The sequence below is a fragment of the Dermacentor albipictus genome, chromosome 1, assembly GCF_038994185.2.
Source record: "Dermacentor albipictus isolate Rhodes 1998 colony chromosome 1, USDA_Dalb.pri_finalv2, whole genome shotgun sequence".
Lineage (NCBI taxonomy): Eukaryota > Metazoa > Arthropoda > Arachnida > Ixodida > Ixodidae > Dermacentor > Dermacentor albipictus.
The window spans coordinates 158,171,298-158,401,441 of NC_091821.1; the positions used below are offsets into that span (position 1 = coordinate 158,171,298).

At 47.5% G+C, this 230,144-nt stretch overlaps 1 protein-coding gene, 1 long non-coding RNA gene and 1 pseudogene across 2 annotated transcripts; 2 read left to right on the top strand and 1 right to left on the bottom strand.

Moving 5' to 3' along the window:
- Positions 1 to 372: 372 nt before the first annotated feature.
- On the bottom strand, positions 373 to 136,395 carry sbm (L-type amino acid transporter sobremesa). The gene is made up of 13 exons (XM_065442614.1): positions 136,149 to 136,395; positions 43,604 to 43,771; positions 38,386 to 38,487; positions 34,626 to 34,901; positions 32,408 to 32,533; positions 29,945 to 30,044; positions 29,679 to 29,723; positions 29,418 to 29,541; positions 26,926 to 27,029; positions 15,740 to 15,836; positions 15,523 to 15,672; positions 10,817 to 10,985; positions 373 to 1,020 (listed from the first exon to the last, which is right to left on the bottom strand). Exons 1-13 carry the CDS (start codon positions 136,186 to 136,188, stop codon positions 947 to 949), a joined length of 1,575 nt encoding a protein of 524 aa, XP_065298686.1. The 5' UTR covers positions 136,189 to 136,395; the 3' UTR covers positions 373 to 946.
- Positions 136,396 to 142,011: 5,616 nt separating this feature from the next.
- LOC135910364 (uncharacterized) lies at positions 142,012 to 159,869 on the top strand. The gene is made up of 3 exons (XR_010567030.1): positions 142,012 to 142,078; positions 142,670 to 142,728; positions 159,741 to 159,869. It is a non-coding gene; the product is annotated as an uncharacterized lncRNA (long non-coding RNA).
- On the top strand, positions 148,512 to 149,837 carry LOC139056033 (uncharacterized; annotated as a pseudogene).
- Positions 159,870 to 230,144: the final 70,275 nt, after the last annotated feature.

The window sequence follows — 230,144 nt, forward strand, 5'->3', positions numbered from 1 at the left end:
CGAAATGTGGCCACCGTGGCCGGGAATCGATCCCGCGACCTTTTGCTTAGCAACCCAACAGCCTAAACACTAAGCAACCACGGCGGGTATATGTACGTCTTATTTCCTATAAGCAGCTTGCCATGACGAAGTTTGAATGGTTTCTTTCGTGCTTTTCGACTTTAACTGGCCTCAACGAGGCAATGTGAGGAAAGTGATCGACGGTGTAATGTTCAAAACAGGTCACTTAGTGCGCTACAAGCTTTTTGTCCACCGTAACTTTAATTCTCCGAAGTGTCACTTCGAAAGCCGGTGACAACTCGGATGGATCTCGTGGCGATTGAGAGCAACGTAAGAAAGGTAGAAAAGAAAGAAAGCAAAATCAAACACCTGTAAAAGAGGGCCATAATTTTAATTCAGTCCAGCTGGCAGTCGCTTAATTCTCTCGCTTCCTTTTTTCTTCACAAAGTGTAAAAAAGAGCAACTAGCGCAGAAAGGACGGTCCTTTCAAAGGACTCCGTTCTGTAAAGTTGTACAAAAACCTGCTCGGCGCAGGCTGCCCATCACGATTGCTTCGTACGTCACATGACGTGCACGGTAATATATAAAGGGGTATGTGGAAAAATAAGAGGACAATGGTGGGGGGTGGGAGGCGATATATATCTTTCTCGCTGAAGGCCTACGGGATAGCTGCTTGCTCATTTATGTCTTTGAGACAAAATGCATGTCTGAGCACTGCCAACGTCACCGGTTAGCAGAAGACGAGTCCATTCGGAAGAGTCCATTGCAGGCGCGCCCTGTCTGACAGCCGCGCGTGCGGAGTCATCGTCCCCTGCCCCCTAACGTCCTGTGCTCGTCCATCCACACAGTCGACGTCTGCCCTCTGCCGCCGACCGCCTCGTGCTTGTATCGGGAGAACTGTGCAGGGTAGGGACCCTTCGTCCACGTGGGACGATGCCGTCGTAGCCTAATCCTGGGTTGTGTCTTTGTACGTTGTGGGCACTACGTTGAGCACCAATTGTACAAGGATCGTGAATTTCCCTGCAAATGGATAAAAAAAAAGAGCAATGTACATTTTATTACGGACGTCATCATTTGCTCTGCATGATTGTTGTAATACACAGCGAGCGCACTTCGTTGAGATTCGTCAAATTCGTTACTGCTATTTGTAATTTCTTTCTCTGACAGCTGCTGCAGGCAGCTTTGTACAGAGGTGGTTCTTGTCCCTTGTACGCTGCCTCTGAGGGCAGCACTTACACTGCGATGGATGATTAAAAAAATTAAATTATGGGGTTTTACGTGCCAAAACCACTTTCTGATTATGAGGCACGCCGTAGTGGAGGACTCCGGAAATTTCGACCACCTGGGGTTCTTTAACGTGCACCTAAATCTAAATACACGGGTGTTTTCGCATTTCGCCCCCATCGAAATGCGGCCGCCGAGGCCGGGATTCGATCCCGCGACCTCGTGCTCAGCAGCCTAACACCATAGCCACTGAGCAACCACGGCGGGTTGCGATGGATGATAAGCATTATTATTATTATTATTATTATTATTATTATTATTATTATTATTATTATTGCTGTTGTTATTGTTGTTGTTCTTTGCGTATAAGTTGTGTGACATTATGTTGTTACATAATAATAATGGTTCTTAATTAATAATATATTTTACATAGTTTACGGATGTTAACCCTGGCAATTTGACAGCATTGAGGGCATAGGTCATGTTCCATCCAAGCAACGGACCTGTAATTGTTAAAGCCCCTTGATCGACGGGCCTTCGGAAGCTTTGCTAATTAAGAAGCGCGCCATTCGTAGTTCAATCCGCACAATCTACTATATTGACCCTTTTCGCGGAGCACTTTGTTCTAGAGAAACGAGACGGTTCTTTCGGCTGCTTGCCGCACATGGCCTCAGCGACTGCGCACGAATGCGAAACAATTACCGCTTCTACCGTGCTTCTGTGCGATCAGCTGTTGGAAATGCAACTGGGTTTTCGCTGACGCACTGCTACAATCATGCTGCAAATTGTGGGATGGTGGCTTAAAAACGTGTGCAGTAGTTTGCTGCAAAAATAGCGACTGGCATATTGAGGAATAGAATTAATCCGTGTGGCTAAGTTCACGGACCACTGCTAGAACTGTCCGTGTTACCGGCATTTCGAGATCTACGGCTTTCCTTTAGGATACAGAAATTTGCTCATCCTCCAGCTTTGTAGCGCTAACTTCCAAAGAAAGGGCTTCAGCCCCGCAAAGTCGGCGACAGTGAGTGCGGCTCGTTAAAATGACAAAGGGAGTAGCGCCACTTAGTGCCATAGTAAGTTTCGCGCAGGTTATCTACACACACCTACCCCAACTGGCACGCAAACTTACGCCCACTCCACTCTATCGCCAACGTATCAAGAATGTGGGCGCACACTATATATATATATATATATATATATATATATATATATATATATATATATATATATATACTATCTGATTATTTTCTGCCTAATCGCTCGCGGGTGTGCACAGTTCCGACAGATATTTTATTACTGCGTGCAAGGATTAAAACAGCTGTTCTATACATTGCAATACATTGTAGCAATAATAATAATATATATATATATATATATATATATATATATATATATATATATATATATATATATATATATATATATATATATATATATATATATATATATATATATATATATATATATATATGTACACGACGGACTACACCGACAGCACACGTATAGTCGAATCTGAATATTTCGCGACGGCCCACAAGAGTAAGGGAGTTACTAGCGATAACACGTCTTTGCTACAATGTATTGCAATGTATAGAACAGCTATGTTTTAATCCTTGCACGCAGTAATAAAATATCTGTCGGAACTGTGCACACCCGCGAGCGATTAGGCAGAAAATAATCAGATAGTGACCGCACCGAGAAACTTTAATGAGTCATAAGTATAACAAGCCACTGTTTCAAAGTATTTCCAAATAAAGAACGAAGAGAAAAACACAACTGATCCTGGTTTAATTCATAAGCGGAAAGTTTGGATATCTTGGGATACATACTCAGCCTAGCTTTTAGAACAAGCACCATATACACTGCTCGCGCCGTTTGGACATAGCTTAATCAGCTCCTAAAGTGCTTTTACATATTCTCTGAAGCTGTGCGCAAAGCTTCGTGTCATCCACCCAGTCACCGTCTACGGTATCTCTCGAAACAGTGGTTTGCTGAGGCGCACCGGCGTCATACACATCCACTGTAAACAGGGAGGCAACGGAGGCAGCTGAGGCAAGCAATGGACGCGTTGCCACGTAATCAAACATGGCAGCGCCCACCGGATCGCCGCGAAAAGGGTCAATAGCCAGAGGTGACAACGCGAGCGTCGCGGCCGGCGTCTGCGGCGGGATATCTTCGCATATCATGAGTTCGTGATTAGTATGTTCGTATGAGTGCCACCGCGTGGCGTATTCATCTTAACCTTTTCAAACTTCCTGCGGTGACGTAGTGATGACGCCAACAAAACCATAAACGAATTAAAAAATATTCCTGCGCACTGAACTTCACCACAAAGCTTGTCCCGAAGGTGTTATCAGTGTTCTTGATAAAATGTAGCCGCTTGTGGGCTGGAAATTACTTATCATCCGAAGAGTTTAGTCGAGACAAGCGATATTTGATTCTGGGCTTTTGAGAGGCTTCCCGAAAAGGAACCGCTGTTTCTTTTTGATGCTACGATGTAAACGGGTTAGGGCAATCGTCGGAAGCTTTTTTCGGTCCGCACACATTCTTAGCGTCCGAAGATCGCATAGCGTCTACGGGAGACGCCGTCGTGGACGGCTTTTGATGTTGACCTATCGGTTTCGTTAAGGTGCCTCCAATTATTTCCCTAGCATTTTTCCTATCCGCAATCATGAGTTACTGCAGCAGCTGCAAATCAAGATGTGCTTAAGTATTAAGATAGATACATGAACAAGTTGGTTTTGCACCTTGAGGCATAATACAGGGCACAAGAATTATGCAAATTGTCTCATGTGTCGTCCGTTAGCATGCTATGGCCGAAGCTGCTCACAATATTACGTCACATTTCCTGGCCACAGATCCAGGTACGCCTTTGGGCATGACACATACAGTGCTTGAAGTTAGCTATCTAAGTACTGTCCTGTCACGGTTATCTACGTGCGTGAAGAAAGACCGCTATTTATGATTATTGTGCAGTAATACACGCTGTATTTGTCTGTTTTCCACATTGCCTATGTTGCCGTTCCGCCTTTATATTATTGCTACAATGTAGACTAGCTATCGAACGCTACCCACATAATGCTACCCACATAAAATGCTACCCACATACTCAACGACCTAGCGCCCAACTCCTGCCACTTGCTTGTATTGAAGAGTTGTGCGACTGCCAAGGACAACATTAAGGAATGTTGACAGCTCGAGGAAGGTGACAGTCGGCACATGAGACAATTTGTTCACATTCTCATTGCGCGAGAATCAGTTCCAGCCGTCGAAGAATGGCACCACAGAGTGAATTGTATTTAATGTGATGGAGTCCGAGTCTCAAATTTCAGACCCAACTCGTCCTGTAACGACTGATGACTAGGCATCTCACTTATATGTGCAGTCGCCTGACAGTTGCCGGGCGCTGGCGTCGGCCACAGAAACTACTTGACCTATCTTCGATGAGCAAAACGAGAACAAGGTGAAAGCAGGAGCCAACGTTTCGACAAGTGGACTTGTCTTCTTCAAGGCGACACATGCTTTCCTCGCCACACTATATATAGGTGGGGTTCTTCTAAAGGGGAGGGGGCGTAAGGCGGGTAGGTGCGGCAACTAGCGAAAGTGTGTTACCCTGTCGAATTGAGAATAAAGGAATGCCTTTCGAGCCCTTGCAACTAGCGAAAAAATGTGCTCGAAGCACTCCGGAAACATCTGTTGCTGACGAATTTTGTCAACTTATATCCAGACCAGGAATTCCGGTTACTTGCCAAGAATTTGCAAGTTCGACAACACTAGCAGAACAGAAGCTTCGTGCGTGCTTTATGTCACAACATCCACAACTTGATTGTGAGTTTAGATTAAATGAATTGAAAAGTGCTCTTTCGTCATGCCGTACAAAGACAACCGCAGGCCCAGATGGTGTTACGTATGTGATGTTGAAGAACCTAGGTCCAGTAGGAAGAATGACTCTTTTGGAGATATTTAATGATATCTGGATAAGAGAGACTTTACCGGATTCATGGAAACTAGCTCGGGTAATTCCAGTGCTAAAACCAGGAAAGACTCCACTTTGTCTTGACTCCTACCGACCCGTCAGTCTCACAAGCTGTTTTTCCAAACTAATGGAGAAGATGATAGACAGTCGACTGCAATGGTGGTGTGAACACACACATGTGTTTTCCGACCACATGACCGGTTTTCGACAAAATCGTTGTACAATGGATGCAGTATTAGATATTGCCACATACGTCGAACAGGAACGAAGCTGCGGAAATGTGACAGTAGCAGTATTCTTAGACATTCAAAGAGCATTCGACACTGTAAGTCACATACACGTCCTTGCTGGTATGTTAGAGCTTGGCCTACACGGTCGAACGCTGCGATGGGTGTCCAACTTCTTGAAAGATAGAAAATTATTTACGGAAACAATAGAAGGAGAAAGTAATTATCACAGCATCACGCAGGGCGTTCCGCAGGGCAGTGTTCTCAGTCCGTTCTTATTCAATTGTGTCATGGCAGCCTTGCCACAAAAGCTCCGGTCTGGTCTACGATATTCTCTGTACGCAGATGACATCTGCATATGGGCCTCTGGTGCTAATATACAAGACATTCAAACAACGCTGCAAGAGGGCCTTGATAGTATCGACACCTTTTTAAAAGAAAGAGGCATGAGTCTTTCATACGCAAAGACAGCCGTACTTCCTTTCACTAGACGACAGTTGATTAATTTCCAACTTAGGCTTAACGGGCAAGCTTTGATGTTCGTGAAAGAGCATAAATTTCTTGGAGTTATTCTTGATCGCCAACTTACATGGGCTTCCCACATCCGCGCAATTGAAAAACAGACCAATGCAGTAATAAACGTACTTCGGCGACTCGCAGGCACAACGTGGGGGGGATCAGTCTCTTCGCTACTACAAGTTCATAACGCACTCATAAAACAAAAAATTGCTTACTCGGCACCTATTCTCCATGGTTTGTCGCACACTTCTGAGGAACGTCTTCAGCGTTTACTAGCAAGGGGGCTGCGAGTGTGTCTTGGGGTTCCGCAGGCTACCTCGAGTTATTTAGTAATTGCTGAAGCTCGTCACCCCCCATTTCCAGTCATACGAATGGTTGAAACATGCCGACATAATTATCGCATCTCAACCCAACACGAGAAGCATCCATTAAACCTCGCGCTCACCGAAAGAAACAAAAGCAAAATTCACGATGTTGTTCGAGAACATAAAGCATTATTACCAAGATTTGAATTATTCAAAGTGGATGTAAGTTACCCTTCCTGGATGTTAACATGCCCTAAAATAGAATTATCGGTTGACGGGATTATATCAAAGAGAGACATGTTCATAGTAGCCGCACAGCAACTGGCACTCTTCCAAATTTACTCATTATATCCCCAGTACATCCACGTTTATACAGATGGTTCGTGTCATAAAAATTCCTCGACTTCAGCATTCGTCATTCCTCATTTAGCGCTAGAGCAAACATTCAAATTATCCCGGGAGACATCTTCCACCATGGCAGAACTATTTGCAATCCTGTGTGCTTTGCGTTTCATAACATCAGAAAGACATTCGCAAAAATGGGTTATCTTTAGCGATTCGCAAGCCGCTCTCACATTACTGCAGAGCAATAAGAAAAATTCTTTGAACACTTCGCTATTGTATGAGACGCTCAAAGAACTTACCAAAGCAAACGCAATGGACCACGTAATTGCATTTCAATAGATACCTGGGCACTGCAATATTCCTGGCAATACTGCAGCGGACGCAGCTGCGAATCGAGCGCACAATAACGCAGAGACCACCAATCTTCCCCTATTGCGTAGTCAAGTCCGTCTGATCCTGAGACAGATTTCTTGTCTCAGCAAAACTACCTGGTTTGACCAGCAAACTAAAAACTCGGAGTTATACTCAATAGACCCATCTATAAACTTATCAATGCCGGAAACAACAGAAAATTTGAAACTTTGGTACACCGGCTGCGTCTTGGTACTGCATTTACGAGACACTTCTTGTACAGAATAAAACGTGTCTCTAGTCCGCAGTGTTCTTGTGGCCATCCAGACGAAGATGTGCATCATCTTCTTCTCGAGTGCTCGAAATACGATACACAAAGAACGGTACTGCAAGCTAATTTGTTTATATTAGACAGAAGACCATTCACTCTAAAAAAGATACTTGGCCCATGGCCAACTGCGGGCCTTCAAAAAAGAGCGCTTCTTGCTCTGAAAACGTTTTTAGAGGACACCAACATTTTGGGAAAATATTAAGTATTGGATAATCCGAATACGCTAAATGAGTTACATAAACGTTGTTCGTGGTGCATAGTTGGTTTATGTGGCAATCGCAACTTTTACGCAATACGTATAATTCTGTCCTGTACTTGCAGTGTATTACAAGTGTTGTTGTGTGTTTTGGCTGTTCAAAACATCGGACTTCATATATGCGTATGTGGACTGAACTCATGCACAGAACTTTGCGACTCATGTACTGTTGGACTGTATATTTTTTATTGATCTGGTGTTCTACTGAGTGTTATATTCAGTGCCGCTATTCTCCCTTTTTGCGTAAATTTGTTTCGTCAGCCAAGTGACAAGGAGTAGCCGGTGCCACCACATAAAGGCGCCAACCTCTCCTAACATTCACTTCAATAAAAAAAAAATGCTGCGCGCGAGGCCAGGGGCCCGGCCGTCTGTCAACCACGTGTCAACGCACGCGCATAGAGCACGCGTGTTAGCCGGCGTGTCAACGGCGTCTGAAACGCCGGCTGGAAAAAAAGGAAAGAAAAAGTGAAAAAAAAAATCTACCCTAAGAAACCAAACTAAGTGTTGTTGCCTATAGCTTGAAATTTAGCATAGCGAATAGATTCTGAAACTCCCTTTGAAACGTTTATGCCTATTGGCTGCAATGCCTTGAACTTATGGATAAGGTATGATTCTCTGTAGTTTCTTTCTCGTTCAGAACGGAAATCTCACTGTAAGATGTAGAGTTCATCAAAGTTATGACCTCGTTGGTTGAAATGCTCGGCGACGGCTTTGGGAAGCTCTTTAGCTGTGTCCGCGCGATGTCCGTTTAATCTCGAGGACTCGATGGCAACCAAAAGTCAGTGGGACGCCTCGCATTGGGCTCTCACGGGAAAACTACAAATGAAGCTGTGCAGGGTGATATGGGCTGGACAAGTTTTGAAGTCAAGGAAGCTCCCAGTAAAATTGATTATGAAGAACGGCTGAGGAATTTGCAAGAAAGTAAATGGGCCGGGAGAGTGTTCAGGTATTTGTACAGGAAAAACATTGATTCATAGTGGAGGAAAAGAACTAGGAAGCTTACCAGTAAGTATGACACAATATGACACACAGTATGACACACAGTATGACACACAGTATGACACACAGTATGACACACAGTATGGTGAGCGACATGGCAACAAAGAACGTCAAGCGGAAAGTCGGAGAGGCTGAGATAATCTCAATGGTGGCGGCAATGGAAAAGAAACCTGATATATGAGTAACTACTTAAGAGGAAAGAAATGAAATCAGGAAACAAACAATTTATGATAACTCAAAGGGAAGCTCATTATACTTTTCGAAGCAAAATCAGGATGAATTAGAATACGCACTTGTAAAGCGAGATACGAAAAGGAAGAAGCATGTGCTTGCTGCGGTAAAGCTAGGGAAACGACAGAGCGATTTAGGCGCCTCCGGCCTCCTAAGCCCTTGGGTTCAGCGAAAGCAGGGATAAAGTAAACATGTCCGAAATAGCGATTTGTAAAAGGTGATTGCAAGAATGGCGGAAGAAAAGTGGGGATACGACAAGCAAAACGGAGGCGTACAAAAACAAAGTTCCCAATAAGGATTCAGCAAGATTGGTGATGGGAATTCATCGTGGGTTCTTTTTCTTTCCTTTTCTTTTTTTTCTTCTTTAACGTAGGTGGGATATTTCGCAATATAATAAGAGCTTCGTGGCGCAACCCACCGCCCTGTTCCAAACGAGGCACTCGTAGCATCCATCCATCAATCCAGAAAACCTGGATATGCAGCATTGCCTACATACCTTGACAGGTTCTTCTTACGTAATTGGCTGAAAAGAGGCAAGGAACACGCAGAAGCGGAGAGAGTTCCGATGGGGCTGAGCTAGCGCAGAGAACGTAGATCACCGGATGACGAGTATGTTGCCGGCGTCTACGATTGACCCGCTTCCCCTTACTTAGTTTGCGGTGGCTGGTCGAAAATCGCGGCGGCGTACAACCGAAAGAATAAAAATGCCGCTAAAACGTATCCTCAGCGAAAAAGAGTTGGCAGAGCGATGTCGTATACGTGTCTAAAAGGCTCGACAATGTTATACTGCCACAGCAATTTTTATTACACGCAAATAAATCCATTCGCCCCGGCAGCTCTGCGTAGCCAGTGCCGAGCGATCGACGGGCAGCGATATTGTATTCCTTTCGGAACGGGGCCGTCTTCGTCTATTCCGAAAAAAGCTCAGTTTTGTTCGGCATTTTAAGGCATCTTTAATACGTACACTTCATTTTAACGTAGTCAGTTTTTGCAGTTCTATGACGTCGCGTGACAGACAGACGCAGTTGGTGCCACCCGGAAACTTTTGACCAATAACGGAGGCCCAAAGGCGTGAAAGGCGTGGAATGGGAAACAAATGTTTTCCTTTCGTTTCGTCTAATCATACATAATCAGTTGGTATACACTTCATAAGAGAAAGGGAGTTTTCGCGGTTTTCGTGACGTCGCGTGGCAGACAGGCGAAGTGGGGGTGACCCAAAATTTATTTTACGAATTGTGGAAGGCTAACTGTAGAAATGGAATATAAACATTTGGAATAGCTTTACGTTATAGTGCCCGTGGTTCCATTTTTCTCACCCCACCGCCTCTATGGAACCCCTGCAATGCGTCCAAACGTAAAAACAACCAAACGAACAGGCAAAGAAACAAGAAATTTACATTTGAGCCAGGCATGAACGTCTATAGCTATCGGACACGCTAAACTTATAGTTACTGCACAGTAAGTAACTCTACTTATAGTGACTGCACTCTGCTACTAATTATTGGCAATGGATATGTGTACTCACTGCACATGGCGTCCACGTGCAGACTTGCTTTTTGCTCGAAAAACACGGACGATGAGAATGATTGCCAGATCACTGCTCGCTCATGTCCACGTGAGCGACGTTTCATTGCTCGACGAAAAGGCCAAAACTGCCTAATTGTTATCGCTGCCGATAATTGTGCGGTAACCTGTCGCGAACAAAGTGTTGCCAGCGTCATGCTACCCAGCCAAATTTTTCGTACCGAGGCAATAAAACGTCGGTGCTTTCACAAAAACTATTGATTGGGCACACAAAGGGAAAAGAAATTCAATTTTAACGTTAGAAGTTAGCATAGCTACAAGCTTGGCATGGCAATCCAGATTCGAAAGATGAGAGAGAATTTAAGAGAATTTGAGAAAAGAAACACACACGCCTAAACGCATTAGCCCACGAACTCAAGGCAGTTTACGGTCTCTCAGTGAGACCTGTACGCAGACATGAGCTCGCCATCTGCATATGCATGCTGATTACAACTCTAGGGCGCAGCCGCTTCATATGGGCATACGTACGCATGATGCCAAGCCGGAGCCTGTAGTGGACGAATGGCACGTAGAAAAGGAGACCTGAGACGATAAAAAGGCACGCGTAGACGTACTCCACTTGCGGGTTCTGGATGATGGGCGCCGCCACCAAGTAGATGGACAACAGCAATACGATCCACGGAATCACGATGGGAACCTGCGCAAAAGAGTCGCCGCATTTGCTTCCATTGATGTTCGAAGGCAGTAAAGCTGCCATCCTGCTTATTATATACTTTTTACCCTGAGAATGTATTTACCAAACGTCTCACGCACAGCAACAATCTCGAAAACTCGCAGTTTGTTAATACTGTAGAGTCTGGAATACCACGGCATCTGAGCTTAATGGTTACACACACACTTTGTAATTATTGTCAGGGTTGCCAGATTGGGCTATCAATAGCCAAATTGGGCTACTTTTTTGTCCGACTTGGCGCCAGAATTTTCCCTTTGGCTATGTGGCTATTTTTGGGCATATATCTTTTTCCTGTGTAAAAAAAAATAAATAAGAATACTTAAGCACAAATGAAAAGCACGCGGGAATAAAAATGCAGATGACAGCAGATTAAAGAAATTGAGCGCGTCTGCCAGAAAATCAAAATTTGCAAGTTCTATGTTAGAGAACACATATGCAAGCCAAAAGGTCAAGGATCGCGGCCTTTTGATAACTTTAATATAGAAAGCTGGCCTCAGGAATCCGCGCACTAACGCTACCCGGGCGCGCCAGCGAACTGTTGCCGCCTCCACGTGTGAGCTTTCGGCGTCCTACGTTTTAAGCATGCAATGCGATAAGCTCCGGTTGGCGGTGCGCGCGGGTGACCTCGGCGCCAGAACGGAGGGAGAACACCGAGCTCAACCCTAACCGAAATTTGCCGAATTTTCTGCCTGCCACATGGCGCCTACGTGGCAATTCGCTCGGACCTTTCCTGCTCAAGTTGCCCCTGCTCCAACGCCAACGTAGAACATATCTCTTCCGTTGGCCCACAGCCACCAGTCATCCGTTCCCTACACAACTCCAAACCCCCTCCTGTCTTTGCTATCACTGCCCGTATCAAATGCTACTGTCGAACGAATGTTCGGCCAGGTCTCGCTCATTAAAACCGACCTTCGAAATAGAATGTCGAACAAGACATTGGTAGCGCTCCTCCGCATGAAGTTTGGCCTGGCCAGGAACGGACGCTGCTGCAAGGATTTTAAACCGAGCCAAGAATTTTTGTCCCGTTTCAGCTCTGATATTTGTACGGGCCAAGCAGTTCCACTTCGTAATAAGCTCATGATGCTTAATCATAGCATACTTTTTTAATGTCTATATATGGTACTAGATTTTGTACCAACCGCCATCTATTGTGTTAGACTTTGTCTTGCATTTTTTTGTAGTTTTTCGTTTAGTGCATTGTGTGGTGTTAACCGAAACTGTCATGAGCTGTAAGTAATGATACTGAACGCCTGAATGCATGCCATTGCTTAGCGTGTTTATCGCGCGGTGCTATTTGTCAGTTGTTCTTTTCGTGATTTTTTAATGCTCTGTGAAAATAAAACTGTGCATTTGCAATGAAGACCGCATTCGCCTTATCATGAATCTGCATGTATGCCTGCGTTTCTGCACTTCTTGCGCTTGTGCAGCATCTGTTTTCCGTACCGTATGGCGTCCGTGACGATGCGCGCAGAGGTCATACGTGGTCATGCGTGGAAAAACTAGAATGTAGGTATTCTTGCCGAAAATTAATTAAATATGCTTAAGAAATGACTTCACAAAAAGACAAGGCTTTTTGGCTACTTTTGGGCTACCCAAACATTTGGGCTACTTTTGGGCTACTGCGGAGGCCAATTTGGCTACCTGTGGTTGGAGCGATCTGGCAATCCTGATTATTGTCTATACAGCTATAACGAAGAAATTTTGGATAAATACAGAAACACAAGGAACATACGCCGTGACTTACATTTAAAAAAGCATATATAAGAACGTAGAGTGGCGATTGAGCGAAAGCATCAAGTGTCACCCGAGTCTAGGATAATTGGCTTAAAAAACAACGACCGCACAATAGCTCATGCGTCGCGGGTTTGGGATTGAATCCTCTGCCGTATTTTGGAAAAAATTGCAGTTTCAATTTTTTTCACTGGCTCACACGAAGTTGCGCCCTTGCGACAGCGGGTACCAGCGACTCGGCGGGACGGATATGAAAATAGAATAGGAGCAAAATAATCCCTACAAGATAGGGTGCTTGAGCTTTGGTTTTCAGGCGACTTCTTCCAAACTAAGCTGATGATAAACGTTATGTTAGACTATAAGCAAAAATTGGCCGATATGGGAGTTTTCTCGGCTTATCAGCCCCAAAACCTCCCATGCCCCAATCATTTACTCCGTCATAACGGAGTGAAGACGGCGTATGTCGTCATTACACTCCCATTGGTTAGGAAGGGAATATAGAAACGACATGGCCTGATTATATTCCCCAAGGAGTTTCAGGTCACGTGAATGGAAACTCCCCACGGGAGTTTAAATACCATTTGTGGTATAGCGACGCGTGTGTGTGTGTCAGAAGCTTAGTTGTCATTATTCTGGCAGTCAGTCAGTCAGTCAGTCAGTCAGTCAGTCAAGAACTTTATAGAGGTCCTGAGGGGTCTAAGTCGTTGGAGACCGCACGCGGGGAGCTCCTTGGGCCGAAACCGTAGGCGACGCCCAAGTCGGGACGGGAACGTGGTGAAGCTCCGCCAGTTCTTGGGCCCTCTGGACGGCCTTGAGTTGGAGTCCAGAGGCACTTTCTTTTTTTTTTTGCTCATCTGCCGACTTTGCTTTTTCTTTCACTGTTACTGCGTTAGGAAATTTAAGCGTGATGTATGCTCGGAGCTAAGGCCTTGATACCCACCGTGGTTGCTCAGTGGCTATGGTGTTGGGCTGCTGAGCACGAGGTCGCGGGATCGAATCCTGGCCATGGCGGCCGCATTTCGATGGGGGCGAAATACCAAAACACCCGTGTGCTTAGATTTAGGCGCACCTTAAAGAACCCCAGGTGGTCGAAATTTCCGGAGTCCTCCACTACGGCGTGCCTCATAATCAGAAAGTGGTTTTGGAACGTAAAACCCCATAATTTAAGTTTTTTTTATGGGCTTGATCCATGGGCTGCAAAGTGTACACTACAGCCTAGTGTCAGTCTGTACAAGGAATTGTGATGGGGTATGCTATTAAGGGCACGCACTTTCTCCCGCTCTTAAAATCGGTGTACAATACAATGAACAATTTACCGTCCCTGATGACTCTCTTAGCCACCATGTTTGCCTTTCGGTGGTATGGGGAAAAGGCAAAGGTGAACTCTGCTTTATTTAGTACACTCTGTCAGCTTGTTACTGTAAAAATGGCACTGTTACTGCCTACCAGAACTATCATTTTCCTAATCATTTAGTTTTGAAGTGCAATAAGTGTTTTGGCGTCTTCCCCAGTTTTTGCTGCTTTAACTCTTGCGCGTGTCGATATTAATGAGAAATGACGGCCTCGTTACTCTTTGCGTTACCGTATGTAGTACCACAAAGTCTAGGTTTGTCACAGAATGCTCTGCTATGACTATTTTATTTCCACAATGACTGTATTGCACCTTGTTTAGGCAGGTTGCGAGGTTTCCGTGTATTTTTGATGTACTTCATAGGGTGTTGGCTTAAACCTGTAGCTGGATGAGTTGCTTTCTATTCGTACTATGTGGTTTGTGCAAATAACACATGGACAAGAAAGAATCAAAAACCAGGGAGAGCTTGTGCTTGTGTCGTCCATTTATTCGTTGCCTATGTGCTTATGCAATAAATTTATTTTCTAAAAAACACTACTTCGCTTACTTTTGTTTGCATCTTCCAGCTTGGAAACCAATATATTGTGTATTTCCCAGTGCGGAAAACCAATATTGAAAATTCTGAAATCTGCATACTAGCAGAGTCATGTGAATAGATAATCCCATATCTTCCTGTAAAACCTCCGCGATCAATGTAAAGAAATACTTCTATGGTACCCTTAAAAACCTCCCTCGAATGTAAAAAAGTATTCCTATAGTTCCCTGTAAAAGTTCCTCGATGGATGTAAACGTATACTCCCATAGTTCCCAGCGAAATCTCTTAAATGGATGTGAACATATGCTCTCATAATTCCCAGCATAAGCTCCTTGATGGAGGTAAACATATACTCCCATAGTTCTCTGCAAAAGCTCCTCGATGGATGTAAACATATACTCCCATAGCTTCCTGCAAAAGCTCCCCGACGGATGTAAACATACACTCCCATAAGTCCATCCAATATCTCCGCTCAGCAGGGAAGTAAAATTTTTACTCCGCCTAACCGGAGTATATTAACCTCGCATCTGGGAATGCGCTAGAGAACAAGTCATTTACTCCCATCTCGGATTATTTCTGCTTACAGTGTGCTTTTGCAGCGGACACGCAGTGTAGCTAAAGTACCCTTAATAGTTATCGTTGTATAGGCCAAATTCAAAGCTGAGTACGAAATATCGACGAAAGACCTGCGCGCATCCGAAGCACGTCCTGGCACACCATAAAGCTACAGGGGCGCTACTTGCCGCTGGCAGCGCTAGAGTTCCTTCCTGTGCTTGTGATGGTTGGTAACAACTGATTTGCGTCTGAACAGGTGCAAACATGCACGTAAAAGTGCTTCCTGCATGCAGAGGCGGTGCTATGCGGTGCTGCTGCTGCGCGTGTACCTTGTAGGGCCTCGGCGCGTCCTTCTTGGTCCAGCGCAAGATGATGAGGGCCAGCATGGTGGCCCCGTAGAACATCCACGCCGCAAAGCTGAAGAAGTCGATCAGGCTGCCGATGTCAGCCAGCGACACCATGCAGATGGACAGGACGCACTGCAGTGCACAACGAGCGTCACGCTCTTAACGGCTTGCCGGCGCCCAGCGGCGCACCCCTACTCACGTTAAGAGCCAGGGCTGGCACCGGGGTGAGTCTCCGTGCGTGTGCGTACGACAGGACTTCGGACATGTGGCCCTCCCGAGCGGCCACAAAACCGATCCTGCGAGAACGAGGAGCGGCCGCCGTTGATGCATACCGCGAGTGCACAAGTGGACACTTGCAACCTTGGCTGGACGCTACATAGCAGCCGAGATTGCTCTTGTTTTCTTTTAAATTACCTTGCTTCTTATTCAGGGCTGTAATACTTGAAACGACAGAGGATGAAGACTTCCCCAAGAAGCACACAAGCGGGGAGGCATACGGAGGAAACGCTTTCCTCGGTGGTATACGCTCTTTGAATGTATGCGATGGCGTTCATTTTCATATTTCGAGCCCCATTCTAGTGAGTCGAAATGCGAACACTTCAAGTCGGTTTACCCGTCAAAGACCCTAGGCGATTTTAGTGGCGCCTCTTGCTTGAAACCTGGCATATTTTACTGGTCGTAGGGGGGAAATTTGAGTGTATTCTGCTCCTACCCACGAAAACTGGCACATCGTCTGTCTATGACACAATGCCATCTTCATGCTATGTCCTGCCGTGTCCTGCCTGCAAATAATGTGGCAGATATGAAAATTATTTTTCAATTGTTTTTTAACGAACTTCTAAATAAGGACTAAAATGAACAATGCAGTGCAAGAAATGTTAAAGATTTTGGTCAGGACGCATCCTCGATATCTGTCCATGTAGCAAAGCTTTCTTAGCTGTAAGAAAGATGCATTAAACACACACATATGGTATGCACAATGTGAGATCGCTATACTTTGCGAATTAGGACGTGTTCTGCGGCTTTTTAATTATGATGTGTCCGTTGCTTCAAATTGCATGCATGATAGCGCACTTTAGTATCGGCCTGTGAACACTGTATTATAATGTGCATTTGACGGCTTCTGCATTAACGATTTCTCTCGTAAAGACTCCATACCTCGGATTGGGTATGGAATCTTTCGACAGTGGCGTCACTCCGAAGGCCTCTTTCATCAATTCGGAGAACTGCGCGTTTTTCGGTTTCGACGAGTCAATACAGAAACATCCGGTTATTATCACTGGCATTTTCTTTTCTTCGGCGTTGTCTAAGTACGGTACGATAGCGGTTAGAAATGAATACCAAAGAGGGAGGAAGAGTCTAAGAAAACATCGCTTTAAAATTAAAACAAGGAATGCGTTTGGGGACGACCGCGAAATTTGAATCCACTAACCCCTGCGACAGCTCTTTCAGAAGCGAGCGATCACGACCACCCAGCGAGACCACTTTCGTTGTGTTATTTACTGCGACAGAAGTTTGAAACGTGAAACTGAGTTTGCTGCGTGCGTCCTTTCCATTCGCTGACGACGACAGCGGCCGTAGTTGTCATGAGGTCGTTGCCTATCGCGTCGCCATCAGGCCACCTTGTCATCTCCAGCTTCACCTTCAAAGGGGCAAAGAAAAAAATATGCCGATTCCACGCATTGTATGGCGATGTTATGCAAAGCGTTGCGCAAGTAACTGGTTATGCAGCATCGTTTGAGTTCTGAGAAACGTTACTTTAGGTAGACGAACGTGTTTGTGTAAGGCGCGTTTGTGACGCGAGCGTGCGTGTGTGGGATGACAGTAGGAAGACGACGACGACAATCTGACGGTGATGGCATGAAGACCGATATTTTGTACTCCGGCAAAGAAATGTTACAACCTGGACCGTTACGCCCTGCGCTAATCCGCTTCTTTTCATGGCGCGACGGCGCATGCACCCTGTCCTATAGCGGATTATATAGCCGCTAAACATTTTGGAAGGGTCGCGCGCAAAAAAAGTCGCCCGAAAAAAAAAAGAAGGAAAAGAAATAAGCGTTCGGATGTGCGTTGCTGCAAGCACTCGTGCCATGTACCGCGTTGAAACTCCACTGGTAGCTCGACGTCGTTGCCGTGCGGAAAATGTGCGTGTAGCGTAAGACTGCAACTCCACTTTAAAACAGAAAGCGACCAGTCCAGGTTTGGACTGCACCTAGAGCAGGTAGTTGCGGCCTTTCATTGATGGCTAGCAAATTTAACAAAAAACCCGTGCTTTGCACTTGGGCGACACTTAAAAACATCACGTTGCTGATGAAGTCTCCTTGCAGCGGCGATCCTTATTTGCTGGTGGTGGCAGCGCGTGCCTGACTTCACGTACTCGTTTAAGGCGCGATAACATTGGGTCGATAGGAGACCGACAAGACGCTCACGTCAACAATTGACCGACTATTTAGTACGGTGCGTCACTGAAATCATACCAGGCCGACAACGATGCAATTACCAACGAGTGCGAGTTGTCGCACCGCAACGGGCTTTCTTGTCGACGGCACCGACAAAATCAGTGTGCCGACCATCATTCGACAAACCCTGTGCGACCGGCTATCGAACTAACAACGCGATAGCGACAGCACCTTCGCTTGTATATATAATTAATCGCGCTAACAGTGAATCGAAGCAGGCGTATTCGAAGTTGAAATGTGCAAGCTTCAATCCTATCAAGTTGTGCACATGAAGTTTGAGCCAATGTTGATCCTGATCAGCGAAAGTTAAGCTTGGCGCCTTCGTGTTTGCGCACCCGCTACCGCCGGACTTGAACTGAAATGTCAGCATGCAGTTAGCACGAAGGAAACCGCTCTGATAATTCATTTCTGTCCTTGGCGATTTGAAATAAACTACACTTCGCACGGCGCGTACACAATAAGCGGCAAATGACGACACAGCGCTATATATATATATATATATATATATATATATATATATATATATATATATATATATATATATATATATATATATATATATATATATATATATATATATATATATATATATATATATATATATATATATATATATATATATATATATATATATATATCGAAGCATTTTGAAATACTGTCAATAACAGTACGAAGCGGCGTCTACCAAGGCGTCTGTGAGTGAGCCCAGTGAGCGCGCGCTGTCGCGCGTCTTTGTGGGTGGAAACTGCCATTCCTCGCGAGGCGCGGCAGGCGCTAGGCGCGTAAACGCGAGCTTGTGCGCGTCCTGAAGCGTACGTGTGGTGTGGGCTTAATAAGTATGATGGAGATAAGAGGAAGCTTTAGCTCGGGGCCAACTCCGACGCGGCCTATTCGAATACATGTAAAACGCAAAAACGCCTTTCTGAGATAACCCCTGGACAGATTTTATTTAAATTTGTTGCATTTGAGCGAGATCGTTAAATTATACTGACTGTTGGAAGCGGAATTTCGATTTAGGGCCTGGATCTTGTTGAAAGAATTTTCAAAAATTCGAAAGTTTGAAACAAAATAGAAGCACGAAGTTTAAAGATTAGCTCTCCGTCAAGAACCGATATCGCGGTTCCGTAAGCGGCATCCGTTAGATAATTTAAAGCGGACAAATTTGATATGTATATTTATATATTGCGTGAATTTGCTACGTTCTGTACAAGGGTTCTGAAAAAGCTGTATTTACACATTGCTATTTTTTTTAGATTCATGTGTAACATATCAATTTTGTAAGCTTTAGATGTACTATGAGGTGCAGTTCACAGAATTGGGATATCATTTTTCATTGCCGAGTTACGGAGTTGTAAACTTGATAGTTTCGTTTTCTGAAAATTTTAGATTTTTGCCAGTTTTTAGTAAAAAAATTGACGACGTAAATCGGAAGTTCGATACCAACAGTCACTAGATTTTAAGTTTTTCTTTTAAATGCAACAAACCTCGTCATGTTTGGTGCAGTGGTTGCTGAGGAAACCGAATACTCCTTTTACATGTATTGAGATAGGAACACCCGAACTAAAGTTTACTCTTAAAGAAAAGCGGAAATCAGCAATAAATAAACAGCCCGTAATATGTTATCTAGATCACAGTTGCCATTGTTCAAGTGGCTCGGCCGCTCATATTGACTCGACTCAGGGTGGAACAACGCGGCACATATGCGCAGATATGTATGTTTTGCTACGTTTTGACATAATTTCATATCAGTGATGCATCTTTTCCACAATATTTGACACTAACAAGGATCTGTGTCTGTAGATGTCGATGTAAACAACTGCACCGCTTTGATAAATCCGGCGCAGAAGGCTGCACTCGATCACTTCTTGAATATGCGAAATGTCTAAATTATTTTTAAAAAGAGTACAAAAAGCGAGCTCCAAGTGCAGAAATCCTCGACAACAAACTACAAGGCCTCTGTGTGGGCGAAGGAAACTCGGCGTGCCTTTATCGGCCGCATGGCCGCACTGTTTACACAACAGCGCACTCTGGCCTGCTCACACAGTTGTCATTGAGTGTTTCATGGCTTCCAGGAACGACATTCTGCACCGGAGAAGCCATTAATAATGATGCGCTATCCTCGAAACGCAAAACTGACGCGCACTCAGCGCGGGCGCCGGTACACAAATCAACCGGCGAAAGCCCCGGCACCCTTCCAAAACGTTTCCAGGGGCGTGCGGCAGAGGGCAGCACAGGAAAATATAAAAAGGCGGAATCAAAAGGCGGTCGCACTGCGTCTACTTGGTGAGCGCTGCTACGAGGAAAGGACTGGGGAATGTGGTCCGACCCCGAAGGTGGTGCAGACGTCTCGAAGCTAGTAGCTACATGGCTGCCACGAGGGATGAAGTGGAGAAATAGGCAAGAGACACACGCTCCAATAGTCTCAAAGAACTAGTTGTAGTTCGCACACGAGAAGCCTGCGTGCGATTGGCTCGACTAAGCTGGTAGTTAGTGGCTCCCAGAGTCGACTCATCTTGTATCATTAGTCAGGCGAGAGGGTCCAATTTCCCCACTGATTTGTTTGTATTTGGGACCGCTTTGCGTGCGTATCCTTCAGGAGTACAGTTTCAGCGGGTTCCGTTTGCTTTCAAATGATTCACTGAAGTTCGTGCTCTTGTCTATGCAGACGATCTAGCAAATTGGGCTGCCCTAGTGATCACGGAATTTTTTTTTCGTGGCGCAAGCATCATCTGAGAAAAGTTCTGGTTTCTGATTCGGGCAGTAGTGTACGATGCCTTATCACTAGGCCGAGATTCGATGGAAATATGACCTATATGACAAAAACCGTGATAGCTCCCCATCTGATATGACGTGTACACACTGATTATGCATGATTGGACCGAACAAAAGAAAAATTGTTATTTCTGATTCGACGTCTTCTCGCCATTAGCCCTCGACTGCTGGTCAAAAGTTTTCGGGCTGCACCCACTTCACCTACCTGTCACGCGATGTCACAAAATTGCAAAAAATCACCGCGTCTTAGTGACGTGTACGTGTTAAAGATCATTAATATGCTGAACTAAACTGAATTTTCTTCTGAATAGCTGCAGGCTGTCCCGTTCCGAAAGGAAAAAAAGATGGCTGCCGCCGATCGCTCAGGCACTGGCTACTCGCACCTGCCGGAGAGCGTGGGTTTATTTGCGTATAATAAAACCTTTTGCGCGGCCGTGTAACGCTTTCGAGCACTTTAGGCAAGTTTACGACCCCGTTCTGCCAACTCTTCTTTGATGAGGATCCGTTTTAGCGTCATTCTTAAGCTTCCGTTGCATTCCGCCACGATTTTCGACCAGCCACCGCCAGCTAAGTAAGGGAAAGCGGACCAATCGCAGACGCCGGCACCACCTTCTTCATCCGGTTATCGATTTTTAGTGCAGTGGCTCGGCCCCATCGAATCCCTCTCCACTTTAGCGTGCTCCTCGCCTTTTGTCAGCCAATTCGATAATGAAATCTGCTCAATGTAGGCAATGCTATTCGCTTTGAAAGTAAAAAAAAAAAAGTGACCTCCTATAAACGAGGAGCGCGTTTCATTGGGCTTTTCAAACGACGCTGCGGGTTACCGCTGGATGTTTGTAGCGGTGGTTACGTAAATTTGCCGTCAGGAGATTGAAAAAAAAAATCACAGATTGGAATAGTTATACGTTATTGAGTATATTCATTCTTTGGTGCTAACACAAACATGAGCATATGCCATGATCATTTTAATGTACTTCTTACCGTTCCCTATCCATTCTAGTGAACTTTCCAGTATTTAGCATCAATAAGTTCACAAATCAAAGCTTCATGACATTATACGAGAGCGGGAGAGCGTCTCAGTGCGCGCTTTCTGCTACTCACCGAACATCGCAGCTCCGACGCCGTAGCAGAAATCTTCCTCGAGGAAGTGCTTATGCACACCTGAATTGTAGCCGATGGCTGATTGCCGCTTTTAAGTTTCGCGATCCAAGCTTCACGCAGCTTCTTGCTGTGCGGGTACGTGTGAATAAGGCTGACACCAGGCTCCCTTGCGTACGTCCTGCACTTCAGCACCGAGCAGTATCCTACCACGCTGCACACCTCCAAAAGCAGCCACTACCTATATAGTACTTTCAAATGCTGCCAAGCAGATACCCAAGGCGGGAACACCTCACCACTTAATCAGAACCGCAGTGCAGGTGGGAATTTAAATTTTCGTTTTCAGTTCGCTTCGGCGCTTCCGAAGCAGCCGACGCGGCCGTTGTGTCCACGTGATCCCTCATGCCACGTCGCGCAGACGGTGGCGCCAGCTTTTCCAGTGGTGGAGTTCACCCTCAATAGGCGGCAAAACAGTTAGAAATATAGATACAAACATAGATAGCCCCGGGAAGTGCGTGAAGTGCCTTAAGAATGCTAATCGCATAACAAGAAAATCGCATATAATATATAGGTAAGACCTTAAATGCTGCTCCTGAATCGGACGTTTCTGAGAACACTCTACAATTTATTTATTAGATGTTGTACAGCGAATCTGTTGTTCATCGGGATTTTTCGTGTCCGCGCGCGGCACTCACACAAAAATCTGGGCCGATCCTGGAGAGGCGGGAGGCGCTCTATGCGCTGCTTCTGCAAGAGGCATCACACGGCATCATCAGATGACATCATCGCTTGACGAATACGTCATTGCGTGACGTCACGTATGACGCAATGAAGTCATAAGATTACGTCACCTGGCGATGTCACCGAGTCACGATTCTGTTATTCTCGTATATATTCTAATTATAATCCGAAGTTAGCACGTCTGCAACTTGTGGGTAAGTCCTACTTTAGGAATTTTTTTACTTAATTTACTGTGCGAAATTCGATTAGTTCATTAACGCACTTGCGCTCGGTGGAGGGCCTACAGGAGAATGAGGATGTATGCTGCACTTCCGCACATGTGCGTGCGCGCGTAACGTACGTGTGCTCACAATGTATCTGTCCTTGATGCGTGGGCGCTCTGCCAGTTGCGTCTGTCGCACAGTGTGTGCTGCGACCGTTATCTACATTATAGCAAACACTGTCCAAAAACCGTACCTCCACCTAGAGGCCGCGGCCATTCAGACAGTCCTCAAACGGCAGCTGGAAAAGGGCTGTCTTTGAGTTTCCACATAACAGAAATATGTTTTCTAGTACATTCGAATTACAATCCGAAACTATCATGCCTGGAGCTTGTGTGTACGTCGTACTCCTGCCTTTCTATAATTTTTCTCTCTCTCTCTCTCTCTCTCTCTCTGCGACGCAATTTACTTTAAAAAACATTTAATTGGTTGAATAATGCACTTGTGCTTAGCGGAGGGCGTAGAGGACTGATTATGTAGGCTGCACTTCCGCGCACGTGCGTGCGCCCGTGACGTTCGTCTTGTCTAACGTCGGCAACAGCTTCGCTGTGCATCAAGTTTTACAGGGTGGAATGCAGGCGGATTCTTTTTAGAAATCGAAGGCTTCGGGAGTCTATTATGGAACTCTAGATAATTATGAATTGGGAAGAGAATACAAGAAGTTGTGTGATTTGCCTCACACAGTAACAATCAACACGCTTTTAGTCGCATCCTCCTATGGCACACCCGAGCATTTTAACGCGAAAGCGTTAATGAGCTCGTGTCGCAGAAAAGCCGGTGTCGTCGGCATCGGCCGTGAGCGAAAAATGGCGTAAGACAATTAATAAATAAAAACAATTTGCAAGATGGGCTGGGTGGGAATCGAACGAGGGCTTCCAGAGTGTCAGACGTAGACGCTACCACTCAGCCATGAGCTCGATGCTTCACAGCGGGACAAAAACGCCTCTAGTGAATGCGGTGCTGCTTTAGAAACGTGCCGTAAAAAGTTATACTGCGGTGTATATTGGTAATTATGAGCATGTAAATTAAAGAAGTCGCAGTTAAACGCGTAGTGAAGTGCGTTTCCGCTACATTCCTTCTGCGCTTGGCGCGCACGCAGAGCCATCTTGCGGCAAACACAGAAGACCCCCTCCTCGCAATGTACGGCGCTGCCCCGACAGGTGGCGTACCACTCGCCGGCGTCTCCCCTTCGTCTCGTTTGAGCGCATTGTGGCCGTGCGGGGACCGGTGCGAGGATGCCCCAATACCCTTGCATTTAATAAGTTTTCTCGCTCTCTCCCCTTCCAAGTTCCAGCGTGCGTCACTCGAACCCTCGTGTTTAGGCGACGCGGCTCCTCTTTCCGCTCACAGCGCGATTCTAGGTGCAGCGTCCGATGCGGGACGCCTCTGACGCGATCGCTGCGCCGTAGCGCGTCTGGTGGAAAAGCGTCCCCTGCGATGTGTGCCGTGCTGTTGGCGAGGAGTAATGCGTCTGCGTGGTGCTCCCACGCGAAATAGAGGACGATTCCATCGAGGCGTCAGCCCAATGATCGCGTCCGCCTTCATGAAGCGTCGCGGCCCTGGTGTCCGTGCCGATCACGACGTTTGGCTCACGTAGATCGCATCTGCCTCCGAGACACCGAGTTCTTTGGTTCGTTCCGCTTGACCAGGGGCACGTTTTGTCTTTGTGCGACTCAAGGGCATGCCGAGCGAATGAGTGGGCGATGCGAACCGAGTGCGATAACGCTATCGCGTTCCACTCTTGAAGGCGAAGCTTAAGCGGCCTCCAATTTTTTTAAACCATGGCTGAAGTTAACAGGTACACTCTCTACATGTTTTACATAATAACCTGTGCATGACAGCGCCTCCTCATTATTTCTAACGCTCGCTATAACCACTGACCTGTTTGCCCCGGATGCTATAAATGCTGAAAAATATTAGCGCAGATAAAGCTCTAAAACACAACACGCCGAGGCTTGCCGAACTGCCTACTGCTGACCGGGGTCGAGCCGTGATGCATCGCTCTAGACTTCTTTATTGCACTCCAACCACAACATCTAGTTTTGTGGTCCCCATGGCAACCCCCTAGTGACTGGCAACTCCATGGTAACCCAGCCATGGGTTCGGCAATCCCACAGTCATGGCAACCCCCACGGTAACGCAGCCATGGGGTTGGCAATCCCACAGTCATGGCAACCCCACAGTCATGGCAACCCCACAGTCATGGCAACCCCACAGTCATGGCAACCCCATGGTAACCCAGCCATAGGGTTGGCAATCCCACAGCCATGGCAACACCACAGTGGCTAGAAGACACGGAGGTCAGGTCGTGTCCGCCATTCACTGCTCTGGTATTCACAGCTGTAAACTACGATGGAGCACACACACAGCCGACAAGGCCTTCTTTTGTTGAAACGCGTAGCTAGTGGACAGCATAGCAAACGAGATGTATCGTGTTCCAGGGTCGATAGCCAATATGTGCCACTTGCTACCGAGCCGTCGGCGGCGTTTCTTTGCTCCTTTGTACCGAAACTGAAGACGCGTAGTGACTTTACCTTGAAATTTGCGCAATGTCTCCCGGTGATTTTGGCAGCGTCTGCTCGACGCTAATAGCGGTTTATCAATGCACAAAGGTTACAAAGCCCCTTTAAAGTAAAATAATAATACTCAATCTATTTAACTTTTGTGGAATTCTACTCCTTAAGAAAGACCCGAATATGCGATAATATTGCGAAATCCGAGACGTAAGGCTTATGTTACCAATCCCCGCCGGTTTGGGTGAAAAAAGTTCATAGCAACCTTGACCTTAATTTTCCCTCATATTTAGCAATCCTTGTTGCATCAGTCAAATGCAGGTACAATTCCGGCAGAATTATGTACCAGTATTAACTGATATAGTGTTTATATGATAGTGTCCCATCTCAGTGTTATATAATAGTGCCTAGCATCTCAGTGTCACTTGTGGTGGCACTAAGTGGAACTTAGCCAGAGGCTATTGTACGACCCACCGCGGTGGCTTAGCGGCTATATGGTGTTGCGCTGCGGAGCACGAGGCCGCGGGATCCATTGCCGGCCGCGGCGGCCGCGTTTCGATGGGGGCGGAATGCGAAAACGCCCGTGCCCCGTGCACTGGGAGCACTTTAAGGATCCCCTGGTGGTCAAAATTAATCCAGAGTCCCCAACTACGGTGTGCCTCATAATCAAATCGGGGTTTTGGCACGTAAAACCCCACAATTCAATTCAGGCTATACTGTACGCGCGCAATCACCCGCATGCCACTCGTCTCCGCACCACGCGTTGTCCAATGCAGTTAGAAAATTTGCAGCCGGATGTTGCTGCATACTAAAACCTCGGCGAGAAAAGTCGTTTGCATAGGCCAGAGTTGAAATTAATTCAGGCGCCGAACTGCGTATGCCGCATAGATAGCACATTGCTCCACAAGGGCACGGCCAGACAGGCCGTCTCACGGGGGGCCTAACTAAACGCAATATTCACGTACACTATTCACGTACAGGCTAGGCGGCCCGAGATAGGTGATGGCATGCGCTGTTTTCGTGCGCCTATGTGCGCAGTGATGCTTCGAGGCAGCACGAAGGACAATTCGTTTGCAGCTGCTGCCGCTCTGTATCACGCCAGCGTTCTGACAGCGAGTGTCCGCGGTCAACGAGTTAGATGTGTTCGTGTTTACGTGTGCGCGCGTGATAACATGCTTATTAATTTAGTTAGAAAACAAATGTTTACAACAGTTTATGCAGCTGACAAAACTATTAACTTTACTTCGTATGGCTGTCTCATAATTTGCTATCCCAATCAATGCTTCGCCTTTCGGGCGAAATTGCGACTTTTCTCTTTCTTTCTATTTTTCTTTCTTTTTTTAAAATATTTTTTTTTCTTTTCAATGACTGTAATTGGGAGTGTGAGTTGTGTGCAAGGCCGGGTTATGCACGCAAAAACACGACGGGAACGAAATGAGTGCTGGTGTGCGGGCCGCCCACATCGTGCACGGCGTGCCCTGTCGTTGAGGACAAACCAGTGCCAATTAGGGTGCTACATACTGCGTCACGGTGACAACTCACCTGGCCGTGGTGAAAGTGGTGCCATTGCCAGAGCCGAACGTGGAGGCGGCCACGAAGAGCGAGATGAGCACTGCCGCCGGCCCCAGCACGTGGTTGCCGAACCGCTGCACGGGAGACACACGGCGCGTCTGTCAAGGATAGCTCTCGCGCAATCACGACAAGTCTCTCGCGTGAGACCTGTCGTGTGGTACCCGACAATGAGAACGGCTGCAATATAGTTCAGCGAGTGCAGTAATTTCATCCTCGAGTTGACAGTGCGGCGTCCGCCGCCTGCGCCGCGTTCTTCGATTTGAAGTTCGTGCAAGGCAAGTTCTTAACGAGTTCGCGGTTCTCCTGCGCTCGCTACACTTTGGAAGTGCAAGGCGTATAGTGAAAGCACTCGGTAGCAGTAAACATGACGCGCAGCGCGAGTTCGTTCATGGTGCGCGAACGTAAATATCTGCCGCTTTGGTTATAACATTAAGAATGTGAGGCACAAGTTAGACGCCTGAATGGCTGTGAGGGCACGTTGATTGTGAGGAACGAGAAGGTACAGAAAAGTCTTGTCATGCTGAACGCGCCGGTTCGTGTCAGACCACCCGAGCTAAGCGGCATTGTGCTCGGTCGGTCCAACTACTGCGCACCGGTGACACGTGTGTTTTCCGGGCCTTAATTTACCCTCGCGATACATCGTTTGTAGCAGCAAGGCGCCAAGCTCCACGTCACTGTCGGATAAGGGCGGCACGTGCAGCTCAGATGCGTCATCGCGTGCACGCACAATCCCCCTTTGTTTGCGCTGTTCTGCGGCGTGCGACCCTCGCGCACCGAGTGCCGCTACCAGGTCCGCTTAAGCGGAACGCGGCGCCGACGTTCTTGCGGCGCCCGCATAACGATTTCCGTTTTCCTAACAACCTGCTTATAACGCATTTCGTTTTTACCACCAGAAGGACGGTTGTATACGCACTCCGTGCCGCTGCGTTCGTAGCGTCAGTTGCAATGATTAATGGAGGAACAAAGTAAAACAAAGACGTTCACGAACTCGTAGGTGTCATGCGACGTCGCTGAGTAGCGCCCAGTGTACAGGTTCGATGCGCGAAGGATCCCGCATTTAGCTACGCGCGCCCGCGTCACGCATACATGCACCGATTCCCACGAGCTCAGAGATGCCTTCTGCAAACGTCTCGTCTCTTTGCGACACGTAAACGCATCCCCTGCTTCACCTATTCTCACTCCCACAGCATTTATGCCAATCTGTACAGTGCGTTTCTATATGCCATGGCAATCCGTACCACAGCCACAGTTTTTTTTTTTTTCGCTTTCAAGACATAAGAAAATAGTGTACAAGTGTTATTCGTGCTACGCCACTACGGATTAATTACCTGCCCAGGCGGACATCATTTGAAAAAAGAAACTTTAACTAATTAAACTAACCGAATTAATAAAAGTCCTACTTACCAACCTATTCCGATTGGCGCTGTTACTTCGGTACATCATAGTTAGTTAGCAGTAGGCACCAGACAGACCACTTTATCGCGCCGTACAGCCAAGCTTCCTTTTACGCCGCCCTGCTCACAGGGCGGTTACTGAGTGCGAGCCGCACTTCACAGTATACTGCGTGTGTAATCGGGTAAATTGAACGAATCATTTGATGACAGTTATTTCAATCAACATTGTCAATTTGACATTTAAAGACACCGAACTAAACCTTTATGACGATTCCCTTCAACTTTCCAGTATAAGTATGTCCTGTAAATTTGGTAACTATAGAAAGTTAATTAATGCAATTAGGTTTCAGTAAACGAATAGCTTTGCTTTTTTTGTTCTTTCTTTTCTTTTTTTACGAACTATGTCCGCCTGGGCAGATAATTAATCTGTAGTGACGTAAATCTGGTAATTTTGTGGATTTTTTTGCCATTCATAGTGTTCGAAGAAAAAGAAATATCTGCATATTGCACAAAGCCGTTGTCAGAGGACGTTACATTGGGCCTGCGGCGTGACTGTAAATCTCGTTTTCAGGTTATCCAGGCCTTCTTCAGATTACTTTTTAAACAGTACCAGCATGGGCTCTAGATCATGTGCATATAGGCTTGGCCTGTTATGTGTTTGGCCTTTTCCCTCTGTCGTCATCGCCACTCATCTTGTCCCAGTTTCTTTCCCCTTCCCCCGGCGCACAGTAGCTGACAGATGAATGCACCTGAGGCCGACTTCTCCAGCTGCCTTTCTTATCATTAAAGATTGTAAACTATACCTCGGTTGACAGGTGCATAGGTATAGGCAAGGTGCATATCTACCAGCTCTATCGAATTGCAAATCAGACTTCGGCAGCACATCTTGAACACCGGTCAGATCGTCGGCTGCGTGGAATTAATTAACCACGTGGTCAGCCCACGAGAAACGTGAGGGCGAGTTGACCGACCTGCAACGCACTCGCGTTTGGCTCGTGTCGACTGAGTGTTCGCGTATTTTGCGGAGATTCCGAACGAGTTTCAAGCAGCAAACAAAATCATCCGTACCACAGCAACGGCTTCGGAAGCGAGCAGTTCTGTTGCAGACATGACGCTCATGTAGGACACGTTGATGAGAACGTAGCAGAGAGTCACCAGGGGAATCCCGATCAGGATGGAGCGGGGTAGGTTGCTGCAAACCACATAGGGAAACCACAGGAACCCTTCACTGTAGCCAACTGCATTTTATTTCGTTTGCGTAGTCCATCCGCTATATTTTTTCTTCATTCGCTAAGGCAATTGCTAAAGGTAAAATATTTTGGCACTTACACGTAAGGGTTGATCAACTCTTCCGTAATGTAGTTCAAGTTATTCCTGGAACATCAAAACAACGATATTAGTCATCGAAATTCTCGTTTTAGTTTTTGCGTAAGGCAGTCTTATACTTCATGTAGTTTCCTATTATCTTTCCTGCCGGCACATTTCCTTTCACGTTATGCGTAAGCGGTCTCTAGTCAAGCTACGCTGGTTTTGTGAGCATGCGCAAAAGCCTATAGCGCCTAGCCCTACCACTAAATGGCCAAAACTGTCCAGACCATCCGTCGTAAGCCCACAGTCCGGAGTAAAAGGCAGTGGCAACGTCAGACACCGATGAGGTAGTCCCTTGAAAACCAGTGGCCAGGTACTGCGTGTGGCCTGCGCGGCGGAAAGAAGTGGGAAACGCTGTATCTTGTGGCTACTTCCTCTGGTCGTGCGGTTTCAAGGTTAAGAGCACCGCCTCCAGCCCCACTTTTTCTTTCTGACATCCCGCAAACCATCACCTTCAGATATCGCGCAATTCCGGATCAGGCAAACAAACCCGAAATATTTTGGTCGGGCATCTAAGCATTCCCAGTCATACGAAGAGACAGACAGTGAAGCAGGAGAGAGCGGGGGGAAATTAATTGTTACGTTTAATTGAAATGTAGAAATAGTAACGTCAATGGAAATCAAAGTGGTCAAGTTTCAGGTCAATTAGATTCACCCTGCACTTGGGGAACTAGTTCCCGCCAGTTCTTGCTCTTGCGAAATCAACGCGGCACCCGCTGCACGAACGCTGCACTGAAGGGTGCAGGGAATGCTGTGAACTACACGAAGTGCACGGCGCCTGCACAGAGTAAAACGAATAGCGACGTGCAGGCGCCGCCATGTTGAACTGGCGAAATTAATGGCGAAGGGCGCCACCTCGTGAACTAGTTCAGAAAGTGCAGTGCAAGATAACGTGAACTAGTTCAGAAAGTGCAAGATAACGTGCCAGAGCCGCCGCTCCGCATGGCTGTGACCAACAAAAAAAGTCGAGCTCCCCGGATCCCCTTACTTTTCTCCCTCTAAGCATTTTATAATACATTTTTATTCAGAAGATGATATTGTGTTCGATGCGTCGAGCCTCCACGCATGGAGACACCAAATTCGGGTGCTTACTACGTCCAGAATCGTATGAAAAGAAGCCGAACAAACCCTTTTAGAGAACTAACCCTGTATGGTCAACAAAGAAAATTGTCACGAAATATCACCTGTTAAAAGAGCAGTCAAACAGATGTAGACGGATATTAGGAATTCGCGGCGAGTAAGGAATCAGAGGTTTGTTTCAACATGTTCCACAACCAATATGATTTGGTTTCTTGTACAACTCAGTAGAAGAAACGTTCTCCGTGTGTGCGTAAGTTTGTAAGCCTAGTCATATTATTTCATCAAACCATATTTTATATCATTTCGACAATCGAATGATCTAAAGCAAAATCTCAAAGGGATTTGCGGTGGCCCGAGTCCACCGTATGCTCGAAATCCTTTTAGTTATACCATAGTTTACTTTCCCGCGTATCCTTTGTGGCACTCTCTGTAAGTACAGGTTTGACGGCGACGGGTTGCGAAACGCTCTCGTGAGTTGGCATTGTGAAGTCTGCATATACGCACACACTCCCACGGACGCACACACACGTTCGCGAGTCGCGACAGCTGCTGTTTCTCCTGGCCTGTAGACCAGTCGGGACGTATAATGCTGATGCTTTTTACTTTATCTTCGCGAACTTTTAAAATTTCATTAAGAGAAGAAGAACAAAGTGTACAGTGGATAGAGATCGAAGTGCGCGTCCTGCTAACTTAGGTTTCCTACATCTTGAACCAAAAATTTTGCATTGTATCTTGTACTCCCGACTCCTGGATAGTGCTTCCGGGCTGCAACATGTTGAAATAAATAAACAAATAAATAAATAAATAAATAAATAAATAAAGAACACGGTCAGTATAGTGTAAAGATTCCTTTCGTACGAATATATTCCTTTCTTATCATCGACCGTTCATGACCGGCCGATCTCGGTGATAACGTAGGTGAGGTGCCGCTCGGACCGCTTACCAAGAGCGAAAAGGAATAGCATTTGAATAGAATCGCTACATTATCCCGGTCGAAGATTCCCAAGGTAAAATTACCCACTACTGGTCAATTTTACCTAGAGGAACTGGGCCTGTACATCCATAATGCAATTCGTACACGCTTGGTAAGAGACGTCCGCAGCCAGTTGTGACGGCGGACATAATATTAGCGATGGCGCACAAAACAAAAACGACTTTGTGAATTAGACCCCTTGATTAAGAACCGTGCAGTTCGTTAAATCGTAAGTCTTGAGCGCCAACTCAACCTACGCATGACTGCAGAGGCCTCAGGCCGAATTCACAAATCTTTCTGTTCGTGAGTGCTCTTTGCTATCGGCCGGCTGCCTTCGGTATGGGAACATGTACAACATCACGATTGACATCTGCTCTTACGACAGTTCCAGCGTAAGAGCTGCGTGTATCTGTGTGTGAAAATGGGCCCTGACTTATCTATTCGTACATAATTTTTTTTTTTCGTGACACAGTGGGACAGTCCACCGGCAAGAGTTACCATGGTCGAGATGGCATCTCTATTGGCAGCAAGTGTAACGTTTCTCCACAGGAAAACAGGGAAAGTGCTCCTGAATCGGTGTTGGGGCCCAAATATGTGTTGCAGCATGCGCCAATGATTGTTGTGTAGGTGCACGCACCTTTGGCTATCATGACCATTCCAGCGATGATGATGACCGCCACGGCCACGAGCTTGGTGACGGTGAAGATATTCTGTATCCGCGTGGCCAATTTGACGCTGTAGCAGTTGACGAACGTCACCAGGCCTACAAAGTGGCACAAGGTACACAGTGGTCAGTTCGCCCGCTCCATTTTCCCGCAGTCGAATGCCCGCATTCGCGTTTCGTGCATGGGCACGCCGCACCATCACCCAACAGCACGGCAGGGACATGCTGAAGGGTCGGGGCTCCCGCTATCCGAGCAGTTACAGCGACAAAGCACACAGGAATGTGAGACGAGTGCTTTGAATATTTTGTGCGCAAGGAGGTGGGTACGCTCACTGTCTTTCGCTTCAGAGTGGCACATTTTTGATAAGGTTCCGCGGCACTACAGGCTCCTCTGTTCCCCTGTACTAGGAGAGCCAATGCAAGACAGTTGCAAAGCACTCAGTCCCTGCTTAAATTCAGCGCTGCTATTGGCTCTGCCAGGTATCCCCTGGAGCAAACGCGCGAATTGTGGCAGCAGCGCTGTATTGCTGTTGCCTATGCATGGCCGCTCGGGGAATCAACGCTTCAGGAGCTTCGTACGCGTGCTCAGCCTCCTGCGTTAAATAGTGAATTCTATGAACGTTTCAAAATGTTTTCAGTTTGGGAAATGTTCTGAACTAAACAATAAACAAAACACATCAGACACCCCAATGTGCAATGTAGGACAAGAATGATACACATAATACAGAAACGTAACGCTTAAATGAACATAGGATTAGAAAAAAACTGGAAGGAAACAATCATGGAGTCAATTCTGAAAGCGCTTGCGCGTGTAGTATGTTCTGTGTGCGAACAAACCGACAGAAAACTCAGCCGGCGGCGACACAGTTACGAGGCCGAACACAGACGTCAGGGGGACAGAGCTGAAATAATTAATTAAATATATCGAACTTTTCACTAAAGATTTCTGCCTAAAACACTTACATTCGGAAGTATGAGATTATTCTAATAATTCGGTGTTCCTATCACAGCCTATATTAGGCTACCTTTTTTTAAACGCGCGGTAAGGCTTCTCAGTACAAGAAGGAAAAAATAGAAAGGAAGACCTGCGTCCGGGGACGTCCCTCCACGTCTGCGCTATGAAGCACGGAGGCGAGCAGCCCTGGCTGTATAGCTACATATCGAGCGCGCAGCTGCGAAAGGCGTGCGATATAAACCACTTCATGCATGGGCACAGCTTTTGCCGCGGTTTTCCAGCCGTCTTTCCTTGAAGAGTCTGCAAAAGCACACGTCATGATGCAAAGCATAAATTGTGCTGCGTTTGGATGGTTAAGTGCAAGCTGCGACGAGCATTGTACTAAAAGTAAATGTGCATTGAAGGTAATCTTGTTTACTGTTGTTTGTAGACATTAACAGCTGTAATTAAATCCCTTTACTTGGACAGCATTTTGTGTGTGTGCGTGTGCGTCGTCAGACAAGTCAAAGGTAAGACTGCTCAATTTTCATCACCCGTGTAGTTTTGAGGCCAACGGATGTGACATTAGAGTGACTCGATTAATTAATTAAAATTAAATTCTCGGTTTGACGTGCCCAAAACCACGATACGTTTACGCACCCAATGCAAGGTGCACTGGCGTTCTTGAATTTCGCACCCATCGAAATGCGACCGCTCGGCCGGGATTCGATCCCGCGCCCTCGGGCTTAGCAGGGCAACGCCAAAGCTACTACGCAACTAAGATATTGATGAAGTCTAGGTGGTTCATATTTAGCACTGATGTTGAACAACGCGAATGTCCTTGCGCAATGTCCTCGTGCCCTTGTTTTATTCGCGCTGTTCAACCTCAGCTCCATTACGACGGCGGGTGGAGAGACTTGAATTCGCCCCTGCTTATCTGTATTCCACCAGCCTTTTACAGCCCTGAACTGCGTGAAGCTTCTAGTAGTCCACTGGCCGCCTTTGGAAAGTCACGGCCATGCACGAGGAGAGCCTTCGAATCCTCGCGAGCTCTCGTTTTCTTTCACTGCATGAATGGCCCCCGGAACCTGGCAAGTGAATTAACTGCTCATATGTTGCAAAACAGCGCGAACACTCGCAGCGCGGTACATTCGCGTCGTCCAGAAAATGCAGCGAGACAGCCTTGCGGACAGACTCTGCACGGGCGCAGGAGAGAGAGAGGGCGGTTCAGTTTGCGGCCGAGCGCAGCGTGCTCACAGATGCATCCGGCGGCGAACATCTTGGTAGGCACGGGCGGCGTGTCTCCGCACTCGGGGAAGGCTGGCTGCACGATGTACTTAGCGAAGCTGAGCGCCATGATGCCCAGGCCAGCCGGTTTGAGCAGCAGCACCGTGGTCCAGGCATGCAGGAAGGCCGGCACTGGCTTCAGGCCACCGCGCGCCGGAGGGTCACCCGCGAACGCCGTCAGGATGTAGATGAAGTCGCCGCCGGACTTGTGGATCATGGTGCCCAGCTCGGCCAGAGACAGCGCACCTGTTGTCGCGCAACGCTTCCCCATTTATTACGCGTCATATCTACACCACCTCGCAGAGTCATGGCAGCTCTCTGCGTAAGCATGCATATACCGTGCGGCATGTTTATGGGGTGCGGATATTAGAATATTCAACCCCAAGGCACGTACGCGCCCAATTGTTACGTTCAGAGGTAGTTACGAGTGCAACTCGACTGTTTTATCGCACATTCGGTAATACGCACAATGTACTTTGTCTTATAGATAAGCTACAGCACATGCGGTGGCGCCTTATGAAGGCGCACCTACAAAATTGCGTGCCATGAGCACAGTCAAAATGAGTAACATGTGTCTGTATGTATCAGTGAACCACACTCCCCTCTATCACGGACATTTCGCATCTTAGCGTGTGAACTCGCGGCTGCACCAGCTGTATACTTTATTCATGTATGTACAAGGTGTCCCAGCTAACTTATTTAGCCAGAGTTCAAAAATATGCAAATGCCGCGTAGCTGGACAGAACCAAGGTAACGTTGTTTTTGCCGTCGATTGGAGATACTCCGATTTTTTTTTTCATTCCGCCTAATTAGCTAATTAAGTCTAATTAATTGATCAACTTCTCAAGTATTATAGTTCGATTAAAAGTGTCGATGAGAAAATTGTAGAGCGAAATGAAAAACTCCAAGTGCAGCTTTCTGTTGCTCAATACGTGCTGCATAAAAGTATTTTTCCGAGCGGGAAAGAAGCCCGCGAATGCATGCAAAGCACCTCGAACGGCCAGTAGCGCGGCAATTTTGCGTGCATTTGCGGGCTTCTTTCGCGCTCGGAAAAGCACTTTTATGTGTCACGTATTAAGCAGCAGAAAGCTGTATGGGGGTTTATCATGCTGCTCCACAATTTTATCATTTACACCTTTCAACTAATTACAATATTTGAGAAGTTGAATAATTAATTAAGAATAATCATTTAATTATGCAGAATGAAAAAATAATCTTAGTACCTCCAAGCGACGGTAAACAACATTACATTGGTTCTGTCCAGCTACGTGGCATTCGTATATTTTTAAAGTTTGGCTAAAGCTACGCGGGACACCCTGTATATGACGATACATTGGCGTAAAGCTTTCACAGTAGCAGGAGGTCTTCGCGTCCTAGCTAGATGCTATTGGCAAAGTGAGTACCCGTCGTGTATACGATGTGGCGCGCAAATAATAGAAGAAAAAAAGACAAAGAAAGAAAGCAAATAGAACAGGTGAAATTAAGTAAAGCCCAAGTATAAGGGTCGAACAAACGGAACGGACGGTTGGGACGCTATTGCGGTAAACTGTCGTCTTTAACCGATGCGGCTTCCAACCACCATCGCTGATGGAGGGGGGGGGGGGGGAGGACTCGTTGCTCACTCTTGCAGACAGCCTCGCTGCGACGCGGTCGCGGCGTGCACGAAGTTTGTCGCTGTCTCGACGGGGGAAACAAAGCTGAACGAAGAAGAAGAAGAGAAAAACGCTACACTGGTAGCACATAGTCCGCTCGACCTCTCAGCGCATTCAAAAATGGGAGAACTGATGGCAAAGCACCTTATTTAGCCTGGTGCGAAAACGGAGAACCAGGAAAACAAAACAGAGAAGAGGGACGAGCTGAATCACGGGGCGAGCGGGAACGAACAAAATCCATAACCCTGCGGGGGGGCACGCGCCTCCTGGCCTCGTGAGAGCTCGTAAAAACCGCGATTTCCTCGATATGCACGAACCTCGCCCGCGCTTACGCGGGACAGAGAGCGAATCGCGCACGTATACGCTAGCGCTATATCTGTCCTCAGTAAGGGCTGGGAAGCTGTTTGCAGTTTTTGCTTTCCTCGTTTCAAGTGTAGCATGAAGTTTAGACCGTGGGTCTGGGTATTCAGTGTATATACCCTTACCTTCCGAAGCATCGAGTAATGCTTTAATAGCGATTAAGTTGCTTATTAACTCAGTTGAAGTCACGTGAGCCAGACAAGTGAAGAGTACCGCTCGCATAAAGTTGTGCGTGTAGTCTTCGGGGTACTTTCCGTTCAACTGCAGCCCCGCTTTCATCGCAGCGGATAGATCTTAACTATTATATACGTTCACTGGCAGCATACTCGACACATGTGGTGATGAAAACCGCGAGTTAGTTACTGCGGTTTTGCGCCGCTACAAAATAACAACAATGAGGCAGGCTTTATGTATAGCCTGCAATTTAACCATTCCGTCGGTGACTTGACACTGAAAACAACTGACCAGAACAAAAACGAATAATTTTATTCTCGCTCGTTATATGTTAATAATACGCATCTATAATTAATTATGAGAAGTGAATCAATCCCCTAACTTCTATTCACAGCTAAAGTCAAGCGAAGCCCCGTACGGCGCAGCCCACTGCCCCACTAAAATATCCCTCGAACTTACTTTTTCCCAACACGTACGTCTAAACACAAAGAAAGCGTCTAAACCGTACAGAGTGGTGACGGAGACCGGAAGCGGGAGTTTCAAGCTTCGCCATAGCCACGCGGTCTTTTTTGTCGCGCTGTATAGCGAAGGATCATCGGTAGTTATCGCAATCCTTCAAGTACACCCATGTTGATCGAGATGAGAACGTGGAGAAAGGGCACACGAGATTGGTTCATGCGATTCGATCGTGTCCCTCGATCGCCCCTTGGACAAGGCTGGAGGACCATGCGGCCCTAGTTTAGTCCTCTGTTGAGGGTGTGTCAGCAAAAAAAAAAAAAAGGCGACGAGATGAGAGCATTTAACGAAAGGTGATAGCGCCTGCGGTGGACAATGGAAGCGAAGCCGCTGGACGAATGAGCGCGCCACGGATGCTCGCGCTGAGCGGGCTGCCTGCCACGACATCCGTCCGCGCGGGGAGTTGAACCACTTGTCTAGCAAAGCACTAACAACGGCCGGCAAATGGCGATGGTGCCAACCGACGAGACATCGCCCCGGACGGAACAAATGGGGCCGGCCGCTCGTTATCCCATTTATTGCTTGCCGCTTATCTAGCGCACCTGCGGATGGGGCTGGCAGCTGCACACAAGGAGCAATATATTTAACGTAGCCGCATGCACGTCCCGCGGGAGTAAACGTCGCTGGAGATTCGAGAGAGAAGAAAAACGCATTCTCATAAAATGTCCGTCTCTCGATGGAGGAGTGAAAAGCTGCAGGCCGGTGACGAGTAAAGATGAGGTATCGATTGACAGTGTTCGACAGCCTCAAATTGCAACCACAAGAAAACTATTGGCTGCGCGTGGCCTGCTTCCGGTTTCCATGCGTGTCGTTTCGGCCAATGGCGAGTGCAAACCAAGCGAGATTCTTTAAAAAAAAAATATGTTGACGCTGTTTTTTGAACGGAGCGTTCGGCGCACATGCGCAGCTGTGCCTTCCAGCGACCATCGCGTCACTGAAGGTTCGTGGTGACGCCTAAAAGAAAGAAAGCGCAAAATGCGCGACTAACAGAAAGGCACCTCTAAGGCCACACCCGGGCGGACACTCACCGAAGAGCGAGAGGATGCCGCAGCCGGCCCACACGATGAGACTCAGCGCCACGGAGCCGGACCGCTCGAGCACGCCCTTTGGTGACACGAAGATGCCCGAACCTGCAAGAAGCCGCCACAACACAGGCGCGTTCACTGAGATGCGCGTGGCATTATCAAAGAATAAGTGCACTGCACTCCTCTGAGCAACTCGGAGACCCGGCCAGGAAGTCATGCATCGAGCCTTACTTAAAGTCGTGCCGGTCTCATTTCCTGAAATCGCCACGCGCCAATAGAATTTGTGACTGCGGTAGTAGCGAAATTTTTATTGCCACGTTTTCATTTATTTCGAGAGTCTGCAACAGCCACGCGCGACCACCATAGTATGTATAGCGTGCCCAAGCTAACGTTAGCCAAGATGTTCAACGAAAAGAAATGAATAATAAAAAAAAATACGAATGAATAGAAAAAATACGGCGCAAGATACGATCTAAAGACTTACGGTGTTCGGTCGTCATACCTCTGACGACCGAACAAAGTAGGTTTCATAGTTGTATTGCGCAGCGTCATTAAAAATTTTTGTTTGATCAACAGGTTGGCTAACATCAGCTGGGGCACACAACATGAGGGCGCGAAATAAAGATTTTTGTTCAGTTTGCTAAGCAGAGCCTGTTTCTTTCACAAAATAATATTGTTTTTATTTCGAGCAGACGGTGGTTTCAGCGTTAGACCTTCGATACGACAATACACATTGTCGAACTGAAGAACTTCTACTTCACATCTGTGATTGTAAACGTAAGCTGGCTACATCTGTGATTGGCGACAGTGCGCCTTCAGCTTTCACTATACAGGGTGTTTGATCACATTATTAACAGAACTTTTTTTTTAATTCACCCGTGGAATGCAGCACAGTTCTGCTTATTGAGATAGAGTATGCACTGAATGTGTTGTTCATATAGGAGGATGCACTGAAAGGCTGAGATTATTTGCACGAGACATAAAATGAGTTATTAACAAAATTTCACTAATTATCTTTCATAGTAGTTATTTTACGGCACATATACTGTTTACTGTATGAGTTCCCAAAGCTTGCGACAAAATACGCTGGTATCCCAGTATTTTTTTTAGCTTCACCGTAAAAGAAGGATGTTTTGATAAAAAAAAAAAGTGGAACAACGATGCATTTTTACCCCAAGTTTGTCAGAACTTATTCTAAAACCATTGCTAGTTGCAAAACTGGCTCGAAGTGGATGTGTCTTGTAAAGTCAGTGTCTTCAATCCGTGTATTGCAATCTGTGCGCTAAGGTAATTGGTTAAATAGTGAATTAGTTAAACATTGTTCAATATTCAATTATGCGTTTTTATGTCGAGTGTATGTAATGTCCGCCTTTCGGAGTAATCCAGCTCAATTAGTGGTTTTACGCGACATGCCAGAGGAGATCATTCTTAAAAATCCTGTTGACGTCAAAAAAAGAAAGAAGAAGAAGGCTATGTACGCGTCGCTAAAAAGTCAAGAAGTGTGCCTGCAACGAAAAATCCCTCAGCTACAAAACAACACAGCAATTCATTCGATTATTATTATTATTACTAATGCTGTTATTATCTTCATCGTCCCCATATGCTCCGTTTGCATCACGCTATTCCGCAAACGCTGACACAATTATCCTCTTTCTGCGTTGCCGTTATCAATGTTCAGCTTAAGTATACGGGCTTCGGCATCTCGAGTGATAAGGTGCTCGAAGGCAGTGCCTACGGCCAACCGGGTGCGCGTTATCCGATTCAAAAGTGCATGCGCGCACTCGAGGTGCCTCTCGACTCGAGCGCATCCTTCTGCTGCCGATGGACGCGAAAGCACCTCCACGAGCGGGCGAGAGAGGTAGCCCGCCCGAGCGTCGCGCCACACGAAATCAGTTCGCTCACCACTTGTGCTCTTCGCTCCGAGATATGCGTCCCGGGCACAGCTCGAGCCGCCGTTTTTTTTTATTTCTCCACCGAACTCATCCGTACTATAGAGGTCGATTCTGTCGCAACGCTTTCCAACGTCCTGCTTCTTCCAACATCCCAGACGTCCCACCGACCCGCACTCGTCAGGGCGGTCGCACGCGGTTACGCGGGTCGGATTCGTGTGTGTGGAAGCAATTGCGACAGCCAACAAAATGAATGGGAAGGCGTCTGCTAGCGCTCGACCTGGGTTACAAATGATGTATAATGCTTCTGTATAAACCATCTAAACAGCATGCGGTTCACCGGTTTCAGCGCGTATAATCTGGAAGAGACTCGTGGTATGCGATTCGGCGTCTCGTCCAGGGTGCGACCAGTCGACACTAACAGTCGCAAGCAAGTTCCATAATGTTCCTACGAGTTCCTACAGCCGGAGCCGCCATACATCAGACTTGTCGCACGTCCCGTCGTGCCTCACAATTTGCCCTCGTAATTTTGCACCACTAACGGGACCTCGAGACTAAGGACAGCATATTACACCGTCATCACCAAGCAGCCAGGTGTTGACCAAAGACTGCCGTGCCGTATTTTCACGCAGTGATCACTTATGGCCGAACATAGGAAATCTCAGCCTCGAGTGAAGGTTTCGACGAGGGCCAGGCAAGTAGATGAGGTACAAGGTATACGCGCCACGGCGTCCCACACGACGTGTTACATGCGTCAGGAATGCGGTTGCTCCTTCAGCTGTCGGAACTTAATTGTTTGGACCTGACAGAGCCTGCTCAGAGCTTGTTGGATATGCTGCGGCGTACGCCGAGTCATACCTGTAGATCGCACTCGGAATCAGATAGCTTATGTTTTCCGATTTATGCATTCAGGCCGTTTCGGGCAGACGGGCCACGAAGGAGTTGACAAGAATGCCGAAAAGAGTTGAAGCGCACATCTCTTCTGTCCTAGGATGCGCACAGTGAATCTCCTTCAGCTGCGAGATATTGCACCGTCGGATGCCCATGCAAAAAGGTATTTAAGCACGGCTGAGCTCGCGCAGATATACAAGCTATAGTGGCCCTTTGTGGTTGTCTCCAACGTTCACGTTCTCTTAAAACGAGATCGTGGCCATATAAAGTCAACAGACAATGAAGCCAAGGAAAGCATAGGGGAAATTAGGTGTGATTGAAATTGAAATGTTGACAATTAAAATCGTAGGCGACCCTAATCTTTGACTTAGCCGTCTCTTAGTGGCACTCGAACCTCGAGGTCGGTGTTCTTTACGTTAAACGAGCGAACGTCTTTCCCCTGGCACGATCGATATGCGGGCGAGGAGCGAGGAAAGGCGAGGAGAAAGCGCAGTGCGCGCCGCCTGGCGGGGCGTAGCCCCCTAGCGAGCGGTGCACGAAGCGCACCTTACGTGCCTGTAAGGTCGCTCTGATTTTTCGTGTTCTTAAGTGTCACGAATTGGCCACGTGCTTTGTGTATAGAGAGGGGGTTCACTTCCCCCCATGTCAGCGGGGCAACAGTTGCTGTACGAACGAAACTTTACTGTGCCCTCTCCGGGGCTGACGTCAGAGCATGTAACGAGCGCGCGCGCTCAGGTGTTGCGACCAAGCGAGCGAGCGAATAGGTGAGCGCCGAGAGAGAAGAAGCGAGAGAGGCGGGAGTGACGTCACATCCTCCTCTGCTAGGCCGCTGTTCAGTCTATGCCAGGCAACTGATTTCCATTAATTAGCCGGTTCAATATCATGCCACCTTCTTCTGCGTGACATCATTAGTGGCGTCAGTGCTTCCGCTTTGTACTTCCGGGTTTCCAGGAATTTCGCCAAAGTTGTGCTCACGTGGCGGGTCTATAGAGTCTCCGATTCTGTGCTTTGGTGTGCGGTAATCAGCGATTTCTAATAAATTCTCACGATTCCAGACACTTCAGTAACTCAACTTGCAGCTAAACTTGTTCTCTGATATGATATTATAATGAAATTCGTGAATTTTTTACTGTATCATTTTTTTGAAATTTATTTTTCTGATTTATTTTGAATTTTGTCCGCAGTTCTCTCAGGAAGTGAATCGGAAGTGCTGCGCAAGAAACAAGAGTGTCACTCGATGCTCGTGCGGCTAGATCTAGGAAACGTTAATATATATATATATATATATATATATATATGGTGTTTCAGCGAATACTTGCTAAAATCTTTAGAAACTTGCCTGTGGCATATATCACAATTCTAGTTCATGAGCTGGTCTACTCGAAGCGGCGGACAAAGACTTGCACGAAAAATTGAGATGAAAACTCAACTAATTAATGAAAATTCACTCATTAAGTTTTTAAGTAATTACATTATGGCCCATATTGCAATTTGCAAGTTGTAGCCGAGGAGTTCGCAAGGTGGATCCACTTGGAACGAACTTTCAAGATGACACCAGTTTCGAGATATGAATTCCCGAACTGTGCGGAGAAGTGCATTGGCGTTCCAGTTACTTGTGTGCTTCAGTGCATGAAACGACGTTTTGGTAATTAACTGGAACGCCAATGCATTTCTCCGCAAAGTTCGGGAATTTATATCTCGAAAGTGGTGTCGTCCTAAGAATTCGTTCCAAGTGCATCCGCCGTGCGAAGTCAACTGCTAGAATTGGTAAATTGCAATATTGGTCGTAAGATAACTAGCTAAAAAGTTATTTAGTGAATTCTTGTTAATTAGACAATTTTGCATTGAAATTTTTTTTTTTTTTTTTGCAAGTAGTGCCCGTCGCTTCGAATAGACCGGTTCATAAATTAGAATTGAGCTATCTGCCACAGGCAACCTTTAAAAAAAATTTGAAAGTGTTCGCTGAAACACCCTGTATATACACGAGAAATCAGATCTTGTCCATTTACTGGGACATAGCGCGCAGCGAGTGGAATGTTCCGAAAGATACCGGAAAGTTACTTTGGTATATATTTACCCCATAATAACTTCGCCATTCGAAAAAAAAAATACGAGCATACACGGGCGTCAATTTTCTCCAACTCATACAATTCACGCAAGGAGCCACACTCACGGTGAACAAGTGGACTATCTCTAGTCGGGTTTTTTCGCGAGAGAAGCGAGGAGGGAATTAAAGGCAATCGAGCGGCGTTGCTTCTTATTCCTCTTCTTCTCCGACGAGGTATACTTATTAAACACAAGAATAGGGCAAGGACAGGAGAAGTCGACGGCAATTTCAGTTAACGTTGCACTGCACCGATCGGGCCTTTTCGCGGCCGGAGCAGCAGCAGCCGACGAGAGCGAAAGAAACAAAAGACAAGAAAGAAACCGGGCGCGCGCACCGATCATTGTTCCCACGATGAGCGCGACGCCGCTGAGGAGGCCCACGCGCCGCTTGAGCTGCACGGCCCCCTCGGGCGCCGCCGCTGCCACGTCGTCCTCAGGTCGCGCGCCATTGGCCGCCACGTGTCCGTTGGCCTGATCCAGGGGCGCCGTGGTTGGCTTGTACACTGCACAGCACCCAGAGAAGGTAGCACGCATGTCAGACCTCCATCCTATCCGAAGGTTACTATAGCAACGTGGATATCAACAAACGAAAAGAACGAGGAGCCATCGGAGGCTCCGCGAAAAAAAATTAAGCGCGAAACAGGGCGACACAGCAATGGGATGGGACCAAACGCGATCGTCCTAGCTGCCTCATTTTTTTCCGCCGCCCTTTGCTCCACAGCACGTGAACTTACATTGGACTCGCATACAACTCAATCACGGTTCCCGAATAGTCATCTATGGTCTCTTACTCGCTTGAATTATCACGTTGTATATAGGTCAACGGTATAGCACACACGGAGAGGCAAGTTTTGTGTACTACGCTAGAGATGCTCAGAAGACGGCTACTGTAAAGAAGAAAAAATAAGAAAGAAAGGAAAGGCGATATTGAGATCGTGATAACAACGGACGTTTGAGCTCTATTAAGGCAGTGCTAGTTCGCCTCCTGCGGTCTGCGGACCTGCGAGATGGGCTGCAAAACTGATGCCTGTCCCTCAGAATTTGCCGCCGACTTTCGCCTCCCTTCTCGTTTTTCTTTTTCTTTTTATATGCTTAACCGCCCTGCCGTTCCCATTCTTTATCTCTGTCTGCTTGTGCTAAACTTTATTATAAAGGTGCACCAACTCGTGCCGCAATTTGTTTTTTACTAGCAATATTTTAAACGCATTGCTTTTTTCCAATGTCGTGCAAGAACCCTCGTTGCGTTCTGTCAGTAAAAATAAAATACAAATAATAAAGAAAGATTGGGGGGAGGTTAGACTGCAGCTTCAGAAATACCTGCCTTCGTTCGGAAAAGCGCGTCACGCTTCTATTGTGTTCATAATTCGTTTCTGCGAGCATGCGTGTGTGCGTGTGTGTGTGCGTGCACATGTGTGTGTGTGTGTGTGTGCGGGCGTGTGTGTGTGTGTGTGTGTGTGTGTGTGTGTGTGTGTGTGTGTGTGTGTGTGTGTGTGTGTGTGTGTGTGTGTGTGTGTGTGTGTGTGTGTGTGTGTGTGTGTGTGTGTGTGTGTGTGTGTGTGCGTGCGTGCGTGTGTGTGTGTGTGTGTGTGTGCGCGTGTGTGTGTGTGTGTGTGTGCGGGCGTGTGTGTGTGTGTGCATGTGTGTACGCGTGCGTGCGCGCGCACGTCATCGGACATTTTTGCGCACATGTGATTAGCGAGAGGTAAAAAGTATGGCAAGTGGGAGATTCTCCATTGCAGGATCTATAGCGTCCCGCCATTGTCTTCCGTACACGCCACGTCTGGCTATGGTTGTTGCAAAGGGCGAAAACGGAAGTCTCCCGGGGCCTTTGTGTGCAAACAGCCGAAACGATTTATGCTCCAAACTGGTCTCTCACACGGCGCACGCAAACAAGTTTCGAAAAAGAAAGCGAGATTGGCGGTGCCGTAACACAAGTAGAAATAAGAACGCACTCGAGCAGTTGACGAGTGTGTATATATATATATATATATATATATATATATATATATATATATATATATATATATATATATATATATATATATATATATATAACCCGCCGTGGTTGCTCAGTGGCTATGGTGTTGGGCTGCTGAGCACGAGGTCGCGGGATCGAATCCCGGCCACGGCGGCCGCATTTCGATGGGGGCGAAATGCGAAAACACCCGTGTGCTTAGATTTAGGTGCACGTTAAAGAACCCCAGGTGGTCAAAATTTCCGGAGTCCTCCACTACGGCGTGCCTCATAATCAGAAAGTGGTTTCGGCACGTAAAACCCCAAATATTATTATTATTATTATATATATATATATATATATATATATATATATATATATATATATATATATATATATATATATATATATATATATATATATATATATATATATAGCCGCCCGCGGGCTTTCCCGATCGCGAACGCACCGAAGACCTCCCCGCTCGCGGCCGAGACGAACGCGCGGTCGATCCCGCGTATGGCACATTGTAGCGCACTCCCTGCGCATTCACCGAGAAGCCGCGGACCGCGAAGGAGACGCGCTTGTTCGCCTCCCCCCCTCAGAGAATCGATCGATCGATACTTCGATCCGCGCGGCCGACAACAAAGATGATCGGGCGAGAAGCGGACGACGCGAGGCACACACGCGCGGCGCGCACGCGGGTCGGAGAGCGTGTGCTGTGCGCGCGAGGCGAAGCTTAATTACGGTTAATGAAAGCTAACAGCCGCGGGGATCCTCTCGTGCTCGCTCAGCTGACGGTGGGACAGGAAGGCGCGGCTTTCTCGGTTCCTTTTTTTTTCTTTTTTCTCTCTGAGCGTTCGTGTGCGTGCGTATCATAGGTTCGGCGGTGGGATAACAACGCGCCGGTCGCTTGTATCCGTTCTTTTCGTTGCGACATATCGCAATTCGATCTGGACAACATGACGTTATCGGAAACGTGAGCCGAATCTACTTGGTACAAAAAGACCTGTCGCTGAGCTATTTGCTTCATACGTACACAATGGAGAGCGCCAACTCGGACAAATGCAGCATAAAATAGGTGCTTTATCTGGACGACGTTTCCGGGTGACTTTCTGCTGTGCTTCGCAGTGGAATGAACTATTTGAGCGAGAGCAGCTACTACCCATGCTTGTCACAGGCCATATGTGCTGAATTACGCACTATTTGTATAGATTTGCAATTTTATGTCGTGTTCTTATGCTGGTGGAATGTGAGTAGTGCGCTTCATTTGATTATTTCATTTTTTCGTTTTATACTGTTTTTTCGTTAAGCGTATATTTTGCTTCCGGCTATCATTTTTGGCATAGCGACCTTTTCAAAAAGTACAGCCAGAGTTCCCATACCGTTGCAGTTAATAAACAAACAAAGCTTCCTAAGGCGTCGTTTGCAGCGCCACACGCAAAACTGCTCGCATACACATTGCTCGCATAACTCGCATTCTGCTCGCATTGCTCGCAAACTCGCAAACTGCTCGCATTGCTCGCATAAGAACAAAGCTGGAGTAAGCATCAGCCACTGGGGATCCCCACCAAACATACTTAATAAATGTAGTCGAGTCAGTTCAGAATCTTGCCGCAAGATTCATTCACTCCTCATATTCGCATAATATACGCGTTACGCCACTAAAAGCTCATTCAGAGCTCCCACCTCCTTCTCATCGTCGCTGCATTACTGGACTGGCACTGTTCCACAAGCTCTACTATTCACCACTTAACCTCGCGTCTCAGCCCCGTCACGCATGTCTAATCGCATTGGCCCATCCCTTCCAAGTGGCCCGTCCACGTCTCTATTCGTCATTTTCTGCATAATTTTTCTACGGAGCAGCCGCTGACCTTACCGCGAACATTGCTCTTATCAACTACCCGAGATAAATTTTTGGCGCTATAATTAATCACCTAGATGCTAGAACATTTGCTTTATTCCTGCGTATTCATGTATAGCCCGTTTACAACTTTTCACAGCACGACTACATTATGCCAGTATCGCTTGTATATAGTTTGATAACATATCTGTATAACATATATGTAATACTTCATGTAATGCCCCTTTTATTAGGGGTCTTTAAACTAATAAAATGACACAAAAAAGGCGTTTCAACCAAAGTTGACGCGAAAGAACAGAACGTCAGCGTATACAAGGTATGTATTGAAATTGGGGCCATTAAAGATGATGCAATATGTTGCATGATATTTTTGCACTATCTGCATTACTTTCTTCGTTGCATTATCAGACTTACATTTTTTTTTCTGGAACCTCTATTTCTTTTATTCGTGTCAAGCTTCTTTCATTCCCCCCTCCTCTCTCTCTCTCTTTACCAAGATGCCAGGTGGGCCAATCCTGGAATTAGTGCTCTCTATTGTACAATGTGGTTATTCCTTATTATATTGGTGCTAATTACGCCCGCGATGTTACTGTTACCCATTCTGCGACTGATTCTCGCTTTGACACCTGCATTTTCACACCTTTTGCGACTCGCTACAACGCTCCGGCGGCAACGAAAAGGCCGTGTTTTGACCAAAAGGCCAGATAGATACCCAGATGCCAGGTACACGAAACCCGAGTGAAGTCGCCAAAGAAGACCGTTTCTTTAAATAAAGAAAGAGAGAGAGAGAGAAAGGGGAATGATAATAAATAACTAATAACTACGTTTATCTGTAGATCGAGTATTTAGTTAATATTTGCTAGGCAAAAATAAAGCATCGTTGCGAGTGTAATACCCCTGTCAAGCGGGCAAGTTGAGTGCACTCATGGAGAGTGCCACTCGGTTCAAGTGCACTTTCCCAAATCTAAACGTCGCAAGCGGCGTGCACTCGCAGAAGAGTGCACTCCGGTCGGAGTGCGTTCACGAATCGCACTTTGCTGGTCGAGTGCGTAGCCTCGCCGCCAGCGGTTTCAACGATACAAAGTGTAATGCATAGAAAAAGGACACACAAGTTCGTTCTAGCTGTTGTACAGCTTTTAACGAAATAATCAGAACGGAACTCGCTGATGTTCTGTTCTAGCAGGATCAAATGCCGCCTGGTCACGCGCCACCAAATTGTTCTGGGTTGGCCAGGCATTCGTCTTGGCCGGCCTTGACTTGCAACAATCTTATGATAAAAATATTAACTTTTTTTTGTTAAGTAAATAGAGATTACGATTGCGTTTTTGTTTATAATACAACTAAAGCAATCGCTTTTTAGAATGTTTTTTTTTAATTTTCATCTACATCTTCAAAAAACATGGTTTTAGTCTGTCGCCTTTTTTCTTTAGTCCGAGTGCGCTCTGTTTTCCCGTTTAGCACCGCGTAGCCTAAAGTGTCACTCAAGGTCCCGAAGTGCACTCCGTGTAAGCGCACTTGCCCGCTTAACAGGGGTATAACTCATTCCTTGATTTTTTTTCTTCTTCTTTCTCTGCGAGTTCCGCTACCGCACCCGATCGAGACAAGAAGCCGACGGTCAGCTATCACGCCGCCCACGGGCGGCAGGCGAGGCTCTTACTGCGACACGACGCGCCGTAATGCGATCGGCGGACGATATCATTATGCGCCCCACACGGTTGCGGTCGGCTTTGGTTGTTATCGCTGCTTAGCGGAGCCATGGCTCGGTGTATAGTCAGTTCCCCCTGGAGAGCGGGCGACAACTTTCGGTCAGTGCGCCCTGCAGCTGGGCCGCGTGTCCCTGCTGGGGAGAGGGGAGAAACTCGTTTCGGTAAGGGCAGCTGCGGGAACCAACCTGTTCGCAGCTGGCCGGTGCGCTGCTCCTTTGCTAAATGTTCGGCAATGTTCAGATGAAGTAGGCTTTAACGTTGCAAAGCAGGATGAAAAAAATATGCAGATCCCACGCACTGTGGGAATCGATGTAAGTGAAGCTTTCTGTGCTGGTTGCTTTGAGTGACGATAATTAGCGGTTATGTTCACGGCGAAAGCCTAATTTCTTCAACGTCTAGTCTAACACAAGAGTGGTGAGTTGATGTTAAACGTTACCTTGCGTGCACCACTGCTGTTTGTCTGCGTAGTATACACAGAACACACAGGGAGAGGTGTTTGCTTGAGGTGTTGTTGTGCGCCATATTTCATAACCTCTGAGAGGGTTGAGCATTGTCATTACCTCACGTGGCACATCGCATCGTGGCAGAAATATTAAACTTGAATTGGATTATAGGGCTGTACGTGCTAAAACCACAATCGGATTATGAGACACGTCGTAGTGACAGACTCCGGATTAATTTTGACCCCGTGATGTTCTTTAATGTGTCCTAAAATCTAAGTGCACATGCGTTTTCTATTTCGCCCGCGTCTAAATGCGGCTACCGCGGTCGAGATCAAATCCACGACCTCGAGCAATGCCATAGCCGCAAAGCTACCGCGGCGGGCACAGAAGTGTTGATTTGACGGTCGACTGCTTCTGTAGTGTCTCCTGGACCCTGCGGTGCGCTTTAATTAATGCGGCTCCGTTTCTGCACGCCCTACGTAATTTGTCCGCTTGATATATTTGCATGGTGTTTAATTTTTCAGAAATAAGATTTTTACGGGGTTGTTGTGCACAGTTGCAAAGGGGTGTGCGCGCACGTGCGGTCAAGCGCCCTAATGAAAGCAGCAAATTTGGTCCGATCTTGCTGCGGTCACCGTCGCGTACTCGCGTCCTCTGCAGTTGTTTTGCCGTCGCACTTTTCACAAAAGCGCGGAACACGCAAGCGCACCTTTCTTCAACTTTTTCTTTTTGTTGCAAGTATGAACGCCTGCCTTCCGAAATAACAATCGCCTTAACGACCTGTGAGTAAGTGTTTCGTTGTAAAAGAGAAGGGGCTGTCTCAACGAATGCAAGAAAGTATGCGACCACAAAAGCCGTCTTCTCCAAAATGACAATGGACGAACGGTTTTGTATGTAGGAAGGTAGCGACGAAGAATTGACCAAGTGACGAATAAAGCACCACCGAACCACTGTACACAAAAGCGTCAAAGCGCAGGGCCTGTGGCGTTTTTCAAAGCGCGACTTTTGTGCTTCGAGAACTTTCTCAACAGCGGAAAACTCCTTAAAAGCTGCTCATTTTTTACTTCCAGTGCAACGACTGCTGCTCTTCCTCCGCACGCCGCAAGTGCGAAGATAGACTTGTCTTTGAACGCGCATTGGCCAAACCCTTTGCACGACTCAACATCCGTGCACGCGAGCGCCTTTGCTGCAGTGCTGCGTCGCTGTGTGCAAAAGCCTCCTCCTTCTACGCATGAACAGCGTTTCATAGCGCCAGAAGCAGTGTCGCGGGTGTTAGAAAATGGCAACAACGTACATATATATAGGCGAACTTTCAAATACAGCGAATAATTGAAAGCGTTAAGCAGGAGACACGTGGTATAACGTGGCATCAGTTGCAACCGCGCTCGACGGGTCTGAGAAATGGCTACTTCGGCGCTTTTAACCTGTTCTAATCTGAAGTGGAACCTGTTGAAAAAAAAATAATGTATATTACCGATGTAATGATCAACGGTCTATACAAATGAATTCTATCTTTCTCCCCCTTACCTTTATAAATCAAATTCATTCTACTTTCTCTCCAACTCTCTGGTATTCGTCTATCTTTTAAAGTTTTTTCCATTGTTTTCACCAGAGCTTCCTTAGTTTTTGGTCCTAGTTCATTAATCAGCCTAACAGGAACCTCGTCTAGCCCTGTGGCTGTGCGCTTAGGAATTTTCTCTTCGGCTTCCTTCCACTTGAAATTTGTCAGCACGAGCTCCTTTTCCATCTCGTTCTCTTTCATGCTCTTTTTTTTCTTCAAATACAACCTCGTCATTGCCTTGAAAAGAGTCGGTTCTTATTTTTCGGGTGTAATTTATTGCCGCTTTCCCTTCCAATTCGTTTTCATCTTCGTCTAGGATATGTTGTTGCATCGTTGTGGACTTCCTGCCTAATAAATTTATGTGGTTCCAAAATATTCTAGGTGCGGCCTTCTTTTTCTCACGTATTTCTGACAACCAACGTTCACTTTCACCTTTTATCTTTGCTTGCACCAGTATTTGAACAACATACTTTTTCTCCCGGTATATTTCCCATTTACTGGCTAATTCATCCTGCGGCAGCTGCGCCTTCTTTGCCTGCCTCTGCTCTCGGGATGCTTTCTGTCGTTCGGCGATCGCTTCTCGTATTTCTCGGTTCCACCGGCTTTTCGGTTTATTTTTTTTCCTTTCCAACGAGCATGTTGTTTCTCTTTCCGTATTTCTGTCGTTATTACACTTAGAAGCTCACTATATTCCCACTCTTTACTTGGCCATTTGCCAAGTCCTTCCTCGACTCTTGTGACTATATTTGTTATTTGTTCAGCGTTCAAATTTCGACTGGCCATTTTGTACTCCTTGCTCTCTTTCCCAACTACATATCCCAATCTGGACACGAACCAACTAGCACCCCAGGCGGCCCCGGCACGAGGCTAGCGCGGTTTCAATGGAACGAGCGAGTTTTCGCGAGTAATTAAAAGTGCAGGTCGATTATTGAAAAAGGCAGGTGACGGACATGTTCTAGAAGACAATCCACACGAGTAAAATGCAGTGATAACGCAGTAGAAAGCTACAATTTTGTTGCCAGAGCGGTTAAACATTCAGCAATGGAAGCCTATGGAAACGACGAAAATTTGTACTCGATTTTCGAGACGCAAACAGTAGGCTGTAATAAAATTAAGGTAGCTATCGTAATAGCCGCTACAGCGTAGGTGGTCCGAAGACTCAGCTATCAATTGATGGCTATCTCGACTCTCTACACATGACGTAGAACTATTCCCAAAAGGGATTTTCGAAAGACAGTCGTGCAAATTCACGGGGTACCTTAATAAATCCAAGCGGAAACGTCGGAAGCCGTAGCCGAGTGGTTTAATCGCACGCACCTACAGTGATTCTTTTTAAGTCACATAGGACTTAGTTCCACATTCTCCAACTAGATAGCAGCGACACAAAACTCAATATTTGGTTTCAGTTTTCACCAGAACAGGAATTGCCCTCCCTGGTGTAGTACTCGGCCACTCCCTCCCAAATGACTCATTCGATCACCCATGGCCCTCAGTCCCCAGCAGCTGCGGACCACCTGACCAGGGCGGCGGTCAGGTCTCTAACGCAGCAGAGGTTGCTAAGAATCTCTGGACCCGGACAGGCCGCCACTGGAAACTGACCCTTGCAACATTTAACACCCGAACCCTCTCGAGTGAATCCAGCCTAGCAGGACTCTTTGAGGAACTATCAGACATTGTTTGAGATATCATTGGCCTTGGTGAGGTCATAACTAGTGAGGCTTATACTGTGCTGACTAACGGCCATGTCCCCTGCTATAGAGGTCTCCCAGATAAGTGATACGGGGTAGGATTCCTAATCCATAAGGACATAGCGGGCAACATTGATGAATTCTACAGCATTAATGAGAGGGTAGCAGTAGTCGTAAGAAAGCTGAATAAGAGAATAAAGGTAGTACAAACCTACGCTCTAACATCCAGTCACGATGATGAAGAAATTGAACAGCTTTATGAAGATGTTCAATTAGCGATGCGAACAGTCGAATTCAGTATACTGTAGTCATGGGCGAGTTCAATGCAAAAGTGGGGAAAAAGCAGGATGGTGAACAAGCAATTCGCAACTACGGCGTGGATTCTAGGAACACTCGAGGAGAGATGTTGGTAGAATTCGCGGAAAGGAATAAGCTGCGAATAATGAACACCTTTTTGAGGAAGCGTTGGAACAAAAAGTGGACCTGGAAAAGCCCCTAATGGTTAAACAAGAATTTAAATTGATTTCATATTTTCTGCTGATCTCGGCATAGTGCAGGATGTGGAAGTGTTAGGAATGGTAATGTGCAGTGATCATAGGTTAGTGAATGCTAGGATTCACCTTAATTTGAAGAAAGAGTAAAATTGGTCCAGAAGAAACAGACCAACCTAGACGCTGTAAGGGTAAAAGCAGACTAATTCAGGTTGGCACTTGCAAAGAAATATGCAGCCTTAGATCAGAGAGATGGAGATGACATAGAGGCAATGAATGAAACCGTAACTAGGCTGGCTTCAGAAGCAGCAATTGAAGTGGGAGGTAAGGCACCAAGGCCACCAGTAGGTAAGCTCTCCCAACTAAGAAATGACCTAATAAAGAAACGACAATGAATGAAAGCTTCCAACTCAAGAGATCAGATAGAATTCGCAGAACTGTCAAAACTAATCAATAAGGAGAAAATAAGGAATGTTCGCAATTATCACGTGAGAAAGACTGAGGAAGCAGTAAAAAAGAATGCCGACGATTACGTTACTTCCTAATGCGAAATTTGAGCGCAGCTCTTCGGCTGTTTCGGCTTTTCAATATACTGAGGCAAAGAATTCGAGCAAGACATGTATGTACAGTTACAGACAACTTTATATTCTTCACACATATTCCTTCTTCAAGAACCACTCCCCTCCCAGTTCTTGATTTTCATGAAGGAAGCTTTTTTTGTCGGAGAAATAGATGGATATATGCTTGACTTGCTGCACCAATGCCTGGTTCGGCGTAGCGCACCTCTGGATTCTGGCGGCGACGGCGCTGGGCCTCTGCTCTGGCAGCTCGTTTAGCAGCAGCGGCGGACGAAGGACTTCCACCGGTTGCCTCGCTCGTGGCTCAGACAGAACTGGCTGAGAATAAGCTATGTATATAGGCAGACGGATTATATTATAATATAAACCGTCTGTGAGCCTCGGACCAATCCGTCTGGTGCGGAACATTTCGCACCAGCCGCCGCAAACTGAGCGTGGCTTGGCGCAACTGCCTCGCTTATCGGGAGGTCGCGGGAGGCAGCGCACAGGGGCACAGGAACGTTGCGCGGCGAAGAGATGGCAGCGACTGCCTGACGCTGCTAGCGAGTCAACTGAAGGTGGCTTTGCGTTTCAGCTTGGGAAGCGCGCACCGTGATCCGCTGATACCGAGCCGGCGCTTCGGCAACCGGAGAACACCGCGCGATCTTAAGGCCAGAATACATTGAGCGAACTTTCACGACGAAGTTCGGGCGGCAGAAAATCTGCCGCGGCGTGACGCCAGTGACGCCGTATGTTCGTCGGGCTGCGCTACATGGAGCGAAGACACGGCGGCCGCCGCCAGCGATTCGCGGCGTTGTTATCAGTGTGGCTAGACGAGGCAAATGCGCTGTAGTGAAACACATGACACACAAAAAAAAGCTTTAACGACAACTATTATCGCTTTTGAATTGCAGAACACTCTAAAACGCGTAAAATTTTGTTTAGAAATGATTTCTAGTATTTTTTATGTGTTTGAGGCATTCATGTGCCGATGTAGTGTAAAGAAAGCGGCGATGCTATGCGTTGAGGCAACACTGGGCGGGAAGCCTAGTCGGAAGTCGGGGCGGGTAGTGAGGCCTGATTGGCTCGCTTTGGGGCACCGCTCGTTTGCCGCTTCCGGTATCGTCGACGCCCGACGAACTTTTCTGCGCCAGCTAGATCGGCGGCGAACGGCGATTTCTCCGCTGCCGCGCGTCGCGCGTACGCCGCCGGGCGTCGAACGCCGACTATTCGTCGCATATTCGCTCCATGTATTCTGGCCTTTACGCAGTCGCCGCCACGGATGAGAGGAGGGGGGAAGTGGGGTACACGCAGTGGCTAACGGCGGCGGCTATGCGTTTCGGCTTGGGCAGCAGCACATCATCGAGTTCAGCCGCCACCGAGCCGGCGCTCTGATTGCATGCTGCCGCACAGGGGTGGCATTTCAGGATGAGCGAAGAGAGCAAGGCTCACGCCGTGCGCGAGAGATGGCGCCAGAAGCGCGCGCAGCTAGAGCATCGCGCTGGCCCCGGCCACGGAGCTATTACGGCGAGGGACAACGGCGAGGGACAACGGCGACGGTGACGCGAAACGCAGGAACGGGCGCCAAAGAGCTGCGCTCTAAAATGGACTCAGCCTGAAAACAGTGAGAAGGGAACCAGGCATCGGACAAACCAAGATGTATGCACTGAAAGATAGGCAGGGTAATATCATCAGCAATCTCGAAGATATAGGAAAAGCAGCGGAAGAATTCTATACTGACTTCTACAGTACCCAAAGCAGCCACGATACCTCCATTCGAAGTAGTAATGAACAGGTCCCAGAGGCTACTGTTATAACTAGCGATGAAGTTAAGAAGGGCCTTGCAAGACATGAAACAGGGAAAAGCGCCAGGAGAAGATGGACTACCAGCTGATTTAATCAAATATGGTGAAGTCGCAATGCTTGAAATACTAGCGGCCATTTATATATGATCTGTCTATCGACTTCAGGGGCCCCAGGGAAACGGAAGAATGCCAACATTATACTAATACACAAAAAGGGAGACGTTGAAGAATTGAAAAATTATAGGCCCATTAGCTTACTCCCAGTATATGAAATATTCATGAGGATAATTTTCAATAAAATAAGGGTAACACTTGAGTTCAGTCAACCAAAGGAACAGGCTGGCTTCAGGAAGGGATACTGTATAATAGATCACATCAATGTAATCAATCAGGTAATCGAGAAATCTGCAGAGTACAATCAATATCTCTACTATAGCTCTCATATATTACGAAAACGCATTTGATTCAGTAGAGATACCAGCAGTCATAGAGGCACTACGTAATCAAGGAGTAGAGGAGGGTTACGTAAATATCTTGGAAAATATCCACAAGGATTCCACAGCTAGCTTCATTCTCCACAAGAAAAGTAGGAAGGGGTCATGCCAATGGAAACGCAATCTCTCCAAGGCTATTCACTGCCTGCTTGGAAGAAGTATTCAAACTATTAAATTGGGACGGCTTAGGGGTAAGGATCAACGACGAATGTCTCAGCAACCTTCGGTTTGCAGATGACATTGTCCTGTTCAGCAACACTGCGGACGACTAACAACAAATGATTGAGGACTTTAACAGAGAGAGTCTAAGAGTGGGGTTGAAGATTATTATGCAGAAAACAAAGATAATGATCAATAACGTGGCAAGGAAACAAGATTTCAGGATCGCCAATCAGCCTGCAGTCTGTGAAGGCACACGTTTACCTAGGTCGATTACTCACAGGGGACCCTGATCATGAGAAGGAAATTTACAGAAGAATAAAAATGGGTTGGAGCGCATAGGGCAGACATTGTCAGCTCCTGACTGGAAGTTTATCATTATCATTAAAAAGAAAGGTGTACAATCAATGCGTCCTACCAGTGCTTACATATATGGGCAGAAACTTGGAGACTGACAAAGCTCAAAAACAAGTTAAGGACCGCGCAAGGAGCGATGCAACGAAGAATGTTAGGCGTAACATTAAGAGACAGGAAGAGAGCGGTGTGGATCAGAGAGCAAACAGGGACAGCCGATATTCTAATTGACAATAAGATAAAGAAATGGAGCTGGGAAGGTCACGTAATGCGTAGGTTACATAACCGGTGGACCATTAGGGTTACAGAATGGGTGCCAAGAGAAGGGAAGCGCAGTCGAGGACGACAGAAGACTAGGTGGGGTGATGAAATTAAGAAATTCGCAGGCGCTAGCTGTAATCGGTTGGCGCAAGACAGGGGTAATAGGAGATCGCTGGGAGGTGCAGTGGACATAAAGTGATGATGATTGGTTTTTCAGTGGTGCACTTCGCCTATTTGCTATTTTTCCTTCCTGAAAGGTAGCAATGTGTTGCTCATTTGTTAAGTCACACCTTTATAATCAGATTGTATTCCTTGGACAACATAGCAAGGATGCACATGTTTTTTTTGCGGTATAAGTTAAAAAAAGAAGAAAGAAAGGCAATCGTGCCTTGTAGCATGGACATACTCAGGAATTCTCGAGATTGCCCCTTCACCGTTCTGTGGAACCTCAAGGCAATGCACATGCGTAACTGAATGGGCAAAATTTTAGAACATATTATTTCAATATATCGGACGAGTATTAAGTTTGAAGTACTGCGGCAAGTGGATAGTCCCATCTAACAACATATGCATTTATGGCACTTAGTCGAAACATTGGTGGTGTGTTAAAGGAGCGTTTCTGCGAGGTATGCATGGGCGGCTATGTCACAGGAAAGGTACAAATGGTTTTGTACCTTATGGGCAGAGGGCACATTGACTTGAAGAAGCGCCAAATTTAAAGCGTAAAGCAATTATCTACAGCTGGAGTTTGAACAGTAAATGCAGAGCGAATGTCATTCAGTCTGCACGCGAATGTTTTTGTGAGGCACCAGGGAAGGAGAGGGAGTGTATACGGATGCACACGCCTTGAGCGTGCGTGTGTGTGTACTTGCATTTGTTCAAGAGCGCGTGTTTGTCTCCGTATTTGAATCTGTGTGCGCATGAGTGCGTGTATGCGTGCGCGAGCATACGCGCATTGTGTGTGCACGCATTTCCACACGAGTGCGTGCGTACATTTTTGTGCATGCGTGGGTGCGAGCGAATGTGTATGCGGGCAAACATGTGTCGTCCCTCTCTCTCTCTCTCTCTGGGCTACATTCACACATGGAATGCTGGTTTGATATATACCCGTAATTGGAAGGTGTTCAGCTCTTTAATTTTTGGTATGTCGGCGCCGCTGTGCAGTCATGGGAACCCTTTCTACCACGAGCACTACGTTTCAGCTAATATTTAAAGCAACTGTGTATTATTAACTTTCTTATTTTTTTTGGGGGGGGGGGATGAGGGAGTGAGCTTTCTTTAGCGTCTAACCACTGTTCCAAAGTTATCCGTTGGCTCAATACGCGCCTGCATGTATTTCTGATATCCAGACTGTTGTCATGGGTTCAATAGCAAAAAAGCGTTAAGATTGCGCGCGTGAAGCGAATACTGGCGTACATACTCGATCACATCAAAGCTCCCGAGATTGTGATGCAATGCACGAGCATTGCAATCTGATGAACTGACGCCTTGATCCGTAGATCAGATTCAGAGGAAGCATTACTTTGCGCGCAGTCATCGTTGTGCTTTATAAGTTCTTTTTCTTTTTTTCAGCGCAAGCTTGCCTTTATAATGAGTTAGATTTGCGACTCACTCTTTTAGAACTGCCTTGTTCTTCACATCACTACAACGTGACAGTATAGACGTGCTACATCTTCATTGAGTGAATACTTGGAAATGGACTAGGACTTTTGTTGCGTGTGCGCGTTTACACATTTAACGCAACAATCTGTTTTTCATAACTTACTTTTTCATTTAGGAGGCTGTGAGAGACAGCAACCTTATATTAACGAAAGCGTCTTAATAATACAGAAAATTTAAATGCTTATTAGTCGGCTTTCACCTCATGCATGGCCGGGAAGGAAATTTCAATAAAGATATCCTTATGATCATAAAAATCCTATCCGCTTGAAAACGTTTCATACGAGTTCCCACTTTCCAAGCTGTTACCGACTTGAATGTGGTTCGTATTGTGGGCCCTTGACATATGTCCAACCGTGGAACAAAGGGTTATTCCGAATGTTTCATTTCGGGAAGGCGTGTATAACGCGCCTTACGCTTATAGGCGTGTATACAAACACGCCTATAAAACGCCTTCCCGAAATGAAACCTTCGGAATAACCCTTTGTTCTACGGTTGGACGAGTGAGACGCACCTCATCTCCTTCACCCATGAGTTATTCGACGCATTAGACAAGGGATTATTCATTGATTGCATATAGATTTCCGGAAAGCATTTGATCTTGTTAACCACCAACTACTTTGTTTAAAGCTCAGGAAACTGAACATTGACCCTAATATTTTTTTCATGGATCGAGAGTTTTTTTTGCGTAACTGAACTTAATTTGTCACTGCTAATAGCGCTGATTCTTCGCCATGTTCTGCTACCTCAGGCGTGCCTCAAGGTTCGGTGCTGGGGCCGTTATTGTTCCTAATATACATTAATGATCTATCAAACTTTATTAACTCCCCAATCAGACTTTTTGGAGCTGACTGCCTTATTTACCGAGTAATCTCTTCCGTTTCAGACCCATCCATACTACAATGGGACTTAGATAAAGTATCTAGTTGGTGTAACACTTGGCTGATGAAACTGAATTCTAACAAATGTAAATTTATGCGTGTTTCACACAGGTCTGCTAACGTGAATCCTAGTCTGTACCATATTTCTGGCTCTATACTTGAACAAGTACCGATGCATAAATATCATATAACTGATCATTTTTCGTGGCAACTTCACATCGATCATATTCTTAACAATGCTAACCGCATGCTTGGTTACTTGCGCCGTAACTAATGTAAATTTATGCGTGTTTCACACAGGTCTGTTAACGTGAATCCTAGTCTGTACCATATTTCTGGCTCTATACTTGAACAAGTACCAACGCATAAATATCATATAACTGATAATTTTTCGTGGCAACTTCACATCGATCATATTCTTAACAATGCTAACCGCATGCTTGGTTACTTGCGCCGTAACTTTTCTATGGCTCCATCTTCGGTAAAGCTTCTACTTTACAAAACCCTAGTGCGATCTAAACTAGAGCACGCAAGCTTGGTATGGGATCCGGGCGTCGAAACCCTTACTAATCAATTAGAATCGGTACAGAATGGCAGCGCCCGTTTTATATTGTCTAGCTTCACTCGCACTGCTAGCGTAACTACAATGAAAAGTACTTTGAACCTTCCTAGTATTTCCCTTCGTGGAATACTGCGCCGATTGCTACTTGTTTAAAAGATTTATTACCATAATCACCAACTAAAAACTGATCTTCTTTCTGAGCCATCATATCATATCACCGCGCACAGATCATCACCATAAGGTACGCATTCTATACTTCCGGACGAAGGCGTATTTCGACTCATTTCTTCTATAAGATTGTTACAAGGATTAAAGCCCTCCCTTATGTAATGCCTCCGGGCCTTCAAGGTGAAAAATAAATGAAATGAAAAATTTATACCGAAGACGGCCTGCGATTGGAATCACCTGCTCACCTCTGTTGCCGATATTTCTGACATTCGTTTGTTTAAAACCGCCAAGCAAAACTATATATTTGAATTATCTGCTCGTTACCTATTGTGTTCTTGCGTTTCGCGCAAACTTGTGGTTTTCTGCTGTTTTTCATATTTTATTTTTGCTGTATTATGACTAAAACGCTTTTATTTTTTCCACTCCCTTCTGTAACGTCCCGCTGGGGCCTTGAAGGTATTGAAATAAATAAATAAATAAATAAATAAATATGTCACTTTATTTATAAAAATTGGCAGAAATCTCATATTTTCTGAAAACGAAACTATCTGTAACTTAGAAGTCAAAAAGGATATCACAATTTCGTCAATTATACCTTAAAGTACATCTAAGGCGGACAATGTTACCATATTATGCATGACTCTCAAGACTACCACTAATTTGTGAGTAGAACATTTGCGAAGCCCTTATGAACAATCTAACAAATTCACGTAAGATATAAATCGACATATGAAATTTTTCCGCTTTGGATGCTGTCATGGATGTAGTTTACAGAACTGCGATATCTATTCTAGGTGCAGAGCTGCGAATTTTTAAGTTTCGTGCTTCTGTCTTTTTTTTTTTTCAAGCTTTCCAATTTTTGAAAATTTCTTTTAAAACATCCACAACTAATCCGAACTTCCGCTTCCAAAATTCACTAGAATTTAACATCCTCTTTCAAATACATCAAATTTCATTAAAATTGGCCAAGTGGTTATCTCAGAAAAGTGTTTCTGCGTTTTACATGTATTTGAATTGGCGCCATCGTAGTTACGGCCGAGCTAAAGCTGCCGCGAAGTGCTTCGGACGATTATCCTAGCCCGTTGACTTCGCAGTATCAAAAAAAAAAAGGCCTTGGCTACCTTTTGGGAAGCCTCTGAAAAGCCAGGAATCAATCACCGCTGGGTTTGCCTCGTCGCGACTGAACGCCTTAGGATGACAAGTAATTTCCAGCCGACGAGAAAGCCACTCTTCATCAAGAACACTATAACGCCGGCAGGACAAGCTTTGTCACGAAGTGCAAAGCGCAGAGATAGCTTTTAATTCTTTTATTTTTATTTCGCTGACGTCATCACTACGTCACCGCGGGAAGTTTGAAAAGCTAAAGGTCACTACGCCACGTTGTGGCACTTCCGCGACCTAAGCCCTGATGTCCAGAAAAGCTGGATACGAGGAGTTGCGTAGACCACGTTTTCAGCGCACTGTGCAGGTTATAGCGATGATTTTTAGTACACGCAAATTCCCTATCTCAATAATTAACCGCTATGCACATTTTTGCTAGCTTGTCTGGGGCGGTAAAAACCAGCTTTACTCCCGCTCTTTCCGCCACTTTCTTCCGGTTAGGCGAAACGGAATGCATGCAAGGAACTCGAGGACGCATTCTTTGTACCTTCTTGTGCTCCCGCACCGTTGGCGTTAGCGTCTTGCTTCTTCACCTTAAGCATCTTAAGCATGTACTACGTGCGTTTAGATGTGTTGACGACCTTTTAGTGGTCTTAGAATGTGACGAGAAAGACTTGCGAAAGCAGCCTTCCAAAAGAATTTCAGTTTTTCGTCAGTGCTTAGTACCTTTAATAATGACTCACGAGCTTTTTGTTGACTGCTATTTACGTATTGTTGATTTAACGCTACATTTGTCATCCAAACAGGTCTGCTGGGAATGATCTTGATGCTCCCAGTCTGCTGGGGATTCCAGCCTAGAGAAAGAAAAAAACAAAACAGGTTTTGATGTTTCGTTCTTCGCATTCTAAGCTCGCAAAGCGCAGTGTCGTTCGTTCATCCTTTGACATTGCCTTAAAGAAATCATGCGTTCATCGGCTGCGAAAGTTTCGACACGCAGGTTCATCGACTAATTGAAGCGCGATGCCCGCGAGGGCAATGCTCTCCGCAGCTGCAGAAAGTATGCGTAAGCTGAAGACGCAAGGCACTAACGCCAACTGTGCGGGTGCACAAGAAGGTACAAAGAATGCGTCCTCCATTCCTTACATACATTCCGTTTCGTCTAGCCTGAAGAATGTGGCGGATAGGGCGGGAGTATAAAGGTGGTTCTCACCGCGCCCGACAAGCTAGCAGAAATGTGCATAGCGGTTAATAAAGGAGATACGGAACCTGTGTGTACTAAGAATCACCGCGATAAGCCTGTACGGTGCGCTGAAAACGCGGTCTACGCAATTCCTCTGCGTTGCGGCGCGTCATGCATAGGTCAAACGAGAAGACGCCTAAATCACAGATTGAAGGACCATAAGTACAACACAACAAAAATAATATCAGGGCATTTAGGTATTCATTGTAGTGACGGCGGCTGCGCATCATTATTGGAAAAAACTAGCATCGTGTCCAAATCAACAGATAGGCTAACGAGGGAGATCGGTGAAGCCCTAGAGATAAGAAAGCTGGGTGATTCTTAATTGCGCCAGCAAGCCGTCCGTCACGCTCTGAGAGAAAGACGTCAGATTCCTTACAGGAACCGTTTTTCACATATAGTATAGCTTGACCATCTGATGTTCTCTCACGTCTCTTATATTTTCCTATTTCCTGTTTATTCGTGTTCAGCCAGTACTTATTCTGCGCATCCAACGAATAAACCTCCAGTTATTGGTGCGCCCTGTGCACGTGTCATTCTTCTTCGTCCGATCCCTTGTGTCCTCTAGCGCTGTTTTACTACGCATACCCTCGTTTTGCATCGTCACATGGGCGCTTGTGAAACATCAAGCAAGTAAGTACTCGGTATCTTGAGGTATGATGATGCTTTTCTGCCACATTGCAGCACACATATCGCAGAACCTAGCAACAGGAGCTTAGATTTCTATCTTTTAAGCTGGCCTTCGAAAATTTTGCCCCGAGTTATGCCAAACCATCAAACTTCCAGAAAACAAGAGCAAAAATTAAGTTTTGTTGATCTAGGGCTGAATTTAACGCGCAGAACGAAATCCATATTGCACGTAATAGGAAGATTCGAGATGAAACCACAAGCACGACGCAGACTGCGTGTATAGGCTTTCATGTGCCTTATGAACATACACTGGGCAGGTTGGCTGGCGCCCTAATAAGAGAACATCACAACAATGTACATAATACCATTCGAGGTAGAATTCGCTGTCGTGACTGTGGCTGCATCCCCCAATTTGACAGCCGCGAAGTGCTGACCAGAGCGTACGCCTGCAGCTAACAAGAGAAACTGTCGAGCTCGATAACGTTTGGAAGCTGAGTTTCTGCGTTAGTGCTGCTTGAATAGTGCTATAGCATAACTGCATAACTTTCAGAACTTTCATTTTTTTTGTGCGTGCATTATAGACCTTGTTAACCATATCAAGCAAGTGTATACTTTGGTCAGCGACTTGCCCCCTGCAATGAGTTGGCATGGTACTTTTGATTGGTTTTTCTTATTTCATTGCTGTTTTCTATATGCCTGTATACATGCGACTTGTGTTTCACCAGTAAACATCGTTGCAAGTCAGCAAGTTCGCCGACACTGTTTTCACGAGCATAAAAAATTACATAATCTATAAATGTGGTAAAAACTCCGGACACAAAATGCACTCCAGGCCTCAAGCAGGAGGAAAGTTACCATAAAAACTGTCTAAAAAATATCTGCAGGCTTCGCAGTTAATGAAATCGAAAGGAGAGAGAGAGAGAGAAAAGGTTCATAGAAAGGTAAGGAGGTTAACCAGAGCTATTTCTGGTTGGCTACCCTGCACGGGGGGAAGGGTTAAGGGGAATAAAAAGATAGAGTGGAGGGGGGACATAGAGGTAGAGAAGGAGAAAGAGAGTCGAGCACAAACAAACCGCGTACACTACAGAGTGGTGGTGGTGGGGGGGGGGGGGGGGCGTTCTGAAAGTCTATCGTGAAGCCCCTTAGACCGCAGGAAGCTTATAACGCGAGTAAGGTCTTCAGCGCGGATGTTCTTTGGGAGTGCTTACCCAAAGCTTTGAGTTCTGATAGTGGACGATTGTCCAACTGGACCAGTACTCTGCACATCACTTGTCTCGGGGCACTATATCGCGGGTAGACACAGATAATATGTGCGAGCGTCTCATCGCTGTTGCATGTGTCGCACGTGGGGATGTTAGCCATTACAATGAGGACAGCATATGAGTTCGTGAAGGCAACGCCTAGCCACAGACGGTACAGTATGGCCTGTTCACGTCGTGGGAACCGAGGCGGTATAGTGCATCCGTATGTCCGGAGACAACGAACGCAAGCAACACATCCATGAAGGGATCCCTTCATAGATTGGGGGACAAGAAAGGCGGTATGTACACGTTTTCGTTTGTTCTTTATAGGTTTTCGCATACGAATGTATAGTATGCATCATCAAAAAAATGTTGGTTCAGGTTTCAACGCGAGCTGACCCTTCTGCCGTCGCAGATCTACCGCACCTCTTCTGGAATTGTCCCGAACGGCGCTCATCGAGGTGCCACTATATACTGTGAAAAGTAGGGGTATACATTTGGCTATCATCTGCACGGGGATCTATGGTCCGCACCATAGGTCCATGTCGGACTTGATCGGAGACTAGTTATACATGCAGATATAACTAGCATGCTTCACACGTTTCGTGGCGCAGGGCCAACGTCTGCGTCAAAAAAGAAAAAAAAAGCAAGAAAAGAAGTTCAGAACTCACAAACAGAAGAAACTACCCAAATAAAATTAAATTGCGCGGTTTCACATGTCGAAAACACGACAGGATTATGAGGCACGCTGTAGCGGGAGACCCCAGATTAATTTATACCACGTGGAGTTAACGTGCACCAAATGCACGGTATACGCCGGCTCCTTTGCCTTTCACACCAATCGAAGCGCAACCGCCGGGGCAGAGATTCGATCCCGCGCCGTCGGGCTTAGCAGCGCAATGTAGAGAATACTTGAAAATAATGAATACGATGGGGGAGCTGATTGGGTTACATGCATTTCTTGTATACAAGCGGTGCTAGAGAACGAAAACGCATATACGTCGTGCTGGTTCATTGGCTAAGGCGCGTAATTCTGGTGCTCGCTGAGCACTCCAGGTCACGTGACCTCCGCTCCCGGCTGCTGCGGCCGCATTCCGACGAGAGCAAAACGCTTGTGCACCGAGCGCTGGGTGCACGTTAAAGAACGCGAGGTGGTGAAAATAATTCGGAAGCCTCCACTGTAGGGCGGTAAACATCGTCACACATTTGAACAAATAACGACAAAAGATTTCACGAATAGTGAGCATTAAAAGCTCGATAGGCGGTCTTTTTTTCTTGGTCGAGAGAGAGAGAGAGAGTGAGAAATAGAAAAAAAAAACATCTGATTGATTTGTCTTCATTCGATCTGCCGAAGTTGCTCAAGAGCCTGGCGCATCTTTTTTTTTTTTCTAAATTCCTAACTGACTTTTATCCTGCCGCGTTATTTCTGCATGATGCCAAGATTCTCGCGTTTCTTCTGCAATACGAGGGCCTTCCGGGCGCTGACGAGAGCGTTGAGTCGGTAACATACAAGTGCAACATGTACACGCGAAAGAGAGATCGCTGAACGCATGAAACAAGACGCCGTTTTCTTGACTACGCAAGCGCGGGAACGCATTCCTCTGACAACTTTATTTTTATTTTATATATAGGCCGCCGCTGAAAAATATCCCAGTCGCGAAAACGTGACGCCCACTCGACGTCACCCTTTAGCGAAAGAATTACTTGGACGCTTTCACCGCGGGCACGTGCGCACACACGCATCATACATTGTGAAGCGCTGGCGCCAAGGCCGTTCTTTTTACCCTTATTGGTGACGTGAACGATATGACTGAAAGCCCTAAAGACTGCACACGTCGTTTGACTAGGTACACGTCCACCCGCATAAACTATTGGATCGGACCCTTTCGTTGTCAACGATTGCTGAACATATGCTTGTGTCACGGTTGCTACATTCGTCCATCCGCGAGCGTTTAGAAGTGTCGCAATAGCAGACGCTTTCCGCATCTCTCCATTTTATCCTCATTCGCCAGATTTCATCAGCGCGCAGCCTTAAGAATTCTCGCAGGCAGCGTTGAGCGAGTCTATGGCGCAAACTTGAGCCCGGGCCAAATGCTGACCTGTTGGCGTCTGAACAATGCATTTCGTCAGTGGGGTTCTCGCGCGTTGCGCTGCGCCCGGATCGCGCGTTCATGGTGCGTGCTCTCAGCGTGCAGCAGACCGTGCACGCGTCGTATTATACGAGGGCGAATCAGAGAGTCTTTGCGCCTATTTTTTTTTTAGTCCAAATCACGACTGTAAATGCGAAGTCAACATATTCATTCCCAGCGGTGGACCTTTCTCGGACCGGCCCGGCCGTATCTGCCGGTAGCTCCAGGGCACGGCGCTGATGTCTGTTGTCGAAGATGGCGGTTGTGCTTCACACTTCTACGGCGTACGAGCAACGAAGTGGGATTCGTTTTCTATGGAGCAAGGGACGAACGCCCATCGATATCCGCAGGGAGAGTGCAGCCCACGCATGGGGAAAGGTGTCTCGCTTTGAGAAGCCTCAGGTGATGGTGCTGTGAGTTCGTAAAAGGCCGCGAAGACTTGCATGACAGCGTTCGGGGAGGCCGCGTGCGTCGCTGACTGACTGAACATTTCTCAACTTTAGTGCTGCGATGGGACTAATGTCTTAACCGGTGTGGGGACTATGTGGAAAAAAAAAATGTGTAATATCAGTAGAATAGTACGTATATATGTAATTACCTCTGTGTGCCTTATTTTAGCTAATAAAAATAGGACCAAATGCTTCCTGATTCGCCCTCGTATCTGGCGGAGCAGCCGCCGGTGCAAACCGGCTGCAGTTGTCTCGTCTCCCCGAAAGAGGGACGTGTGCCCACGTTCTCTTTACTTCTTTTCGTCACCGATAATCGTCCAGTCAACTCCCGTGCCTCTCCTTGGCGGAGCCCAGCGCCGCAACCACCCGACTGCGCTTATCGACCATGCATCTCACGCTCCTGGGATTGCCCTCACGGCCGCAGGCTATAGCGTCGCAATGCTCCACGGCGGCGGTATCGATGGGGAACGAGATCGACCTGAGGGGTGCAGAACTGGGCTTTGGCGCTCGGCGACGCGTCACTCATCGACCATAGTGCGCGCAGCTAAGTGCAGCGCACAAATTATTTGCGCACGAGGCACCAATTGAGTTGGCCAAATTGAGGCAAGCAGCAGCTTAGACAAAATAAAGCCGAAAGGACGGCCATTGCATCTGCCGTGTATGATATAGGGGTCCGTGCTGACGACGAAGGAGCAGCACAATGCTATCGAAATACGCAAGGGCGGGAATAGAAAGACGAGCCGAGCATACGGGACAAAGGCACGCACTAGGAACTGTCTACAACGAACCTGTTCGCAGGTGATGCAGCCTAAGCAGGAAGACGCCGTGCAAGTTCTCTGCCGCTTTGCCTGTTGTTCGGCGGTCTTGCACGACGCGCCATTGTACCCGGGATAGTACAATGGTGGAGGACAAAGTGGCAGTAATAAATAAATAAATTTATTTATTTATTAATCGATTAATAAAAAGGTAAGGAAAAGTAATAATAACCGCTATAAATGAGTTCGTCAACATGTCGAAGGTGTTCTGAAACACATTTCCACTTAATTTGAAGGAATGGTGGATGACACCCGCAAGGAGCGCGGTGCGCAGAAGCTGCTTTCTCCTGCACAACTTGGCGAACACGAGAGTCACTAAACACAATTGAAGCTTGGAACTCTCGTCCTCTCGTTATATATATATATATATATATATATATATATATATATATATATATATATATATATATATATATATATATATATATATATATATGCGTGTGTGTGTGTGTGTGTGTGTGTGTGTGTGTGTGTGTGTGTGTGTGTGTGTGTGTGTGTGTGTGTGTGTGTGTGTGTGTGTGTGTGTGTCGAGTGAGCTTCTACGTTACACTTTCCAATGCGGTGAAGGCGGTGTAAATTAGGGATCCAGGTGCGACGCAATGTTAACGCATCTCTCTCGCGTTCACTGCTAACTCGCCACTGAAACATTTCTCGCTGCAACCAGACAACCGCCATTTCGGGCCGTTGTCAGCGTGGAATCTGCGAGAACTACGCGGTTGTGTGCGCGCATTCCCAAAGCTCCCACAGCGCGCGGCCTGCCCACGTTTCATTCCTTCGGGCATGACGCGCACATGATCACTGCTCCAGTATACGGGCACGGCAACGGCAGCGACAGCATTTCTAACGTTCTTACTCCGATCGGAGCACGCAAGCATTCTGCCATCTGTATGCGTTGGGCAGAAGCATCCGTGAACCTCTCGCAGTAGTAAGTAAGCGCCTGAAGGAAGCGCCTCATGCACAACCGTTTTCGTTTAGATAATTAACTCTCTCCTCGCTTGCTTACTTACGTGGCTTATTTGTACTGTTTTTTTTTTCGTTTGGCCGCCGTTTAGAGAGTCAGTAAACTACCTTTACTTCTTACATGAAAATTGGTGTTCGCTCAAACTTAAAGCATTATTAAGAGAACTATATTCAAAGGAGTTTTGTACTTCCACGCTAAATGAAAAAAAAGACGGTAACATTCTATTACCGCGGTCACGGATCACGAGCTACTTTGCGTTCTCGAGCGCACACATAAAGCTTTTTGCAGTGTTGCGTATGCGTTGTTTTATTTGAAGGCGGCAGAGCACACATTTGACATGAAAACTGCCTGACTATTACACATCTTATGCGTTTGTGCGAGAGCAAGCGGATGGATTGACCTCACGAGCAGGCGCTTTGCGTGTTAGTGCCGATAAAACAGCTGCTACCAATTGCGCGGGTGCAAGGAGATACTACCGCTCTTCATTGCGCCCACGTCTCAACATGTTCACTTGTTTGTTTTCTTTAATTCCACATGCAGCCAAGTTATTAAGCAGCTGCAGTGCTTCCCACAATTGGTTCAGAGAAGAAGCAAAAAACTCGTTTGCCGGCGGAACGCGGTCCTAAATATCGGAGGGAAACGCCACGGTCCTCCTCGTTCATCTGAGCGACTGCAACTGTGAAGCAAAGTGAAACCGCAAACTCGTTTCGGTCTCCTCCTTTCTCTTTCGCGACCGACAGACAGAAATAAAAGAGCAGAGAGAGAGAGAGAACAAAACAGGGCGACCGATTTGACTTCGCGCAGCAGCCGTCCGCTTTTTCTTTTTGCTTTGGAGGAAAAAAAAACTATTTCTCGCCACGGTGTTCGCGGCGAGAAAGAGTTTCTGAGCAAAGAAGAGGGCTTGCCCCGGCGGCGCCGCCGCCGTGTCGATTGCGCGAGACGCCGGTTTCCTCGAAGGGCGCATCGCGCGGCCGATTCTTTTCAAGGATGCACGGCGCCGGCCGTTATCGAAGCCCGCGCGCTTGCTTGCTTGCTCGTGTCCACTGAACTCGCCCGGAAGAAGCCCGGCGGTCGGCCATAATCGAATCAAGCCCACGCGCCGACGGAGAGACCACCGGGAGATGCCCGGCCCGCATGAGGCTTCTTAGGTGGCACTTCAACATGCAGGAGCCCCCGGCGGCGTCCGCCTGTCCGTCCGTCTAAGCATCTGCTTCGTTTACGAAGAGGGAAGGGGGTCAGCAGGACAGGGCTAGCTGTGACCTACGTGGCTCTTTCGTTACGCATTGTTTGTGTCGCGGCTGCTACGCGCTATTTAGAAAGCAACCTGCCGCCGAAATTTTCATAAAAGAAACGAGAAGGCTTTAGCTACCTCCTCCAGATGGTACCGCCTTGCCATGCGGCCCTAGGCCTAGAAGCCTACAGTCGCACGGACCACTGTGCTTCGTGTTTGTTTCTATCGACGGCCATCGTCCGCCATCGTCCTCCGCGGCTTCATCGGAGATGGCTTCGAAATTGTTCTGTCGTAGTAGGCTGCTCCACCAAATGACTTCTGCATGCGTATCGCCGTGAGAAAGAAACTCGCGAATCCGCATTTGTTGTCACGTTTGCGCGCCGTCATGCTTCCAGTCGGTCCGAACTTGGCTTTACGGTGTCGAGTGCGGTGAACTGGTACACGTTTCGAACATTGCGCTGAGCGGAAAAATTTTTGTGGGAGAAAGAGAGGCCATGCAGGCAGGACAGACGGTCCTGCTTTTCCTTTCTTTTTTTTCCCCAAAATTTTTGCGCTCTGCGCAATGTTCAGTGCGCGATACGAACTAGCCCGACAGTCTGCCGTACGTGTTGACGCAACCGTAGAAGACTTCATCACGCACTGGTGCACGCGGAAGCCGAATGACCAGACTCGACCCCGTTGGACTTGGCAACGTGCCTTGACACGCCCGCGCCCCCCTGTTGGCTAATCGTTATGTACGGGCGTGTCCAGCCCGCCTTTCGACTCGTCAGATACGACCGAGGACTCGCGCTTTGGATGCACGCTGATAGATGCACGCGCTGTGCACGCGCGGGTGACTTCTCGGCTTCTCTTTAGTGTGTGTGCTTGCTGTGATATGTCTATAGGCGCACGGTCGTCGTCGTCAGAACCGACGCGATTTCTTTTCTTTCTTACTTTCTCTCTCTCTCTCTTTCGTCGGCAGGCGACGAGCTCGGCGCGCGCGTGCCAAAGTAACCGGGGCCTCGCAATTCTCGCCAGACGACGGGAGAAGGGCGAAAAAAAGAAAAAAGGAAAGAAACAAAGAGTAGGAGCACTTGACTTCAGGATCAAAGCCGGTTTGCGCTGAAGGTATGCGTGCCTGACTTTCAGAACACATGGTTCAGCAGTAAAGAGCAGGACGATTCAAATGTGTTCCAGCGGTTAACGTTAAGTCCCGCAGATTATTTTCGGGAAGTCGGTTATGAAGCAGCCGCAAAACGGCTCTGTCTCAAAAGAAAGCGAAAGGAAAACGGCGCGTGGGTCCCCGATGCATGCAAGAACGAGGAAGGTACGAGCATTGTTTCGAGACTTCTATGAACTCGGCAGACACGACAACAGGTGGCGTGCTCGAGATGTAAGACACGCGCATCATGAAATATCCAAAGGTACTCGTGCAATTTTCAGCTTGACCAAAAGCCGGTTTCCGCTGCCCGAGCACGCACAAGGGTGATTTTACTTGAAGGTAAAACATGCAGTCAAATTAGCCTAGTCCTTTAGCTGATCCATGCTGCACGATAAGTTGTATGGTAAAGCAAGCTACATGCTTCTCAAAGCAAACCCCATCGGTATGTTTCCAACAGTAAACGGCTGACCACTGTCGTTACACTCTTTACCGCAAAGCCGGGCTCCTCAGAGCGAGGCGCTGTCCACGCCCGCCTGGTGTTCCTCGACCATCGGTCCTTTGGGACGGCGCGACCCTATGGAAGTGCAGATGCCTTTCGTCATGTCCACCAACATCGAGAGGCACTACACGCGCTCCCAGTGGCGCTTTTTGCAACCTCTTTGTTAGCTCTGCGCCGCTCGATCTTGGAGACGATGCGTGTTTGCGCGTCGAACGCGCGACAGCAGCTGCACGTTCGACGCCGCACCGAGCGTTCTCCCTTCCGTGTGCAGTCCATGCAAGGCCAGTGGCAACCGGTTCGTCCCAGCCAGCGAGAAACGCACTGCAGCGCCGATTAAAAGAAAGGACTACGAAGAAGGAAAGAACTGCGTCGCCTACGAGACCGGGCGCGTGGGCACCACTGCGTGCTGCTGCTTTGCAGCCGGCGCATCACTTCCGGTATATGCACACGCCGACGGCCCACGGGGCGGCCTTCATCGCGACTGCATCATTGTGCACCTGGCTTTGTTGTTGCCGTTTTTCGCGATTGCGTTCTATGGCCTGTCGTACACGGAGAACACTGGCTGTCCCCACACGAGGCAGAACATACGTGGCTGCAATGTCACTTTTTTTTTTTTATTTTCACTGCTAAATAAAGCGCGCACCTGTTTGCCTCGTGCGTTCCCTCGAATCGCACGTAAAACAACGCTGCGACTGAGCTCGATGTTATTTCAAATTAAAGAATATCCGGACGTTAACTTGCTTTCAGGCCGGAGTTTTGCGACAGGAAAAGAAACAAAACGCGGAATGAGTCATGCAAGGGAAGTTACGCGTGATAAAAAAGAAAACATAAGAGAAAACGAAACGTGCATTGCAGAAATGAGCTGAAACGTATATACCCGACTCTGGGTGGTCGTCGAGAACTATCGACGTCTATACAGTTGTCACATAATCTTTGTCAGTAAGTGAGAAATAAAGCGTAAAAGCCCACTCAGCGGTATACCGCTGAGTGGGCTTTTACGCTTTATTTGCACCCTGGTCCGTATACGGACCAGGGTGCATTTCGATTTCAATAGAATTTATTATTTGGGCGTTATCTCCGGGGAATAACAACCTCGCTGCACGGTCCTACAGGCGATGTGTGCGTACAATTCACTACATGGAGTCACCTATTTGCGTCAGTGCGAGTCCGCGGAACCAACGGAAAAGCGGCACCAAGCCGGCTGGAGAAGTGAGCGCGAAAATTGAAGTCGGAAGTAGCCGATTATCCTGACTATCCGGGTGAGTAAGGTTCCAGTGGATGAGGAATATGTGCTTCGAGCGGAAAATAGAAAGAAAAAAACCAACGACGCAAGAAATTGCGCGCGCCATGACCGCGACGAAAGCGAGCATCCTTGCAGCGTTTGAAGACGCCTATGTACGCCCAGCTCAGTAACCAAAAACGTAGTCTCGCCTCGCTGTCGCCGAGGCCATTCACATCTGCGCTATCTATCGGGAACAGCAGGAAGCTGAAGAAAAGCGACCCGTCGTCGAGCACGGCTGCCCTCTAGCTCGATCCCTGCGGTGCACCAGGTACTGCACTCGATCTGTTGTTGGATGCTGTCTCGCAAAGCCAAACCATAGCCTCGTATAAGTACATGTACTATATAGGAGGCTATGGCCGGGACTGAAGGGGTTGCCACGGGCCAAACCACCGGCGCATGTTGACCGACGCTGTCCTTCTCCGCCACTTCACTCGTGAGGTTGACCGACTGACGCCCTTCTTCGACGGCGAGCATCATACGGACTTTTGCCGTGTTTTCCATGCGTGTACCTCGGTAACGTTTGTTAGCTGTTGTGTTGATTACTGTGATACCTGAAGTACTCCACTGTGCGGGGCGTTAATTGTACCCAAATGTGAAGAAAATTGGTTAACAGGTGCTACGAACTACAGTGTATTCTTACAAATAGGAAGCTTATAGGGCGACGTCTACCGGCAGCCATGCGCATAATGTGGCGCCGGTGACTCCACGCAGCCACATTTAAATTTTGTTTCGACAGCTGCAAGCCAGACACGCGGCGTTTTCACAAGCAGGGACGCCAGAGAAGTTTCCTCGTCGTCTCTGCGCGTCGTCCGCCCTCGAGGGCAGAAAGACATGAAAAAGAATACAGGCGAGGAACTCGACGAACAAGGCCGTACCCGTGGCTGCCTCTAGGCCGCAAGGTGCCAGCCACATGGAGCGCACGTTTCTCCAGTACTTCTGGCGCCGGTCACTCGGCATCCGCGCTTGTAGTACACCCGGTGCACATTTTGGCCATGGCGACAGCGTCATTATCGCGCCGTGTAAAATGGACGCGTTGATGCATCACCTCTGCGATACGACGTCACGCTGGTAGATACGCCGCGTTCCGTGCGGTTGCCGCTGGGCGACCGCGTCGCGCGGCTGATACCGGCGTCGCCGGTCAAGAAAAACGATGCGGCGGCGGCGGCTCGAGTGTCCGTTGAGTGCGCCGCCGCTATCGCCGCCGGAGACGATGCGCGTGCGACCTCGTTGGCCGGACTTTGTTCGCCGGGTATCGCCGCCACCCCAGCCTTCGTGCGTTCGCCATGGCCCACTCGAGTGAGCCGCCACGGCTTCCGGGGTTTGCCACCCGGCAGATGGGTCAGCCAGCGGCAGCACTGGGCTCGGGACAAGAGGCCCAAGTGCGCTCGCGTCCCCTCACACGTCGTGTATGAACTCGCTCGCACGCCCAGTCGTCGCTTTCTATTATGTGGCGGTAAGACGGTGAACACAGCCAAGTTCACCCACCGCGACACTATCTATATACTTCGCTAAAGAGTGCGAAGAATAAATTGTTTAAGGAAATCGCGAAAGCAAAAGAAAAGATGAGCAGCGGGCAATCGCTTCCACGTGAGATGCAGTGATATATGTACGTCTTTACGTAGGCCACCTCGAATCACTTCCGGCCTTGAGCTCCGACACGACGTTCAAGCTCTAGAGCTCTATCCAGGAGACCAACGATGTGTTTGACATGAGTTCTGTAGAGCAGCGCGTGACAGAGCAACACAGTCGTCGCGCGACCCAGCCGGGTATACAGTGTGAAAGCACTCCTTACGTTCATCTAAGCAAACGCACCTATATGTTTAGGCGCCGTTCAATATACCTCGCAAGTACAGGCGCTTTCGTAAAGTCACTTCCGTAACAAACAATAAGTTCGAGGCCTGTCGTATACGTTTTTGCTGACGTGCCTCTAGCGCAGTTGTCGAACGCCGCCGCCAGCGCATTAAATGTAATGAGTTCCGGCATATAGGCCCGTTTCGTCGCCTGCGAGACAAACGACGAGGGTGCAGGCAGGACGCGATTTCGCAGCAGAGTGTTTCTTCTTTCACGCCACCGAACATTCGAAAATCACTTTCGACGCCAAGAAAAGCCTTCCGGATTAGTACAACGATGCCACAGCAAGTGAACAAGCCGTCATACAGGTGTCGTCCTCAGTGTTAACTAAAGGCGGGAGGTGATCGATTGTCGGGCGCACATCCATAATGGATAACTTCCGCGAAAGTCGCTTCGTTCCCTGTCAGTGTGGAGAAAGTCGTGCTTACGTAAGATGACATTCACTTTTCCGATTTATCGGCTAACATGCGGACACGACCGTTCACGTATAGCTGCATAGCTATAGTGTATAAGAAACCAGCAGGCTGCTAAAGGTGACATCTGCGGTGGAGTGCGAGTGATATTTAGCCTGCATATTGGCGGCCCCTGCCGAGTGGCTCTTTGTATTGAAGTGAAGCACTAGCCTATACCACTGATCTGGTGGAATTCGACGCAACGCTTGGTCAGATACAACGACATCACCAAGCACTAGGCAGGCGGATAATGCCCCACCTCACCCCAAACTGAAACGTCGCCAGGCAGTCGTCTGGCGACGTTTCCGAGTGCTCTTTGCAAGTTATGTCAGCAACTAGAGCGATGCTCTCACGCATGTTTTGGCAGTCTCCTGTTATATCAGCTATAATGGCAGTAGCTCCGGAGGCTCTTGCGTCGAAGTGGACCGCCGCTCTGCGCAGCTCCAACCTCAAGACGCAAGAGTGGGCTGTCCAGCAGGCCCGAGAGACGGCGACGAGGCAAGGCCTCGATGTCCCCTCATGGCAGACCTGAGCCCGGGTCGTCAAACTTTGCCGAATTTAAAATAAAGTTGCTTCCATCCATCCATGGAATTTGATCTTCAAGGAAGGGCGTCAAGTATTCACGGCACATCCGCGCTTAGCACAACTGAGCCCTATCATGGGTGATATAGTATCGTGATATTATCGAACTGCAAGTCCGCACTCCAGGTACTACGGCGAATACGTTAGCATGATATTTACCTACAGCGGTCGTTACGCAACATCCAGCAGGTATATATCCGCAGTTTATGATTTCACTTGGACTTTCGGTGGCTTCTATCGCACATCGGCGTGTCCGAAAGTGAAGCACCCGACAGTCCTGTGCCCCAAACAATATATAGCGTATACCGGTCGACGAGGAGAGTACTTCAAAACACTCAGAGACTGTCAAAGACAACTATCGTGAACCAATTTTCGTTCCATGCAGTTCCCACCGTAAGCCTCCTTACCACATCATACTCGCGAACATCATACTAGCTGGCGTACAGTGACACAAGACAGGAGTATCGCCCTCACAAACGTGTCCGCTCTGCCATGCTCATAGTAACATGAAACATTCCTCGATAAAATACGCAAAATTCGTGAAAGAGCGCAAGACACGACGGACTGAAACAGAGCGGTTCCGTGCGCCTATAGGGGACCCGCAGGGACACTGGATATTCGAAAATAGGAATCTCGGCTTCTCCTGAAGTTTATTAATGACACCGATCTGGTTCAGCGAGTGGTGACGTTAAGCAAGTAAGTCTAAAGGTCTCCAATCGCTTCATCCAGTATATATACTCTCATTGCGTATAGCCGTCTATACCTCCGCTCCTTATAATCGCCTTGACCTGTCTTGGTAGCTTTCGACATGCTCATGCTACGTTTAACTCTGAGCCATGTTTATCCCTGCGCTTTTAAGGGAGACGCCCGAATGTAGCAACTGCTGGAATGGCTTTGCAAGGCTATATTCGCCCTATGTTAGCCTATATTGCAAGTCTACCCCCACCCTTCTTGTACCGAGCTTCTTCCTACCCGGCCGTAAAAGCTCGAACGCGGCACGCACATAATATGTACATGCGTGCATGGCTTGCTGTCATACGGTACGCAGCACACATAAAAAATTAAAAAAAGGTTAGGTAACACCTTGTATCATAAGCTAAAGAGAGAGTGAAGAGACAGAGCAGCATCCGTGGTTTCCTGCCGAGGTTCAGCGGCTAGAAACCTGCAAGTGCCGTGCCAGCAGCGGTTGCTTCACGTGCTGGTACAGCTCGAGCATTCCTGTAAAAGCTCAGAAACATATTCGTCCGCAAATCGCCAAGTACGCTGCACCAGAGTTGCTGGTATACTAAAACCAAGCAGCTTATCATCCCTCGAGTTCGAGAGTGTGGACAGCATCCACTGAAATCTGCGTGCGCAACACCAGGGTTCCGATTCTGAACCGTACACGCTTAATGGTACACTGTTTTCAGTCGATTGCTCTCGCATGCGCCCCCATCCACGTCAGCTTGAGCGTCGAGCTGATTGAGGGAAAGTGCGAGGCGATGTGGGAAACGACACAGCAGGGCTTTTATCGCGAACTGCAACACCTATTTCGAAGAAGGTTAAAAATAAGTTCTTTCTGCGTGTATAGGCAGCGGAGGCTGAAGGAAAGAACGCTTAGTCCTTTGTCCTTATTTTTAGACTAACAAAAAGGGGGAAAAGAAGAAGAAAACAAATCATTCACAAAAACGAGATAGCCAGCATTCGCACGGTTACTGGGGGCATTTATTTATGTGCTTCCGTTTGTATTTCTTATGCCGAGCACAAAAACCTTCGTCGATGTCTAGGAAGTAAGCGCATATGAGAAGACGCCCATGCTGCACGACGTAGCAAAGAGATCAAACGCCATTCAGCTCTAAGAGCTGAATCATATAACGGGCCATCATTGCTGCATACTAATAGCAATGCCACGAACATATATCAACTATAGGAGGCCTTCCTTTCATGCGCGTTGAAGAATGTCACCGAAGTATACTACTGTCGTACGACGATCGATTGCGCTGGATATTACCGTTCCTGTTCTTCCTAAAAGAAAAAGAAAATCAGGAAATTCGTACTGCGTGGCACTGAAACGTGTTTTTCTTTTCTCCTTTTTTTCTTCTTTTTTTTTTTGTAGACCACGTATTGAGTGGTTAAAGCGCCAGTGCGAAGTCAACATAAGACTCCTCCACACTGGCAGCTCTTACGCAGATGCTTAAGAACACTCTAATATGGTCCCGCCCAACATAAGAGATCACCAGTCATGCCGTACAAACATCAGCACCCGTACTCCACGCCAGCAGAAAACCCCGCCCTTTATGGCTGCTAATTATTTTCCCGCACGACTGTTTCAATAACAGCACGAGCAGGAAGGGTGTCAAGGCGAAACTATGGCGCGCGAAATAACACGAGTATCAAAGTACCGTAAAATCATTTTGACACGTTCTGTAAACCATGTGGCTTGTGCCTGTTGTTGACTTTATATGTAAGTTTTAGGTTACGTAAGTTTTATATTATCAACGCACGAACATTTTTTAAGAACGTATTCGCGACGTCGACGCATAGGCAAGCAGAAGAGCCGTTGTGGCGGTGTGATGCTGAGGAGATTTTCTCCGCCTCACTGCACGCATTGCACGCACACACTGTTCAACGCTGGCAATGTACTGCGAAAGCGCAAATGTCTTTCAGTCGCAGAAGTGACAGCGGCTCACTCGGTGGCTCATCGTATTTGGCATTAGGGGAGTCTCCCAAATGGTCCGGGGAATTTCCGCGCACCATTCCAAGCGCTAAGCTGGCTCGCACATGCACATATACTCACGCACACTCACGCGCACACAAGCACGCACGCGCATGCACACACAACGCGCGCGCGCATATGCACGCAACAGGAGTCATGTAACAATGCCACTTTTTCATGAATCACCTGAATTACCAAAAATAACGCACCTCAAAGTTTTCGGGTAAGTATACAACTTCAACTTCATGGCTACTATAAACGCTGACGAATTTGTAATTTTCGCGCATGTATGAACTTGTGTGTGGGGTATTAGGAACAAAGGTGCTCAATATAAACTTTTCACTATGTCGCACTTAGGCGGGCCTGGTGCACAGTCGGGGAAAAGACTATTACTGACGACAAAATCGGGGACGAAACAACGCGGCGGCCAGGACAGGCTTTTACGCGATGCTAGCGAAAACAAAAAAGAAACAGTCGCATACACGGAAAATGAAACCAGTCTAACAACCACAGAAATATACCCGGCCGCCGGGGTTACGCAGGGCAATCGTCGGCAGGGCGGCGGTACACAGCCAAGCAAACCGCCGACGGGGAAGCGCGCGTGCTTGCCGCGCGTCGGCGACTGGATGCGCGCCTCGAGGGACGACTGTTTACCGGGCACAATGAGCGGTCCTCCGTTATCGGAGCACGGCGCCTTGTTTGCGCCCGCCGTGCTTGGGGTGATTCGCAGGGGCTGAAGACAATGGGCGCCCGGCGGGTATGCGCGGACTATTCGGTGGCGTCGTCTCCGTCGACGGCAACGAGAGTCGCCGCGTGCCGTCGCTCCACCCGGTACTTATTCCCTCGAGGGGATAACGTGTGAATAGGCCTTTGGGGTGCAGAATGGGTGGGTGCGCACGCACGCACATTGCTTTGCGTCGAACTCCTTAAATCCGAAAGTTGGTTGTGGCCCACTGAGGGAAGTTCTCCCGAATCCACAACCCACCGAACTCATCGCCAGGGACGCGAAAGCCCACGCGAGATCGATGATCGTAAGCTATAGAGAGTAATGCGCGCAGCCAGTATACTATTCCCATTAACACAAAAGCGATACTTTGCGGGAGTACAGAGATCAGCTGAGTCCAAGTATTTTTCGAGTGGAAAAAGACACGGAAGCGCTATAGCGATAGAGCAGACGCTCGTCGTGTCCTTTTTCCCGCTAGAGCCATGTTTATTCCCAATCAAAACTAATTGCAGCCCTGCAGCGTTTTACTCCTACAGCCCAACGGAAGTGCATTGAACCTTCGATCGCAAAAACACCTTCCCGTAAACTGACCAGAATGGCGTGTACGCCGCAGCATGCTGGATGGTGCGATCGGCAAATGCGTCATCGCCGCCTCGTGGCCGAGTGCCGGCTTTGTCTTTCGGCGCCCCGTCCTGTCGACAGCCTGTTCGTTCGTGCAGTGACGCACCGGTCTTCCCCCTATACAAACAATGGGCGCACTGAAGGGCGGCGAGTGGTGCAGCGACGCGGTGCGAGTAGGACAGGGTTCACGGAAAAAAAAACAGAAAGAAAAAAACTACACATTGCCATTAACATCGCTGATGGATAAGCAAGTACACTGTAACTGAGAATACTTAGCTTACACAATCGCTTAAGGACCAAAACGCGGTAACGCCGCCTTCTTAGATAAGCACCCTCTGCATCTTTGTTTAAAGGCGGCACGGCGATTGGCGCAGCTCCATACGAGGTCACGTGCTTATGGTTCCGTACACGCGCACGTCATTGCAGGCAGGCCGCCCGAGGCTACATCGCCAGGAGTCACAACGAAACACTCTATGGCTTATTCACCGTTCCCAAAAGTTATCAGCCCCAAATAAAGATAACTCCACGAGGATGGTGCTTAAACTGCGCGTGGTCGTAAGGATGAATTAGACCAGTGTTACCGAGCACCACGTCTGCACGTAGATATTAGTTGTAGATCGAAATGAATTGTAAATTACATGAAACGCAAATTGACCACTGAGTTGTATCGTAAAATCAGCCGTTGATCGAAACGAGCTGCAAATAATAAAAAAAAAACGAATCGTGCCCATAAATCTAAATTTTCTACGGAATGAATAATTCAGAACTATATAGCAGTAAGTCGGCATAACAGTTGTAAATCAGAATTAGTCGGTGCATTGTAAATTGTGGTGAATGGAAATTAGTATGGACATCGGCATCAGTGGCAAAACTGGCAGATTTGGTCGGGGCATATGAACGCTTCGTGTGACCGGCAAATGTGCCGAGCTTACATTAGTCGCTATTTCTTGCGAGCCTTCATTCGACGTTAGGAGCTTAACACAACATCCCTGGAGTAGAAATAAGAGGAGAGTCATAAGTTGAGATGGTGACGGCGACGATTAGAGGCGAGTTCAGGGGTAGGTCGTTGGAGACGAGTCTAGACAAGATATAAGCAGATTAGATAGATAGATAGATAGATAGATAGATAGATAGATAGATAGATAGATAGATAGATAGATAGATAGATAGATAGATAGATAGATAGATAGATAGATAGATAGATAGATAGATAGATAGATAGATAGATAGATAGATAGATAGATAGATAGATAGATAGATAGATAGATAGATAGATAGATAGATAGATAGATAGATAGATAGATAGATAGATAGATAGATAGATAGATAGATAGATAGATAGATAGATAGATAGATAGATAGATAGATAGATAGATAGATAGATAGATAGGAAAAGAGAAAGACAGGGATGTTAATCAGAGATTATCTCCGGTTGGCTACCGTGTACTGAGGGAGGGGCAAAGGGATGCGATAGGTAAGAGAGAAAAGGATAAAACAATGAAAAAAGAAACACACACACACACACACGCGCGCGCGCGCGTTTGTGTGTGTGTGTGTGTGTGTGCGTGTGCGTGTGTGTGTTTGTGTGTGTGTGTGTTTGTGTGTAAGTTCGTGTATAAGCCTCTAGATGGCTTCTGAGCAACGCAATCAGGTGAAATCTTCTGCCGCGATGCGAAAATTTCGTGCATGTCACAACGCGACCGCAAGGAGAAAGCCAGTTGAGATGAGAGCACGATGAAGAGATAACAAGAGTCACTCAGTCATTGGGTGACTTTTCGAATGAAACAGGGTGTGTCAAATTGGGCATTCGATTTCCGAGATGCGCCGCAAGTTCTGATGCTGTATTGATAGAGGTACACTAATCTTCAAAAGCAGGTAACACAGCACCATTGTCACAACTGTTCATGCGCTCCCAGTTCAGCCACTCATGGTGCCTCAGTGCTGTACACGGAGACGACTACATAGTATCGAAGCTACTATCGACAATAGTAGCTTTGTAATATATGGGCATAAATATAGCAACCCATCTGAGCGACCTGCAATGGGTGTACCGTCAAGGTAGAGATCAACAATTCTATTCGCCGCTGTGACGGTGGCGTTCTGCTGTTGGGCGCAACGTCGATCGCGGTGTCGACTCGCAGTTGCGGCGGCCACATTTCGAGCGGAGGTGCGCTTTGCGATACAAAAAAAGAAAAAGACAAGAGAGAACTCGCGTACCCAGCTTGGGGAGTGCGTTAGAGAATTCCAGGTGGTCGAAATTAATACGGAATCCCGGACTAAAGCGTATAGATCTCATAGTCACATTGTATAGCTTTGAAACGTAATACCTCATAACTTATTTTCCTCCAACGCGAGAGCATTTTCACTATAGGATAGCTTTCTTGCAAGACCAATAAGTCCTTCAAATTATCTCAACAAATAGTTAAGGGCAATGCTTCTCAACGCAGCGCCGCGTATATGAAATCGCCCTGGGCCAAGGACAACAAGTGCGCACTCGATGTTCCCATTCTCCAGCACTCGAAGCTCGCCAGGGCTGCAGCTAAAGTCGTGCAAGTATACGTATGATGCGCTATTTGAAGTAGTAGCTTAGCGCAAATGAAACCACAGACACAAGGAAGACAGACAAGGACAGGCGCTATGTTGACGCATATGATCTGCCGGTGCGCCCCTTCTAGATGCGCACACAAAGCTTTCACGACCAGTAACAAACGCCAATAGGCTGAGGAGTATACACACCATAAGTACCCGTATGCAGATAGCCGCGAAGCCACGGCGGAATTAGCGTGAGGGACGTAATCTGCGAGAATCCTTGCATTAAACTTAAGACGACAAGCCTTTCCGCATATACATGTATATGTCTAAGTGAAGCGACTCGAGTAGTCAGCGCTTTCGGTTCGGCGCGCAGGCGAATGGTTATTACAGTGAGAGCGTGAGCGGGTTAATGATAGAGCGAGCGAGTGCGTGGGAGGAGTGAGCGAGGAACGAAAGAAAGCGCTCATCAAAGACAAGTTCATTACAAGTTATCTCCATCTGGCGAAACCTTTCGAAATCCACGGTGCGCGGCATAAGTTCTCTTATTTCGTTCTCATTCGCGAAGAGTATCTCGCCAGCGGCCTCGTTGCTGGTGCACTGTTCGAAACTCGGGCGCGGACCAAGAACATCCCTCAAGGGGGCGACCGCGCGCGCGTAGAGGAACGGACAGATAAGCACGATCGATTTCAACTCCCGCTACGCGCAATTCATTTTTTTGCTTCGACAGCAGACCAGTAAACGGCGCTGCAACCAAGGGGGTCAGTTTCTTTCTTTTATTATTCTTTAGCTAGATCGGCCCGTACACCCGGCCGGGGCCAATATTTTGTGTAGCGCACATTGCAGTGGCCCGGGACATTAGTGACGAGGAGAAGGAACAAATTTTATTCGGTAAAAAATAATAATAAATACAGAAAAACACAATCAGTGGGAAGTTCTGTTCTCAAACATTCCCTGTATACCATATAGTGTCTGATGCTCTACAAATACGGATAAGTCACGCTCATAAACGTGCGGAAACAGGAAAGAGTGAAGTTCACGTTGCGTGGCAGGCTCCCGGAGACGACTAATGTTACAGATGACATGTACAGAACTCGATAAGTGAACGCGCCAAGCATGCAAATGCAAGGCGCGCAAATTCCGGTTCCTAAAGCGGCAGCGCCAAGCCTCCTCCTAGCATCTCTGTACCGCAACCTTCGCTCCACCAGACAGAGGCTGCGTTGTTTCCAACTATACCGGGAGCTTTATTTTTTTCCTTTTTAGACGATACGGATGTTTTATAAACATGACAGTAGCGCGCGTGGCGTTCTTGCACAGGAGTTCTTATAGGCGAAGCTATATACTTCGCCGCTAATAACGTGTTTCACAAAACTAGGTAACACAATTTCGTCAACTTTTTTTATTAGAACATTCAGAGCAGTTGCTTATATGGGAAACGTGGGTGTATTAACGTTTTATTTCATCCCCATTGTTCTTTTAATTTTAGAAATCGCACCTAATTCGAAATATTGTTGCGATAGCAGTTTATGTACACACTCTAAGCGCATTACTGCCGTCGCCCTTGCCGTCGCCGCGATGTTCTGTATAGAGTCCGAACCGTATAGCATCGTCGCCGCGCGCCGTACGCTGTACGTGCGAGTCAAAGCTTGCGAGGGTCAACCGACGATAGCGGCACGAGCTTGCGCGCGCGAGGGCGGAGCGGAAGCGCGCCGTGTTCTGTCGCGCGCGAGGCTTCAGGGGTAGGGGGTGGGGGGACGTTCTACTCCGACGGCTGCTGCTGCTGGCGCGGCCGCGCTGGAACCGTATCTAGCAAGCGATCTGCCACGTGAACAAAGCGCGCGCCCGCTTTTCAAAGCGATGTGGATGCGATTTCATTCAAAGCGATGTGGACAAAGTATGCGGAGTGCCGGTATCTTCGCATACACTGCGCTTTCGACGTTTAGATCGCGTTGCAGCGAGAGATAGCACCAAGGTCGATTCCCTCGCTGTTACTGCCGCGCTTACACTCCAGCGTTTTGACAGCGAGTTTCCGCGGTCATCGAGTGAGATGTGTTCATGTTTACTTGTGCGCGCGCGACACCGTGCTTCCTAATTTAGTTAGTAAGACAATGTTTGCACGTTTATACGGCGGATAAAAGTAATATGCTTACTTCGTATAGCTGTTTATTAATTTGCTATCGCAATCGATGCTTCGCCTTTCGGGCGAAACTGCGACTTTTTCAACATCAAATTTGAACGCTCAGTCCCATCGAAACCAAGCTATCCGGGACCGCAGAAAAAAGCCGACAGGTTATTGTATCAGATGGAAACACCCCGTGATGAAAAGCGCGAGGAATTTGAAAGCGACACTAGAAAGCACAACAATAAATCAATTGAGACTGATAAAGTACTCTTTGAAAACTCCGTTGTCGCTAATTTCACGATAATAGGTCGATTATTAGAAGAGAAAATGAAGCTGAAAGTGTGTTTTGATTATTATTATTAATTTCACACCGGAACCCCAACGCCGGTACGAGAGTGTGGCGTCATGTATTTCAAAGTATTTTGTCGTAATATGGGCCACTTTGGCTCAGTAAACGTTCGCGAAACTTGCTATATTCAGTCTTTGGCTCCTTTAGAAGACACCGTAGTCGATCATTACAAATAAAGAACTAACTGGGCCCTAGCAGACGCTCTCAAAGTTCGTCACGTCCCGGTGAGCTGATGCGGGAACTTCAAGGCGGCGTCGCCACCCATCTTTTGTGTTTCTTGTTTTTTTCTGGCTTGCCAAGCGTCTTCTGGCGGTAAGAGTTGTGTTTCTGGCATTGTCTAAGGCTAATTTACAAATACAGAAGTACTTTTTCTCTTTACTGTCCCTTCAAATCTGAACGTCGCGTGAGATACCAATAGTGCACGTTTTGCCCTGCCAAGCATCTGCCGCGACGTGCCTTATATTTCACTATCTGCAGCGACATGCCATCGTTCAAACTGGATCACACACTTCTTCACGGGGGGCGTTTCTGTCTGACGTAGCAGAAGGGCGCTCTTTATAGCGATATTGTCTGAACTGAGCGTTGAAATTCGGTGATGAATGTCTCGAATTGGAGTGACATTGTCAAGGTTTAAAGAGAGCTGGGGGTGCAATAAAATGTGACTGCCTTTAAATGTGCTATATAAACAACTGTTCTCAAGGTTGATTTGATTACTGATGTTTTATGGCGCAAAGACATCTGAGGCCATAAAGCGCCAATCTTGAAGGTCCTAATAAATAAAGTTCATAAGCAATCTTTTAATTAGCCTCGTGAAACTCACGCTATCAGCGGTAAAATATGTCCGCCTCTCCTAGGAACTCCTCTAAAAAAAGAGGCCGCGTTCACTTCGCTTCATAACCTTTAGAAAAAGTGCATTGTCTAAACAAAACAAAAATAAAGACGCTGTATATGTTACTGCGTTCGCAAGCTGACCGCATTGCCTTGACGTCTGAGGAGTGGAACGTGGGACAAACGGTACAAACACAGCGCGATAAATACAAACACGGTCAAGCAGATTTTACGCTATAAGACACCAGCGAGGGACGACCTCAGAGCATGGTCAGCACCCTCGTATTTGGACAAATCACGTGTAACAGGAACACGACTCATGCCTGTCCAGGATACCCAGAATCCCAGGAGAAGCAGGTCTAGGATCCAGGATACCCGCCCCACTAGCTCACTAGCTTTGGCGTGCTTCTGCTTACCCCGAGATCACGAATTCGATGGCTAGCCGCGGCTAGCTGCCGCATTCCGATCGGGACGGAACGCAGAAAAAAAAAAAAACGGCTCGTGTAGCTATGACTAATGCACGTCAAACAACCGCAGGCGCTCCAAATGATTCCGGAGCACTCCCCCCTATGTCACTCCCTCTTCAACAAAGCGTCTCTCGTATACGCCGTGTGTTGCTTCAGGACTTCAAAGGGTTTGGACATTGCAAACAGTTTCTTCGCTACCCACGCACGTTCTGCAGCAAAGCATCCGTCTAGGGGCAGCGATCGTTGCTCCGTGACTCGGAGCTGCCAGAAAAGAGGGCCCTATATTTAGCCACGGGGCCTACCTGCAGAAGAAGAAAATGAAACGCCGACCAAATAAAGGACTTTTGAGGCAAGTTGGTGACAACGAAAGCGAAAACACGCGCGCGCGCATAGATTTTTATGCCCGCACGCGATTTGGAAACTTGCGAACCCCTCGCTGACGACGTCAGACCTATTCTTAACGCTCGCGGGGTGAAGCGCGTTCATGTCAAAAACAAACCGAGGAGGCCAGACAAGCGGAACGGGGCACCGTTTTCGGGAACAGAGCCGGGAGGTTGTTCGGCGATATATGCGAACGTCTAGGGCATCGCGCCACATATTCGTAAGGTTTTATACGGTCGCAAATAAACGCATAAGCCAGGAGAGGCGCTGGATTCGATTCGGAATAAGCTTGACTTTATAACTAGGGTCATTTAACGGTGCGCTTAAGTTTAAGCACACGCGAGCGCTTCTTGCATTCAAACCATGCGGAAATGCCACGGTTAAAATCGAACCCACGACCTAACCTTCAGCAGCAGAAAGCCATAGGCCACTGAGCCAGCGCGGCTGGTGTAACACCACGCAGAGACGCTCGCTGTTGCGGCAGGCGAAATCAAAACACGCAGCAGCCTCGCACTGCGGCTTCACTCTGTCTCGCGCACTCGACGTCCAGTGCGCGAGCATAGGAGGCTGGGTATGCGGATGTTTTTCTATACGTGAATAATGCGTACACCGGCACGTTCTGCTTTCTTTTCGCTTTATGCGTAATAATTATATATGCGCAGAATGAGTTCGCAACGGCCTGACTGCACAGAAAAACACGGCTGCAAATTACCGGTCACTGGCGGCTTCCGTTAAGCGAAGCACAATCCACTTTGCTTTTCAGCAAACGTCCTGGAACATGAGCGAATGCAAACGGCCCGCACAGTCTTCAACAACATTCAGGGAGTATTATAAAAGGACGAGCCACCTTGGCTATTACCCTCCGCTGTGCTTATCTTCAGCAATGTTTTATGTTTTTTTTTTCAGAAAGGGCGACGAGGTGAACGAACGGATATGTTTTTGCAAGTACTCTTCACGAAATGCTGTAAGGCAATGGCCGTCATAAAGAGCGGCGTCTGATTTGACACAGCGCGTCCTTAAAACTGTCTTGCAGATTTCAGTTGTCATGCACGCCATCGTGTAGGCGAGCTGATGATGTATCGCTATTGCAGTTTGTTTCTCGCTTAACGCTTGCTCACCTAGTCCTTGATTTGAGTGCTGTAACGGCGCTAGCACATGCAACCACAAAGTAACAAGGACGAGACAAGCGCTGTTGACGGAATGCGGATACCGCCTATAAGGGGAAAGGCAGAAGTGAAGGGGAAGGGAGCGATGCGATCGGTGAAAAAATGACATTGCGCATCAATGAACGTACGTGCCGGCAATCAGCGAAAACAGACACAGAAAAATAAAAAAAAACTAGAAAGAAAGGCAAGGGATACTAACAGACAATCCAATCAGTAAGCGGTCGTTTCCAAAAATTGAAGCTCTGCAGCAAAAAGCGATACAGAGGGGGTGCTTACGCACTTGCTGCCATATTTCTTTATGTAAAACGCTTGCAAACTTACGCGCGCCGTCGTGTCGACACTCGTACTTGTTACTTTGTGGTTGCATGAGTTAGCGTTGTTACGATATTCAAATCAAGTATGCACCAACTCGCCCAGAAAGAAGTTTTAAGGAATCGCCTATAGTTCTGTTTCCTGGCCTTACTGCTCGACGCTTATTCCTCTATTCGAATCCGCCGCGGTTGCTTGGTGCCTATGGTGTTTTTGGCTGCTACGCCTGAGGTCACGGGATCAAATCCCGGCCACGCCGGTCGCATTTCCATGGGGCCGAAAACACCCGTATATTAAGATTTAGGTGCACATTAAAGAACCCCGGGTGGGCCAAATTTCCGGAGCCCCCCACTACGGTGTGCGTCATGATCAGATCGTGGTTTTGGCACCGTAAAACCCCATATTCTTTTTTTTTACCCCATTCAACTCCCTGTGCTCGTGCGAGATATTTTCTTTAAGAAAATAACTTCTAGGGCGAGTTAACCCTCCCCCCCCCATTTTTTTTTTTTGTATTCAGTATCGGGTGTCTATTTATTTCGTGGGCCGATTCCGAAGGTAGGGCAGTGTAAAGCCGTTCCTGCGGGTATGTGCAGCTAAAAAATGTGGGCCGATCTCGAATATGGTGCAGTTCAAGAATTTACGCAGTCCGACGCTTCTACTACTCCGCTCACGCGATAGAGTGCCGTATACGCAGTGGCTCCGTCCCATTCTCACGCCCGATTCGCCGCCATTCGTCGACCGGCGACGACAGGTGGAATCGCCTTCCAACCATTTTCTGTGTTTCGACGAAAGTTCGGGAGACGAGCGCGCACCGCGACAGGCAGTTGACTTATATATAGGTATACGTCCTCACTTGCGGAAATAAAAACACGCGCCGCGAATGGCGCTTTCGCGGCAAGAATTCTCTAGAATAGCAGCTTGGGCTTGTTGGCTTTCCATCTCAGTGTTAACAGCGCAGAACGTAGACGGGACACGAGACGAGAAGACGACACCACGAGCGCTGCCGAAATATTAGCGAGCCGCCTTGCGCGCGCATAAATTTCCACAAGTTTAACACAGGAGGCGACCGGATTGACCGCGTCAGGGAATGCGCGAAACTGATAACTGTATGTTGTGCCAGGGAAACATGCTGCGCGCGGGTCAAAGCCATATCACGCACCGGCAACTGACATGAGCGACGGCTAAAGAAAACATGACATTTCGCGGCAGCTGCACGTAGTATACACCGCGATCCGGCGTACCACGACCATTAAGGTCGTTGCTCTCTCTCTCTCTGATCCTTCACGGCCATCTGTCGTTTGACACTATAGTGTCCTTTCACTCCCACGAACAAATGCGGACTGGGGGAGAGCTGACAATGAAATGATAAGACGGAGGGCCACGCAGGAGGGGAAGGAGAAAGGAGTCTGTGGACCATATATATATATATATATATATATATATATATATATATATATATATATATATATATATATATATATATATATATATATAGACGGTCGCCACCCGTACACACGGATGAGAGAGGTATTTGTGGCTGCCGCATTTCAAGAGAAGGCGCGATGACGACTCAATGCGTCAGAAAAAAAAAATAAGCACCATAAGAAGCCTACAATATGGCTCCCTGCGTTTCAGCAAGGGGAAAAGCGTACAGAAACGGCCGCAGCCTGCTTCGCGCGGCGTCTGCACGGCGCGAGGACGAGCGTGCCGGGCGACGGGCCCAGCTCGGCGGGGGACGACGCGCATAAAAATGCAGCACGCGGCGAGCCACGTGCGCGTCGCTGCAGCGTGTTGGCACGAGCGGTGCGGTTGCATCAGCCGGTCGGTGGCTCTGCGTGCGGCAGCTGCTGCTTCCGGCCGCATGGCGGGATCGGGCCTGCGACGCAGGCTGGTTAGGTTGGACTGCCGCCGGAGAAGACCGTTTGTCTCCAGCTGGCCGCTCTCGGTTGCGTCGTAACGATGTGGATGCTGTGTCAAGTCGCGACAAATGGCAACCGGCGGCCGTATTTTAAAACCGAAACTTTCTTTGCCTCTTCCTTCGACTTTCCCGCTGCTGCTGCTGCTGCTGCTGTCTGGCACACCGCATCGGAAGGTGGCACAGAGCATGTGTATACATGACAGGAACGAGGCAGAGAAATAAGGCGACGCGAGAAACTCGTTTGGAACACATCGCGTCAAATGTGCACAATGCCCTCTAAAGCTCCCTGGGCGTCACCACATTACCCTCTCGACAGCTGTAATTATCCATGACACCCCCCCCCCCGCTCGAAAGCACCGCAGAAACTGCAGTGCTTACCTTTTTCAGGGAAGAAGTTTGGGCGTGTTGGTGGGATACATACAAACTGGGATGCATAGCGCAAGAAAATGACACAGGGACAAGCAAGCTTACCAAGCAAGGTTAGCTTTCTACTAACGTGCCACCCGCCGTGGTTGCTCAGTGGCTATGGTGTCGGGCTGCTGAGCACGAGGTCGCGGAATCGAATCCCGGCCACGGCGGCCGCATTTCGATGGGGCCGAAATGCGAAAACACCCGTGTACTTAGATTTAGGTGCACGTTAAAGAACCCCAGGTGGTCGAAATTTCCAGAGCCCTCCACTACGGCGTGCCTCATAATCAGAAAGTGGTTTTGGCACGTAAAACCCCATAATTTAATATTAACTAACATGCCAGTAAAGAGGGGACATAGATAGAACTGTAGAGAGGAGGGGGAGAAGCAGTTCCCATACAAGGGAGGGGCGCGGAGAGGGTGACGTGATAAGGCAAGGGAACGCTACTACTATACGACAGCAGTTGCGGGGAAACTGTATAAGCTTAAGTTCAAGATACGGTACAGTACGCTGCTGCTATTTCTGAAATATAGGCATCGTGCAAATATGTCAAACGTACAAATTACGCAGGGCGCGCAGAAGCAGACCCGCATTAATTAAAGCGCCCCGCAGGGTCCAGGCGACACTACGGAAGCGGTCGCACGTCAAATCAACACTTCTGTGCCCGCCGCGGTAGCTTTGCGGCTATGGCATTGCTCGAGGTAACAGATTCGATTCCGACCGCGGTAGCCGCATCTCGACGCGCGGGCGAAATAGAAAACGCACGCGCACTTAGATTTTGGGACCCATTAAAGAACGCCACGGTGTCAAAATTAATCCGGAGTCCGCCGCTATACGGCGTGCCTCATAATTCGATCGTGCTCTTGGCACGTACAGCCCCATAATCCAATTCAAGTTTAATACTTCTGCCACGATGCGATGTGCCACGTGAGGCAATCACAATGCTCAACCCTCTTAGAGGTTATGGAATATGGCACACAACAACGCCTCAAGCCAACACTCTCCCTGTGTGTTCTGTGTACTACGCAGACAAACAGCAGTGATGCACGCAAGGTAGCGTTTAACATCAACGTGCACCACTCTCGTGTTTGACTAGACGTTGAAGAAATTAAGCTTTCGCCGTCAACATCACCGCTAATTATCGTCGTTCAAAGCAACCAGCACAGAAGGGTTCGCTTACATCTATTCCCACAGTCCATGGGATTATGCATAATTTTTTGTAATGACTCTTCTCTGTCCCATTCCACTTGTATAGGAAAGCAAACCGGACGTGCGTGTGGACCGCCACGCGTTTCCTGCTTCTCTCGTAATTTCTTGAAAACACTATGTGACTTCGACGCAGTAATAAGGCTTTTAGCATTATTAGACTATCAGCACCTGGTTACTCGTCTCAGCCATCGCGTGTTTCATTCGAGCTTCGGTTATCGCTCGTTGCTATCCTGTGTTAGCGTGAGCGCAACCGTACACCGCCGCTATCGGTTCTCGGAAGCGTTGCCGCTATCTTTCGCTCTTCTCGCTGCCGCATTCAGGCTCTTGGACATGTTTTGCAAGGGACATCTTCATGGAAGCATCCACTTTAATGCGTAAGCGTTCTTTGGCGAGTGCCCCGGATAAACCGTGCCCCTCCCGTAACGCCTGGTAACTGAGCAATAAGTGCGTAATTGGCCAAGACATTTAATCGTTATAACAGCGTAACTGCAGATGATTGGTAGCTTGAGGATCGACTAAAAAAAGAGAGACTGGCCACGTCGCCGTCACGTCGACATAATGATTTGATGCAATAAAGAAGTATAAAACAAAGTGGTCACGTTGCCATGGATGAAGGAATGAAGATGATTTCGCGACTGCACATAGATGTCTGTTGGCGAAGTAGAATGCATGCACCTTGCCGGCAACTCATCTCTACGCCGTTCAGTACACGGATGCCTAGCTCAGCCGAGAATCGAGAAGAAAGAAGATGACGGAGATGAAGAACAAGCAGCTACGGCTACGCAAGAACAACGAGACGTTCAAATCAAAGAAGCACGTTTCCCAGCCTTCAGATGAGAAATGCCGGTTTGTCTGATTCAGAATAAAACATTGTACAGCACGCGGCAAAAGAAGATTATAATCACCGTGATTTTACGGAATGGAATTGTGCTTGGAACGTCTTGATGTGCTATAAGCTGGATAGACATGACAAGCAACAATATATATATATATATATATATATATATATATATATATATATATATATATATATATGCTACAGAAATTCTTAGAATCATCTAGTAATGTGTACAAGCATTCTTTGGCTCCGAAAAAGCAATGGGTAGACACGCATAAGTTAGCAATACAAGTAAGCAAAAGCCAAGTAGCAGCCAAGCCAAAGAATGCTTACGCATAGTAGACAATTCTCAGAATTTCTGTAGTATTTCATGACAAATCACATTTTCTTGTTTGCCTTATTATTATTTCCAGCGGCGATCCAAAAGCCAATTAGTTTACTCTAGTCAACTATACCTGAGTAACGGACAAAGCTGTCACACATCCAACACTGCCAAAATGTAATCCCATCTGATGCTGAACTGGTTCAAAGTCGTTTGCGTTAATGAAGCACCCAGTTTGTGTTCTATTTTCGCAGATTTCACTGCTTAAGTATACACGGTATTATGCAGCGATTTCTCCGCAAGAGGAAGTTGCTGTATGGAAACGAGTTTTAATAAAAGCGGTAACATTAATTTATAGTTCGTTTAAAAAGAACGTCTATACAAATGAAACGCCGACGGCACGAATAATTATGGCAGGTATATTTTGATTTGTCAAATAGGTCGAGAGGCTTAGAAGGATGCGCCTTGCAGATAATATAGCGCGGGGGCATATACACGGGGATGAACGAGCGTTACTAAAGAAAAAGAAAATACTGAAATACGAAGTAAACTTGAAAGCACCCGCTCTGAAATAATCAAGCTGAAGCAATATACACGACAGCGAAATTTGGAAATCAAGGGACTTCCCTCAAAACAAAACGAAAACCTCGTCGAAGTATTGACATCTGTTTGTCAAAAGCGTGACATTTCCGTTAGTTAGACACACTTTGATGTGATTCAGCGTGTTCCTAGTAAAGACAAAGATCGGCCAAATGTTGAAGTGAATGATTCGTAAAGGATTTGATTAAAGGATTCAAAAAGAAAAAGAAACTAAGCCCTCAGGATTGTGGATACGATGGCTCAGCGAATGTATACATTAACGAGCATCTCTGCGCTGAAATGTAAATACTGTTAGGAAAAGCTATCGCCATGAAAAAGGCAAACAACTGGAAATTTGTCTGGGTTGCAAACGGAAGAATTCTTGCCCGAAAGACTGAGAATGCAAGGGTTGTCAATATTCGTAATGAAAATGACCTGTCACTTATTTGTTAGTTTTTTTGTTTGCGTTAACATGGCTACACCATAGTTCAGTCTGCTAATGATTTCGTGAACAGTTCCTGCCAGCTGTTACACTTTAATTCATTGTAATGTGCGTAGCTTACTAAAAAATATTGACAATCTTTGCTCTCTTCTGTGATTGCATACTTTCCTGTTTGATGTTATTGCTACCTCAGAAACATGGCTGCGTTCAGACGAATTGCACCATATACATCTGGCCCGCTATTTTGTAGCGATGCCTTATGCCTTATTCTATGCTACTCTTATCATCCACCACACACGGCCGCCTGATCGCGTTGATAACGTGGGCAGACCGTCGCTCTGACCAGTGGCCAAGCGCGAAAAGCCTGAAAAAGCATAGAATCGGAAAAGGCATCGCTACAAAATACCGGCCCTGGATATGCATTCTTTTCCACTCCTCGAAGTACGGTAAATAGGGGTGGCGGTGTTTCACTACTTGAGAAGTCTTAAGGAGTACTCTTACTCATACGCGAATAAATTTCATATGCTTGTTGTGAATTCTCAATGCTTTGTTGCAGCGGTAATTTATCGTGCTCCTAACAAGAACAACGCAGCTTTTATGCAACATTTCGAACATTTATTAGTTTATTTTACCAATTTAAACAAACGAATAATGATATGTGGGGACTTTAATATTGATGCTATAAAGGAACACGACAGCGAATATATTAATGTTGTTAGGTCATATGGATTTCATAACGTAATTAACACCCCAACACGTATATCTTCATTGACATCCACACTGATCGATCATATATTGTGCGACTTTAACACCAATTCAAGCTGATGTAATGTTTATGATTCGGCTGTAACGGATCGTTCTGCTACCGCCATCTTTTTCCATCGATCCACTCATTCTCAGGGCCATTCTCATATTTCTCATCGAGCTAACTATCCAGTATTACGTGCCTTTGCTCTTTAACTATAGATCCACAGAAAACGCAAATACCCAATTTGACACTTTCAGCAAAGCGTTGTGTGATGCATTAGCGCAATCTTCAAGCACCTTAGAAAAAAGATATTATAGCACTCCTATCTGTTTTTGGATAACGAAAGGACTGCTAAAATTGATTAAAGATGAATACTTTTGGCACACTAAAGTCACACAGGGGTAACAAATACTATGAACAAAAATTTCGTATGTTCTCGAAATATAGGCACTAGCGCTAAACGTATTCGTTAAAAAGAGTATTACACAAATTTAATAGTCTATAATTCTGGTAATTCAAAGGCTACATGGCGCATTATCAACTCAGTAATTAAGCCATCGGTTAGGGAATATATAATGCCAGACTTGAAAATCTTAGGAACATCTATGGAATCCTTAGTAACGTCGTTTAACTCGTACTTCTGTATGATTGGTCAAGCAATACCTAATAATGTACCTCTTATTTCGTCTATTACTTACCCGGAAAGGACGACAAACTCATTTGGTTTTGTGGACATCACAGCGGAGGAGATAGTGTCCGTAGTTAACGGCATGCCATTCAAACATTCTACTGATCACAATGGAATATCCACAGTGACCTTAAAGCATTGTATTGATATACTGTGCAAGCCACTAGAAAAAATATTCAATCTGTCTTTTTATACTGCTACCTATCCAGACTTATTAAGGATCCCTAAGGTTATTCCTATTTAAGAAAATGGGGACCATATAAAAACAACTAGTTGCCATTGCAGATACCAAATCCGACGTTTCTGAAATCGTTACAGGGGTCCTACAAGGCTGAGTACTGGGGTTAATATTGTTTTCTTTATTTGTATACGTTCTTTCTGATGCCTTAGAAAACTTCTCTGCTGTAATGTATGCAGACGACACTGTTTTACATTGTGCGCTAGACTACTTGGACAAAACGTTCCAAGTGGCTAATAATGAACTTCTAACTGTTAACCAGTGGTTCGCGTCAAATAAGCTAACTCTGTATACCGAGGAAACTAAATGTATTCTCTTTACTTCTTCGTGGAAAGCACCTTTAAGAGAATGGCATTCGCTTTCTCTAAACCATAATATACTCGAGCGGGTGAGTTCAATTCAATACTTGGGTGTCACACTAGATGAGCATCTTCATTGGAAGCCTCATATTGCATTCTTGTGCAAAAAGTCAAGCAAAGCTTGTTTGATGCTGTACAAATGCCGTTATTACTTCGACACTGCCACTCTGAGAGCAATTTACTTTAGCATATTCCACAGCCATCTGTCCTACTGTATTGCATCTTGGGGTAACACGTACTTTCTTAAGTAGAACCTATTGTACTTCTTCAGAAAAGGACCTTGCGATTTATGACTTTTTCGGATTACAATGCTAAATCGATGCCGCTGTTTCAAAGTTTATACTGCCTTTTAATTTATTACTGAATTTTAAAACTAAATTGGGTACTCATAATAGCATAACCACTAACTGCCCTTCGCGTTTATCAAATTTTTCTATTCCAGAAGCAATACAAGCAGCGCACTTATGGGAAATTTTCCCTTGCCAAAAATGCATAATGTATATGGAAGGAGGAGGTTAAACAGCACTGGAGCACTCCCATGGAACAGCTTACCGTGGGAAGTAAAACAAGCCAAATTGTTTTTGAATATCATTGAAATCCCAATATTACTCACAGCTATTATCAGCATAGGGTTTTCATCTCGCCGTTGTATATATGTCCTTTCTTTCACTTGCAGTCTATAGTTACTAGGCGCACATTCCTTTCTGCAGGTTTCTCGTTGCTATTACAAGTACCCTGCCTTTTGTTTATAAATGAATATTTACGTACATATCATTCATTTACACTTTGTCGTATTGCCGTTATGATTGTGAATAATAACTAGCATGGGTCCTAACGAGCCTTGAGCTAGGGATTCGGATGGCCTGTACAACATTTCCTGCGTACTTTTCCTATATTGAATAAACTTTTCTATTTCCACGTAGTCGAAAAGTCCCCACGTTCGGGGGCTCGTCCCAACCGTTGGCAACACTGAAGACAAACGATCGCGCGCGCCGCAGGCGAGCGACCCGAGCAGCGAACTCCGTTGCGCGCCGTCGCCGCGGTCATCGATCTGGCCGCGGCAGCTCCTCTCGCGAAGGGCGAGAAACAGTCGACGCACCGCTCGCAACGTAGAGCGTATACCACGACTGAATGTCCACGCAACTCGAAGAAAGGGACAAGAAAAAAAACGTGGCGCTCGGCCTGGATGAAACCGCCGACACAACTAGTACATTGCGCCTATCATTGACCTGTTAGAACAATTAGCCGACTTTTAATAAACTGCTCTTCACGAAGTTGCGAAGCGAAAAGTTTTTAGTGGGGTGCCGAATAGCACCAACACTCAACCACAATCAAATGAGGCCTGCGGCGCCATCGAGGCAAGCCGAACGTTCCCAGTGCGAAACAACGCTTCGGGGAAAAAAAAAAGAAGAAGCAAAAAAGGAAAAGAGGGAGATATACGATCGCCCTAAACGTCGCACGCGGCCCACGTCGAAATATGAGCTGCCGGCAAGGCGTGTGACATCACGGCTCCAAAGTAGCGGACCTTGATTCGATCCCGCTGGGAATGCCCAACAGTTAGTTTCTGATGAGCTACGTTTTCGCGTGGTCATTTCCTTGAAGTGAAGCTCCTCCTGGGCAGGAAACTCAATTGGACGCGGTGAACTCTTGCATTCGCTGTTTCAATTACTCAATTTTATCGGTAAACTAGTCAAAGTGGCAAAATAATGACTATAGGGCACACAACATGGTACCACCAACACACGGCTCCTTCAACCCGCGCAGGTTCCCACTCGATGTCCGATCACGGAAAAAAGAAGCAAAAGAAAAAGATGGGGGGGGGGGGGGGGAGATGTACCTCCTTTCCAGCACACCCGCCGCGGTGGCTTAGCGACAATGTTGCGCTACTAAGCACGAGGTCGCGGAATCAAATCCCGGCCGCTGCGGCCTCATTTCGATGGGAGCGAAATGTAAAAACGCCCTTGTCCCGTGCATCGGGTATACGTTATAGGAGTCCCCCCACTACGGTGTACTTCCTGATCGTGGTTTTGGCACCTAAAAAAAAACAAAAATCATTCCTTTCAAGCCCCCCCCCCCTCCCCAACCTGCCATCCCCGCCATTTTGGTTCTTTTTTTTTTCGGATGGATATTGTTGCTGGAACAGCACATCGAATAGAACACACGTTAGTCCTAAAGTCGGCGAAAGCACTTGCACAGCGTGTGTGTGGCGTCCTGGCTATCATATATAAATATGCTCGTATGAACTCCCAGTAAGGAGCGGTGAAAGGCACCCATCAAATTCACCGTACATTGCACAGCCGCGGCCCGTTCATGTACATACGTATAGCGTCGCAGTTGCGAAAGGCCAGAATTATCGCGAAGACGCGCTTTATACGCTGTCCAGTCTGCTTTCCTGTCTTATGTCTCGGAGAAAGAAATGGCGAGAGAACTTGCGCGCGTGACCTCTATTTGTTTATGCCGCATGCGTCTCGCATCTGGCAAATACCCAGCTCCTGCCGCGGTTGAGAAAGTGTGCCCAAGGAGCCTCGCCCCCTCCCCCTTCTGACGTTGCGCAAAAGGCGAGCAGCCGTCTCGCCAAGATAGGCGCGCCGCCGCGACAGCGCGGCGCGGCACGTGGGATGTTGACAAGCGGGATCAGTTCCACACCGTGACGCGCTCTCGCGCCAGGGGCGCTACGCGAGACGTAGCCGCGGTGGTCGTACGGTAGACGCGAGACGGGCGGTCGGGTTCCGTGCCTTTCGTCGCGTCTTCCTTCCGGTGGCCGCTGCAGTTCGCGCTTGTCACCGGCTCGCGCGTGCGCCTCTACTCCAGCTGTCGCCCAGCATTCTCGGGCACACGTCACAAAGCTCTTCGCTGCCGTGATCTTTCCTTACCATTGGCCGGACCTACTATGATCTGCTCGTTCTACGGGCGAGAGAGAGAGAAAAGCAGGGAGATGGCTTAACCGGACTTTCTTCAGTGCCTACCATGTCGTGGGTGTGGAAAGGGTTAACGAAAGAGATTAGGCAAGACACATAGACAATGTATGTAGTAGTCCGTTGTCGTTTCCTATCACGCATGCGGCTCCTACCCACTATGGGGGTTTGGCCAAGAAATGGATCGATTATTCCAATTTAAAATGAAGAATAAATTTCCAAACATCTATGGACTTGGCGCTGTAGAACGTGAAATTATGTGTTAAAATAAAGTCAGTAAAGTCAGATCGAATGAAGAATATTTAATTTAGAGGAACACAAAACAGAAAAGAGAGTATTTAGCAGAGCATTGGGTTGGATTCCATAAGAAATTTTTGGACAGCAAGGCAAACGTCCCGGTGGCTGAATCTCAACGTGGAAGCCCTAAGCGAAAGAAGAACAGATTCTGTTAAGTTCAGGCCATGTCTTCGAAGAGGTATTTCCAATTCCGTTGCCTTCAGGCACTGCAGAGGCACAAGCGGAGATTTTTCGGCCCATAAAAGGTAAGCCCCTACCCTGCTGCCTAGACCTACGTGTATGCAGATAACGAACGGTTTCGTGAACGCAGGCTCCCGGGCCTGCAACGCATGCTCAGAAAGTGTAAACGAAGCGCAACTCACGGTTGATAGTTACCTTAACTACCTCGCGTTCCGGCAAATGCAAAGCGTTTACGTTTACTTTTACTCGTAAAAGTAACTTTTACAAAATTACTTTTAAATATGATATGTTCCTCTGGTACCGCAAGAAGGCGTTCGGGCATTTAATGGGATATATCAATTTTATACGTATATTGGGGGGCGAGCTCCACCACTGGAAAAGCTGGCGCTGCCTTCGGCGTGACGTGGTATGAGGGATCACGTGGATACAGTGGCCACGTAGGCTGCCTCAGAAGTGCCGAGGCAAGCTGAGAACGAAAGTTTAAAGTTCCACCTGTGCTGCGGTTCTGATTAAGTGGCGAGGTCTTCCCGCTTCGGGCGTCTACTTGAGAACACTCGAAAGCACTATAATAGGTAGCAGCTGCCTTTGAAGGCGTGCAACATGGTCGGTGCCGCAGTGCCGGACGTACGAAACGGAGACCGGTGTCAGCCTTCACATGTAGCCGTGGGACAAGAAGCCACGTGAAGCTTGGATCGCGAAGCTTAGAACCGGCATGCAGCCATCGGCTACAACTCAGGTGTGCAGCAAGCACTTCCACGAAGAAGATTTCTACTATACGGCGTCGGAGCTGCGATGTTCAGTGAGCAGCACAAAGCGCGCACTGAGACGCTCGCCCGCGCGCTGCCCGGCTAATATCAAGAATCTTTGATCTATGAACTTGATGGTGCTAGGTACTGGCAAGTTCACTGGAATGGAAAGGGAACGCTAAGAAGCAAATTGAAGAAAGCATGGCATATGCTCATGTTTTTTAGCATCAAACAATGAATGTATGCTGGATTAAGAAAAAGAAGCAGCGAGAAATTGCTCGCGGAGAAGACCGATAAATATGCAACTTGAGAAATAATGATAACGAGACGTCCAATAGTAATAGGCTGTCTTGATATCGCGTTGCGTTGCGTGGGCTATGAGCTGCAGACATGACGCTCGCACAGGCTGCTTATTGTTACCAAAGCAGCGCGGCACGTCGATAGTGTTTGCATAGAAGTGCGCTCCTGTCCCAGACGGGGACCGCCGAAGTTGGCGTACCGTAACGGGAGACCGGCAGCCACGTCCAGGATTGCCAGATCGCTCCAACCACAGGTAGCCAAATTGGCCTCCGCAGTAGCCCAAGGGTGCGATCTTGTACGCGTTCCAAACTCGAACGGAGGCGGTCCGTTCTTTCCGTCGCGAAATTGGCGGTCAGTTCCGTTGCGTTCGTCCGATAGCAGACAACACGGAATGATTGACAGCAGATATCACTTCACAATTGACGTCATGGCGTTCTTCACCGTTCAAACTGACCAACCGTGTGCGGCTCGGTGGAACAGACCGCCTCCGTTCTATATTGGAACGCGTACAAGATCGCACCCCAAATGTAGCCAAAAGCGAAACTTTTGAGTAGCCCAAAAGTAGCCAAAAAGCTTTGTCTTCTTGTGAAGTCATTTCTTAAGCATATGGAATTAATTTTCGGCAAGAATACCTCCATATTATTTTTTCCACGCTTGACCACTCATGACTCATGCTATGATTAAGCATCACGAGCTTATTGCGAAGTGGAACTGCTTGGTTCATACAAAATGTCAGAGCTGAAACGGGACAAAAATTCTTGGCCCGGTTTAAAATCCTTGCCGCAGCCTCCGTTCCTGGCCAGGCCAAACATCACGTGGAGGAGCGCTACCAATGTCTCGTTCGACATTCTATTTCAAAGGTGGCTTTTAATGAGCGAGACCTGGCTGAACACTCATTCGACGGCGGCATTTGATACGGGTAGCGATAGCAAAGACAGGAGGAGGGTTTGGAGTTGTGTAGGGAATGGATGGCTGTGGTGGCTGTGGGGCAACGGAAGAGGATATGTTCTACGTTGACGTTGGAGCAGAGGCAATTTGGGCAGGAAGGGTCCGAACGAATTGCCACGTAGGCGCAATGCGGCAGGCAGAAAATTCGGCAAACATTGGTTAGGTTCAGCTCGGTGTTGTCCCTCCGTTCTGGCGCCGAGGTCACCCGCGGCGCACCGTCAACGGGAACTAAACGCATCTGATGCTTAAAACTGAGAAGGTTGAAAGCTCACATGTGGAGACAGCAACAGTCTCTGTTCGCTGGCGCGCGCGTGCGGGTAGCGTTAGTTCGCAGATGGAGACGTGTTTCCTGAGGCCAGCTTTCTTAATTAAAATTATCAAAAGGCCGCGATCCTTGACCTTTTGACATAACATAGAACTTGCAAATTTTGATTTTGTAGCAGACGCGCTCAATTTCTTTAACCTGCTGTCGTCTGCATTTTGATTCCAGCTTGCTTTTCATTTATGCTTAACTATTTTTACTTTTTTGTACACAGGGAAAAGATGTAGCCCAAAAATATCCACATAGCCAAAGGGAAGATTCTGACGCCAACTCGGACAAAAAGGAGCCCAATTTGGCTATTAATAGCCCAATCTGGCAACCCTGGCCGCGTCACCGGATGGTTCGGCGGCATGTGCTGAGAGGGTTCGACAGGGTTCTGTGCAGGCTGTCTTGCAGGCCAGCACAGCCCAGGTTGAGCCATTCCCGCTACGGAGCTAGCGATCTTCAAAAATTCAGTTCAATCTACAATCAATCAATCAATCAATCAATCAATCAATCAATCAATCAATCAATCAATAACCTGTCCAAGAACAGTGGTAATAAAATAATAATAATAATAATAATAATAATAATAATAATAATAATAATAATAATAATAATAGGCAGGATGTCAGAACTAACCAACGGCAATCTCAGGAGTCCTCGAAAATAACAATATCTTGCACAGTTGCTGGCTTGAAGTCTACGACTGCAACACGTACCTTTAATTGTTTGATATCATCGTGATACTGGGCGAATTCCACTAACTTAACGCGTTAATTCGTGATCACAAGATACATAACTTACGTTCTCTGTTTCGAATGGCGCGTGATCATAGCTGGAAAAAAAGAAACCGTCGCTTTAATTCCGGATTGCGAGGATTTCTTTGCAATTTTCACAGTATACCATCTACTATGTCGACGCCTAAAACGACTCAAAAGAAAGGCCTCTTCTTCGCAGCTTCCTGCTTGATGATGATAACCTCAGAAAGCGCGGCACATAACCGCTAAAAGGTATTGGCCAAGAATCGAGAGACGCAGGCAAGAAGCATTATTATTAGAAGCCTTATTAGGTTTAGCGCTCAATAAATGAAAGCAAGGAAAACAGAGTGTATAATTGAGTAGTCAGATTCAATATAATAATTTGCGTGTTGCAATGAATAGGAACGAACAAACTACCAAGAGGGGAGACAGAAAAATAAATGAATGCAATAATACTAGCAAGTTAGCCCGCGGGAATCAAACATGGAGTTTTCTAAGGCATTTCGCACACATTTCTGCGAGTGTTATCTTTCTTTTGGAACACATTCCAAAAGATAACAGCACAGGGACATTCATGGGAAGGCTAAGTTGGCGCAGAGTCAGTTTAAAGTATATATAGTTAATAGCATAGAAGCCCGTAGGAAAAACTAAAAGGATTTTACTGATGTGCGAAGTAAGGACGAGATGTCAGAGCCTCGTTGGTTCTTAGCCGTAACGAAATACATAAGAACAAGATCACAAACGACGCGGCTTAGTAGGAGGATGCACTGAGCTGCAGAAAATTAGCGTAAATTCCGAAAAGTCATAGCGTCACAGAGGAAGACGAAGCGGAAAACACGCAAAAAAAGAAAGAAAACAAAAGCAGCCTCGAGCGAAACGTGACACTGCCGTACAAGCGTATACATTATGCACTCGCACTTAACTGTTTCATATGAACACTTTGGTGTACGGCCAAAGCTTCGCATCAGATCAGCCGGAATAATAACTTCCTAGCGAAAAACGAATATATTCTAAACAAATAGAAATAAAGAGAGAAAAGGATATAACTTTTGTTAGCCATAGCGGTGTGTGTACTATACATAAAGACACTGCATCTACAGGACGGCAATGAGGTCAACCTGAGCTCCCTCGATACATGGCGTAATACTCCGCCCGGGGGAAAGGGGACGTGGGGAGGAAAGAAGTCATTAGCGGCGGTGATGAGAATGTTTTCTATGTAGCAGTGTTCAATTTCCATACAACTGTCAACTTGAGGGGTGTTCTTTTGATCATCCTTGTCTGACACATTGGTTACGCGAGCACCATCAGGTAGACAGCTGTCGTCCTGCAGCGCCCCGGAAAAAAAAAAGAAAGAGAAAAGAAAGACCCTCAAGTAGCAGTGGAGCTCCACAACAGATGAATATCTTAGTGCTGCCACGCACGTGAAAAATAATGTCATCTTCCCATCGAAGGCCGTTCTGGAGTAAAAGTATATGGGACGCCCAATGTTGACTTAAGGCACAGCCGAAGTACGATTGGAACTGACGCAGTCTACATTAACGAAGTTAAAATTCGTGCGGCACTATACACGGGCTGCGCCGTTTGCATCCCGCCCGGACGGCGAGTTTCCGTGAAGAGGGAAGGTACGCGTGCAACAACGCCGACAGTGCCTTGCGGGCTGCGGTTCTAAGCTGGCTGCCCCATCAGGGCCCCGCGAGGATCCCGCCCACGTTCCCCGGGCGTTCACAAACTGCGTACACTACCGGACGCCGGGTAGGGCGGGGGGCGTCTGTGCGCCCTTTTGATTACCCCCACCGGAGTGAGGCCGGGACAGAAGCCGCGACCTCGTGCTGAGCATCGCAGCACCACATAGCCACTGAGCTACCGCGGCGGGTGCGTCGCCTATTTCTAAAGCCCCCTAGTAACAAGTGCCCCGATTTATATCGAATATCGTTGCGACGCGCGCGAGGTAGATCTAATCGCGCGATGCGAGCGTAGCGCGCGACGCGCAGGGCCCTCCCGTCGCGCCGTACGGACCTCGATCGGTTCCCTGTTCCGAGGCGTGGGCCATGGTTGGCGAGTGGTAGTTATTGGGAGATGCTCGGGCACAGCCGCGTATAGTCCCCCCTATGCGCTAAAACGTTTTTTTCCTTCTGTCTTTTCTTTCGCCCCCTTTTTTCCCCCAATGAGAACCATAACAGCCAAACAACTTGCGCGCCATCGAGAGAAGAAATGTGCAAGCCGTTGCTTTGAGCACCCCACAGCCAGAATATCAGAGGTCAAAAAGTAGCCACCCCGCAGTGTCGGAGAAAGTGAATTCCAATATAGAAGAGAAAGGGGGACAGCGGCAGGAGATTTCCAACAGCGTCTAAAGGCGACAATAGTGTCATTCGACATACCTTTCGGCGACCTGAAAACTATATACGACGAGCCGATCCGTGCGACCTCCGCGATCGCAGCAAATAAGTAAATAAATTTGTTGCGAAGTGCGACAGAAATTAAAATATTTAGCGACGGGATGCATTAGTAGGAAAGCAGAGTGGGCGGAGCGCGCAGGGTATGGTGGTGTCTTGTGTGCAGCGCATGCATATATAAACAGGTGTGCAGCGCTCTTTCTGCTCTGTACTAAATCCCTTTATGCGCTGCGCACAAAACACCACCATGTACTATTACCAACTGCGTGTATCACTACCACTACTACGAATTGCGTACCAACGGAGTGCGTGCATCAGCGGTGACATACACCTGCAGACATACCGTCGTTGCCAGTGCGAGGCGAGTTAAATGCCTGCAGCACTTTGACGCGGACCTTGAACCTTTCCATATACGACGCTATGCACACGAGACACCTGTTAATGAGAGAGACAATCGTGTCGTGTTCCCGCTTTTGACGAAGCTTTATCTGCAGGAAGGTGTCGTGTCAACCCGGCTGCGGCGGCTCGGTGACTATCCGGCACTCCGCCGGTGAGCAAGAGGTCACCGGCTCGCCGCACCGCGGCGAACGTTGAAGAAAGCCAGTTGCTCAAAACTCATCCCGAGCCCCCGCAGGTGTTGCTCGGGGCGTTATAGGTTCATTCAATCACTAATTGTCCTGTTAAGGCGAGCTGCCTTATTTGAACCGTGGAAACCTCGTGCGAGGGCGTTGAGCTCCCTGCAGCTTATTTCCGAGCACAGGCATCAGGTGCCTGCCACAGTCCAGACACGGACAGCGCGAGCGGAAGTTTTTGTGAACAGAACTCTTGCCTGTCGCGAGTTAGGGGAAAGGACGAAACGGTCAAGTACATAGGACGCAATTATTTCTAGCTTCAAATGAAGGTGTTACACGGCTAATGAACGTCGCATGACTTTGTTATACGGGGTGATCATATTTTTTAAGTTTTACGGAATTTTTAAAGATTGCCTGTTGCAGATAACATAATTCGTGTCGTTGAACTGAATTATTCCACGAGGCGGACATTACTAGCCCGAGAAATCGAAACACATATTCAACAAATTAACAGAAACTCACTAATTCACTTCTTAATTAATTTTGGCACACAATGCCATTTACGAATTGTAGCCGGTGAGATTGCAAGACGTAACGCCTTGAAATTAATTTCGAGGATGACTCCATCTTGGAGATATTATTTCCCAAAGTGCGGGACGAAATACATGGACCTTCCAGTGACTATGCTTCAATACACAAAATAGCCTTTTCTTTAAAAAAGTAAGTGGACCAACAGTGCATTTTTACGGCGACTTTCATTGCAGATATCTCCAATCTGGCGTCATTCTGGAAAGTCATTCTAAGCGGGCACGCCTTGCAAACTTACCGGCTACAATTCTTAAATGTGCCGCAAATTAATTTTAATAAGAAGATAATTACTGGATTTTTGATAATTAGTTGAGTATGTGTTTCGCTTTCTCGTGCAAGTAGTGTCCTCAAGTAGCTCAAGGACTAGAATGATGTTATCTGCAGCAGGCGATCTTATTTTTTTTTATTTATTCCGTAAAACTTAAAAATGTTCACCCTGCATGTAGCTGGAAGCGCACCACTCCCGCGTTTTGTATACTGTGCTGGGAGCGGTACGTAATCGATTAGCTGTGCTCTTGAAACGAAGATGCAAACTAGCTAAAAAAAGAACCGCACCTCACGAAGTACCATGCATTGCTTTAAAATTTATGTGTTAGCAACAGTCGGAACGTTTCGAAGAGAAAATGGAATAACATTGCCACCCGACACGCGCTGAAGGAACTTTTGATTCGCGCTATGAAATACAAGGAAGGGTACAAATTACGAGCAAACTCGTGGATCGTACTGTTTACACCCGCACCGTGTGAGGTAAGGTGAGGGACACGGGTATACACTTCAAGACACCCACAAAAAGATCTTCGATCAAACAAACATCTTTTGAAAAACGGATAGCAAGCGACCATTCCAAAGAGTGTATATGAATGAAGCAGCGGCTTTACGTCGAGTATTTTGTATTGTAAGTTGACAATGCTGTGTTATAACTTCTGCACTGACTGTAAGTAATCGTTGCTCTCAAATGTCAGACGGAGCACGGAGCCGCTGTCGGGCTTTGATGCCTTTTTGCTCTTGCTGCCGTTTCTGTAACATAAGTAGAACAAGACGTCTTGTTCCTAAAGAATGAAACAATAAAAAAATAAAAATAAAAAGAGGCAGAAGTTATGACTAAACTTAGGATCCCGTGCTCATTCATAAGCGAGATCGCTCGCACGTCAAATTGGCATCGGCTACCGCGCGACAAACGCTTTCACATGCACAACAAAAGAAGAAGAAAGAAAAATTGCGTGGCATATTTACATACGCCGCGCCACTTGTAAGAAAGATCGCGCTTGTCTTTGCAGTATACTTTCGCGTCGAATGTCTCGTATGCCGAAGCTCGACAGTACACGTGTACGCAGGGTGTTTCACGTAACTTCTGCCAAGGATTTAAAAAAGTAGTTAGCCGCGCCTGAATGAAACTGACGGCATATGGTTTGCCGTCATGTGGCGCTCCTTAGAGTATATTTTACATTCCTCTTAATTAGGCAATTAACTAAGATGAATTATGAAAAAATTTTAATACTCACTTTAGGGCCAAGTGCGTTTCGTTGCGTTGTAGAGGGAGTTCAGAAACGACCGATCCAATTTTTTGTGTGAACGTACATGCTGCGTGGTTTTTTTTTTTTTTTTTTTTTGACGGCGGCACATTCGAAGCGTGTGTCTGCAACGCCCGGCGCCTTGCCGCCCGGTGTACAACGTCCGCGCGTAGCTGTCGCGGGTGGCTTTCGAGTTGCGTGCTTCCATCGCGCAGTTCGAATTCATGCTTTGTTTCGCGGTTATATACAGCTCCGGAATAAGTCCGTGATGTCGATCTTGCCGTGTGCGCAGCGTCGATCGCCTGGCGCACGAGCTGAGGCTTTCGAAGCCAATTCCATATTCTCGCTCGCTTTCCAGGCCACGCAGAAAGCAGGCGCGCGGACTGTAGAAACTGACGCCCTCGACCCTCGCTTGGGTTTTGCGCATCTTGAGCCCACACACCGACCGCTGGAAGAGCTTCGCACCCGGTGCTGCAGGCGTCTTTCTTCTGCTGCCGTGTGCGTGGGTTGGCGAGGCAGGAAGCCGGTCGAGCGTACACGCGCGAAGGCGCCATCGGCGGATGTCGCCGCCGCCCGAATCCTTATCGCGCCCGAAAAGCGCCGACGAGGAGCGGAGGCGTCGCCTCCAACGACGACGACCTCTGGGAGACGCGCCGCCGCGGGACGCGGGCGCGCGCACCGCAGCGATCCGTCGCCCACCGCGGTACACTTCAAAATCCATGTTCACAGCTGTCGCCGTTTCGTTCGTTTGCTTGTTTCTTTTCAGGGTGTTAGTTGGAAACACACCTGTACCAGAACCGGGAGCGCCGGGAAACAATAGCTTCTATTTCTGAATACGGGGAAATGGGTATGGGTACTTGTGAACGTGGTGTGCAGGACTTACAGGCGTCGACCATCGCTTCAGCGAAGTTGTCGCGGAGAAGGAGAGCATATATAATTAGCCGATCGAGTGCAGGGATTGTAAAGTTTGAGTCTCGAGTATTATAAGTTATACTTGAGAAGACAAGGGAAAGAAAATCTTGCTGAAATTTACGACCGCCATTTCTTCCCTCGTAGTTTCCTCTCGAAACTCCCAGAAAGAATGACCGTCTTAATAAGGGTAGAAAATGGCGTCTGCAAGAACGAGTAGCGAATACGTCATAGCTGCGACTTCGTACAGGCCCGGCAACGGCTTACTGCGCGCTCTGGCATTGCGATATGCAAACTCGTCCAATCCTGCAGCCCGAGCGAGCGTGCAACGTGCACCTCTTGCGGGGGTCGCGCAGCTGCCGTCGTTAGTGCGGACAGCATTGTTGGCGAGACACCAAGCAACACTCCCGGACATCTCCCTCTACCGACTTTGTTCGTGCGCAGTAGCTGTTATTCCTTACTGCGAGCGTGCGCGCGAAATCCAGCGGCTGTGTAGGCTACACAGCAGCTGCGAGCCCTTTCGGCAGCGTTTCCTCAAGCGGTATATACGTATTCATGGAATGAATATATGCTACTGTATGTACAACGCGTGGCTTGAGTACATGAGTACAGTCCGCCAGATGAGTACAGTCATACATGAGTACAGTCCGCCAGATATTTGACAACATTAATGAAAGCGGCGGGAAAAAAATAAATGAAGAAAGAAAAAAATGCTCGACGTCGGTGCCCATTCGAGAAGACGTAATCAAGTCTACGCTCTCTGCATGCAGTCATTTTATGAAAGGTCGCGCTAGCCTTTTCCGCCGCGTCTCTGGCACAGCTCCCCATCTGCGTGTCAGCCCCCACGGTTGGGATAGTTTGCGGATCGACACGCGAGGACGGAGCATTGGATCCCTGGAAGCTCAGAGACGCACGAGCCTCTGAAAGCGCTCAGCTATATCACAAATTGGAAGAAGCCCAGCGGTCCCCTCCATCGGTTTTCAAAACCTCCTGCTCATCGCAGCTTTATGCACCGCGAGACTGACCGTATAATGCCACAAGCCCGGAGCTTTGCCCTGCGACAAGTAATCAGAATCGCCTCGCGGACAGCAAAGGGGGAAAGGCAGGGCCGGGAGGAAATGAGGCGAGCGTATTTCTACGCATACACGTCTTCACTACTGCGCATCAGTCACGAGGCGTTCAAGTGCTATCCATGAACGTCTAAAAATTATCAGTTATAATAACAACAACGGCGGCAACAACAACAACAACAACAACAACAACAACAATAATAATAATAATAATGTTTACCAGTTGATACGGCCAATAAAAGTACTATCCTTACTTCGTATGGCTGTCTGCTAATTTGCAATCGATGCTTTGCCTTTCGGGTGAAACGGCGACTTGTTATTGTTATTATTCTAAAAAATATGATCATCATCGAAGTACCACCGCTGCGGTTAGCGGACTCGAAAAAAGGAATAAAACTTCGGCTCGACGCCGACTTGTACGAGTCTACGACGAGAAATCAGGACCGTCCTGCACCGGTTCACAATAGGAGCCGGCCGGCGCGCACAATGCATTATTGACGGATGCGGGCGCGGCGGTTGCGTACAGAGCCGTCGACCGATGCGCTCCGCGTCCCGCAATACGACAATTGGTGCCATCCTGCGACTGCGGTGGGCGCGACCCACGAGCTGCAGCGCACTGCGGCCCCGCAGGGGGGCTGTCGCATTCGTCTATTCATAGCGAACGCGCGTCCGAGTTGGTTGAGCTAGGCTCTGCATATTTCAGCCCGACGAGAAGCCCAGTTTCCGCGCTCCCGAATCACGTAGCTACGAGAGGGCTGCGAATACACGCTATCCCCGCTAATATCCGATTGTCCACCGCTTGCGGCATCATGCACGTGCAACACGTTTTCGCAATTGCGGTCGCCTTGGACTATATGGTGTAACGATCATATATGGAAAACGTTATCACGCTAGGTATTCGCGATCATCTCACCGCGAGCTGCTCGGGCGGCCGCGTGCGCCCGGCTGGGCCGCTGTATCTTGAAAGCCATCTGCGACGGGTACAGAGTCCGCGCTGCCCTGTCTTTCTGCGGCGTATTTCGCGTTGATGCGAGCGGCTTCACGAAAGCCAATTCGCTCGCTGCTACTGCCGCGTTTCCTCCCTCCAGCGTTTTGACACCGAGTTTCCGCGGTGATCGAGTAAGATGTGTTCATGTTGGCTTGTGCGCGCGTGACACCATGCTTGTCGATTTAGCTAGTATGCCTATGTTTACAAGTTTATATGGTCGATAAACCTAATATCGTTATTTCATATTTTTGTCCACTAACTTGCCATCATAATTTACGCTTCGCCTCTCGGGCGAAACTGCGACTTTTTGTGAATATCAACATCATTTCGCTAGCGACACTACCTTTCTCTCGCTCTCTATTTATATCTATTTGTCACTTTTCTTTTCGTCGGTTGATTGCCCCTACGCGGTGTAATGTTTGGGGTCGGGCATGAAATAGATGGTAGCTTGCCTATGCCATCGTCCAACTTATCCCCGCTGAGGACGTTGTTGAAGGGAGAGACTTGTTCTCATCGAGAACGAGGAATATGGGATTTATTTACAGTATGAGAATGTTACAGTTAATCAGTCTAGCATGACTGAACGAGAATGCACCCTGAAGAGCCGACAACGGCCGCTTATAAACACTCTGTCCTCCCTAGATCCCTAGGTGACGGAAAACGGCCGTTCTACCAAACGGAGCGTCCAAAGTCATCGTAGCCGACCCGCCTTTGAGGGGGAGGGTTTACGCACTCACTTCCGCACAGGTTGCACTGACCACACCAAGGTGAGAGGGTTCTCGCAGACACGGTGCTTGTCATGAGCAGGCGCTTCTTTTATCCCAGAGTTGACCCTGCAGTCAGTGGCGACCGCGTCTGTCCATTGACCGACGACTTCTAGCTGCGTGAGACGGCACCGCAATGCATCTCCTTCCAGGAATTCCCCCACTCCAATCGAACCGTGAAGGTGTCGTCGTACACACTAACAATACTTGCTCTCCGACTGCGTCTAGACATCTCGGCGCCTCACGGCAGGGGAAGCGGCGCATGGTGGTGGTGGTAAACATTTATTGCTTGAGCCTTTTTACAACATTACTTGTGAGGAGGCTCAGGAGCGCGTAAGGTGTCCGGGAGTTTGTGGCCCTCGGCGACCCTCAGAGCCCAGTCCACCAGCCGTATTTGGTCGGCTGGGTTGGAGCTAGACACCGCGGTCTCCCATCCTCCCTACATAACGAGTCGCCGCCGCAGCCCTGGTGGCGCGGGCTGGGCACTGACGTATTGTCCTTTCAAAGTGAGTCGTCGCAGCAGACATTATGGCGCCTTTCCGTCGGTCGCTTTCCGCAAGATCGCCAGCCCCCGCTGGTCAAATGTAACAGTGGGTGTGTCGTGTTTTCTACACATTTCGGACTTTATTTTTTTCTCGTCCACGGTTAGATAAAACGTCGGCGCGCGCGCGCGCGGGCTGCACTCTCTTGTCTTGCTTGCTCGCCAGGCCAACGCAAGATATTGTCTACCTTTTGGCAACTCCGTCCTTCGAGCGTCTGAACGCCGAGGCGAGTAGCCAACATCAACGTTTTACATAGGGACCCCATCGGACTACGAGCACCACGAAGTAGAAGCTGTACACAAATTAGATGATTTGGTGCCTTCTGGTTCACAACGGAAAAATCGTCAAAATGAAGCTTGGAACGAATAAGAAGCACCGAGTTAGCGAAGAGCTATGCACGGAGCACTGATAATGCGTATTTAGCGGGAAAAAAAAAGAAGGCCGAAAGGAAACCTAGATGCGCTCGTTTAAACTGCGCGCACGTAGAGACGGAAGCGTGCCTTTACTCAACGAAAAATGTGGGCCGATCGAGGAGATTATGCAGTCTAAAAAGAAAAAAAAAGGTAAAATGAAGGGCTCTATGTAAGAGTAAGATGTTACTAAAGCAGAGTAAGGTGCCGTAGGTGAAGGCGGCTCAACAACGGTTGACATTGCAGAAAGACAACGTTTTCTGCACTGTAAATCCATCTACACTTTTAAGGGTGTTTTGTCTATAACCAGCACCCATACACCCTTAAGGGTGTGATATGTATATACGGATATGCACCCTTAAGGGTGTAAATGGGTTTGCATTGTGGGGGGAGCCTCTCTTATTTTTCTCCTAAATAACATACTTGTAATCGCATGGAACAACACACCGCATGATACAGTAATGCGCCCCGGAAGAACTTCGATGTCAATCAATCGCTGTTGACTCGCCCTTCTTTCTTTTCTTTTTAATAGAGATTACAGCCGCTCTATAGCTGCGCACGAAGTTGCAGGTTCTATTGCCTGCCACAGCGACTGCATTCCGCAGGCGACGGGATGCAAAAACGACAGTTGGATTAGGCTAGGCTTTTTATAAAAACACCTACAACTGGTCAGAATTATTGCGACGCCCTCCACTGTGGCGTTTATCCTAGTTTCAGACGTTAAACGGTAGAGATAAATCAGGCAATCTTCTAAATAAGGCACAAGCAGATCGAGAAGTAGGATACATTCTCAGAATTAAGACAACAAAACGGTGACGCATCCATCTCGCTGCCGTACACTGTATAAGTTTCAAAGGCGGCGGGCACCTCAGCCTGCCTGGAATACTTATGGAGTGTGTATCTCAGCAGGGATCAGGTGTGCGCGCAATCGCATTGCGGAACGAGGCCACTTCAGAAGCCAGCAGAATATCGCGCTCTCACTACGGGGCTTCGAAGACTGTGCGTAAACTTTGCCGGTTATACGCTCCAAGCTACGCAAAGACGCGTCAGCATCCGCTGTGCGCGCAGCGGGTATTTCGACGCGCCTCGACCTCGGCGAGGTTTCTCGCGGTCGGTGAAGGAATGGGAAGGCTGACTGCAGCTTCCTGGAGCGCCGAGTGACATTTGATCGATGCGCGGCCTTTTGTAACCTAAGAGGACCGGAGTTAAACCGAATTATATCCGCTCCATCTGTTTGACCGATAGTGTGTGCGCGTTCGATTAAGTCAAAGCCCGCTCGAAACGACCACAGGCGGCCAAGATGCCGCGTGCTCGGTTTCACATCGATTATCTGTTCTCGAAACGATCAGCAAAGCGATCGAGCTCTTGAAACGCCATTCGTATACCGACGAGGTGGGTGTCCGTCGCCTTTAAATATACAGACGTCCTATACGCAATTCTGAAAACTATCTCGACAAACAAATCACTGGCCACCCGCGCAAAAGTGTTTGTATTGCAATATGCGGTATGCGCAGTAATGATTTGTTCAACACAAGCTGCTCCGTTTTGTTTGTTTGTTTTTCGCTCGCACATCCCCGTTTCGTTGCTGCACGCTGTACGCGAAAAGCCTTCCACGGTGGACGAACCGTAAGTTCCAGCACACGGTCACGATGGAAACCTGGCACAAGGCTCGAAGTTCACAACGTCGTGATGAATATTTAACTGTGCGTGGTCTCGCAGCGACGGCACTAATTGAAGTGAAATTTACGTTATCGCCAAACGTGACGAAGGCCACGAGCACCTTAAAAATTGTTTAAATTATGGGGTTTAACGAGCCAAAACCACTTTCTGATTATGAGGCACGCCGCAGTGGAGGACTCCGGAAATTTCGACAACCTGGGGTTCTACACGGGTGTTTCCGCATTTCGCACCCATCGAAATGCGGCTGCCGCGTCCGGGATTCGATCCCGCAACCTCGTGCTCAGCAGCCCAACACCATGGCCACTGAGCAACCACGGCGGGTCCGCGAGCACCGTACGTGCTGTGACGAATATCAACATAGCTAATGCGAGTGTGGTTTCAATGCTCCTATAGAATGTGGGAAAATGAGCTTGAGTCAATTCACCACCGTTTAGTTAGCTTGTTTGTTTGTTCGTTCCTTCGTTTGTTTCTTTGTTACTCTGTCTGCCTGTCTGTCGGCCGGTTTCTTTCTTTTGCAGCTCTCAGCACCGGGAAAGGTAATTAGACGCTCTCTCGTACGGTTGCACGCATCCTCTCCGTCTTCACAACAAGGATGTGCGAGGTCATTCACTCGGCAGCGACGTGAGATAATGGTGGTGCGAACGAATGACCGTGTTCATCTGCCCGTATCTCCCTCTTATGCTGATGTTAACTGCGCCCGTAGCAGCCAAGTTCCTTTGACTCAAATCAAAAGCGCTTGCCAGTGAACGCTGCTGAACGCTATCGCAAAGAAGCGGCGACGCAGCTCCGGTGGGCGGTAAAGGTTGTAGCACGCGGACCATACATCACCACAGTTGCCTATAGCAGTCCAAGCGCTCCCCAGATTGTCAGCGAGTGCGGATGACATTGAAAATAACGAGCGCTTTAACCACACGCGAGAGAGTGCCCCACTGTGTCACAGAGCGCATGGCGCCGCGATGCAGAGCGGATGCAGGCTGGTCGCCGAACTTTCCAGAAAGAAGTAGAAAAAGATGATTCAGAGGCGACGGAGGGCGCGTAACTTCGCCCGCGCTAGGAGTCGCCCTCTCCCCTTCGTTCTCGCCCTCGGCGTCGACGGGGCGAAAGAAAAATCGAGAACCTCCCAGATCAGACGATTACTCCTAGTCAATAGGAAGACGAGACCGGAACGGGAGAAGGAGTGAGTTTGTACGGAGAAGGAGGGAATTTGTACCAGGAACTCTATGCGTATGTGAACGCCTGCTTTGGCGCTAGTAACAGACAGACGCGGCGCGCGTCTATAAAAGGAAGTTGATCGCGGGCTGCCATTCAGCTCCGAGCCGCCGGTTAAGCTTGCATAAGCCCGCCCGCTGAGGAGCTCCCGGGGGACGCACCACTCTCGGCCACCCACGGACCATCCAGGCAACGTGTGCCAGTCATCAAGACGGCCACCGTTGCACACCTGCGTTCGCGTCGGACTGACGAAGTGCCCGGTGAACAATTAGCATCAATTCATGCGAAAATGGTCGGTCGGAAGCATCATAGTTGCGCGTCTAAACTAAAGGCGAAGTTAGAAAGAGAAGAGCGTGAAAAGAAGCTACCAAAGATGTCAAAGTACCTACTGAATGCAGCTTCCGCGGAGCAGTATCATCGGTCAACCCAGAGTCCATGTCAAACTCCCTATAGTACCGACTGTGCTTCTGTGGAGGACTTGCCAACTCCATCACCACGGTTTCCTGGCAAGAAGCAAGGTTTGACTCATCTTGGTTGTCTGGATACTGTGAAAACGGTGCCAACCTCGGTCGTCCATATTTCTGAGCAACCGACGCTAACCGAGCCCTGTCCTGTCCCTGAGTCAGCAACGTCTATGCTACTCGGCCGGGCCCCTGCCACAAAGCTCCAGGTGTCCGGTCCGCCACGCCCGATTCCTACTACTGCTGATCAACAGGTACCAAACCTCCCCGATGAGCCTCCTTCTACTGACGAGCGCCAGGAAACAACACTCCAAGACCGACTCACTTGTTTCCTGTTAGTTTGGCTTCAAATAATCATGTTCCCACCCACAAAGTGTGCCTCGAGAGGACGAATGAGACGGCTCCTCGTTGCGGCAACAGAGAAGTACAGACACCCCCGCAGCAAGAGGTATGTTGCGAGATTCTCCGAAGTGACCCTGCTAAGTGGCTGGACGTTATTACTGACCGCTTTCGGAGTGTATGCCTTGAGAAAGGGCCATGGTATTTTCAAAATAGGGCAGAAAATTTTCCGCCTTCCGAAAGGCAATACAAAACTCATAAACGCTATATGTCACCTCATCTTTTCGTGCGAAAGGCTGTAAATGTGGAGGCGTACGAACGACACTGATTAATGTACTCGGAGTCCAAAGGTTCCGTTTACTGTTCCATGTGCAAACTATTTTCGATTTCAAGCAACACCAGTGCTTTCACCACGAACGGCTTTTCTGATTGGAAAAGAGCAGAAGAAAAGGTTTGCGCACATGAAAATAGCGCCGAGCACCGGAACTACGTGGCAGCATGGCTCGCCCGCTCTAACTCGAGCAGCACAATTGACAAGGAGCTGGTTAAGCATCTTGTCACTCAGACCGCTTACTGAACCGTGGTGTTGAAGCGCGTAGTCGTTGTAGCTAAGCTTCTAGCTGAGCGCAACCTAGCGTTTAGGGGCAGTGAGGAGATTTTTGATTCACCGAGAAATAGCAATTATATGGGAGTGCTTGAGGCCTTTGCCAAGTTTGATCCCTTTCTAGAGAAGCAATATCAAACGCTACGGGAACAAAGGAAAAGGTCACCTATCGTATCTGTCAAAAACAATTTGCGATGAATTTATCGAGAATATGGCAAAGGCTGTCAACGAACGTCTCGTTGACAAATTGAAACGCGCAAAATACTTCTCTTTAATTGTTGATTCGACTCCAGAACTTACGTTGATCAGCTGTCAGTTGTTTTACGATACTATTTAAATGGGAAGTATACGAACGCTTTCTTGGATTTGTTCCAATGGAATCGCATACCGGCTTGTATCTTTTCGATACCGTGATGTCCCTCTTGACGACCAATGGCATCTCAATTGATCATTGTAGGGGCCAAGCTTATGATAATGCGAGTAATATGTCAGGAAAATACAAAGGACTGCAAGTTCAAACGAAACACCTCAACGAATTGGCAGTCTACGTCCCGTGTGCTGGTCATTCACTAAACCTAGTTGGCGCGTGTAGCGTTGACAGTTGCCTTGAGGCAGTCAAATTTTTCACTGTAATTCAGAGACTGTATGTGTTCAAATGCTACCTCACCTAAGCGATGGAGGTATCGTTTGGACAGCATGGGCGGAACTGGCCAGAAGCTTGTTTTGAAAAGTCTCTCTGAGACCAGGTGGTCAAGACACGCTGAATCATGTAAGGCCATTCTGAAAAATTTCAATGCAGTCTTGTGTTGCCTTGAAGCTATATCAAAGAACGACGAAGAAAATGGTTACACTAGAAACGGAGCGCACTCGGTCTTCAAGAAAATGACAAAACTAGAGACTGCATTCATGGCAATTTTCTGGAGTGGAATCTTGGAGCGCTTCGACAAAACGAGCGAAGCACTTCAGAAACCAGGCCTAGACATTTCAACTACTGTAGACCTGCTGAGCTCTCTAGAAGGCTTTGTTCATTCTTTGCGACCTCTCTTTGATACCTTCGAAGACAGAGCACGCACGCTAAGGGGTACCCATCAATGTTATCAGGATGAGGGCAAACGCAGCGTTTTGATTAAGCACCCGGACGGAAAAAGCGATAGTGCGCTACAAGGTGGAAAAAAGTTTATCGTAGAGACCTACAATGTTGTACTTGACAGTCTAGGCTCTGCTTTGCGAGTGCGAAAGGCTGCCTACACTGAACTCTGCGAAAGGTTCGGATTCTTAAAATTGCTGACAGAAGTTGGGAGCGAGGCCTCTCTGGCACAGCAGGCTGAGAAGTTGGTGAAAACCTACAAAAATGATTTGGAGCCTGCATTTTTCGCTGAAATCGTTCAGTTTGCGAACTTTCTGCCCAACTCTGTGTGCCAGGACACGAGTCCCCTGGGAATAATGAAGTTGCTGCACGAAAGAAAGCTTATTGGTGTGTTTATGAACCTTTCTATAGCTTTGTGAATGTACTTAAGCATACCCCTGGCAAACTGTGAGACAGAACGAACGTATTCCAAGTTGTCGCTGATCAAAAATCGCCTTCGTTCGAGCCTTCTTGATGACAAGGTGAACTCGCTTGCTATCATGTCCATTGAAAGTGACCTCCTCCGCGATCTATCGTTCTAACAGATTATATCTGATTTCACCAAAGCGAAGGCGCGAAAGATGCCATTTTAAAAGAGGACTGTTTGCGCTATACATGAATGGGTCCAATAAGTTCGTTGTATCGCCTCCCAGCCTCCACGTTGCCAATGAAACGCTGAGCAGTGTAATTCAAGATATGCAAATCTTCGTTGTTCGTCTCTTGTTCGTTCTTCTTGTGACATTTAGCGTGCTTATAAAGAACTGCATGTTTGTTGTTTTTGATAGTACTACGTTTATTTGGTGTCGTCCTTGCTTGTCTTACCTGTAACGAAAATATTTTCAAATAATGTTTTGTAGCTACAGGTGGTAATTTTCATGTGTATTCTAGAGCATTTTATGGTGTTTGTATTGCCTTAAGTATTCTATATATCTATTGCATATTTATAGAGTAACGGTGTATAACGATTACTGCAGTCTGATGCTTGAATATAGTAAAGAATGTTTTGAATACAACCATGCGTCTCCTCACGGGATTAAACTTAGTGATGCAAACAAAGCCTAGCTTCAGAAGGATCGACATCTGAGCTGTGTTGTCTTTTCTCCGTTCTTGTTCGTCTTGAGTGCACTAACCTTTTCCTTAAAGCCTAGCTTTTGCTGAAAACAGAATGCAGATTAATCACAAAGTGAACATATGTGTTGGTGTTTACAACAGCACGCGTTTCAAGCAAGTTTTGTTGTTTTCCTTATAATAATAACAATAATAATAATCCCGTTGATCGCAATTAAAGTGAAACATGGCATACTTCCAGTAGCGTAGCAGGCGACGGGGGGAGGGGGGGGGAGGAGGTCAATATAGGGAAAGGGGGCCTGCATGCGCATTAGCCCAGGGCCCCCACTTTTCTTAATCCGTCCCTGGCCTGCGAGAAAACTCTCGCGTTCGCAGCGAGCAGGCGTCGTAGCAGACGACACTTGCAGCATTCCCCTCAAGGGCGCAACACTTTCTCACAATACAAGATATTTATTTACGTAAATACTTGATGAGTATATTTATATAAGTATACATGCACGGTTGTTATTGTTGTTGTAAAAATAAATAAATAATTATTCTCTGGCGTTAAATCGGGAACAGAATTGCACAAGAATGCACATACCCTGGTGTGTCCTGGTGTAAACCATAGTAGACCGTGCTTCACTCTCAGTCATACAAAGTTTATGTAACGTGTTGGGCATCATATAAGACACTGCAGAAACAAAAATAGATTTTACGCGATAATATTTTAGTATAGCTTCGTTTACTGCGCCGCAAGAAAACGCCGCAAGTCTAAAGATTGAAGTCAATCCGAAGCCTGTACTTCCCATCACTCCCATGTAGGTTGAGGCAACACTTAGGAGAACCCCCTTAGACACTAGCGCCACATTTCTCTTTGGGGTACTTATTTAGAAACTCTATGGCATGCGCGCTATCAGCGTGACATATATAGCGTAAATATAGCAGAAAGGAAACGCAAGCAATTAAGCAGATGACGATTGTTGTTGTGGGGCAAATATACGCCCCAAAAGGTGCTACTGTTTTACAAGTGTAATTAAATAATAAGTCTTAATTAATCAATCAACTTCTCGAATATTATAGTGAGATGAAAAAGGTCAATGAGAAAATTGTAGAGCAACATGAAGAACTCCCGATACAGCTTTCTGTTGCTCAATACATGCTATACATAATAGTGTTTTCCCAGCATGAAAGAAGCCCGTGAATACACGAAAAAAAGTCGCAGTTTCGCCAGAAGGCCGAAGCATCGATTGAAATCTCAAATTAATGGGCAGCTAGCTATACGAAGTAACGATAGTAGTTCTATCGACCGTATAAAATTGTAAACATAGGCATACCAGCTGAATTAACAAGCATGCATGGTGTCACGCGCGCACAAGGAAACATAAACACCTGTCACTCGATGACCGCAGAAACTCGGTATCAATTATTTCCCTAGCGACTTTGCTATCCGCACTCATGGGCTACCACAGCAGCTCCAAATCGAGATGTGCTTAAGTATTAAGGCATAATACATGGATATGTTAGTTTTACACATTGACGCAAAAGTCGCGAGGCAAGAATTGAGCAAACTGTCTCTGTGTCGTCGTCCGTTATAGCATGCTATGGCCGAAGTTGCTCGCAATATTACGTCACATTTACTGGCCACCGGGCCAGGCACACCTGTGGGTATGACATATATAGTACTTCCAGTTAGTTCCCAAAGTAGTCTCCTGTCACGGTTATCGACGCGGGTGAAGGAAGACAGTTATTTAAAATTATTGTGTAGTAATATATGCGGGATTTGTCTGTTCTCCGCTCGTATTGTCTACCATGTTGCCGTTCCGCCTTTATAATATAGCCGTAGAATGTAGACTATAGCAGGTATCGAGCGCGATAAACGCTACCCACTTACTCAAAGACCTCGCACACAACTAGAAGCTCACATCTATTGTTCATGTCTTCAAGTTCATCGCCGGGAAAACATGGGGATCGTCAGTGGGCTCCATGCTGCAGTTATATCGATCACTTTGTATCGGATTGCTACGTTATAGTTCTCCAGTGCTTGCTACAACATGCAAGTAAAATCTTCGAGAACTTCAGAGCGTGCAAGCACAGGCACTACGTGTTTGACTTGTATTAAAGAGTTGTGCGACTGCCAAGGACATCCTTTAGGAATATTAAATAATAAATTACGGGGTTTTACGCGCCAAAACCACCATCTGATTATGAGGCACGCCGTAGTGGGGGAGTCCGGAATAATGTGCAGCACTTGTTTTTATTTTTAACGTGCGCTTAAACCTAAGTACACGGATGTTTTCGCGTTTCACACCCGTGCCGAACACCGTAGCCACTAAGCAAATTCGGCGGATAAGGAATGTTGGCAGTTGAGGAAGGTGACAGTTGGCACATGAGACAATTTGTTGCCACCCTCACTGCGCGAGAATCGGTACGAGCCGTCGAAGAATGACACCGTAGAATGCACTGTATTTAATGTGGTGGAGTCCGCGTCCAAAATTTTAGACCCGACTCATCCTGTAACGAGTAAAGACTAGGCATCTCGTTTATATCTGCAGTCGCCGATAGCTGCCGGGTCCTGGCGTCGGCCACAGAAACTACTTGAACTCTCTTCAACACTTGCCGACATTCTCGCCTTATTTCGCACCATCGGGTTTCAGCTGAACTGCTTGAACAGCCAATTTATTAAGGCGAAAGCCTTTCTAGCCTTATGATGAAGTTTGTCAAGATTTTATTATGGGGGATTTCTATTAGACGTTGAAACCATAGCACGGCCCCCTGACCACGCTGCTCAAAAAGTCATTTCATTTTCCTGGGGTCCTGTGCAAGCTTCTGCCTTCTTGCCATTTATAAACTTCCTGATTTCCTGTCCGGTTCCCGCGGCGTGGACCGAACCCGCAACCTCGAGCAATGCCATAGCCGTCAAGCTACCGCGGCGGGCACAGAAGCGTTGATTTGACGTGCGACCGCTTCAGTAGTGTCGCCTATACCCCACGGCTATTAATTGCGGCTTTGCGTCTGCACACCCTGCGTCAGTTGTCCACTTGGCAAATTTGCATGATGTTTATCTTTAAAGAAGAGCAGAAACGTACAGTACCCTGCCTTCAGTTTGCCCGCAACCGCCGTGGTTAGCGCTTCGTTATCTTCTCACGACGTCATTTCCCTGTTCCGTCCTGCCCCTACATGGGAACTGTTTTTTGTGACATTGTCGGCCTACAGCCTCGCTCAACAACACCGCTCGTTATGCATCACTTTTTTTTTTTTTGTCGGCAGGAGCATACTGTATTTCCTCTGAATATACTTTCGGCTTCAGGTGCATGTGACCTTGCACGCACGCTTATGCTGTACGCTGACGGCGACGGTTGTCGTCAGGCCGCCGCCTCATTCTGAGCTTCGCCGTCACCAGAGAGCACAGAAGGCTGTCTTCACAAACAGGCCACCGGGATTCGAACCCATGTATTTGCAGCATTCTGAATTTGAGAGCTGGGCACGCTAACCATAACCTTAGAAAAGTGGTTAGACGCTAAAGAAAGGCCAGCCAAAAAGAAAAGAAAAGTTGTGTGCAGTTGCTTTAAATATTAGCTGAAACATAGTGCTCGTGGTGCCGACATTCCGAAAATTCCAAGAGCTAAGCACTTTCCCATTACTAGTATTTATAAAACCAGCATATCGTGGTTCAATGTAGCCCTGTAGTCCAGAGGCTAGTTCCACCACGGGTAGTGTGTCGGAGCTCATATTTCACGCGACTATACGTATGTCAGCATTAATTGTCAGAAAATCACAGTATTATCTTCTTGAACTCTTAAAATTAGACAGCCAACATATATGCCGCAATAACCCTCATATTAATATTTCAGTACTTTTCGTTCTAACGTATATGTCCGCGCTGATCCATATGTTACAAAGTACTGAAAATCTACCCAATGCCTTCCATCAGGCAGCTGTTTTTATTCTTGATAATGCCAGGAAACCGAGCCTGATGCCACCAATGCTCAGAAATCTATCGGGAGCGCGCACAATGTTCCCGCACACCTTCTGTGATATACCGTAGCGTCGAGGTGCTTATCGTATAATGTAGGAGAATCGGTTGTAAAGGTCGAAGTGCACGGTTGGACACATGTGTTTAAGCTCACGAACTTGATTTGCGCCAAGATGACCTGTCCAAGCTTTCATACCTGCCTAATAAGAACCTACTGCACCATAAATATGATGGCTGCTTTTAATTAATTGCACCAACTAAAACGATTAAATCAATAGAAATATTGGTGACATCATCTTATCATTCCAGATTGGTGACCTCTAGACGCGGAGTAGGTTGAGAAGTTGTGTGCGTAATTAACAAAGCTACGTTAATTGTTATTTTTATAATTGATAGTTGGTGACTAAAGAAAATGAGTAGTTTGGAGCTCGTCCTCGAGATTATTTAGCCGAGCGAAGAAATTTTGATTAAACATGCTTCTGCAAGAGCTATGCGAACGAAAATTTTCCAATTACTCTTGGAAAGCATAATTGACGGAGAAAAAGAATATCTGTAAAGTCACAGAAAGAACAGCGCTTCAAGACGGGACACAAAAGAGGAACCACACAGTCAATCTTTGCAAACCGGTAAAGTCAACCTGACCGCACCTAGCCTTTGGGGATGCTGTCATCAATAGTATGGCCCCATGAGCACGTTCCTTGTGGCCAGTCCGCTTTCGTTTTTTATTCACGCTGTTTTTTCGAAAGCGAGCAGTTTAAAGTTTTAGCATGTTTTAGTGTCAATATAACAGCGAACGTGTGCTGCCGAAAGCTTGCTTGATCGCAGAAGCGATGCATGACACATTGATGGCGCAGATTTAGTGCGTCACTGGCATCAAGACGATGCGCTGCCCCCAAGGAAAGGAAGATAACCAAACTGAAGAGCTTGGTAGCTGCTCACGGAGCCCTGCCGATGATGACGGTGCCATCGTGACGAAATCTGGGGCGGTGATATTGACGGCTGAGGCGTTTTTTTCTTCTGTTTTTTACAGTGAAGCTGTTAAGGGCTACTTTGCCCACTATCATGTCCGCGTGTAGAACAAAATCCCGAAGAAGGTGCAATGCCGGGCCGACCCGTGGCGGAGGTGCAGTTCGCCATAAGGGGCCCACATCCACAACTTCGCTGGTCATACTTCTTCACAGAGTGGAAGGGAACTGACTTTCTTTTGCTCTTATTTCACTTCCAGACAGAGATAATGCTATATAAATTCGTTCTTGTCTCGCATATTTAAATATGGGGTTAAATAAACTCCATATCCCATTCATCCCCAAGGGTAGATGTAAGCGGGGAAATGCTCTCTCTCTCTACACACAAACACACACACACACACACACACACACACACACACACAAACTCACGCATACGCTCACACACAGAGATACGATATGAGTAGAGAGTAGAGATAGGCATCAATCGAAATCTGTCTCCAGACTACATACGCTGTTACGCGATTACGATAGCAGTCGTAGTTTCGTCACAGCTACCACTTAGTCTCGAAAATCGAATACAAAAATTCGTCGTTTCCATAGGCTTCCATTGATGAATCTTTACCCGCCGTGGGAACGGAATTCTTGCTTGCCACAGCCTGCTCACTGCATTTGGCTCGTGTGGATTGCCTTCTAGAACATATCTGTCACCTTCCTTTTTCAACCATCGACCTGCAGCTTTAGTCATTCGCGAAAACCCCGCTCGTTCCATTGAAAACACGCTAGCTTCGTACCGGGGCCCCTTGGGGCGCTAGTTGGTACGTGTCTAGAAAAGCTGGATATGGTGCGTGTATTCGCGGGCTTCTCCCATGCTTGGAAAACACCCTTATGTAGCACATATTGAACAACAGAAAGCTGTATCTGCATTTTTTTCATGTTGCTCTGCAATTTTCTAATTGACACTTTAAATCTAATTATATATGAGAAGTTGATTAATTAATTAAGACTAATTATCTAATTAGCCGGAATGCAAAAAATAATATGAGTATTTGCAAGCGACGGCGACCAACATTACCGTGGGTCTGTCCAGCTACATGGTATTTGCGTATTTTTAACGTTTGGCTCAGGTTACGTGGGACACCAGCTATGTGTGTTAACAGATGCGCTCTGCGTGCTGTTAATTATCGTAACGGTGGTTCCTACTCAGGTTACAATTCACTTGATTGAGAATTACGTGGTCCATACGCCCAACGTTTATGATATCGCTCGAACGTGTGTACAACACATGGTGTATAAGCTATTTCTTGAGCTCTATGGTAGCTTTAAAGCTAAGGACCCACAAATAAGGTCGTTTTCAAATTCTCATCACAACCGGCAATCCTTGTGTTACGGCCCCCTTTTATTTTACCACACGACAGCCTCCGCGGACCATGACTCGCACGCACTGGAGTCGCCCGGATGCCAGAGATGCGGCGTCACCACGATAGCGGCGCATCTCGTTACATGCTGAGTATTGGAGCAGCCGTCTGCCAGCGACGTGATTCTCTCTACTCGACGCGTGGATCCGGTAGGCGAGCAGGTAGATGCGAATTGAGACACAGCTGCATCTGAAAGCACAATCCCCTCTCACCCCTTACTTACTCCGCTTACTTAAAGACTCCGAACAATAACAACAAAATGATTTCTCGTTTCAATAACCAGTATTATTAATACGTATATCGATTGTTTTCGACACCTTGATGGGGTGCCGACTGTTTCCCGTCAAATTATTGACTAATCTGTCACCGCTGTGTAGGACTCCAGATCAATTCCGACCGTCTATTGGATTCTTTAACGTATACACGCAAAGGGCAAAGGGCAGTTCGCGAACTTGTGTTTAACAGCACGAAGCGATAGCTTGCAGCGGCGGGTCCCCCGTCGTATGCTGTGTACCATAGAGATGCAAGTGCTAGTGGCAAGAGTCGGACAGAATGCTGACAGATGCACGGACAGTGCACGCAGGCAAGCAACGCAAAGTTCAGGCATCAGAGACGAAGCGTGAGACATATATATCGATGCAAAGACACGCGGGTATTACGTGCGTGGTCACAAAGCGAACGCGCGCAGGCTTCCCCGTCAGGCGACTTCACATGCTAGAGCAGGAGGAGCTTGGCTCGCACACGTCGCGCCTCCATGCATCCACGCCGCAGTAACCACGTCCCTGCTTCGGAGGGCGAACGTGACGTTTCGAATGCAGACAAAGTAGCCCAAGGAGCAACAATTGCGAGTTCGAACTGGTGCCAAAAGTATAAGGTCGGAGCCATGCCAGAGATCGGGAAATTGCGCTAAAACATCCAAGGGGCACGAAGCGGCTCAGCGCGCTCATCGTTCAGACGGCACGTGGAACGCAACACCACTAAGCTGAGAAAACAAGAGCGAAAGATTTTACATAGGCCAAACCGGTCGATGTCTTAATGACCGCCTGCGTGAGCACCACTCCTCCCTGGGGTCAGATAACGGTGCAAACTTGCCTCGCCATTGCAATGAGTGTGGTTGCTATCCTTTGTTTAGCAATGTGACCATTCTTGGTAGGGGCAAGGGCAAAGAAGAGCGTGAAATCTTGGAAGCGTACTTCATCAGTTTATTAGGTGATGACTGCGTTAGTACAACCTCGGTGCGTTTACAAGAAAAAGAATTTGAAGTTCTAAGTCGCTCCCGATAGAAACGGTGCTGTCTTTTCATGCTATGTGATAAGTGATGATGCGGTTGCGCATGCTCTGCTGCCCTTGCTGGGACTACACCGATGCTAATAAACCACAGTTGATAGTCCAGTCGTTGTGTCGTGAACTTCTCCTCTAGTCCTTTGTGTTTTTGACTGGTTTTTCCGTTCAAGTATGTACCAACTGGCCCAGATTTCAACCCTTCTGAAAAGCAGAGAAGCGTGCAACGTCGGCGATGGCCCTACTGCGGTGTTATCTGTACGAGCGACAACACCTCGTTCCCGTTTTCGTAGACTACTGCCGTATCGTAAAACTATGCACATAGGCAAAAAAATAAGTAACAGAAAGCAGAGAGATAGAATGAGAGACGCGCGGCGAGAAGTGAACGTGTCCGGAGCATGCACGCCATAAACATCTGCTCGCTCATTAGCGGTGTGAACTTGACCTCCGCTTGAGGCTGTTGCGAGCGAACATGCACCTGTGTGTAATGGCCGCGCTCGCGAGTCATCGTCTCGTTTACTAACGCGACCCACCGTTGGTCTCAAGCGTCGGTGCGGCATAACTGTAGGCATTTCTTTGACGCGCTCGAGCAAAGTCAAGCTTGCGTGGTGTATCTGCAGTGGATAGCGGAAGCGCGAGTAGGGCGGCTCTTAGTTGTCGAGGAGTTGAGTATTTTGCAAATATGTCTGCAAGTCACCGGTGACAAGTGATTTCCCTATACAGGAAATGCATAGCGCCCGCTATGCATATGTCATATGTCATATGCATATGTCAGCTGACGCCTGCGCTCTAGCACTGCGGCGGCTATGAGAGGTCGACGACCCTCTTCTGTGCTGTCGTAAACGCCCTTCTATATGACGGCATCGCCGTGCGCCTGTGGTTCCAACACTTGACTTCCGAGGGAGACAAAGGAGTCCACGTACCTCCTCCCCACCCCCTTTCCAGCACACCCTCTAAGCAAAGTTTACACCCTTTGAGTTGTACCTTGCCACGCAACGATAAATATCATCTGTCTTGTCCGCATTTCGTTTCTTAAACGCTGCGAGCCCGGTACTTCCCAGTAACGAACGGCATGCGCGTTATCAACATGACACAGCATTGCCGACAGGAAAGTAGCGGGCGCGGCGTTTTCAAGAAAGGAAACGCCAGCAAGGAGGCAGCTGACGATTGTTGTTGTGTGGCAGAGATACACCCCAAAGGGTGTAACTTTGCCTAAGAGTGTACACACTCTTAGAAAAATTTACACTCTTTGGGGCTTAGCTTGTCCCACAACGATAATCGTCATCCGTCTTGCCCGCGTTTCCTTTCTTTAACGCGGCGAGCCCGGTACTTCCCAGTCACGAACGGCATGGGCGTTATCAGTGTGACGCAGCATTCTCGACAGGAAAGTAGCGAGCGCCGAGTTTTCAGGAAAGGAAACGCAAGCAAGGCAGATGACGATTATCGTTGTGGGACAAATTTACACCCCAAAAGGTGAAACCGTTTTAAGAGTGTATATACTTTTCGGGGTGTATATTGGCCACTCTGGCCAAATTGGCCAAATGGGTTGCGCCCTTTGGGGTGTATATGCGTCCCAAAACAATAACCGTCATCTGCCTTGCTTGCGCTTCCTTTCCTGAAAACTCGGCGCTCGCTACTTTCCTGTCGAGAATGCTGCGTCACACTGATAACGCGCATGCCGTTCGTGACTGGAAAGTACCGCGCTCGCAGCGTTAAAGAAAGGAAACGCGGGCAAGACAGATGACGATTATCGTTGTGGGACAAGATACACCCCAAAGAGTGTAAACTTTTCTAAGAGTGTAATCGTCATTTGTCTTGCTTGCGTTTCCTTCCTTGAAAACGCTGCGCTCGCTACTTTCCTGTCGAAAATGCTCTGTCATGCTGATAACGGGCATGCCGTTCGTGACTTGGAAGTACCGGGCTCGCCACGTTAAAGAAAGGAAATGCGGACAAGACAGATGACGATTACACTTTAAAAACAGTTGCGTCCTTTGGGGCGTATATTTGCCACGCAACGATAATCGTTAAAGATAATCGCAATATAATCGCAACGATAATCGATTCCCAGTTTCACCTATGTAGGATGCGTCACAACTATTGCACAAAATCGTGTAGATTACTCCTGGAAACCTTGACCTTTCCAAAGGGCCTTTCACGCGTACAAGCTTCTGTCTTAGTTCGTTTGTTGGCACGCGTGAGATTTTTCCACCGTATTTGCCAAAAACTCTTGCCAGTGCGTCATTGATGCCTTGTGCGTAGGGGACAGTCGACCATTTCTGCTTGTTTTTCCCTTGTACTTTTGCGTGGTTATCAACTGACGATCGCAATTCTTGAGTCCTCAGAAGTTGTGCTGGGTAGCCGTTGTTGGAGAGGTCCTTCCTTACCAAGGCTAGCTCTCGCTTGCGCAGTCCAGTCTCGGACCAGATGCGCAATGCGCAACAAAAGAGCGAAGAGGAGTCGAACCTCAGGTATATCCCCGTGTGGGTCGGCCTCCGATACACACTGGTTGTAGTAACCTTGGCCGAACGTCTTATGTGGACGTCGAGGAATGCAATCTATCCATTTTTTTCTTCTTCCATGGTGAACAGGATACTTGGTATAAAAAAGTTCAGCTGCTCAAGGAAAGGCAGCACGTCTTGGCGACGAATCACACAAAAACAGTATTCTATGTATCGGGAAATAAATTCGGAGTTACATCCCCATGTTGGATGTAACGAGGATCCAAAAGAGAGATTTTCACATTAAACCATATACCTTTTCCTTCATCTAACACGCACGTTTCAAAATGCGCAACACTCAAATAATACAAAACATTTTCGTTCATTAAGTGCTGCTTTCCGTTGGCTGGCAGCTTTCACTAGTGATATGTTCTACATCGCGATTGGCTGGTATGATGCGCTTGGTGACTGTTCTATAGCGTAAGAACTTTTCTGATGACTACAGGCCCCTATCCCTTTAGGAGTTTCTCCCGTGTCCAATGTTCTTTTTTTTTTTGGAGGGGTGGGAGCGCACAACACGATTTGCGAAAGAGAAGACATGCGAGTGACCTGAAAGTCCATGACAGTCGCGAACTACGCGCCTACACTGCTTTCAAAAAGCGCCCGAGCTCCCAAAAGTCGCCCTCTTGGGAATCTCTTTTTGAGGTAGAGAGAGTGGTCGCACGCACCAAAGCCTAAACGTTGAGCAGTTTTCCATAGCGGAACGAGATGGCGCTTCGGCAGCGTGCCGCGTGTTGCCTGAGCAAAAGCGCACGAATACGAAACCATTACTGCTTCTGCCTTGCTGCTGTGCGATGAGCGGTTGAATATGCAACTGGGTGTTCGCTAACGCACTGTGCTCTATTCATGCTGAAAAGGTGGAACAGTAGAGGGAGCCGAATGCAGCAGTTGGCTGAAAAAAGTAGTGACTCACATATTTAGGAATGGAATTAATAGTGTGACCAAGTTCACGGATCGCTGCGATACATAAAGACTGGTCTGTGTTGTCGGCCCTTCGCGATACACAGCCTTCCTTGAGAATAAAATAAAAGTACTGTTCCGCCAGAGTTGTATCACTAACCTCCAAAGAAAGGACTTCAACTCCGGAACATCGACGAGAGTGAGTGCCACTCGTTACACACACTGCAGTGACAAACGGAGTAGCGTCGCTTTTTGGCATACTAAGTTTTTGTGCGCTATCTACACGCATCTACCCCAGCTCACACGCAAAGTTACGCACATTCTATCGCCAACGTATAAGACATAAATGATTGGGCGTACTCTTGGAATCAATTCGCCAAAGCATGGGTGACGGCGACTATACACCAAGAGCACACGAATAGTCGAAGCTGAACGTTTCGTGACGGTCCACAGAGCGAGTGGCTGCCATAATACGCCTTTGCTACAAGCCGTTACAATGTACAGAACATCTACGTTCCAAGCCTTGTGCGCAGCAAAAACAATCTATCACAGCTGAGCACACCCACAAGCGATTAAGAAGAAAATAAACAATCACATATAGTGACCGCACGGAGGAGCGTTACTGAGTCAAAAACATGACAAGCCGCTGCTTCAAAGTGTGTGCCAAATAAAGCACTAAGAGAAAAACATATTGACCCTGTTTTAGCTCGTATGCGGAACGTTTGGAAAGCTTGAAATACATTTCATCCTCGTTTATAGCACCAGTATGTGCTGCTCTCGCCCTTTGGACAAGGCGTAATGAGCTCCGAAAGCGCTAACATGTCCTGTGAAACTGTGGCCAAAGTTTCGTGCTGTCCACCCAGTCACAGTCTACACGAAATCTGTCTAAACAGAGGTTTGCTGAACCGCACGGCATCATGTGCATCCATTGTAAACATGAAGGCAGCTGAGGCAAGCAATAGCCGCTTCACCACGTGACCAAACATGGCGGCGCCCATGGGATCGCTGTGCAAATGGTCTCTGCGATCGCGCTGCGCGTCTGTAATGCACAGGCGGGGGGGGGGGTGATTTGAGTGCGCCGCGCACAACAGTGGCTGTCCCAGCGTGACCATCAGCTTTGCGCGTCGAAGCGGTTAAAAAGTCGCAATGAGCGAACACTGAGCGTCCCATTGGATCCCGGATATCTTCTAGACATCCCGATTAGATCCGAACGTCCATGTCCCAGTCAGGACGTCCAGTGAATAACATGTGGACATTAATTTGGGGATGTCCTATTTAAGACCTCCTTCGGACATCCGCACGACTGAACTTCAGAGATCTAAACAATATCCCAAAACTTTTCTCCTATGGATGTCTGAAGGATGTTTTCAACGGGATGTCCCATACCGGCCATATCTGGACCAACACACACAATACAACACGTACTACGTGTTCATATCGCGGAATGTTGTCTCTTCCACGTACGGCTGCCTTCAGCATACGCTCTTCCGAAAATACATGTCAGCCAGCAATGTGAAGCTGCTGCATTCAGAATCAAACTTCCAATGCAGACGATAAATGAAGAAGTTGCAATGAACGACCGAAACTGCACAAGCATATCGGAAGGAAACGTCACAAAGCGATAGGCAGAGCACCGGAACAGCTGCGCATTACTACCTACCGCAAGGCATAACCGAATAAGTAGTGCCCTACTCTCCTACGCTCTCCGAACATGTCGAGAAAGCCGAGTACGGCAACCTCTGCAACGGCTGCAACCCCTGCCGTAGAACAGAGCAGTGACTGCCTTTACCCAGTCGAATCGCCACTGTCTGTTGCATGCACGCGCACGCTTTGCGCTGATTTGCGCGTAGTTGGTCACATGACTTAACGCCGCCGTCTTATTGGATCTCTTCGCCCTTCTCTGTAAACTCGGAATGCCTGAAGGTTGCTGGGTTGGTGCGCTCCGCGCTCTCGCTCGCTCAGTTCGCCATGTGAGTTCGCGCGCTTTCTCTGAACATGGTGGTTGTGCCATGCGCTCATGAGTTCAAGCGTGAACGTTTGTTAGTTCCAGGTGAACGTTTTCGTCGTGCGCTTTGGAGCTCCATTTCTGCGGCGCCTGTATGTCCATCAAGAGGTACGTGACAGTTCATGAAGTCAGCGTTTCTTTATTAGTAGCCCTTCAATCTTTTTGACTAAAATGTCGTGTCTGCGCGTAATCGAATGACGGGCATTGTACCCATGGTTTGTGGCGAAATACCCATGGTTTGGGGCGAAAGTAACATCAACCGGCAACTGACCATCTGTAGTGCTGCGTTTGGTTGCATCGTACTGGTTTTCTGCAAACTCCCGAGCTTTCTGCAAACTCCCAAAACTCATGCGCAGCGCTGAGATCCGCCGAAAAGAAATTTATGAATTCGAAACTTTTAGAACCGATAACTCCTTTCACGTAGTCCACAGAATGGGTCCGCGAGAGTTATCGTTGTATCTTTCCTGAACAGTGGCGAATAATAAGAAAATTAATATTAATAATAACAACTTCCCGACAGTGTCGGAAAGTTGTTAAAACATATTGGAAACATATAAAAACATATTGGAATAGTTTTACATTATATGGGGCCCTATAACGTAAAACTATTCCAATATGTTTTCATTCCAATCTCCTGACGTCACATTTGCGTAACCGCCGACGCAAGCGTCGGGCGGTGACCCGCAGGGTTGTTTAAAGAAGACCAGTCAAATGCTTTCCTCGTTTATAGGAGGTCACTTTTGTTTGCTTTAAAAACGAATAACACTGCCTACATTGAGCGGTTTGTCTTATCTAATTGGCTGATAAGAGGCGAGGAGCACAGCTCAAGTGGAGAGGGATTCTATGGGGCCGAGCCAGTGCACTGAATATCGATAACCGGATGAAGAGGGTGGTGCGGCGCCTGCGTTTGGTCCGCTTTCCCTTACTTAGCTTGGGGTGGCTCGTCGAAAATCGCGGCAGTACGCAACGGAAGGTTAAGAATGCCGCTAAAAAGGATTATCAGCAAAGAAAACTTGACTGAGCGAGGTCGTAAACGTGCCGAAAGTGCTCGAAACCGTTACACAGCCACGCAGAAAGTATCATTTTACGCAAATAAACCCATGCTATCCGGCAGGCGCGAGTAGTCAGTGCCTCAGCGATCGGCGGCAGCCATCTTTTATTCTTTTCGGAACGGGACAGCCTGCGGCTATTCAGAGAAAAAATTCCGTTTTGTTCGGCATATTAATGCATCTTTAACACGTACACGTCTCTTTGACGCGTTGAGTTTTCGCGGTTTTGTGACGTCGCGTGACAGGCAGGTGAAGTGGGTGCCGCCCGAAAACTGTTGACCGATAACCGAGGTATAATGGCGAAAAGGCGTCGAATCAGAAATAACTATTTTTCTTTTGTTCTTTGCAGTCAAGCATAATCAGCATGTTCACATCATATCAGATGGGGAGTACCGCGGTTTTCATGACGTCGCGTGACAGACGGGCGAAGTGGGGATAGTTAAAAAAAATTTGTTAGCCCATGGCGGAGAGATGATTTCAGAATTGGAATAGAAAAGTTTGGAATAGCTCTACGTTATAGCGCCCATGGCCCCTGTTCATGTTTGGCTTTGTGCACGACACCAAGTTTGTTAATTTAACAAGAAAGCGAAGGTTTATTGTAATTTTCATTTGCGATAACACGTACTGCTGCTTAATTATAGTTGTCTGGTAATTGGCTGTCGCAATCACTGTTTCGCTTTTAGGACAAAACTGCGACATTTTTTACTGTTATCAGCTCGCTTGACATAGCTATGCTGACGTAGAGACTAGGAGAATTCCTTTTATCTTTGTAGAGTTGAAATCATTACTTCTTTTCTGATAACTGTTAGCTCAGTGAGTTTGTATTAAGCCACAAGGAAGCAAAGTTGCTGTCAGAACCTGCAGATTGCTGTTAAAAGTGCAGGTTGTTAACATACACATGCATAGAAATTTTCGTACATATTTATAAGACGTTTTTATTGCATATTTTACAGCCATGCTGTGTTCCCGCCATCAATCATGTGTCACTTTGGGTCGACATCATTCTTCGTTGATGATCAGCACAGAAACAAGTCCACAGAAATGCCCCAGTAGATTTCTTAGTACATGTGAACTGCAATGTAGTTGTCTGAGACATCTGAGCCAGCCTGCAGAGAGCCTTAATAATATGTTTAGGCGCCAAGATACCTGTGATCTTTTCAGAAGTATTTGTATCTGCTGCCATGGAATAACAGCCACGCTCTGCCTCTGGTAACTTCCATCGAGGCTGTCTGATACCCGTGAATTTTTAGGATGAACTTGTGTTTGCGTGTGGCCGCTGAAGCCAGCACACACAAACCCTTTGTTAGCTTTTGGTACGGGTGAACTCATATAACCCATTTTTCTGTCCATGACTGCTGAAGCGAGCATGCTGCAAGCCTTTAGTTAATTGTGTAGTCGCCAAGGTACCTGTGACAGCTTCATTAATATTTGCGACCACGGAAAGGTCCCATACAGCTTCTGTTTACTTGCTTCGAGCCTGTGAACACTTACGGTGAATTTGTCTTGGTTACCACTCAAGTACTGCAAGCATCTTGCAACTTTAGTACCTGTGAAATCAGTTTGGTTTTGTGTCGAAGTAAGGTATTGTAACTGCTTTTGTATCTGTGAAGTCTCCAGTAATGTTCGCGTTTGCAACTGCCTAAGTGATCCTTTAGTAATTTTATTAATGCCCTGTGTATCTATCAAATATTTAGTACTTTTACTGTGTGCGACCACTGAAGCAACCTCGCAGAAAGTCTGGAGTAGCTTCCTTCATGGCTGACACATGTGAACTGTCCAGCAAATATTGCATGTGCCTGCAACTGTTGAAGTAAGCCAGCCCGCAGTAGCCATCCTACTAACTTTCTTTGTACCCCCTCACCCTTGCAGAAGGCTTTTAAGGCTCTTTTAGTGGCCGAGGTGCATCTGCAAATTATTAGCTCAACTGAAATGGTCTCGTCACTACATCAAAGTGTCAATGTTTGCTCTGGTTACCTTTACCAGAACTTGTTATGGGTGCATAGCGCATTTGGTCTATAAATGGATGATCATATACAGCAGCTGTTTGTGTCTATATATTACCACTGAACTAGTGTCAAGTAACTTTGTTAATGCCTAATGTAGTTGTAACATATTTAGCATAACTCGTGTTAGCGCGCGTAACTACTGAATATGGCCTAGGGAAAAGCTCTGGCAACTTAAAGTGACTAACATATCTGAACTGTTCAGCAAATTTTGCATTGATGTACCTGCCACCACGGAAGTGAGCCCACAGCAAGCCTCGTGATAACTTCCGTAGTGGCCCCACTGCGAAGTCTTAAATTTTCTCACCCAAAGTGCACATGTAAACAGTTTAATTCATGTGCACTTTTACTAACCATAGTGCATCATAAGTAACTCCTAATGGCTGAGCTTGTATGATGAAATTATTTAGTTTTATTTGTTTGCATTGAGGGGCTTTACAGAAAACTGCTGAGTGCATTTGAAAGTTGAACTCGTGATCTTCCTGCAACTGTTTTATTGAAATAAATGCCGTATTTTTAATGAGATTGTCAAATAATTCAGCAGCCTGCAGAACTTAGTTATGTAGCTTCGTTCCTGTTAGCAAAAAAAAGTATAGCTTGCATGTCTATATGTGTTGAATTAATGCATTTTTATGAAGTTGTATGTAATATATTAGCTTAGCGTATCAGGGAATTATGTGCACAATGCTTAGCTGCACTGCAGCCTTCCTTTAACATGCTTTGAGATGCGTTGGGCTGTATTCCTGGCCTGTCTCCTGGTACTTCAGCTTTTGCATGACAAAAATGTTTGGCCGCCTCATTGGACCACTGGGATGGATCTTCAACAGCCATGCAGTTCTTTTTCATCATTGCCTCACAAGTCAACACAAAAACAGGCCAAGCTTACTTTGTTAATGGTATGCAAAATGCAGCAGGCCTGCTGCACTGCTAGGGCGCATCATAAGGAACGTCCCTATTACGTTAATTTATAATCAATATAAACGTCCTGTGGATACCCTAAATCCACAACCAAATGTCCCAGGAACGTCCTCTGGACAATTGGTAACAGAATGTCCCAGAAGCGTCCTACATCCTGACAAAAATGTCCCTAGGACGTACTCGGGATTGTACAATAAAAATAACCCATATTTAAACATCTGTTGGGCGTCCGAATATCCCATTATGACGTTCGTGGGACGTTTCTGTGAACGCCAATTCGCGGGCATGGGGCGATCACATGGACATCCAAGAATGATCCACAGGCTTCTTACATTTGTCCTAGGGACGTTCGAGTGTCCGGTTTGGATCTCTGCTGGACGTCTGTTGGACTTTGGTGGTCCAATGGAGTCCTACGGACTTTTCCGACACATTTCGGACGCCTTCGGAAATAACTTTGGCGCATTCGGGCTATACCCATGTATATGACAGACGGAGGTGACAAATGAACAGACAAACTGAGCGTTTCAAAAGAAAAACGTAAATGTATTTGTAGCTTCGGTCGTGAGCGTTTCGAAGCAACGAACTGCGCACGATCGTCGCCTCCAGTGTTACTTCCGCCGATATGCGAGAAACTTAATTCAGCACCCTTTACGCGTGGCTACATGGAAAGGAAAAAAAAACGAGCGAAAGAAAAAAAGGAGAGGGACGGTGGAACATTGCTGTGCAATATAAATGAACCGCGTTGAGATCATACCAACCACAGACTTGCAATCTGCGCGATTAGTTTCGCGCCGCGGTCCATGCTTACGCAAGCGGCGAAGGGTCGAGAAATGGCAACAGGGCCGTGGTTTTGCGAAGCCCCTGTGCGAGAACCGTGTGCACCCCAGGGCCCCACATATCGGTCACTGATGGAGAAAAAGCCATCGCTCCTTCGCCCCCATCAACGGGCCGGACATATTCCGTGTTCCATACGGCGCGTTGCAGCGACAACGGCGAACGAGAGCGGCGGCCCACGTGGCTTCCATATGCGGGCCCCGGCGTGGGGTCTTCTCACCTGGCGCGTAGTCGTAGTCGTATCCGGCGGTGGCAGACATGTCCAGCTTAAGCGTAATCCGGCCAGCAGGAGCAACGGCAGCAGTCGGGAAGTGCACCCTGATCTCGTAGTCTACACGGAGCCGCGGGTTGTTGCCGGTGCGTGCGTGTCTTGCTTATTCCCAGCGGCCGTGGTTCCGGAGCCGGGTGCAGCGTGCGTCTGCCGTGCCGGTTGCCCCCGCTTTGCGGCTCCACGCTACACCGCGCGATTATGTTCGCACGGGAGCAGACGATTTTTTCCCGGCGTCACGCTGGCAAACGCTCCGTGGCGCCATCTCTGTCTCATCGGCCGACATAAAGTCGACCGCTTGCGCGGTCTGTGACAGGAACACTGGGCCTCTTCGATTTTCGCAGTTCTGGCAGCCCGCTGGTAGCCAGACGGCAGCCAGCTAGTTCCGGTTCTGACAGGAAGTCACGTGGGCTGGGATCCCAAGACAACCCGAACCTGCCCAAAGTTTGCAAAATCGAACGCCGGTACAGCTGGCCAAATGTAAACATGCTACCAGCATGGCAGCGCCCGTCGAGGCCGACGCGCGCTCGGCGTAGTCGGCCCATTTATGCGTTGCCGCCTTGAAAAAGTATAGTTGCATTCAGGAATACGATCGCTTTCACGCGATTTCGCGCGACTCGTCGCAGGACGCGTACTGGGCCAACCTCGCCTTGCGCAGCGCAACAGGTGACCTCCGACGCGGCAGATGACAAGACGCGAAATCGTGATTGTATACTCGAAAGCGATAGCTGGAAGATCCCTGTTCGCAGCGATCACGTCGCCCACCGGCGACGTTGATGAGTTGGCGCTGTATCATCACAAGACATGAGAAAGCAGGTTATCGGGTACGTCTCATACGCATAAAATTTCGCGCCGACCTGCTTGAGCTTCGATTTCAGAAAGTTTGTTGTCGCTGATGGTGCTTCTCATTTAAGGAGCTGGACGCGGCTGGCGCGTGAAAATGCACGTCGCCTGTGACCAGCGAAACGTTTCACACGAAAAACAACATTGGTCGCAATCATGAGAGCAATAAGCCAATGTACGTGTGTCAAAATGTACCGAGTGCAGTCAGTGTATTCTTAGATCAACGGCCTGCAGTTCGAACACATATCGGTTTCGAGCTGCCACCTAAGCATACGACGGAGAGACGGAGCGAACACGGGCTAACTGCAAAGCCTTCGCTAACTGCAGAGAAAGGAGAGATATACATACGCGAAATATGTGAAAAGGAACGCCACCAGAGAAAGACGAAACCAAGATGTACCGCAATGTGTGAATCAGCGTGTACACCTTGCGTGGAACACGATGCAGATAACATGCACGCATGAGAGCGCGGCGCGCTGTTTACCACCGCGAAGAAGCAATCAGGGGACACACACACACACAAAAGCTTCAAACGGTTCACCACGGCTCGTATCACACCGCTTCGCGATGCGGAACGGAGCGTTAGCACCTAAAAAGATAACGCTAGAAGTAAGAAAATCCGGAGATGACCGTATACAGTTGGCTGAGCGAGATAAATTTAAGTCCTCAAGCGCCCGCGTTGAAATCCGTGAAGTCCCCGTAAAGATGGCGGCGAGCGCCCATCGCCTCTTTTAGTCGTCTGCTAGCCAGAGAACTTCCAGAGAGCAGCCAGACCAAAATCGTCCTGGCAGGTTCTGGCAGCCCGCGGGTAGCCAGAACCGTCCAGCGCGAGCAAAACGAACGCACGGCGGAAGTGCGTAGCACGGTGGGCGGAGCAGCCTGAGAAAAACGAAGACGCTCTGGCTGGCTCTGGCAGCCCGCGGGTAGCCAGAAGTGGAAAATCGAAGAAGCCCACTGAGTGCAAGAGGGGATCAGATCGTGTCTCTATGCTTTCATTTTACGTTGCCTTGTGAGCGGCGCCGGCGGCATGCAGAAGGTGTAACAGCTTATTTAGAACGAGAGCAATGGACAGCAGTGAAGCACCATGAAGCAGTTTTTTCTGCAATACCGGTTTTCCGGTTGCTGGGGTCCGATTGGCCCCCGATTATTCCAATCCGAATAAATAGGATAACTTCGGGGTAATCGGTTAGGCTGACCGGTTGTTGGATTAATAAAATCTGGTTATTCGGATATCCGGATACAAAACTGCACTTCCTTCCATTGTAAAAACTTTAGACATTATTTGTTTCAAGGATTTATAAAATGCGATCAACCATACCAATCTTCTACATTGCTATATGTGTAAAATTTTCGTATTAAGAAAATACCAGCGGCATACTACCACTTTCTCATAAACGCCTTTGTATAATGCAGTTTTGTCTTCACACTTACGTCATTGTCCCTTAATTTGGGCCAATAGAACTAAGCAGTCAATAAATGATTTACTTAGTCTGCAAAATATTATAACGAATAGAGAGCTGTTCGCTCAATTGCAGATCCGGTTAGCAATTCTCGCACCTCTCAGTCGTTCATAAATTTAAAGTATTAAAATTTAACCTTCTGTATAATCAGCTACTGCTATTCTTTAGATCCTAAATCGCGAAAAATGGCACTTACGTGCGTAGTATAGCTAACCCAAAATACAGTCCTTCTCGCTCTACTCGGGACTCTGAACCCCAGTATCTTCCGCGGCCGCGCACGAACAATTGATTTCAAGTGTCTCTGTTTGGCGAAAACGCTCAATAAGTTCAGGCTTACTAATGAAAGCATGTACGCTTTATCTACTCACTCTGCTGAAAGTTCTGTATTGAACGTGCTGTTTTCCTTACTTGATTATAATTTCCCCCGCTGAAAAAAACTACGTCGTGCTGTTGTACAGTTTTGTATAATTCGAATTTTATATATACATATACATATATATATACATATATATATATATATATATATATATATATATATATATATATATATATATATATATATATATATATATATATATATATTACGGGATTGTACGTGCCAAAGCACTTTCTGATTATTAGGCACGCCGTAGTGGACGACTCCGGAAATTTAGACCACCTGGGGTTCTTTGACGTGCACCTAAATCTAAGTACACCGGCGTTTTCGCATTTCGCCCCCATCGAAATGCGGCCGCCGCGGCCGAGATTCCATCCCGCGACCTCGTGCTGAGCAGCCCAACACCATAGACACTGAGCAACCACGGCGGGTGATGTGCATTTTGCGAAATACGCATATTTCTGACGCTTTTAAGATACAGAGAGCGAAAGGTGAAGGAAAGGCAGGGATGTCAATGACACACACGCCCCATTTGCTACCCTACGCAGGGGAATGAGGTTAGGGGATGAAAACTGTCGCTTGTAAGCTGGCATTACAAACTTTAGGGATGTAGGACTAGTTAAGTTGCTAGAAATGCCTCTTTTATCCCTATATGTGCAACCTATGTACAGCTGTATGCAGTAATTTGGTTAATATGTATCCTGATAATAAAATAGGACGTACATCGACATCTGGAGATGCGGAAGCTATTCTACATTTGTCACGATGTCGTGCAGTTTACCAGTGCTTTACCTTATGAGCAAAACGAGAACACGATAAAAGCGGGAGCCAACGTTTCGACAAGTGGACTTCTCTTCTTCAAGGCGACATGTCGCCCTTAATGTCACTTTGAAAGAGACAAGTGCACTTGTCGAAACGTTGGAGCCCGCTTTTACATTTTGCTCGAGTTGCTCATCGTCTTGAATTTCCATCTCCCGCCTTCCCCGTGTTTTCCCTGGATTTTAACCTTATATAGTTATTGGCGCGTGGAAAGAAGGAAGCTACTTGATGGGCTCAGCTAGTGGCTTAGATGTCTCCTTTAGTCGAACATTTCGCGTGAACACAGCATTAACGCTTCTACAGATTTTACTCAAAGAAAATATTCAAGAGCAGTATATTATAGTTTTTTTTATGACTCAATGAGCACTTTCCACACCGTTAGTGGCTTCGATGGCAAACTTATAAATAAAAAAAATCAAAAGAACAGCGATTGCTTGTCCTTGCTGTGTCGGACATTGTGCTCTGTTGAGTGAATTTCAGGAACAAGGTATTCGCTTATATATAGGAATATAAAAACAGCACTGAGCATGCTTAATTGTCCGGCAACAGGCGAAGTGCGGTTAAGGAAAGCCTTTGCTTACGTAATGAGCTTGCTCGCAACTCCTGTCGTTAGTGACACATATATAGATTCTTAAATTCACATGCATGTTTTCTGTGGTGGGGGGGGGAGGGGTAGCGAGAAGACGGCTACATGGCTGTGTCATACCGTTCACTCTGTCGAGTTTGGTCTTTATATATAGAAATGGTATCTATTTTTGCCGAATTGAAACCACCTGCAACTCTAAAGAAAAATCGGCAAGGCGAAGGAAAGGGTTTATCGAGGTCTGTCTGTCTTCGAGTGTGTGAACGGTGTGTGAACGCCGTGAGTGAGAAATGCGGCCCTACAGTATGGTCATACATGGGACTGGCCTGACGGCTTTTGCGTGCATTACTGAGTAGCGACCCATTAAGACGCTTCACTACTCCCTTAACGAGTCTCAAGGAGATCTGCGTGGTGTCGCTAGATGTTATTCAACGTCACCACCACGTGACAGTATGTATACGGACAACCTCGGGGCTCCGGGGTTATTCTGAAACACCCCAGAAATTTTTGAAGCTTTTTATTTTCGATAGGCTGTTTTGTCTATGCCCTACGAGCTTCCTGTGAACTTCTCACGTTCTTACCCCATAAATGAATGCCTAAAACACAAACGGCTTAAAAACAGAAAACAGAAGAAACCTAGTAGCCGTTTTTTATATTATACTAAGAGACGCAGAAACCATAAGTTTAAACATAAATGAAAAAGTCATGACCACATTTTGAGTAGTCTAATAAACAACATATTTTAAACTGACACTGAGGTACATGCTACTGAACTTAACATTCAAATATACTGTCAGCGACACCGAATATTCCTGTTCAAATAGTCGAATATCCGGCTAACCGGTTATTTAAATCGGGTATCCTGCATGTCCGTCTTTATAAATCCGGATAACCAGACCCAGCCCACGAAACACGGAACCTCTTAAAAACCTCTTGAAACGGCTACAAACGGCTATAGACATCTTGGTCTATAATAAGACTGTAAATAGAATTTCTTCTAAACATAACCTCAGCACTTATTGAATATGCTACTATATATTCTATCTGCGGTAAAACCCACTACTGGTGCCACCAAAGTCTACTCTGGTAAACACATTCAGAAGGTCTAACTCAAAAACTTTTTTAGATCTTTTGTCTAAAAGTGTATAAAATGCCAAACGGCGTGTTAAAAGTGCGGTGATCGTCGGCCATTGGCGTTAACGAATAAAAGACGACACAAACAAATCTAACTCGTAGGAAGCAACATAATAAGTTGGCTTTAATGTTGAATAATTTCACACCAGAGCTTCGACATACACGTGCGTGTTATTGTTTTCCATACGGGGAGCGCACACGACGCGCAGCAGGCACAGACAGCAGCAGGAGCAAAACGCCGGTGTCGCAATGACCACAACGGTGTCACAGAGCCACCGACGTTGGCCACCGCGTGCCTTCCCTTCGGTGGCAGTCAAGTAGACACGCTAAAATTTGCCAAGCATCTCATTCCGTGCTGGAAACACTGGGAGGCAGGAAGTTTGAAAAAACAGCCACTGCCGCATGCAATATCTCGGTGGTCTCGGTCGTGGGTTCGTTATGCTAGTTGTGTGTCATGCTAAGCCCTTCCGCTCATTTATACTGGATAATAACTGGAGTCAGCTGTGCTGATGCTGTTTGCCGTGTGTTTTGCATCAGTGTTTCGTGACATCGGCTGTATTGCGTGTTTCGCCGACGGCTTACTACCACAATGGCGGGATCTGCGTTCGCTGCCTTCGTTGTCCTCAATGCGTCTTTGTACATCGCAGTTCGGATAACACTTTTTGCGGTAAGTGAAATACTTTGCACTTCGTTTTTCGTCAACAATGTGAATATTTTTAGGTGTTAGCGGCGACAATTTTTGATGGATGGGCTCTTCTGCCCTGCGGCTGTTCGTCATCTTTACTTTTATACGAGGGTTCTGCTTGTTACTCTTTGCGGTTAACGTAGCACGAATCGACCAAAGGGAGTTCATTCGAAGACGACGCGCTGGCTGCAATCCTGAACCAGACTGAACTCGCCCTATGTTGTGTCCTTTTGTTCTAGCATGGGTTGCAGCGTTGAGTGCGCACGCGAGTATGTCAGTGACTATGTACCTTGTAGCGTTCCCGCTTTATAGCAAAACAAAAATATAATCACAATATTACTTCGTCTATGCGATTCCAAATGCAATCGGCTGCTGCTGTAAAAATTTCGCTGGTGTTTTGTTCTAAATAAGCAGCAAAACTTTTAGCCTAGTAGGTGCTTTATCTGGGAGTGCATGCAATCATGACTGCTTGGCATTTATTAATGAATGCCTGTGGGTCACCTCATTTGTAATTGCAAATCTGTCTTTCAGCTGACTTGATGCTCTCTTTTGTTATTTTCACTCTGTAAACAGCTGGACATCCTTCTTGTCCATTGGCACTAGCTGGATGACGGGACCTCAGCATGATCAGTGTAAGCCAATGTACTGTACCCTCTCTAGTCCTCCCAGTGTTTTGTATATGGGCTAAGGCCAGGGAGCGCTTCGTGGTAAAATAGCTAGTTGGTGTCTCACAAACGGGCATTTTCGCACTGGTCCCCTATAAGCCACCATTATAACCAATTTCTCAGCGCCAGTGTACATACACAGTTCTACTACTAATTAGTTTCTCCAAGCCTTACAAAATTTAACTGTAGGTAGTGAATGCTATGTCAGAACTCACAAATTAACTCTGTTGTGTCATACCAGTATGCCATACATGAGTAAAGCTTTGCTACAACAGTGTACATTACACCGTGCTTCCCTAATGCACAAATAATCCCTTTGCCAGAGCTCTTCATTAATGATTTCCAAACGCTTTCAAGACGTTATCTAAAAGCTGGCCTAGAAGTAGTCTTGAAAGGTTGACGAAAATCTGAAGCTCGTTTTCGCGGTTTGCAAATGAGTCGAAGCGTCGGTGACTAGTGCTACTGAGCTCCTGGCGCAGTGCCGAGCACTGTTGCCTATAGAGGACGACGCATCCTCGACCAAGTCACCTGAAAAGCCACATGTCCACGAAAATGAATTCGCACTGCCGCTTTTGGTATGCAGCAGCAATGTTTATAACCAAAATAGGAATGACATCCCGCTAAGAAATGGGCGCGTCTTGAAAATCGGTCAAGCCAGGATTTTTGTGCCAAGAGCACATGAAACGAGCATGTCACAAACCAACACTGTATTGCAAAAATAGTACTTACGCAAGGTCTGTGCAAAATATATGAGAAATACAAGGTAAATCGAATTAAAAGGACATCAATAATCACTAAAGCTACCAGAAACAATTCTTAATGAACTAGAAATTGATCAACAATGGCTATAACCTACATAAACGAAATCCGTAAGTACGCATATAATGACGAACAGCAAGAACGCGAAGTCTGCTGAAGTTTCTTATTTTGCGCAGTAAAGAGCACATGCTATCAGTTGAACAGACTAGAGCTATTTAGGAATTGATATCACAGCAGCTGCAAGAAGGAGAATGAAAATACGAGATTTAATCGCATGGTATCTGCCTACAAGCTATGTTACCTATAATCTAGAGGCTTGAAAAGAACACAGAAAGGAATAACGACATATAGGATCAAAAATCAGTCCCGTGATAAAAACCAAACAACGGGAACATGTTAAGCTTGAAAATATTGCCTGTACGGTACATCAAATTTAGTAATGATGAGAGAATTAAAAGAACCTTAAAACTAAAAAACAATCTCGTGAATGATGACAAAGAATACTCAAATAAAGAAATTCGTGTAACAAGTGAGCAGCACTGTAATGCAGAGTACGAAGAAACTGAGTAGCGCTATACATAACTAAAATAATAATAGCACTCTAGTACACGAGAAATGAATTTGCAAACCTTATTATTACAAAATTGTATAAACCTGGAAATTTTCCTGCCGCGGCGGCCGCATTTCGATGGTGGCTAAATACGAAAACACCCATGTACTTAGATTAGGTGCACGTTAAAGAACCCCAGGTGGTCCACATTACCGGAGCCCCCCCTACGGCGCGCCTCATAATCAGATAGTGGTATTGGCACGTAAAACCCCGTAATTAATTTTTTTAAACCTGGAAATTTACTGGAATGCAGAGGAAGCTGCGCTTCAGTAACCAAGGGAGCAATTGTCATAATAAATGCGAATCAGTTTATATAAACAGCATTGTACAAAAGACACATACGTACCACTCTCGCAAAAACAGGCATACGGTCGCAATGAATAATTTGCAAACAAATCAATACATTATTACACCTTGCACACATCTCGTCTCCTAAAGTAAATAAAATAAATTGGCTCGCCATCCCAGCTTTGCCAAAGCGGATGTCCAGTGAAGCTGGTTAATAGTACGAGTACAACTGCTGTGGGGGTATGCAGTGCTTTACTGCTTTAGAGTGATGGTAATATAGAAAGCACGCCCCCGCCTGTAGCGGTGCTGCAACAACATTGAAATCAGGTGCTAGGATAGTTGTTCCATATGCGCAAAGCTGAGGACATCACTTCCCACGTCACAAGCTGCCATCGCTGCGGCAGCTTGCGACGTGGGAAGTTCTATCGGGAAACGTATGCGGGGAGCGCTACGTGCTTCGCATGGTTACCGGGCGCACCTTATGAATTATGTCGCTCGTATGCTTGTTTTGCGCTTGTTCTTTATTGAAAGGTACGCTGTTCTATATGTTGCATCCCTGCTTCCAAAGAATGTATGCACTGTGCGCTTCACTTTGCTGAAGCCTCTGCCTTACGGGGGTATGAGCCATCGCTTCTGGCCCTGCACTGCCGCCGCGATCGGCCCACATTTTCGGTAACGGCACGGACACAAAAAATGCCGACTAAGTAGGGGCTAACAGCTTCACTGTAAAAATCACTCTGAATGACAAAAAGATTTCACACATGTAGCCGCGAGCCAATGCTTTACCAGTTAACCTTCACATTTACAACCAGAAACATTTGGCACAGAGTTCAGGCAGAGTTCCATTGATGAACAGCTTGGGAGAACACCACATTGCACTCTACAGTACCGCTGGAAATCGCACTGGCGTACATACTGGTACTTGAAATGCCTTCAATGTACACACACTTGCTGCACTGGACAGGTATGCCCAGATATTTGCACTGGTGCTCCATTTCATCGAAGAGGACACGACATTTTGCACTACGCTGGTAGTTGAAAAGTTTTTAATGCAGATGCAGTGACTTCACCAGGACGACTTGCCCACATACTATCTCTGATACATGTATGCACTCATTATTCACTTGGTAGCACTGAACGTTAAGTGTTCCCACTTGGCGTGCTTACCAGATAAGTGGGCAGGCCTCACGCTCAAAATTTTGCAGCTTCCAATGAAACATATAGCAGCACACTTGAGCTACAAGGTGAAAGATATGCTAAAGTTATGACTCATGAAAGTGACATGAGCACAAAATATGCAACTACATTGTATCTAGATCATAAAAATGAAGATAACCAATGCTAACTATAAATATGTATTGCGGAAATTGTTTTGAACAAGCTGTTCAGCGAAATGGGCAGATAATATGTAGATTCCACATTAAGTATAGTAAGTATTTTAACTATGTAATGACAATGTAAATTCCGTTCACTAGCCCTTCCTGTGCTAGCAATCTGACTGCTTGCATTTCTTAAGCGATTTGGAGGACGTCCTTAAAAGCAGATGAGGGAAGATGCCCCGATGTATATCCATGTATTCTCCCACCCTTTTTCCAGGGGGCACTGTGTTGACGCCAGTGGGGTTTATGTCACCTGTCATCTGCTCACTACCATTCAACACAGCAGGCTAAGATGCCAGGCGTTAGTCCGATATTGCTGCATTTATTGGCACACTGTCGCCTTGTAATCACATTTTCAACCAAGACTTCCAGGTATGGGCAAATATATGCAATTAATCATGCAGTAATCCATTCCGCAATAGAAGTCTAAAATTGCTGTGCAAATAACCCATATTGCCGGAGACAGCTAGCGCTCCACACACCACTTACAAGCACTCTCGTGAGCTACCCTTCCAAGCGCCTCATCGCTAAAGCCCCTAGGCATTACTGATCGCATCGCCACTAGAAGAGCACCAGCAACGGCTCGCGGATGACGAGACAGCGCGTGTCCCTCGTGCACGCGCACACGGCAGCGCCCGAGTCCCCCCGTCCAATGAGAAGTCACGGCGTCGCCCCTGGTCTTCGGAGCGCGTGAAAGTGTGTTCGGTGTGGAGACGTGGATCACTGTTGATAGGCTCCTGTTAACTTTGCTTGCAAATTGCGTGAAAGTGCTTTAGGCTTGAGTTTGCGTGTACAAGTTCGCCCACAATAAACCAGTTTGTTTAGTGTGCTTCATTGAAGAGTGCTACATTTCTGGTGGAGGTGCGGGGTATGATTTTGAGTCCCCAGTTCGTAAGAGAGTGGAGCACCGACCCTCAGCGATTGGGATCCAGAGAACTGACTCCAGTGCACCAGCGAACAAGCCGCTGCCTCCGAGAAAACCCGCCCGAGTTCGGACTGCCTATTGCTGCAGCAATGCAGGCAACAGTTACCAGCGACGGTGCAACCATGACCAGCCCGGTAGCATCGCTCAGCTCATCGTGTACCCACCACGCACGCCCGAGTCCTTCCACGGCGATACGTTCGAAGATGTGGAAGACTGGCGAGAACACTTCGAGCGAGTCGCAGATTTCAACGGCTGGGACGAGGCACGGAAGCTTTGCAACGTGTACTTCGCGTTAGAAGACTCAGCGAGGACATGGAACGTGAACAGTGAAGCGGCGTTATCTTCATGGGAAGAATTTCTGAGGCAGTTGCTTGCCACGTATGGCAGCACCGATCGGCGAGAGAAGGCAGAGCACGCTCTCCAAGCCAGAAACCAGCGCACTAAAGAGAGTGCTCGTAACTGGCATGTTGAGAGCTCTCTGCGTCATTACATGGCAATATTACATGAACCCTAAGCAGCAAGTGCTAGGTATTTTTACCCATCAACTTACTTAACAAACCGACATCCCCAATTGCCTAAGGGGTTCCTTCGTTTGACGTACGCTTAGAAAATTTGTTGCACAAGGACCAAGTACAGCGGATGCCCTGTTGCACAAAGTGCGTGAAGAGCGCACAAATCGAAAAAACCGCGCGAGCGCTTCCGAAACTCCGTGCGTACATATGACACGCGCACGAACTCGGCGTCTGCCGAGTTCGAGGCCGCGCAGCGCGGAGACCGGCACCAGTCACAAACACCTGGAGTAACAGGATATTTTACGCCAAGGGGATTCACGACTCACGAGCGCAGTATCCACTAGTGAGTTATACATAGTATATGCGGTATCCGATCACGAACTACAGAAACTATAACAAGGACAAAGTTTTAGAAGCAGCGAAAGATATTGCTAGCATGCCGACGCGCCGAAGAAAACCGAATTCGGCCGTCTCATATTGGACACAAAGTTCCTTTTAAGACCGTGAAATACCAGTCACGTGGAATACAAGGGGCCAAAATACAATCGAATCTGAATCATAAGCGATAACAGCACGGTGTGGTTCACACAATATTCTATACGAGTGCGCTGTAGGCCAGGGCACAGAAACAGGACAGGCACTTCACCTCATGTTTTGCGCTACCATACTCGTGATGAACATTAACAAAGAGCCCGTTTGTACGTCAGTTCTCTTGTCTGCAACATTCTTGCTAAACGGAAGAGTGAAATACCACAGTGACTGGTGTCTAGAGGATATTGGCAATATGCGCAGAATTGCCATTTCCGCCTTGCTCCGCATCCTGCGAAACTTGCTAGTTTCACGCATGACGACCGATCCCGATGCCAAGCACCCAAAAGTAACATTTCGTCTTTAACTTTCATCTTAATACTGCTCTTAACGCCTTAACTACAATGTCACTGAAAAGGCCCTCACATAGCCATAGCGACATGAGAATGAGCTTGAAGAGCAAATTAGTGCCTTCCACTCGGTGCTCTCGAATGAAAAACTCAACTGCTCTCCAAATTAAAATCATACAAAGAAATCGCTGCACATGCAGTGCCAAGTAAGAGAACAAAGCACAACATAAGGCAAAACAAAGCAAAACAGGGAAAAACACACGAGTGCCCACACGAGCACAATTGCGGAACTATGCCCTGCCCGGTTTTGTAGTGTTATCGGTTCTCTGATCTGACTCAGCACTCATGTGCGCAGGCTGTGACGTCATGGAGCAAAAGGGATAAAAAGCGGCTGTCTAATAAACACGGGGCTTTTTGGGTTCGTGGCTACATCGGAGTGGCGTCAGTCTTTTGATTGCATCACCGCTCCGGGAGCGGACACGACATGGTGTCAGAAGTGGGATCGACCTCCCAATCCTAGTTGTCTTTGCGGCGCTCACCCGGCGTTCGATCTGCGCGATGACGGCTCCGCCAGCGGCAGCCCCGCCACCGGCAGCCATCCCGCCACCGACACCCTTCAACTTCGACCGGACTTCCGAATGGCCAGAATGGATTATGTCATTCGACGACTACCGCTACGCGTCGGGGCTCAACGACAGAACGGAAGAGGCCCAGGTGCGAACGCTTTTGTACAACATGGGCAGGCAGGCAAGAAAAATTTTTCAGACATTCGGCCTTACCGAAGAGGAGTCTCGAAGCTACGAGATAGTGAAGAAAAAGTTTGACGCCCATTTTGTGGCCACGAAGAATATAGTCTATGAAAGCGCAAATTTCCATCGACGAAAGCAAGAACCCGGGGAAAGTGCGGACAAATTGTGACAGCCCTGCACGAGCTTGCAGACCGCTGTGAATTTGCAGAATTCCGGGATCGAATGATCCGCGACAGATTTGTGGTTGGCCTCGAGGACGCGCAGCTGTCGGAAGCGCTCCAGATGGATGCCACCCTTACGCTAGCGACCGCTCTGGCGAGGGCTAGGCTCAAGGAAACAGTTCACCGACAGCAACTGGAACACCGGGCCGTCAGCAACGAGGCGAATACAGGCGAACTTGACGTAGTCCGACGAACAACTGGGAGCCTGGCGCCACAGCACAGCGGCGAACGCAGGCGTGCCAGTTCTGCGGACGGTCGAGCCACCCGAGAGCCCGGTGCCCTGCACGGTCAGCACGGCGTGACCACTGTGGTATCAAGGGACATTTCGCCGTGGCGTGTCACAAGAGAACAGAAAACAACCAGGTGGGCGTGTCTATGCTAGAAGGCGATGGACAAAACTTTTTTGTTGGTACACTGAACAGCTCAAATGCCAGATACGCGGAAGTGTCTATCAATCGTGTACGTGTAAGTGCAAAAATTGATTCAGGAGCCGAAGTCACTGTTGTTCCGCCCTATTTCCCCGGTGTACCGCCTCGTATAGACAGGTCACAAGCGGTGTTGAGAAGCGCTGCGAATCAGCGCCTCGAAGTGAATGGTTGTTCAGCAGATATTGTTTGGAAAGGCAAAACAACGCGACAAACACTGTATGTTGTAGAGTCGCTACAGTGTGTCCTATTGGGGCGCCCAGCCATTGAAGCACTTGGTGTTGTCAAATTTCTTGATGTGGTTGATGATAAACAGTTTGAGCACATGTATCCGCAGCTCTTCTCTGGACTGGGCATGATGTCAGGCGAATACACCATTCGCATGAAAGAGGGCGCCGTCCCCTTTGCAATTTTCGTGCCGCGGCGGGTACCCATCCCGTTAAAGAACCTCATCAAACTAGAGTTGGCGAAAATGGTCAAAAGCAATGTCATTCGTAAGGTAGATGGCCCAACTACATGGTGTGCAGGAATGGTTCGAGTAGTCAAACCAAGTGGGGAAGTTCGAATTTGTGTGGATCTAACCCAGCTAAACAAGAGCGTCCTACGTGAACGGTTTGTCTTGCCGACCGTAGACGACGCACTGGGGCAATTTGCGGGAGCCACATACTTTTCGAAATTAGATGCCAATTCAGGATTTCACCAGGTTAAGTTGGCGAAAGAAAGTCAAGAACTAACAACATTTATCACCCCCTTTGGTAGGTACTGCTTCCAGCGACTGCCGTTCGGTATCACCTCGGCCCCAGAATACTTTCAGAAACAAATGAACCACAAAACAACCAAACAGTATGAAACGTACAAATAGGATGAGTATACAGCACTCAAGTGTAGCCATATCGCTGTGGCGGCCTTATTTCTCGACCGTAGCGTGTCATATAACCACCGGGTCTCCCGTCCTCATGAGGCAGCAGCCGGCGTTGAATTAAGCACAGAAGGCTCTGCCGAGGCCTTGTTTTCCTCAGATTGGCCTGCAGCGCCCGTAGTCGCAGGAAAGTCATAGAATGGGTCATGCACGCCGGTTCGCTCGCTGTACCGGACCAACGCGCGTCTGTTTCTCTCTAGTTCAACCCCGTCGTCTGTCCCCACCCGATAAGACCGAGGCCGCATGGCCCGACTCAACACTTTTGCTGGAATTTTGCTGTCTTTTATCCATACCTGGTTTCCCGGGGCGAGCAGCGGTAGCTGCGCTACCGCATATTGATGGGACAGCAAAATGATGGGACAGCATATTGCTGGACAGCAATGATGGTATATTGGTGGGACAGCACCGGGCAGCCTTGGCCACCAGCTCAGCTGCTCTCCAAAATAAAATCATACAAACAAATCGGTGCACACGCAGTGCGACGTAAGACAACAAAACACAATACTTGCTTCACAACGGACAGCGCTACCGAAAACAGTGAGAAACGCACGACTGCCCAAACGAGCAGAATTGCGGAACTATACAGACCGCCTTCACATGGCAGCCATTGCAGCCTTCGCCACACGTTTGGTCATGTGACAGATCTGAACTCGGTATCGTATGGCCACCTTGCATAAGGTTGGATTGTGTTGACAGGCTGTTGAAGCGCCGCGGTGTGAGCGCTTGGTGTGCGCGTCGGCGTGTCGTGCGCGTTGTGCGTTGCTGTGTATCGACTGTGAATTATGTCGCGCAGTCAGACGCCGCCCTCTCTTCCGTTGTTCTTTCGCGCGCTGGCTCGCTTGCTCAATATGCCGCACCGACTCAAACCAGCCAGTGAGCTAGCCGTTCCCGTTTTGCATTTCGCAGGCCTTTCATTTCGGACGCCGTCAGTACCGCACCATTGTGGTTAGACGATCGGCGCGTATGACCATGTGTGATCACACCAAGCTATGCGCCCAAACGTGCCGAGACCATACCGTTGAGTCCCATGAATATTAAAGCGAATAGCTTACTGCTTCCGGCTGTTTTTATGCTGGTTAAGAGGTCAGTGGTCGGTCGTAAGTACTGTTGATGTGCAAGGAACACGTTCCTTTGTTCTTTTGCTCTCTCGCCAACTATATTTCGCCCGCTCTCTCTCGTTCTTTCGTTCGCTCGCTCGTTCGGGCTATTCGCTTGTACTGACATTCATCGACGGTGCTTTCTGCACATTGTTTTTGTATACATTGTGCTCACCGTAGAATTCATCGCAACACTTTCTGTAGAGCACCAGTCCTACAGTAAGGGATGTACCGTTGCATTCCTTCGGTGCCTGCTCAGTGGCTAGTGTTAGGCTGCTGAGCACGAGGTCGCGGGATCGAATCCCGGCCACGGCGGCCGCATTTCGATGGGGGCGAAATGCGAAAACACCCGTGTACTTAGATTTAGGTGCACGTTAAAGAACCCCAGGTGGCCGAAATTTCCGGAGTCCTCCACTACGGCGTGCCTCATAATCAGAAAGTGGTTTTGGCACGTAAAACCCCATAATTTAATTTTTTTCCTTCGGTGCCATCGAAAGTGATGTTCGCTCTTTTAACTCGATCCCTTTATTCATGCGTAGTATAGAATAAGCCTTATAAATACACCGCATGAGAATGCTCACAAAATGGTACAGGGGAAAGATTAACTTGCCATCGGTTAAGATACATCTCATTGTGTAAGAAACTGAAAAAAAACGCGTAAGAAGTAAAAAAATCGATTAGGTCGGGCACTGCACTCATTGTGTGTAGCAGCTCTTTGAATTTTGCAGCGTATCCTTCAGTGCCTGCGTGCGATCGCAAGTTGTCTCATTCTACGATAGTGCGGGGTATGAATGAATTTGCAAAACGATGAGAGTGACATATAGATCGTTTCACATTTGCACTAGTGGTCATGACAAAAAAGTTACTGCAAGGCACTCAAAGAAATCGTCAGAAAGAATTAAATGATAAAGTTTATGAAAAAGCGAAAGCTATTGAAGTAGAGGATGCGCTGTCAGAATCAGCACTAACAGCCCCATGGTCTCTACTGACTGGCAGCGCTCCTCGGAAGTCGATGTGGAGCCGTTGTTCGCGTCACAAAGAGTGGCTTCAATGTTACTGCACTCGCGCACCATTGCATCGTGGCCTGTTGCGGTGTCAATTTCGTTTGCAATCGTTCATCCCTTCTAACTTGAGGTCACCACTACAAAAGGCTTCTTTTTCCTAGCCGAACTCATGCTAATGCAGGGCAAATACAGCAGCAATTGACACGAGTGCCGCTTGATAAATGAAGAATTCTCCCGCCAAGAACGGCGCCGTCGCAAACCCAGCCCGCTAACTGAACAGATACGGCCAGACTTATGAAAACGTTTCTGAAACGTATTCATCCCTCGTTTTTAAGCTATCCTGCTTGCGACGTTTTTAATGCGTCGAGTTTGGTCAGAAATCTGTTTGAGACGTTGAATCCATTAATACGACGTTTTGAAGACTGTGAGCTGCCTGAGGACAACGAAGTGGTCTCACTCGTGTCTTCTTTCAACCGTATTTATCATCTCGGAAAAACGCCATAAAAACGTTATGTATCTCTTATGCTACCTAGGGATAACCGAAAAAGTGTAGGGTTGGACAATACGGATAGCGGCACTTCGTATTCCGTGTATTTGACACTTAGAACCAAGTCATCAGAATCGATTTGTGCCGTCGCTCCTCGCTTTCTCGTCGTCGTCTGCTTTCGCGCTGCTTTACAAGCACCACCTAACCAACTTTTTTTCTTTAGACGAACAGAACAGGGCCCTAGTGGAGTCTGGTGCTGCTTGGAGGGCCGGTCCGGTTTCGCAAGTGCTGCGGCATTATATCGCTGCGCGCGATATAACATTATATCGCTGCGCGCGAGAGACAAGCCATGTCTAGATAAGTAGACCACTGGGAGCATTCCGACATCCGTAGCACTCAAATTACGTCCAACGAATCAGCCATCAATGCGGGCAAACATTGGGCCGCATGGAATTTCACATTTCGAGCGTCACAGGCTGAGCTTGTGTAGCTGCTTCTGAACGGCTACCTTTTCGGGACGGAGGTGGATGGGCAGCGCAACTGTAGGCGAAAAAATCCAAATCATACGCTGACCCTAAACTAGCTCACGCCAGTGACAGTCCCAGAAATTAATGTAGTTTTTAATCGGACTTACAGAAAGACCGAATTCTTATGTAGCCTTGCGCAGTTTCTTGGAATCGAAAAGTCGATCGGTTGCTTTTCCTCTAAATATAGCGCGTATCTGCAATGGTGGTTCCAGCAAAAATCTAATGCAATTAGAAAATACATTTAGTCTTTTCTAATAAAAAGCACATGAACAACTTTTGTCAAAATCAAAGAAGTAAAATTATGCAATGTCAAGAATTTACCAAGGAAATTGTCTCGAATAAGAAATGTCTTCGATGGCCGAGCCCAGATCCCTCTGACAATGTCCTAAAGAGGAGGATACCAAGGACAGAATATAGGGATAGTGAGACACGCATATTGTTCATCAGTCGATCCTTTTTCTGAGGACCGCATTTCACTTGTAAGCGGCTGATAAAGTTATCGCTCGGCACAAGGCCTACCCGCATGCATTAGAACATCCCCGGTTGTTCTTGCCGCTTTTGAATGACTTCGGTTACACGAAGCCCCGACGCGAGCAGGCCGAATCGGAGGTCGGGCTCACCAAGGCGAACGCATAATACACGAACTCGCTTCTGATCGTGTCTATAGACAACGACGGCACGGCAGCGTCGAGCCAAGACATCAACGCGCTCCAACATGGGCTTCCAGTTCCCGTAGCCATCTGCAACAGCTCTATTTCATGGCTCTTATCGTTACGTTGAGGTTGCACTGCACATTGCTTGTCAATTCGCTTTGTCCAGATACCATTCCCGCGGCCGGCATATAGACCCTTTCACTGTTTACAAACATAGGCCCTGGACGACTTCCGGTTTTGCTCACCGATGCAGCCCGCTGAGCAAGAAAAGCATTGGTCGCTATATCGAGTAGGCGCAGTGCGTTAAAATCTAAGCCCGCAGATTTTCAACACTTTTCCTCTGCGCATAACCACAATTTTGCAAGTCAACATTACGGCAAGTTATCCGAGCAATTTTCTCTATTAATATTAAGGCGTAATGCGCATGTTTTTTTATCTCAAAACTTCAAAATATACTTTCCGCACAGTGGAACAACTTAAAAACACGCTTTGTGCTCCGGCGCAGCAGTCTGATGAGGCGCGCGACCGGAAGCTCCTTGAGGCCGCTGTCTCGCTACTGTTATCGCGCGAGTGAAGCCATCTATAAATCACGACGTCTCAGTGGTTCCTTGAGCAAGTTGATGGGCCCGACCAACACTATATACCTATACTCAGTTTCAGACATAAGGTTCAACGCTGCGGAGGCTAGAGACTTCTTGCAGTGGCTGCATCCGCCCTTAGAAATAGTTCGATGTTCTTGATTGCAACTGTGAAACTGTTCTTTACATAGGCTCAGTATTGAATGAAGAAAGTACTAATCCTTAGAAACAAACCCACTGAACAAAAAACTACGTCTACAACTATTAGGACGGCTACAAGACGTGTTTTTTTCACATGTCTGGAAGACGTTCTGCTAAAGACCGCTAGGAGACGTCTTGGTAAGATGTCTTCTGCTGACATCTTGCTAAGACATCTTTAAAACATCGTCAGAAGACGGCTTAAAATCGCGTAAACGTATGGAAGACGTCTGTGCTAATATGTTTTGTATATGTCTAAAAGAAGACATTTCGGTGATTTTCTCGGCTTACACGGCAGTTATATATGTAGCATCCCAAAATGACTATACCTGGTATAAATACGTGCACTTCTTGGCACCCTGTCATAGTTTCTACACGTAGATCACTGAAAAAAGCATAGATGAAGCGTAAAGTAGCGCTAAACTCGATTGTGCATAGGTCAATATCAATCAAAACTTTAGTGAATACGTAATTTCGTTCGGAATACAAGGACGTGCGTAAACGCACGTTTAACACATACACAGGAGCAAATATCGCGCTGTACACTGTCCGACGCATAGCTTTCGCAGTGTTGCAATGTTTCTTTTTTAAGGAGAGGTAACTATAAGTGGCTGGTTTTATTGTTTGTACTTTTTCATAAGACTATGAAATACCTCCATATTGATGCCATACTATTTATCGACACTACAGCTCTCGCTGCACAAAATGCAAGAATACACACGGACCCGGATATATATCGCAGCATTTTTTTTACTATCGCCCAAAGTGGCGACTGCCACTTTGCCACGACCAGCTCGTAGTGGCGAGATATGCGCACTTTTTCTCGCGACTATATGCGGGCTTTGCTTTTGCGCATCACTTTCTCAGTGGCAACAGGCAATACGGAGGTTGGTCGTAGTGGAAAAGTTGATCGTTCGAACGCGTAGTATAATTGCTCTACATGCCACCAAACAGTTAACAAAATACCATAACTATTTATTTGTTTATATAGAAAAAGCATTCAAGTAAATGTGGGGCTACTGCTGGGATATTGAACACGGTGCATTTATTCACCGACATAAAAGTATATTTGAATGCATAGTGTAACCGCGCAAATGACAACGGACGAAGAAGGAAACACACAAGCGCTTGCCCGCGCTTGTCCAGTGTGTTTCCTTCTTCGCCCGTCGTCGTTTACACAGTTACTCTATCCATTCAAATATCGACCACCAACTAGCCTGCCTTTCTCTGTTATAAAAGTACATACGAGCGTATAAATCAGCCCACTTCAGCTTTAAAAAAAAGCCACCTTTGTGTGGAGCAGGGAAGTCCTGCTTGATTGCGACTCATGACGTCAAATACTACAGCCGATCGCGTAAAAAATGGAGTAAAATATTCAATGAACTCAGAAAAGACCTGCCCAAGTACTTCACAAACACACCACATTAAATGCATCCTAACAGCCAAGAAAAAAAAAACAATTTGAATACATTTACCCAAGGAACAGAATACGGTTCAAAGAAGCAATATGGCTTGTGGGGGTTCCACTCTGCGTGCGGCTAGGGCTGAAGGCGAGCTCCGGATCTAGCCCCACGCAGTCGCTCCGTGGTACTCCCAACCCGTAGCGCAGGAATCGTGGTTACGCCGGGTTCGGACGAATAAGGCAACCAGCGGTGTCAACGGTAACAACGTTTATTGCTATTAGCAATATCGAACACTCGCAGAGGGACGTCCTCTCAGAAAAAGTAGTAAAAAGGCTTGCCACGTTGTCTGGGTGGGTCAGACAAGCGAGGTCACTCACGGGATGCGGCAGGTGCTGTGTAGGCGGTCCAAGGCGTCGGCGTCCCAAGAGAGCAAGCGCCTTCCTTTCGGCGCCCAGGTAACCTCGCCTGTCGGCGGCGTTAGCAGCGCAACACTCGCGCCATCTCTCGCACTGCGCTTCAACCACATCGACCGCGCGGGCGTCACGCAGGCCACGCGGCGAAGCGGGAGTACAGGAGACGTGCTATGCGGGAAAAACATCGGGGAACGCGCGAGAGTCGCGCATCCCCACATCCCCCCAACCTTAAATCACTACATATTCCGGCGAAACATGTCACTCGGTCTCACATCAACGCGTGCTTCGCGACAAGGTAGTACATGTAACAGTGACCGCGCCGAAGAAATGTCCACACGCTCTCCATAGCATGCGAGCCGACATTGTCCCTGGGTGCACCACTGGCGTCCGCCGGTCACAGCAGCAGCTTTGCAGCCTCGACGGCACGATCCCAGGCCAGGACTCCGGAGACGACGACGCAGTAGTCGGTACGAGCAAGCGTCGCTCGCGCCGACGCGCCCTGCTGGTAAGAGCCGCCGTAGCTGTCGGTGACCGCCGCCGAGGGTTGCGAGCTGGATACAGGAGGCCGCCGAAGTCGCTGCGCCGAACTGGCCACAGCATCACCATCGCCCGGGGTGGCTCGATCGTAGTCCGGGGCAGCAGCGCAGGCGATGTGCAGGTGACAGCACGCCAGGGGTGACTCCAATCACGCTGCGTAAACTCAACACACTCGGCGAACACTAAAGTAGTGCAAGGGAGAGGAATTCTGCATGCGCATCGCCCACGTGGTACGATGTTCAACTCGGCTAGCAAAAGATCGGGCAGCTACTCAGATGCTAAGTTCACGTGAACGAAGCTCGCTTCCATGAGTCGAACGAGTAATTTCAATTCGTGCGAGGCTAAATAGAATGAGGGAAGCAAATTGCAACACCTCAACGCCACGGTCCACCAGGTTGTGTCCCTCCACGCGCGACAGGCAGCTTCGTAAAGCCGTAGGCCTAAAGCGTCGCTACCCTGACAACAACCGGCATCCAAAAACAACACCCAAAATGAGCGCAAAACAGGCAGCTGCGAGGAGACGTCAGCTCTGTGAGGTGGTCCTACTCCGCTCGGTGCACACAGCATCCGAGTTCACGGCGCCCACCGTCCCAGACGGTGTCGGAGCGCCCGGTGCCAGGCCACAATACCAGTCAGCCCGTAGTGGCACCCGTGGCCCGCGGCCACCCAGCTCTCAGAGCCGCGACTTCATCAGAGTCAAAGAGATAGGAGAAGCTATTTACATAAGAAATTCGGACCACCCACGAGGCTTCCGTACTCACTCGCATCAGGCTTGCCACTGCTCCGCGGGCGCTCAGCCTCGCTCTCCCAGGAATCTGAGGATGTAGACCACGTGGCTCTCGTACTGACGATGCCATTAAAAAAACACTTGCGAAAAGGCTTAGCATGTTGACATGTTCAAACACACTACAGCCACCATCGCCTCGCTCAAGAAAGCACGCCGCCGACGCTAGCGATCAAAATTCACGCTAGGCCTACGCTTCGGTTCAAACAAAGGTCTCGAACGAAGCAAAACTGTTAAAACTATCGTCCGATGCCCAAAGAGCCCCACGTTGGGCAGCCAGATGTGGGGTTCTCCTCCCGTGCTCTTGGGACAAAGGAACGACAACACAGCAGTGCAAACAATCACAAGGGCATTTATTGCACCTTTCATAACCCGCCGTGGTTGCTCAGTGGCTATGGTGTTGGGCTGCTGAGCACGAGGTCGCGGGATCGAATCCCGGCCACGGCGGCCGCATTTCGATGGGGGCGAAATGCGAAAACACCCGTGTGCTTAGATTTAGGCGCACGTTAAAGAACCCCAGGTGGTCAAAATTTCCGGAGTCCTCCACTACGGCGTGCCTCATAATCAGAAAGTGGTTTTGGCACGTAAAACCCCAAATATTATTATTATTGCACCTTTCATAGATCACTGCCTGCTAGCCGAGTTGCTATCCACAAAACATGCCGATGGGCGCGCGACAAATGTAGAAGTCCGACTCACCGCGACCGGAGGCGAGCGAATATGTTCGCCCCATGCTGTATCCTAACGCCTGGTCGTTCGCGTGTATGGTCACGCGAATCGTGGCGCGGTCGAAGGCGGCCACGCGAGGCGGTCTCGCAGAAGCATGGGTCGCCGGGCGCTCGCGCGGCGACTCGCGCGCTCGCGGGACCCACCGGGAAATAGGGTCGCTGCACGCGCGGCAGGTCCGTGCTGCTTGCTGTCTCGAACCCAAGAGAGCAAGCGCCTTCCTCCCGGCGCCCAAGTAACCTCGCCTGTCAGCGGCGTTAGTAGCGCAACACTCGCGCCATCTCTCGGACTGCGCTTCAACCACATTGATCGCCGCGGACGTCACGCAGGCCACGCGGCGAAGCGGGATGACAGGAGACGCGCTATGCGGGAAAAACATCAGGGGACGCGCGAGAGTCGCGCATCCCCACAGGCTACAGTACGACAGACCGTAAAATACTATAGATCAGCCATGAAAATCGACATAAGTAATAAGCGCATAAAATAACATGTTAAATGAAAATGTCTGCACACGTCCACGTACGATCTTTTCTACTTTGGAGAAGATACCTAAATTACCAATTAAGCAACGTGACTGCATGGCCAGCAGAAACTAAATTATTTGAAGCGCGCGTTTCGGTGCCAGATTGTAATTAAACTTGAAGTTCTGACAGTTTAAAGACGCTACAACCTCGCATCCACCTACACTGTGAAAATTAATATGTTTGTTTCATTCATAAAAGGTAAGGCAGGTATTTGTCAGATTTCACTCAGTTACACTGCTCTGACTTTGACACGGTCTGAGAAAGGACACTACACTCCCTGGGCGGGGACCGACCTGGCACCCTGCAGGAGTGGCTCGACCCGCCATCGCATATCGGGCCCAAGGACCGACTCCAGCTTTGGCGTGCTTTTTTGGACTTTTCAGGGAAAAGGAAGGGCCTGGGCGCCTCTTTGCAGAGCCGACCTCGGGACCACTCCACCTCGAGGAAGAAGAGAGCACCTGTCCCCCTCCCCCATAGAGCACCCCTTTTCTGCCGCAAGGCTTCGCCTATTAAACGCAGAAATAAAGAGGTTAAAAAAAAGAAGCAAATTGCGGCGTAAGTCAGTCATCAGAACAAGTAGACGCTACGCATGTTAGACAGATCGGTTTGTCATAAGACAAAGGAAAGCAAGCTTTGCGCGAGTTGCACTAACGCAGTGCATGTTTGATTTAGTCGCTTTCTTTACAGAGGCACAGCTGTCAAGACAAAAGCTGATATCCTGAGGCCGTGAATAAGCGAGTTTTGGCTTAACAAAACATCAAGTCAGAATTAACTGCTCGGTATCCTATTACAGATGGGAACACGCTTTGCATCTAGTTCATGGTTTTGCGACGACAGGAAGAAGAACGTATAGAAAACCATGAGTCACCTGCAACTGCACGTACGTATACGTACACCCATTTGCACGCACGCATGATGTATACAACACACCTGCACAAACAACCTCACGCTACACAGTAAATTCAAAAGTGTCCGCAACAGCACAGGCAATTCTCTGAAATGCAACACCAATACATATCCTTTGCTTCGACGCGCAGCCGTTCCGAAATGATAGGGTTTGACGCTTGCTCGTTCCAGATGCTTGTCGTAGTGAATCCCTCGAAGAAAATGCAACCACGATCACCCCTACAGACGCACAATGCGCACATTCGTCGAGTACATTGGTCTTTTCGCTCATTTATCTAAAAAGAAGTATAAAATACGAAAAAGCGAGAGCGAAGCTGCACCCGTCAGTGATAAGGCACCGTGACGGGCAGAAAGGAAGGAGTATGAGATTGGAATTTTGTACTGTGTACCATGCCCGATGGTCCAGCCAACGCCTCCTAGATAACACAAGGCCGGTGCATTTCGATCCGTGACGTCATGCTACCTTGCCCGACTGCCATAGTATCTAATGGGGACGCTCCCGATCGAGCTGCAGTGGTTTTGGCGTCATCGTCTTCGTCACGCTGGGCTTGGCAATGGAAATTTCGGTCCAAGTAGCATGATGTCACAAATCGGAGTGCACAGGCCTGCTATTTAGGAGGCACTGGTCCAGCCGGCATCTCGATGCCTCAAACTATCACGTGACAGAAAGCCTTGTAAGAGGGCGTTGCCTAAGCTCGCCCTCGCTCTGCCTTTAGTTTTATTTCCCAACCTGCCCTTTCAATCTTTCGCCCTTTCACATCTTTCTGGCGGGTAGCGCAGCCGGTTGGCCAGTGGAGTCGGTTGGTTCAGGTTGGCGCATGTGCAGGTAGGCACCTAGATTTGTTGAATTCAGAACACCCGCAGAGCAAGCTCTCCATTTTGTGGTTTTGATGCGTTAACCAACGACCCTTGACCCTTGGAGTGAGCAGCGTCGCTTCTTTGACTCGGAAAGCAGATCCAGCCTCGTCGATGCCTGCGTTTCGCCGACAAAAAAAAAAGTGAGTACCACATGAAAGCGCCTTATTTCTGACAATTGTTACCACGAGATGTCCTTTACACTTGCATGTCAAGTTTGAGCGACGCGCTCTAAAGGTATACTGTGAGCTTGCCGTGGTGTCTAATCTAACGTTAGGACATGTCATTTCACAGATAAATGAGTGCTTTTTTTCCGCATTCCGAGAAGGCTGTATCCCATGCTGCTGCTGGAACGACGAAAATCGGTCCAGTCGCATGCGTCGCAATGCGATTTTTAGAGCATCCATTTCACATAATTGTGATTTCAACAATGCGACTGGTGCGACGCCCAGGGTTTCTTACTACCAGGTTCGTTGCACAAGCTGCATAATTCTTTTATTGTAATGACTGAAACGTTTACATTGTAATATTGTTGACTTTCATTTATTAGGAGCAAATAGTATGCGTGCTTTGTAATTTAAAAGCGTGTTGAAGTTAAGATTTGTTTTGGAGTGCGCAATGGCGGTTTCTGAAGTTCAGTGCGACACGGCGCACGTAAACAGCTGTTTGCAGCTTGTTCAGCGCTGTGTGTTGTCTCATCTGCCTTCTATGACCGTTTCGGTCTACCTGCGCTGCAACAATCTACAAGATGACCTATCAACAAGTTCATATAGCTACCTTCACCACATATGCAGTATTCGGAATTCGGATGCCACGAAGTCATGTCAGCCCAACAAGATCCTCGCGCTAGCCGTGCTCGGTGTCAGCTTCCGGAGAAATGACGTGTGTATTTTGCTAGTGATTGCGCACATGCGGTGCCTGCTCCTAGCCATATTCTTGCAGCAACCCGAAAGCCCGCGTGTGCCCCTGCACAAAGCCGCAAACGATCAGTGTGATTACTGAACGTGCAAAGAAAATTGCGTTGTGAAATTCAACCTTAGCGCTAGCCTGGTTCGTCCATCGCCGTGCGTGTGCTGTGAATATATATATGGGAGTCCTCTCTTAATATTTCTAAAGGCGCAAAAGCTGACGCATCAGATGTTTTGAGCAGTTACCGTCACTTTTGTAGAAACCTGTACGTTGTAACATAGCATTCTAAGAGACACGCTTCTCGTCCACTTTGTTGTCCCGTGTCTCGCGCTGGTAGTATACTCGGAACTTCTAACAAGACCATATCAATACGCGCTATTCATAATGCAGGATCGTAGGCCCACGGCAGGCGCACTTGCCGTACGGTTTTCTACCTTTCTGCTCAGCCTCGCACACCGCTCACGCTTAGCCCGTTTTGTGGAAATAAAAATTATTATTATATTATTAATGTTATTAGATATTATAGTTTCTTCACTGTAATTTATAGCATTCATCCAGATTTCTTAAGCTAGTCATGCATTTAACCTGTATTAGATCAACATTGTTACGACATGCTTATGGGAGTCATTTCAAACTAGATTGCTCAGCCAGAGAAAGTACAAATGAAAGTCTCAATGTTTATTCCAATCTGATATTCCTAAACAGATTATATTGCCAGAATTTTATGCCCGCTTATGCTGGAAAAACTGATTCCTTTTCTTCCTGTCGAGAGGCTGCTTCAATGTCGATAGCAAGCCATAATTATTCATTTCGAAAGTGTTAAGCAATCTAAGCTTATTAATGCGACTTTGTTCCACGAACACAATTAAGTTTTCTTTCTCCCTCTCATTGACAGCCATGGAATGAAACTGTTCACTTTCATAAGTATCAGGATGCAAACATTCTAGAGTTTGTCCTGAGCATTTGTCCGCATGCTATAGTGTGCGTGTTTGTATCAAGTTCTGGTGTTGCAATCAGTGATCTACGCATACTTTTAAATATGTCGCAACAAACTAATTTATTTAACTTTGTTTTCAAATCTACAGGATGTGGCCATGCAGTAACGACCACATTAATAAGCAAAAAAACTGCAGATTCAGTGTATGTGTTGGAATCTATGCGAAGTGAAGTTTTTGTCAAGTGGTCAATTAAATGCTGTTAAAGTAACTGCGATATATACAATTGCTCTTATTTTAAACAATCCAACATGTCATCTTTTGCAAGATTTGTTTAGGCACTGCATAGGTCACAACCTTTATGTCATGTAATGTTGATGCACTACACTGTTCACAAACTATACCGAAATGCCAATTAACAGCAGTTAATGTAGATGCCCACTGCGAGACATCTACACAGTGACTCTTGTTGAGGAAGGGACGGTGCGAGGTGTAACTGCGAGTCGGCCTAGTTGGAACAGATTCATCTTAAAACTTTTTTTTGCGCAAACAGGGACAAAGAATAGAAGAAACACAAACACAAAAGCGCTCGTCCTTGTTTCTTCTATTGTTTGTCCCTGTTTGTTTGCGCAAAAAAGTTTTAAGGTGCGAGGTGTATGCAGATGAATAAATGACATGTGCTTATGTACTTAATTATTTATATACCTCGAAGGCAGCAAGGTTGGTCTATTAGGTGAGGGGAAATAAAAAAGCAGTTACGAAAGGAAATAGGCCACAACATTAAGAAAAAAGCAGCACCAATACAATGCACCAACTAGCCCAACAACGTGTTTTACTGGCACAACATTATACAATAATAAACAAACAATAACAGAAAAAATTACTGCCCATGCACCCTGTACAGATGGCAAACCAGCGAAGCTGAAATGTGCGGCCCCGGTGTTTATCACTGGGTTAATTCCGACGGTTTACTAAAGTCTTTCTATATTATTGGTTATGTCTGTGTTTCTTAATGAGGTTACGCACACGTTTGGCTTGGGTTTATTTCATTGTTTATTTGGAATGCCACACATCACGCTTCGCAAAATCACCATCATGGAGGGTGCAATGAGTGGTTGATTGTGTTAGTCCAACGGGTCCATCAAAGCCTTTCTGAATCATGTTACGCATTTGTGTTTCGTAATGCGTTAATCATAGTATTTGTGACTCGGTTATGCGCTGTAGTTACCAAGTTACACACCGGGGCTGCACATTTCATTTAAATAAATACAGGGACCCATTTCTGAAACTATAGCGAAGTCGGAGAGAGGCTGCTGCAAGCTCGCTCTGCTGCGTAAGAGAAACGACGTCACTATCGGTGTAGGCAATGGCCCGCCACACCTTTGCTGCGAGATAATTATGACATCATGATCTTGTCTTAACTCCGTATCCCTCTGTGTCCCTTCCCTGCAATAATACCTAGATAAATGTATATGTTTTAAATGCATAAGCATTCCTATGCCCACCCAACGAGAAATTTGTCCGTCCGTCACGTAAGACGAATGCCATGGCTCATACCCCCTAAAACAATGGCTCACACCCCCACACTAGGGTTTCTGTGATCGGACCACGAGTGTTTCGACTAAGCATATAAGTACAGCTTCGCTGTAAAAACAATAAACACCTTTCTGCTAGAGACCAAGGCGATCATGAGGCGTACTAACAAATGAAAGTTTATTGAACATGCCGAGTAAATGCTGGTTGACAAGCAATAAATCGAAGTTACACAAAAAGGAGAAGCAAAAACTTGTGTGTCCATACAGGCGTTTCAAGTGTCTTTCGGCGTCGTACTTTTCACCTGTCTGCGATATTAAAGATTATCTGTAGTCGCAGGCAGGAATGAAATGATTAAGCTGAGCACTCGCGTTATTAGCTAAGGACCCACTTCTCGCATGCTATTTTTAAATATATCAACCTTGCTTTCGTATTTTTCTTGCGTACGTTATCCTCATTACATCATATTTCTGATACCTTCAGTTAAGCTCTCATCATCCCTTATCCCGATTGCAAATAACGTTTGTTCCACAGGCTGTAAAGGCTGCCAGGTGGAATACCTTCAAGGTAACCGCACTCTCACCTTTGACCCATATCTATGTGGGGGTATATTTATTTATTTATTTATTTATTTATTTATTTATTGTCATATATAGTCTCAAGGCCCGGGGGCATTAGAGACGAGTGGTAATTATTACAAATAAATTCGTGAACAATATTCTTGCAGTTTGTGGCGTCAGAAATGGCAGTGATGGAGGCAGGGACGTGGTTCCAGTCATTCGTCGTTCTTAGTAAAAAAGGAATCAAAATAAACGTTGGTGCGACAAGTTGGAACTTCAACCTTAAAATGATGATCCGTGCGTGACGATATGTATGATGGCGGGGAGATTAGTTCATCTTTAAGTGTTTCGTTAGTGTAATAAATCTTATGAAAAATGCATAGGCGAAAGTATTTACGACGTAACCCTAGGCTAGGCAAGCCAAGGGTTAGTTTCATTGACGAGACGCTGGCATGACGAGAATAATTCGAAAGAATAAAACGAGCAGCTCGGTTTTGAATGGATTCGATGGTATTTTTTAGCTTTAGAGTAGAAGGGTCGAAAATGGAGCATGCATATTCAAGTTTAGGCCTCACTAAGGATTTGTACAGAAGTAACTTGACGTCTGCATGCAGTTGCCGACGAAACATTACGCTGCGAAAACCCAAGCATGCGATTCGCGTTACCGTAAATGTAATTAACATGTATGTTCCTTGTAAGATTGTGTGTTATGTGGATACCAAGATATTTATATGATGAAACATTTTCTACAAGTATGTTGTTAATATTGTACGTAGGAAGGGTGGTATTTCTGACAGCATGGGACACACGCATCGCCTTACAATTATTAGAATTGAGCTTCATTAGTGATCTAGAACACCATGATGTTACTAAGTCAATGTCTGACTGAAGAGTATCGCAGTCGCCAGGGTTAGATATGACACGATAGAGAACACAATCATCGGCGAATAACCTAATTGATTATTTAATTTGTTCTGGGAGGTCATTCATATAAATTAAAAATAGTAATGGTCCTAGAACTGACCCTTGCGGTACACCGGAGGTTACTCGGCCAGTGGAAGAGAAACATTCGTTAGCATAACCAAATTGTGAACGGTTAGACAAAAACACTTAAAGGAGTACTGACACAAAAAAAATCCATGTGGTTTTTTCTGCTTTAATAAGTAGTTAGTGACCCAGTAATCACGGCACGAGACCTCATTTACTTCAGAGCGCGACAGGTAATTATCTGCAGTCTTTTACCAGTCCAAGTTTCGGTTTCAGAGAGCAACGAACCGGTCCACCGGGAGTGTAAACAAAGTGGTCACGTGTTCGCAAAAAGCCATGACGTATGCTCTGCCGCGCAGCCAGCTTGCGGCGCGCCGGCACGCGAGCTTCGTGTTGCTAGTCGTCTGCTACGCCTGCACGTGGTTTGCCATGTCCTCGCCATCATCGTCGTCGTCGTCCTCGTTTTCGTCGTCCAGCGGCGACGATTTCCTGCATGTGGGAGTCGCCGCCGTATTAGACGTGGCCAATCACTTTCAATTTGACCCACTGGAGAGCAGCGACTCGGATATTGCGGCTGGCGACGGCGAGCACGTGTAAAGCCAACGAAAATTCGTGACGTAGTCACATGACGTAGCGTTTTCTTGGCTATTTACAGACCCGGGTGACGTCAATGTCGCGAGGTGCTCTGTTTTACGGTTGGCTGCGCGCACGTACTTTAAAATTGATTTTAAATATGTTCTAAGCGATATTCGCCGCTGATATTTTACACGCGATGTGTGTGTGACCCACTAAATCGATCTCACAAGTTATCTCGACTTCAAATTTTTGTGTCAGTACTCCTTTAATCCTTGCAAGCAAGCACGTTAGGATCAATGTTGAGGTTACTTAATTTAGTTAGAAGTAATGCATGTGAAACAGTATCGAAGACTTTGGTGAAGTCTAAAAAAATGCAGTCAATAATAACGTTAGCATCCATCGCCTGGAATACATCATTAGTGAATAACAAAAGCTTTGTTTCGCAGGAAAAGTGTTTTCTAAATCCGTGTTGATAGGGGGAAAAAAATAAGTTTGACTCGTATAGTGTTCATGTTGTTCTTCCACTTCTCCCTGTTATTCATATACTCCACTACTTGCAAGGGAAATGGGTCTCGGGAAGATCTAAACACGATCAGCAGTGGCTAAACTAAAGAAACACCCAGCCTCGAATCAAAGCTTCTACAACAAAACTTGTCTTCCTCACGAATTCATCACGGCTTGTTGTTACAGCTCTAGGCTGGGGGTTCTCTTGATGACAACCTATGTCGGAACATTGGCCCCGGGCCGAGTGTTCGGCTGCTGTTTATCCAGAGTATCTTGGTGTTTCAAATTATTTTTACTCCTGTTGGAGCTGATTGTTGCCTTTTGCCAATGCACGCCTCACTAAATCTCATAGCATAACCAGACAAGCTGTCTTTTCTTTTTTCTTAAACTTTGGCTACAATGCCTGCAACTTTGACCACACATTGGATGCAGTCATTCTCTACTTTTCCTTGTAATATATATCTATCTCCGCGTTCCAATTTTAGCTAATTGGATAGTTTAAATGTTGTTCAGAAACACTCCACTTACTGGTCACATTGCCAGTTGTCCAACCGTTTTTTTTAACTTGCGTTTCTAGTGTCTTGCATTGCGCAGAAACCTTAAAATAGCAGGTTTAATTTATTCAGCCAAGTTACTCTGCACCTATTAACAGTGCACTGCACCGAGGCTTCGATTCCCCGAGGTGCAGTGGTGCCTCCTACATCCCCGTGCTCGACTGAATGGAGTGCAAGGCAAGGTACCGCTGCGATACAGTGCACACTTCAACCTTGCAGTGAGTGGGTGCAGCCTGGCACACTTTAACTGGCACCACCTGCACCTTTTTGTTTGAGGTGCCGTACACCTTCTCTGAATCGAACAAACCTAGCGTTACAATTTTTCAATCTCGCCTGGATTTAGATTTTCCTGGTCACTGCTCTTTTCAGGTCGCCTTACTCATCCACCAAATTCAAATTGTTGAACTGAGTTGTTCTTCCAAATTTCATGTTTTTTGTGTTAAGTCTCTCCATAGGTAACTTCTCACTTCTGGGGATCTGCAAGCCTTTCTTGTCTGGAAATTTCCTTTTGCAGTATTTCACAGCAGGTAATGGCATCTGTATAATAATTTTCAATGTAATCGACGTTAACGTTTAACGTCTAACGGTCTGTTCAATTCGGTCGCACCACTTGAACTCAGTTCACGGTGGCTCACGGCGAGATCCGCACTTTTGCAGCGCGACACTAGCACCACGGAGAAACGAATGCCAAGGTGCAGGTGTTGTGCAGGCCTTCTGCGTCGTCACCCGTTGTTTACGCGCTGGTGAATTTGTATGTGACTTGCTTTGCGCTGTTTGCGGTTGTAGAAAAAATTGGACAGATCTGGTGTGTGCGCGCGCGCGTGTGTGTGCGTGTGTGTGTGTGCGCGTGCGTGCGTGCGTGTGTGCGTGCGCGTGCGTGCGTGCGCGTGTGTGTGCGTGTGCGTGTGCGTGTGTGCGTGCGCGCTTGCGCGCGCGCGCATCCCTGCTGCACTGAACGACGACGATGAACTGTGCCACACTCTCAACTGTCGTTCAAGCAACCATAGACCTTGTGGATCACTCGTATTATAGAGGCTAGAAAGTTTCTAGAACCTTTCTAGACTCTCTACTCGTATCCAGTTTTTCCGGACACGGGGTTTAGTTCGCGTGAGTGCCGCCACGTGGCGAACTAAGCTTAATCTTTTCAAACTTCCCGCGGTGACGCGTGATGACGTCAATAAAAGAAAATAACCGAAAGCTATCCCTGCGCATTGAACTTCGCCACAATGCTTGTCTCGCCGGCGTTATCAGTGTTCTTGATAAAGCGTAGCCGCTCGTCGCCTGGAAATGGCTTATCATCCTAAGAGCGTCTAGTCGCGACGAACGATGATTGATTCTTGGTTTTTGATACGGTTCTTTTTTTTTTCTTTTTGATGCTACGGAGTAAACAAGCTAGGCTAACCGTCAGAAGCACTCCGTGGCAGCCTTTCTTCAGTCGGCTCATTTTTGTTAACATCCGAACATCGCACAGCGTCTACGAGAGACGCTTTCTTTGACGGCTTTTGATTTTGACCTATCGCTTTCATTAAGGTGCCCCCAATTATTTCGCTAGCGACTTTGCTATCCCCACTCATGGGCTACCGCCGCAGCTACAAATAGAGATGTGCTGAAGTATTAAGACATATACATGGATATGTTGGTTTTGCACCTTCACGCAAAAGTCACGACACAAGAATTGAGCAAACTGTCTCTGTGTCATCGCAGGGTGTGAGACCGGCCTAGTTGATATTCCGTGCTGAAGTGACTAGCGCAAGAGTGGACACGAGACACTAAAAAGGCGACAAGGAGAAGCGCAAGCTTCCAACTTCCAGTTAGAAGTTTGCGCTTGTCCTTGTCGCCTTTTTATTGTACCGTGTCCATTCTTCCGCGAGTCACTTCAGTCTGTGTCGTCGTTTGTTAGCATGCTGTGGCCTACCCGCCGTGGTTGCTCAGTGGCTATGGTGTTAGGCTGCTGAGCACGAGGTCGCGGGATCGAATCCCGGCCACGGCGGCCGCATTTCGATGGGGGCGAAATGCGAAAACACCCGTGTACTTAGATTTAGGTGCACGTTAAAGAACCCCAGGTGGTCGAAATTTCCGGAGTCCCTCACTACGGCGTGCCTCATAATCAGAATGTGGTTTTGGCACGTAAAACCCCATAATTTAATTAATGCTGTGGCCGAAGCTGCTCGCAATATTACGTCACATTTACTGGTCGCCAGGTCAAGTACACCTTTGGATATGACATATACAGTTCTTGAAGTTACTTTCCAAAGTAATCTCGTATGACGGTTATCCACGTGCGTGGAGGAAGATCGCTATTTAAAATAATTGTGCAGTAATATATGCGGGATTGTATATTCTCCATCTTATTTACGATGTTGCCATTCGGCCTTTATAATATAGCCGCAATGTAAACTATCAGGTATCGGACGCCATAAAGGCTGCCCACATACTCAAAGACGTCGCGCACAACTCCTGGCTACACTTGTATTCAAGAGTTGCACGACTGCCAGGGACATCCTTAACGTATGATACATAACACATAATGGGGTTTTACGTGCCAAAACCACGATCTCATTATGAGACACGCCCGTAGTGGGGGATTCGGGTATAAGTTAGACCACTAGGGGTTCCTTAACGTGCGCCTAACCCTAAGTACACGGGTGTTTTCGCATTTCACACCCATCGAAATACAGCTGCTGTGGCTGGGATTCGATCCCGATTCCTCGTGATTAGCAGCCCAACCCAATAAAAGCTAAGCAACTTTGGAGGGGAAGGATTGTTGGCAGTTTGAGGAAGGTGACAGCCGGGGGGCACGTGGGACAATTCGTTCCTATCCTCATTACGCGAGAATCGGTACCAGCCGTCGAAGAATGACACGGTAGAATGCACTGTATTTAATGTGATGGAGTCCGCGTCCAATATTTCAGACACGGATCACACTGTAACGACTGATGACCAGGCATCTCGCTTAAACATGCAGTCGCCTTAGAGCTGCCGGGCGCTGGCGTTGGCCACAGGGTATCCGTAATTGACCTCTCTTCAACACTTGCCGACATTCTCGCCTTATTTCACACCATCGCGTTTCAGCTGAACTGCTTCAACAGCCAATTTATTTGTGCCAAAATTTTGCCACCCTGTCAACGTTATGCGTGGTTTCTTATTTTTAGGTCATCTTTTATATTTGGGCCAATGCTTTCCTACGATTTCCAGCGGTTTCGCCTTTCCCGAAATGCCCTCATTTTTGGCGGCTTCTGTTCATATTTTGGAGGATTTTTAATAGACGTTGAAACCATTGCATGGCCCCCTGACCACGCTGCTCAAAAAGTCATTTTATTTCCCTGAGGTCTCGCGCAAGCTTCCGCCTTGTTGCCGTTCATCAACCTTCTGATTTTCCTGTCACTTGTACCCCATTTCGACGAATACAATCCCACGGAAGTTGGCAACGATATAATGTACATGGGATTAAAGCCGTTTAATCAGTTCTAACGTGGACACGACAGCCCCTTTTGCTCGCTGTGAATGCAAATATTGCATTAATGAGCGCCATTCTTAAACATGTAAATATATAGTCTAAAAAATTATGAGGATCCCACGTATATGCGAATCGATGTAAGCGAAGCTTTCTGTGTTGTTTGTTGTCATTGTTGTACGTAATCTCCACAGAGTAGTCAGGCACCCTCTAATGAAATGCTGTCAATGTTTGCCCGATTACGCCCGCCATTGTGATAAAAATAGACGTAACTTCAACTCATTTTCTCAGAAATAAACGCTGAATGAAACGCTGACGCCATCCTGAACAAGATATATAATTGCCGTAGTGCTCGATCTTATGATGTCCCTATTCGCAAGCTTATTTTCGTGTTTGTTTGTTTGATTTTCTTTGGGGGGGGGGGGGGGCGGCGATGTGCTCTTGTACCGTAGAAACGTCCCTCGGACGTATCTAATGTGCTCGTTTTTATTCTCAAGCACCCAATGAAAACTGTCATCGCTGCTATCGCTGCATCGTTGCGCGACACGCTGGTGGCAGGCCACCATGGCGTGTCGCGCAAGTGTGACCACGCTGATTCATTTGGATTGACATATACTATATTGTGCGTCATACTTCGCCGTATTCATTTTGCAAACTATGCCAGAGCTCGAAAAGGCAGGCCAATTCACTAGGTTCCTTTCCTCTGTTTACATCCGCAAAGTGTGTGTCTATCGCTGTAGTTACCAAATACGCCCAGCGGTATGCTATTACTCGAGTACTTTTCGCGGACTTCGCTCCAGTGTCATCTCTTACACTCGCTTTTGCTAGACTCAACACAAACACGCAACGACCTTAATGAAGTATCAATTACACGCTAGTTGACATGCTGTCGATCTACGACAGCATGTCAACGACACACAACGTCAAGCGACACCCAACGGGGCACTGATATACTTCTTAAAGGGGTTTAATTTTATTTTTCAACGCAGAATTGCAAGCAAAGGGAGCGCCATGCGTATACCGCGGCCACGTAGTGTAGCCGCGCTCCTTTTCCTCTAACAATATGGCCGCCGGCGGCTTCACGCGCTCCCGTAGGTGGTGGATTGGACTGTCATTCCAGAAGTTTAAATTCATAACCTCTTTGCATAGAAAAAACAGCATGACTGTTAACATATTGTTGGCTTGGATATATTTGGCACGAGGCCCAAGACGTCACCCTGTCTTCTAACACGTTCTTGTGTTTACGTTTTCGCCTCTGTCTTGAAGGGACGCGCACCGTAACATGTTGCAAGGGTGCTTGCGTTGAGCGTTTGTAAGGCGAGAAACGCTGTTCTAAAATTTCTCTTCTCTATCTTGTGCAGTAAACCCATGTTTATAGCGTTCCCGCAATGATAAGAGTCACGAGTATGGCAACCGCAACCGCAAGCGTCACGGTATGGTCGTAACTTGTCGCGACAGCGCAGTTGTAATCCACAGAACCTACAACTAAGGAATACGCGGCGAGGTATGGCTGATGAATAAGTAATTACCAACATTGGTTTTCAGTAAACGTTTATTACCAAGAACGGCGGGTACTTATACTACCGTAGAGGACGGTTGCTGGGCGGTGACACAAATCACTTACTCGCCACATCGCACATATGCATTGGACTTCAAGTGATTTCACCAACTCTCGCTTATATTCTCTCGACCCTGAACTGCGGCTTCACCTGTCACCCGGACTCCAGCTTTTCCTCTCTTTGTCCGCCGCTTCTTGTCCAATGTGCTGAGACGTGCTTCAACTGATGCTTGCTCCTCCTTTTTCTCAATAAATGAAGGCATTCATTCATTCGTTCGTTCGTTCATTCGTTCGTTCTTAAGTTGCTGCAGAAAATAGCACGTCTTCATTATAACATCTGTCTCTCACCTGGACTCTCCCATCGCAAAACAATTTTGCTGTGTTGCAAATGGCTGGGCGTCACATGTACAATTTTCTAGGAATGGCCAGCAGCGCGGCGTGCAATTTTCAGTGGGTGACGAGACAGTATAGAACACCTTCTCTGCCACTTCCACACTTAGCGCTCTGCTTCGTGAGCTACTATTAGCCGCTGGGACAAAGTACGAAATGAAAGAAACCTAGCTGGGGCTGGTCGCAGGCAGCTCTTTTCAGATTCGTGAGGCGTCGATTTAAAATATATATTTCCCATCTAAACCTAAATGACAGTTATATAGGCGAGATGAGTTACGGTAGCTCGTTCGTTTGGGCTAACGACGCTCTTCACGCAGCACTTTCGTCTTATGCGTGTTTTCGAACGGTAATGAAAGGCAGGAGGGTAAGACGCCTTCCTGAAGTGAAACATTCCGAATAACTATTTGTTTGGCGGTTGTACATATGTCAAGGGCCCCCGATCCGAACCACCTGCGAGTCGGCATCTGCTTGCAAAGGGGAACTCGGATGAAAGTTGTCAAGCGGATAGGCTTTGAATTATCATAAGGACATCTTTATTGAAATTCCTTACCATGAGGCGAAAGCCGACGAATAATCATTTAAGTTTTCTGTGTTATTAAGGCCTCATATTAATATAAGGTTGCTGTCTTTTACAGCCTCCTAAATTAAAAGCGTAAGTTATGAAAAATAAATTGTTGCGGTAAATGTGTAAACGCATACGCAAGAAGAGTCCTAGTCCGTTTCCCAGCATTCACTCAATGAAGATGGAGCCCGTCTATACTCTCACGTTGTAGTGATGTTAAGAACAGAACACTTCCAAAAGAGTGAGTCACGAATATAACTATAAGGTGAGCTTGCGCTGGAAAACACTCGCAGCATAACGATATGGCTGCGTGCATATATAGTAGTGCTTCCTCTAAATCTGACGTATACGGATCAAGGCATCGGTTCATCACATTGGAATGCCCGTACATAGCAGCGCAATCTCGGGTCCTCAAATTGGATGGAGAATGTACGCCAGTATTCGCTTCACGCGCGCAATCTGATAATATGACGCTCTTTCGCTATTGAATCCGTGACAACATACGGGATATTAGAAAAACATGCAGGTGCGTCTTGAGCTAACCGATAACTTTGTAACAATGGTTAGACGCTAAAGACTGTCCCTCCCCCCCCCCCCGAAAAAAAATACAGTTCCTTTCAAGATTAGCTGAAACATAGTGCTCGTGGTAAAAAGGGCCCCAAGACTGCACAGCGACGCCGACATACAGAAAACTCAAGAGCTAAATACTTTCCAATTACTGGTATTTATGAAACCAGCATTTCGTGGTTCAATGTAGCCCTGTAGTCCAGGGGCCAGTTCCACCACGGGTACTGCGTCGGAGCTCATATTTCATGTCAGCATTAACTGTCACATAAACACCGTATTTTCTCTTTAAATCTTAACATTAGACAGCAAAATACATGCAGCGATACCCTCATCCTAATACGTCAGTACTTTTCGTTTTAACGTAGATGTCCACGCTGATCCATGTACAAAGTACTGAAAATGTACCCAATGCTTCCCCCCCGCAGCTGCTTTTATTCATTATAATGTCAGGAAACCTAGCCTGATGCCACCAACGCTCAGAAATCTAATCGGGAGCGCGCACAATGTTTTCGCACACCTTGTGTGATGTACCGTAGCGCTGAGGTGCTTCTTGTATAATGTACAGAAGTGCACATGTGGTTAAGCTCATGAAGTTGATTTGCCAAAAAAACCCGTCCAAGCTTTCACACTTACTTTATAAAAAGCCTACAGCACCACCAATGTGCCGGCTGCTTTTAACTGCGCCAAAGAAAACTATTAAACCAATACAAGCATTGGTGACATCATTTTATCATTCGAGTGTTCAGATTGGTAACCTCTGGATGCGGTGTAAGTTGAGAAGTTGAGTGGATAATTAACAAAGCTACGTTAATTAAATTTTCACTAACTGATCTTACGTCATTAAAGAAAATGAGCAGTTTGGAGCCCGTCCACGAGATTATGCAGCCGAGTGAAAAAATTTCGATTGAACATGCTTCTGTAAGAGCCATGCGAACCAAATTTTCTAAGTGAACGCTCTTGGAAGGCGTAACTGACGCAGAAAAAGAACATAAGTCACAGAAAGAACAGCACTTCAAGACGGGACACACAGGAGGATCCACACACAAACTGCGCTAACAACTTGAAGCGCTGTTCTTTCTGTGATAATGAAGCAACTAGCCCGTCAGTCACCCCTTGCAAACCTGTAAAGTCAACCTGACTTTACCTAGCCCCCCCCCCCCCCAGGAAGGGGGCGGCGGCCCTCTCGGACCCGCGGAAGTAGCGAGGAACCAAGACCTCGAGGAGCACAACGCACGAGACTGACGTAGTGGCCGCGTCGCGGTAATAGCTTGTCCTCCCTGCGTGGAGGGAGCCTAACCGATTCTGCAGGCATTTTTATTAAAGTTGTTCTCTCTCTCTTTCTCTCACTTTAACTAGCCTTTTGTGATGTTGTCATCAATACTATGGCCCCGTGAGCATGCTCCTTGTGGCCATCCCGCTTTCGATTTTTATTCACGCTGTTTCGAAGGCAAGCAGTTTAAGTTCTTATTGTCAATATAGCAGCGAACGTGTGCCCATAGATAAAGAAATTGTGTGCCGCCGAAAGCTTGCTTGGTCGCAGAAGCGATGCATGACGCAATGATCGTGCAGATATTAGCCCCGAGAATTAGGAGTGGCGCCCTCTCGCGAGTGACGTCACGGCCAGGACGCCGCTCGCTCCGGCTCGCTCGGCTGCCGCGCGCGCTCGTTCCCTTCGTGTATGCTTGGGGCATGGGTGGCTCGAACCGTACGTATTGAAGAATACGTCGGCTTCTTTCAGCTGCCATACCTTAACCACAGTTTCTTCTTCAAAAGCGTGTGAGTCGAGAAACTTTGCGGCTTGGATATCGCAAGCTAAGTAGCGTTAAAGGGGTCTACTAGGTTTTGCAATGCATATATGCGCCGTGTCTATCGGTAAATTTTGACTAAAAAAAGAATATCTGCAAATTCAACGCGCGAAGTTGTGTATGATGCTTCGCTAAACATTTAACATTCCTTTAGTATTTAGCTATGAGAGGCATTGCATTTTACGTGGAAGAAAAATTTGGTAATTGGCGTCAACATGTTATCTGATTTTAGAAACACACTGCCCAGCGAAGCTCTCATCATGATTCCTATTACTCTGGTGTGTTGTTCTATTCAAATATGGCCATTCATTAATGCGCAAAAAGATAGTTAGGCGCGCATTTCTTATGAAAAAGTTTGCTGCTACTTTCATCCCCCTCTAAAACAGGCCTCCAAAAAAACGAATTGCTCATGGCTGCTAACACGACGGCGCGTCATGTAGAGTATTTACATAGTTAATTCACAAACACCATAGTAGCAATCACCTGAGAGAAACGTTTCGTTGTTAAGATCGAGAGCCACTCAATTGAAAGTGATGAAATGTTTCATAGTGGTCCTCAGTAGCCTTTATCGACAATATGGCACACCCCTGATCACGTAACGGTAGCAATCGACTGTCCGTATGGCGAGGCACGCTATGTTCGCGAAACCCATCAGTTCACTACAACTTCGAATTAAACCCATAAAGCACGTTTTTTACAGCGCCAACTGCAATGGCTAAAGTATTCTCGAGCTACTACATCGCAGATTAGATTTCCTGTATACAAAAGGAAAATTCAAGCACCTTCGGTCTCACCATGTCTCGATCCAGCGTTATTCAATTATACAAACTGATAACAATTCGCTTCGTCGGTACATAAAAGAGAACCTTGCAGGCAAATTAAGTTTGCTCCAATCCAATCGCAAACATTAATAAAGAAAGCACCACAAGCCTTGCATATACTTTCACTTGATTTCTGACCCTCCACCGGGGGAATTTCGATATCTTCAATATGGCCCATACTACTAATCATTGACGCTTCGACTTCTTTCTGGCTGCAGCGATGCGGTCCAGCAGGCATACTTCACTAAAAAAATTGGGCTGAGCAGCCTGTGTCAGTTCGCCAAACAGATTCGTCATGTATATTCCTCAAGCAGCAAGCACCAGTAAGTTTCTCAAGTGAGTTTGATTTGATTTAATAATTTCCATTTACACACACACATGTACAGAGGAGTGGTAAGTGGAGGTGGATGAGGGAAAAAAGTCGCACAGACGCGGCTTGAGGTAACCTCACCCACTTAGGTACAATATGGCTGCATGGGGTAACACATCAATCGCCATATAAATTACATTTATATAGTGGCCATAAAACATTGCAGTTATATGATATATGAAAGAACAGTGAAATATTTCCACAATAACAATGCAAAACACACTGCGGCATTGAAATAAATAATGATATACACTAGGTAACATAGACAAAAAAAAAAGAGGAACATAACATACATTATTAATCATTAACAAACGCGCTCTAAAGAGGTGAGTTGAACGTGTAGCACGGAAAAGGGAATATATATTGGTACATTCCTATTTGTACTCTGTAAATAGCTGTAAGACTTCATTAACTTTACTTCAAGTTTCCGCCGTTTAAAAAAATGAACACGTGAAGAACCGCCTAATGTTGACAAGCAGTTAAAGAAGCAAGTGAGGCGTGTAGAATCTAAGCTCCAGTATTAGTTAAGTTCCCGTGCTACTGCCGAGCGTTTCTGTGAGGAAATGCGAAAATTCGATATTATACCATGAACTACTCGTCGTGAGCAAACCTGTTTTAGGGGAATAAAATCAACGTAACTGCTGTAGAAGTCATATATAGCCAGCTTTGTGACATACTTGTTGCACCGCGGCAGGTATGGTATCATAACTGGATTCCTATAGGCTATGCTCTTGCGATTGTCTATCCGCGTATGAAAAACCCGCAATGGGCTGGTCTGCGTAGCTTCGGCTGGCACTGTAGCGTTGCCTTCGAGAGCTGCATTGTTGTCTAAGAAATTAGCTCTTTGAATAAATGTTCGCAAAGGAAGACGTCGTAAAAATATATTTGAGACGACCACCATAAGTATACAAGCAGAGAGAACGAGGGCGAACAAACGAAAACACCGCAGAAAGCGCCCGGACAACGCCCGAACTGTGGCAGACGACAGGCGCGAGTCCGTGCCCTGACGTCACGCGAGCGGCGCTCGCAGCGCCGCTCGTGTTCGTTCTCGGGGCTAATAGCGCGTCGCTGGCGTCAAGACAATGCGCTGCCGCCGAGGAAAGGAAGATAACAAAAGTGGACCGGCTTCGCTCTCTCTCTCTCTCTCTCTCTCTCTCTCTCTCTCTCTCTATATATATATATATATATATATATATATATATATATATATATATATATATATATATATATATATATATATATATCGAAGCCGTTAAGAGGAAGTTCTAACTCGGGCCCAACTCCGGCGCGGCTGGCTTATTCAAATAGATCTAAAACGCCGAAACGCTTTTTTCAGATGACCTCTGGACCGAGTTTACTGAAATTTGCTGGATTCTAGAGAGAAAGGCAAATTCTAGTGACTTTCGGAAGCGGGCTTTCCATTTAGGGCCTGAATGTTGTTAGAAGAATTTTAGAGATTCGAAAGTGCGAAAAAGATAGAAGCGCGAAGTTTACAAATTCGTAGCTCCGCATCAAGAATAGATATCACGTTTCTGTAAACGGCATCCATTAGATCGTTCAAAGCGGACAAATTCGATATGTCGATTTATATCTTACGTGAACTCGTTACGCTGTGTACAAGGGTTCTGCAAAAGCTGTATTTGCATGTTACTAATTTTCTTTTGAGATTCATGTGTAATATAATAATTTTGTCCGCTTTAGATGTTCTGTAAGCTGCAATGCACATAATTGTGATATTTTTCATTGCCGAAAAGTAGAGTTGTAACTTGATGGTTTCGTTTTCCGAAAATTTGAGATTTTTGCCAATTTTTAATAAACCAATGATGACCTAAGTCAAAAATTCGAAACCAACAGTCACTAGATTTTACGTTTTTCTTTAAAGTGCAACAAACTTGTTAAATTTGGTGCAGTGGTTGCCGAGAAAAACGAATTCTCCTTTTGCATATATTTAGACAAAATCTTTCGAGCTAAAGCTTCCTCTTAAGGGCTACTTTCTCCACTATCGTCTCCGCGTGTAGAACAAAATTCCGAAGATAGTACAATGCCGGATTGACCTGCGGCGGCGAAGCAGGCGTTAAGCGCCCCCCATACGTGGGCCGATCCGGAAGATAGTAGAGAGTTTTAGAATAGGAGCCCCAAACGTTTTGGGGCCCCAAAGAAATGGCGTCGAAGCCACTGCGCATGCGCGAGACGCAAACTGCGTTTGGGTTTTGCGTTGGGAACGCTATTTCACCGATTTAGCGGGAGCCCAAATAGCGGTCCCAAAAGCTTTGCGTCAACAAACATGGCGGCACCCATCGAAGCGACGGCTCTAACCTAGCACCAAACTGGGTTTGATTCGCGGTAACGCGTGAAGTTCGCAACCTAGGAGAAGTGACTGCGGTTATCGCTTTCTCTCAACTAGCGTGTGTTATGAAGATTGATTCATTAGACGCCGCTGATTCCGAATTCGAGTGTGGATCTTACGGCTCGTAGGCCTAACACGGCTAAGCTTGGCTGGTGAAGGCACGTAAAGTTGGGTTTGTTGCTCAAAACTAAGCGCAACTAATTGTTTGCTGCTTCAAGAATAACCTCTAAATTGTAATTAAACGCAACTACACGCAAGTCAAAATTACTATTCCTATCATAAAATGGTATATCTTATTTAATTATTTCCAATAGCTTTTCTTAGACGCCGTAGTAGCGCTGTCAGCGCACGACGCTATCCGCAAACGCAAAGCCCTATTCTAAAGCTCTTCACTCCTGCGTGCCCCAACGCTAACACCCGCAAAGCTCTTTGGGGCCCCAAAATATTGGGGCCTCTATTCTAAAACTCTCTAGTGGAATACCGACCCGACACGACCCGCGGCGGCGGTGAAGCAGGCGTTAAGCACTCCCCATGCGTGGGCCGATCCCGAAGATAGTGCAATGGCGGGCCGACCCGCGGCGGAGGTGCAGTTCGCCATTAAGGGGCCCACATACACAGCTTTGCTGGTCATCATTCTTCAGAGTGGAAGGGCACAGAGATTTTTTTCTTATCCGCGTTTGTCCTGCATGCGCCTGCGATGAAAACAAGCAGGTATGCATGGAAAATCTAAGGTGGCGGCGGCAGGTGGTAGCGCAGAAGTTAGAATGCCCAGCCCCTGCACGTAATTATATCTGCATTGACATGGGTTCGTGGTAGGGATAGCAACCAAAGCTCTCTTTTTTTCTGCGCGCTCTAGCGATTGTGAAACTAAGGATGTGGTTAGCATGCCCAGCCACTGAATGCAAATTGCAGCAGTTACGAGGGGTGGAATGCCACTGGGGCTGATTGTGACGAAAGCTTCCTTTCTCTGTCCGCTCTCGCGATGGTGAAGCTAAAAATGAGGAGGAGGCCTGACGGACACAACGTTGATTGTCGCCATAACATAATGGATGGACGACCTGCGGGAAGGCAAGGCACACCAAGTTTTTAGCATTTCACTTGTCCTACAGTAAAGCGCTACAGTGGCTATTATGCCCTCATGGGTGTGGTCTACCGAACTGCTTCTCACTGCCAACACTGGACTGACACTAAGAAAATGCTCCGTTCGCAGACACCTCGCTACACTGAAATTAGCAAAACAATATCAGTTGATAAAATTGCGTGTGCCAATTATCTGGTGTCCTTCTTGTGTGTGTGGAGGACATAAATGTCCTGGCAATGAAACGGTAGTATCGACGTTTTTGCTGCAGTTGCACACAAAATTCGTTGAAGTGATCGGACAGCGATCGACCAGCCGAGAACACCAACCCGCAAATTAAAAAAAAAAATCGCTGGTTTCAGGTCTTTCAATGTACTTTGCGCTTAGCTACCAACTGTAATATTTTTCTTTCTGTGCTCTTATGAAGAGGAAAACTCCACATTACTACAATATCAACAACAGTACACAAAATAGACTGGATTTGAAGCTGTACGTGACCTTGTACCGCACTTTTGTACATTTAGCCCATGTAGTATTGGGGCAACACGTTTGAGCAAAATGATTAGGTTTTCGGTCAAAGCACTGTGACCGGCGGGAAGAAATCGTTGTCATGCCCGGTAGAAACAATACTATCTGAAATCTTACTTATATATCTATTTTTGAAAAATCTTTATAACCATTTATACATTTGCTTCGTATGAGTTATATACTAGCTTGCCTCGTCAATCTCAAAAATGTATTCTCTTTGCGGGAGAAGGCCTTCGTAAAAAACGGCGCAACATAACAGTAAAACATCCAGCAAGATTCCTATCCAGATGATTGGCGAAATTGTGCACTGAGAGCGTGTTGCCTAGCGTGCGATTGAAAGTTGAATTATGATCGTTGTAAGCTTGTGCTGCGTCTAGCACGAGCGAGTATTGTTAGCGATGACACTGGTGTGAAAATGGTCAGCTCGGTCTGCGATAAGTTCTTGTGGCTCTCCACATTGAACGTCGCAGTCGTCACGATGAGAGCACTCCTGTGATATTATTAGCCCAGTGGGCTGGGAAGGCTCGAGTGGTAGCTCACCTTGAGGGGTATTGGCTAACAATTACTAATATACGTACTTTGCGATGATGAAAAGGATGCAGAAACGCCACTGGTGTTGTCTAACTATTCGTAAACAGGCCCCCAAATTTCAATTAGCCCACCCCCAAATTTCAAGTTGGCACACCCTCAAATTTAAATTAGCCCAACCCCAAATTAAAGCTGGCCATGCCCGATTTTCATTTCGCCCAGCCTAAAACTTCAAGTTGGCCCAATCCCAAATTTCAATTGGGCCACCCCTAATTTTGAAGTTGGTCCACCCACGCATTTCAATAAATCGCCAAATTTCGAGTAGACGCACCCCACAATTTAGGTTGGCATAGCCCCATATCGTCCGCAAATTCAGATTGGGCCGCCTCCACAAACCACCAAATTTAGATTGGCCCACTGCAATACCACCTGCAAATCTAGGTTGGCCCACCCCCATATCAGCCCCAAACTAACGCTGGCCCATCCCTTGTGGGGATGCGCGACTTTTGCGCGTCCCCTGATATCTTGTTTTCCTGCATAGCTTCCATCTTCTGCAGTGCGGCTTCGCCGCGTGGCCTGGCACCCGCGGCGGTCGGAGTGGTTGAAGCGCAGTACGAGAGATGGCGCGAGTGTTGCGCTGCGGCGGGGTTACTTGGGCGCAAGGGAGAACACCCTTGCCCTTTTGGCTGCGGGTCGAGGTACAACGCGGACGTCCCGCGCGTGCACCGATCCATGCTTCTGCGAGACCGTCTCGCGTAGCATCCATCGAAAGCGCCACCGTTCGCGTGACCGTACGCGCGAACGACCAGGCGTTGGGATCCAGCATGGGGCGAACATATTCGCTCGTTATCCGGTCGCGGTGAGTCGGACTTCTAGATTTGTCACGCGCCCATCGGCATGTTGTGAATAGCAACTCGGCTGGTAGGCATTGGTCTATGAAAGGTGCAATAAATGCCCTTGTGATTGTTTCCACAACTGTGTTGTCGTTCCTTTGCCCCAAGAGTACGGAGGAGGACCCCGCATCTGGCTGCCCAACGTGGACCTCTTGGGGCACCGGACGATAGTTTTAACAATTTTGCTTCGTTCGAGACGTTTGAACCGAAGTGTAGGGCTAGCGTGGATTTCGATCATGGCGGCGTGCTTTCTTGAGCGAGGCGACGGTGGCTGTAGTGTGTTTGAACTTGTCAACATGCTAAGCCTTATCGCAAGTGTTTTTTTAATGACATTCGTCGGTACGAGAGCCACGTGGTCTGCATCCTGAGAGGGCGAGGCTTAGCGCCCGCGGAGCATTGGCAAGCCTGAAGCGAGTGAGTACGGAAGCCTCGTGGGTGGTCCGAATTTCTTACATAAATAGCTTCTTCTATCTCTTTGACTCTGATGAAGTCGCGGCTCTGGGAGCCGGTTGGCCGCGGGCCACGGGTGCCACTACGGGCTGACTGGTATTGAGGCCTGGCACCGGGCGCTCCGACACCGTCTGGGACGGTGGGCGCCGTCAACTCGGATGCTGTGTGCACCGAACGAAGTAAGACCACCTCACAGAGCTGACGTCTCCTCGTGGCTGCCCGTTTTGCGCCCATTTTGGGTGTTGTTTTTTGGATGCCGGTTGTTGTCAGCGTAGCGACGCTTTAGGTCTAAGGCTTTACGGAGCTGCCTGTCGCACGTGGAGGAACACAACCTGGTGGACCGTGGAGTTGAGGCGTTGCTCTTTGCTTCCCTCATTCTAGTTAGCCTCGCACGAACTGAAATTACTCGTTCGACTTCAGGAAGCGAGCTTCGTTCACGTGAACTTAGTTGAGTTGAGTTGTAGGCTACTGGTGGGATGAGCCTTGCAGTTGCTGCCGGCAATTGCTCCACCGTAGCGACACTTAAAATAAATAAATCACATAGTCAGACACAGACCTCACAATTACAAATGGTCACTCCTCAGTTCACCACGTGGAGGCCAAATCCGTGTCCTGTAGGTAATTTGAGAGAAGGCGAGAGACCTCCTTCCTACACAACCGGTTCCCGCGCGGGAAAACAATGTCCTGAAGAGAAATGTGAGGAACTCCTGTCTTCTTGAGGGACCCGAATAACACCCTCCTTTCGCGTTATACACAGTACAGCACATTATGTAATGTTCTATATCACCGCACGCACCACACGTTGAACATAATGGTGATAACGCCAGGCCAGTCTTATACATCCACGCAGGGGTACGAGCAGAGCCCGTGCGAATGCGGGGCAGTAAGGTGGCTTAGTTTCTTTTGAGACCCTTGTTCACACATGGCTTGTGAGGTGAGCTCCACAAAGAACTGAAGTGGCACAACACCGCTTCTTTGAAGAGTCTCTTGTTCTCTTGAGGCACTCTTCTCAATGGATTCCCAGACAGCGCTCTATTGGCGAGGCTGTCCGCCATCTCGTTGCCTATGATACCTATGTGCGAGGGCACCCATTGGAAACGTATGGAGAAGCCTTTGATATGGAGATTGTGCACCGAGCGTAGGGAGCTAAGACATAAGGCATCAGTAGGGAACCCGTGCTCTAACCTTTGAAGGGCATATTTTGAATCTGTGAGAATGACAACAGGTAGAGGCGTACAAAACCGTAGCTTTTTGAAAGCTGCCTCAATTGCAACACTTTCAGCCGTTGTGGAGGACACGACTGCAGTGAAGCGAACAGACCAATCATACTTCAAAGAGGGAATCTGAAAAGCAGCTGCACTAGATCCTTTGACCTTGTCCACAGAGCCATCAGTAAAGATTTGAAGATGACGTGCATGCATATTCAATCTCAAGATGTTCCAGTACCAGCGAACGCGTTGCCGCCAGAGGAGAACTCCGCTTAGCGCGTACGTGAGGAATTGTCAACGAACAATCGGGGCTCGCGAATGACCAAGGTGGTTTAAACCTCTTAGTTCGACCTCTAGCGTCAAGACCCAGATAACCAAGAGTATTTAGTGCCAAGTACGCTCGGGACTCAGATCTCTTTCGAAGGCGCTGTAGAAGGGCTCAGCCGGCTGCCGTCTGTTTGAGGCGGCCAATTTGCATCAATAACCTTTGTGAAGCGACTAGGCTAAGAGGTCTCGATAGAGATTCATAAAGTACTGCATTGTAAGGAGCAGTCTGCGGAACGCCAAGAGCCCTTCTTGGGCCCTTTCTGAACAGAACCTCAAGTCGTTCCAGCTGTGATATCGAGGGGGAAATTAAAGGGAGCTGATACATTATTCAACTCGTCACTAGTGCATCGTGCAACCTGATCATTGAAGAAAGGTGATTTCCCCATTGCTCACTTGCAACTCTACGGATCACATTGAGACGCGAAGATATCGATGTCACAACCGAGTCCACAGCTCGTCGCCACTGTGGGCGGTAGTCAATAATGACGCCCAAAAAGCGCTTGTGTTTCAATTGTCGAAGGCAAGATTGATCAAGGTCTATCTTCAGCCGCGCATACCTTCTTCCTCTACCTGGAAACATGATGAAGCCAGATTTTTCCACCGAGAGAGTCAACCCAACACCTTGAAGGTAATTTTGAACTGACAGTATTGCCTGTCGAGCTATCAGAGCTAAACGCTTGTGTTGATATCCGGTTAACCAAAGACAAATGTCGTCAGTGTATATCGACATATGGACATGCCTGCAATGTTTTTGCACTTCAGCGGCAAGACCAGCCATTACAACATCAAACAGCGTCGGGGAAAGAACACTTCCCTGAGGTACACCTCGCGATACCGCCCTTTCGGTGCTTATGGTACTTCCTAACCGCACTTGAATTTTACGATCACTAATAAGTGAGTGAATGAATCGCAGAAGCTAGCCATGTACGCCTATGGCCTGCAAGCTATTTAGTATTGAGCTCTGAAGGACGCTATCATAAGCCTTTGATACGTCTTGGAAAATAGCTAGTGTTGAGAGGCCAAAAGCTCTTTGATGTTCAATGTGGCTTATCAAGTCCAAGACGCTACCTTGCGCACTTAAACCTGTGCGGAATCCAGTCATGCATGTTGGCAGAGCCCTTCTATCTTCGAGCCACCAAGATAAACGCTTACTTGCCAGCTTCTCCATGAGCTTAGCCACGCACAACGTCAGTGATACAGGACGATACGAGGCCAAGTCTGTAATTTCTTTGCCGGGCTTCAGCACTGGGACAACACAAGCCACCTTCCATGAAGGAGGAACGTCGCCAGTCTCCCACACTCGATTGAGATAGCTTAGGAACATCTTCCGGTGTTCCAGAGGTAGGTTTTGAATCATCTGGTTGGTGATGCCATCAGGACCTGGTGCACATCGACGCCGCAGGCTGCTGAGTGCTGTCTGTAGCTCTCGAAGTGTAAGCGGGGCGTCCGTCACAGACGTAGATGTTGCAGGCAGAGCGCAGGGATGAATTCCTGAACTTGCACTTACAAATGCATCTACAAATTCCTCTGCCAAACACACGAGAGGTTTCTGCTTGCGCAGTGCAAGCGCTTAGAAAGGTTTACTAGGACGAGAATCACCAGCAAGACTGCCAATGACTCGCCAAATTCTCGTCATCGGTGAGAAAACCGTCAAGCTAGCGCAGAAGGACGCCCACTGCGACCTACAGAGCTTGTTCGTATGGCGTCGAATGGCAGAGTTTAGCCTATTGAAGGTCATCTTCAAGGATCTGTCGTCCTTCTTCCGCATCAGTTGTCACTCCGCCCTTCTGCGCGCTGCGCAAAGGTTCCTGAGTTTTAAATCCGGAGTCGGAAAATGATTAGGCAACTTGACCGCTGTGGTAGCAGCCATCTTACCAGAAATCATCTTGTCTATCACATCACCAGAAACACATGCAAGTTGCACCCTGTATTTGTCCCAATTAACAACATGGCTAATTTTAGAGCCGCGCATATGGAAGTCGGCAGTAAACACTAAAATTGGATTGTGGTCACTTCCGATGCGGTCAAGTGCAGTTGACCACGCAGACGTCAGATGAATGCAAGGTTAGGTCTATAGATGTGGCTGAGGCTGGAGGCCAGAAGAAAGTGGGACTTCCGTCATTGGCCACGCACAGGTCCAAACTGTCGATAACTTCTACGAGATTGCGTCCGCGGGAATCTGTGTTCATGTCACCACAGACAGAGTGATGGGCGTTGAAATCCCCGCAGATAATTCGGGGCGCTGGGCAACGGTCACAAAGCTGCTGGAGAAACAAGTCCATTGCTACCTTTTTCCGCGGAGACATGTATACGAATGCAACAGAAAGAGTTCGGAAGCCAAGCCGTATCCTCACAGCCGCTACCTCAATACTATCGGTGCAAAGATCGGCGACGTTCAAAGCCACATGTATGAGGAATCTCTCTTCGTACGTAAAGGACGGCACTTCCCGCGGGAAATGACTTTATGCTGCAATTCTTATGGGCGACATATCCAGTAAGATCTCCCGCTTGGTAGGCCAGCCTCCGAGAGGGCCAATACTGGAACACACGTATCTTTCAGAAATAATTTAAGTTCTGCTAATCGACTTATAATCCCAGCGCAGTTCCATTGCATAATAAACGGCACTTTTCGATTATTTTTAGTTGCACGACATTGAAGAAGACTAGCCATATTATAAGGTAAAGGTCGCTGCGGAGGTGGTAATCATGGACTCAAAGGAAAGAACGAGCTGTACAAAGTTCTTCAGGGTGCCAGTCTGCATCGCTTGAACATATGAACGTAGGACTTCAAACAAAACTCGCAGAAGGTCGGACAGGTCCTGATTTTTGAGCTCCTTATTTTGCTGTACGCACTGCCTCACAACTTCAACAAAAGTTGCGGACTGGGACCCACTCTTCGCCACTGCAGCTGGTTTCTTCATCTCTTTTGAGGCGAGGGAATGTCCTCTATGTTGTCCAGTCTGGCTGTGATGTGGTCGCTGAGAAACTTGGACACTTTTTGCTGCAGCAGATCGAACAACCGACTCACTCACAGAGGGCTTTGCCGTCTTGCTAGGCTAAGGTCGCTCACTGACGTTGCTTGTTACCACGCTACGAACTTCCGACTCTAACGCAGGGAACTCAACTTCCGAATCTAACGCCGGGAACACGTCACTTCCAGGTATCCGCTTCTCAGTAGGTTGTGGTTTGGGACCGCTAATGAAGGACACTTGGCGGTGTAAGGCGCTTACACGGAAAGGGCAGCCACCGAAACTCGCTGGATGGTCACCACCACAATAAGCGCAAGCAAAATCTGCCTTGCAGGCTTTGTAATCGTGGGCGCCACTGCATCGTTTGCAACGTTGATCTTTGATGCAAACTTTGGCTACATGCCCAAAGCGTTGGCACCTAAAGCACCGGGGAGGAGGTTCAACGAATTCTTTGACTGCATGCTTGGTAAAACCGAGGTCAATTTTTTCGGGGCGCTCGGTGTTGGGAGCAAACGTTATCACAACAGAGTTAGGTTTCGCTGCCCATTCTTTTTCTTGAGTCTCCACCCGGCGCATCAGACGTTTCACGTGCAGAACACCTTGCGGTTTCACGTAGTCAGGAAGGTCGCTTTCCGAATACAACACTGGTACTCCCCTAATAACACATGTGTTAGTCATGTAGGAGTGGGGCAGCCGGGCTTTTAACTCTTATGTCACCAATCTGAGAGCACCAGAGAAGAATGTCAACTTGCTCTTCCGTTGCGATATCTAAATAAAGAGAACCTTGCGTTGTGAAGCGGCTGCGAATCGGGGTAGATCCCAGCAGTACTTTAATGGCTTCGAAGAGCCTGATAGGGTTCCGCTCTCTCAAATCAACACCTTTCTCTGTTGGCAAAACTACCACTGGGATTCCGAACGTTCTTTGCTTCCGATGAATCACCACCTTGAAGCCGTCGCTGTCCACTTCCGCCATATCAGCCACTTCCTCGTCAGGGTCGACGATAGTTGTGTCGTCCCCACTGAGCGATGATGACGCACTGGACTGCTTATCGTCCCTGACGTCTGGCAGCTCCACACCTTGCGAGGCCATGGCCGCCTCCGCCACGCTGGCTTCCTTCGGATGGCGCTGTCCCTTTAAAGATGCCGGCGCCGGAGCAGCCGTACTCTTCCCATAGGGACAGTACCGCCTTAAAGATGCGGCCGTCTTCCAAGGATATAAATAACTCACTTAATTACTAGCAAAACCTATGCAAAAATTGCAGAGCTGAGGTGACAACAGATCGAACAGCGTCGTCTTCCTCTTCCTTGTCACGTGAACTTAGCATCTGTAGCTGCCCGATCTTTTGCTAGCCGAGTTGAACATCGTACCACGTGGGCGATGCGCATGCAGAATTCCTCTCCCTTGCACTACTGTAGTGTTTGCCGAGTGTGTTGAGTGTACGCAGCGTCATTGGAGTCACCCCTGGTTTGCCGTCACCTGCTCATCGTCTGCGCTGCTGCCCCGGACTACGATCGAGCCACCGGGCAATGGTGATGCTGTGGCGAGTTCGGCGCAGCGACTTCGGCGGCCGCCGAGAGAACGCCAGAGGGGGCCAGACGGAGCAGACGTGCCTCACATCGGCTCCACTGAAACCCGATGTACGCCCGTTCTAATGACCGTAGGACAACAGCCAAGATATCGATTGGACTATACTCGACGAGATCTACACCCAGACATCATTTTCAAACCGGTAGGTGAATTTTTTACCTCAATATCGAAGTTTGAAGATCCAAAGCGGGCGCAGCTGCGTCGGGTAACAAACGCGGCAAGAACGCTCACAGAAACGCACGGCGTTCGCTACGCCTAGGCGTGGTCTATGAGACCGCTGCCGCCTCAACGATAGAGAAAATGTCTGAGAAGACATCTCAAGAGCCAACGACGGCTACCGGCATACACCGGCACCAATGTGCTCCGCCTCAGGGCACTCACTGAATGATTATAACGAACAATCTTCATCCACCGAGATGGAACACGAGTTCGACAAGGACCTCACCGAAACCGACCAGACAAAGGCCGACCGCACTGGCGGTAGTTGGCACATTGTGGAATCACAAAGAGCTAAGAAACAACGTAAGCAGAACGAAAAAGGCAAGGAAGCCCCATCTCCGAAGCAACGCGGCTCACCTAGTCAGGCAAACTTCGCGAGAGGGGAACGCGACGACCATCCATATGGCGTGGCTGACAACCAAGGAAATCGCTTCCACCATCCAAAGCGCAAACCTCTGCCAGCACTACTAAAGGATGATGTAAAAATCATCATGCGTCCCACAAAGGGATTAACTATCAAAGACATACTAATACCAACCTTGGCGAGTGCCATTCTCAAGGCAAGCCAACCAATCCAAGACCATCTCTGTCGAACTCAATATGGACCCGTGAAGCGAGAGAGAATCACAGGCATGGATTTCATCCTCCGCACTCGCCCCGGATCGAACATTATAATTCTATCGGTGAGCAGCACGGAAGTGGCCAACGTACTCCGCCGCATCACGCTACTTGAATTGAGCGGACGCGTGCACCAATTCAACACATACGTAGCTGACCCCGACAACTGCTATCGAGGTGTGGTTCACGGCATTCCAGCGGACACACCCATGGAACATTTAGTAGCCAACTTGCGAGTACGGACACACGGAGTTCAAATCGAACGAGCTCGGATGCTAGGCAAGTCATCCACGGCGCTCATCACGTTCACAGGTGGCTCCCTTCCCAAATGTATTTATTACATGGGAGGAGAGATGCGACTCCATCCATACAAGCCCACTGTTCAAATATGCACGGAATGTTTCCAAGCGGGACACCGACCGGATGTGTGCCCCCACCCGATCAACATCTGCAAGAAATGCGGCCTGAAGGATCCCCGCCTTTGGATGCGAGTGTGTGATCAAATGCGCCGTGTGCGGGGCGGCAGGCCACGAGACTGGCAGCAACCAGTGTCCACAGAAACTAAAGAACATTCGTTCCAAGAACACCAATCGTCACCCCGCAGGGGCGTCTGCGCAAGCAGGCGTTTGGTGTGTTGCGACACCACGGACCCGAGCACACGAGGGTTGGACCCTCCCGCGTGTAGCCATGCGCGGCTTAGCCGTGTCCGGGGAAAAGGGGATCCTGGGGGTTGAGCCAATGCCGGGTGTTTGGACCTTTACGGCCCCTCGGCGGCGGCAACACACCCCTTTGGCCTCGGCTTCACGTAGACGGCACCCCCGGACTGACCCACCCGGGGGAAATCGGCAGTCGCCTTTTCCTGTCCTCCTCTCCAATCTTCGTCTTTCTCTCTCGTCTTTTTCATCTTTCCTGTCTTCTCATTACTTCTCCTCACTTCCTAGTTTCCCGGCGGCAAGGGTTAACCTTGTGTAGCTAGCCAGCCTTGGTTATGCTGTATTTGGTTATAGCAGCGATGTACGGCTGGCGTTGGCAGGGTCTCTCTAGCAGGAACTCCTGTCACGTCCCCCTGTTGGGCTCCATGGTGGGTGGTCGGCATCGCGGCCGAAAACCCTACTGTATTCATGGAAAATGCTTTTCCTAAACTCCCTGATCGCCCTCACAAACGAGGGCGCACCGAAGATCTCTTCCAGTTTTTCGGACGACAAGTCCAGAACTTTCCTAGATATCACGTGATCCACTCAGAAAACCCAGACAAACTAGTGCGTAACATCTCACCGTTCCTTGTTTCGAAGTCTTTAACTGAAGTTTTTGGAACAGGATATAAGGCGTCGAGAATGACAAGTGGTGATCTTCTCTTGGAGCTCCACGATAAGAAGCAGTACGAGAAACTGCCGAAACTCGTCTCATTTGGCGAAACCCAAATAACAGTAACTCCGCACCGTACCATGAACACCACCCGCGGCGTTGTCTCGGACGATGACATGTTAGAGCTCACTGAAGCTGAACTCTTGGAGGGTTTCAGTGAACAGAATGTAATAAATGTTAAGCGAATTAAGATCAGGCGAGACGGTAAAGAAATCAACACGAAACACCTGATACTCACGTTCGGTTCAAGTGTCCTCCCCGAGTCCATCGAGGCCGGTTATATCAAACTTCGTGTTAGGCCATACGTGCCAAATCCTCTCAGATGCTTTAAGTGCCAAAGGTTCGGCCACAGTTCACAGAACTGTCGAGGCCGGCTGACATGTGCCAAGTGTAGTGACACCGAACATTCCTCCGAAACATGCCAGAAGACTCCACATTGTGTCAACTGTGATGGCGAGCACGCCGCATACTCGCGCGCCTGCCCGTCCTGGAAAAGAGAAAAAGAGATTGTGACAATCAAAGTCAAAGAAAATATATCTTTCAAGGAGGCACGTAGGCGGGTGTCATACCTGTCTAAGAGCAGCTTTGCCGATGTGGCGCGTAAGGGGGCAGCGTCGCAACGGCCTCCGGCGGCTGTCAGACCCACAGGCAGTGAGTCGGCAGTTACGCCATCTGCCCCCGCGGCGGTTGCAGCTAGCGCTGCTCCGTCAACCGAGGAGAAGGGACCATCCACCCCAAAGGTGGGTGCAGCCGAGGCTGCCCCAAGCTCCGAGGCCCCTTCCAGCGCTGGCAACGTCCAGCGCAGCCAAATCCCTCAGGGAACCCCATCGACCTCCGGGCTGGTGGGCGCAGGGGTCTTGCCCTCCAAGGCGGGACTCCCTCTGAAAACCTCTCGCTCGCAAGAGCGCTTGTCCGGCGCCTCACACGAGGCAATGGACACTACACCTGACCCCAAGGCGCACCAAACGCCTAAGGAGCGTCGAGAATCGCTCGAACGCTTCAGAAAGAACAAAACACCTATTACAGGGCCTCGAAAGGGCTCTGTACTATAAGGCATCCACTCCGTCTCCGTAAACACAGCACCAATTCACCTTAAACATGGATACACAAATCATCCAATGGAACATCAGAGGTCTCCTTAGAAACCTTGATGATTTGCAAGAACTCATCCACAAACATAATCCAAAAGTGCTGTGTTTACAGGAAACTCACTTAAAATCTAAACACACAAACTTTCTCCGTACGTATCTGACGTTTCGCAAAGATCGCGATGATGCCGTCGCATCATCGGGTGGTGTTGCGATTCTTACTCATAGAAGTATTGCATGTCAACCTTTACAGCTACAAACGCCCCTTGAAGCAGTGGCGGTTCGAGTTGTCCTACTAAACAAACTCATCACCATTTGCTCCCTTTACATACCCCCGCATTACCAACTGAACAAACATGAATTTCACTCCTTGATCGATCAATTGCCAGAACCCTATGCTGTTCTTGGCGATTTCAATGCGCACAACTCCCTGTGGGGCGACTCTCGTATAGATGCGCGAGGTCGCCTTGTTGAACAGTTCCTTTTCTCTTCTGGAGTGTGCCTTCTCAATAAAAAAGAGCCCACATATTACTCTCTTGCAAACCGATCCTTTTCGTCAATAGATCTCAGTATAGTCTCCCCGTCTGTACTGCCTGAACTTGAATGGGAAGTTACCGACAACCCTTACGGTAGCGACCACTTCCCTATACTGCTAAGATCATATAACGAAAACGAATATCCACCATACGCTCCTAGGTGGAAGATTGAGACAGCTGATTGGGAGAAATTTCGATCTCTAACTAGTATCTCATGGGCTGACCTGTCTTCATTAGAAATTGACGCTGCAGTCGAGTTTTTTACAGCATTCATAATAGATGTCGCATACAAATGCATATCAGAGGTAAAAGGCTTGGCCTGCAAACGGCGTGTCCCATGGTGGAACGACGATTGTAGGATCGCTCGTAAAAAACAGAACAGGGCGTGGGGGTTGCTACGCGCTTCTCCCACTGCAGAAAATCTAGTCAACTTTAAGAAAGTAAAATCCGAAGGCAGGCGAACCCGCCGACAGGCCAGACGAGAAAGTTGGCAGAAGTTTTTATCAAGTATTAGCTCGTTTAGGGATGAGGCCAAAGCCTGGAACAGAGTAAATAGGATTAGAGGGCGGCAAACACATTCACTCCCCCTAGTAAACACACAGGGAGATACACTGCAAGATCAGGCCAACTCACTCGGAGAGCACTTTGAGAGCGTATCAAGCTCAAATCATTATACGCAATCCTTCCTAAAATACAAACAAATAGAAGAACGTAAGCCATTAACAAGAAAAGGTCGCGAGAATGAGCCCTACAACCGTCCTTTCTGTATTGCCGAATTGAGAGCTGCCTTGAGCGCATGCAACAGCTCCGCACCAGGAGCTGATAGAATCATGTATGAAATGCTCAAACACTTACACAATGACACGCAGGTTACACTACTCACACTTTTCAACACCATTTGGGATGCAGGGTACCTTCCATCTGCATGGAAGGAAGCCATTGTGATCCCTGTTTTGAAACAAGGCAAGGACCCTTCCTCAGTGGCAAGTTACCGCCCGATAGCCCTCACAAGTTGCATTTGTAAGGTGTTCGAAAAAATGATAAATCGGCGACTCATCTTTTTCCTTGAACAGAGCAAAATTCTTGATCCTTATCAGTGCGGCTTCCGAGAAGGACGCTCCACAACTGACCACCTTGTACGTGTAGAAGCAAATATCCGGGATGCATTTGTACACAAACAATTCTTCTTATCCATATTCCTCGATATGGAGAAGGCGTACGATACGACCTGGCGTTACGGAATCTTAAGAGACTTGTCAGAAATGGGCATCCACGGTAATATGCATAATATAATAGAAAGCTATCTGTCAAATCGTACCTTCCGAGTAAAAGTCGGCAATGCACTTTCACGCCCTTTTACGCAAGAAACGGGTGTACCCCAAGGAGGCGTGCTCAGCTGCACGCTCTTTATAGTGAAGATGAACACGCTTCGTGCTTCATTACCACCCGCCATCTTTTATTCTGTCTACGTGGACGACATTCAAATAGCTTTCAAATCTTGTAACCTCGCAGTCTGCGAGAGACAAGTACAGCATGGCCTGAACAAAGTCTCAGTATGGGCAGACAAGAATGGATTTAAGATCAATCCTAACAAAAGCTCTTGCGTTCTTTTTACAAGAAAGAGAGGCCTGGTTCCGGATCCTTCCTTAGAACTGTGTGGACAACAAATACCTATCAGCAAAGAGCACAAATTCCTAGGTGTCATACTTGACTACAGACTCACTTTCGTCCCCCACATTAAATATCTAAAAGAAAAATGTCTCAAAACAATGAACATAATCAAACTTCTATCTCAGACTACATGGGGTAGTGACAGGAAGTGCTTAATGAATCTCTATAAAAGCCTCATTCGATCGCGACTAGACTATGCATGGCGCCGTTATATATCACTCTGCCGCCCCGAGCGCGCTAAAGATGCTAGATCCTGTTCACCATCTAGGTATCCGGTTAGCCACTGGTGCTTTCAGAACGAGCCCGATTCAAAGCTTATACGCGGAATCAAATGAATGGTCCCTCCATCTACAGAGAACTTATATCAACCTTACATATTTCCTTAAAATACAATCCAATCAACAACATCCATGTTTTAACACTGTAAACGATATGACCTGCACTACCCTTTTCCATAATCGCCCCTCTGTAAGAAAGCCTTTCTCGCTACGAGTGAGGGAGCTTAGTGAAGAAATGCACGTCCCACTCCTTGAGCTTCGCCTAATGCATCCAGCCAAGCTGCTACCTCCTTGGGAGTGGCAGCTCATACAATGTGATATATCTTTCGTGGAAGTGACAAAGCATGCTCCAGAGATTGAAATCAAGATGTATTTCCGGGAACTCCAGCACAAATACTCCTGCACGGAGTTCTACACCGACGCATCAAAGTCACACGACGGGGTGTCCTATGCAGCCGTCGGTCCATCCTTCTCGGAATCCGACGTACTGCACCCGGAAACTAGTATCTTTACGGCTGAGGCCTACGCACTGCTCTCGGCCGTAAAGCATATAAACAAATCACAACTCCCGAAATCAGTGATATATACGGACTCCCTCAGTGTTGTGAAGGCCTTGATGTCTTTCTGTAATCACAAAAATCCAGTAGTTGTTGAACTCTACTCCGCACTGTGCAAAGCATATATATCTAAGGAACATGTGATCATATGCTGGGTGCCTGGACATAGGGGCATCGAGGGAAACGTTCTAGCAGACCAGATGGCCACATCAATCTCATCGCATGCAGCTAACTCTACTGCTTCGGTCCCTGTCACAGACCTGAAGCCTTTCTTAAGAAGGAAACTACGAAACCACTGGCAAAGCATGTGGGACGAAGAAATAAATAATAAACTGCATGTAATAAAGCCACAATTAGGTTTCTGGCCTCCTGTAACAAAATCCCGCAGGACAGATGTCCTATTCTGCCGTCTAAGAATAGGACACACTTTTGGCACACACAACTTCTTACTCACGGGAAACGAGCCACCAACCTGTGGTAGATGCGGGGAGAGGCTGACCGTCCTCCACGTCCTACTGGAGTGTCGGGAAGCCGAATCCGAAAGAAAAAAACACTTTCTCTTAGCATACAGGCACCACATCCCCCTTCATCCTGTTATGTTACTTGGTCCAGAACCACTCTTTCACACCGACGCCGTCTTAGGTTTTTTGGAAGATGTTGTGTTTCATGTTATTAGCCCCACACGTTCGTAGCACTTCCTCTCTTCAGAGGATGCTGCTGCGATAATTTCAATTAGCACATGCCTCTAAGCCCTTGTGGTTCAAGGGCTCTGGCGAGGCTGTAGTGCTGTAAGAAATTCAACGTCTCGCATATTTTAAACAATGCATCATTCTTTTACGATGGATTTTAATCTTCACAGTCTTAGTCATTATTCATCGCCATAATTTTATAGTACATATATTTTACGCATTTACAGCGACCATTTTTAGGCCACTTTACAGCCAAGTCACATCTTCCATAATAGATCATTAACACTACCACCAGTCATGGCGCTCTTTGGCCAAACCTGGCCCTTGCGCCACAAAACAACACACATCATCATCAACACCAATCGTCAGTCCCGCTCACGAGGGCGAGTGGGCCAGAAGAAACTGCGATGGTTCAGCTCAGAGGACGAGGAAGAGAGCCATCGCCACAAATCCACATCTCCTAACGGCAAAAGAAGTAGGAGCCAATCCAGGGAGCTGACCAGGGCCGCACAAGCGCCAGTGCCCCCGCAGCACCAGCAGTCACAAAAGCCTCAGGTGAACTGGGCGACGGTTGTATCTCCCAGTGCTCCGCAACACACACCAAACACACAGCGAGATCCCGGTTATGAAATACTTAAACAGGAAAACGCTCAGCTACACGCACAACTTCGAGACTAGGAACGCAAACGACAGCGATCCGACGAGAAAATTAAGGAGTTAGAGGAACGCCTCACACGAAAAATACAACAGCTAGAATCAGATCGCAGACAATCGGCCACAGAACCGACGCAAATCACCTCAAATACGAACACTCTCGCACGTAGTGAACCAAAATCACCAACACCACAAACACCGAATACCGAAGCGCCACCCGCAATGGCCCAAATCCAACTATTATTGGCAGAAACCTCTAAATCACTAATGCACGAGATGATAACCCTTGTGAATCAGAAACTCCTCGATTTTCAATCACAAATGCTGGTAGATTTCGAGAAGCACAAACAACAAGTGACGGAGCAGCTAAAGACCGCAGCCAAAACCACAACCACTAAGAAACGCGTCATAGCAGTCGGCGCCGGATCGGCCAAGACCAAGACGGCCCACCGCATAATTGATACGGACGGCTCGGACACCGAGATGTCAAAAGCATAAATAACGAGTGGGAACCATGGCTACTACACTTAAAGATAAAACAAAACCAAACAACCCGGAACAATTAGAGATCTGGCAATGGAACTACCGATCCTTCGCTAGAAAGGAGGCAGCCCTCCAGCAATTTATTAAAAGATCTCAGGTAGCTCCGGACATAATATGCCTTCAGGAGGTTGGGCCCAAACCGGCCCGACTACAGGGCTATTATGTTCTGAGCGACCCCCAAAATCCTAAAGTTGCCACGCTGGTGAGCAAGACAATCACGGCACAAATGATATTCCTCCCCCAACGTACCGGGGAAACAAATTCCGTAACTATCAGCGTGCTGCCGCGGAAAAGAGGCAAAGCACACAGCATCATAACGAACATTTACATCCCTCCTAAAAGCAAAGGTCTGGACCTACCCCAAATTTTATCGGACACTAAGACTATAGCGGGAACCAAAGACAGGATGGTGATATTGGGAGATTTCAACGCGCCGCATACAATGTGGGGCTACGCGTCCACATCCCCTAAAGAAGCCCTACTTGAGCAATCGGTCGAGAACCTCGGCATGCAGACAGCAAACCACATAGGCACGCCCACACGCACAGGTAACAGCGTGAGCAGGGACACAACACCCGATCGCGCGTACACGCTAAACATCAAAGACGCACAGTGGGCATCGCTAAACGAAAACTTTGGAAGTGATCATGATCTGATTCGTATTTCACTCTCGACCCCCAAATTACGTAGAACGATTGGCACAACGAAATTAACCGACTGGTCAAAATACAGGGAGCTCCAACGGAACCTGGACACAGCAACGACTCCCGACAACATACAAGAATGGACAAAACTCATCCAGTCAACACACAAGGACACTACCAAAACCATAGAGCGTACGTCGGACGCCCCCGTGGTAGATTCCCACCTAGTAAACTTGTGGGACGAAAGACACAGATTAGTTAAGCGTTGGAAAAAGCAACGCCATAACAAACAGCTACGTGCCCGCATAACACTTCTGGCGGAGGAGGCGCAACGACACGCTGACGAATTAGCGAAAAACGAGTGGGCTACGTTCTGCGGGTCCCTCTCGGGGACCTTGGGAACGGCTGGCACGTGGCGCATCCTCTGTGGAATGCTTGACCCGGATAGCACACGCACGGAAAACAACAAACGACTCCAAATCATATCGGACAGTTTTCCAGGCACAGACGCGGAACTACTAGAGAAACTGAAAGAACGATACATAGGACCACCACTAAACACAGACGCCCCAAACGAGACGCGACCATACCTTGGAAAGGCTAATTCCAAATTAGATGAACCTTTCACATATGCAGAAGTCTTTGAGGCAGCTCAAGCAGCCGCCAAAAACTCGGCTCCTGGCCCTGATGCCATCACGAACGCGATGCTTCGGAACCTGGACGCTAGAGTCCTGACTAAAATCACAGAAGTGTTCAGCGGCGAGAGCGGGCTCAAAGGCCAATTGCCCCCGGAATGGAAACACGCTAAAATTATCATGATCCCCAAACCTAAAAAGACCCCCTCAATAGGCGCTCTGAGGCCCATTTCTCTCACGTCCTGCCTGGGTAAACTGTACGAACGAGTAGTACAAACAAGACTGCAGCGGTACCTCGAAGAAATAAGATGGTTTCCAAACACCATGATAGGGTTCCGTACGGGGCTATCCTGTCAAGACGCATTCTTACTGATCAGAGAAGAAGGTATAGCTAACATCGCCCGCGGAGAGGAAAGACTAGTGCTCGCACTAGACCTCAAGGGAGCATTTGATAACGTTTCGCACAAAATAATATTCGAGGAACTCGAATTGACGGGATGTGGAGAACGAACGTACAACTACGTGCGGGCTTTTCTCGCCAACCGCACCGCCACGATAGGAATCGGTCAACTCGCTTCCAAAAAGTTCAATATGCCCAGTAGAGGAACACCCCAAGGGGCAATAATCTCACCTTTGCTGTTCAATATGGCGATGTGTCGCCTGGCGCGACAGCTAGACCAAATCCCCGATTTGGGTTACACACTGTACGCAGACGACATAACGCTATGGGCAGCAAGGGGCTCTCTGGGACACAAAGAACAAGTGCTACAACAAGCAGCCGAGGAAGTAGACAAATTCTCGAGGAGTAGTGGCCTCAAATGTGCCCCCGAAAAATCGCAGGTCATTCGGGTACACTCGAGGGGCTACATATCCAACGGACCTGTCAACATCGTTGTGGAAGGACACACGGTCCAAGAAGTTAAGGCGATGCGTATCATGGGTTTCTAGCTCCAAAGTAGCGGAAACGCATCCCACACCATCAAAACATTGAAAACCACCGCAAATAACATTGCGCAAATGATCCGTCGTGTAACTTATAGGAAAATGGGCATGCAAGAACACGACACGCTGAGGCTCGTCCAAGCACTAGTAATAAGCCGAGTCACGTACGGCCTGCCCTACCACTTCCTTAGTCGCGAGGAGGAAAGGCAGGTCGACATCATAATAAGATCAGCATATAAAGCGGCCCTCGGACTACCCAAGGGGACGCCCACAGATCGCCTGCTAGCCTTAGGAGTACACAACACATTCGAAGAACTAAAACAAGCCACACTAATCTCCCAGAGGGAACGCTTGAGCTACACTCACGCACGACGGGCCCTACTGACAAGGGTACGTATTTCCCCACACCCACAATTTATCAGCGAACAGTTATTACCACTACCAACCTCAACACGAGCTCGAATAACAGTGGCACCCATACCCAAAAACATACACCCTGAATATAAAAAAGCAAGGCGAAAAGCACGTGTACAACATATTAGAACAATGTATGAAAATAATCCCACGTACAACACAATATACACAGACGCAGCCGCGTATTCGAACGTGCACTCGAACGCCAGTGATGCCCAAATGAACATCAGGAGGTACGCAGTGGCAATCGTCGACACGAAAGCACAGCAACAATTTACGGCTTCCGTTAGGGCAGGTACTCCCGCGGCTGCCGAAACTTTCGCCGTGGCAATGGCCCTCGCTCACGCGGAACGCGCGCGAAAGAGCGTCACCATAATAACAGATTCACAAGAAGCATGTCGCCTTTTTCTCAAGGGCCACGTGACCAAAACATGTCAATAATACCGACGAAATTCGCCCATCATCACCGGATCCTATGGTGTCCAGGTCATACAGGCCTTGAGGGGAACGAACTGGCCGATTCGCTAGCCCGAGGTATTATTAACCGGGCCGACTCGACTGGGACGGTCCCAGGTAGCCACTGTAATGACCCCAATCCAACGAATGCCCGGGAGATTCTCGCTCATCAGCGTGCAACCAGAAAAAAGTACCCTCCCCCTCACCCACAACTCAGTGGAGAGGAAGCCGCCAGCTGGCGCAAAATTCAGAATGGGGTATTCCCCCACCTTAAATTACAGAATGCCATGTTCCCCACTCGCTACAGGCCCGACTGCTCGTGGTGCGGAGGTATACCAACACTACAACACATTACTTGGGATTGTGAATCACACCCGTTTGATAAAACACACCACACAATGGAGCAATGGGAGGCACAGCTAACCAGCTCAGACCTGGCGGGACAACAGTCCTTCATAAGACAGGTCAAGCTGGCGGCCGAGGCCAGCGGGGCCTTGGACTAAAGGGTCTCCGACCACTGCACGTAAATCGTTTGTCAATAAAAGTTTCTCTCTCTCTCTCGGCGGCCGCCTGTATCCAGCTCGCAACCCTCGGCGGCGGAGAAAAGAGCCGGCGGTCACCGACAGCTACTGCGGCTCTCGCCAGCAGGGCGCGTCGGCGCGAGCGACGCTTGCTCGTGCCGACTACTGCGTCGCCGTTTCCGGAGTCCTGGCCTGGAATCGTGCCGTCGAGTCTGCAGAGCTGCTGCTGCGACCAGCGGACGCCACCGGTGTATCCAAGGACAAAGTCGGCTTGCATGCTATGGACAGTGTGCGGACATTTCCTCGGCGCGGCCACTGTTGCATGTAATACCTTGTTCGCGAAGCACGCCTTGATGTTAGACCGTGTGACATGTTTCGCCGGAATATGTAGTGATTTAAGGTTGGGAGGATGTGGGGATGCGCAACTTTTGCGCGTCCCCTGATATCTTGTTTTCCCGCATAGCTTCCATCTTCTGCAGTGCGGCTTCGCCGCGTGGCCTCGCGCCCGCGGCGGTCGGAGTGGTTGCAGCGCAGTACGAGAGATGGCGCGAGTGTTGCGCTGCGGCGGGGTTACTTGGGCGCAAGGGAGAACACGCTTGGTCTTTTGGCTGCGGGTCGAAGTACAACGCGGACGTCCCGCACGTGCACCGATCCATGCTTCTGCGAGACCGTCTCGCGTAACATCCATCGAACGCGCCACAGTTCGCGTGACCGTACGCGCGAACGACCAGGCATTGGGATCCAGCATGGGGCGAACATATTCGCTCGTTATCCGGTCGCGGTGAGTCGGACTTCTAGATTTGTTGCGCGCCCATCGGCATGTTGTGGATAGCAGCTCGGCTAGCAGGCATTGGTCTATGAAAGGGGCCATAAATGCCCTTGTGATTGTTTGCACTACTGTGTTGTCGTTCCTTCGTCCCAAGAACACGGGTGTGAGAACCCCACACCCTCGATCACCTCAAATTTAGGATGACCCCCTAATTAAGGTTAGTTCACCAATATATCACCCCCCCAATTCAACATGGCCCAGCAGCACATCCCCCCATGGTTAGCTTAGCCCGTCCCCATGTCGCCCCCAAATTTATGTTGGCCCGCCCCCAAATCAGCCCCAAACTTAGCCTGACCCACCCCTCTATAGCCTCAAATTTTGGATGGGCCACTTCAAATCACTCCCAAATTTAGGTTCTCCCACTCCCATATCATCCCCAAATCCAGGCTGGCCCACCCCCCATATTCCCCCAAACTTAGGCTTACCCACCCCTATATCACCTCAAATTTAGGTTGGGCCACCCCCATATCTGTCTCAAATTCAGCTTGACTCACTACCATTTCACCCCAAATTTAGGTTGGGCCACTCCCATATCACTACCAAATTCAGCTTGGCCCATCCCTGTATCACCCCCAAATTTATGCTGATGCCACTTCCAATTTAAATGGGACACCCTAACGCTTTTTATGAAGACCTGTGTATTTATATGGGAAATGCGTCAAGTTTTTTGGCGTTACAGACACGATTTTGCACGATTTTGCTACCAAAGTGCTGGGGTACTCGCCAAAGAATGCTGCGCATTAAAAGCAAATGCACCGAACGAGGGACGCCATATGTTGATCCTAAATGCTGGCGGCTAGCCAAGCTAGCTTCTCTGTAGAGCGACCGGGGCAGGCACAGCACGGGACATTCATATGGTTTTTTTACGGCCACACCTATGGATTCATACCACTTGGCCGTAGGGAACGCATTAACAGTAGCTATTAACCCAGACGCTGCACATCTTCTACTTGGTGCATTCCTTATTTGGATGAATCTTTAGAAATAATTAACGTTTGGGCAGCGACTCAGCCTAGCAGACCCTTTGTTCCGCACGAATGTTGCATAGGAATGAAACTGGCCACCGCGTGGCATTGTGGCCCAGGTGGACCTGATTCACTAGGAGTGTGTGCCATTAAGGACAGCCGAAAGTCGAAGAAAACGGACCTTCCAGAAAAACGCAATAAGACCAGCCATTTTGTTCTCCCAAGTTCCACGCTACAAAGCAAGAAAGTTTTTTTTTGCATAACACAAAGCCATGCGCAAGCTTCAAGTGATGATGTACAATGAATAAAATCTTCATGGAAGCGATGACCTAACAAATGAACACGACACTGCTACGTTTTAGGAAAGAAAAGTAGAAAACATATTATTTCAAGAGCACCACTGGAAAACCAGAACCGAAAGCAAATCTTGAGTTTTGTTTCTGCCGTCCAGTGAGAGACAAAACTAGGTCTTATGCGGTTTAAAAAAGAAGGTGCGAAGTGGGAATCGAACCACGGCCACCGCGACGCGGGACTATATGTGCGCGCGATTATACCACTCGGCCACGGCTTCCTTCTTTTTTGTTCTTCATTACATGGAAATCAAAACTGAAGGTGTATTACAAAGTGGACAGAAGTATACACTTAAAACTCAGGCAAACACACACACGCATCCAGCAAGTGCATCTAGTGTTAGATACGGGGCCTTTTCCTGAGCCTCCTTCGAGTTCACCAGACCACATCGAATCGCGCCACAGCTAATTAAGGAGCCCAGAAATACATCTACCCCGTTCCCGAGGCGCGGCACGTGCAAACGAGTTGGCGTCCCCCACCTCGTGCGCCGCAGGTGGAGCTATTCACTGCTTGACTCTTCCCGAAAGTGTAGCGGGAGCCTGGCACGGTTCCAGGTAACGCAGGTCCCGAGCAAAGCTGCTTTGCAGCACTGAAACGTCGCCCCCTTCCGCCTATTGTGAAGGCGCTTGCAAGCCAGCAAGGCAATACCGCAGAGAGAAGTAAGCCCTCGGACAATTCAGGCCTAAGGAGCGACCCTCTGCGCCGGGTGTGACACAGTCGCACGGGCGCTTACCATTGGCCGAAAATGACGACGCCTGAGCGGGCTCGCCGATTGGCCGAACGTGACGTGACTTCGAGACACCGAAAGGGTTAAAAGCCAGAGACCGGGAGCAGACACAGAGCATTCCTTCATTCATCTCTTTCGAACTTCTTGCCACGGGCTGCAGCGTCCCAGTTGCTGCCGGCCCGTAATGACTTTATGACTGTTAATTTCTTTGTACTCTCACTGTAAATAATGTAAACAAACCTTCAGTTTTTATCTCAAAGTCCTCCTCAACCTCGGCCAACTCCCGCACCCTACGGCAAGGTCAAAAATCTAGGGGACAGCAATTGGGATTGTCCTCCAGATCCAACAACTGGTTGACAGCGGTGGGATCGACATCTCCAGATACAACACCAGTCTGTCGGAGGTTCCTGCGCAGCGTACACACTTCTTATATAAGCAGCACTTTCGCAAAAGAACGATTTTGTAGATCGCGGGCTTTCGGCATGGCAATCACACAGTCTACTTCTCCATAGGCTATATAAACCAAGTACTACGAACATGTCACAGGGAGGACCACCCATGACCTCAAACGGTAGGAACCTAATTGATTATGGAGTCATGTCAATGTCCTTTTTAAGCGTCCGTTGGAGACTGTCCCCCCAAAATACAGCGTCCCTACAGTCTATGAAACAGTGATCTATGGTTTAGGCACGTGGACAGAGTTGACAGTTTGTTGACCACGGCACAAAGCAACCCCTTGAATTCAACCAAGTTTTAACAGGGAGTGTTTCCGAATGTAATTTAAAGAATTTTTTTTACTCCAGGAGGTACCCACACTTTTCGGACGCGCTTAAGTACATCCTGATAGGGTCGGCTTAAATAACGTGCACGATACAAAGCATCTGGGAAAATAGAATCCACCAGTGCCGCAGAAATTTCTTTTCGACTCGCAGTGAACGTGTACTCCAGGCTGAATCTAACTTTCAAGAAATGTGTCAACAACCTCCTTGAGAAAGTCCCAAGAAGCCTGTGGGACATCTTTGGTATTTAATGACACTACTATATTAGGAACATGATGAACTTAACGGAGTTGCAACATTTCACGCAAAAACGAATGGTCACTGTCTCGAAAGAAAACCAGGCGAGAAACAATTTGCCTGACGAAGAGGTGGACTAATCCTAGACCACCACGTTCAAGGGGGAGGAACAGATTGTCGCGCCGCATCGATTCACAACTCGGAACTCCGAATAAATGTTGCAAATACGCGATGCAGTGCCTGAAGGTGAAGTCGTGAGCAGTGCAGTACTTGCAGCACATACATGAGACGGGAAGCTGAGAACACATTGCACACTTCAGCACGAATGAACATTGACAAATTCCGCCCTCGCAATGAATCCACTTTACGTTGAATTTTGCCAACCTCTCCCGACCAATGAGTGTTGCTATTTCTATACTGTGGGAGAGGCACACCTAAATAACGCAGATCTTCTTTCCATTGAATGCCTGCGTAATGTGATGGCATTGTGGCCCATAATCCAAACCAAAACCTGAACTTTTTTCAAAGTTAACGCTTGCACCAGAAGCCGCGCAAAATTCTTCTGTAATTGCAAGAGCAGTCTTTACACTCTTTTTATCGGTACAAAAAAGGCCACATCGTCTGCATACGCAAGAACCCGAACCTCATTAGTCAGCAATTTAAACCCTTGGAAATCTTGTTCAATAAGAATGCTCCTACAAAGTGGCTCTAAATACAACAGAAGAGAAGCGGTGACAAAGGGCATCCTTGTCGTACTGATGACACAAGCCTAATCGGATCGGAGAGAGAGCCATTCACTATCAGCCTCGTTGAGCCATTAGCATAACATAACCTGACACCTTTAAGGAGCAGGGATCCAATATTTATATGCTCTAGTACTGTAAACAGGAATGAGTGATTCACCCTGTCGAACGCCTTAGCCAGATCTAGCTGTACCATTGCCACGTGTCCAATCCCCTCAGCTACACACTCTAGCACCGATCTCGCAACATGAACGTTCGTCTGAATGGACCGGCCCCTGATGCCACATGTTTGATGATCACCGACCACAGATGTTATTACAGCTTGCAAACGGTTAGCTAATACCTTAGCAAAAATTTTATAATCCACATTGCATAAGGAGATAGGTCGATATCCGTCAACATTTTGCAATTTGGTCTCATCATCGCTTTTGGCTATAAGGACGGTGGGTCCTTCGTACGTTGTGGCGGTTAGGCACCCGACTTCCAAGGCCTCACGGTACACCTGAAGTAATAATGGCGATAAGAGGGAATGAAAACACTGATAAAATTCGGCAGTAAGGCCATCCGGGCCGGGCGTCTTGCCCTTCGCTAACGAATCGATGCATGCAGTTACCTCAATAATATAAATGTTTTCATTTGTATAATCGTAATCATCCTGATTTGACTGGGGCAGCAACGATACAATTTTTTGGCAGCATCTGTATCCAATGGCTTATGGTCTCGAAATAGTTTTTGATAATGTACGAAAAACGCTTAAGTTATAAGAGTTGGCTCATTAACAATGATTCCACCATACTCTATATCTACTATTTGTTTCGACAGCGCGTGTCGGCGTTCATCACCAAGGGCCCTACTGCAAGGCTGTTCTTCCAGGAAATGCAGCTCTCACGCACGCACTAGTGCACCTCTGTATTTTTGCGCGTTCAAAGTTTGTAACTGTGCCTTGACCTAATGAGTATCATCAGTATACTGACCCGGATGTAGGCATTCAAGCTCATGCAATTCCTTAGAAATTTATACAATTCTTTGTAATTATTCTTTTTTTCAAAGGCCAATATTGATTATTCTTCGATAGCTATCATTTTAACTTCCTGTTTGAATAATTCCCACACAGCAAAGAGTGGCAAGTCGTTGCGGCATGACACATTAGCTATAAGCTCAGTAACAAGATTTAAGAAACACTCACGCGGAAGTAATTGGTATTGAACTGGTTATTGAACTGGCGTATGCCTTCCCAGCACATACGCCGACTTTGATACCGACGGCTGCCAAACGATGCTGAGACTAGGCAATGGTCACTAAGAACATAGGGTGCACAGTATAACCATAAATAAGGGGTAGCGCGCTAAGTGAAACGTAAATTCGATCAAGCCTTGCATGCGTAGTACCTTGGAAGTGCGTATATCGACATCCCGCCTTTTCATTTTCCCCACTGTTCACAAGGTGATCATCACATATCAGGCGTTGCAACGCATCACTACTTGGATCATGTCTCAGCTTCAGTGACGTACGATCTTGCGCGTTATATACACAATTAAAGTCTCCAAAAAGGACTAATGCACGATCAGTACAGAAATGATGTTCTAGAGATAAGAAACACTCGCGTTCACGTAACTTGTTCGGAGCATAAACACACACAAATCTAAAGCTCGTACCACTGATATCACTATCGTAACAGATTAGGCGCCCTTCCCTATCTGTAAACAAATGTAGCAAATCACATGGTAAATGTTTTCTAACAAATAACATAAAACCTGCGGAAACGCCTACTGCATGCCTGACACAAACATTATAGTCAGATAGGAATGGAGATAGATCTACTTCTGTGTTCTCGTCGGATTTAATTTTTGTTTCTTGGATAGCAGCATTGTCTAATTTTCTATTGCGTAAAAAATGGAGAAGCTGTAACTGCCGTCGCCTACTTCGTAAGCCACGGACATTTAAAGTACCAAAAATGGAAGGGAAGAGCGCCCGCCATGATTACCTATGTAGGTGCAGCGTCTAAACGCTGCTCCAGAGGTGCACCACGCCCTTCTTGATGAGGTGATGCACTGTGGACCTTTTGGTGCACGTTAACACAAGGGACAACTGCAGGAGTAGGTGTTCCCCGGAGCGGTTTTGTCAACTTTGACACTTTGGGAACGCGAGCCTCCTCTTCCGAGGGCGATGGATTGTCAGATGGCGCTGGACGCTTCTTAGCGGCCTTGCACATCGATCCAGATTCCACTGACGGTGGGCGATCTTGAACTGGTGGCGATCCTGCCGATGACACAGTTGGTTCGTCGTCAGGCGCCTTAGTCTCGTCCTCGCTCGCAGGCTTCTGGCTGACGCTAATGTCAGCCGATGACGGCTTAATCTGTTCTTGTCAATGAGTCTCAGGTAGTGTTTCTCCAGTTGCATCCACAACTTCGCTCATGTCCATTAGATGATCGATGATGGTATCATCCTCAGCTGGTCTATTACCACGAAGCTTGTCAGCGTAGGTTCCGACGCATGCATGTGCAGGGTGACCGTAGCAGTGACAGTTACTGCAGCGTGGTGTTCTACATTGTCGCTGGATATGCCCAACTCTGTTGCACCGGATGCAAAGTGGTGGTCGGCCAGGTACCAAGATAAGGCACTGGTGGCCGTATATGCTCAACAGATGTGGCAAATTACTGGCAGAAACTCCATCTTTCAATGTGAACGCCACGTCTCGATTAGTCATTTGTCAGCCCTCCATGCCGTCACACCACCACATTTCTCTCGTGATGGACTGCACTGTGCCATATGGCTCTAGCACTTCAATAATCCGTCTCTGTTCGAGGTTTGGGGGTAGCCAAAGAAGCTTCATCTTGGTATTCTTGCATTCCGGGTCCATGACAAGGCACTTGAGGCCCTTCACCAACAACTCGCCTTTGTCGACAAGTTTCTGTTTCGCGATGCTGTTAACACATGTCACTAACCACAAATGGCTCATCTGGTACTGTCCAGCGCCGAGGATATCAGTTGCATTTAGCACTGAAAAGAGAGCATCGCGAAAGTACGGGGCCCGATACGGCCGCCCTGCCAGGTCAGCATGCAGGAAAACTGAATTGAGAACGGTGTTGCCAGTCGGTAGACGAGGAAGAACGACTTTATAATTACCGGAATCAGAAGTTGACGGTGGGTGTGATCCTCGGCCGAGGGCCGATGCACTGTTTCCAGCGGAGCTCATCACAAACGTGGCCGTTCGAACAAGCCTCTTCCTTCACCACCTCGGCCACGGCTTCCGAGGCTTCGCCAAGCGGTACGCTCATGTTTTTATAACTACGACGTGAATTTTCACGACAGTGTTACAAACATTGCTTTTGGGAACAATGTTACGCCATGTGTGGAGAGTCGAGATAGGCATCAATCGAAAGCTGAGTCTCCGGACTACATACGCTGCACTGGGTATTACGATAGACGCCGTAGTTTTAACACAGGCATCGTTCTTGCCTCAAAAATCGAGTACAAATTTTCGTCGTTTCCATAGGCTTCCATTGCTAAATCTTTAACCGCTGTGGGAACAAAATTCTAACGTGCCATAGCGTGATCACTGCATTTGGCTCGTGTGGATTGTCTTCCAGATCACGTCTATCACCTACCTTTTTCAATAATCGACCTGTAGTTCTTGTTATTCGCGAAAAACCCGCTCGTGCCATTGAAAACGCGCTAGCTTCGTGCCAGGCCCGCTTGGGGCGCCAGTTGGTACGTGTCCGGAAAAGCTGGATATGCACAGATTGGGCAGACTTTAGATCGGTTTTGATAGTAGACACCCTACTAAAAAGTAACACACTTTCTAGGTCTGCTACGCGCTTGCTCAAATCAGAAATGGTTATGTCAATACAACGCACCTGACGTTTAAGGTCCTGTACATCGGTGATTATTTGGTCTTGACCGGTTGACAACGTCTCCAGCTTAGCAAGAATACAGTCCAATTTGTCAGGACCAGACCAGGATTCGTCTCTATATCACCCGACAAGAGCAGGGGGAATTTTATAACACCAAAACATTCACCAGCGACAAAAATGCAACACTGCAGGCTCGGCACCTGTAGCAGAAAAAAGTTATAAGTTTTTTTTAGCAAAAACGCAGTATGGTTTACTGACTAGCATTGCGAAAGTCAGTGGATGAGGAGGCTGTGTCATGGCACAGCTACCGAGCCCACAAAGCGCGGGTGGGAGGCGGCGCTCTTTATACGCTGGCAGGAACGATGTCGCTGCCGCTTGCGCTTTCCATCCGGTGTCGAGGATCCAGTGAGGGAGCGCGGCTTTCATCGACGCTTCTGAGGCGCTCAAAACAAAGGCTCTGTAGTTCCCGTTGCAGAACGGCATTTCCAGCTCTGGTAGGACGACCCATGAAACGTTGAAGAGTGCTGGCAAGATGTAGGCGAAGGTAGGCACGAGTACTTGCATTGCGAAAGTCAGTGGATGAGGAGACTGTCGTGGCACAGCTCCCGAGCCCACCTCTCTTTAAGAAAATAATTGACACACTGCGATAACTATGCGTCGAACTTTGTACAGAGCGTTATTCGCCCCCGTGCGTGCGTGTTTCACGTGCATTTACGCACGTCTTTGTATTTATTATGAACCAAATTGCATATTTACTAGTTTTCACTGATATTGGCCTATGCACGTACACGTTGTCAATACAGTCTAACGCTATTAATTTTACGATCTATCCATGCTTCTTTCCGTGATGTACGTGTAAACGCTGTGACAGGGTACCAAGGAATGCATGCATATATACTAGGTATAGTCATCTTGGGATATGTAACAACCATGTAAGCCGAGAAAAGTATCGAAATGTCTTTTAGACATATCCAAAAACAGATTAGCAGACATCTTCCATACGTTTACGCAAAACGTTCTCAAGCCGTCTTCTGACGACGTATTAAGGACGTCTTAGCAAGATGTAAGCAGAAGACATCTTAACAAGACGTCTCCTAGCAGTCTTTCGCAGAATGGCTTCCAGACGTGCGCAAAAAGACGTCTTGTAGCCGTCCTAAATAGTTGTAGACGTTTTAGTTCTTTTTGGCTGGCCCTAAGCGTCTTCAAAATGTTTTGTGTTCAGTGGGTTGCACGCACAATTCACCCATATTTCGTACTTGTTGGTTCCAAATGTTCTTGCTGTTCAGTTTAGTTTGCCTTGGGACATTTTGTGCTGTAGGGCATCACGTTCGTGTAAAAAATGCATCAGTTCTAATAGCTTCATGACTTTCATGTACTTGCTTGTGGAACTAACAGTGTGACCTCTTCTAGTGTATAAATGGGTGCATAAATGTTATAATTTGTGATCTTAATTATACTTTAGCTGTTGACATGCATTGTAGTTATGCAGACATCAATTTTATGGACAGTAACAATTTAACATGATGCTTAAGCACCCTAGAACAAACAATGTACGTTTGCATGTGTTCTGTAGTCACAAACCAGTGCAATATATATGTGACACCTTTTTGCATTTCACATTGCAAAATTGTGCTTTTTCAATTTCTGATGCAGTTAAAGTTTCTGTTCCAGACATGAATCTGACATGAGGACGGCACAAGTGCAAAGCAACACTCTCCACGCACTAAAGAGAAGCTACTGCCTGCTACAAGGCCATTGTGTGGACTTTGGCTGCTACTACAAGGTAAACAATACCGGCTTCAGAAATAAATATGCGTGATATATGCTGTATTGGCTTGCTAGTCTTGAGATACATGTCATTTTTTGTAACGGATGATATAAATGTTTGTTCATATTTATGGTTCAGCATGATTGGTTCGAACATAAAACAGTACACGAGTTCGGCTAATCTGTGCTTTAGATGTGTCACTGTTTTGCCCCAACAGTGTCTGTGCCGCGCACATCTTAGTCATCACAGGAGCCCCCATCTACACCAACAGGAAAGGGTTGGAGCCGAATTCGCAAGGCTTTTACAGCACGAACAATGAGGATGCATAAGTATTTTGATGAGATATCAAGTCTACGGAGGACTGTGTCAAGACTGAAAAGAGCTTCAGCCATAATTCCACCAGAATGGACATTTGCTGAGTCATCCAGGAACCCCAACAAGGACTTTCTAGAAATGTTTCATGTTCAGATGCACCTGCAACCTCTGACGAAGCACGTATGACGCTGGCCAAAAGAGTTCTGTCAGTTTGCCTCTAAACGGACACTAAAGGAAAATCACAAGTCCATGTGGACTATCGAAATACCATTCGCGAAACCTCGTAGCGCTTGTTTCGCGCCACGGAAATACTTCGTTTACGAGAAAATTGCATCTGAAAGATCCGAATGCCGTTTTTGAAATTCAAATCTCGCGTCAGCCAACCGGGGGAGTGGTGACGTTGGATACGCAATGAAACCTCTCGACCACCTGCGTCGTTGTCAAGGGTGGTTTCACTTAGTTCTTTTTTTTTTCTAAAAATTAAATAGAACCAGACAAGTAGCATTTTGTTTCGTCTTATAATACAAGAATGTTTCTTGCAACAAATGGTTGAGTAGTAGTGAGAAAACTTTACTTAGGAGTGCTTTCGTCATCGGGCAAGTACTTGAATGTCCCGGAGGTGTCTGCACGCGCCCATCTTCCCCCGCGCCGTCGCGTCGAGAGCCGGCATAGACAGGGGAGAGGCGCATTATGCCCTCTCCCGATTCTCCCTCGCTCTCGCGACGCGCGCGCGCCCTTCCTCCCCGACTCGCGGGCAGATAGCTGACAGGCGAGGAGGACATTCCCCTCGCCCAGGTAAAAAGGTACAAAAAGCGCGACCGGGGGAGACCCTCTCTCTCTGAGGCCAGACCCCTAACCTGCCGGACTGGAGTACCTGCCGCAACGCGTGAGTGACCACGTTTGCCCGACTATCCCGGGCAACGAGGCCAGCCTATTTTTTACTATTACAGAGAGGACGTCCCTCTGCCAGTGTTCTTTATTGTCGGTTGCAATAAACGTTCTTACAGTTGACGCCGCTCGTTGCCTTATCGTTCGAACCCGAGGTAGCCGCGATTCCCGTGCTACGGGTTGGGGAGTAACACCAAGCGACTGCGTGGGGCTAGACCCGGAGCTCGCCTTCAGCCCTAGCCGCACGCGGAGTGGAACCCCCACACCATGTCCTGCATTTACCTCGACTTCTCGATTATTAAGGCTCTGTTCGCGATATTAACATCTTAGAGATTCTCGAGCACGAATCTATCACTTCAGTTTGACTTAACATTTGCCTTTAGTGTCCCTTTAATCAGCTTCCTGGCCATGTCAAATTCCATTTGCGTGAAGTATAATTTTTTTTCTATGAATGCAAGCTTTTTCATTGCACATTCTTGTTAGAGATCCTTCTTCCTCATTCAAACATAAAGGTAAACCGATTCTTCACTCATGCTTAATACCAGTCGCTGTCTAGTAGCATAGCATATCTGGCGCATTATTTTCTAGTCTACGTTGTCATGTGCAATTCCTCTCCTAAAATAGCCGAAGCAGCATCGACATGTGTCTTGCATTAACCTATGCACCATGTGCTATTTAACATTTTATTTAATGTATTTATCCTTCAGTGCTTGCAGAGCAGTGGCTTCTTTCTTTAACGCAAGCTTTCTCATTCCCATATTCCTAGTCTCGATGATTGCTCTTCTTTCTCGAGAGCTTGGCTCTTTGCGCAAGCTACACTGAAGTGATTGATTGCAGAATCTGGTTTCCGTGCCCCACTTGGTCGTGGTCGCTGTGTTACGTTTCTCGGATGTGGGGGCCTGGTCAGTTGCATTGGGAATCAGTCTCTCGAGGTAAGCATTTGCTCCTGCAGTCTGCACAGCGGCATAGACTCCCAATTTACATGCACTGTGATTCGTGCTCCCCATTCGTCCTTTGCTGCTGCAGCCATGGGCAAATTGTTCCTGTGGCCTTTCTCGGCCGCGATTAGGCATGAACGGAGACCAGCATACACTCTTAAACAGAATTACACCCTTTCGATCGTATCTTGCCACACAACAATAATCGCCATCTGTCTTGTCCGCATTTCCTTTCTTTAACGCTGCGAGCCCGGTACTTCCAAGCCACGAACGGTATGCGCGTTATCAGCATGACAGAGCATTCTCGACAGCAAAGTAGCGAGCGTAGAGTTTTCAAGAAACGCAATCAAGACAGATGACGATTATTGTACTGTGGCAAATATACACCCGAAAGGGTGTTTACATTTGTTTAAGAGTGTACGTGCTTACATGGTCCGACGTGTATGAAGTTGATAGCCACATGGGTGGAAAGGCCCGCAAAAGTGGCTGCCTAATGTGATGCCCACGAAAGCAATTTGTCCATAGACAAAGTGGGGAACCAAGCGCGAGCGACAGATTAGCGGCCCCCGAAAGTAATATGCAGGTTGGGAAGGAGTTAACTCTAAAATGCCGGGTAGTCCATATTGCTGTGTTGGCTGTGGCAGCAGATGCCTGCATCACCCGATTGCTCCGCTATGCAAGTTGCTCATCTTCAACGGCACCTGTCGGTTCAAACAGGTGGGACACTCTGTCCCAATCTGCTTGCGCTGCTGGTTGTCGCTCATTACCAGACCACCATGTGTGGCGAAGGCAAGCGCAATGCCTCTAGGTAGGCGGCTGAATGTGCCGCAAACGACCCGTGCATGTACGTGAATACTCACTGTTGCCATATGTAGCTTAGCCAATGTATAATGTATTGTCTGAACCTCATGCCATGACTGATTGCCGTCTTATTTCGCTGTTATCTCACTCAGTTACGGTTGCCGTGTTACGTTTCTCTGATTTGGCAGCCTGGTCATTTGCAATGGGAAGCGGTCTCTCGAGGTAAGCATTTGCTCCTGCAGTCTGCACAGCGACATAGCCTCCCAAATTACATGCACCGTGATTAGTGTCCCCCTTCGTCCTTTCCTGCTGCAGCCGTGGGCAAATTGTTCCCGTTTCCTTTCTCGGCCGCAATTAGGCATGAACGGGGACTACAATACGTGCTCACGTGATCCAACATGTATTAAGTTGATAGCCACATGGGTGGAAGGCCTGAAAAAGTGACTGCTAAATGTGATGCCCACAAAACTTATTTGTTCGTATTAAGGCAAAGTGGGGCACCAACTGCGAACCACACATTAGCGGCCCCCGAAAGAAACATGCAAGTTGGAAAGGAGTTAACGCTAAAATGCTGGGTAGTCCATATCGCTGTGTTGGCTGCGGCAGCAGATACACGCGTCAATCGATTGCTTCACAATGAAAGTTGCTCATCTTTAATGGCGACTGTTAGTGCAAACAGGCGGGACATTCTGTCCCAATCTGCTTGCGCTGCTCGTCGCTCGTTACCAGACCGCCATGTGCAAACACCGTGAGCCCTTTTACGAGCTCGCGTCGATGATTCCAGCATATCTCGACATGCAAATTTTATTTCTGCTCTGACACGAGAATGTGGACTGCTTATCTTCTGCAAATAAAGTCACGCATTCTTATTCTGTTCACTCACTTGCGGCTTGTTTGTATGGGCTTCAGTAGAGGCTCTTTGGTCTCCTGGCAATTAGAACGCCCCAGCTACGCGGCTTCCAAGGCTATGAGGCATGCCACATAGCCAGAAGGGCGAGCATGGCGCATACCAACGCACGCTACTGGGGAAAAGCAACCATATTAAAAAAACATTCCGTTTCCTGTTTCAGCAACGCCATCTGTCATCCACCTACACAAGTTCCATGCGCGTGGCGGCTGTTGGGGTGGCGGTAGATGGTGCAGCAGCTCGCATTTCACTTTTTTCAGGGATTTCGCATTCCATTACCTTTCAGCATGGACACCCAGCAGCCAGACTTCATCGTTATAACCGATAATTCGGCATGGGGACATTGTTGTAAGTGGGTGATTTCTCCATAGAAAACATACAAAAGTTGGCGGTGCCGCAGCTTTTCATTGTTATAACCAATATATTGTTAAAACCGGTATCGTTATCAGTGGGTTCGACTACTTAAGTGCATAATTAGTGCATTGTTACCAGGATCAAAAATATTCGTGTTACCTGCAGAAGTTCATGAAAGAGTAGTAGAAACTGCCATTTCTTCTGCAACATGCACAATATTTCCGACCAGCACTGCAGTCAGTTGCTCTCTTCCCCGCTTACTGATCATGCCATTCTGTATGCCACACAGTATGCATCAGAGCTACTAAGTGAGGAATACACTGGCCTTATGTGGAAAAGAATGTTGCCTTAACCTGATGCATGCTCGTGCAGTAGTGAAAATCAAAAAGCTGCTGTATTCGGAGTGGCATGACCATGTGGCGTTATTTTACTGCAATCACACTGATAAGAAGTAACAATAATTTGCTGCTGGAGTCAATGACACTTCTTTGGGTGTAGTGATGACAGAAGTAGGTTGCCTTCCCGAGTGACACCACTGTGAAGTAGTCCGCACGACTTTTTTTCACAAGCACAATGTGACGCTCATTCATTTTAAATACGAGATGCTTATAGGACTCCTCCTTCACAAATTCCGCTTATGTTTCGAATTAACCTGAGAAGCAGCTCTGAATCAATCTGTCTTATCATATCATATGCTACAAAAAAAAAGCACCAACAGCCGATTTCAAGAATCGGGCTAAGCATGGCTACATTTAGGCAGTCATCGGAGGTTGCTTACTGTTTATATTAAGACATTAATAGTAGATCCTTTCCCTTTGTTTGTTCAGACAGCAAACACACTCTCTAAAAATTGAAGCTGCATAGTGCACTTGGCAACAGATGGTTTCTTTGGGGAAGAATAAAAATTTCTCATTCTTTATTGCACCCTTCACATTTTATATGCAAATTGAACAGTGGGTGAACAAGGACCTGGAGCCAACATTGGGAACTTGAATTTTTCCCATTGTCGAAACCTTGGCTATGGGCTGAGGTTCCCCTTGTTGGGTTCCTGGTCATTGATCCAAGTCTCCATCTTCCTTGACCCGTTTGTATTGCTTGGCTAACACACCTAAGTATGTTTACGCCTTGCGGCTGCAAGGTTACGAGGAACACTGCAGTGAGGGGCTCCAGATTATATTTGACCACTTTGGGTTCTTTAATGCACACCTAAATGTCAGTACACAAGCGTTATTGCATTTCACTGCCATGAAATTTCAGCCGCTCAGGCCGGGAGTAGAACACAGGGTCTTATGCTCAGCAGCGAAATGTCATAGCCACTGCGCCAGGTTTTTGCCCCCAATGCCATCCACTAACCTGGCTCATCTAAATACCATATTTACTCGCATAATGATCGGACTTGTGTAATGATCGCACCCCTGAATTCTGTCGTCAAAATTCGTTTTTTTTTCTTTCCCGTGTAATGATCGCACCCCGAACTTGGTCGCAGCGATATGTCATGTACCAAGTCTAGCTAAAGATGATCGCGCTTACCATTTGTCGAATGCTGTCAAATGCTACACAAACGACTCTTGAAGACATACCAAGCGGTCTACACGCACCAAACATCCTTAAGCAGATGCCCATTTCATTTCCTAGCTTTCATCACTTTCCGCACTTCCATGAAAAAGAAAGCTACAACCAAACTTGCCTTGGCTTTATTACTTATAGGTTTCATAATGGTTTTGGCCAACAACAAAAAAAAGGCGCCTTTCGATTCTTCTCGTCTGCACTCGTGGGCACGCAACAAATCGCGAGCGGCAACTATAGTGGCCACAGTTACACTGATACATTAGAAGTGTACCCTATTTATACGCCGACGTTTGTAATACGGCTAAGATATTCGCCCACCCTTGGCAGAAACGTGCCGCATTAGGATAGTAGTGAAGACATGCCGCAGTTTCCGCAGCATGCCTGCCATGTGTTTCTATGTCACTTGCAGCTATGCGCGCCTATCTCTGTTTCTGTCCACTCAAAGTGGACACGGCTACGTTATTGTCGCAAACTTGCCGATATTAACGATATCATTCATTACCGATATGGAAGAAACTGTTTTAAAGCACGTAATATACTCACAAGAAGAACAAAAATCGCGTTCGGCTTGCTCCGCCGGCCGCCATATTTGTTTTGGTGTCCCGCACAGTTACTATGTCGTGTTCCTGTATTTCCTACGTATGCTCCCGCAGGTAGCAGAGTTGCCCATTACTTTTCCGGCGCCGCTCGCACCGCTATTCGCCGAGCGCTATCACATGGTACAAAACGACGTCAAATGATCAACTGCGTTGCTGCAAAGCCAACTTCACCGGCACGGCGCCGGCTCGTTTCTGTCAGTGCCATCGAAACTGCAATCAGCAATCAAGCGTGCGTTGCACCGATCTGCCCCGGGTTGCAGGTACGGTGTTCGACGATATTAACTTAATAACTGGTTAAATGGTAAGAAACACATCATTTTGAAACTTGCATTATAGTATGACGGGGTGCAGCACACCAAACTGCACAAATCGCATGGAAGGTGGCAAAGCTTCTTACGCGGTGCCGTGCGGACGGAGACCGGCCAGCTCCGAAAGGGACCATGATATGCGAGGTGCGTTCGCCTTGTTTACAGAGGTGAGTTCGGCTTTACACTAAACCAGCGTTTATATGGTGCAACACTTCTGTACACGCTGAAATGCGTACGTCTGGCATGAGAGGTTGTTCACTTGTGCAATTTTTGGAGCATATGTGCAGCGTGAAACAGACGCGGGACAAAGAATGGACGGCACGTCTGTGTCGCGCTGCACATATACGCCAACAATGTTAACTTACCAACTAGCCCAAATAGCTTGTACGATTGTTCTGACTATGGGGCTCTATAACAGTAAGTTCAAAACACAGTAAATACTAGCAGATACAATTTACTGTTTATATTAAGACATTAATAGTAGATCCTTTCCCTTTGTTTGTTCAGACAGCAAACACACTCTCTAAAAATTGAAGCTGCATAGTGCACTTGGCAACAGATGGTTTCTTTGGGGAAGAATAAAAATTTCTCGGCTTTACACTAAACCAGCGTTTATATGGTGCAACACTTCTGTACACGCTGAAATGCGTACGTCTGGCATGAGAGGTTGTTCACTTGTGCAATTTTTGGAGCATATGTGCAGCGTGAAACAGACGCGGGACAAAGAATGGACGGCACGTCTGTGTCGCGCTGCACATATACGCCAACAATGTTAACTTACCAACTAGCCCAAATAGCTTGTACGATTGTTCTGACTATGGGGCTCTATAACAGTAAGTTCAAAACACAGTAAATACTAGCAGATACAATTTGTCCGCTGCATCCTGGGTTTCCTCTTTCTTTTTTTGTCGGCGTTCTCATTTTTCATGTAAGGTCGATTAATATACTCGCGTTAACTGTTTTGTCGTATACGATGTTTGAACCGCACCGATGGCACTGGCTGTTGGAATCTCAGTGCTGACACCCGTTATTGCAACTGGGTCGCAAGCCCCAAGGGTAGCGTAGGCCTGGCGGCCTGGGGCACACTGGAAGCATCCGAAGGTCCCAGCAAAGCATGAGGCGACTGCTAACAGAACAACTTGTTTATTCTAGCATCGCAAAGAGCGGGCGGTCAGGTCGACCGAAGTAGAGAGACGGGAGAGCACGTTACTCAACAGCAGAAATCGGAGCCTCTCTCCTGGCGTCCGGGGGCAGCTGCTCTTATACTCTCGGACTTGAGAGCAAGAGGGAAGGTCACGGGACTACACCACGTGACAGCGGCGACGGACGGACGGAAAGACACGTTGGAACAAGGAGGTGACGCATCAGCCGGGCCGGCGCCGGACAGACCTCCTCGCTTCACACTGGGGGAGCTCCTCTCCCCGGCTGCCGCGCTTTGACAAGCGTGGGCACACACACACACACGCACACACAAAGACACGTGGCACTGATCATGCCGGGACGCGCTCGGCGGGGCGCGCTCGCGGCCGCTCCGAACGGGCCAAAATGTCCGCCGCTTGGAACGAAGCTCCGGCGTACGTTGCATCCGCGCTGGCTTTACCGCGCGTCGTAGGCGAAACGTAACAGACCGCCCCGCCGGGGGAGGGAGATCCCGATGGTCAGGGGACTGCATCCGCTGTCCGGAGGGATGTCGCTCGATGATGCTCATAACCGAAGTCGGTCGTCCCTCGGCGTTTCTTGAGCGCAGCGCACCGAGAAGGCCTCGTTCTCACGTTCAGGTTCACAGAGGACACTGCAAAGTGACTTCGGGAGAGTTCTCATTTTTCTCTCGTTCCCAGCAAGCGTTAGAACTACGCCGAAACTCAGCCGCTCAGTCAGCAAGCACGGCACAACCCTCACTAAGCCATGCCAGGCTCTTTCCCCTTTAATACTACTGCCTAGTTCCTTACAGTAGTCTAGCAGCACTCAGAACGCGTCCACAAATTGGAGAATTGCACTAGAAAGCACATCATCACTTTGAAACACTACACAAAAGCAATATGTTAAAAATCCTGCCTCAGGAAGAAAAACATCAATAACAAACAATTTTGAGGCTGATTCCCACGTTAGGGGCTTCGACTTAAGCCATCGGCGTTACCGTTGAGACTCCCCTTTTTGTAACGCACCTCAAAAGATTGTTGTTGCAAAGCAAGGCTCCAGCGCAGGAGGCGGCCATTTGTGAAAGAGATAGTCTGCAGCCATTGGAGAGGGCAGTGATCCGTTTCGAAACATGCGAAGCGGAGATCGTAGCGAGCGACCGTACACTAGCTCAGCTGGCGAAAACCCCGTAGCCGCATGCGGCGCGGTCCTCCATGCAAACGTCACCCCAGGCAGAAACAGCTCCCAGTCAGTTTGCTGTTCAAACCACAATGCTCTCCACACGCGCTTCACGACGGAGTGGAGCTTCTCAACGGAATTCAACTGTGGGTGGTACACTGAGCTATGTAACAGCTTTACCCCACACCTTTCGAGAAAAGCTGTCGTCAAAGCGCTAGTTAACACGGTGCCCTGATCTGATTGGATTTCCGCAGGAAAACCAACTCGCACAAATATGGACAGTAGTGCATTGACTATCTCAACTGAGCTGAGTTCTTTAAGCGGCACTGCTTCAGGGAACTTTGTCGCTGGGCAGATCACAGTCAAAATGTGTCTGTACCCCGTGGCTGTTACCGGCAGAGGTCCCACTGTATCAATAACGAGCCGTCTAAAAGGCTCCGTAATGATAGGTACCAACTTCAACGGCGCCCTCGATTTGTCCCCTGGTTTGCCCACCCGCTGACAGGTATCGCATGTCTTCACAAAGTGGTCTGCGTCCCGAAAACACCCTGGCCAATAGTACTCTTGCAAGAGACGGTCCTTAGTTTTCTTAACTCCTAGGTGTCCGGACCACGAACCCCCATGCGACAAGCGCAACAGATCCTGACGGTAGCACTGAGGCACGATCAGCTGATCGAACTCCACTCCCCTGCGGTCTATATACTTCCGGTACAGAACCCCACCTCTTTCCACAAAGCGAGCATTTTTCTTGGCGACACCTTCCTTGACAATGCAGCGTATGTTTTCTAGGCTGCCATCCTTCTTTTGCTCGGCTATCAAAGCCGACCGGCTGACTTTTAGCAACCTATTAAGTCCGTCTGACGTAGGCGCGATGAGCAAATCTGCAGATAGCTCTTCTAACTTTCCCGCATCGGGCATTTCCTCTCCAGTATCTGGTGCCTTTAACGCTACAGACTCAGTTTTATTCAGCTCGGCCGTGCTCTGAATATCAGCTTGCTGCGCCTCTGACCCTTTCTCATCGTTCGACAACGTCGGCCCCGCAACTACCGCCTTTGCAGCGAGCTCCCGAACCTTCGATCTGGTTAAGGCCTGAACGCTAGCCTCACCAAACAAAAGCCCCTTCTCGCGCAGGAGGTGATCGGACCTGTTCGAAAATAGGTACGGGTACTGAGGGGGCAGCATAGATGACACTGCGGCCTCCGTCTCAAGTGCTCCGAAAGGTCCTTCAATAAGCACTTTTGCTACGGGCAGACACACGCTATTAGCTTCCATGGCTTGCTTGATCCAAGCGCACTCGCCCGTGAACATATCGGGTTCTACGTAAGAGGGGTGAACTACATCCATTGTAGCTGCGGAATCGCGAAGCACTCGGCACTCTTTCCCGTTTACGAGGAGGTCTCGCATGTAAGGCTCGAGAAGCTTCATGTTCTCGTCAGTGCTGCATAATGACAAAAACACGACTTTTGTTTTTGTTTCCGGACACTGCGCCGAAAAGTGACCCGGCTTCTGGCACGTATAACACACGCGCGCTTGCCTCGTCTCGAACCGCTTTCTGCGTTCGGCTTCGGCTGCCGCCGTCTCCTTACGTTCGGTCGGACTGCTTTCACTCGCATCCGCACTACGTGTGTCCCCCTTTGCTCTCATGGGCGTGAACTTCGGCCTCTCAAACTTGGAGCCAAATTCACCCTTTTGACCGTCCTTAGCTCCGCGAGCCCGACGCGTCACAAACTCTTCGGCTAGCTCAGCGGCTCTAGCCACCGTACTAACGTCTGGCCTATCCAAGACCCAGTAGCGCACGTTCTCAGGTAACCGACTATAAAACTGTTCTAGCCCGAAACACTGCAGAACTTTCTCGTGGTCACCAAACGCTTTCTCTTCTTTGAGCCACTCCTGCATGTTTGACATTAGCCTGTAGGCAAACTCTGTATATGACTCACTTTTACATTTCTCATTTTCTCGAAACTTCCGACGGAACGCCTCCGCGGACAGCCTGTACTTTTTTAGCAGACTCGATTTCACTTTGTCGAAATCCTCTGCCTCCTCTCTCTCCAAGCGAGCGACTACGTCGGCCGCCTCGCCGGGTAACAAAGTGAGCAAGCGCTGTGGCCACGTTTCCCGAGAGAACCCCTGCTTCTCGCACGTTCGCTCAAAGTTAACCAGGAACAAACCAATGTCCTCTCCAAGCTTAAACGGCCGCATCAGGTCAGTCATTTTAAACAATACTCGTTCTCCTGCACCGTGTGCCTGACTTCCATTACGAGCGCGTTCCATCTCTACCTCGAGACGCTTCATTTCCAAAGCGTGATCGCGCTCTTCTTTTTCTTTCTCTTTTCGTTCTTTTCGTTCAAGCTCATCTCTCTCTCTCTGTTCTTTACGTTCAAGCTCCTGTCTTTTTGCAGTCTCCCTCTCCTCAATGGTCTCAAGGCATTCCGACAGCTCGTCATCCTCAGCTCCTAACTCAAGAATAACCCTTAGCAGTTCTGGTTTTCTGAGTTTGTCTGAGACATCCAGACCCAACTCTCTTGCAAGCTCCAACAATTTCGGTTTGCGCAACGACTTCAAATCCATGGCTGCTCTGAATGCTGCTTTCTCTACTGCCTACTATTGTCTTGCCGCAACTAACCCGGCAGCAACGACAACCACAATTACCAGCTCTGTTTCTGACACTAACAAAAGCCTGGCAAAACTCAGAAGAAGAAAGTCCCGCACTCACCAAACCTCGCAGCCAAGATTTCAGCGCAGTCGTTCCGCTGCAGGCAACCAGTCATCACACAGGGCTCGTTGCACTGCTCCCGGATGATCGTTGTGCTGCTCAGCACACAGTCAACCGCATATCTTCGCTGCTGGCCTCCGTTGTCGCGATCTCACCGCTGGCAACCAGATGTTTGAACCGCACCGATGGCACTGGCTGTTGGAATCTCAGTGCTGACACCCGTTATTGCAACTGGGTCGCAAGCCCCAAGGGTAGCGTAGGCCTGGCGGCCTGGGGCACACTGGAAGCATCCGAAGGTCCCAGCAAAGCATGAGGCGACTGCTAACAGAACAACTTGTTTATTCTAGCATCGCAAAGAGCGGGCGGTCAGGTCGACCGAAGTAGAGAGACGGGAGAGCACGTTACTCAACAGCAGAAATCGGAGCCTCTCTCCTGGCGTCCGGGGGCAGCTGCTCTTATACTCTCGGACTTGAGAGCAAGAGGGAAGGTCACGGGACTACACCACGTGACAGCGGCGACGGACGGACGGAAAGACACGTTGGAACAAGGAGGTGACGCATCAGCCGGGCCGGCGCCGGACAGACCTCCTCGCTTCACACTGGGGGAGCTCCTCTCCCCGGCTGCCGCGCTTTGACAAGCGTGGGCACACACACACACACGCACACACAAAGACACGTGGCACTGATCATGCCGGGACGCGCTCGGCGGGGCGCGCTCGCGGCCGCTCCGAACGGGCCAAAATGTCCGCCGCTTGGAACGAAGCTCCGGCGTACGTTGCATCCGCGCTGGCTTTACCGCGCGTCGTAGGCGAAACGTAACAACGAAAACATCGTGCGCTCCCGCTGATGAGACAGCTGTGATAGCTTCAGCATTTACCGCCCGCAATATGTTGTTTGTTCGATCAGCCTTAGTCGACGTGAGGAATGTGACATTTTTGCAGGTTTAATACGTGCTGTGTTAAATTAACCTGAGTAGTATGATGAGATAAAGAAAATTGTGCTGTCATATTCTGCAATGTGTGAATGATTGCTTTGCAAGTTTGCCATCTTATGTGATTATAGTGCAATAAAAATAACCTGTTGTTACTCTTAATAACTTGTTACTTTTCAAGTGGCTTTGAATTCTGCCCCCAAGGCTCCAAGAACCAGCACTCATCCCCTACTGCCACCAGCCAGTGCTCATCCATTCCCTAGTACGAAATAAACTTTATCTAGAAGCTCGTGCATCTTGCATCTTTTTCTACTCACAAGTTAGCTGCTACGAAGCAGCTGTTAAGTTTGCGGTATGAATAGTAAAAATAAGCTCTGCATTTGAAATCCGTTTAAATATACGTGTCTGTACCGCATATATCAAAAACGTGCAGCAGCTGTGAATGACGGTCACGGTTATTGGTCACTGACATAACTGCAGGCACGATAGTTCTTTTGGCCACGATCATTATTCATCTGATTTCGGCAGGCAAAATGTGCTCACATAATTGTCCACCACACATGTGCGAAGTTTTCTTTAAACACCCTTTAAAACATTTCTTGTCTTCCGGCCTCCGCGAGAAAACTTCAATATGCATGCTGAAAAACATTACACCACTTTTCGTTGCAAGGTAATGTGCATTTACACACGAATTTTTGAGCTATTGGAGTCACGGGAACACTGCGCTGCATTTGCCTCCTGCGCGCTCGAGGAGTTGCTTCACTGCAGAGCTGGAGCACAACGGCGGACCTATGCGCAACTCTGCTCCCTGCGGGAGCATATACAGGGACACTATTACTATGGTGTATGGAATGAGGCAGTGTGTCATCCATGGTGTCGTCCATACGGAAAAACAATGGAAGAACTGGGGACGCTTCTGCGATGACGCCACCAGCAGGGCGCTGCGATCGACCGGCGTGCCTAGCACGCAAAATTTAAACAAGTTGTGCAAAGCTTTCCGTATTTATAAATTAAACGCTCTTAAAACACAACTGAAATTCCTATCATTTGGAAAAAAAATAATACAAACTGTTAAGAGGAAGCTTTAGCTCGGGTGCTCCTATCTAAATACATGTAAACGGAGAATTCGTTTTTCTTGGCAACCACGGCCGCTCGAGCCAAAAGCACTTGCTTTGCATCAAGCGGCCATGCCACTGCGCCAAATTTGACAAAGTGTGTTGCATTTAAAAGAAAAACTTACTCTAGTGACTGTTGGTTTCGAATTTTTTATTTAGGTCATTAATTTTTTGTTAAAAATTGGCAAAAATCGAAAATTTTTAATAAACGAAACTATGAAGTTTAGAACTCTAACTCAACAACGAGAAATTATTATACAATTCCGTGAATTGCATCTAATAGTACGTCTAAAGCGGACAAAATTATATGTTACACATGAATATAAAAAAAATTTAGTAGTAGGGAAATACAACTTTTGCAGAACCCTTGTTACCAACGTAACAAATGCACGTAAGATGCGAAATGACATATCGAATTTGTCCGCTTTGAATGGTGTAATGGTTGCCGTTTACAGAACCGCGATATCAGTTCTTTATGCAGAACTATGAATTTGTAAACTTCGTGCTTCTATTTTCTTCAAACGGTCAAATATTTGAAAATCGTTTTAAGGAAATTAAGCCTTAAATCGAAATTGCGCTACAAACAGTCACTAGAATATAACTTTCTCTTTCAAATGCAACAAATTTCATTAAAATCGGTCCAGTGGTTATCTCATAACGTTTTTGCGTTTTACATGCATTTGAATAGGCCACGTCGGAGTTGGGCTTGAGCTAAAGCTTCCTCTTAAGATAAACGATAACGCCGTCTATGGTTGCACGTTTCCGACCACAGATCATGCAGTGTTCCTGATCGTCTGCTCAGCAAATGGCTCAGCGTTTCGGTTGCAGAAGACAAACAAACACTGGTCTTCTCGTTCCGTTCGGTAAGCACGCATATGCTTTTAGTGTTTCGAAAGACACGACGATGAAAAGCCCGGAAAGAGCACCTGCATTGTGCCTGGTCGGTTTCACGGGATTCCTTTCATTTTGTATCAGCCAGAAAAGCGGTCGCCAGGTTTCACTGAAAAAAAAAAAACTGCCCTGCGACGAACGCAGCCGCTAACGTTTAGATATTTCGCTCTGTAAAAGGGCGCCGAATGGCAATACAGCCAATGTTCTCAATGTGCTCGACCTGAAGCAGCCCAGAGTTGTTGTGATCGTTATGCAGGAACCTCAATGCTTACACGCACGCACGCACGCACGCACGCGCGCGCGCGCGCGCAAAGTACATTAGAGAGCTTAGGGGACGCAAGCGGCTTGCGTACGCAAGAACTAGGGGCGATGGTACTGCGCATGCGCAGATGTCAGACGTAGAGGTCTGCGCATGCGCAGTACCGTGGCCCCTAGTTCTTGCGTACGCAAGCCGCTTGCGTCCCCTAAACTAAAACGCTCTATTGTTAAGAACGGCCCGCTGACGTGCGAGTTTTGCCAGCCAGTTGCGACAGCGGGCGTCAACTTTTCCTGGAACGCCACCGCAAACCTCTAGCCACGGCGTAACTAAGTCGACTGTGTGTGGAGATCAATACGCGCGTCCTCGACTCTCCGTCGCTGGAGCCAAGATGAGTTCGACGAAGCAGGCTTTGTGCCTGAACCCGCCACTGCCGACCTGGTCTGCTGTGAAGGAGGGAGTCCCCGAGGGAACGTAGTTCGAGGCCCCTTCCCACGCGCCGTTCAAGACGCAAGACAATGGGGCAACTGGCGGGCGCGCTGCGGGGGTCAGCTCGGGGAATAAAAGGCGCCTTTCCTGACGTAAACCCCGAGTTCTACGAAGCCCTTCTGACGTCGGTTGAGGACCGTGAACCTGTGCGGAAGTGTGTGTGTGTAATCCCTCGCGCAGAGAGGCGACTTGTTTACGATGACTGGTCGAACGTTTCCCTCAACTTGGGATCGAGGGAGGACCGAGTGTTTATAAACCGCTATTGTGCAGCTACTCAGTGTACTTTCTCGCGCAGTCATGCTAGACTGAACTGCATCGTCCTTATGTAGATACTGTAAATAAACCCATACTCCTCGTTCTCGATGAGAAGCAGTCCTTCCCTTCAACAACGTCCTCAGCGTGGATAAGTTGGACGACGGCATGGGCCAGCTACCTTCCAATTCATGCCCGACTTCAATCTTGACAACTGATTACGAGCGATGGGATTGAGCCCCCAATCCTTACAACCTTTGCAAACCCAGCGCTTGCCGTGCACATAATGTGCGAACGCGGCAGGAAAAACCACAGCAAGCAATCCGCGAGCTCCAAACATACATGCATGACCTCCGCGACAACCATAACTGCCAATCCGGAAGCCCTGGGTTGCACCATTAGTTTTCCTCTTGCCAGCAATGACTCCAGGCTGCAGCGACAGATGGCGCTGCCGTAGACCAGCGTGAAGGTTGGTTTGGATTTTGTGGCGAATGGACGTGCTTTTCGGGCTCCGTGGCATGCTTTGAGCTTGCTTGTTTTTGAATTGCTGATTTTTTTGCTTTTAAATAGTAATTGGGTGGTTTTTCTTTTTCTTTCTTTTTTTGTCTCCTGTGTTTCGTGCACATTTGGTTTTGCAGGATTGTTAGAGCGTCCTTTCGCGCCAAGTGCTTCAACACGTGGCAGCCGGTTAGGACGTTAAGTGTCTGTAGTCTTCAAATGGTAGCTTGGAGGTGGCAAGATTAATAGCTATTAGGTGGTTTTACTGTGCGTTTTTGATAGGAAAGTGAGAGCGTGGCCGCGTGGTTGAGCGCGTGCGAGAGCGCGTCATAACTTCGGTCTCCGCGGCTTGATTGCTTTGGAAACAGTGCTGAGAATTGCTTTGAGACATTTTGAGGATTTGGATCCTGTGCGTATCGGTTCTGGCTAAAAGGCACGTGCTCTGCATTGATATAGTGGTATGGTATTGTAGTGTTTGCATCAGTAATAGCATTATTATGGTATTATATTTGCAAAAAGCCGTGCAATACATGGCGAGAAAGCCGGTAAAGCAGGCAGTGCGCGGGGGTCCCTCAAGGCAGATGAGGATACGGATGAGAATGGAGAGGGAATCGAACCAACCGGCACACAATGTGATGTCGACACTAGGCTGCCAAAAATGGAGGCTTTCCAGGAAGAGCTTGTCAAAAAGGTGCAAGAGCTCAAAAATGAGCTAAACAGGGAGCCTGATGCACGGAAGGAAGTTGAAAAGAGACTTGAAGCAGCCGAGGAAAAGCTGAACAGGACCGCCATTGTGAACGAGAATGTGCGTGACAATGGAACGCAGACCACCGACGCGACAGGCGAGGGAGTGTCACCAGGGTACGTGGAATTCGTGCGGCGTGATGAAGGGTTAGCTGGAAAGAGCGGCAGCTACCTCGAGGCCGCCGCGCGGAAAAAGCAGAAGCCCATGGGGACAATGCCCCTTGACGAGTTCGAATCACGCGGAAAAGGACAAAGGGAAGCAGGGAGAGGTAGGAGAGTGAAAGGGTGATTATCGCCGGTGACTCAAACATGGCTAGCTGCTCAAAAGCAATTGTGGAGAGGGTGAAAGGCGATAAAAGAGTGGCGGTAGGAACATTTCCAGGGCGGACACTGGGTTCTGTCATAGAGCGAGCAAAAGAAAAGCTCGCGGAAAATGCCCACGTGCGCAACCTTGTCATAGTAGCAGGTGGGCTAAATGACGTCCTGAACAGGAAATGGACAGGACTAGCCCAGCGCTTGGCGAAGGGGTTGGACGACTTGCGCGAGATATCCCCTCAGGTGCAGATCGTGGTGTGCATGGTGCCGGAGGTGCCTGTATGTGACAGTCAGGTACAAAGAGCAGTAATGGCTGCCAATGAGGCAATATGGAAAATGATCCGAGAGAAAGGCTTCGAGGTGGTCGAAGTAAACAGGGAAGTGAGAAGGTGTGGTGGTTTTAAACGAGACGGGATCCGCTTCAATCACAGGCTGGCACAAGAAGTGGGCTGGCGAATTGGTGGTCGCGCTGTTGCTTCTTTAGGGGGCCCGCGGGCGCTCAGGAGGCCAGAGTAGATAGTAATGAAGAAGGTCCCCTTAGGGAACCTCAGAAGAGCATCGCCGTCGATAGCAAGAAAGAGAGCTCGCCATGCAATAGGCTACATAAACATACAGGGCGGCAGAAGAAAGGAAAAGTGGGCACAGATTGAGGAGCAGTTAAATAGAGAACAAATAGGGGTGTATGCGGTTACAGAAACGCACCTTAGAGACTCAGAAGAGCCGCCAGTTATTGAGAATTATGTTTGGGAAGGATGCAACAGAACTAAGTCGGAAAGAAAGGGAGGGGGAGTCGGAATGCTCATCCATCAGGGAGCCAAATGGAAAAGAATAAATTCAAAATGTCAAGAGCATCTTTGGTTATCAGGTACAATGAGTGGGAAAAAAACTTGGCTGGCCGTTAAGTATTTGTGGACAGGAAATAATTGCACAGAGAAGAATAAAGAGTTAGTGGAATGCATAAGCGCTGATATTGAGGGTTTCGGGAATGGTGCTGAAATTGTCCTATTAGGTGACATGAATGCCCACATACAGGATTTAGATTGCTATACCGACAACAAAGGGAGGTCAATGCTAGACCTTTGTGAGCAACATAACCTTGTTATTGTGAATACGGGGCCTAAGTGTGAAGGGCAGATCACGTGGGAAGTGGGAAACCGGCAATCGACCATTGATTACTGTCTGATGACAGAAAGAATTCATGATAAGTTGAGAGAAATCGTCATTGATGAGGAACGGTATAGCAGCATAGAGAGTGACCATAAACGCATTTTAAAAATGGGATATGTAGTTGGGAAAGAGAGCAAGGAGCGCAAAATGGCCAGTCCAGACTTGAAGGCTGTACAAATAGCAAACATAGTCACTAGAGTCGTGGAAGAAATTGGCAAATGGCCAAGTAAAGAGCGGGAATATGGTGAGCTGCTAAGTGTAATAACGACAGAAATACGGAAAGAGAAACAACATGTTCGTTCGAAAGGAACAAAGAAACCGAAAAGCCGGTGGAACAGGGAAGAACGAGAAGCAATCGCAGAACGACAGAAAGCATCTCGAGAGCACAGGCAGGCAAAGAAGGCACAGTTGCCACAGGATGAAGTAATCAGTAAATAGGAAATATACCGGCCGGGAAAAAAAGTCTATGGTTCAAATACTGGTGCAAGCAAAATTAAAAGGTGAAAGTGAACATTGGTTGTCAGTAATACGTGAGAAAAAGGCTGCACCTAGAATATTTTGGAACCACATAAAATTA

Excerpts from the sequence above, each read along its gene's own strand:
- sbm (XM_065442614.1), bottom strand. The coding sequence starts at position 136,188 with ATGTCTGCCACCGCCGGATACGACTACGACTACGCGCCAG. Across the intron at positions 32,534-34,625 it reads GTTCGCCGCCGGATGCATCT|GCCTGGTGACGTTCGTCAAC; the intron begins GTGAGCACGCTG and ends GCCACTTTGTAG. Across the intron at positions 29,542-29,678 it reads GAGTTGATCAACCCTTACGT|CAACCTACCCCGCTCCATCC; the intron begins GTAAGTGCCAAA and ends TGTGGTTTGCAG.